The 288,358-nt window shown below is 39.8% G+C and overlaps 1 protein-coding gene and 1 pseudogene across 1 annotated transcript; one reads left to right on the top strand and one right to left on the bottom strand.

Annotated features, from left to right (window-relative positions):
• Positions 1-7,886: 7,886 nt before the first annotated feature.
• On the top strand, positions 7,887-9,296 carry LOC115512966 (annotated as a pseudogene).
• Positions 9,297-81,564: 72,268 nt separating this feature from the next.
• On the bottom strand, positions 81,565-265,922 carry SH3RF1 (SH3 domain containing ring finger 1). The gene is given in 14 exon segments (XM_030312773.2): positions 81,565-83,409; positions 92,513-92,605; positions 92,607-92,662; positions 92,665-92,868; positions 102,373-102,734; positions 103,669-103,928; positions 106,372-106,542; positions 107,718-107,890; positions 115,979-116,089; positions 120,935-121,237; positions 147,336-147,431; positions 148,513-148,788; positions 263,819-264,305; positions 265,825-265,922. Coding segments are annotated over 13 exon segments (2,667 nt in total). The 5' UTR covers positions 264,212-264,305; positions 265,825-265,922; the 3' UTR covers positions 81,565-83,240.
• Between the last annotated feature and the right edge of the window lie 22,436 nt (positions 265,923-288,358).

Here is a 288,358-nt window from a genome sequence, read left to right as displayed (position 1 = left end):
TCGGTGATCAAAAAGAATGATAACTTTGCAACAACATGGATAGAACTAGAGTATATTATGCTAAGTGAAATTAATCAGTCAAAGAAAGACAAATATCACATGTTTTAGCTCATATGTGGAATTTAAGATGCAAACGGATAAACATAAGGTAAGGGAAAGAAAATTAAGATAAAAACAGAGAGGGAGACAAATCATAAGAGACTCTTAAATACAGGGAACAAACTGAGGATTGCTGGAAGGGTGTTAGGTGGGGGGAGGGTCTAAATAGGCAGGAGGCAATAAGGAGGGCACTTGTTGGGATGAGCACTGGGTGTTATAACTAAGTGATGAATCACTGGATTCTATTCCTGAAATCATTATTATACTATATATTAACTAACTTGGATTTAAATTTTTAAAAAATAAATAGAAAGAAAATTTTAAAAAAATAATAAAAAAGTAAACTTCCAAACAGTCATAAAAAAGGCAAGATTTCATCTTCTTAGAGCTGAATATTATTCCATTGTGTATGTGTATATATACCACAAATTCCTTATCCACTCATCCATTCATGGACACCTAGGCTGCTTCCATGTCTTCACTATTGTAAATAATGCTGCTGTGAACATGTGGGTGCATATCTTTTTAAGTTAGTGTTTTTACTTCCTTCAGATAAATATACAGAAGTAGAATTACTGGATCATATGGTAGTTCTATTTTTTATGTTTTAACACTTCTTTCCATAGTGGCTACACCAAATTACATTCCTGCCAACAGTGTGCAAGGGTTCCCTTTTCTCCACATCCTCACCAACACTTGTTATTTGAAGTCTTTTTGATAATAGACATAGATAATAGATAATATACAGGTGTAAGGTGATATCTCATTGTGGTTTTGGTTTACAATCCCCTGATGATTATTAATGTAGAACATATTTTTGTGTACCTCTTGGTCATCTGCATGTCTTCTTTGGCAAAATGTCTATTCAGATCACCTGCCCAGTTTTTATTCAGATTGTATGTGCTTTTTTTTTTGTTTTTACTATTGAGTTGTATAAGTTCTTCATATACTTTGGATATTAGCCCCTTATCAAATACATGATTTATTTTTATTTTTTATTTTTAATTTTTTTTTAACATTTATTTTTTGGAGACAGGGAGAGAAAGAGCATGAGCAGGGGAGGGGCAGAGAGAGAGGGAGACACATAATCCGAAGCAGGCTCCAAGCTCCGAGGCATCAGCACAGAGCCTGATGCAGAGCTCGAACTCACAAACTGCAAGATCATGACCTGAGCCAAAGTCGGACATTTAACCAACTGAGCTACCCTGGCGCCCCATCAAATACATGATTTGTAAATATTTTCTCTCACAGTAGACTCCCTTTTCATTTTGTTGGTGGTTCCCTTTGCTGTGCAAAAGCTTTTTAGTTTGATGTGGTACCACTTATATATTTTTGCTTTTGTTGCCTTTGCTTTCAGTGTCAAATCCGGAATATCATCGCCAAGACAAATGTCAAGGAGCTTACCACCTACGTTTTCTTCTAAGAGTTTTATGGTTTCATCAGGTCTTATATTCAAGTCTTTAAACCATTTTGAGCTAGTTTTTCTGTGTGGTTTAAGCTAGTGGTCCAAGTTTCACTCATTTGCATGTGGCTGTCCAGTTTTCCCAGCATCATTTATTAAATAGACTGTCCTTTCCCCATTATATATTTCTGGCTCCTTCATCATAAATTAATCATATATGCATGGGCTTATTTCTAGGGTTTCTATTCTGTTCCATTGACCTATGTCTCTGTTTTTATGCTGATACCATACTGTATTGATTACTATAGCTCTGTAATATACTTTGAAGTTAGGGAGCATGATGCTTCCAAATTTGTTCCTTTGCTTCAAGATTACTTCCACTGTTCAAGTCTTTTGTGGTTCCATACAAATTTTAGAACTATTTGTTCTATTTCTGTGAAAAATGCCATTGCAATTTTAATACAGATTGCATTGAATTTGTAGATTGCTTTGGGTAGTGTGGACATTTTAACAGAATTAATTCCTGCAATCTGTGAGCATGGAGTATCTTTCCAATTATTTGTTTCTTCCTCAATTTCTTTCATCAATATCATAGTTTTCAGTATATAGGTCTTGGTTCAATTTGCACTTAGGCATTTTATTCTTTCTAATGCTATTGTGAATGGGACTCTTATTAATCTCTCTTTCTGATAGTTTGTCCTTAGTGTTTAGAAATGCAAAATTTTTATATATTGGTTTTGTATCATACAATTTTACTGAATTCATTGATTAGTTCTAACAGGGTTTTGTGTGTGTGTGTGTGTGTGTGTGTGTGGCATCTTTAGGGATATATAGATACATATATATCACGTCATCTGCAAATAGTGACAGTTTTACTTCTTCCTTTCCAATCTAGATGACTTTTATTTATTTTTCTTCCCTAATTTCCCTGAGTAGGACTTTCAGTACTATGTTGATTGAAAGTAATCATCTTTATCTTGCTCCTGATCCTAGACAGGAAAAACAAATGATCACTTGTCTTAAATGTAAAATGTACATCACTTAGTCTCCTTAACAGACTACTGTGTTTTTCTCTCCTTTAAGTAACTAAAACCAATGCCCCATGAAATCTAGAAATGTTTTGTTCCAATTAAGTAGTAGTGGGTCTCAGAACAGCATGTAGCATATAATATGTGGAGAAATGGAAAAGGAAGTCATGATATCTGAGGTGAGATATATGAATTATTTTAAAAAGTGAAACAGGTACCAATACTATAAGGAGTAATAATCAGTCCCCTCTGGGAAGAAGTACTCATAATTTTTTTAAGTTAGGGCATTAAGGAGCAAATATTTACATGTTCCTCCATAACTTATGAATGGGGGAAAAATAGGCCAGAATTCATTTTCTTATTTTGAAAACTGACATATTAATTTATTCAGCTAATTTATTAAGCTAACTCCTAGACTATATTAATTTAAAATAAATGAGTATAACGTAGATGATTCTTAAAATTTTTTTAATGTTTTTACTTATTTTTGAGACAGAGAGAGACAGAGCATGAGCAGGGGATGGGCAGAGAGAGAGGGAGACACAGAATCTGAAGCAGGCTCCAGGCTCTGAGCTGTCAACACAGAGCCCAACGCGGGGCTCGAACTCATGGACTGTGAGGTCATGACCTGAGCCGAAGTCAGACGCTCAACCGACTGAACCACCCAAGTGCCCCTAACGTAGATGATTCTTAACCAAAACTATATAAAGTATCCTTTTTCCATTCTGCAAAACAGAGATCGAGTAAATCTGTTGAAAAGAATTTGCTTAGAATGTGACAAACTAAAACACGAATATTTTTCAGTCAAAGTGAAGTCTTAGTCTGCTATTTTAGGCAAGACTCTAAAAATAAATATGAGATTGGCAATATAACATCATGTTTAACTACAGTTAGACTATTCTGGCTGTACCAACAACTGAGTGATCTTGAGTAAGTTATTAAAGTCTCCAGGTTAAATTATATTTGAAAAATGGGAAAAATAACATACATATGAGGTCATTCACAAGCATGAGATGAGTCAATCCTAAATAAAGCATATAGAACAATGCTGTCACTTCAAAATTACTAATAATTACTAGTTCTTTCCATCAGTGGGCTCTCTGGGCATATGCATTGAGAGTCATGGCTTAGTCATCACCATTAAGAGTCTCGTGTTACATCATTCTTCTGGTTTCTAAGACTAAAAAGCATTCTTTCCTTCAGCTTGTGTTTTTCTTCTGATATCTAGTACTTCTTGTACCTTAGACAAAATACATCTATCACATTTCTGGTTTCTAACTTCCACCCCTTTCATTTCTTTCAAATCACTGGATAAAAAAATGTTTAAAAAATATTTGTTACCTGAGAATTCAACTCATAAGTTTTTTTTACTTAAAAAGAATTATCCTCAAATATGTTTCTAATTCCAGTCCTCAGAATGCTACTAAAATACATTATAAAATGTGTTTCCCTGTTAGTATCTATCACATCCTCCTTTTCCTTTGTGGCATAAGTTGCACTAATATACAACTTTGGGAGCTGTTGTGAAGCTATGATAAAGTAGGGAATCAAACAAAAGTAGATAGGTGCTGGGGCACCTGAGTGGCTCAGCTGGTTAAGCATCCAACTCTTGGTTTTGGCTCAGGTCATGATTTCACAGTTCATAAGATCAAGCCCTGCATCAGGCTCTGGACTGACAGCACAGAACCTGCTTGGGATTCTCTCTCTCCTCTCTCTTTGTCCCCACCCCTCATGTCTCTCTCAAAAATAAATAAATAATCTTTAAAAATATCCTCTCCTCAGGCATCCAAATCGGCCAGGAGAAGGTCAAACTTTCACTCTTCACAGATGACATGATACCGTATATGGAAAACCCAAAAGGTTCTACCAAAAAACTGCTATAATTGATTCATGAATTCAGCAATGTTGCAGGATATAAAATCAATGCACAGAAATCGGTTGCATTCCTATACACCAACAATAAAGCGACAGAAAAAGAAATCAAGGAATCGATCCCATTTACAGTCACACCAAAAGCCATAAAATACCTAGGAATAAATCTAACCAAAGAGGTGAAAAATCTATACACTGAAAACTATAGAAAGCTTATGAAAGAAATTGAAGAAGACACCAAAAAAATGGAAAAAGATTCCATGTTCCTGGATAGGAAGAACAAATATTGTTAAAATGTTGATACTACCCAAAGCAATCTACATATTCCATGAAATCCCTATCAAAGTAACGCCAGTATTCTTCACAGAGCTAGAACAAATAATCCTAAAATTTGTATGGAACCAGAAAAGACCCCGAATAACCAAAGTAATCTTGAAAAAGAAAACCAAAGCAGGAGGCATCACAATCTCAGACTTCAAGCTATACTACAAAGCTGTAATCATCAAGACAGTATGGAACTAGCACAAGAGCAGACACTTGGGTCAGTGGAACAGAACAGAGAACCCAGAAATGGACCCACAAACATATGGCCAACTAATTTTTGACAAAGCAAGAAAGAATATCCAATGGTTAAAGACAGTCTCTTCAGCAAGTGGTGCTGGGGAAACTGGACAGCGACATGCAGAAGAATGAACCTGGACCACTTTCTTACACCATACACAAAAATAAACTCAAAATGAATGAAAGACCTCAATGTAAGACAGGAAGCCATCAAAATCCTCGAGGAGAAAGCAGGCAAAAACCTCTTTGATCTTGGCCACAGCAACTTCTTACTCAACCCATCTCCAGAGGCAAGGGAAACAAAAGCAAAAATGAACTACTGGGACCTCATCAAAATAAAAAGCTTCTGCACAGCAAAGGAAACAATCAGCAAAACTAAAAGGCAACCAACCGACAGAATGGGAGAAGATATTTGCAAATGACATATCAGATAAAGGGTTAGTATCCAAAATCTATGAAGAACCTATCAAACCCAACACCCAAAACACAAATAATCCAGTGAAGAAATGGGCAAAAGACATGAATAGACACTTTTCCAAAGAAGACTTCCAGATGGCTAACAGACACATGAAAAGATGTTCAACATCACTCATCATCAGGGAAATACAAATCAAAACCACAATGAGAGATCACCTCACACCTGTCAGAATGGCTTACATTAATAACTCAGGCAACAACAGATGTTGGTGAGGATGTGGAGAAAGGGGAACACTTTTGCACTGCTGATGGGAATGCAAACTGGTGCAGCCACTCTGGAAAGCAGTATGGAGGTTCCTCAAAAAATTAAAGATAGAACTACCCTACGACTCAGCAATTGCACTACTAGATATTTATTCAAAGCATACAGGAGTGCTGTTTCAAAGGGATACATGCATCCCCATGTTTATGTCAGCATTATGTTCATCAACTGATGAATGGATAAAGAACGTGTGGTGGATATATATATATGCTAATCACACATAGCTTTAGAGTAAGCCTTCCCCTCATTTATGTGGGCCTCTGTTTATGGTATATTTTTAAAATATTAAATATGTATAATGTGTGAAACACATTTTCTACTACTAAGATATTCTTAGATTATGTAATGAATAACTCGGGAAACAAGAGATGCCATACACACACACACACACACACACACACACACACAATGGAATATTACTCGGCAATCAAAAAGAATGGTAACTTGCCATTTGCAAGAACGTGGATGGAGCTAGAGTGTACTATGCTAAGTGAAATGAGTCTGTCAGAGAAAGATAAATATCACATGATTTCACTCATATGTGGGATTTAAGATACAAAACAGATGAACGTAAGGGAAGGGAAACAAAAATAATATAAAAACAGGGAGGGGAACAAAACAGAAGAGACTCATAAATATAGAGAACAAACTGAGAGTTGCTGGAAGGGTGTTGGGTGGGGGGATGGGCTAATTGGGCAAGGGGCATTAAGGAAGACACTTGCTGAGTAAGCACTGGGTGTTATATATAGGTGATGAATCATTGGATTCTACTGAAATCATGATTGCACTATATGCTAACTAACTTGGATATAAATTTTTAAAAATTAATAAATTAAAAAAAAGAGCTTCTTATGGTTTGCTTCCTTCTCTGTTTTTATCTTCTTTTTCTTTCTCTTCCTCTATGTTCATCTGTTGTGTTCCTTAAATCCCACATATGAGTGAAATCATACATTTGTCTTTCTCTGACTCATTTCACTTCAAATGGTAAGATTTCATTCTTTTTGATCACAAAGTAATATCCCATTTTCTATATACACACCACACTTTCTTTATCCATTCATCAGTCAATGGACATTTGGGCTTTTTCCATAATTTGGCTCTTGTTGATAGTGCTGCTATAAACATTGGGGTCCATGTATCCCTTTGAATCATCATTTTTGTATCCTTTGGATAAATACCTAGTAGTGAAACTACTGGATTATAGGGTAGCTCTATTTTTAATTTTTTGAGGAACCTCCATACTGTTTTCCAGAGCAGCTGCACCAGTTTGCATTCCCACCAGCAGTGCAAAAGTGTTCCCCTTTCTCCACATCCTTGCCAACATCTGTTGTTTCCTGAGTATTACATAATCTAAGAATATTCTTAGTAGCAGAAAATGTATTTCACACATTATACATATTTAATATTTTAAAAATATAGCATAAACACAGGCCCACATAAATGAGGGAAAGGCTAACTCTAAAACTATGTGTGATTAACTATTTTCAAATTTTCTGTTAACATTTCATTAGTAGTTCTTTGTTAATTTGGGGGATTACACAGGTATTTCTGAGGATTCAAGCCAAAGTTTTAAAATAATAATCACAGAAAAAGTTAAGTTGAGAAATATCTATTTATTTACACAATATTTTCCAAGCACTAGGGAAAGATCTGTTTCCCAGGGCAATGGAATACCTGATCATGGCCCACTGGAGACACATGCCCACCGATACACAGTCAGAAGACATTCCATCACTGTGTTCCCTTCACTGTGTTAGGGCCTCAAGAAATAGTGGTGAACAAAAGTTATTCCTTTTATAAAAGTTATAGTCCAGCAGGGAAGGTAGACGTTGAACAAGTATTTACGGTTGTGACAAACGTTATGAAAGAAAAGTGTAAGTGGGGCAGAGGGAAATAGAAATGTACAATGGGGGTAACGTAGCCTGGAGAAGCAAGAGAAATTTCCTAAAGAAGTAACATTTCAATTCGTCTTGGTAAGAAAGAGTGAGAAAGAGTTAATCGAGTAAAGAAGACAACAGGGCTGGGGTTAGTGTGGAGAAAAGAGGTATGGAACCTGACTATGCAATCACCTGAGATGGAAACTATTCTAGAAATTGAACATTGGGCCAGTGTGCCTGAAGCTTGAGAGAAGAGGGAACAGTAAAATAAAATGAAAAAAAAAAAAAAAAAAAAGAACTGAAGAACTATGAGTTGCTGTGGGCCTAGTTACCATCACATGCTGGGAGGAACCTCAGCAGTCACAGCTGCCCCAGTCACCATCACTGCAACTGTGAGTGGTGAGGCTGGGACCCAGCAGCCACCTGCCCTTGGCACTGCTGACACCAAGCTGGGCTCCACTGGCAGCAGCCAGGGTGCAGGGAGTGGGCCCAGGTGACCTCACATGGGTGGTGCATGCCTGTGGGGGCAAGGTCATCGCAACAAAGGTTTGGGGAACAGTAAAATGGTTCAATGTAAGAAACAGATAAAGAAGATGTGATGCATTTATACAATGGAATACCATTTAGCTGTAAAAACAATGACATTTTGCCATTTGCAATGACACAGTTGGAGCTAGAGAGTATTATGCTAAGCAAAAAGTCAGAAAAAGATAAATACCATATGATTTCACTCATATGTGGAATTTAAGAAAAAAAACAAATGAGCAAAGAAGGGGGGGGAGTGAGAGAGGTAAACTAAGATATAGACTCTTAACTGTAGAGAACAAACTGATAGCTACCAGAGGGGAGGTGGGGGTGGGAGTGGGTGAAATAGGTGATGGGGATTAAGAAGTGTGCTTGTCATGATGAGCACTGGGTGATGTACAGAATTACTGAATCCACTAAATTCTACCCCTGAAACTAATATTGCACTGTATGTTAACTAACTGAAATTAAAAATAAAAACAAAAGAAAGAAAGAAAGAAAGAAAGAAAGAAAGAAAGAAAGAAAGAAAGAAGTGGATATAGTTTCATCAAAAGGAATGACACCAAGGAAGATGTGTTTGTACACCAGACTGCTATGAACAAGAATAATGCCAGGAAGTACCTTCACAGTATAGGAGATGGAGAGACTGTGGAATTTGATATTGTTGAAGGACAAGGAAAGGGTACAGAGGCAGCAAATGTCACAGGCCCTGGTAGAGCTCCAGTTCAAGGCTGCAAATATGCTTTGGTTGGTAACCACTATCAATGCTATCCATCCAGGGAGTCTTCCACACAATTACCTGCAGAAGTCCCAGAATAACCAGAGTTGCGGGGGGGTGGGGGGAGGACCCTATGGGCATCAACCACTGTCTTCCAACCCTTCTGTGCAGGGAGAAGTGGTAGAGGGAGCTGACAAGCCAGGTTCAGGAAAGTAAGGTAGACCAGCAAGACAGAATATGTATCAGGGTTATATACCATGATTCTGCAGGAGTTATCTTCCCCAAAGATAGCCTAGAGAGGATGGCTTTGAAGAAGATAATGAAAATCAAGATAAGACCCTATGCCAGCAGCCACCTCAACATAGGCAGACACCCAGAAAACTCTAAACCACACCATGGCAAAGAGACAATAGCAGTCAATCCAGAAGCTGAGAATTCATCGACTCCCAAAGTTGAGCAGATCAGGGCTGAGTAAGTACCTGCTTATCATCTATACTATCATCTGGTTTACTCACCTAACAAGAAGAAATGAATATGAAATTCCAGCAATAAGAAGTAAATGCAAGGTTGGAGCTGAAGATCTTAAGTGCTTGCTTTTTGCCCTTGACTACATAAATAGAATTATCTGCACTATCTATGCAGCATGGGGGTTTTATTATTTTTACCCAAAGATGTCTCTTTTTGGTAATGACAAGTGTAGTTTAAAAAAAAAAAAAACCTAGTTTTTCTCAATACATCTTTAAAGTTTTTTAAATTGTTCCATATCTGGTCACCTTAAGAAACTTAGGAACCTCATTTAAAAATTTTTTTTTCTTAACATTTAGTTTTGGGAGAGCGCAAGCAGGGGAGGGGCATAGAGAGGAGGACAGAGGATCTGAAACAGGCTCTGTGCTGACAGGCTGACAGCAGTGAGCCTGATGCGGGGTTCAAACTCATGAACCACGAGATTATGACCTGAGCCAAAGTCGGACGCCTAAACAACTGAGCCACCCACATTCCCCTAATTTTTTTTTTAATTTTAGATAGAGAGAACACAAGCAGGGGAGGGGGCAGAGGGAGAGGGGGAGAGAGAGAGAGAGAGAGAGAGAGAGAGAGAGAGAGAGAGAGAGAATCTTAAGCAGGATCCATGCTCAGCACAGAGCCTGATGTGGGGCTTGATCTCACAACCCTGGGATCATGACCTGAGCCGAAATCAAGACTTGGACACTCAACCAACTGAGCCACCCAGACACCCTTCATTTTTAATTTGTAATAAAAGTTTACAACTTGGGGGTTCCTGGCTGGCTCAGTTGGTAGAGCATGTGACTCTTGATCTCAGGGTTATGAGTTTGAGCCTCACATTGGGCATAGAGATTACTTCAAAATAAGATCTTTAAAAAAAAAGTTTCCAACTTGATTTTTTTCAAGAGTCAACCAACAGCAAGCACCTATTAATAAAGTTCTTGAAAGACAGACAGACAGAAAGAAAGAAAGAAAGAAAGAGAAAGAAAAAAGAGAAAGAAAGAAAAAGTTATATTTTGCTAGGCCTCATAGGACACCTTGCAGATTTTGAAGTGTATGTTAAAGAAAAGAGAAAGCCATAGAAGAGCCTTAAAACATGACCATGGATACACTAGAGAAGATGTATTTGGAGGGAATAAGAGATGATATTTGGGAACCACATAGGAGCTCACTATAGTAATCCAAGCATGAGATTATGGTGGATTATACCGGGGTGGCTATAGTGAGGATGGAGAAAAGTTTATGGGTTTAAGAGATATTTTAGAACAAAATCAACAATCCATGACATGGATTATTAAAAAGTAGTCTAACAGAACAATTTAATATAGAGGGTGGAAATATAAACTGATCAGAGAGACTGGGATTATTGGACTATATTGAGGGTCCATTTCAACCTGATGACTGTCATTTTCCCGGGATGTACTCCTGCAGCCAAGTGTTACTGAGCTTACCCAGAAATGCCGATTTTTCCAGGCCAAGTGTGAAACATAAACAACTCAGGAAATTCAGTGATGGCCAAGAGAGTGACTGGAATGCTGGACCATGGAATCCAGGCTGCATAAAGAAGATAATAAAGCAGGAACAGATAATATGAGGTAAAATGCATACTGAGAGTAGTTGAGAAAGCAAGTGCAAAGGCTAAGAGGTTGCTGGTGATCAGAAAAATGATGTATATATTGGCGATTTTCTAGACAATTTTGGGAATTGCTGAGATAGAAATGGAGGATAAGGTCACTGGCAATGAAGAGTTAACAAAATGAGAAGCTAGTATCGGAGCAGTGTGACCATATGGATGTGGAAGTCAACCAAGCTGATGACAGGGTTCCGAATGGAAAGAGAGACTATAAGCCAGATACCAAAGTCTCCACTGAATAATGGAAAGTGTCAAGGATGAGACAGAAGACAATCATGGGATGGGGAAAAATGAGTGTAAGAGTCTTAGCTTACCGACTGTTAAAAATACCAACTGTTAGAAACCATAATGTTAAGGGGTACCTGTGTGGCTCAGTCGATTAAGCGTCCAACTTCAGCTCAGGTCATGATCTTGAGGTTCGTGAGTTTGAGCCCCACATCAGGCTCTGTGCTGACAGCTCAGAGCCTACAGCCTGCTAAGGATTCTGTGTCTCCCTCTCTCTCTGTCCTTCCCCTGCTTGCACTCTCTCTCTCTCTCAAAAATAAACATACATTAAAAAAAAAAGAAAAACATAACGTTAAACAAACACACATACACACATGCTGGAAATTTTACACTAAGTTATAAACAGAAAGGGTTTAAATGGATGAAGGAAATTAACATTAACCGCGCACCTGCTATGTGTTGGTGCAGTGGAAGTCTATGCTTTTTCTGCTCCGAATACCTTCCCATTTTTCTTTCAGTAACACTATCTCCCGTTCGCTATAGAGAATGTTGTTCCCACTTTCTTCATGGTTCTGGTGAGGCTGCCAATGACTTAACCCAATCCCCCAGCCTTTGTAAAATCAGGTGACCTAATCTAGAACAATAAGAGTCTCTTTCCTGGGAATTTAAATCTTGACAAGAACTAAGACTGGTTGGAGATGATTCCACTCATGCATGAAAATAGCTGTACCCAGAAAACAGTCAACACTTCCTGCTGCAGAGATACCAAGAGTCTCCTAGTTCTGAAACTGGGTCGTTCATTTCTTCCTTGATTCTATGATTCTAATAGATCTGCTTCTCTGCCTTAAGTTTGGCAATGTTGGTTTCTGTTGCTTGTAACCCAAGAACTCTGACATTGCCAGGCAGGGTGCTGGGTGCTTTCTGTGTGAATTTGTTTAATTTAATACTCACAATGTTCTTAAAAGGAAGGTATCATAATCCCATTCTATGCATAAGGAAAATGAAGCTCATCAAGGTTAAAGTAACTTGCTTACAGAAACACAGCCAGTAAATGGTGAAGGGTAACAAGGGGCTCAAGTCTTTGTCTTGGATGCCAGAGGCTATGCTGCTTCCACTTCACAAATAAACAGAGATATTAACAAGTATTCCTTGATTTCTATTTTCAGACATAATCTGCTTTAAATGATCTCTGCTAAATATCAGCAGATACAACAAGTGGAAGTTCTATATATTGTTTTACTGTATATGTGCACTTATTTCCCTATTTAAAATATCTCTTAATCGCATAAAATCCAGATCTTTTATTCTCTTTTCTCTAATGTTCCAAATTCTTTTGCAGTCCATAATTAAGAGCAAGTTAATTGCACATAATTTCATAATGGTGATAAGTGTAATTATGACTCCAAGATCATGCTTAATAACCGTGGTGTTAAGCAAAGCTAAAACACAAAGTCCATAAAGATGCCCTATACAGGGAAGGAAATCTACTGGATGTCACAGGAGAAACAAAGTGTAAGAAGTTAATTCTCAGGGAGCCTGGGTGGCTCAGTCGGTTAAGCATCTGACTTCAGCTCAGGTTGTGATTTCCTGATTCATGGGTTTGAGCCCTGCATTGGGTTCACACTGACAGTGCAGAGCCTGCTTGGGATTCTCTCTCTCTCTTCCTCTCTCTCTCTCTCTCTCTCTGCCCTTCCCCCACTTGTGCACTCGCTCTCTCTCTCTTGCTCTCTCTCTCAAAATAAATAAATAAACTTTCAAAAAAAAGAAGTGAAAATTCTCCACCAGATATGTACTTTCTAATTGGGAAAAACAAATTACAATGGTATGAAAAGTAAAATAGTAGACGGAAGTGGAACAAAGATGCTAAAGTTGTATGTGATTCACTGGGAGATGGATATTTTAAGAGAGGTGACTGTAATGTCCTATGAAGAACTTAGACATCCCTCAAATCTAGGGAAATAGGAAATGAGGAACAATATTCTTGCTTCTCTCCACAAGAAAAAATGTATGATGCCTAAAATAATAAAAGGTTTCTGTGATACATGGCTGACACATAGTATATCTTCATCCCAGGGGAGAATTTCCAGAAGTTGATTTTCAGATTTATAGAACACAACTTCTGAGTGGTCACTGTAGCAACTGTGATATTTCCCTGTGTCTTCTGGCTGAACCAGTGACAAGTTACATCACTAATCCTGAGTTTATTAAGAAGCGTCATCATCTCATGTTAGAAACGTCTCTGGAGGATTTGGTGCCATTCTCTCATGTTGATTATTTGAGATTTATGTCCTGAAAAGCCAAACTGCATTTCTAATCTGTCATCAAAGCAGATTATCAGAACCAGAAATGACAAAATTTAACACACAGTTTTTCATGCCTAAGACTAACAGCAAAGCTGCAATACATTTCACCACATTCAAAGTAAACATGATATATTAATAAGTAGTTTTTCCTCTCTCACCAAATAATTATAGGTTCCTTCTTACTAAAAACAAATTATTTTTATTTCCCCTAAGAAGACTATGATTAATTGTACAAAATTACACTTGTCTGTAATTGAATAGATTTCCTCCTTTCCTCTGGTTTAGTGGTATATGATATATTATTAAATAGCTTGGGAAAACCCAAAGAAGGAAATCTTCCTCTTCAGGACTAAAGCCGGCTTGTTAATGACTATGGTGGAACTATACGCAAGGGTCGACAAGTTTCATTCCTTCATTAATGTGACCTCTGGCAAACTGAGCAAATGGTGTTTTACACCTCAGTCTTAGCCTATTCATGCTGCTATAACAAAATACCACACACTGGGTATCTTATTAGGAAAAGAAATGTATTCCTTGCAATTCTGGAGGCTGGAAGTTTAAGACCAAAATGCCAGTAAGGTTGGATGAGGGTCTCTTTTTTTTTTTTTAAACATTTATTTATTTTTGAGAGACAGGGGAGGGGCAAAGAGAGAGGGAAACACAGAATTGGAAGCAGGCTCCAGGCTCTGAACTGTCAGCACAGAGCCTGATGTGGGGCTCGAACCCACAGACCACGAGATCATTACCTGAGCCGAAGTTGGTTGTTCAACCGACTGGCCACTGAGGTCCCCTGGAGGAGGGCCCTCTTCTGGGGTCACAGCCACGGGCTTTTCACTGTGTCCTCACCTGGTGGAAGGGGCAAGGGAGCTCTGCGGGGTCTTTTTGTAAGAGCATTAATCCTATTCATGAGGGCTCCACCCTCATGATCTAAGCAGTTGCCAGAGGTCCCACTTCCTAATATCATCACATTGGGCTTTAGGATTTTAGGATATGAACTGGGGGGGGGGGGGGAGGGGTGGAACACAAACGTTCAGACCACAGCAAGCTCCAATTCTAATTTACTGGAAGCACCTTGCTATCACCCAAATCTCCCCTAAGAGGACACTAGTCTTAGAAATTTGCTTATAAAAGCACAAATGAGGGGCACCTGGGTGGCTCAGTTGGTTGGGCATCTGGCTCTTGATTTTGGCTCACGTCATGATCTCACAATTCATGAGATCGAGTCCCATGTCGGGCTCTGTGCTGACAGCACAGAGCCTGCTTAGGATTCTCTCTCATTCTCTGTCTCAAAATAAATAAACAAACCAAATACATACATACATACATACATACATAAAAGCACAAATGAAAGCCAAAACATTGTTATAATGTGGTGGGCTAGGACTTTGTAAAGATATATCCCTAAGGCAGGATTTCTGAACCTCAGCACTACTGACGTTTCAGGCTGGATAATTTGTTTTGTGAGGGGGGAGGGGTGCTGTCCTGTGCATTGTACAAAGTTTGGCAGCATCTACCCACTCGCTGCCAGTAACACACATCACTCCCGTTAAGACAAGCAATGATACCTCCAGAAATTGCCCCTGGTTGAGGACCGCTCCCCTAAATTCTAGCACTTCTTCTTGGCCCCAAAGGTAGAGGGCATTTATGTGATCCTGCTAGTTGTTCCCCAGTATCTATAATCCCGTTCTGGTAGTAGAAGCTCCTGCTAATCTTGTGGCAGTCTAGGATGCAGACCGCATTTCCCAGCATCTTGTAGCTAAGTGGGACAAAGATGCTAAAGTCAGGTTAATAGGATTCAAGACAAAATTATGGGGGTCACTTCCTGTCATGCCCATAAAAGGAAAGGGTTTCCCCCCTCCCCCCATTCTACTTTCCCCTTCTCACCGGTTAGGTGTGAACGCGATGGTGACAGCTAGCCATATTGGACACAGGGACTGAAGCCGCCTGTTGAGTACGGCAGAGCAACAAAATAAAAGGCAACCAGATGATAGAGATGCCATATCAACTCTGGGCCCAGACAGAGAAATCACCTTCTGTCTTGTGTCAGCCACAGCTATACTGGAGTCTTTGTTATAGCAGCCGGCATTTGCATCTTGACTAATGTAAATCCCAAACACTTTTACATGTATCAAGTCAAGAAGGTAGCAGTTAAGATAGGAGGAGTTCTCTTTGACCCACTGGAGTTTAAGAAAGGTTCTAACTGGGTCTCCACCCTTGACTGAAAAATAGTCCTTTTTCATTCCAGCGTTGTTACCTGGGAAACAAACACTGAGCCGTGAGGGAGCACAAGTGTTAGTGATCCAGCCAGGTAGACCAGCTGAACTAACACATGTGATCAAAAGGAAGACAGTAAACATGGGTGGCCCTTTTTAGGCTTACACAGAGATTTCCATCTGATCAGGTGAGACTGACAGAGTCCCCTCCTCAGTTGTTCACTTGCATTATATGATTTGCCACAGAAAGAGCATGCTAAGATATACTTTTGTGTGCATGTCAAGAATGAAAAACACCTATCAGTGGAAAGGATCGTCAGTGTCCTAGTCACGTGCCTAGCCCATGGACAAACTCAAAAGCAATGGAGAGTGAAGGTCTGCAGGCCAAAGTGATTAAATGCATTCAGGAAGGGCTTCATGAAACACAAAGCACAAGGCAGGGAGGATATGAGGGTTCAGTTCCTCAGTGACAGCAAGAAAACCATGGCAGAGGCCTAGGGGAGGGCAGAGCCCTACAGACACCATTGTGCCTCACAGGACCTGCTGGAGCACAGTAATCCTGAGTGGGAGAGGACTTTGCTTATAAGCACAAATGAGATACCCCTGTGGTAAAACCCAGAAATACTTGAGGGTGGGCCATGCATCATCAGGTGAAGCTTTAAGCTGGCCAAAGTCGACCATTAATGTGTACTGTCCTATGTCAGACAATGGTAAATGCCTGACCCACTGAGCTTTTCAGAACTCACTTCCTTTAACATTCCAGCCATGAGAAACTCAGGACAGTGTTCAGGACCAAAAGAGGAAATTGTACCGACATTCTTGGGAAAACATTTTCCTTCCTGGTACAAACACTATCCTATCTGCTTCTCTCTTCTTCCCAGATGAATTTGGTATTGATTCCTGAAGCAGTAGCTGCCATTGTCTTTGAGCCTCTGCAACAGCTGGGTTCTGGACTTCTTGTTAAGGAAGGAAAATAGCCCCATGTGCTTAACTGACTGTAACTGGGTTTTCCTCACTTGCAGCCATTGCTAACTGACACATGGCTACGGGCTAATAAGGTCTGGGGAATTTATATTACAACAAATGTTGCTGTCAACCCTCCTGAAAAAGTGGTCTTAGGCTTATATACAAGCTAAGTACCTCCATGCATTTGGCTCAGTGTCTACATGGCCTTTGTGTGACTTCTTGCAATATTTTGATATTCATTCACCTATCTAAAAAGACTGGTGCTGGTAAGGATGCAGAAAAAAGTGGATTCCTCCTATACTGCTGGTAGAAATATAAAATGGTATAGCCACTTTGGAAAACTGTTCGACAGTTTCTTATAAACTAAATGTACACTTTCCATATAACACGGCAATTATATATACTCTTGGGCATTTATCCCAGGGAAATGAAAACTTGTGTTCAAACATGCATACATAAAAACCTGTACAGTTGATCATTGAACAACAGAGATTTGAACTGCACAGGTCCACTTACATAGGAATTTTTTACAGTATAGTACTGTAAATTTATTTCCTCTTCCTTATGATTTTCTTAATAACATTTTTTTTGCTAGCTCACTTTATTGTAAGAATGCAGTGTATAATACATATAATATACAAAATATGTAGTAATTGACTATGTTATCAGTAAGGCTTCCAGTCAACGGTAGGCTATCGGTAGTTAAGTTTGGGGGAGTCATATGTTATATGTGGATTTTCTACTGTGTGAGGGGGGTCAGTGTCCCTACCCCGCCATGCTGTGCGAGGGTCAATTGTACAGGAATGTTCATAGCAGCTTTGAAATTACAAAAACCCGGACACAACCACTGTCTTTCAAAGAATGCATTGTTGGGGCGCCTGGGTGGCGCAGTCGGTTAAGCGTCCGACTTCAGCCAGGTCACGATCTCGCGGTCCGTGAGTTCGAGCCCCGCGTCGGGCTCTGGGCTGATGGCTCGGAGCCTGGAGCCTGTTTCCGATGCTGTGTCTCCCTCTCTCTCTGCCCCTCCCCCGTTCATGCTCTGTCTCTCTCTGTCCCAAAAAAAAATAAATAAAAAACGTTGAAAAAAAAAAAATTAAAAAAAAAAAAAAAAGAATGCATTGTTGAGCAGGCTCCGGAACATCTGCAGAATGGAATACTACTCAGCAATAAAAAGGAATGAACTGTTAATACACACAACAACTTTGTTTTTTTTGTTTTTTTTTTTTATGAAATTTATTGACAAATTGGTTTCCATACAACACCCAGTGCTCATCCCAAAAGGTGCCCTCCTCAATACCCATCACCCACCCTCCCCTCCCTCCCACCCCCCATCAACCCTCAGTTTGTTCTCAGTTTTTAACAGTCTCTTATGCTTTGGCTCTCTCCCACTCTAACCTCTTTTTTTTTTTTTCCTTCCCCTCCCCCATGGGTTCCTGTTAAGTTTCTCAGGATCCACATAAGAGTGAAACCATATGGTATCTGTCTTTCTCTGTATGGCTTATTTCACTTAGCATTACACTCTCCAGTTCCATCCACGTTGCTACAAAGGGCCATATTTCATTTTTTCTCATTGCCACATAGTACTCCATTGTGTATATATACCACAATTTCTTTATCCATTCATCAGTTGATGGACATTTAGGCTCTTTCCTGCTTTCCAGAGCGGCTGCACCAATTTGCATTCCCACCAACAATGCAAGAGGGTTCCCGTTTCTCCACATCCTCTCCAGCATCTATAGTCTCCTGATTTGTTCATTTTGGCCACTCTGACTGGCGTGAGGTGATACCTGAGTGTGGTTTTGATTTGTATTTCCCTGATGAGGAGCGACGCTGAACATCTTTTCATGTGCCTGTTGGCCATCTGGATGTCTTCTTTAGAGAAGTGTCTATTCATGTTTTCTGCCCATTTCTTCACTGTGTTATTTGTTTTTCGGGTGTGGAGTTTGGTGAGCTCTTTATAGATTTTAGATACTAGCCCTTTGTCCGATATGTCATTTGCAAATATCTTTTCCCATTCCGTTGGTTGCCTTTTAGTTTTGTTGGTTGTTTCCTTTGCTGTGCAGAAGCTTTTTATCTTCATAAGGTCCCAGTAATTCACTTTTGCTTTTAATTCCCTTGCCTTTGGGGATGTGTCGAGTAAGAGATTGCTACGGCTGAGGTCAGAGAGGTCTTTTCCTGCTTTCTCCTCTAAGGTTTTGATGGTTTCCTGTCTCACATTTAGGTCCTTTATCCATTTTGAGTTTATTTTTGTAAATGGTGTGAGAAAGTGGTCTAGTTTCAACCTTCTGCATGTTGCTGTCCAGTTCTCCCAGCACCATTTGTTAAAGAGGCTGTCTTTTTTCCATTGGATGTTCTTTCCTGCTTTGTCAAAGATGAGTTGGCCATACGTTTGTGGGTCTAGTTCTGGGGTTTCTATTCTATTCCATTGGTCTGTGTGTCTGTTTTTGTGCCAATACCATGCTGTCTTGATGATGACAGCTTTGTAGTAGAGGCTAAAGTCTGGGATTGTGATGCCTCCTGCTTTGGTCTTCTTCTTCAAAATTCCTTTGGCTATTCGGGGCCTTTTGTGGTTCCATATGAATTTTAGGATTGCTTGTTCTAATTTCGAGAAGAATGCTGGTGCAATTTTGATTGGGATTGCATTGAATGTGTAGATAGCTTTGGGTAGTATTGACATTTTGACAATATTTATTTTTCCAATCCATGAGCAGGGAATGTCTTTCCATTTCTTTAAGTCTTCTTCAATTACCTTCATAAGCTTTCTATAGTTTTCAGCATACAGATCCTTTACATCTTTGGTTAGATTTATTCCTAGGTATTTTATGCTTCTTGGTGCAATTGTGAATGGGATCATTTTCTTTATTTGTCTTTCTGTTGCTTCATTCTTAGTGTATAAGAATGCAACTGATTTCTGGACATTGATTTTGTATCCTGCAACTTTGCTGAATTCATGTATCAGTTCTAGCAGACTTTTGGTGGAGTCTATCGGATTTTCCATGTATAATATCATGTCATCTGCAAAAAGCGAAAGCTTGACTTCATCTTTGCCAATGTTGATGCCTTTGATTTCCTTTTGTTGTCTGATTGCTGATGCTAGAACTTCCAGCACTATGTTAAACAACAGCGGTGAGAGTGGGCATCCCTGTCGTGTTCCTGATCTCAGGGAAAAAGCTCTCAGTTTTTCCCCGTTGAGGATGATGTTAGCTGTGGGCTTTTCATAAATGGCTTTTATGATCTTTAAGTATGTTCCTTCTATCCCGACTTTCTCAAGGGTTTTTATTAAGAAAGGGTGCTGGATTTTGTCAAAGGCCTTTTCTGCATCGATTGACAGGATCATATGGTTCTTCTCTTTTTTTTTGTTAATGTGATGTATCACGTTGATTGATTTGCGAATGTTGAACCAGCCCTGCATCCCAGGAATGAATCCCACTTGATCATGGTGAATAATTCTTTTTATATGCTGTTGAATTCGATTTGCTAGTATCTTATTGAGAATTTTTGCATCCATATTCATCAGGGATATTGGCCTGTAGTTCTCTTTTTTTACTGGGTCTCTGTCTGGTTTAGGAATCAAAGTAATACTGGCTTCATAGAATGAGTCTGGAAGTTTTCCTTCCCTTTCTATCTCTTGGAATAGCTTGAGAAGGATAGGTATTATCTCTGCTTTAAATGTCTGGTAGAACTCCCCTGGGAAGCCATCTGGTCCTGGACTCTTATTTGTTGGGAGATTTTTGATAACCGATTCAATTTCTTCGCTGGTTATGGGTCTGTTCAAGCTTTCTATTTCCTCCTGATTGAGTTTTGGAAGAGTGTGGGTGTTCAGGAATGTGTCCATTTCTTCCAGGTTGTCCAATTTGTTGGCATATAATTTTTCATAGTATTCCCTGATAATTGTTTGTATCTCTGAGGGATTGGTTGTAATCATTCCATTTTCATTCATGATTTTATCTATTTGGGTCATCTCCCTTTTCTTTTTGAGAAGCCTGGCTAGAGGTTTGTCAATTTTGTTTATTTTTTCAAAAAACCAACTCTTGGTTTCGTTGATCTGCTCTACAGTTTTTTTAGATTCTATATTGTTTATTTCTGCTCTGATCTTTATTATTTCTCTTCTTCTGCTGGGTTAAGGCTGCCTTTGCTGTTCTGCTTCTATTTCCTTTAGGTGTGCTGTTAGATTTTGTATTTGGGATTTTTCTTGTTTCTTGAGATAGGCCTGGATTGCAATGTATTTTCCTCTCAGGACTGCCTTCGCTGCATCCCAAAGCGTTTGGATTGTTGTATTTTCATTTTCGTTTGTTTCCATATATTTTTTGATTTCTTCTCTAATTGCCTGGTTGACCCACTCATTCGTTAGTAGGGTGTTCTTTAACCTCCACGCTTTTGGAGGTTTTCCAGACTTTTTCCTGTGGTTGATTTCAAACTTCATAGCATTGTGGTCTGAAAGTATGCATGGTATAATTTCAATTCTTGTAAACTTATGAAGGGCTGTTTTGTGACCCAGTATATGATCTATCTTGGAGAATGTTCCATGTGCACTCGAGAAGAAAGTATATTCTGTTGCTTTGGGATGCAGAGTTCTAAATATATCTGTCAAGTCCATCTGATCCAATGTCTCATTCAGGGCCCTTGTTTCTTTATTGACTGTGTGTCTAGATGATCTATCCATTTCTGTAAGTGGGGTGTTAAAGTCCCCTGCAATTACCACATTCTTATCAATAAGGTTGCTTCTGTTTATGAGTAATTGTTTTATATACTTGGGGGCTCCGGTATTCGGCGCATAGACATTTATAATTGTTAGCTCTTCCTGATGGGTAGACCCTGTAACTATTATATAATGTCCTTCTTCATCTCTTGTTACAGCCTTTAATTTAAAGTCTAGTTTGTCTGATATAAGTATGGCTACTCCAGCTTTCTTTTGGCTTCCAGTAGCATGATAAATAGTTCTCCATCCCCTCACTCTGAATCTAAAGGTGTCCTCAGGTCTAAAATGAGTCTCTTGTAGACAGCAAATAGATGGGTCTTGTTTTTTTATCCATTCTGATACCCTATGTCTTTTGGTTGGCGCATTTAATCCGTTTACATTCAGTGTTATTATAGAAAGATACGGGTTTAGAGTCATTGTGATGTCTGTATGTTTTATGCTTGTAGTGATGTCTCTGGTACTTTGTCTCACAGGGTCCCCCTTAGGATCTCTTGTAGGGCTGGTTTAGTGGTGACAAATTCCTTCAGTTTTTGTTTGTTTGGGAAGACCTTTATCTCTCCTTCTATTCTAAATGACAGACTTGCTGGATAAAGGATTCTCGGCTGCATATTTTTGCTGTCTAGCACCCTGAAAATCTCGTGCCAATTCTTTCTGGCCTGCCAAGTTTCAAAAGAGAGATCAGTCACGAGTCTTATAGGTCTCCCTTTATATGTGAGGGCACGTTTACCCCTTGCTGCTTTCAGAATTTTCTCTTTATCCTTGTATTTTGCCAGTTTCACTATGATATGTCGTGCAGAAGATCGATTCAAGTTACGTCTGAAGGGAGTTCTCTGTGCCTCTTGGATTTCAATGCCTTTTTCCTTCCCCAGTTCAGGGAAGTTCTCAGCTATGATTTCTTCAAGTACCCCTTCAGCACCTTTCCCTCTCTCTTCCTCCTCTGGAATACCAATTATGCGTATATTATTTCTTTTTAGTGTATCACTTAGTTCTCTAATTTTCCCCTCATACTCCTGGATTTTTTTATCTCTCTTTTTCTCAGCTTCCTCTTTTTCCATAACTTTATCTTCTAGTTCACCTATTCTCTCCTCTGCCTCTTCCATCCGAGCTGTGGTGGTTTGCATTTTGTTTTGCATTTCCTTTAAAGCGTTTTTCAGCTCCTCGTGACTGTTCCTTAGTCCCTTGATCTCTGTAGCAAGAGATTCTCTGCTGTCCTGTATACTGTTTTCCAGCCCAGCGATTAATTTTATGACTATTATTCTAAATTCACTTTCTGTTATATTATTTAAATCCTTTTTGATCAGCTCATTAGCTGTTGTTATTTCCTGGAGATTCTTCTGAGGGGAATTCTTCCGCTTGGTCATTTTGGATAGTCCCTGGTGTGGTGAGGACCTGCAGGGCACTTCCCCTGTGCTGTGGTGTATAACTGGAGTTGGTGGGCGGGGCCGCAGTCAGTCCTGATGTCTGCCCCCAGCCCACCGCTGGGGCCACAGTCAGACTGGTGTGTGCCTTCTCTTCCCCTCTTCTAGGGGTGGGATTCACTGTGGGGTGGCGTGGCCCGTCTGGGCTACTTGCACACTGCCAGGCTTGTGATGCTGGGGATCTGGCGTATTAGCTGGGGTGGGAAGGCAAGGTGCACGGCGGGAGGGGGGGCAGGCTTAGCTCGCTTCTCCTTAGGTGATCCACTTCAGGAGGGGCCCTGTGGCAGCCAGAGGGAGTCAGATCCGCTGCCGGAGGTTTGGCTCCGCAGAAGCACAGAGTTGGGTGTTTGCGCGGAGCGAGCAATTTCCCTGGCCGGAACCGGTTCCCTTTGGGATTTTGGCTGGGGGATGGGCGGGGGAGATGGCGCTGGCGAGCGCCTTTGTTCCCCGCCAAACTGAGCTCTGTCGTCCGGGGGCTCCGCAGCTCACCCTCCCTTTGTCCTCCAGCCTTCCCGCTTTCCGAGCAGAGCTGTTAACTTATGACCTCCCAGACGCTAAGTCGCGCTTGCTGTTGGAACACAGTCCGTCAGGCCCCTCCGCTTTTGCAAGCTGGACTCGAGGGCTCTGCTTGGCTGGCGAGCCGCCCCTCCGCCCCGGCTCCCTCCCGCCAGTCCGTGGAGCGCGCACCGCCTCGCCGCCCTTCCTACCCTCTTCCGTGGGCCTCTCGTCTGCACTTGGGTCCGGTGACTCCGTTCTGCTAATCCTCTGGCGGTTTTCTGGGTTATTTAGGCAGGTGTAGGTGGAATCTAAGTGATCAGCAGGACGCGCGGTGAGCCCAGCGTCCTCCTACGCCGCCATCTTCCTGCGCCTCCCAATACACACAACAACTTTGGATGGACCTCGAGGACATGATGCTTAGTGAAGGAAGTCCATCTCCAAAGGTTATATACCGTGTGATTGCCATTCTCTAACAGCCTGGGAATGACAAAAGTACAGAGATGGAGAACAGATTACTGGTTGCCAGGGGTTGGGGATAGGAGACAGAGGGAGGGAGGATGTGAATCTAAAGGGGCAGAACAAGAGAGGTTCCTTTGTGGTGAGGGAACAAACAGCTCTCTGTACCTTAATTGTGGGGGCTGTTACACAGACTCATATCTGAGATCAGACCACATAGAACTATAAGCACACACACACACACACACACACACACGTGCACACACAAGAATGCATGTAGAAACTGGTGAAAACTGAATAGGTCTCTAGTCCACTTAATAGTTTGCTGGTTTTGATTGTGTACTGCAGTCACATAAGATGTCACCATCAGGGGAAGATGGGTAAAGAATATATGGAACTCTAGGAATTGATTTCACTATTTTTTGTGAGTCTATAATTATTTCAAAATAAAAAGCCTTTAAAAAAATTAGACAATCTTAATAATGGAAGAAAGAAAGAAAGAAAGAAAGAGAAAACTGGCTACCCAGAGTATCTTTTCTGAATGGAATCTATAATCATTTTCTTTAAAATTTCTCATATAGTTTTAAGTGTGAGAGATGTTTTGCCTTATTAAAGTGAATGGGACATAACTATAGAAAGAAAAAGTTGGGGATAAAGAGGAAGAAAGCAGGGAACAATACATAGCCTATAAACTTAGAGACGAGGGGCGCCTGGATGGCTGAGTCAGTTAAGCGTCCAACTTTTGATTTCAGTTCAGGTCATGATCTCACGGTACATAAGTTCAAGCCCCACGTAGGGCTCCGTGCTGACAGTGTGGAGCCTGCTTAGGATTCTCTCCCTATTCCTCTCTGTCCCTCCTCCGTGCACTCTCTCTCTTACTCTCTCAAAAATAAATAAACATTAAAATAAATAAATAAATAAACAAGCAAACAAACTTAGAGATAAATGGGAATAAAACAATGAAAATATTATCAACTTTTTAGTTAAAATATTGAACTTAAGAGTCCTGTTCAAGCATGAACTATAGGTCAAAAATATAAATGCAGTGCAGGTGTGAATGTTTAAGCCAATGACATTTTTTTTTCAGAATCTTTTGATCCAGTTCCCTTTATGGGCCAAAGAAAGAATCACCGTTACCCACCACACTAATCATTTTCCACCTCTCTTGGGGAAAAAAAAAAAAGATGAAATTAACCAATTGTGACAATTAAACAATTTACACAAAAGTTGTATGCACTTTTCTCAGAAAGATAAATTGCACACGTTCACAACAAGTAAAACAAGAGATGCTTGGCAAGTTCTTACACCATCTCTCTTGGAGGGGAAAACAGAAGGCACCCATTGTGCCCCTCCCCCACCCCCTCGGTTGCCTCAGAGGAGGTAGTGAGTTGTGATTGAATGTACCAGTTATCCTTGAATGTTAGCATTACCCTTATTTCTATCTAGAGGCAGTGATAAAGGTGTCAGAAAGTTTTTCCTTTTTGAAATAGCCATCTGGTTATTCACAGAAGTAGCTATAGGTTCGGGACAAAAAAATCTCAAGATGAAGTAAAAGGGGGAGTCAAGATTGCAAAAAATTATTCTCCCCAGCAGTTGAGACAGGTGTGGGGATTAAGTGAATGTTGTGTAGCATAATCTTGGGTAGAAGACCGAGGAACCAGCACAGAAACTGGATTTCAGTCGCCAGGTGTTCAGAAGCTTGAGACACCTTGCTTATTAAAAGGAACTGAACTTAGCCCTTCAGGGAAGGGGTTTATCCCTGATTTTGTCAAAGCCCCCATATATATTCGTGAAACTTCACTTTTTTTTTTTCAGTTTTACCTGTGACCTCTTGCAGTGTGCAAACATGTATAGACTTGAAATATATCCTTGAGGCAAATTACATACATTGAAAAATCACGTATATCTTCTCCCTGGACACAGTCCAGCAAAGACAGACACACATTAAAATTGTGACAAATATTGGCTGCAGAATGAACACCCGAGTAAATGCAATTTAACACAAGCTTCTAATTTCCACTCTCATTTAAAAATACCAACTGGGGATTGCTATATCATCAACTTAAATTTCAGTGGTAATTTTCAGAAAAATTAAGAAATAAAATGCCAGAAGAAATGAAATGCTAGAAGAACCAGCATAGTTATTTGAAATTATCTATTAGGATGAAACCTATTGGGGAAAACAGAGAGCCATTTGAAGGTTTATTTATTTGGCATCACATCCGTAGAAGAACCACGTTTTAAAAAAGCAAAAGGCTGAGCTACAGCCCCAATTTGGGACTCAAGATATTCAACTGTTATGAGAGACTGGAGCAAGGGAAGACTATAATTGTGACCATAATTCATATTGTACAAACTAGTCAATTTCTTTATCTTTAGCAGTGGCCGCAGAAAATGTCAAAGCACAAATTTTTTTTTTCCTCTTCCCATTCTTTCATATTTTGCTGTTACTCACGTCCTGTAGTAACTCCTGGCTGACTTGAAAGGCTCCCTGGGACATCAATTCCCAGGACTCAATTTTCTCTATCAGATTGTTGCAAATAAATCTCATTTTATATCTCAGCTCATAACCGCAGTGAAAATGCTTTACCGTGCCTCTGCTTTCTATTGCTGTGTTTAATGCTACAGCTGAGGGCTTGATCGTCTCTCCATGAGACACAGAGGATGGGAATGTTATTTCCCTTCCCCCACCCTTCAGCTCCCAGTAACAATTGAGCATTAAGGTAGTAAATCACCGTCATAATTGTCTGGATATATCCAGTCGACTGGCTTAATGAGACGGGAAGTAGGTTGCTGGGGAAGAGGAATGACATTTTAACAAGACAACTTGCATCAAACTGTAATTTATCCTTCACAACACATTTAATTTTTCTGGAAAGTTATCAGAAGCAAAATCGCCATCTTGAAGATGCCAAACCCTGCTTAACCCTTCTGAGTTACTTTATTAAATCAACAGAAGTATATAAAACATTCTTTAAATATTTGAAAAGATATGCTAGCAAAATGCTATCTACCTCATTTTTGGTGGCTCTGAAGCATGTGGGATTTAAAGTATCCTATTTAAAAAGACAGTAGTTCAACACAGTGGTCCCCCCCCTTATCTGTGGGGGATATGTTCCAAGACTCCCAGTGGATGCCTGAACCTGCAGATATTACCTGAACCCTATTTATACTATGTTTTTTCCTATACATACCTAGAATAAAGTTTAATTTATAAAGTATGCACAGTAAGAGATTAACAGGTTAATATAAATAGAACAACTATAACAATATACTGTAATAAAAATTAACTGAATGTGGTCCCTCTCGCTCTAAAAATATCTTACTGTATTGCACTCACCCTTCTTGTGATGTTGTGAGATGATAAAATGTCTACCTTTTGGAGAAAGTGAGGTGAATGACAGAGGCACTATGGAGCGTTAGGCTACTACTACTGACTTTCAGAAGGAGGATCATCTGCTTTCGACTGTGGTTGACTACAGGTAAGGAGGACTACCTTTTCTGTATTTTTCATTCCGCAAGACTTGGCCCATTTCAAACTTGCATTTCCACCTTGTCCTGACGAAGAAACTGACTAGACCTGAGCTTTCTGTTAACCACTTCCAAGCCTCATTAACTCTCTCAAGATCATGATGGTCCAGCATTCCAGAGTCCATGTGGGGCTGTGTTCAGATTCCGAAACAAAAGTAAAGGCTTCTCAGGGGTTGGTCAGGGCAGCGTTTTCTGCAGGCACATGGGGGTGGGGAAATCGGATTCACCCAAGAAGGGAAGCACAGAAAGAGTCATACAGTGTGAAAGTATGGCAGCGGTCATGCTTATTTCTTGATGCATAGCAGCTTCGTATGGCTGTATTTCTGAGCTTAATGCACATTAGGACTAAACAAGAAAAGAAAGAAATCACAGATGCTTCTCCTGGCTCTCTTTACTTTTTGGTTGAAATGCTTTACACGTGCTCTGTTTCAACCTGAACCATTTATAGCCGAGGCCTGCAATCACTTCCTCACCATTTTCTTTTCTTCTTTTCCTTCACCCTAACCTATCCTTGTCCCTTTTGTTCTTTTGTTCTTATTCCTCCTTTCTCCCCTCCCTCTTTCTTTCATTCCTTCCTCCCTTCTTCCCTGCTTTCCCCCTTTAGGTATCTCAGCCTCAAAGAGACCCTTCCTCTTGCCCTCCAAGTTGCCTACTGACATTTCATTTAGGTGTAATGAAGACCTATATTTCATACTTCATATGGGTCTTTTAGTTGGAATTTTGTTGGTGCTTAGAGCCCACATTTTTGGTCTTTAAGCAAAAGGCAACCCCTATAGTGGAGCAGCTTTCCACAATGTCCTGAAAGAGGGTATTCTGAGAACGTGTGCTTAGCACACCTGCTCCCTCAGCTGGAAGTAGGTTTACTTACTCATGGTTTTGACTAACAACAACAAACAATTCAAACAACACAAAAACAGCTGGACTAAATGGTGGCTGTGTCAGGTTTGTCCTGATTTACTCTTCACAACTGCCCTCTATGTACTGTTACTATCCCCAACCTACCCCTGTAGAAAGGGAGGCACAGGGGCGCCTGGGTGGCGCAGTCGGTTAAGCGTCCGACTTCAGCCAGGTCACGATCTCGCGGTCCGTGAGTTCGAGCCCCGCGTCGGGCTCTGGGCTGATGGCTCAGAGCCTGGAGCCTGTTTCTGGTTCTGTGTCTCCCTCTCTCTCTGCCCCTCCCCCATTCATGCTCTGTTTCTCTCTGTCCCAAAAATAAATAAACGTTGGAAAAAAAAAAAAATTTAAAAAAAAAAAAAAAGAAAGGGAGGCACAGAGAGGTTAAATACTTGCCAAGTGATGCGCAGCCGATCTGTGTAAGAGCTGGAATTTGAAACAGGCAGGCTGACTCCAGAGGCCCCGGGTGTAACCAACCACAACTCTACACTGCTTCTGTCGGTCAGTGGGCATAGAGGTCATAGTTTGGAGGTTGTTAAAAGCACAAATGGGATAAAATTGTATACACTCTTCTGACATTTAAAAATCATTTCTTGCAGTAACAGAGAGTGACTGATTAATGGGTATAGGGTCTCATTTTGGAGAGAAGAAAATGTCCTGGAATTACAGTTGATGGTTGCATGACACTGAGCATGTACGAAATGCCACTGAACACAAATTTAAAATTATTAATGGTGGGGCATCTGGGTGGTTCAGTCGGTTGAACATCCAACTCTTGATTTTGGCTCAGGTCATGATCTCACGGTTCATGAATTCAAGCCCCGCGTGGGGCTCTGTGTGCTGACAGCAAGGAACCTGCTTGGGATTCTCCATCTCCCTCTCTCTCTGCCCCTCCCCCTCCTCAAAAATAAACATAAACATTTAAAAATAAAATAAAATGATTAGTGGTTAATTTCATGTTGTGTGAATTTTACATCAGTTTTTAAAAATCAGTTCTTAGTACCTTGGAGATCTTTCCATATAATTGTATGATAATTAATCTAACCACACTCCTATTTGTGGATAATCATGTTTTGCTATTATAAGGCATGTTTCAAAAGAACTTCTTGAACTTACATATTTGTACATGTAAGGGCAGATTCCTTGAAGTGAAATTGCTGAGTTGGAAGATGTGCCTCTTTTAAGTTTTGATAGATACTGTCCAATTTCCCCTCAAAAAGATGCGTCCGTGTATACACTTAAATAAAAATCACCACTGGAAGTAGATTTCTATTTGCAGTGTGGTTCTGGGGTTCTCTTCTTCCGGGGAAGTTGTATGTGCCGTGTGTTGATCTCTGCAGCCACTATTGAAATACAATAGATATCCTCTGAAAGCTCAACTACTCTACTCTGTGACTCAGACATCAGGGCCCCTACCGTAAACTTACAGTTTTAAAGACCCCTCCACTTCCAGATCCTAAGTCCACACATCTGATCTCTGTTCCACAGTTGAGCGACCACCTTCACTGGTTTCAAAAAAAAAAAAAGAATCCTTTCCCAGCAAACATTCTGGACAGTTGCAACCTATCCTCATGCCCTTCTGGGGCCTTCTTCCACCCCTTCCTCTCCCCCACTCAGGCACCGTCCTCTATGAGACAGAAGTTGCCTGACTGGCCTCTGAATGCTGGGCTTTGGCCTAGCCAAACCCAGGAGCCTCAGCAATTCCCAGGGGGGATCGTAGGGGTAATTTCTCCAAAGATGGGTTTCTCCCTAGGAGGAATTTTTATATCAGCTGCTAAAAATATACAATATTCTAATCCTCATTCCACAACGTGTCAAGCCTTTTACCCTGAAGAAAGAATGTGCTGACTCCTCTGTGCAGAAGTATTCACCCATCCACCTACTCTGATTTCCCTTTCCCACACCTCCCTCCTCCCACACAGTTGGGGAGATATCTATTTCTCAGGCTCCTACACTCAAGATCCCTCATTAACTCTCTGTCAGATTGTCCTCATCAGGTTAATAACACCCACCCTGGCATAAATACAGCTAATCGTTCTCAGCAGGTAAAATGAGCAAATTGTCCTCCTTTGCCACTTTCCTCTGTGCCCCGCCCCCTGCCTTCTCTAAAGGTCTACCGACACTGCCTCCTCTCACTCAAAGACCACATTTTAGTCTCCTCAGGCATCTGGAAGATTGTGGCCTAGTCACCTTCTCCCAGTGTTCACTTTGTGTGAAGAATGAAGTCAGTAAAGGGACAGGAAAAAAAAGTTTTCCATCACCTACTTTATTTTGTTTTTTAATGTTTATTTATATTCGAGAGAGAGAGAGAGCGCACGCGGGGGAAGAGCGGAGAGAGAGAAAATAAGAGAGACACAGAATCTGAAGCAGACTCCAGATCCTGAGCTGTCAGCACAGAGCCCGACGCAGACCCACGAACCTTGAGATCATGACCTGAGCTGAAGTCAGATGTTTAACTGACTGAGCCACTTAGGCGCCCCTCCATCACTTACTTTAGGAAGCACAGCATCTTAGTTCCTACCTTTTCTCAAAAGAAGAATTTTTTTCAAACAGAAAACACCCCAGGAAGTACATCTGTGGCAGAAACTCATAAAAGTAATGTCTTCCAAGAATCCAATTATTCAGACTCTGTGCCTCGAAATCCTTAACTCTCAGGGGTTTGGGTTTACCCTGAAGGGGCAAGCGTCCAAAAAAATGAAAGGTTGGAAGGAGTGAACTGTTTCCTAAGGGACAGGAGACACCTGTCACATCTGAATCCCCAGAAGCACAAAGGCTGTCCTCTAATTTTCTGAGAGCTAATTGTTCCAAGCCCCAGAGGGACCCTCTACCAAATCAATTTCTGCAGAGACTTCAGTCCCTGGCAAGAATAGCCTTTTCCCTTATTTTTTTTTTTCTGATGAGCTTAACCCATTTAATTCCATCTAATTCTTTAATGAGGCTCTGTTTTCCATATGGATTCTCACATTTTTAAATATACCGTCCACTTGTATTCTGTAAGCATTGACAAGATTGTCTGGTTTGCTTAACTTGAGCTGTACCTATTCCATATCAAAGGCAAAACAAACAAACAGAAACAAAAAAAAACAACCGAAAAAAGCAATTAATTGATTTGATTGTCAACCAGACGATTAGTTAAGCTGACTGCCTTACTGAACTAGCTCGTGATTTGGTCGACGGTGATTAGTTGATGCCTTTAAAACTATCAAACCACACAGATAGCCAAATTCCAGAAACTCTTCTAAGTAATTTCTATATTTTCTTCCTTTAAAAGCAAGCAGAAATAAGGCTCCTCTAAATTCTTTTGGGGGAGGGGGAATTTCTGCCAACTCCTGATGAGTGTCATATGACTAAGAGTTGAGCAAAAATGTAATGCAATGGTATATATCATCCAGAATCAAGAAACTCATCCAAGAAGTACTGATAACTTAATCCCTCACTAAAGAATCTCTAGAAACATAAACACCCTGGATCCTGAGGAATTTTTAGTTTATCTTGTTGGAAATTCTGCAGACTCATCTCTGAATTTCAAATGGATTCAATTTTCAGTTTTTAGAAATGGCAAAGGATAACACGTTGATTTCTCAATATGGCCTTAGAGGGCCTCTTTGGTGGTCCGCAGCAGGACCCCTAAGTGAAAGATTAATTATAAACTACCATTCTGGGTAGTGGTTGGATTCAGATGGGTATCCTGTATCAACTAGTAACCAGGTTTTTTCTTTAAATTCAAAAAGATTTTAATCCAAGGGTGCCCTGATCTGACAAAACCGTGAGATTATTTTTCATCAGCCTCCTTCCAGCCCCAACCCCTCAGCTCACATGTGACAGCTTTCAGTGAGGGGTAGTTGCTCCAGCATCAAGGACTGAGATGGAATGCCCCTGCCTCCTGGCATCTTTCCAGACCCCATACTATTTCCTTACCCCAAAATCAAGACGTGCACAAATGCATGTATGTACAAACACGCCTCACCTTCTTTGTCATAGCCTTCCCTTAATTTCTCCCCTTACAAATTTGAAATTTGTAATTTCAAATACAAACAATTATCAGAGGAGTTGAGTAAGGGAGAGACAAAGAAATCAGCTGGATATGACAATATGTGAATCAGACCTTTTATGAAGAACACAAACATTTGGACCTCAGTTTCTCCTCCTATACAACGAAGGCAACTGTGTCACTGTATCTGCCAGTGGTTTGAGAAAAGGATGAATAGGATCATGTTTCCTAAGTCTCTTTAAGTTTCAATGTACAATGGTGCCAGCAAAGAATAAAGTGTCGTTTTCCTTCGGGCAGAATAATTAAAACAAAATCTCATGAGTCCCATCTCTATGCATGTCTCCCAAATTGATCACGCAGTGATTTTTAAGAACAGAGCAGCTCTGTGTCATTTATTTATAATCGCTTTTCATTGTTACACTGGAGCATTCACACACATCACCTTCGGGCTCTGGGGAACTGTTCACATTCATTAGGGAAAGGAAACAGTCTTTCTTTCAAATAAGCAATTTGATTGCTTCAGCAATAGGTCTGTAATTACTGGAGCACTGGGATATGTTATTGTTAATAAGATGAAGAAACCAGCCTTTCTCCAAATCAGAGGGGGTTCAGTCTCTTTTTTCAGAGACTGTAATTAAAAGGGGTGGCAGGGGTTCCCTGTGCCCTGTGATGGGGCTGGCACCAGACTGGAGACACCAGGTCAGAGACGCTTCCTCCCCTTCTGGTCCTCTGTGGAGTCGGATCGTATTTCCAAAGTCACTTTAAGTTTCAACGTACAGCCAGCGGTGCCAGCAAAGAACAAAGTATGGTCTTCCTTCGGGCAAAAATTGAGCAGACCGTAGAACGAATACAGTGGTGGTCAGGCAGAGAGGACTTTATGCCATCTCCTCATACCTATGGCAGGAGGTCAAGGTTGTGACGTCTATCCACATTCAACATAGTATAACAGCATTAACTGTGGAAGCCTGACAAGCTTTTAGAATTTCACTTTTTGTATCCTGAGGCTACATCAGAGTCTAACTGAAACGGACAAATTCAGGAAGATTTAGTACAGAAACAAATTCATTTTGTCAAGCCTTTCAGTCATTTGTTGATTTGGTCAGGTAACCGCACATTCATTGTTCAGTTCCTGTTCTAACCCAGGTGAAGCTCTTGGTTCTGGACAAAGAGGTCCCAGACTTTAAGGAACTCACTTGCGGAACTGCTCCCCAACCTAGCTTCTTGTTACGCTATTTTGGTTCTTACCTTTATTCTTTCCTTCACTCACCCTTTTCACATTCATATTTGAAGTCTTTTATGGGGCTCCTGGGTGGCTCAGTCGGTTGAGCATCCGACTTCAGCTCAGGTCATGATCTCACGGTCTGTGGGTTCAAGCCCTCATCACATGGTCTGTGGGTTCGAGCCCTGCATCAGGCTCTGTGCTGTCAGCACAGAGCCTGGAGCCTGCCTCCGATTCTGTGTCTCCCTCTCTCTCTGCCCCTTCCCTGCTGATGCTCTGTCTCTCTGTGTGTCAAAAATAAACATTAAAAAAAATTTAAAGTCTTTTGCCATTTCCCCCCATATTTTTCCTTTTTGCCCAGCCTTATAACATTACCAGCTATAAATAAGAAGAGATTTAATGTTGAAATAGGAATAATCATCGATAACACCAGAAACGACATCAAATAAAATCTGGTTCGGGGACACTGTACATAGAACCAAGTCTGAGAAGGCAGTTCTGTTCAGTTACACTACTTGGTGGAGATACTTTTAGCTAAGGACAGTGCAAATCACTTAGGAGGACGTTTCAGCCACGCATTTCTGAGGACAACTTTTCGTTTTCATGAAGATTTCTAGAGTGTGAGGTTTTGAACTTGTTTCTCAAAGAGCAGATTCTTGGGGCGCCTGGGTGGCTCAGTCGGTTGGGTGTCTGACTTCGGCTCAGGTCATGATCTCACAGTCCGTGGGTTCGAGCCCCGCGTCGGGCTCTGTGCTGACCGCTCAGAGCCTGGAGTCTGTTTCGGATTCTGTGTCTCCCTCTCTCTCTGACCCTCCCCCGTTCATGCTCTGTCTCTCTCTGTCTCAAAAATAAATAAACGTTAAAAAAAAAATTAAAACAAAAAAGAGTAGATTCTTCTGGCAGTACCTCAGGGAAACTCTTTTCTATTAGAAAAAAACGTCAATGTTGAAATAGAAAGAAGAGCTTTCCATGCTCTGGAGGATTGACGCAGCAGCCCTTTGTGTTCAGAAATGATGCTGTTGGTGCCATTCCTTCTAGAAGAGGGTGCTCTTAGATGGTTTCCACTTCAGTGACAATGGATTTGTACTTATCCACATAGTTCTTCCTGCCGCTCATTACCAACAGTATTCTCTGAGGACATGGTGGACAAGGTTTTGAAGGGAAACAGAATATCCCCCTGCCATAAAAACAGGCCACTTTGGTATATTGATTATTTTGAGCCACAGCCATTCAAAGAACAGCAAATGCAGGGAGAGGCTTTCTCTGCCCTTCCCTTATCTGCCACAGCACAGATCCTCCAAAAGGAACTCATTTGTCATAAATCCCTTCCCTGAGAGTTTCATCACCCAAGGAGGACTGACTCTTGTCACAGGAGAGGCGACTAGAAGTCCACACCACATCTGGACAAACTCTGTCACAAACTATCATACCTTCCATCTAACCTTCTAAGGGCCCATTTATTTTTCACAAAATCATATACCCTTCCCTAAGAGGCTTCATAGGAAACACCCCTCTCCTTTCCTTATCAAGATGGCATTTAATCCTGAATTCTAAGCCATTTTGGGGAATTATTTTTTTCTGGGCATCTCCCAAGTGTACATGAAGTAAACATGTTAATAAAGTTCTGTTTATTTCTCTTTTGTTAATCTGTCTTATTACAGGAGACTCAGCTAAGAGCTCAGAAAGGTGGAAGGAAAATTATTTTTCCTCTCCTAGAGTTTAAAGTTATGACAGTTATGTTAGACTTTTTGGTGGCAAGTAACAGAAACCAAATGGACTCATCTTAAGCACAAAGGGGGAATTTTAGCACAGAATTGTGCTAAAGAGCTAAGTATAGAAGTACAGTCACACTTTAGGAAGGGCTAGAATTAAGAAATGAAAAGCATCCATATTCCCAAGATATACTCTCAGACATCTCTACTCTGTTTTTTCTTGCACATCTGCTTCATTCTCCAACACTAGAGTCCAGCTTTCCCTGATTTTCTTTCCATAAAGCCAAATATGGCCGAACCACAGTTAATGACTTTATCTGTGACTGTTCCAGTCACTAGAAGACACTGACTGACTGTCTCTCCATACTTACTGCTGGAAGAGAGAATCTGATTGGCCCTGCATGAATCAAGTGTTCACCTCTTGTTCAATCATCTGAGGCCAGCAAGGTGAGCCACACAACAGGAAGAGTCTCTAGGCGCCTACCTAGGTGGATCAGGGGCACCTCTCAAGGAAGTTAGAATAGGTTGAGTTTTGTTAAAGATACCCCCAGGGGTGCCTCGGTGGCTTAGTTGGTTAAGCATCCCACTCTTGATTTTGCCTTAGGTCATGAAATTGCCGTTTTGTGAGTTCAAGCCCTGCGTGGGGCTTTGTGCTCGCAGCACAGAGCCTGCTTGGGATTCTCTGTCTCCCTCTCTCTCTGCCCCTCCCCCACTCACACTGTCTCTGTCTCTCTCAAAATAAATAAATGAATTAAAAAAAAAAAAAACAAAAACCAATATCCCCCAAAGTGTCTCCAGGCTGGCCACTAAATTCTGGAAATACAGATTAATACATGACAAGTGATTTAACAATATTATATAAAATAATATTGTTTGTGTTTCTACACCGTGGTGGCCACCTTGAACTACAAGGGATGGCATCTATAGTCTTAGAATAGAAAGAAGCTACACAGCATGAATCCATGATGTTGTCATTAACATGGACATCCATTTATCTGAGCTAACCAGTCATAAATGCCCATGTGGATCATGTAAATAGATTCATACATAATGAAGAGATAATTACCTCAGCTTTCTAGTTGCAACCAAATATCCTCTAGTTACAGAGAATGCTTAGCAGGCTAATTAGTAGCATTCGTTATTCTCTCCCTAGTCCCCCAAGAATGGTTCGTGCTAATTCCTTAGTAATCCAAATCCTAGTGCTTCACATTCCAGCTATGTATACCCAGCTTGTGTGTTTATTTACCATCCCCTTTATTAGACTTTTAGCAGCTGGAGGATCATGATCATGTTTAAAAAAAAAAAGTGCTTTCTATAGTATCGCATTTTTAGTGTAGCTGGACTTCTTGTGCGTCAACTAAAGGCTCCCAAGACATATGTTAAGAAAGAAAAAGAGGGGCGCCTGGGTGGCGCAGTCGGTTAAGCGTCCGACTTCAGCCAGGTCACAATCTCGCGGTCCGTGAGTTCAAGCCCCGCGTCGGGCTCTGGGCGGATGGCTCGGAGCCTGGAGCCTGTTTCTGATTCTGTGTCTCCCTCTCTCTCTGCCCCTCCCCCGTTCATGCTCTGTCTCTCTCTGTCCCAAAAATAAATAAAAACGTTGAAAAAAGAAAAAAAAATTAAAAAAAAAAAAAGAAAGAAAGAAAAAGAGAGATAGGAGCTGTATCACCTTTTTTTGACTTATCCTCAGCATCATGTTTTCTGTATTCAATTTGTTAATAGCAGCAAACTAAAGATGGACCATAATTAAGGGAAGGGGAATTAGACTTTTCCTTTTGATGGAAAGAAGGTCAGAGAATTTACAGATATTTATTTATTTGTTTATTTTTAGAGAGAGAGAGAGCACACACATGCTAGCAGGGGAGAGGAGCAGAAGAAACAAGAGAGAGAGAGAATCTTAAGCAGGCTCCAAGATCATCTGGAGCTGGATTCGGGGCTTGATCCCACAACCTTGGGATCATGATCTGACCTGAAATCAAGAGTCCAACGCTCAACTGACTGAGTCACCCAAGTGCCCCCTGGATATATTTTTAAATAACTCTAAGAAGTTTCTTTTCCTTGCACAAGAAGTACAAAGATAGATATCCCAAGGCTATTACAGTGAGTCAACAGTGTTATCAAGACTCCACGCTCATGGTGCCTGGGTGGCTCAGTTGGTTGAGCGTCCAACTCTTGATTTTGGCTCAGGTCATGATCCTAGGGTCGTGGATAGAACCCCATGCTGAGCCTGGAGTCTGCTTGGGATTCTCTCTCTCTCTCTCTCTCTCTCTCTCTCTCTCACTCTCTCTCTCTCCCTCTCCCCAGCTCATGCTCTCTCTCTCTCTCTAAAATAAAAAAAAAGACTCCAGACTTCTTTAACATCTTCTCTCAGCATCTTTAAGGACTTGGCTTATACTTTGTTCATATAATGGCTGCTGCATCTCCAGGCATCACATCTGTATTCTAGGCAGGACAAAGGCAGAATGTTACTTGTCCCCCATTCTCCACGCCCTTCCTTCCTATGCAGGAAAGTAACAGCTTTCTCATCAACCATCCAGCTGACTTCCTCTTAGATTTCATTGCCCACAGTTGTGTCACGTGGGTCTGTCAGGAGCTCCACTGAGCTTGAAGAGAAAGCTGAGCTGTCAGGTATTGGAGGAGCCAATTAAAGCAACAAGGAGCCAAAATTAAAGTTAACAGTGAAATCTTTAATCACTTAGTGCAATAGTATAAGCAAGAAGTTAAACTGAGAAAGCATCTACTCTCTCCTGTTTCATTTCCCGCCTGAAATGATGTGCCCCCACCACTGGAGGATAGGATGGATCAGCACAGCATAGGGTTGTCTTACTTATGAAGGAGTCCTGAGCAAACGGCTCCTGTCATTTTATGGACCCAGGGGGAGGAAGGAATGTGAGAGAGAAGGCCTAGGAGTGTAAAAGTACAGAGTCAGAGCAAAGTGTCTTCAAAGTGCTCCAATGAGGAGACCTCCAAATGGAAGTACCCAGGCTAGGAATGCAACTACACATGAGTACGTGGCCGGCCAGGGGTCCCTGGGTCCTTGACTACAATTTCCCTTAGAGGCTGTGATGCACTGGCTGGGTACCCAGTCTAGTGTCGGGAGTGCAGTTTCCCCCTGGGAATTCTGTCAGGTAGAGCAGTTGTAGCTGCCTATGGTCAGACCTGAAAAATCACACTTAGGTTTCTAATTAGGATCCAGACTATCTCAGGTTCCACCTAGCTGCAGGAGAAGCTGGAAAGTTGAAAATGTTTCTTTCTAGCCTCTACAATAAAGGAAGACAAGGGCAAAGGTGGACAGGAACGCATGTTGAATAAACAGATCGATATCTGTCCAGCAGCACAAAGTGCCAGAAGGATGTTCAATTTCATTACAGACATTTGGATGTTTAAGGATTCACCTGTGAAATTGTAAACATATTTTCATGCATATATCTGATACCAAGTATGAGAAAGAAAAAAAAATGTGAGTTTGAGGAAAGTATAAAGTAAGGGAAAAAATTGGGAAAGGAGAAAAATGAGAGAAACGAGCAGGGATAAAATAAAGATGGACACTCCGAAACCCACAAGGACAGGAAGTGAGATCAGTAACCTGGGAGTTCAGTTTCTCAAGCCAAGGGCAAGTTGGTGTTCCCTTCATTTGTCGTGTACCTCATGACAGGCCGTTTTACGCTTGTCCCTTCAGCCTGATCTCACAGCATTATAAAATTGATTTGGCCTGTTTTTGGCAGTAGCAGGATAACTCCCCTGTCAGCATAAAAGATTTATAATCCAAAATGAATCTTGCAGTTTTCCAAACTCCTCTTCCAGCAGAAAGTTCTGAAAATGAACACACCCTAGCTCCATATGTTTATTGACCATCCGCTCTGTTAGACTTTCAGCAGCTGTGGGATCACACTCATGTAAAAAAAACAAAACAAAGCAACACAAAACAAAACAAAAACCCACAAAAAAACAACTTCCTGCCAGATTCATTTCTTTAACACTTAATTTTTTTTCTGCCAAAATCAGAGATGAATTAGCAATGATTTGGCAGCCAATTAAAATTCATAGTAAGCTATTTTGTGACCCTGGGGTCAGAAACAAATTTCCTATAAACCTTAGGAGAGTATCTCTCCTGGGTTTCTTTGGGGTGAGAAAAATTCCTACCCTCCTCTCTGGTTCTCATCTGTTCTCATCCCTCGTGCAGGGTGATGACCAGCTGTGTTCCTGAGACATTGTTTGTAAAGCCAAGAGGCAACTCAATTCCCTAGTCAGTTATTTCTCTGAGATGCGGAGAGAAGATCTGTGGCTACAGCTGCCAGCAGGCGATTCTCAGCTGCAGTTGTGGGTAAGTTGTGGATCGAGAAGGGAAACAGAGAGAGGGTGAAGAGCAAAGGTTGTCTGTTTTCCACACTTTGGAGATTGAATCGTTCTACTGAGCTGAGAAGAGAAAGGCGTAGAAGGACAGCATGGCCAGGTGTTTCACAGGTGTGAAAAATATGCTAAAGTTGAAATGAGTCTTTTCCACAAGTCAGTGACAGAATTGTGTGGTGTAGGGTCTGTAAGGGAATCTCCATGAATGGAAAAGCCTATTTCACAATGTGTAAAATTTCCCATTCCAGAAGAATTCGAAAACTCCCAAATCCCCAGTAGTTGACAAATCTTTTTTGTCGATGGTCATTCCACTGAGGAAAAAAAGCAATCTTTGACCTTAAGTCATTGAAAGGATTTGATATATGCAACATGTCACTTCATGTTTCTGTATTTATATAAGGAGCAAATGCTTCCCAACATGGAACATCTGTGAAGATAATATGCCATTTCTGATCATGTGCTGTCAAAAGGACAGGAAAAAAAAGATTTATATAAAAAGAAATGCAAATATAGCTAGCTAGTCAGCCAAGAGGGCAAAGGTAGGGGAGACTTACATTAACCCAATCTTCACAGTCGCTAAAAACCTGACAAAGGAAATATGAATTTTAACTAGCTGCCAAGCAATTGGTTACTCATGTGTGACACAAAAAACAAGGGAAACTTTAATTTTCTCCTTGTCAGTTTTAAACAGAAAGGCTGTCAATTCAGCAAGTGAAGCTGCTAGACATATTACAGCAGGGCACCGTCCTACCAGCATCCAGTCTCAATACAGCATCAAGCGCAAGACCTCCGCGTCATTACCCTTCCATCAGATTTCAACCAGCCCTGTCCCTGTTATGGGCTATTTCTTTCTTGGGTATCACCATGCTTCCTGGGCTCTGCCATAGCCCCCTATTCCCAGTAAAGAAAACGTGGCATTACATCCACTCTTTTATTTTTTCTTAATTTGTTTTTAATATTTATTTATTTTTGAGAGAGAGAGAGAGAGAGACAGAGTGCAAGAGGGGAGTGTCAGAGAGAGAGGGAGACACAGAATCTGAAGCAGGCTCCAGGCTCTGAGCTGTCAGCACAGAGCCTGACGTGGGGCTCCAACTCATGAACCATGAGATCATGACCTAAGCCAAAGTCAGACACTTAACCTGACTGAGCCACCCAGAGGTGCCTCTGACATCCACTCATTTAACATGCACCATTATGAATTTATCTTCTTGGGCCACTCTCTGGCACCATCAATGGGATTTTTTGGTCACGTGCATTTTTCCAGTCACTGGTCTGTTGCTAATTTAGTTCAAGTCAATGTAACAAAAAAGATTAAGCATTAGGTTAAATACTAGGTGCTAGGGCTCCATGTCATGTACCTTGTTTTCCCTTATGATTTCAAAAATGCTCTCAAACCATTGGCAGTCTGGTCACAGTCAGAGACATCCCCAGAAACCCTTTGGGTGTTTAGGAAATGTTATTACATTAATTAATTCATTAAGCAAATATTTATTAAGTGCCGCTTACTCTCCTACTCTCAAGGAACTTACATTCTAGTAGGAGGAAGTGGGTAATAATATATCACCAAAAAATAAATAAGTTGAACCACTGAAGTTCCCTCCATGAATATGAAATATGCTAATAGAATAAAGAGATTACTGTGGGGAAGAGGGATGGAACTACTTAAGATAGGGTAGTCAGGAAGAACCTCTCCTAGAAGATATTTGAAATGACTCCTGAATAACAAGGAGCTAGGCAAGCAAAGATAAGGTGGGAAAGAGTTTCAGGTCAACTCTCAGGCAAGAATAAAGCAGGACTTTAAGTAGGAGCCAGATCCTTAATAGAAGACCCTTGCAAGGAGACTGGATTTGATTCCAATTGCAACAGGAAGCCATTGGAGGGTTTTCAGCCAGATCAGGATAAAATGATTTGGCTGCTGCGTGGGAAATAGACCCTGCAGAGCAGGAGGGGAAGCAAGGATTCCAGTTAGGAGGCTTTGCAGCAGTCTAAGCAAGCTACAATATCATTCTTCACAAATGAATAGTCTGTCCTATCAGGCTCATACCAAAACTGTGACTAAGTCTTACATGAATTGAATGCTCAGTGTTTGTTTGGCTGATTGTCAATCATACACTATATCATTATATCTTTACAATATGGGGTTCTTCTGACCTATAGTTGAGAACTCCTGAAGAATTTACTCTGACCTACCTACTCTGAATGTACCCTTTGAAAACAACAAGCATTTGAAAAATATCTGACTAGGGCTTGAATCTGAGGCCATGAAACGGAGAGGAGTTCACTGATACAAATGGTCCTTAGTTCATATCTTTTTCATGACTGTGTTCCTAGCACCCAGCACAGAGGTTGACACACAAATACTTGTTGAAGGAGCTAGTAGAGTAGCCTAGTAAAAGCCCAAGAAATACTATTAAACCTTGGTAGTAGTATAGCTCCCCAATCAGCTGAACTACATAGACTTGGATACTAGCCCTGGTATTTGAAGACTGTTTTTGTGGGAGGGTAGTGTGAACTCACATCTACACCAACATTTGCATGCCAGCATCCAAGGCTTATTACTGCTCAGAGCTTCTTCAACTTTCTGACCACTCAGACAAATCCATCTTTAGCCCATCCTCATGGCCTCCAAGTTCTCATCCTCCAAGGAGACACGGTAGACCAGCATCTGACTCACACACAATGCCCTCCCTATGGGCCCCAGTCCCCCATCCTGCTTCCCAGCTGCCTTCTCCTCTGCCCTATTTCCCACTCTGCACCAAAAACAGGGGAGACTTTTGTGGGAGCAATCAAGCTGTAAATCACTATTTATATTTCTTGGAGTAAACTTAAGGCTGAGAAAAGGTTCTGGAATGACTGCCCTGGGGACTAAAGCCCATCTGGAAACATGAATAATGTGAAATTTATCCTTCCATGGATCCCCCACAAGACCAATTATAATATCATCCTTTCCGAGAATTTCTGCCAATTTTTTATGGGGTCACCAGAAAGTTATATCTTAAGTGAAAACTGCACAGATTTATATAGGGGGTAGTTATCTGGTGGCAGGAGGTATGTGGATGTAAACTACAGGAAACAATGATACTCCACAGACGGAAATGTGTGTAAATTTGCCTCTTCACTTCAGGAAGTGGAATGGATTTATTCATCCAGCCACAGATATTTATTGAGTGACTACTGTGTGCCAGGCATTCTTTGAGGCACTGAAGAGAGAGCAATGAGCAATATTCACTTTGCCCTCGTTCTAGTAGCAGTGGAAGATGGGCCATAAAGTACTTGCTAAATATGGTACCAAAAATCAATAAGTGGCAGAGACACTCTGAGCAATGTGGAGAAACCATATAGTTTTTATAGTTAAGAGTGACATAGGTGTGCTGCCCTATTTCTTGACAAAGTGGAATGGAATCATATTCATTGTTTGAAAACTCCTAGAATAATAAGAGATTTGACATTTATGTGTTTCCTCATACTTCTCTCCCGAGGCTGCAAAGTTTGACTGTGATGTATTTGGCAAAAGACTTCTTTTGCTGAAGCAATCACCTGACAATGTGAGTGGGGATCTGAGCCAGCCAGGTTCTAACTCAACTGAAGCAGTTTGATTAGGTGATGAGCACACATTATCATAAAATTGCAGAGCAGTTGTAATTCACCACATCATGGCTAGAAATTATCTGCCTCCAAGGAAAGATGTCAGTGAGCGGTCATCTTCTTTAGTGTCAGTAGTTCTTAAATTTTAGTTTCTGAAGAATCAATGGGTCTATAACAGAGATCCCAGCTTCTCCCCTAGAAATTCAGGTAGAGAAAGTCTGGGAAAGGATCCAGAAATTCGTATTTTACCACCGTCCCTTCTGATTCTGCTGCAGGTGGTGCCACGCTTGGAGAACCACCACTCTGTGTTAACCATAACATAGAGAATACTGACCTCCAGTGCCTCTCCCCTAAATGCAAAACAGTATGGCCAGAGTGTCTTCCTTGGAAGGGGAGGAGAAAGGGAAAATGGTTAGAACAGTCTCCACTGATTATAGCTTATTCCTTCCTCTCATGCATTCAGCAAATATTGCTTAACAACTACAATGGACAAGGTGCAGTCTACCCCCAGAGGGAGGGTATAATCTTGAACAGGCATCACTTGTTGCTCCCTGGAGCGTGAGAATATCCTTAAGGATGACAAAATGGAGTTGACTGGGCCTGAGCTTGCCTGATACTGTACTGTGCCAGGTGCTCTCTCGAACATCCTTTTGCTAAGTCTTCCCAAGTTTTCTTTCCTCATTTCCTTCAAGTGCATACTGAACTGTCTCCTTTTCAGTGAATCGTCTTTCTTAGATCATTCAACATCAAACTCAACACATCAAAAGCTTAATTCCTAACATTTCCCCCAACCTACTCCTCCCAGACTTTTCTCCATCTCAGGAAAGAGCAATTTCATCTTTCCAGTTGCTCAAGCCAAAAATGGAATCAGTCTACTTCTGTACTGCATATCTGATCCATCATAGGTACTGCTGGTTTTCCTTTAAAATCTATCCAGAACCCTCCTGCTCCCTTTGCTACCATTCGAATCCAGACCATCACTACTCCTTGCCTAAATTATAGCAGTAGCCTCCCAACTGCTCTCCCAGCTTCTGTCTTAGTCCCCCCCTCAGACTATTCTTAGCACAGTAGCCAGAGTGATCCTGTTACAATGTAAGTCTCACCAAGTCACTTCTCTGCTTTAAACTGGCTTTTCATGTCACTCTAAATGAAAGCCCTCGTAATAAACCATAGGGCCTTGACCGGTCTTGGCATCTATACCTATCTATCTATTTTTCTTTTCTCCTCCTCACTCACTCCTTTCACCCACATCAAGATGGTCCTACTTTGGCACCTTTGTACTTGCTGTTCTTAGGATTCTCTTGCTCCATGTGTTCACACAGCTTGCCTCCTCACTTTCTCTGCATCTATAATCAACTCAATAGGCTTTCTCAATAGGCTTAGCTGGCCTCCCTGTCTAATATTTAAATACCTCTACTCATTTTTCCCATCCATTCTTCCTGCTTTACACTAACATCTCCACATTTTCCTATTTTTATCTTGTTTCTTGTCTCCCTCCCCTGCCATAACAGAAGCTCCATAAAGGCGGGGATTTTTGTCTGATTCTCTCTGCTATATCCCCAGAGCCTAAAACGGTGCCTGTCATGTGGTGGGCTTTCAAGACTATTTGTTTGAATAAGTGAATGCATTAAAAAATAAATGAATGAGTAAATAAAATTACAACCTCCCCCATGCTTTCCATCTCTCCTATTTTCTCCATAGAATTTATCTGTATAATTTACATATTTACTTTATTTACTGTCTACTTTTCCTTACTAGAATGTAAGTGCCATAAGAACCAGGATTTCTATCATGTTCTCCATTATATCCTCATCACCAAGAAGAGTACCTGGCTCTTATGTTTAAGACATATTTATAGAATGACTGAACTCTTGATGTAAGAGTTAGTTGTTTTACAGATTAAATTAGTAAAATTAAATTACTCTTGAGTAAGTTAAGTAAAATCATTTATACAACTAGCGTATAGCAGAGTCAGGGTTAGAATTTGGGTGTGTGTAGCTTTTTTTTTAATCTTTATTTATTTTGAAAGAAATAGCACAAGTAGGGGAGGAGCAGAGAGAGATGGGGGAGAGAGAGAAGCCCAAGCAGACTCTGTGCTAAGAGTGTGGACCCAGTCGTGGGGCTCAATCCCACGAACCATGAGATCATGACCTGAGCCAAAATCAGGAGTCTGACACTTAACTGACTGAGCCACCCAGGTGTCCCTGGGTATGTGTAGTTTTGAATCTGTCCTCTCACGGATTGCTGGGTCTGCTCAAGAAAGCATGCAAGATGGGTAGGCTGTTAGCAGAATGATTCCCTCTCCTGCAGAGTTCCTTCCCTCCTTTTCTCCCTCTCCTTCACCTAGCTAACCATCATCAAGAATGGATGATAATTTATGTGTCCCTTCCTCTGGAAAGCCTGCTATGAATCCTCAGCGTGCTTGGGATTAGGGTCCTTGTCTTCCTTTGTCCCAGTACTTCCCCATATCCTAGCTTACCAGCTATCTCTCCTTTTGTTTTCTCTACTAGATAATAAGATCTTTATGGGCAGGGGTTGTTTCTATCTTGCTCATTGTTGCACTTTGGACCTACCACATGATCTGCTTCATAGTAGGTGCCCAGTGAAGATTGGAAGATTGATTTGTTTAATGAAGAAGGGGGAGGGAGATTCAGGCATAGAAAATAATTAAACAAGACTCAGATAATCAGAGATGGCAAGTAGTGCTGTGTGCCTGGGGCAGAGGTTTCAGTGAGAGACGATGTGGGACACTATAGAAAGGTGAGGACAGAAAAGGTTATAAAAGCCCTGAGGGTGCTAGATAAAAAAACTTGTCTTTGCTAAGCTATGGGAACTACTGAATTATTTTGAGCAGAATGACACAAAATGCTTCTTTCAGAAGATTAATCTGATACTGGAAATAGATTGAAAGGAGATAGGGGAAAGGCAGAATCTGCTGCAGTAGTCAAACAATAAAAGTGAACAATATCCCAATATGAATGGCAGCAGTGGGATTAGAATGGAATAAACAGACGAAAGAAATACTGAGGAAAGATACTGGATGTTAAAGACAAAGGAGACATGGGAACCGAGGCTGGTTGCAAGGTTTTGAATCAATGTGGCTGGAAGAATAGTGGTGACTTTCAATGGGAAGAATGGATAAATTGGAAAGAGGACATAATTACGTGGAAAGAAAATGAGTTTGGCCTCAGACATTTCGAGTGTGAAATGTTCTCAGGACATTCTTGTAGAAATGAATTGAACTGAAGCTTCAGGTCTAGAATTCAGGAGAGATGTCTCTCTATAAAGCCTTAAATACTCGAGCCTCTATAATAGTAGGTGAATTAATGCTTAGTTTTCTAGGAGGTTGGCTGATGTAGACATTGGAAAGTTTTGAACTTTGATAAAAGGGTTCATTAGTTTTCTGAAAATATTTACTAATCCTTTGTTATTAAATAGGGCAAAACTCTGAGTAGGTTAGGATGTTTTTACACCTATAACCTTTGGAGCCGGGGCTTCTTGGCATTTGGCTAAGATGGATATTAACCTTATGGACATTTGGCAAACTGCTGGGGTAAGATGCACAATGTAGGTCTGAGAAAATTTGCTCAAGTGTCGAGATAAATGCTTTACTGGCCATCTTTCTGGTTGGGACAGATCACTGGGACTTCAGTGCTGTGCACAAATGCATAGTTTCCATTATCTGCAGATTCAAAGGAAGCTGTTGTGTACAACCAGAAACTTACCAGAGTGAAACATGTTTATGTTTTTCTATCTACTAAAAATAGATATTTGGCGATTTAACTCTACTGCAATTTTCCAAAATGTCTGCTACAAATGGGGTAAAACGTTAGTATTTGTTAAACCTAGGTGGTGGGTACTTGCATGTCTAGTATATTACTTTCTGCACTCTTCTATATGCTTGAAACACTGTGGTTCATAATTTAAAAAAAAATCTTCAAAAAACAGATATTTAAAGCAGAGTAGAAGACTGAGATTCTGAGACTGCAGCAAGTCTGGGAAGATGACCTCCACAAGGCATGGAGTGACCCCACTTTCCAAAGTTTTTATCCCCTCCAGGAACAAAAGGCCATGGTGGTGACCAGGCTGTTAGAGGTCATGGGATAGAGAGGGAGGTAGTATTTCTTTTCTCAGGCTGTAGGTCCTGCAATGTCCAGAATAGTCCTCTTGAGGTCAGCGACCAGCTTGGGGAGTCACAGATCCACCACTGATGGTTAGAAGTCAACATGCTCCCATGTTGACAATTACTTGTAACCCAAGCACAGTGACAGAGAAACTTCCTTTATATCTACACCCACATTGTGTCCCTAAGCTCAGGCTTGGGCAGGGTCACTATGTCACTTAATGTGATGGTGTCCTTCTGAACAAACATACAAAAGCATGCTATGAGTCTTAGGGGCCATTATTTTTCTCCCAGGGCTGTGTGTGAGCCTATGTGACCTAGAGAACATGGGGAAAGAGCTCTCAGTGCTCTGACAGCACTTCAATTCCTTCAAGTCCTCAAAAGTCTCCAGCTTTTGGCTCCCTTCCTCTGGATAAGTCACCAGAGCCTCTATCTGCAGGCTCATGACAGTCTGTCTAAGGCTTATGCCTTAGGAAATTCAACATTTCTCAAAGCTGACAAACTCCTCTTCTGACCTCAGCTGCTTCTTTCATTCAGGCCTACGTTGGAAATACCACCGTCTGATAACATCAACCACACCAAGCACATAGTAGGCCCACTGTTCCAGGGAATCAGCTTTCAGACCAAACACACTGGTAACCCCACTTGAAAGAAGTGTTCCTCGGGAAAAGCTTTGAGCTTCAGACTTCAGGAGAGGGAATCCTAATAAAGGAGAAGGACCAGATACTTCTTTCAAGTCAGAACCTAAGTGGAAATCCTCTCAGTGAAGTGTCTTTCGACAAACTGCAGCAAACTTAGCTCTGACTTTCAGGCCTTTGGAAACAGTCAGCATCTAGTTCACAGCGCATCCTCTCTGGGCAGAGAAGCCTGCCCACAGCTCCTGTGGAGGTTCCTCCGGGCCTCCCACCCAGCTCCCTGGGGGAGAGAGAAACGCGATCCTTTCCTCTCGGAGCTTTGTGATCTGAGGCGCCTCCAGATTGCTGCCTCTTCGCTCACTCACACAAGTCTACGCTCTTGCTGCCAGCCCTGCTGATCACTCTCCTCTTCCAGCCAACACGCCGCTCTGCCAGGCAGTAGCCTCCCTTCTTGCTGCACAATTAGGAACAGTTTCAGTGTTCTCAGCTTTTCCTTCCTGTGCCTGTCATTTCCCCCACTAACACATGCTGCTTTGCAGTCCTCGTCACACGCACGGCACTGTTACTGAGACAGGTCGGGCGTATGGTGCTGATCAAATTTGCTGTACCAAGTTGCCAGGACTTTCTGGAACAAATAAAAATGTAACATTCAGCTCTCGGAGCACCCCCGAAACCAGACTTCCTAAAGTCTGCTTCGTTTCCATCAAAGCAGTTGAGTCCCAGATTTTACTGTGGGAGATGAGTTGGTCGGGGATTTTGAAAGTCACGCTAACCACATTCCTCATATTTAGCTTCTTGGGATAATCGGAGACACAATGCCTCCTGGGGTCTTGGGCTTTGAAGGTCAACACCACTGAGTTCTCTTTCCAATTGAGAAATCCTAGATAATCACCAATACATTTCCATTCTTCTAGTGGCTCCTCTTTACTACTCTTTCCCTGTACTTTTCTTCCTGGACCACTTATAAGAATACACGAGCTCTCTTTTTCCCTGTGGCCAAGTCTGTGACCACCAGAGCAGGCAAAATGATCTGGAATCTCATCATGGCTGTGATTGGGGCCTGTTGGAGCACAAAACCAATTCTACACAGTTATACTGATCGTCAAGATAACAGAAATAATCTGAGTGTTGTTGTTTTTTTTTAGTTTGGAGGGCAGGGTATAGGAAGGGAGCCCAAGTCAGGCATGGGTAGATGCTTAGCAGAAGAGGAAATGAGTGCCCTTTGAGAAACTCCAGAGTCTCCCTGGGTAAAGGGAGAGTGAATATCCCTCCTGCAGCACCCAGCTTCCAGAGCACAGAGAAAAATTCAAGAGACTAATCAAAGCATCTAAAACCTTGGGCTTTGAGGTGGAAAACTACTAATCTCATCATTACTGATCCTGGATGAGGTTTATTAGGCCACATATACCAATGCTAGTGTAGAAAAACAAAAGGTGACAGGTTGGCGAATAACATAATTCAGCTTGACCATCCAAGCTGCCTCTTGTCCCCAAAATATATGTTTTGGCAAATAGCATTTGAAGGACGAAAAAAAGGGGACTCCTGATCAAAATTAATATTAGAATAAAACAATAGGAAGTAACAACCACAGGTGACATACCCAAAGGTTGTTATTTACAGATGTTTTGTGCTTTCAAAGCACCTTCTCGGTACCTGTCTTTCACAGACCCTCTTCTAGCACATTTAAAACTGCTGCTTACATCTTTGGGTGTCACAAGACTTGCAAACTGTATGATTTTTTTTTAGTATCAAATAAAAACCAGAGCCTTTCTAAATTAAGCCAACACTCCTTTCCTCGAGTTTTATCTTGCTTACACGGGGCACAGAGAGTCGCAGTCCCGCCACTATAAACCTCTGCCAACACCAGCTAATATTAAGTGAATGTGTAGGATCAACAACGGAGGGTAGTTCAGATTTTTTTTAAGGCCTCTCCCATGCTTGGCTCATCAGGATCCAAACCTCTCTCCCCGGGCCCCCAGCTCTAAAATTATATGACTCTAGCTGCTTTGGCAGCATTTCAGAGGAAAGAGAAAATAGAGAGAGGGGAGGAAAACAATAGTTACTTAGGCATCACCCCCCAAATTCTGACGGCATTGAACAGGAGCGCGGTTTAGAGAACACCCCGGATCACCCCAGGCAGACCGACAGTGGTAGGACAAGCAGCGTGTGACAAGGACATACGCTCACTGCTCCTGTTCCGTACTTTGTTGTCATCGGTCCGGCCTTGATATGTAAACAAAGACGTTTTTTTAAGTAAGAGTTCCCCAGGGCCATGTGGCTTTATCTTTTCCCTTCTAAATCAAAGGGGGAAAGAGCAGCCGCACAACCGGTTCTGTGTATTTCTTATTATGTTCCTTAGTGGTTCCTAAGGTGGTCATAAAGTGAACGACTCTGTTACATAAGACGGTCATTGTTGAACTGAGTTCTCCCAGGGCTTACGTCCTTCCCTGGTAGCAACCGTGAAACACATTAACTTTCCCGAGCAGAGTAAAATACACCCTAATGGGGAACAACTGTAATTCCTCAGCGAAATGCTGCCTTTGTGGCCTCTAAGTCAGTGTGCTCCCCCCCCCCCCCAACTCCAGCACACTAGGACGGAGGAGTCACTGCACTTTAGATCTATCAAAGCACGCCCTTTGTTCATAGCTGTGTCACCGAACACCAACTTTGACCAGCCAACTGCAGCACTGACATAGCACAGAAGACAAACGGAGGGGTAGGTAACAAAAGCGACATCACTTGCATGTCCGGAAAGTCAATGGGGCAGATGCATTGCTTCACTCTCTCCTGAAACTCATCACGGTAGGGCTGTGGGAGGTGGGGGAAGGGTGGTTTGACTGTGCTGGTGGGCACTGGAGCAAGCAAACCCTCAAGAGCGGAAATCCGCCCTTTCTTTGAGATGCCCTTTGGTGCTTTATTTATGCCCCCACCCTTCACCTCTCCTTGGAAATGACATGGTTAAGCAAGTCACTGAACTGGGGGCATTGGGTTTTGTGGTCTTTTGTGCCAGTCTTCTCATCAAGAAGCTGATGTCGGTCCTTGTTCGGCATCCTCCATCCCATCAGATATGGCTACGCTGTGAAACAGATAAGATTGAAGCCTCCAAATCCCTCATCTGCACAGGTTCCTTCCAAGGTCCTAGGAGGGCTCCTAGCAATGTGTTTTTCTACTTTTTTCTTAAAAGTTTATTTATTTATTTTCAGAGAGAGAGAGAGAGAGAGAACGTGCGCAGGCACAAGTAGAGGAGGGGCAGAGAGAAAGAGAGGGAGAAAGAGAATCCCAAGCAGGTTCTGCACTGTCAGCACAGAGCCCGACATGGGGCTCAATGTCACGAACTGCCAAGATCATGACCTGAGCCAAGATCAAGAGTTGGACACTTAACTGACTGAGCCACATAGGCGTCCTGTGTTTTTCTGCTTTGTAATAAATATATAGATGTGAGAGACTTTAACTTCAGATGGTTAAGACCATTCACATTCCACCCGACGCCCCCTTGTTTTAGATGCCATAGAAGTGGCCATGTGTATTTTGGGAATCCAGCTAAGGAGAAGTTGAGTTAGTGAATTATATTTAGTTGGACAGTTAGTTGGACTCGGTGGGACACATTCATCTGGTTCACAGGCATATCTGTGTAAAGTTCAAATCATAGCTAGTCATCCTGATGTAGGCATGGATTCTAGAAAACTACCACCCATGGTGCCAACTCACACGGCATGAGGACAAGAGCATGGAGGGCCAGAACACGTGTCACAGCATAGATGTGTCCTGTGGCTTCTGGCACCCTCAAGCGTGTGCATTGTGAACCTAAAACACAGTTTGAATCACATGGAGCCAGAAGCCAGTCTGGGGGAACATTCTTCCAGACTTCAGAGCCTATATATAAAGGGAACTTGATAGAGGCTATCCCAAATTTAACATAACCCTAGAATTTTATTTATTATTTTTTAATATTTATTTTTGAGAGAGCACGTGAGGGGTGGGGGGCAGAGAGAGAGGGGGACAGAGGATCTGAAGGGGGCTCTGCATTGACAACAGTGAGCCCGATGTGGGGCTTGAACTCAAGAACCGTGAGATCATGAGCTGAGCTGAAGTCAGATGCTTAATCAACAGAGCCACCCAGGTGCCCCAACATTACCCTAGAATTTTAAATGATGTTACCAATGATTATCAATAAACAAATATCAGTTAACCATGCCAGAGGAAAGAGTACGATTCTATTCTCTCTAGAGCAAATGAAATTATAAAATTGTTTTCTTTAAAAAGGTAACCAAAGAATGTAGAGAGGAAAAGTGTTACAGAAGTATAGCAGGCAATCAATTAATGAAAATGTATTATTTTTCTGGATTTTGTGATTTGTGTCTTATTTGTTAGCTTTTTAAAATACCTAATTTGCTGTGATTTCTTTACTCATTATGTCATAACTAATTTTGTGTACATAATTTCCATATAACCAGGATCCAGCTCTGCCCCCCACAGCATGCAGAAAAGTGATGAGTAAAATGTTGGAAGTGGTACACTCTAAATGTTCACTGTGTTAAATGCTAATGTGAAATCATTTCCTCTGCCAAACCTGATGGCTCAGTCAAGCATCTGACTCTCGGTTTCGGCTCAGGTCATGATCTCACAGTCTGTAAGTTTGAGCCCTGCCTGGGGCTCTGCACTGACCGTGTGGAGCCTGCTAGGGATTCTCTCTCTCTCACCCTCTCTCTCTGCCCCTCCCCCACTCGCTCTTGCTCACTCTCTCTCAAAATAAATAAATAAATATTAAACAATGTTTAAAAAATTTTTTAAATGTTTTATTTATTTTTGAGACAGAGAGAGACAGAGCGTGAGCAGGGGAGGGCCAGAGACAGAGCGAGACACAGAATCTGAAGCAGGCTCCAGGCCCTGAGCTGTCAGCACAGAGCCTGACGCGGGGCTCGAACCCACAAACCGTGAGATCATGACCTGAGCTGAAGTCGGATGCTTAACCGACTGAGCCACCCAGGCGCCCCTAAACAATTTTTTTAAAAAAGAAAAGAAATCATTTCCTCTGCTTTTTTTACTCTCTCCCCACGTGGCCAAAAAGCCCAGCATCAGCTGCATCAAGCTCACACATTCCTCTGGGTCCCGAAGAGCTGCCTCTTGACCACTTTCTCCACCTACCATGAGGATGACCCCCCGAAAGCTCATTAACTCTGCTGAGATGCCCACTGACACTTCCAAGATCCAGGAAGCTGGGGATGGACTGGGCGTGGAGGGGAAGTGAGGGGAGTGCGGGTGATGCCTGCACTGGCACGAAGGAGTGCCTGCACTGGCACTGGCCTGCACTGGGCCACGGGAGGCCCAGGGAGACATAACAGCTATCCCTGTGGTCGCTGCTGCCGCCAGGTGCGGCACCATCTTTTCTGCAAGAGAAATTTACAAAAAATACATCAGAGGCAACATAAAACTAGTCCAAGGCAGACCTGAAGAACAAAAACCTAAAACAAAGTCTTTATGACAATAAGCTACAAAACAAATCATGACCACTGCGTTCATTTAAAAATCCATCAGGGGCGCCTGGGTGGCTCAGTTGGTTAAGTGTCTGACTCTTGATTTCAGCTCAGGTCATGATCTCACAATTTGTGGGTTCAAGCCCCACGTCTGACTCTCTGCACTGATGGCATGGAGCCTGTTTGGGATTCTGTCTCTCTCTTCCTGTCTTTGTGCCTCTCCCCTGCCTGGCCCTCTCTCTCAAAATAAATAAATAAATAAATAAACAAACAAACAAACACTTAAAAATAATCACAAAAAATAAAAATAAAAATGAATCAGTTCTTTATAGATGAAAACAGGAATCCAGACTGTATAAGCCTCCACTAGATTTTGGCGAAGGCAGTGTGACCTACATGTGATTTTTTTTTTTTTTTTTTTTTTTTTGGTGGGATGGTTTGAAAACAGAAAAGTACTGACAAACTGGCGAGTTACTTTGAGCTTATACTAGGGAACACCAGCCTTTCATCAGAAGTAGGAAAAACTAGAGGTCATCTTGACTTTTATTCACAAATTTTGATCTTCATTGATTTGGAATGGAGGCCTGTGGGTTATCAAAGATTAAAATAATACTTTAAAAATTTATATTGAGGTTCTTTTCCTTCCCAAAGTTATTGGCCCTCCACCCATTGGTTCAATGGCATTCATTCCTTAAGGAGAAAGTGGAAACAGCCAGAACAAAGCAGTCAGTGGAGGTGCTAAATGGATTTATAATTCACAACATCTGATGTTGAAGAGACTTGAAAGAACTAGTCCTGTGTGGGGGAGAGGTGGTTTTATTTGGAATTCCAAAAGGGCTTAGCCTGAAGATAATAGTCAAAGCTTGGAGGACTAGAGCATAGAGTTTACAGGTGTTACCCTTTAAAGGATACAGGTCACGGTACAAGGTCATTTCTCCATCATATACACACACAAAAGCAATAAAAGTATTTCCTGACTCAGGACAGAGCGGTGGGGTAGAGCCTAGACAGGGAGAGGAGAGAGAGTTATGCAAGGGTGCATACTATGCGGGGGAGGGCTGGGGAAGGGGGAAAGTTAGTAGGGCAGATGTGGACTGAGAGAGGGCCTCAAACCACTGCCCCACCTTGAGTCTCCCTCACTTCCTTTCTGTGTGGAGAAAGTGAGAAAAGAGCCCATGGCTCCTTGGGAGGAGTGAGGAAGGCAGTTGAGAATGGAGAGTTGATGAGAGCAGCACTAGTCACTGTAGAGCGGGGAGCAGTCACCACATGCTGCCTGACAGACACAACAAGGCAGGCCGGTGGTAAAGTCAACTGGGACCAAAGCGGACGCCCATGACCAAGGTGGCAAGATGTGACCAAGGGGGCAACTGGGGCGTGGAGCTCAGACCCAGGGCTTATCCAGGAAGGAGGATGAGGGAAAGCAGCCTTGATGGAGTTAAAATCCTGAATTGTCAGAGGAATTATCCAAAAGAGGCTTTTAAGCCGGAATGGGGTCAATTATCTTAAAGTGCCAAGATTGAGTTTTCCACTACCTCATAAGCAAATTGAGTGCAGTTTCAGAGAAATAAAGTTCATTTTTGCACGTCTGAGTTGTCACTATAAATTTGAAACCCGCTATACACATCTGAGATCCCTGCCCTCCCTCTCTATGCCCCCAAAATGTTCCAATCACAAAGGCAGCCTTGTATGCTGAGAATTTGCCTACATTTTGGGGTGTGATTAACAGGACATGAACCAGACATATAGGAACACTTTGAACTTCCAGAAATCTACTACTATCAAAGCACGACTATGAGCTTCCAGAAAGTATCTGAGAGACAGAAACAACTAGTCTCTTACATAGGGTCACAAAGACACGCAAATGGGTAGCCCCAATGTCACCCTCACGCTCATTATGACTATCATGATGTCCTAATCTAAGATAATATAAGTAATCCAGTGTCTATTTTTTCTCACCCCTTTAACCTATTATCTTGGAAGCAGAAAATTATAATGTAAACATTCACTAAAACTCTGTACTGAGCGGCATCCACAATGATTAGGAATACCTCACAGACACCACTCTTGACTAGCTGGGTGCACTCTACCAGGTGTTCAACCCATATGACTATGACATTTCCTTTTATGAGGCCTCTGAATTATTTATTTCCCGGTATGTGGGGCACAAGCCTGAGACCGTAGTTCTCCAAGTGCCCTGAAGCTGAAGGTCCTTGTTTGCCTTCTCTGGAGTAATCTCACTCCTTCCCTTCTCCCCTCCGTACAAGGAAGCTGCTCACGGACCTTTGTGCCTATAATGATTCATGAATAACTGAAATAAAAACATTTCAAACCCTGTAGGTAAAATAAGGATGTTCTTTAAGTTCCATTATACATTGGGTGTACCCAAGTATTCAATGGAGACAAAATCAGAGACTACTGGTTGACTGCTTTGGTTGTTCTTGGGGAAGAGCTTATTGGCTTGTGCGGGTAAACAGGGAGTTCCCTCAGACTTAAGTTGAGGCACTGTTCTGAGACCTTCCTTAAGAGATAAACTGGAGGTGCCTGGATGGCTCAGTCCGTTAAGCATCCAACTTCAGCTCAGGTCATGATCTCAACGGTTTGCAAGTTCAAGCCCCACGTCGGGCTCTGTGCTGGCAGCTCAGAGCCTGGAACCTGCTTCGAATTCTGTGTCTCCCTCTCTCTGCTTGTGTTCTGTCTCTGCCTTCCTCAAAAATAAACATTAAAAAAAAAAAAACATTTCTTTAAAAAAAGAGAGAAACTGAATTCCTGGCCATCTGTTTCTGGTATTGTGGCCCACACGTACAAAGCTCAAACCAAACAAGCCCAGGAAGATTTTTGCCATTAGCCTTTTTTTTTTAAAACTTTGAGTGCATTTTATTTATTTATTTGTTTGTTTGTTTGTTTTAATGTTTATTTATTTTTGAGAGAGAACACACAAGCAGGTAAGAGGCAGAGAGAGAGGGGGACAGAGGACCCGAAGCAGACAGGACTTGAACCCACGAACTGTGAGATCATGACCCGAGCCAAAGTCAGACACTCAAAGGACTGAGTCACCCAGGTGCCTCTTGCCATTGGTCATTAATGAGCCCTACCACACAGCATTTCTCCTCTCTGCCATTGGAGCTTCCTATGTAATTCCCAAGCAATCTCTGTCAACCTCAGGTGATCCACAAAACATCTTTATGCATTTTTTTATATTGAAAACCTATATACAGAGGCGCCTGGGTGGCTCAGTTGGTTAAGTTTCCAACTTGGGCTCAGGTCATGATCTTACAATCCATGAGTTCAAGCCCTGCATCAGGCTGTGTGCTGACAGCTCAGAGTCTGGAGCCTGCTTCAGATTCTGTGTCTCTCTCTCTCTCTCTGCCCTTCCCCTGCTCACCCTATGTCTCTCTCTTTCTCTCAAAAATAAATAAACATTAAAAAAATTAAAAAAAAAGAAAACCTATATACATACATACACATATATGTTAAAATAATGATATTACCTTTGTAATGCCTTATATTTTCATAAAAAATAGAACCTTGAAATTCTAAGAAAAATAAAACTATTGGGACTACATAAAACTAAAAAGCCTCTGCACAGCAAAGGAAACTATCAACAAAATGAAACAACCTACTGAAAGGGGGGAAGATATTTACAAATCATATCTTAGATAAGAGTTAAATATCCAAAATATATAGAAAATTCATGTAACTCAATACAAAAACCAAAAATCCAATTTAGAAATGGGCAGAGGAGAAAAATTAAGAAAGAGAAATTAAGAAAACAATTCCATTTACAACTGCTCCAGAAAGAATAAAAAACCTAGGAATAAATTTAACCAACGAAATGAAAGACCTATACTCTGAACCCTGTAAGACACTGAGGAAGGAAACCAAAGATGGCACAAACAAATGGAAAGATTATTCCATGCTCATGGATTGAAAGAATTAGTATTTTTAAAATGTCCATAATACCCAGTAGCATCTGGGTGGCTCAGTCGGTTAAGAAGTTGACTCTTGATTTCAGCTCAGGTCAAGATCTCAAGGTTTGTGGCTTCATGCCCTGTGTTGGGCTCTGCACTGACAGCGTGGAGCCTGCTTGAGATTCTCTCTCTCCCTCTCTCTCTCTTGTGCCTCTTCCCCAGTTCATGCTCTCTCTCTCTCAAAAATAAATAAGTAAACATTTTTAAATGTCCATAACACTCAAAGCAATAGGTAGACTCAATGCAATCCTTATAAAAATATGTATAGTATTTTTTTTACAGAACTAGAAGAAATAATCCTAAAATCTGTATGGAACCACAAAAGACCCCCAATAGCCAAAGCAATCTTCAGAAAGAACAAAGCTGGAGGTATCGCAATCCCAGATTTCAACATATACTACAGGGATGCCTGGGTGGCTCAGTCAGTTGAGTGTCTCTTGGTTTTAGCTCAGGTCATGATTTCACAGTTTCATGGGTTTGAGCCCTGCATCAGGCTTTGCACTAGCAGCACGGAGCCTGCTTGGGATTCTCTGTCTGCCCCTCCCCCACTCACGTTGTCTCTGTCTCTCTCAAAATAAGTAAATAAACTAAAAAACTTTTTCTAAAGATATACTACAAAGATATAATAATCAAAACAGTATGGTACTGGAACAAAAACAGACACATAGATCAACAGAAGAGAGTAGAGAACCCAGAAATAAACCCATGCTTATCTATGAAAAGGAGGCTAGAATATACAATGTGGAAAAGACAGTCTTTTCAATAAATGGTATTGGGAAAACTGGACAGGTACATGCAAATGAGTAAAACTGGACCACTTTCTTAAACCATATACAAAAATAAACTCAAAATGGATTAAAGACCTAAATGTGAGACATGAAACCATGAAACCCATAGAAGAAAACATGGGCTGTAATCTCAATATTGGCCTTGGCAAAATTTTTCTAGATAAGTCTCCTGAGGCAAGGAAAACAAAAGCAAAAATAAACTATTGGGACTACATCAAAATAAAAAGCTTTTGCACAGTGAAAGAAACCATCAATAAAAGTAAAAGTCAACCTACTGAATAGAAGATATTTGCAAATGATAAATTCAATGAAGGGTTAATATCCAAAAGATACAAAGAACTTCTACAACTCAACACCAAAACAGTAAATAATCCAGTTAAAAACTAGGCAGAGGAGGCGTGCCTGGGTGGCTCAGTCAGTTAAGCATCCGACTTCAGTTCAGGTCATAATCTCATGGTTTGTGGGTTTGAGCCCCACATTGAGCTCTGTGCTGACAGCTCAGAGCCTGGAGCCTTCTTCGGATTCTGTGTCTTCCTCTTTCTCTGCCCCTTCCCCCACTCATGCTCTTTCTCTCTCTCAAAAAAAAATTAATGTTTAAAAAAAAGTTATTTTAATTGGGCAGAGAAGGGATGCCTGGCTTGGCTCAGTCAGAAGAACATGGGACTCTTGATCTCAGGGTTGTGAGTTCAAGTCCCACGTTGGATGTAGAGATTACTAAAAAAAACTAAATAAATAATCTTTTAAAAATTGGACAGAGGGCTTGAATAGACACTTCCCCAAAGAAGACATACAGATGGCCAACAGACACATGAAAAGATGCTCAACATCACTCATCATCAGGGAAATATACAAATCAAAAGCACAATGATGTATCACTTTACATCTGTCAGAATGGCTAAAATAAAAACACAAGAAATAAAAAGTGTTGATGAGGATGTGCAGAAAACCTCATACACTTGGTGGAATGCAAATTAGTACAGCCAGTGTGGGAAATAGCTTGGAGTTCCCTCAAAAAATTAAAAATAGAATTACCATATAATCCAGTAATTCCACTACTGGGCATTTACCCAAAGAAAATGAAAACACTAATTCAAAAAAATAATATGCACCCTTATATTTATTGCAGTATTATTCTCAATAGCCGAGAGTTAAAAGCAACCCAAGTGTCCATCAATAGATGAATGGATAAGGAAGATGTGTATTTTCTATACAATAGAATATTCCTCAGTCATAAAAAACAATGGAATCTTGTCATTGGTGACAACACAGATGGACCTAGAGGATGTAATGCTAAGTGAAATAAGTCAGGGAAAGACAAATACCATATTATTTCACTTATATGCGGAATCTAAAAAACAAAATAAATGAAAACAAAAACAAAAAAGCAGAAATAAACCATAAATAAAGAGAACAAACGGATGGTTTCCAGAGGGGAGAAGGTAGAGGGATGGACAAAAAGGGGTGAGGAGAGTGGAGGGTACAGGCTTCCGGTTATAAGTCATGGGGATGGAAAGTACAGCATAGGGAATATAGTCAATGGTATTGCAATATGGTGACAGATGGTAGCTACACTTGTAGGGAGCATAGCATAATGTATACAGTTGTGGGATCACTGTTTTGTACACCTGAAACTAATTTAACATTGTGTGTCAACTATCCTTCAATTAAAAACCAAAAGGACGGAGGATCTGAATAGATATCTTTCCAAAGAAGACATACAGATGGCCAGTAGGTACATGAAAATGTACTCAACACCATTGATCACCTGGGAAATGCACATCAATCAAAATGATGATTTATCATGTCATACCCATTAGAATGGCTATTATCAAAAAGACATAAATGAGTGATGGCATAAGTGTGGAGAAAAGGAAACCCTTGTGCACTGCAGGTGGGATTGTAAATTAGTGCAGCCACTATGGAAAACAATATGGAGTTTCCTCAAGTAATTAACAATAGAACTACCATACGATCCAGCATTCCACTTCTGGGTATATATTAAAAAAAAAAAAAAAAATACAATTCCCCACTGACCTCCATGTTCATTAGCATTATTTACAATAGACAAGATATTGAAACAACCTAAGTGTCCATTGATGGATGAATCGATAAGGAAATTATGGTATGTATATATACATACATACATATAGGAATATTATTGAGCTATAAAAATGAATAGTCATTGGTATTGCAATAGTGTTGTGTGCTGACAGATGATAGCTACACCTGTGAACATAACACCAACAACACCGTGTGATTATGGCAACATGGATGGAGCTTGAGGACATTATGATAAGTGAAATAAGCCAGACAGAGGAAAGACAAATACTGTATGATCTCCCTACATGTGAAATCTTACACACCACACACACACACACACACACACAAATTAGCTCATAGATACAGAGAACAGATTAATTGCTAAAAGAATAGGTCTTAAAAGTTCTCATCACAAGAAAAATTTTGTAAACATGTATATGGTGAGGGACGTTAACTATATTTGTTATGGTGATCATCTCACAATATACACAAATACCAAATAATTATGCTGTACACCTGAAATAAATATGTTATGTCTATTCTAATATAAAATCTTATTGAAAATTTTTTTTTACCATTTATTCATTTTTTGATAGAGACAGAGAGTGAGTGGGGGAGGGGCAGAGAGAGAGGGAGACAGAATCTGAAGCAAGCTCCAGGCTCTGAACTAACAGCACAGAGCCCCACGCGGGGCTCGAACTCACAGACCACGAGATCATGACTGAGCTGAAGTTGGATGCTTAACCGACTGAGCCACCCAGGCACCCCTAATATAAAATCTTAAATAAAATATTAAAACAAAAAAAGGTGAAAGTTCATTTATCCTAAGCATAGATGAGGCTCCACAACAGCACCTATGAAGACTATAGGACTGGCCACTAGTCTCTTACCTGAATATCTCCATTGACAGGTAACTACTACCTCCCAGCATCCAAGGCTCTTCCGCCTTTGGATACTCAGGTAGAAAGTCTTTCTTTTATAAAAGACTGCTACGATTTCCACTTTGGCCTTAGTTTTAACTCGTCACACCCTGTGGGATAAATCTTACCTTACTTCCATGTGCAAGCTCTTTGGGTAACTGGTGGCTACTCCCTTCAAGGCCTCTCTTCATAGGCCAAACTCTTTCAGTTTCTCTTACCTTTCTTCCTATACCAGGGGTCTGAGATTGCTCACCAACCTGGTGCTCCCCCCTGACCGTCCTCCAACTTGTTGGCTCCTGGTAAACTATGGTGCTCATAGCTTGGCACAGTGCTCAGCTGTGGTCTATTTAGTGCGGAGTGAGGCAGGCTTTGTTCTAAATACTGTGCATCTATTCAAGCAGCCTAAGGCTTAATTAGCTTTCTTGGCAACCACATTAAACTATGGCCTGTTTCTTAGCAGCAACTACATATGGTAGTAGCTGGATTTTTAAAACCCTAAAACAGAGCCTACCATTTACCACTGATAGACTTTGTCTTGTAATATGGGCTGATTGGTTCAGACTTTTACAGATCTTTTGCAATTCTGATTTTGCCCTTGCATGTATTAGCATTCCACTCTAGCGCTGTGTCACCTACGAATAAGCTTATTTTCTGTCTTCAGCCAGCCACTCATTAAAAAAATCTTGTATAGCACAAAATGCAGAGTCCTGTGGTATGCCAATAAAAACCTTCTTTTAGATTAAAAAGGGACTGATTAATTAGCAAGCTTTAGCTGTGGTCCTTCAACCATTCATAAACCTACCCAATTACCCCCTATCCCTCAGCCTCTGTGAGTAGGACATTAACCATTTTTTTAATGGCAGCCACCATCTGAACCTCTTTTCCATTTGGGGCAATTACCTACCTTCTGAGTCTTTTAGAAGGCAGAGATCATCTTTCCAGGATAAAAAGGTGAAAATGTTAGCTCCTGGCTGTCTCAGCTTCTTTTTGCAGCTGAGTGCAGGCATGTGATCTATGCTCCACTAATCGGAGGCATCATGCTGTACTGCAGATCCAGGGGCTAGAGATGCAAAGAGGTTGGAACTTTAAGGATTCTATTCTGCAGAGGGTGGGAACAGCCTTATACCCTTTTGGGGACACCAGGGTCAGCAGTGTCGGCCATGCAAATGGTGGTGTTCATGCCAGTGTTGATAAGCTGTCATGTGCTCACAAGACCAGCTCTGTGATGTTTGGATGTGATTCTGATTTGTGATTTCCGAACCTGATGGTCTAGCCCTTCAGAAGAGTCTGCAAGCTGCTCTGTATCCTTGAATAAACCGCCCCCCCTTTTTTTTCTTAAGCTAGTTAGAACTTGTTTCTGTTGTTCATGATCTAAAAAAAGCAAATGATATCCTGCTTCTTCCCCTTATCCCAAGAGTACTGGAATGACCATGTCCGATTCCTTCCTGGAATGTAGACAGCTTGTATCAATCCCATTTATAAGTTTGCCAGTCAAATAATCCTATCAGAAAAGGAGATGAAAACATTCTGACACAATTTCTTTTAGTGATCTTGTGCTGGCTCTCATAATCACTGATTCCCTTTCTAAGAGCTCAGGAACCACCATCTACTATTCTCTTTAAGATTCTTACCAAGAATCAGTATCAAGCTCCAGTAATCCTATAGTTTATAGGATTTTGCCTTCTTTGTCTTTTTGAGAATTACAATTTCCATTTTCCCCACTGCTTGCGGCTCTGTTATCTTTCATGATTTCTCAGAGATTATCCAAAAACTTTCTCGGTCACATCTCCAAAGTCTCTCGATATCTTGGGATCTGATTTTCCTTACTAGGAAAATTCTGTTATTTTCACATACCACACCATCCAGTTTACAGTACAGAATTTCCCGAAAGCCTTTCCACATCCCTGAAGACCAAGGCAAGGTGTAGTAGCCATCTGTCTGTCTTCAGTATCAAATGTCTGAACCCAAATCCCCTGCCCTGAAGCCTATACACATCATCCTGATACATAGCAAGTGCCTTATGATTGGTGGAGGAACAAAGCAAGCAAATGACCTACAAACTACCCCAGACATCCTTTCTTGTCATTCGAACTTCACTGCTATTATTGTATACTTAGAGTCTGCCATAGAAAAATATAAATGATCGCGCAAAAGGTAGTTTATATTATCCAGGCCTTATTTAACTTCATTAAACATCACCTTTTAGTCTCAATAAAGCTTCCTTATCTTTGGCCAACAAAAGCAGTGCAAGATTATTTCAACTTGTTTCTTTGAAGTGTGAGTCTTAAGATCATTATATTAAATTCAATGAATTTGTGCACAAATATTCACTTTGGGTTAACAAGATATTCAGACCATTAGAAATGGGGCTGGAGATGAGAAAGGGAATTTCCAGAAAAGGAGAATAAGGAAGGTGGGTAATAGAGTTGGGAGAGAAGTGGTTTTCAAGGAGAATGATTATATCCAGAGTAATATACCACATATTCTCTAAAATTTTTTTATATCCTCCACAATTCCTGCAAAACATGTTTAAGCAGCAAACTAGCAATTTGAACACAAAATCTCCAGGCTTCTGTTCAATTCCTAAAGAACAAAGTGCCCAGAGGGATGAGGAAAGGGAGTTGAGAGAATATTAGCACAGGGGTGGCTGACAGAGGGAGGGAGACAGAGAGAGAGAGACAGGGAGAAGGAGGGGGAGGAGCAAGGAAAGGGAGAGGGGGAGAGGGAGAGGAGAAGGAGAGAGGAGGGAGGGACAGGGGAGAATAGGAGGGGAAGGGAGAAGAATAGATAAGGAGAAGGGAGAGGGAGAGAAGAGGGAAGGAGAAGAGCAAGGAGAGGAAAGGAGATGAGAGGGAGAGGAGGGAGAGAGGGGGGGGAAGGAGAAGGGAGGGAGAGAAGGTGCAGGAAAGCAGAGAGAAGACAGAAACACACAATTCCCTACCCAGCTCCTGACCCTACTGAACCCTATGGTAGAAGATATTTTCTTTTTTAGTTTTTAAAACATATGCATTCAGTATTCATTCAATTGCTTTAAGTCAGTGTTTCATTTTTCTATTTATTCAAACCCATTTCTCTGAGGTGCTACTTCCCAGAGGGTGTGCTTCTCTAAATCAGCCTCCCTCTCACAGAGCCGCACCCTCACATAAAGGCTTTCTGAGAAAACGTCTGAGTTGTCTAGTGTCCTGGAAGCAGTAAATGATTCAATATGGGCAATTAGACTATTTTAACGGAATTCAAAACACCACAGTTACCAAGGCTCCGGGATAGAACTGAAATGTTTCTTCTGCAGCAGAAGCTGGGTTCCATAGAGCACTCCAGAAGAATTCTCAACACATCATGCCCAGAATGCCCCCTGTTCTTCAAGAAAACGGGATATAAAAGAGCTGTAGCTCCTAATAGGTAAGGATAGTGCCAAACCGCATGCCAAAAACTTAGAGGAATTTCTTTAACATGGATTATGGTCAAGATAAGAGAAAACTGATTCACCAAGCCATGATCCATTGCATTCAAAGGAAAAGTCCTGCCTCAGAGAAACAAAGGCATGCCCACTGGGGAATGCACCAACCTCTCTGGTTTGGGTGAGGACAAGTGAGGCCTGAGGTGAGGTCAGTGGGCAATTGAACAGGGCTAACCTGTTCCAGGTTGCCTTTTAGAAGCTACCAGATGCTGGATCCCATGCAGAGACATCTCCCTATAGTGCTTGGCACTTACATTTAGCACAGATGGGATGATGAGAAAGCCAGGTCCCTCTCAACTGTGGCTCCTATGAGCGCAGCTGTGTAGTCGAAGAAGGTCACCACCCGCATAACTTCAGATGGCCATGAGATACATGTGTGGTTGGTACCCTTTTAAAATGGTTCCCTGCCAGAAGTTAACTTGGTGTTATTTTCCCTGTGAGAGAGGAAAGAGGAGACCCTTCCTCAAGACAGTAGAAATGTGTTAAGGACCCACATCAGCTGTAGGAAAGGGGCAAACTCACAAGACACTTTGTGCTTTGAGGTTTTCAGTTGAAATCTGTCCCATCCCTTAGAGAACAGATGCCTGAAGAACATCTTGGGCCCACAGAGCGGTGAGCTAGAAATCACCACAACGAGGGCTTCCAGCAGTACTGCAGCCTTGCCCAGCTCCAGAAGGCATCATTCATACAGGGCACAACAAGGGTGTTCTCTGAAGTTGTCTAAAGCTGAGCCCACCTCCTGGGATGGGTTTATGTTCCTGGGCTGAATGTGCTAATGAGGAAAGAGTTGGTCATTAAGGGCTGTAACACTCTAGGCTTGGGCCTAGTAGGGAGTGAGTTCCTCACAACCAAGCCCAGTTCTAAGGAGTCAGTTACAAAAGGGTTTTGCTCTAGCCCAGATGGAACACCAGGGGCACAGGACACAAAATTAAGGAAAAGATTGGATCCCTACTCCATCCCCCTCTACTGAGTAAACCCAACCTTTCCCAACTGCTTAGCTGTGTCCACCACTACCCTCTGCCACCCAATATCCACGAGCTGGTAAGAAATTGAAGGGGTTTGACAGAAAATCCCAGACCCTGGCTCAGATCCTCCTACACTGAGATGAAGGTAATGTGGAACATCTTTAACCTGAAGGCCTTTGGCCAGTAAGACTGAAGAGATGGGGTACAAACTTGAATTAATTTCTACAGCAGATACTAAACACCCTCGGCCACTAGGTCAGTTCAGGGATTCGTCCTGGGCTCTGGACATGAATTGCCAACACCAAGCTCTGTTCAGCCATCAACTCCTCTCCACCCTAATCACTTACTGACATGGAATCAAGTCCATCTGGACCCATCTCCACATCCAAGCTACTAGGAAACTCATGGACGGGTAGGAAAGAAGGGGGTGGAACATTTCGGGAAGACTGACATCTGAATTCTTTGCCATTATGGGAAGCTCTTCAACGCTTGCTCTCTGGGGACAGAATGGGTCATGTTATTTCTCCAAGAAATCTTCAGGCCCAAAAGATACTGCCTTTGGTGCCAACAACCCTCCACCTATTCTCATCCTTATCTGTAAGATGTCAAAGAAAAACTACAATAAATCTAAACATTTCCCTTCTCCCAAAGGTTTGCAGTTGAATCCACACACCATTCTAAAAGAACACATCTTAATTCCCATTACTGGATACATGTAGACTTCCCTCTTTAAGAATAAACAAAATCACAACAGAAAAAAAATTACCGAACATATGAAAAGGCTGCACATTGTAGAGGAGACAACCTGATACCAGAGCAACTAGCCCCTTTCAAAGAGTACTGCAAGAAACAGGAGAAATGCTTAAAGAATCTTTTATTTTATTTTATTTTTTTTAATTTACATCCAAATTAGTTAGCATATAGTGCAATAATGATTTCAGGAGTAGATTCCTTAATGTCCTTTACTCATTTAGCCCATCCCCCTCCCACACCCCCTCTAGTAACCTTCTGTTTGTTCTCCATATTTTGAGTCTCTTATGCTTTGTCCCCCTCCCTGTTTTTATATTATTTTTATTTCCCTTCCCTTATGTTTATCTGTTTTGTCTCTTAAAGTCCTCATATGAGTGAGGTCATATGATTTTTGTCTTTCTCTAACTAGTTTCACTTAGCATAATACCCTCCAGTTCCATCCACGTAGTTGCAAATGGCAAGATTTCATTCTTTTTGATTGCCGAGTAATACTCCATTGTATATATATGCCACATCTTCTGTATCCATTCATCCATCGATGGACATTTGGGCTCTTTCCATACTTGGCTATTGATGATAGTGCTGCTGTAAACATGGGGGTGCATGTGTCCCTTCAAAACAGCACACCTGTATCCCTTGGATAAAAACCTAGTAGTGCAATTGCTGGGTCATAGGGTAGTTCTATTTTTAGTTTTTTGAGGAACCTCCATACTGTTTTCCAGAGTGGCTGCACCAGCTTGCATTCCCTAGAGAATATTTAACTTGCATTCTTTGTTTTATTTTTGTAAGTAACCTATACACCCAACATGGGGCTCCAACTCATGACCCAGCCCTGAGATCAGGAGTCACATGCCCTACTGACTGAGCCAGGCAGGTGCCCTGTTTAACTTGCATTCTTTTTTTTTTTTTTTTATGTTTATTTATTTTTGAGAGAGAGAGTGCACATGCACATGCATGAGTGGGGGAGGAGCAGAGAAAGAGGGACAGAGGATCGGAAGCCACTGACAGCAGAGAGCCCAATGCAAGTCTTGAACCCACAAGCCATGAGATCGTAACCTGAGCCGAAGTTGGACGCTTAACCGACTGAGCCATCCAGGCACCCTAAATTGTTCTCATAATGAGTAATCACTAAGGAGAGAGTCTCCAGGTGGGTCTCTAAACTAGGTTCCTGCACCGAATTCCAAGGTGGGGCAGGGGCTTCTTCCTAGAAAACACTAAGCAATTCTCAGACACCAGTAGGGCATCCAAGAATCCAACTCAATTCTGACACTATCTACCTAGAGATAGTGTCAGATCCCACAGGTTAAGGCTCTGTCCCACAAGACCGCCCTCCCCAGGCAGCCCCCATCGCCACCATGATGTCAGACTTGGGCTGTTACCCATGCTTCTGACTGGCTACCTATTGAGGGTTCTAATGACCTCACTCTCATGTTTGATTAATTTCCTAGAGAGGCTCAAAGAACACAGAGAAACATTTTACTTACCAGATCACTGGATTATTAAGAGGACGTCTTTCAGGAGCAGCCAGATGGAAGAGATGCATAGGGCAAGGTATGGGGCAGGTCGTGTGGAACTTCCTTCCATGCCCTCTCCAGGCACACCACTCTCCCCCCCACCCAGATATTTGCGTGTTCACCAATCCAGAGGCTCTCCTAACCCTGTCCGTTTCTTTGGGTTTTTACAGAAGCTTCATTACACGATTGATGAACTCATTCGTTAGTGATTGATTCAACCTCTAGCCCCTCTGGTTGCTCAGGAGGCTGGGTGTGGAGAGTGGGGTGAAATTGCAGCCCTCTAAGCACACTATTGGCTCCTCTGAAGATCAGCATTCTCAGGTGCTTTAGAAAGTCACCTCATTAGCATAACAAGAGACACCTTTGTTGCTCTCAACAGGTAGGAAATTCCAAGAGGTCTGTGCCAGAAAAGGGGATGAAAACCAAATATATACTTCTTATTATAAATCACGATACCATAGCTTTCTTCAGCAGCTTTCCGCACAGACAGGTGGCAGTTATTTACCTACAAGCAGAGGAACCGAGGCGAGCCCGGAAGGGCTCGAGTTTGCAACAAGACCGTGCTTTCCAGCTCCACTCTGCAAGTGCCGCGCAGCGCAGATTGGTACCCTGTGACACCTGACGGTCCCTTCAGGGTTACGTGTGATAACCTACCAACCCGGACAGAAGGAACAAGGAGAGTATGTACAAGCCCAGGTCACTGGGGAGAATCTTGAGTCGTATCAGATGACAGCTCCGCCAGGTTGCCCAGCCACGCAGAAGCCAGCCCTGTGAGGGCAGTTTTGGTCCCACAGCGTTAGCAAAGGGAATGTGTGCTTTGCAACTTGAGGAACCGGAATCCACTGTCTGGACTAGCTGTCTTGAAGGATCAGCAAAGAGTTGTCTGGCTTTCATGATGTTTCCTTTCTGCAAGGAGGAAACAAACAATTCTGGATACTTCTCCATTTTGTCCTACCAGGAAGGAAACATTTTTCAAAGTCACCCCATGTTCTCGCTCTTGAGAAATCACCAGCAGAGTTAACAGACATTACAAGCACTGCAGAATCAACAACAATGAGTGTTTCTTCCGTCTCCGTGGCCATATGCCCAGAGTGAGCAGTGTAATATAAGAAGCAGAGAAAATGATTAGAGATGGGGGAAAAAAAATCACATAAAGGGAACGACCAGTCAAGATGTGAATCCAAATAGCAAATGGAGATGCTTGTAAGTGTTCGCAGCAGCAAGCACTTGCCAAAGTTGTTACTCATATCAGGCATGTGGGTTCTCTGCACACAATTGCATGAACGGCACAGTTAGCAAGGGGGATATGTGACTTCTCATAAACGATCTGTTCTTATTTTATACAAGAAAAACCAATATAAGGAAAACACTGCCATATTTATATATCAAATATCATGCTGTGTTCAATGAGACTTTTATACGATTTTAAAGACATCCTTTTTATATGTCAATCCCCATATGATCTGCCAGCAGGATTTATACATTACTGCACAATTACATTATAGTGAGAACACCAAAATTTTATTTCAACTCTGACTGGGTATACACGATCTTTGCATTTGCTTCCTGAAGAGCAATAGCTTTATATATATATATAGAGAGAGAGAGAGAGAGAGAGAGAGAGAAGAGGAGGGAAAGGGGTCAGGATTTCTGCCAAGAGTTCCTTGGGTTGGTTCTCTGAGCAGAATCTCTCAGGATGTCCAATGTAACATCCCACTTGGGGATTCAGTTGGATTGTCAGCGACAATGAGAAGAGATCGGGAAATACAAAGTTCTTTCTTGCTCCTCTCTGCTGTGGGACATACTGTTGACCTCTGCTTCTGGAAACTGCTCTCTTGGCTTCTCTGAAGTGGGACTTATCCTGACCCTCTCTTCCTGACCATGTTACCAGTAAGAAATGCTGTGCAATGTGCCTTTCCAAACTGCTGCCTTTGGCCCTGGACTTATCCATCACCCATGCTGCTTTTTCTTGAAGGGGTTCAAAATCACCCCATTGATATTTTTCTCACTGTCACCCCAGGTGAACTGAAATTTCATGCCTTCAGCTACCTACATGACATTTACAGTTTAAACTCCTGACGTTATTTCAAGTCAACAGTCCCAAAATAAAACTTTCCCTTTTGCCTGGAAATGCTCTTCCTATCCAACCTCTGAGTCCCTTCCAAAGGCCACTGCCACAGTCACTGTGATATAAATCTTTGGTGTTTTTTGTTTCATCTCCTCCATTTCCTATATTCATTCAGCCATTAATTCCTATTGGCTCTTTTTTCCAAAATGTCTCTTCTGGCTTGATTTTTCTCCTCATTCCCTCTGCCCCCTGCCCCTCAAGGTATAGTTCCCTATCTCCTCATGTTCTCCCTTGACCCCTCCTGCTTATCTCCATAACCCTGATCTTACAGACGGTTGGGGTCGCATCTTTTTTCCACGTCACTTCCATATTAGGAAACCTTTAGCAGCATCAAGGTAAATACTTCTTTTTGGCTTTCATGACTGCTAGCATTTGGCCATAAGCTAACTAAAACTGCACATTTTCTGTATTAGTCATGGGTTTTCCATCTCCCTACAAATATGCCTGCCTGATGTCTGCTGCTGAGCCCTTTTGCTGAAGGTCTCCTCCCTTGTAGGTCCTTTGCTTTCCCTGACACCTATTCAAAATCTCTCCACTCTTCAGTGTCCAGGTCCTATCACCTTTTATCTAAACCTATTCCTGCCTGTGGCCTCCCTCTCCTCTGAGCTCATACTGCATTTGAATATTAGTTATATAAGATGCACTGCCTTCTCATTACAATTTTGTTTGTGTTCTCCCCCACCAGACTGTAATCTTAAGGGCAAGTACAGTGTCTTTTATTCTCTTCTCTCCCTCCCCTCCCTCCCCCTCCCTTCCCCTCTCTCTCTTACTCCCCCCCAACACCTTCCCCCCTTCTCTCCTCTTCTTCTTCTTATATTTTAAATAATCTACACCCACCATGGGACTCAAACTCACAACCTTGAGATCAGGAGTTGCATGCTCCACTGATTGAGCCAGACAGGCACCCCTATTTCTTCTAATTATCCTCTCCTCTTGCTATCCTATTTGTTTTCCCTAATCACACATTTTACCTATTTGCATTTTTTTTTTGCCATTTTTATTGTATATGTTATTGTAAGGTACCTCCAAACATTTGCAGTGTAAAAAAAGTATTTCTTCTGCATCTGTCACAAGGATTGTTTAGCTAAACACACAGGGTTGTGAGAACCCACTCAATAGAATAATATAATTGGTTTTGAAACATAGTGGGGCATAAGTGTATGAAATTCAGGCAAATAACAAATACATTTCAGCTCCTTGAGAATCTGAATCCAGATGGAATCATTGAAGTCTTCTTCCCCTTTTTGATTCAGCCGTGTTGTCTTTTATTATATCCCAGTACCCTGAAAATGACTTAATACAACTAAAACTAAGGAGAGAGAAAAGGCAACAACAACAACCCTCAATGGGTTTTCAGATGGGAATTTAAGAGGAGTAGTTAAGTATATGGAACATCACATCAGACACCAAGCTTCAACCCAACACCTACTCTAAAGAGAGAGTGAGGGTTTGGAGGGACAGGGATAAACAGGCAGAGATGGGACACGAAGAGAAACAGAGACAGTGAGGTAAGAGAGAAATAATCCAAACCATAGGATTTTTTTTTTTTTAAGAAAAGAAAATAAATGCATTCTCTGGCATAAAGAATTGTTCAGGATCAGAGGGCAAGATTCTGATTTTAAAAGTTTTGAGTCTGCTTTCTTCAGGCCTGAGCCACTGGGTGAATTTAAATGGTGGGAGAGATTATTACAGCTTTGCTTATGGGAAGCATTTCTTTTGAGATACCCTCTTGAAAGCTTCACCCACGTCAGTTTTCTTCCAGGGGCTGACTGATAACATGCCAATCCCACACATCTGTGTCAGTGGGTAAAGAAATCACAGGAAAAGAACAGTTTAGCGTGAAGGGTGACATTCCAGCCCAGCTTTGATTTCTGCACCCATCACCACATCATAGCAATCCCACAATTGCTACCCAGTACAACGTGCAGTGGCACTATATGGGGGACCGCCCTACTGCCATGGGGGCGGGAGCCAGAGCAAGCAGGCGGTTTGTCGTGTTTCCTCACATCTTCAAGAGCCCAGCTCTTCCTCTGCAGACAGGAACAGAGGAACGATTCCTTACTCCTTACCTCAGACTTGCGTCCTTGCAGGAGGCTATTGTATAAAGACTTGGCTGCTTGAGTACCACGGGAACAATATAATATATGAGCCTCCTTTGAGCACTATGTCTCTTAAATTACCCTCTATGTCCATCTTTACTTACTGTCCACATGTTACGGATCTATCACAGCCCTTAACTCAGGAATTGAAGGGAAGCCCTGGTGCAGCGCGGGGGCTGACTGCTCCCTCCTGGGAATCCCCTTTGGGACAAGGGGCTAGGCAAATCGAGAGCACAGTTGGGTTTGCCAACACTCCTGCTGGACAAACTCAGATAAATTGGTCCCAGGAGAAGCCAATAACTCAAGAGAGGAGGGTTGGAAAAGAAAAGCGAGAAATTTACCTCAGGTGCCAGCAGTTAGGGGAGGTGACAGGCTCTGCCCACAAGATAAACACCTAGAGTTCTACAGGGAGAGATTGCGGGTGAGGGGTACATGCCGGAGAGCAGGCAGAGAATGTCTGATCGGGGGGGGTGCGTATATGTTCAGCGTGTGATCATAGGCAGGGGAGGGGATGTGTGGGGTGTGGTCTTACGGCATTCTGTTGTTATCAGAGGGCTTTTCTGGCCTGGCGGTTGGAATGTTCTAGTCACTACAAACACCTTTATCAATGCCACAGGAAAGTGCAATAAGAAATAAACACAGTATGTTGTATTTAGAGCATGCGTTAAGCAGTCTTGTGTACTTCAGGTTTCAACTCTTGGGCTTCCTGGTTGAGGAAGAGGGCTTGCTGACACACAGAGGGCTTCAAGAACCAACGTGGCCTCATTCAATATGAAGTAATTTAAAGCCAGCAGCTGTTTCACACATGGGACCCACAAGACATGGTGATGCTGGCGTCTGGTATCGTCCAGATACCCACAGAATCTCCCCCCCCCAGAACTAAGGTTCCCGATCCAGAATCAGTTCTTAACAGAACCTCTTACTAAACCTTTGTGAGAAAGGAAAAAAGACCAATCAAGACCACAGGCCATGGCTGAATTAACTTGTATTAAGGAGTGAGCTGGCAGTGGGGCCTCAGTCTTCATGACTTTGTTTCTGCCTTTAGGGAGTTTATTGAATGTGCTTTTGTGATATAATTTATAAGGAAATTGGTTTTACTCAAAAGGACGTTTTTGCTTTATGCCTTGTAGCACCCTCGAGTGCTTAAAAAAAGGGAAAAGGTAATTCCATTAAGCTTTCAATTTTCTCTGGCAAAAGAAATGAACTAGATGTGATTGGAAAGATAAGGCACTGGCCTCCACTTGAACTGACCTTGCTCCAGGGCCTGGGGAATAAGAAGCATGGCCTTTGTTCCACAGGTGTCATTTCATGTTTAATTAGAGGGGCTACAATTCCATTTTTTTCCCCCTCTATAAACCCCAACCTCAATCCGCTGAGAAAATGTTCATTAAGTTCCCAGTAGGCAGATCATCTGATCATCATCTTAGCAGCTTTGAGAGTCATGTGTTCATTCTGTGGCCCTTAGTGGGCTCAAGATCAAGGTGAATGTTAAAATCAAGACAGGCTTAGAGGAGACGAGGCCTGCCCTTTGAAGGATGACAGGATCTCTGCTTGTATCGAAGGCACTGGTCCTTTCTGCCACACCAAAAAGCTTCAGTAGGGGGGTGCCTGGGTGCCTAAGTTAGTTAAGCAACTGACTCTTGATTTCGGCTCAGGTCATGATCTCATGGTTCGTGGGATCGAGGCCCAAGCCAGGTTCTGCGCTGACAGCACAGAACCTGCTTGGATTCTCTCCCTTTCCTTCTACCCCTCCCCTGTTTGTGTGTGTGTATGTGTGCACAATAAATAAATAAACATTAAAAAAAGAGTTTTAGTAGGATCTCCTAATTCTCTTCTTTAACTTCTTACTTCGTCTACTTTTTGGGGGGCAAAAGGGGGAAATAACTGATGAGGGACCATAAGGCAAGCTGAGGGTCAAGCCCTACCTAGCAACCCCCCTCCCCAGGTGGGATGTGTGTGATATTCCTCAGACACTCCCGGCTGCCCCAAAACAAAGGAAAGGACAGAAAATAAATGGTTAAACTGATAAAAGTCTCCATCAGTTTACAAATATCTTGGTAAAATTACAAGAAAAGGACAGTCTTATCAATAGCCTAATAATGTCCAGGAACTCCCTACTGTCTTAATGTTAATGCTTTGCTAGAGGGAAAAACAACCTCATCTTGACAATAGCTAGGCCTCCAGTAATCTGTGAGTCTTTAGCATATGGAAATCCCTTTAAGAAACCTCCTCAGGACTTTCTTTCCCCTGACTTTAAGACTTTAAGTTTATAACCAATCACTCTTCACAACTCCAGTGTAGCTCTTTCTGCCCAGCGGTCCTGTGCTTGTGCTTTAATAAAATCACCTTTTTGCACCAGAGACATCTTCAAGAATTCTTTCTTTGCTATGGAACCTGGTCTGGATCACCAGGCGGAAGAACCAAGCAGCACTCGGAGATCTTGGAAGGCAGGAGGCTTGTTTCACACCGGCGGGCTCAGAGGAGATCAGTCTCCAGAGGTCTGAGCCCTGAGCGAGAGAGATCGAGCGAGTGTAAGCAGAGGGAAAAATTTATAGTGTGTTACTTCCGCATTCCGCATTAGTAGTAATTTGGCCCATGAGGCAAGCAGAGTAGGAAGAAGAACCTGGAAGGGAAGTCTTCTGTCGGGGGACTGGAATTTCCCTATCAGTCCTGTCAGCCATCTTATAACAGATTTTTCCCTATCATCTTGGCCATCAGCTCCGAACCCCCACCAGCCCAAAACCCCACCAGAAATTACTGAAAATTAAAAGAATAATCTCTATTGCCCAAAGTTAAGATGTTTTCACGTATCTTGGGAAAGTTTCTTTGTTAGAATCCAGTTCTGTGATCCTTAACTTATAAATTGGTGCCTCCAAATGAGAAGTCGGTTACAGGATAGCAATGCCACATTGTTGCTTTTACATTTTGTTTTTGGTCCGAACATTTAAAAATAGTTATTGTCTTAAACTGCACTGTCTAATATGGTAGCCACTAGCCACACGTGGCTACTTAAATTTAAATTTTAACTAGTTAAAATTAAATCAAATTAGAGATTCAATTCCTCACAGTAGCCACTTTTGAAGGGATCAATAGCCACAAGTGGCTAGTGGCTACCATATTGGACAGTGCAGATAAAAAACTGTAAAACTTTCCATCACTTTCTGGAGCATAAGTTCTATTAGTGCGGATCTAGAAAATATATACTGATGAAGTTTATTCCATATTTATTATATATATAATATATATATATATATAATATATAAAATATATTCAGAACAGCCAAACACTTAAATAACAGTTCAAATGTAATTTTACAGCTGCCATTAGAAACATTTCAGCTATGAGGTCCTGTGATTTAATGGCCAGCTGGGTGTGGCAGACTGATCTCCTTCAATAATGGGTCTTTCAGAGGCTCCACCTTCAAAAAGAATTGAATTCCTTGAAAGGTAAAGTTGAAAATCTGCAGAAAGAGCTGGAGAAAACCTATATAGCTATAGTGTCAGCAAGGACTGTGAATCTTACATCTTGATCAAACACCTTCTGCTCTGGGAGGCAGGTCTTGGTGGGGCTTTTTTTGCTACTCATCCTCTTGCCGGTAGCAGCTCCTCTGAGAGGATTAAGGCTAGAGGCCTCTTGATTCTGCATGATCCAAGAGGAGTGGGTGAGGTCTGTGAGTTCAAGTTTGCCAAGCAGATAATCATTACTCTTGCTCTCTCATCTTGAACCACCTAGATGATGAGCGACATGTTGAATGTCTGAATCTATTTCCATTATGTGTAGGTAGTATGCCTGTCTAGAACTGCTAAGGACTCCTGTGAAAGTTTTCATACCAAGACCACCACCCGCATAAGTCCTGCCTTGTTTCAGACTTATCCTTAGAGGAGATCAAAGTCTGGAAGCCTGCACCATAGCATTTGTCTTGTGTTGAGACTTTCCCTTTGTTTTGCACCACAGCAAGTGTGCTAGTTCTATATTGGAAATACATGCGGAAACCCCGGTGGAATCTAATCAATGACTTAGTTGTATATCCAACATTTTGTTAGGTCTTTTTCATGGTATCCATTGTACCATAAAACAAGTCCACTGGTTCTCACTTTCTCAAAATAACAGCAGAGGAATAAAAGTCAGTTCTTTGTGGAAAATCAACCTCTGGGCTATACTGGGTTCTTAAAGACAATGTGCTCTGAACAGGAGTGGAATGTGAAATGGCTCTCTCTCGAGATAATTTTTCTGTCTGGTCTTGAACTCAGCAGTAACATGATGAATCATTCTCACTAAAGTGGGTATCCTTTTGCTTTCCAACTTAATTTCAAAGATCTCATTTTCCTAAAAAATTTTTAATGTTTGTCTCTGCCCTTCTTCATTCTCTTTTCCAAATACAGTTGACCCTGACCAACATAGGGGTTAGGTCACCGGTGCCCCATGCAGTCAAAAATTTTGGATCCCCCCAAACTTAAGTACTAAATAGCTTGTTGACCAGAGCCTTACTGATAATGTAGGTAATTAACACATATTTTGTATGCCATGTGTTATATATTGCATTCTTACAATAAAGTAAGCTAGAGAAAACGTTAAGAAAATCACAAGGAAGATGGGGCACCTGGGTGGCTCAGTTGGTTAAGTGGCTCAGTACAGCTCAGGTCAGGATCTCGTAGTTCGTGAGCTCGAACCCTGCGTAAAGCTCTGTGCTGACAGCTCAGAGCCTGGAGCTTGCTTCAGATTCTGTCTCCCTCTCTCTTTGCCCCTTCCCCACTTGCACTCTGTCTCTCTCTCTCTCTAAAAAATAAACATTAAAAAAATCATAAGGAAGAAAAATACGTTCATAGTATTATACTGTATTTATTGAGAAAAATCTGCGTATAAGTGGACGTGCACAGTTCCCACCTGTGTTGTTCAGGGTCAACTGTATATGGCTTCCATTGAAGACTGGAGTTTCAGTTTCTTGTATCTTTCTGAGAGACTTACTATAAGTTAGCATAAGTCCCATCTTCAATGGTGAAGGCAACCAACATTCTATTTCTTATACATCCTTCTAGAGAGCTATATATACACACTATCGATGTACTATATATAGTCTTTCCCCTACTGACTTTTTCCTAAACAGTAGCATACTCTACCTTATCTTTTTCATTTAATGGTATATCTCAGAGATGTTCCCATATCCATGTATAAAAGACTTCCCCATTCTTTTCATGGTTATGTAGTAGTCTGATATTATAGTAAATTTACTATAATTCAACAGTTTCCTATTGACGGACATTTAGGTTGTTTCCAATATTTTCCTATTGTAAATAATACTGCAATGAATATGGTACTGTCATTTTACACTTGATAAATAAATATACCAGAAGACAAATTCTTAGAAGTAAAATGAGTAAATGCATTTGCAATTTTGATATTTTCTAGATTGTTCTCCCTACACATTTTATCAAATTATATTCTCAATAGCAAAATACTAAGTGTTCCTCATTTTGCCAACACAGTGATTTCTAATTTTTTAAAGTTTCCAATTTTATAGGTGAAAAATACTTCACTGTTGTTAATGTGCATCTACATTAGGAATGAATGGAACCTTCATATATATTAGAATTTCTTTTTGATGACTGTCAATTTATGTTATTTACTTTTAAAGCAAGCTCTATACCCAGTGTGGGACCCGAAATCGAGTCACATACTATAGGGGTGTCTGGGTGGCTTAGTCAGTTAAGTGTCCGAATCTTGATTTCGGCTCAGATCATGATCTCATAGTTTGTGGGTTCAAGCCCACAACAGGCTCTGTGCTGACTGTGGAGCCTTCTTGAGATTCTCTCTCTCCCTCTCTCTGCACCGCACTCAAAATAAACTTTAAAAAAAGTCACATACTCTATCGACCAAGCCAGCCAGACCCCCCCAAAGTAGCAATTTATATTGGCATCAGTCATGTTGGTTAAGGGTAAGAGATCACACTTAGAGTGGCTTAAATTCAAGGGACTTAGTCTCACATAAGTTATCTCTGAAGATGGGTAGTTCAGGCTGGCATGAAGGCCACAAGTGTATCAGGGTCTCAAGCTCTTTTTTTTCCTCCTCTATCACATTAAAGTGTGGCTTCCACACTGGGTATTGTCTGTAAGCGATGAATCACGGGAATCTACCCTGAAAACCAAGAGCACACTGTATACACTGTATGTTAGCCACCTTGACAATAAATTGTTAAAAAAAATAAAATAAAATGTGGCTTCTATCTTAAAAGTTGAAACTTACGGTTCAACAGTTGCTAGAGTACCAGCCTTCAACTCTACATTGCAGGCTGGAAGAAGGAAAAGCAAAATGGCCAAAGGGTGTGTGCCCTTTTAGGAACTTACCAGAAGTTTCCTTTAACACTTGAACTTATATTTCAACAACTTAGTCACATGGCTGCATCCACGAAAAACTGGTAATGTAGGTTTTGATTGAGTACATTGCCCAGATATCAGTTAATAATGAAGAACTGAAAAATGAACATTGGGGGGCACCTGGGTGGCTCAGTAGGTTAAGCATCTGACTTCAGCTCAGGTCATGATCTCACAGTTTGTGGGTTCAAGCCTTGCATCGGGCTTTGTGCTGACAGCTCAGAACCTGGAGTCTGCTTCAGATTCTGTGTCTCCCTCTCTCTCTCTGCCCCTCCCCCCGCTCATGCTCTGGCTCTTTCTCTCTCAAAAATGAATAAAGATTTAAAAAAAAAAAAAACTTAAAAAAAAAGAAAAATGAACATTGGGAGGTAATTGGCAGTCTCTGTCACAAATCCTTGGTCAATTTTACTTTTGGGCTTTTGTTCTTATTCTTATTGATTTGTGGGAGCTTTTTATATATAAAGGAAACTTTGCTATAGGAGTTACAAGTACCTTTTTTGTCTATTATTTCCTTTTGACTTTGGTTATGGTGTCTTTTTGTGTAGATATTTTTCTGTAGTTGAATGTATCAATGTTTCCTTTTTTATGGCTTCTGGTTTTTGAGTCATATTTAGGAAGGCCTTCTCACTCTGAAATGTCTGATGGTTTTTTCTAGTACTTTTACAAGGATTCAGACCTTGAAAGATTCAACTCAAGGTCAAAGCCTTCTGGAACCAAATTTCTTATTTAAGTTGGAAGCAATAGCAGTGACATCTGGCTCACTGATTACTGGTAGGGATAGTTTTGTTGTCTTTGGAGACTTAACAGTATCACTAAAGTAGTCTTACCATATAATAATAGTATTGAATGATGGCTCAAAGATTAATGTGAATCGCAGGTCCCTTCAACATGATTATTGAATGTCTGGATGACTGCAATGCAATAAGAATTTGCCCTGAATGAGACCAAGGTGGTGTTTTCAAAATGGAAATTGAAGTAGCCAAACCAGAAAGTTATTAATAGGAAACACGAAAGAAATAAAAGAAACATTCATTTGTAAATCAGAGAGAGAGTCTTTTAAAACTGTCACAGTTCACACTGGCTGGTTACCACTCCAACAGCTTACTGTCTCTGATGATAATTACTGGAATAGAGCAAAGTCCCATTAGAAACATCCATATACACTGGAGCATATCCCATTATAGCCTGCAGTTCACAGGAGTTAGTGAAGGGCAAGGCCTTCTAAGCCTTGACATTGGCCAATCTCTTTTGTAAATATTCTCTCCATTACTGTGGTAGCTTGGCAAATTCTTTTTCTTGGAAAGGAATAGTTTCAATAGGATGCTACCTCGATAAGGGCATAATTTAATTGGTTTCAGGTAACTTTAAATTTATTTATTCATGTTGAGAGAGAGAGAGAGAGAGAGAGAGGACAAGCAGGGCAGGGGCAGAGAGAAGGAGAGACAAAATCCCAAGCAAGCTCTATGCCATCAGCACAGAGCTTGATGCGGGGCTTGAACTCATGAACTATGAGATCATGACCTGGGCTGAGATCAGGAGTCAGATGCTTAACCGACTGTGCCATCCAGGCATCCTGATCCTAGTTAATTTTCTAAAACTCACATGGATACACACAACAACTTAGCCTAACATCTATTATAAGCATTTTCCAAACTTGAATTCTAATGTTGCTTAGAGCTCTGGATTGAAATATTCTGAACTTCTACAGGTATGAAAATTGTCCTATTCTCATCAGGAACAGAAAGTTAAATGCATAACAGCTGGAAACATCACCTTAATTTGCTCCTTCTAAATCTAATTAGACACAGTAAAGGCATTATATGCATGTACTCCAAGAGAATGAGATGAAATATTTGAAACCAGAGATGAAAATGCTGCCGTTTATTACAATAGCACTTTTCAAAACGGTGGCATAGTCTCCTTTGCTCCTCGCCTTCACTCAATGTGGCAGAGAGGGCAGTCACAGGAGGACACTAAGTAATAATTGACTTGCTCAGGTGGTTACAAAGGTAGATTTAGCAAAGCTATGATACAAACTGGAATTCCTGATTTTAATTCTGTTAAGTAATTTGATAATAACTAAGTTAGGTTAGGAAAATATTTTTTTAACATGACCAACACAGTCTCTTTAAACTTACAACTTGCTGGCATTCCATTAAAGTCATGAAGTCTAAAGATGATGTTCCCAAGCTCTGCTGAGACCTATTGGTTATCATATAGTTGGTTATAGGTTTAGTACCTCTTTCTATGGCTAAGATGTATCTTCTAGCAGTCACCAGAGATTTTAGTACCATGAAGCGGGAGAGGGGAGCAGATTATATAGTCCCTGGTAAATCTCCACAAGCTACTTCGTTTTTTAATGTTTACTTATTTATTTTGAGAGAGAGTGTGCGTGAGCAGGAAAGGGGCAGAGAGAGAGAGAGAACGAGAGAGACTCTCAAGGAGGCTCTGCACTGTCAACGCAGAGCCTGATGTAGGTCTGGATCTCACAACCGACAACTGTGAGATCATGACCTGAGCCGAAATCAAGACGCTTAACAGACCACCATCCAGGCGTCCCTCAACAAGCTGTTTTAAGAAGATTTTAAACTTCTTGGGGAACTAACCAAACAATGTTTGCTAGTTGGAGAGGTAACCACTGAATTGATTATTGTAGACATCTTCTGTTCGAGGTACATGGAAATAATTTTTATGAAATGAAATTATATATCAAATGTGTCTCAGGTTAAAAAAAGGGGAAAAAAGAAAAATTTTAAGAATTAACACAAGGGACATGTAACGGTTGACCATCAAATTTTAATCTTGAACCTTTTCTCCAGTCTTCAAATTATTAACACGAAGCGGAATGATAAATTGTAATTTTATCATTACCATATCGCTGTGTAACAAGCCCTTGTTACAAAATCTCCACCTACTGTCTCCAAAAAAACCAATAGAAAACCCATACATTATATTATCTAAGTGATCTATTAACAGATGAAATTTTAACCAACTTCATACCAGGAAACTATTAACAGAGGTACTTCAATCACATAGCTTAAAATATGGAGAAAAGACAGGTAAAAAATTATCTTAAGCTGTAGTAGTCTTTTTACTTTTTAAAATTTTTATAAAATACACTAATTTCCCAAAATAAAGAATATTATGACACATTGGTGTCAACTTACACAGATGAAAGCTGATGTCAGCTTTTTTTCTAACTAAAATTCATTTCACCAAACCTTTATATATTACATGAATATCCAAGTAAAGTATTTTTTTAAAAATTCAACACACAGGAACATAATGTACAGTGTTTTTTATATATATATATATAAAAAAAGGTTAATTTAGGAATGATTTCATTTTCAACCACATGATATATCTTTTTAAGACCATGAAACCTCTTGCTATCGCAAGAAGACTTTTCAGTTCATGTTTCCATTTCCCAGTTGTAATTCTTAAAAGTAAAAAATGAAAAAGGGTTTTTTATTTGTTTTTCACAAAAAAACTGTAGCAACAATTTCATTCACTACCAGGATGTCTTCCCTCCTTTTGATTTTAGGACTACCCAGACCCATGACCGCTTGGTGCCGGAATGTAATGGGAAGAGGCCAATGACATCAAAGAATGGATATAAAAAGACGGGCTCAGCTGGATCCTGCCGCCGTTGTAAGGTGTGGGCACTTTCACTCGTGAAAGGCCTCCCAGAGCTGCAAGAGAACAGTCACAGGAGCAGTCTCCCGGCTCATCCTTTACATCCGTCAGCTGGGAGGACATAAAGGAACATTTTCATTAATGACCTGTCTAATGGCTGATGGATTCCTTAGCCAGGGAGAGAGCGAGTACGCTCAGAGACCTCGGTCAGGAGCAAAAAGAATACTGTTTATTTTACACCTCCTGCATTGGTCACTTCTGAGCGCAAACCAACCTCAACAGGAAATTGCAATGAAATATACACACCATGCACAGTCCCTATTACTGTGGGAATCCAGTAACACATGCAGGATGGTGGGAAAAGAATCACAAGGGATGAATGTAAACTTTTCACAGTGTTTCTTATAGCCTTTGACTTTAGCACGAGTGCACCACTTACCACCACAATCTCACAAACGTTTTATTGTGTCCTGGGCATGCAGATCACTTGGGGTAAAATGGGCGATTACATTTCATAGCCATTCTCAGACAGGAGTACAACTTCAATTTTCCCAATTTCCAACCAATGAATCAGCTGCTTCTGTTATAAAACTAAATACATTTCCGAATACATTTTTGTTTGAGGTTGTGCTTTATTCTTATCACTTCACTGGCTTCATTCTAGGGAAATTAAAAACCCATAAAATTATACTGAAGACTAGGTCTTAAGGGTGATTCCTGACCAAACCAGAAAGACAGGGAATCACTAACTTCTCTTCTCTTGTTTCTGTCTGCCTACCCCAGGCCTTTATTGATATTGATTCAGTTATAGGTTTTAGTTTCCTAAAGAAGAAAACCAAATTAGAGAACTGGCATTTCTGTCTTAAAGAAGTAAAAAGTAACACCGGTGAGGGGAGAAAGGGGGATTCATTCTATGTCGAAAAAAAAAAAATCTCTTGCTCTCAACAGGAGATAATCCAGCTTCTCCTTAGCTATTATTTCATAAATTAATAATTTCTTAAAATCATAATCCAAAGAATTTATCTATTACAAGAAAAATTCAAGTGTAAAAAAGGAAATAAATTAGTTAAGCCTTGTAAACAATTGTCCATTTTAGCTATATATCTTTTTAAAAAGGTTTCTCTGTATAGCAAATCAGACAGTACAAGGCACACCTTACACATCAGAACCCAGAATGATAAGACCCATACACACGCCTTCTTCACACTGTTGGCTGGCCTAACTGTGCTGAGGGCACTGGGGTCACACACCCATCCTCTGCTCATCTCCTGACCATCTGGAAGTCCAAAATGTGCTCTTTCCATTAAATTGCTTTGTGCTATTTTGTTGTGATGTGACTTCAGCCTTCTCAATGTTAGCCTCCTCAGATGTTTTCCACAAAGCTTCCTGGGAAAAGGCCAGTTTTCCCATTACGTTGTAACGTGCCTTTGAACCAGCCATCTTCTCGCTTTTTATGGACAAACACAATATCTCCTTCTTTAAGTTCAAGTTCTGCCTCACTCTGAGGAGGATAGGAAACTACCACCCTGTGCCTAGAAAAGAGAGATCTATTTTAGTTAAAGCCACTCAAAGTAGTGAAAAAAAAAAGGTACACTATTGGTCTACAGAGCATTAAACATAAACAGAATAGAAAATAACAGAAGTTTATAACATCTGTAAAACAACTCAAAATACAACGACTCTCTGCTTCGTAGAGACTTGATTTTAATAGAGTTGACATGTGTGTAACAGTCCATTATCGATGAGACTGGTTTATCTGAGTGACCTGTCCAGCAAAAGCTATTCTTGTCCCTTTCCATTGTTTGTATCTTGTCCATACAGAAAATTTTATTCCGTTTCCTAGGAGGAAATGCCCTGTCCTTCCCTCTTCTCCAAGAAGAAAGGAATGAATTCATTTGATTGGTGAGATTAGGAGAAGTGGTTGACTAGATGGATTCAGTCCTCTCTGAACTCCCTGCCTCTAGGCTGAGTGGCTTCTGCTCTGCTTCTGCTTGTAAGCACGGAATGGTCAAGGGCCAGGGGGGTCAGGCCTGCCTTCTAGAAGTGAGTCTGGAAATCCATCTCTCTGTGTCCCTTACTTTGGGGCTCGACATGGATGAGGCAGCAATTCTAAGGCAGTTCATCTGCCTTACATACCCAAATTCTCCTTCAGGCAGGCTGTCCTACGGTCTAGACAAGGAGGGAAGGACAATGACCACAAATTCAATCCAACACCACCAGTAACGAGGCTGATACCCACTTGTCTGACAACTGTGTCTGTTTCTTTATTGGTTCTCAACTCAGATATTAGTAGGAAAAGGGATAATTATCAGTTAAAACCCCAAGAAGCCTTGTTGGTTTAATATTATCTTCCTTCTTCCTTTCTCCTTAGTCTCCTTGTGCAAAATTATGATTAGCTGCCATGAAAGCCAGATGGAGGTTTTGAGCCCCATATTCTTTTATTTTTTCCAGCATTACTTCACTCCTTTACTCTCTCTTGCCTTTTCCAACCAAGGCAGAGGAAGGGGGGAGGGTGGTATGTGGTAGTCAACCTCCAAGATGACCCCAGTGACCCTTGCCTCCTGGTATTCATACTCTTGTGTAGTCTTCCCCCACAATGCATGGGGATGATCTGTGTAACCAATAAAATACTGTGAAAGTAACTGCGTGATTTCTGAGTCTAGGTCATAAAAGGCCTTGTAGCTTCTACATTAGTTTCTCTTGGATCTCTGAAGAAAATGAGCTGCCGCATTGTGAGAAAACTCAGCATCCCTATAGAGAGGAGAACATGGTGAGTAACCAAAGTTTCTTTCTAAAAACCCAACTAGCCAACAGTGATGTCAGGAAGCCACCTTGGAAGGGACTCCTCTAGCCCTGGTCAAGCCTTTACAGGACTACAGCTGAGGCTGATATCTGGATTGCAATCTCAGGAAATATCCCAAGCCAGAACCACCCAGAAAACCCACTCCCAAGTTCCCAGCCCACAGAAGCTATGGGGAAATAAATGTTTATTGTTGTTTTAGGCCACTCAATTTTGGAGGTAATTTGTTACATAGCAACAGATAACTAAAAAAATGTGAACATATATTTTTCTCCATTTGCTGTTATGCAGTATTCAATCATAAAGGTGATTTTAAGTTTCTACTTTCGTTTGGTTCTTAAAGTCAGAAAATAAGTTCAGAGCCTCACAAGACCCACTCTTGACTGTAAGTAAAGAATGGTATGGCTTAAATAATGATAGTCATAACAAATTCTATAGAACTACCCCTAAACTATGAAACCCATCAGAGACTAGCCCTTTCAGAAGATTGCTAGCTTCATCAATCTCCTCTCATAAAAACTAGAATCCACTCTCATTAAGAGAGGACCCCAGCAAGAGCCCCAGACTATACTCTATAAAAAGGCATCTCTGCAAAAGTCAAATGGCTTCCCCAAACAATTCCTGAGCTACTCTGGGTACATGAACCAAATTATCCTCCAAGGTCTGAAACAAAGTATAGCATAGAGGCTAATTTATTCTTTCTTTCTTTCTTTTTTTCTTTTTCTTTCTTTCTTGTTTGTTTTGAGAGAGAGAGTGAGGCCCAAGTGAATGAGTTGAGGGGGCAGAGAGAGAAAGGAGAGAAAGAGAGGGAGAGAGAGAGAGAGGAGAGAGAGAAGCAGGGCTCACCCGAAGGGGGACTTGAACTCATGAACCATGAAGATCATGACCTGAGCCAAAGTCAGATGCTTAACTGACTGGCCACCTTGGTGATTTATTATTTCAAGATAACATTCATTTACCTCAAACATGAGTTAAACATGTTGAACCCCACTGAACCACCAGGTTCGGGGTTCAATCAAGCATGAACTGAGGGAGGAAGCACAGCCCTGCCCACACAGGTGCTGTGCACTAAGCTTGGGTCTAGGGGCTGACATAGACTTAAAGGTCATTTAGAGCAGTTTAACTTTGGGCTAATTATCTCTGCTCTCTCAGCCTCAGTTTCCTCATCTGTAGGAAAAGGTTGTAGTAACTTAAACAGGTATTACCATGTAATGGAGTAAGATTATGAATGTGATGCTCTTAAGTGGTTTCTGTTACATAGTTTACACCCAAAATGCAAGCTACCATTGCGATCACGTGGCTCAGGCAATAGCAGGTGGGGGTCTGTGCTTCAAGGAGGTGAAGAATGGACCAGGAAGTCACTGGTCACCTCTATCCAGGAAACAGACTCAGGCCACAGTCTAAAGAACTGTCTGATAATGAGACATGACACTTTAGAATGATAAAGTTAGGTTTTAGAATCTCTTATCTGATATCATTAAAAGCAGGACAAATAATTTCATTATAGACTTATCTGAAGAAGGGTTTCAGATGAAAAGATTTCTCAAGTCTGATGCAAACATGTTAAAAATCCACGTGGAAAGCAATGTAATAAGTTGCCATTTGGGGGAAGTCAAAATTTGAGCAAAGCTTTGTAATTCTGGAAAAAGGCATACAGGTGACTCAAATCATATTCAGAGTAGATCTTTCATGAAATGTATTCCCCATCGGTTCTCTGGGAGATGCCTTAAAGGTGAAATGGAACAAAAATAGTTCTTGAAAAACTTGAAGTGAATTAGATTAATATTTGCATTTTATAAAATGCACTAAACCAATTTCGTCAAAAAATTTTTTAAACTACAACTGCTGCTGGGCTAAGAACATAATCTTCCTGCCAAGTTCCCAGTGGGAGCAAATTTTCATTGCGAAGTTATAAACCTCTGGGGGGCGGAATGAGAAACCCTGTGCATAATGGAAAGTGTGACACAGCCCTGATGTATGAAGGCTACCAGGTGCCGCGGTAACAGACTCTACTTAGAAATCTTCCAGCTCGGATCCTGGCCTCGAGCCTTGTAGTTTGCACACAGATTTCTAACATAGACTCCTAAGGCCAGATTCTGGGCACAAATGGCCAACTATGTCAGGCATGGAAAGTAGAATGTTTACAGACCAACAGACACATATAAGGCACAGCTGCAGAAGCCCTTCACATCTGTTCCTCCACCCTCCGCCTCGCTTGGATTATGCTTATCTGAGTAGGGCTTTTGGGAAATTCTGAACCTCAGGAATCAAAGACCCCTCTCCCATGACATCCATGGGACCTGCTAATAATCCCACTTTCAAAATCTGCACCCCATCTACTCCTCTTCATCGTCACTGCCGCCATCCTGGTGGACAAACTCATGACGTTCACCCGGTCAAATAATCTACCTGCCCTCCCTGCCTGTATTTCTTCCTGCCTCCATTCCATTCTACGCAGATCCAACAGACCCATTTTCTTAACTGGCAACTCTGCTTGTAGTTATCTATCCCTCAAAAATCGTAACTGGCTTCCAACGCCTGTGAGGAAGGTTAATCCTCAGCCTGCATATAAAGCCCTCAATGATTTGACCCTCATCTCTCTACCTATTGCTGCTATTATCTCCACGAGTGTGCCAAATATGCCTCTACACCTGAATGTGCCCTCCAAATATGGCTTCTACCTCTCCGTTCCTTGGTTCATGTGGTTTCTTCCACTGGGAACTCCCCGTGATGACGCCTCTGCCCATCCACACCTGATTAGCCTCCCACAGCCTGGCTCTAGTTTGCCCCTGCAAAATCTTGTCTAGCCCGTGGCTGGAAGTAATTTCATGCTTGCTCAGGTCCCAGAGGCCTCATGTACATTTCTTACGGCACTTAGCACGGTTTACATTGCACTGTTACCATCTGCATCCCTGTCTCATTCATCTTCCCAGACCATACGCTGCTTGAGGGGGAGAAGATGGTAAATTCACTTTACGTGCCTCATACCACTTAGCATAATTCGTGATAATTCTTTTTTTTCCCATGGTAATTCTGAGTAAGTGTGCTGAATGACAAAAGAAAAGGCACAATGTATAGAAAACTATTTTTAAAAAGATGCAAAGCTCCTTAAAAGGAATGTAATTTGACAAATGCTACAACACGGATGGGCCTTGAGAACATCATGCTAAGTGAAATAAGCCACACACAATAGGACAAATATCATACAATTCCATGTACGAGGCACCCAGAAGAGTCAAACCCACTGAGACAGAAAAGTAGAATGGTGGTTGTCATGTGCTGCCAGTAGAGGGAATGGGGACTTACTGTTTAACAGGCGCTGAGTTTCAGTTTGGAATAACGCAAAACTTTTGCAAATGCACAGTGGTGATGGTTATTCAACAATGTGAATGTACTTAATGTCACTGAATTTTACCTTAAAAAATGGTAAACTTTATGTATAGTTTACCACAATTTAAAAATAAATGAATAGGGGCGCCTGGGTGGCTCAGTCAGTTAAGCGTCTGACTTCGGCTCAGGTCATGATCTCACGGTCTGTGAGTTCGAGCCCCACGTCAGGCTCTGTGCTGACAGCTCAGAGCCTGGAGCCTCCTTCAGATTCTGTGTCTCCTCCTCTCTCTGCCCCTCCCATGCTCATGCTTTCTCTCTCTCTCTGTCAAAAATAAATAAACATTAAAAAAAAAATGAAAATGAGTGAATAAAAATAATGGGAAGAGTAGGGGAAAAAAAAGAAAAATGAAAAAACATGGAAAGCTGAGTGGTCACTTGGCTGTTGTAAAAGTATCCCTTTGAACAGAGACCCAGGGGACAGTGTGAGGTGTATAGCAGGGCTCACAGACTTGGCCACGAATGGGTCTCTGCCTGTTGGCAGCTTTGTGACCCTCACTGTCTGTGACAGTCACCAGAATTGAAGAAACAGGCTTGCTATACAAAGAAGCCCCATCCACATCCCACTGCCCATCTTCCCACCTCAGGCTATGGTGTTCCAGCTTCCACCTAAATGAGCACTTGCAATCTTTCATTTGTATAGATTTTCTATTTCCTTTATTTTTCTGGCCTCTCATGCATTCTCTGCAATTCATACATTTTTTGTTTGTTTGTTTCTAATCTCTCTTGGTATCAGCCCAAATTGGACCCCCTGTGGCTCTGGGAGGCACTCTATCCGTCACCCTAGTCTGGGTAAGTAACCTTCACTGCTTTCTGCCAGTTGCTACAGCAATCTAATATCCAATTAAGTATTTCACTGGCAAAACCATACTAGCTCGCTTTGTAGCTTTGCTTGAAGTCCAAGTAAATTATGTCCATTGCTTCACCCGGTGGGTTCATTGTCACTGACTCAAATTAATCATGCTGGTGAAACCCGACTGACTTTCTGTAAATCTATCTCTATCCAATTTGTGTGTTTCCAAGTGTTCTAGCTTAATCCCTGATCAAAGATCACAGGTTCTTTTCCAATTTAAGAGATGGGCTTATAGGTATGTGGTTATCAGTTTAATTCCTAAACTTCAAAATACACAGAGATGATGTGCCGTGTCTCCTTAAGCCCTTATCTGTCTATGCTGTTTTAGTAGAAAAAAAAAAAGAAAAGCCTGTCACATATACTTTCTTTTACTGCCATTCCTTCTGAAATATTTCTACTTCCTCTTTGCAATTTCCTAATTATTTTTTCTCCATTATCTAAAATAGAGTCAAAAATATCTGTTCTGTTATTTCTGCTGTCATCAATTATACATGTTCTGCCTCCAGGATGTAGCATTTCTTGCTTGTTTTCCTCAGCCTCTCTAACAACACAAAAGAATCCTTTTGTTCCTCAGAGAATTGTCTCAGCTGACACCACAGCCGTCAACACACCTCAAGGTTCATCCCTTCTTACTGTGAGATTGCTTAAGTCCTTGTATCACGTGAATGCTTCTTCCCATTGAAGGGCTGCCCTAGTCACATTCTTTTACTTTAGATTTATGGGACAGAGCCATGGTTTGAGGGGAAATTTTATGCTTGTTCTCGTTATACTCTGCTCTCATACAGCACCAATACAATGCAATGAGAACTACTTCTATGAAATTCTATCAGGAAAAATTCTACCAGAAGAACCCCAGGCTTCTGCACTTTGCCAGAGCAGGAGTTGTTGCGATTTAGGTTGTGAATCAAGGAATCTAAGATCCTGAAATACTTTCTGAATCATAGAGATGTTAAAGTTAATCTTCCCTCCATTTTTAGTACTAAGTACTTTTAATTGTGTTAAAAATTTTGAAATATCTGGGGCGCCTGGGTGGCGCAGTCGGTTAAGCGTCCGACTTCAGCCAGGTCACGATCTCGCAGTCCGGGAGTTTGAGCCCCGCGTCAGGCTCTGGGCTGATGGCTCAGAGCCTGGAGCCTGTTTCCGATTCTGTGTCTCCCTCTCTCTCTGCCCCTCCCCCGTTTATGCTCTGTCTGTCTCTGTCCCAAAAATAAATAAACGTTGAAAAAAAAAAATTAAAAAAAAAATTTTTGAAATATCAAAACAGGTAATCCCTAAACGGCATACTTGGTAGTTTCCTACTAACCAAAAACTTTCATTCCCAGTGGATAATAGGATGTTTTCCTATACTGTTTCCACACCTTTTTCCTACTGTTTTTATAGCCAGTCAGACCTAAGAACACAAGTTAAATAAATACCATCACCATCAGTGTATGAAGGCAACAGGGTGGTGGAAAGTTGGTCAGGCTGGCTATTATATTTAATATTCTGTTGAACATATGGATTATAAAAATATAAACTTGAGCAGAAATCTTCTCCAAAGACCCCTTTTCTACTTGTAAAAATGGAAATGGTTATATGAAAAACCTGCCAGAGAATTCCAGAGTGCCCATGCCCATCTGTTCCATCATTAAATTCTCCATGTTCCCTATGTGATGTGCATCCCTGGCTCCCTGGACCACCATCACCTGTCTGCATTAGCGATTTCTCCCTTTCAGATGCACTGAACAGCAGGAGCCTGCTGTTAGAAATGAGCTCCTCTAAGAGGAAAGGGCAGGAATGCAGAAGCCACAGAGATTGAGGACATCTGTCAACTGAAAAGGAATGCATAATGGGGGGAGGGGAGGCAGCAGTGCCAGAGCCAGTGCCTATGGAGAGGCTGGGCAAAATGAACGATCGCTCAGAACAGTCACACAAACACCACAAATGACCAGGGGAAAAGAGGAGAGAGACTCAGGGTATGAAGGAAAAACTGCAGATCGATGCCTGGGGGTGGGGACGAAAGAAGGAGCCTTTGTGACCAAGAGAAAGTAAACAAGTCCCTGGACTAACTCCAGGGACAGAAGCCCTATCCCTGGAAAGCGGAGTATTACTGCAGAGGAAAAAAGGCTGACTCTCAGAATAAAGGATTAAGTGAATGCAGGACAAATTTCAAAGCTTTACTAAGAGCGCAACAGATGAGGGGGAAAGATAGAATGATTTTATTTGTGGGGGAGGAACACTTTTCAGAGTACTGTCTCATTTCAAAACTGGTTTTATAAGGATTAGACCTATGTAAAGCTATTTCACCTCACTATGAAAATATATATATAAATTGTGTACTTGTACTTAGTGCACGTAGGCTGTTTAAAGTTTCTTCTTGGGGCGCCTGCGTGGCGCAGTCGGTTAAGCGTCCGACTTCAGCCAGGTCACCATCTCACGGTCCGTGAGTTCGAGCCCCGCGTCAGGCTCCGGGCTGATGGCTCAGAGCCTGGAGCCTCGTTTCCGAATTCTGTGTCTCCCTCTCTCCCTGCCCCTTCCCCGTTTCATGCTCTGTCTCTCTCTGTCCCAAAAATAAATAACGTTGAAAAAAAAAATTAAAAAAAAAAAAATAAAGTTTTCTTCTTGTCCAGCTTATTTTTTGATAATTCAAATTATACGAATGAAGGCCTCAAATTTTGTGGGTACAGATGTTCCATCTGAAATACAGATTTGTAAATTTAAGTCATTGGAATGTGTAACAGTTTATAGTAAGACTTCAAATCAGTAACTGAAAATGAGACCTACACTGCAACACCTCCACAAATCAGAAATTTGATTTATAAAATGCAGGTACAGAAGGAATAAAGCTTATAGAAACAATAAAACAGATGGCACTTTAAAAACAAATGTTTATATATTTATGCATTATGTGAAAACAGTCCACTATTTTAGTGTGCTTCATGATGTTTTCCTGGCCAACCACCGGTGCTTCATTTCTAATTCATATAATCCTAGCAGATAGTTGTCTTGCTAAATATATAGTTTCTCCTAACATATTCCTAGAACCCCACTGGTTGTATCAAACAGAACTACTCCCATGTGTAATCATGATTCAAGGCCAGAATCAGTTAACACAAGGCCCCTCATTCCGAGTGGAACCCAACCAACTCAGTGTCAGGAGGGGGAGTCAGGTCTCTCAGAACTTAGGCATACTCTCCTAGCTCAGGAAGAATAAAAAGAGAATTCTCTTGGTTGGCAGAATTCTCCAGCTGCTTTACAACCAGCAGGTACTTATGTAAATGTTTCATAAAAAAGGCAAAGGATGAAAGGAGGGAGCAAAAGCTGGCGATGGAAGAGAAGCAAGAAGGAAGTAGATGCAAACCAAGTTCCAGGGATTAACACATTTCATCTGGTTACAATTCTGGAGGGGATGTCTGGAGAAAATAAACAAAAAGAGGGCCTAACCCATGTAAGGAGCACAGCAAATGGTACAAGAAGGCCAGTGCTTGCCTGTTACTACAAATTCAGCTAAAACAAATTTGGAGGATGTGGAAAAGTATCCTCATGTTGGAATAAATATTCCAGCACAAAGCTTGTTTGCATTTCTTCGTTTCTCCGGGAACGACAGTGAACTCACCTCTCACAAACCACAGGCCTAGACTCATTCATGACAGGGCCCAGGGATGAACATGGTTGACGAGGAGGTGGAGCGATGGTACAGCGGAGTCCAGGAGCTAGTCTTCCGATGAAGAGCGTCCTGGGCCACAGCAGCAGCCACGGCCACAGCGGGGCCGGGCAGTCCCCATCGGCAGGGCAGGAGCCGGCCCTGCCGTGGGCGCCCCCTAGAGGCAGCTCAGGTCCCACTGCTCCCTGCAGAGGCAACTCCCCGCCACCCAGCTCCACTTCCAGGGTGGGTGAGGCTGGTGGAGATGCTCGGGGCTTACGTTTAGTGGACGCGCCAGAAAGCAACTTCAACAAACCCTTTTTCTCTTTCTAGGAAAAAAAAAAGTACATTAATTAGAGATGGATGGTACTGTTGTTATTGTAATCGATAGGGTGCTAGTTTTCTATTTTTGGTTTGATTTTTTTTTTTTTTAAGATTTGTATTTTTAAGTAATTTCTACACCCAACGGTGGGGCTCTACCTCACAACCCTGAGATGGGGAGACTCATGCTCTACCGACTGAGCCAGCCAGGTGCCACTGGTTTGGTCTTTTAAGATTCATTTCTATGGATATTTGGTTATTTATGATCTAGCTCCCAATTCCTTCCTGTATGATGTTAACCTGACATTTGGTTGTCTTTCCTCTCCCTTTCTGCCTGCATGTTTGTGCTTGTATGACACTCCACTGTTCATCTTCTACTGAGGCAGAAGAAGTAGATAAAAAAGTAAAGCAAAAAAAAAAAAAAAACAACTCACCAAGTCACATCTCTGGCTTGGTGAAGACAGAAGTAGACATTTTAGGACAAAATGGAAATTTCTGATTATGGATTTAATTTCTTGAGATTATGCCTATACTGCCTCTAATTCTTATGTGCTGAACTAAACATTACTCTCCATCCATAGAGCATTTTACTCTCCATCCATAGACTTGATTCTTATCATTTATGGAGAGTAATGTCTTGATCAGGGTTAAGGACTAAAACAGTTCTCAGATGTCACCACCTTGAGGAAATTTAATAAGCCAATAATGACAGAAGTCAAACCATTTCTATTGTGCAAGAATATCTTGGATTAGAAAGCCAAAACAACTCCACAAAATTTTAAATAAAGCTGCAGTATAATCAAAAACATTTTTATGTCTCTTTGCAAGCAAAAGTAGGAAAAAAATTTTTCCCCAGCATCTTTCTCCACAAAAACCATCTCTAGAATCTCTTGTCTCTTTTGACACTCTTTTCCTTGGACTGCTAGGAAAACCAGACCTAGAGCTAGGTTTTCTTCATTTCCAAACCCTGTGTCAATGTTCTTTCTGACAACCAAGCATAGACAACAATCATTTCACGTTGTTTTACTAAGATGTCAATGACATCACCAAGTCATCTGAATGGAAACATTTCAGAGGGAAATAATTCTTCAGAAAACTATAGGCAATCTGGAATCACTAAGGTCCACTAATAGAGAAATAGAATTATGAGGGGCCCACATGGAGATAGAACCCTGAGGAATTTTTCTTGAGAATATGAGTTAGTTCATACTCCATAAAAATCCTTTGGGGAAAAGGGTCTGAATCCATAAAAACACAGATCCATTAGAGACAGAACGGCAGGAAAAAGGAAGAGACAAAAGTAATGATTTAGCCAGATGACGATAAAGCATTCCAGGGAAAAAGAATCCCAGGAAACTGCAGGCCCCATTTAGAGAATACTGTTCACAGTATGAACCAACCCATGGGTTGGAAATGGGGGACAGGGAAAGATGGTGGGAGCGCTGAAGTCATCTCTGTACAGCGCAACGCAGGCTGCAGATGAGCAGAGCCAGACATTGGATCCACACCCCCCCCTTCTCCCCATCCCAGCCTGAGGAAGGTTCTTTGGCATTTTTCTTCAAGGCCTGGCCTTAACTCACCTTGCAGGTTTTTGCTTCATTTATTTAGCTTCTCATTTCCCAAGGGGCTACTAATACATTCCAATAAACGACCCTATAAACTTGGACTACCTGCTTGATGCCTGGACCCCATCCACCCAGTGCCTAATGCAAAGATGCATCTATTGAGCCAAGAGGCCAAGACTGAAAGAGACTGAGATGGGGGAGGAAGGGAGATGATTTAGTGAGCCCCAGGGCTAAAAGAGTAAGAGAGGACATTTTGTAATTCTCAAATCATACAATGTGCGGTGAAGTGGGCCGAACAAACACCTGCCAAAGCCACAGCTATACTTCTTTAAGAGAGCCTGAGGTCTGGAGGGCCGAAAAATGAGCTGAGAAAAAATAACGTCTACACTTCTATGGGGGCAGTCAGCCACAACTTCCAGCTATTCCTGCCATGATGGAAGAAAGCATGCTCTAATCCCTGGACCCCCACAGATCCACTGAGAACATCAAGTCCAGCGGTAAATTACAATCTCAGCAAGCCACAGCTACAGATGTTTCTTAAAAGCTCAGTTCTGGGCACTCAGAAAAATTCAGTTAACTGAATGGCGCTCAGGGAACAGCCTCTAAAGTGATTAAGAAGAAAGATGACTTGGTTCATCTAAAATGATTAAACACATTAAATACAGCTTGCTTTAATGACTTCTAAGAGATATGTTATCTTCATCAGCTGATGCCGACTACCCACTGAGCAGAAGGCAGAGGATTAGGTGTTGTGACAGGGTGTGGGGGTACGGGGTGGGGGTACTAACAAGGAAAAGATGCTGCCCTAGTTCCACCCAAGTGTGCTTTTAATACCATATTTTCATGTTTTCTATGTTAGCAGAACAGTGTGCCGCTGGAGAGAGATAATTCTGCAAACACAGACACTTACCATCTAAGGGTGCCTTTGTTTTATTCAGAATCCAACAGCAGAAATGAAAATTATAGATGAATTAATAAGGACTACACTTCAGCAATTTTTCAAATGTAGTGTTAACATGCATGAAAAAGGGACATATCTTTGAACATGAACCTTAATAATTCTTCTCCTGTGGGTTTTTCAAGAAATTATTCCTAGATGGAATAATGTTTTTATACCCATAATCTTCTCTTCAGAAGATCAACTATTTGGTTCAGAAAATAATTGCCAGATGATGAGAAAGAGTAATTTCTACACGTAAAAATAATTTCTGAACATCACTAAATAGCTTTCCATTAGTCATATCATGGAGGATGAATACAAAATGGGAAACCTCGAGTTCTCCTTCTCAAGCAAAAATAAATTTGATTTGAGCAACTCACGAAGCTGAAAACATTCTACCCACTGAATCTTCTTTATTCCTCTCCTTGCCTTCAGATGTACAAAGAAAGAAGCAAAAGATAAATACTCTTCCGGGACACTGTCATCAAATATCTACAGTCATATTCCCAACAATCAGTCACTATTCTTAGATAAGGCAGCTCCAAAGCTTAATTCATATGATTGTCTAATAATAATCACTCACTCTTTCAACAAATATTAACTGAATGTCAAATATGAACCAACAACGCGTGAGGTTCTGGGAATACAAGAGTGAATAAGACAATAAGGGGTTCACATTCTCTAGCAGAGACATAGACATGGCTATAAAACAGGTGCTCTGCAGAAAAATAAAGCAGGGTAAGAGGAGAGTGAATGACCAGGGGTGCTGAGACAGGGAGCTCAGGAAGGGCTTTTAAATTTTTTTTAATTTTTATTTTCAAATTATTATTATTTTTTAAGTAGGTACCACACCCAACATGGGGCTTGAACTCAAAACCCTGAGATCAAGTCACTTGCAGTACCGACTGAGCCAGCCAGGCACCCAGGAAAGGCTTCTTTAAAGAAGTGAATGGTGGGGCGCCTAGGTGGCTCAGTCAGTTAAGCATCCGACTCCAGCTCAGGTCATGATCTCGCAGTTTGTGAGTTCAAGCCCCGCATCGGGCTCTGTGCTGGAAGCTTGGAGTCTGGAGCCTGCTTCAGATTCTGTGTCTCCCTCTCTCTCTGCCCCTCCCCCACTCACACTCTGTCTCTCTCTCTCTCTCTCTCTCTCTCTCAAAAATAAATAAACATTAAAAAAATTGGGGCGCCTGGGTGGCGCAGTCGGTTAAGCGTCCGACTTCAGCCAGGTCACGATCTCGCGGTCCGGGAGTTCGAGCCCCGCGTCAGGCTCTGGGCTGATGGCTCAGAGCCTGGAGCCTGTTTCCGATTCTGTGTCTCCCTCTCTCTCTGCCCCTCCCCCGTTCATGCTCTGTCTCTCTGTGTCTTAAAAATAAATAAACGTTGGAAAAAAAAAATTTAAAAAAAAAAATAATAAAGAAGTGAATGGAGACGGGGAAAGGCCATGTGAAATCTGATGATCAAACACCACTGGGTTCAAGAATCTTGTTAAATGCTTTTATAAAGATTTCCCCATTTATTCCTCACACTCACCTGATGCGACAGGAATCAGTAGTATTCCCATTGCCATTATTCTCTACGCTTGCCTACAATCATACTGCTAGTAAGGGGTGGAAGTGGGATAACCCGGCCTTTGCTCTTCTCTTCTGAGAGTTCGGCACAGGCAACAACTCTAGAAGCACATCTACTCCATGGAGTGATAAGAGCAGATATGTTTGCTTACGGGTTGCACAACCTAAGAGTCACTCTGAAACTGTGTGCACATCTGCACTGTCCACAGCTGGTCTGGATCCCAGCTGCTGGCACGGGCAGGAATGTGACTCCGATCACTTAACATGGACAATAACTTCTCTGTGAGAAAATGAAATGGCAAAGCTCACAGACCAACTTGGTTTGGACAGTGAAATAAGAACTGGGAGGAAGGAAAATCATGCGAGCAAAGAAAGTGATCAGTAGGGACTTTAGGACAGTGTTCAGAACAGAAGAAAACAGGTATTTATTTATTTATTATTTTTTTAAGATTTTATTTTTAATCTCTATACCCAACATGGGGCTCCAACTTATAATCCTGAGATCAAGAATCACATGCTCTTCTGACTGAACCAGCCAGATGCCCCAAAAATGGCTACTGAAAAACTAGATGGGGATGCCTAGGTGGCTCAATTGGTTAAGTATCCAACTCTTAATTTCACCTCAGGTCATGATCTCTCTTCCTGAGATGGAGCCTGCCTCAGGCTCTGTGCTGGCAGTGCAGATCCTGCTTAGGATTCTCCCTCTCCCCTTAATAAAAATTAAAATAAAAACTGGATGGACCCTCTGCTTAAAAAAACCAAGAATAAGAGCAAAGGTCCTCAAACAGCAAATTGTTTGAAGACCTGTGCTTGGCTCCTTAAGGAAAGGAGTCAGTAGGACTTTGGGGGTGGGATGTTTGTGGTACTAAATGTTGACCTTTTTGTGGCCCGCATGTAGAAATGTCACCTCTTAGGAACAAATCCAGAATATGGGAAAGGGCATGAGAACCAATACCTACTTCTGCTAATTGGTAAAGGAAATAAATGAATATGTCAGAGAAAACTTATACTATGAAGGTAGGGGAAGGAAATGGAAGCATGTGGGGGTATAAAGTGGTGCCTCAGAGATGGTTTCTTCTCTTTTACTATGTGATGGTTAAAATTGTAAAATTAATTAAACCATTAGAGATTTAATTAGAGGCCATTAGGACTGAGGTGATTCTAAAGCCCTAGCAGCTCCCTTAGCAAACCAAACTCTAAGCCTGTAAACACCTCAAAACCTATAAAGACATCAAAACCTATAAGGACAACCAATCACAAACAGCCAACTGGGCTTTCCCCAAATAAGGCAACCACTTAAATTACAGCCAGTCAAATAACTTCCTTGCTCTGCTTTGTGTGTCATTTACATAATTTTTGCCCCTGGTTCCTTGATAGAGTGGGTGCTGCCTGATTTGAATATGTTTTTACTCAAACTCTTAGAATTTTTAGTATGTGTCAGTATATTTTCTAACAAAACTTAGAGAATATAAGAACAACCAATAATTGGTGCTGGAAAAAAAGATTTTATTTTCTGGATAGAAGCTTAATGTACCAAAATAATATTTACTGTATTTTGGTATATGAGGGCGAAAAAAGCATATATACACCATAGTATTAATGGCTACCTTTGAAATCTTAGATCATACTTAGGTCTTCTATTTGGATATTTAGACTTTCTCTCACTTTTAAATAAATATGTATTTTTTAACAATTTTATAATAAGAAAACACAATAAAACATTGTGTGTGTGTGCACGTATACATACATACACATGAGCATCTCATAAGGATTGGGAAACACATCTGCCTGGAGACTAGCTACTCAAATAATGAAGCCTTTAAAGTGAATATGAAGTTAGAAAAATGTTCAGATAAAGCTGTTAAACTGATAACTGTAGAAGACATAGGGGATCTCATAGAAAGAAGAATAACAATGACAGAAAGGCCCAGGATTTCAAACAAGAAGTAACTGAGATGATGTTTGGAAATACATTATAGTTTCAGATGCTTATTTATCAAACCACAGAATGCAGTTACCAGACAAAAATGAGCCAGAGGGGGAAAAAAACACTTTTTTTTTAAGTCAAGGACAAAATCACACTTCTGAGACTTTGTGAGATAAGAATTCCAAATAAAATACTGTTCAAAAGGAATAACTCAGTTAGGAGAGGGGCTGCAATAGTCCTGTGTGCACATCAAAAAGTTGTATGTCTCTGTGGAACATCAGTGGTAGGTAGCTCACTGCAGACGATTTACACATAGAGAAAAGGACAGGGAAATTGACAAGCTATCGTTTGGCAGATATACCACACACTATCTAAAGAGTTTAAGTAAATGGATGATGCTGATCACAAAATGATGAAAGAAGATGGAGATAACAAGGGAATTGTCAAATATCTAGATAGTTGTTGTAAGTCTCAACAAAAACTAGGATCTCTATAAACTTAGAATCTCTGATAGACATTTTTCTTGACTTGTTCATAATTTAATCTCACATTGGATCTAATTCTGATCAACTGGGGGAACAGTAGAGACCAGGTAGGGAGTGGAGTGGTTCGGATGGTGGACAGAAATATTGAAAACTTCGAAGTAAGCACCCAAAGAGAAGTTGGCTATAGTCAGATTTGAACTCTAAAGTTTAAAAGAACTGATTTTAAAAGTTCACAGAAAATATATGCATGACCTGAAACTCAAAAGGAAAGATACTTCAAGAGCAATGGGCGGGCTCTCCAGAATGATATTCTAACCATACAACTGTAAATTATCTGAGCAGATGAAAATGTGGAGACATCTAAAGGCACTAGTCTGATCTCCCAGAGAGCAGACTAATGGGCTCAAATTTTTAAAGGACTCAGTACAAAAAGATCAAGAGAAGTGACCATAAGAAAGAACATATCATGGCCCATAACAGCTTAAACTTGAAAAAAAAGAGGGGGGGGTGGATAACCTTAAAGTTATGTTTGAAACAAGAACAGGAAAAATATAGACCTGCTGTTTGAGATGGATGGTGGTTCTCAGAAGGTATGAAGAAAGAGAAGGATAATCTTCAGACTAGAAAGAACAAATGCTGACAGGAGGGAAATGAGTATAGATATTGGGGTTTAGAGATTTAATAATTATGTGCCAGGATGAATCACCCCAGCATACAGAGAAAATTCACAGCTGAAATGCAACTGTTCTTTTCATAAAATGCAAATAATCTTTGACAGGCTCCTGATGAGCCTGAGATCAGGTCAACTCAAAAGGTCAAGAAGGGCATGTGTAATCCTAATTTTCAAAAAGAATACAACAATGTTCTTTGCTGACTGTCTGGAAAATTCTAGAACAGTGTATTAAATGAAAGGAACACTGAGGAAGAGACTCCTGAGGAAGTCTCTGACACTGAGGAAGAGACTCCTCTAGGAGACCCTTGCTAACATGAGTAACAGCTGAAATGATGGGGAGACTGGGGAATAGTTTGGATGGGAGAATGCAAAAGACCTCTGGATTTTGACAGGCATCTCATAAGTTCTCCCATGATATCCTTATAGACATGATGGAGGAGTATAGACTAAATGACACTTGAATCATGTTAATTATGGAATTATTGATTTTATATCAACCAAGAGAATTCTCCCTGGTGGATCCGGAACACTAAATGAGGTAGTAGATTTAGGAAGGAAAATTTATAATCTGTGACATAAGTAACAGTGACAAAAACTTCAGGAATGTAGCCTTAAAAAAATAAGATAATTCTTAAATAAGTCAAGGCATCATATAGAAAGGAGATCAATACTTTCTATGTAGCTCCTCAAAATAAAGAGAATGGCATGGCACACTTTGGAGCTAGGATACTCAAGGTCAAATAAGGTGTCCAAACAGAGACCAGTGGCCATTTGTCAAGGATAGGAACTCAGCAGAATAGCCCATTAGGTCCTGTATTAGTTGCTGCTATATAGAATTACCATAAACTTTGTGGTAAAAATCAAGTCTTAAAATTAAGGTGTCAGTAGGGCTGCATTCCTTACAGAAGCCCTACTGAAGAATCTGTTTCCTTGCCTTTTCCAGATTCTAGAAGCTTCTTGCATTTTTTGGCTTGTGGCTCCCTCCCTGAATCACTGATCTCTGCTTCTGATGCCACATTTCTTCTGGACCTGATCCCCCTGCCTCCCTTTCAGTAAGATCCATGTGATCTTATGGGGTTCACCCAGATAATGTAGAATAATCCCCTCATCTCAATTAAACCTTTAATTTAATCATATGTATAAAATCCCATTTGCCACACAAGAAAACACATTCTCAAAATTCAGGGATTAAGTTATGGATGTCTTTGGGGAGCCATTATTCTCTCTGGCACAGGTCCCTTTCAAGCCTCAGATTTAATGAATTCTTTCCTGGGAGGGCAGAAGTTGAAGAGTCTGTTAGTGACAAGGGCCCTGAGACACACTGTCCTAAAACCTTAAATTCTAAAGTACAAAACAATTCTTTAAAGATCTTGACAAAGTTGAACATGTCAGCTTGAGTACAAGTTTAATGTAGTTAATTATAAACACTGAACAGATACCAATCTTTTTCAAAAACGTTCATGTTAACCTAACAATTAAATATTAACTTTTTAGTAGGCTGTAAAGTTTATTTCCTTATAAACTCCTATTTACAGGCTTACCTAACCATTTAAATAGAGCGACATACAATACCACTGAACCAGGTGGCTCAGAGTTTATGATTAGCCTAGAGCTTCCCAGAACCTGGCTAGAGCTTTAGGAGAAAATGCATGAAATACTGAAGAAAATACAATATTTTCCTCAGGTTGTCACTTCATCTGATTATAGTACAATTATCCAGACTTTGTTATCCCTCTTACATTTCTGTTCACATTCAATCACCATCAATTTCCTTTGCCTCCAACCACCTGTCTCCAAACCCAACCATAGGTTAGTCTTTCAAACACAGCTTTCCATTTATATTTCCTTTGCAATTCAGCCCCAAATGAGAGCTTTTTTAAACATCTATGGATTTAGAAAATAGCTTTTCACCCTTATTCCACGTCAAGAGAAAAACTATCCATGCTGATTATAATCTAATATGCTGTAGGAAAAATAAATCCATAAATAACATTTTTTGATCAATAATTTCAACTGCTTTGTATATTAAATACTTTTTTGCAGAACTGACTGAACAGGAAGAATTAAGGACAGCACAATGATGAAAGAATGAGTAACTAAAGGAGAAAGGAAACTCCTCCATAAGATGTAAGCTGCACAAAAGTGACTTAGTCTTATTCACTGTGGTCTCCCTCAACATCCAATATTAGGCTTGCAACTTAGTGGGTGTTTCAACGCAGAGAAACATGAATCTAGCAACGGGCGCAGTGTCTCACACATGGTGAGCACTTGAAGGACTCATTGTTCAACAACGAGTCCTTTCATTAGTTAGGATGGGACACAACATAAGCAGGGGAACAGGACGTTGGTCTTACTTTACTATCTTTATCTGGCTTGGTTGCTGAACTGTTCCCACAAGTCAATGATGCGCTGTCAGGAGAGGTGGGAAGTCCAGGAAGAATGCTCACTGTCCGACCACTGGGCTCAGTGTCCAGAGAGGCGGTGGTGATGCTTGGAGAGGTCAGTGAAGCAGTCGCAGCACAAGCCAGGGGGGCATTGACTCGACCCATATTGATGGCAGCTACGTGGGTGGCAGGGCCTGCCATTGGAGGTGGAAGTTGTGGGGAGGCCAAGGGATGATGAGGCAGGCCCACAGATGCAGGGCCCAGGCAGGCAGTGTTCTGTACCTGGATGGGCGTCACCGCTGCGGTAGGGCGTTCTTGGTTATGTGCTGCAACTAGTAGTGATGGGAGAGAAAACAGCAAAATTTGACCTTCTAATAAATGCTACTCACCAAACCATGAGTCATTTCACTGCATCAGACCATAATGAAAGGTTGCTATTGCACTTTTATAAGAAGTAATGGATGCACAGTGGTTTAAAAGCACGTAATCTTAGCTGGGTCCTTAGACACTGTTTTCCTTCCAGATCAGCCCTTGAGTCCACTGAGAGCCTGGAAGCTTAGCGATAACCCCAGGCTGTTCAGTTAAAAAGTCTTTCCACAGATTTATGGACACAGCCGGTCTTTGATGATACTCTACAGTGTCAGATTAGGTTGGCCTCCAGGCCTTTTGAAAATTATTCTCCATTTTCTTAAAACAAACAAACAAACAAACAAACAAGTAAATAAAATTATTCTTCCTTTTCTTATTAATCATCTTCCATCTTTTGGTTTTTCTGACAGAATTTACAAGTTTACCCTATCACCGTTACCCAAGACTCTTGGTAGGTTTTCAGTGCTATAAGAAGAAAAGTATTTAAGATCCCATTGGGTTTAAAACAAACTTGGAATTAGGTTCATCAGAAATCATCAGCACACTAGTTCATGGAGTATGATGCAGTGGTCACGCGGCTGGCATCAGGGACATTTGAGCTCGTATGGTCTTGAATGCAGAAGCCATATTTCCAAGTCTTATTGACATTCTCAGGATCAGCCTAATTTCTTTCAGATTTTCAATCTGTAGATCAGGCTTGAATTCATGTGGGGGACAGGCTTAGCCAAAATAAGCAGATGTGAAGTGTGCCACTGACTAGACTGTGCCTGCTTCTAATTCCTAATGTTATTCATGACTTTAACATTACATCTGCTCTTCTCAACATCTGTTATAAGGGATCTGGTACTAGGCAAGCAACCCTCTTCCTGATACTTTTCAGTCTGGTCTCCTCCTTACCTGTCCTCACAGCATTACGGGCCTGGTTGACTGTCATCTGCCCAGTCATGTGCAACAAGACCTTGGCCTGAGGACTTGTCTGGATATGAGCGGCTGACACAACGGCTGTGGGGACAACACTGGGACTCCCAGCCATACCATTTCCCTGGAGCTTCTGGGCAGGCCCTCCTGCAGTGGAAGGACTGACCATAGTCACCCCTCGACTGGTCTGACCAGCAGTAGACATAGGGACTTTAGCTTGGGAAGCATTTGTCACGGCCCTGCCAAGACAGAAACACAGACAGAAAGCCCAATCCATCAGCAAAATGGGAGAGAGAACAATTAAATGCAAGAAAAATGACTCAGGGCGTTAAGACAGAACATTTTAAAGAATGAATGGAATAATTTTTAGAAAATGTAAGAATCACAAATTCAAAGTAAAGATGGCCCTGAGGGAGAGAAAGGTCTTGAAATACATTCTTAGTCATAGAAAATTATACATTGCACGCTGCTCAAGAACATTCAGTTACTGGGTTCGGCTTTCCAGATCAAGGCTCAACACCTCTTGCCTGTAAGGTCCTGGATTCTTCTGCTTCAGCTCTCAAAGAAGCTGATTTGTTTGTTATTGCTGCTAGTAACATTAGCAGTTTTGTTACATTTGCATAGCTTTGCTCATGGTTTTTGCCCTTCTCCCTGCTTGTTCCTAGTTCTACATCACACAGACACAGAAGTGTCTGTGTACGTGCATGTGTGTGTACATACACACATGCTCACACTCTTAGAATGTTCTCTCTGGCTACTCTTGACCTGTCTTAATCTCATGTATGTTTCAAGGTCCACAAATCCTGTCCTTTTAAGAAGCCTTGCCTAAGGCTTAGGCTTAAGACCTTATGTATGATTCTATTGTTTCATGTGAATTTCTTCCTTCTACGGCCCTTGATTATAAAATATGTCATTTTTAATATGTAAATTCTGTATTAAATACTCCTGATTCAGTAAAAGTTCCTTGAAAGTAGGCCCAGTGTGAAATGGTTCTTCCACATTCCTCCAGTTATCAGGATACAGCCAGCTCTAAACAAACATTTACAGGTTGAGTTAAATTAAATTAGTTCAATGTAGTTTTGTATAATGTATTTTTTTAATATTCTAAATTCGTTTAAATAACAATTCTACACATAGTAACTTTGTACTAAGTAGAAAACTTCATTAACTCAAACATCCTTATTTACTACGATAAATAACAGAGAATTTATTGCATCTCTTCAGAGACTGTTAATAATTTGTTTTTGAATGTTATGAAACTGCTTTCCTTCATTAATTTAGTCTTTTTTTGTGGTTTGGTTTGTTTTATTTCCTTTAGTTGTTGTGGTGGTGGTGGTTTATTGTTTGTTTTTTTCCTCGCCAGGGAAGGTCTATCTGCCATTTTCTGGATCCTGAATGTAGATTTTAACATATACAGAAAAGAAGGTTTATATTGATTAAAAATCTGCAAGTCAAATTAAAGCTAACATTCTGTCACCATCTGCAACAATAGTGATTTTCATTTGATTAGGCTGCTGGCCAACCTATAAATCAAGGCCAACAGCTGACAAACATGTCAGTTCATTAAGCCATTTATTTAAAATCAGGGTGTTTGAGGAATGATTTAACACAGTTAAACCTAGAGCATTTATTAAAAGCCCAGTGGCTAAAACTGGGGCTCCCTCAATGCCATTATAGGTCCTTCTATTCAGTTTCTAAGGCTACTTTCCTTAGTGACCAGAAGGTAGACAACCTTTAAATAAAGAAAATTTTGAAAAAAAGAAAGAAAATTTTGTATAATTAAAGCTCTTACTTCCTAGTATCCTATAACAGGGCTTCTCAACCTCAGGGACATTCTGGGTCAGATAATTCCTTTCAGCAGGAAGCTGTGCTGTGTAATACAGGACAGTTAGCAGCATCCTTGGCTTCTATGCACTACATGCCAATGGCAACCTCCTCCCACGTCCTCCACAGCAACAATCAGAACTGTGTTCAGACATTGCCAAATTCTCTTCAGGAGCAAAATCACCCTTAATTGAGAAGGATGAAGGATCAATGTCGTATTTCAGGAATTTTATTTCTGACTATATTATAGAAATTATTGTTGGACTTCCGAGGTAATCCCCAAGCTATTGGAATAAATACAGAGCCAGACGCATAGGCTTAAGCACTTCTTCACTGTGTGATCATAGACAAGTTATTTAACCTCTCCATGCCTCCATTTTCTCATCTATTAAGTGGGGATAATAATAGTGACTATATCGATGAGTTATTTAAGGACTCAGAATTAATATGTGTTATCCATTTAGAAATCTGCCTGCCTGGCATATAGTAAGCCTTATGTAAACATGTAAGTGTTAATAATATAGCTTTTGTTCATACTAAACATGATATTTTTTACTTTTGAACAGAAAAATATCGAAACTGGTTGGATCTTCTCACATACAACTTAAAACAAATAACTTAAACCCCAGTACATTTATTGGTAGAAACCTACAATTTCACATATACCCATGTGAAAAGTAAGCTAAGAATTTGAGTTAGAAGAGACTTCAGCAAATATGGATAGGAGTTTTTAAAATGTTGGCTAGGTAACAGGCAATAATTATAGTGTGAGAAGGAAACTTGGATAGGCTGAAAACCATGGAAAAAAACAAAGCTTCTCTGTCTAGAACTTAGTAAGCCATTTACTCAGAACCATACCTTGTGACTGGTGCCACATAATTGCCAGGGAAAACCCCTATCTTGCTGGTATGCATCGATGTCCCTTTGAACCAGCCATCTTGGCAACGTTCAAATACTAAAAACATCTCCCCTTTTCTCAGCTCCAGCTCATCCTCTTTCCGGGGAGTGTATGGATATATAGCAACATACCTAGAATAGAAAAGAATATTTGATTTCAGGCTGAGTAACAGACAAACCCTGGCATGCTCAAAAACTCTTCCTTGGTACAAAGTCTTGAATATTTTGTACAGATATAAACAGAAAATATAACACTTAGCCTGTAAGTAGCATTGGTAACTGTCCATTGAAAGGGGTTTTGCTGCCTACATTTGAAAGACAGAGACCTTCCTGATTAAGAACTGCCCGCCTGGTCCCCCCAGTGTGAAGGTGACTATCCCACCAAATGGTATTCTCAGGGTGTGAAAGAATTAATGCCACTTCCCAAAGTGCCTAACCTGCTGCTGGGGTTTAGGGACCCACTGGGAAACTTGAGCTCTTCAAACAGCACTGGTAAGACGTGGGAAGTAGCCCCACATGAGGACATATGGCACGAAATCCTGCTGGGAGGCACAACATGCTGCTTTCCACACACAAGCTGAACCTAGAGGCTTGGGTTGCACCTGCTTTTGTATGCTCAGCCAGGAAAAATACTGAATTAGAAAAAGTCAAAAGGGAAAAAAAAGTCCAGGTCATAGAGAGTGCAAAACCACCCCACAGTGCAAGGTGACTGTGCCACCAACATATGGAAACCAGGCAGGTAACGCTAACCAATAGTTTTTGCCAGGGTTCTAAACTGTTCCATGTATAAAATCACGCATGTAGGAGCCAAAAAATCTAGCTGTATTCTGCCATTGGTAAATGTTAACAAGACAATTAGATTTTTCTGGATACTTATGGTTGGGTCTTATAGCTTTTCCAATGCATATTTGCACTAGATCTGATTTGTGTGGAAAATGCCTTCCTGTTCCTTAGTATCCTAATGTAAGGAATGAAAATGGAGACCAAAAGCTCAAACAGGAATTGTACAAAAAGACGGCACTATGTGCATATAATATTATGAAGAAGCAAACACTATGTTTCCCTAGACTGTAAAAGGCCTCCACTCAGCAGGATGGCTGCCTACTGAGCTCATGTATTGGGCCCATTTGGTTTCAGCAGTTTCCTAATTATATGCATGACTGGGTGTAAGTTTGCAGAACACAAACCACTTTGGTGAGCCATAAGCCTGTCACCAGCTCATATCAGAAAGGTGTTTCTCTACCTCTGCTGTTTGGGCTTAGTTTGAAATAAACTTTAAAGCAGTAATAAATGACACCCTCACTTACACACTGGGGCGAGTCTGAGGCCGTAAATGTGCAATCTGGTCAGTGGGTCCCACTGTGGGTCTCGGTCCCATTGCAGCAGCAGCAGCAGCAGCAGCAGCAGCAGCAGCAGCAGCAGCAGCGCCCGGAGGTGTGGAGGCCAGTAGAGGGGGTGGGGGAAGAGGAGGATTCATAGTCTGGTATGAGAAGACAGAGAGAGAGAAGAAAGAGAAGACAGGGAGAAAAAGAAAGAGAATAATAATGAATTATTTATTTACATCTTTCATGGAAGGTGGGAGGGAAAAAGGAATCAGGAATCCATAGGAAAAGACTTTAATGGAATCCACAGGGAGCAGAACCAGCAGGCTACTTTGTATGAAAGCCTCCTTTAAAAAAAAAAACAACAAAAAAACTCATCTCTTGTTCTGCTTTAAGATCTTAGAGCCACAGCAACTTTTTCAGCAAACAGGTACGTAATGACACTTGGAAAGAGGGAAAGAAAAAAAAAAAAAAAAAGAACAACTGCATGTAATTTTAAGATTAATGGCATTTTTAAGTATAGACTTGGATAAGAATCCAAACACCTTTGAAGAGGGCAGCTATAATGTCACACTGCTTGCTAAGACGTAATCTGTGATTGTTTCTGTAACTTGAAACTTAAACACAACACAAAACAATTTAGCTGCACTATATCTCAAACCATTCCCTCAGAAGAAAATTTCCTTTGATGCCTGGTTTCCAAACAGCCCAAACAATAGCAAGCCACAATCACTGGGAAATTGTTGCTACTTTCGCTTATTCTTTTCTTAACTTTGCCAGCTTTTGAAATTTAGTACTATCAAGCCTGGTAATCTTTAACAAGTAAACCAGTGAAAAGCTGCTGGTTCCTTTATGGGCACAGACTAATGGGGTTCTGCCTACAGGATTCCATGCCTTTTGAAAATCAATGGAGCAATTGTTACTTTCTGATCTATAAACCCCAGATGATTCTTTAGGGTCTGTATACTGAAACTCCTGGGAAAACAGGCACACAAAGACTTGCCTGAACCCCCACCTCGCCCTCCCCAAATCTTTGAACCACTAGACGTAAAAACTGAATTAAAAGAGAAATAAGGAGACTAAAGAATGCACCTAGGAAAGCATAAATGGCTTCTACATATCAGTGTATAAACACAAAAAAATCCAATGATTTCTAAACATCGTTCACAACAGTCACTTTGTTTCTATTTTTTTAAATAAAAATTCACATCTCATCAACATTTGCTTCCTTCATCTGCGGATTAGCCGATTAATGTACACAGTTCTGGAAACACAATAAACTACGCAGAAAAAATTTCAGAATTCCTGACATATGTTGCAACTGTTTCACACATTGTAATTTAATTTTTTGCTGAAGTGACTTTCAGGAAGGATTTTTCCTGTACCGAAGCTGAAGGTGTTGTAGAACATTCAGTGCAGAAATAAATGAGGCGCAGCGCTGCTTACAGAGTGCTAACCTGGACAAGGCAGAGGGCAGTTCAAAAAGTTAGAACTGCATGAATGTTGCTCACATCGTCCATGCAAAACATGGCAGGCAGCCGTAAGATTTGTTACAACTCTGGAATTGCCTGTACTGGGGCTTAGATTCTTCAAAACCTTTAACCAGTAGAAGGTCAAGCATTCATTCCACTAGGTCTCCTCCCAGTGACAAAGTAGAGAGAAACAAAGATAATCCTGGTAAAACACTCAGTACATGTGACCCGGGCAGTTCACTGGTAATCACAACACATCAGTGGCTTGTCGAGCAGGATAACAAGTCTAGACTGTACTCAGGATAATATATGCAGACTGTAAAATTACCACTCAACCGATTTCCACTTAAATCTTCCTAAGCCCGATTTCTAAACAGCGTGGCTATGGAAATGGGGAGACCAGTGCATGTGCTCAACACGGGGCCCAACACAAACTGCTCCTAGAAATTACTTAAAATACTACCCAAGGCACAGAACCAAAAAGCTCCATTTCACACTCTAAGTAGAATTCTATTTTCAAGAGGAAAGGAAATTAAAATGGTCTGTTATGGCTTAACATTATTAAAACAGAGGCTGTACTGGGGCGCCTGGGTGGCTCAGTCGGTTGGGCGTCCAACTTCAGCTCAGGTCATGATCTCGCGGTCCGTGAGTTCGAGCGTCGGGCTCTGTGCTGACAGCTCAGAGCCTGGAGCCTGTTTCAGATTCTGTGTCTCCCTCTCTCTCTGACCTTCCCCCATTCATGCTCTGTCTCTCTCTCTGTCTCAAAAATGAATAAATGTTAATAAACAAACAAACAAACAAACAAACAAACAGAGGCTGAACTAAATTAACCCTAAGAAGAAAAAGGCAAAACAACATCTACGGACCTGACAAAAACATGTCACATTTTGTTAACAAAATGTAAAATAAGGTCACCTCTTGTAGTTAAAAAATACAGTAAACTAATGTTTCATGTACATTCCTTTCACGGAGAGTAAGTCAGAAGTCATTTGAGGTACAGCTCACAAGAGGATATTCTGAAAGACCCCAAAGGCTGTGCTTGAGAGAAAGTGTAGTTCTCTCTCTTTTTCTGTTGTTGGAACACAGACTGTCTTAATAAAATTGGGAAGATTTTCCCGCAGTGTTGGGCTACACATCTTTGGGGAAATAGGCATTTGTGTGTGCATGTGTACTTGGGATATATGCACACAAAGACCAAAGAGAGAAAGTCTGATTAAAATCAGACTCTTAGATGTTGTTCCACCCTGTGGGGTTGGTAAAATGATAGGGCTCTGGTGAGTCCAAGGCTGTGACAGACTAGGAAGTTCTGTGGGTTGCTTTATAAACAACTTAAACTGAAATAATCTGGTGATGTGGAAGTTCAAAAGGTAATCCACTGTGTGTTGTGCTTCAGGCAGTTTGCTATCCTGCAAGACCTGAAATTTCTACAGAGCAAACCACAGCCTTCCATTCACCCAGAGCTGACCTGGAGACCTGCTTATTATTTCACAGTCCGGGCCAGCCCAGGCCCCAGAGGCCAAGGCACACTCTCCACCAGCAGCAAAAAACATCTATGGACCTGCAAGAAGGATAGGTCACATTTTTCTAATAATATTTTGTTAACTTAATACTGTTCAGAACCAAATACCACACTTAAATGTCATTTTCACTAGACATTGCGTGCTAAATTAACAGGAACTTTGAAAAGCACTCATCACTTGTAGTTTTATTTTATGGAAATGCAGCAGGTCTATGTTATCAAAGTAAAGCTGTCTATAGCTATAGGCTGGGCTGCAGAAATACTGGTGTAGAAAACTAGATGTTATTCTGATATCCATTAAAAATGAGCATCCTCCTTATGTTTCTTTAGATTCAGATCTTCTGTTTGTAGTATGTGGTAACGGTCTGAGGCAAGAATTACTATTTCTGAATAACAGTAAAAACAGGACAACAGTTCTGCTGATGTGAAATGATCATACTTTGCCATGTCCAGGATCTCTGTTTCCCTGACCCACTGACCTTGAAAGCAGTAGAAGAAGCATGGGCTTTGGGGGCAGATAAACATAGATTCCAATCCCGGCCCAGTGTCTTAGGGCAGTCCTCAATTTCCCTCCTACGTTAGAGTGAGCACCAGAAAAGAAGTGTCCTCTCCAAGTGGACTGGATTCTAGGCCAGATGAGCCTAATTCTAGTGAGCATTGGGAGTGAAAAGTTCAAGTGCATGGGTGTGATACCCTTCCTCTCTGGTGCTCTTTCCTCTTTGTGTCCTTTGATACAACCAAAGAGTGGTTAGGTCTGGGTCTGGCTAAAGACAGGTGACAAGATCCATTAGGTCTTAAGCTTGGGCCAAGGGCTGCAGGCCACCTTACCAGTAAAGTGCTTTGCATTGGAGTTTGGGCAACAAGTACAACTGACAATAAAGGATTCATTTTCTTTCCAACTGTTCTTTAAGTGTGCATTTCCCTCATATACATTTCTACCTCCCAGAGTAGAAAAGTGATGGGCAGGATAGACTCCGGGCATCTCTGGGTCCCCTGGGAAAATCCCACTGTAATACCCCCCCAATCCCAGCATCCTTTTTTTTCCTCACACCTGATTTCCAAACAACCCACCTTCAACCCTACACATCAACATCTCTAAACAGCCTGAGTACTGAACTCAGACGCATGTAGACAGGCTGGTGGAGGAACAGTTCAAGCTGCTGCACGATCATGCTTCCTCAAGTCGGGAGTGTTAGCAATTTCAGCAGCATTACCACCTGCATACAGCAGTGTTTGTGCAATTATATGATTAGCTGGTTTTGTTTTATGACAATAAGCAGGAAGTAGAAAAGTGGAAGGACTGACACCAGCGATCAAAAAACAAAAACAAAAACAAAACAAAACAAAAAAACTTAGTGGTATCAGAATTCAATAAAATTAAGATAAAGATGGAAGGTCCCTAAGTCTTAAGTCTCAACTGGATGCTCATTGGAATTAAGCCAGTCAGTTGTGGGTACAGCTATGAAGAAAAAGGAATAAAATTTAAAAATATATTTAAAAAATACTAGAAATCGATGCTTAGATGATTATGTCTAAAGGGAAAGATATAATTAAGAATTTGGTAATTTTTAAAAATCTCTCCAGGAATGGAATTTCCCTCATAAATTATAGATTTATTGTTCTACATTTGATTTGTAAGAAGAGATACTTATGTTAGTTAACTAACTTTGTATCAATTACATAAGCTCTCTATGCCTCAATATACCAATCTGTGAGATGGAGCTGTAATTAGAAATAGTTTAGGTAAAGCTGCCTTTCCCAGTGCCCTGGAGCACAGCAGAAGCTCAATAAATAGAAGCTGTTGTTACGATTCATGAGACCATGAAGTCAGAAACTGTCTTACTCATCTTTGTATTACTGTCACCCAGCTCTGCAGACAGAAGTTAACAGACTCTCAATGAGTATTTCACAAATAAGAAAACATTCTGTGCTTCAACTTCCCTTAGGACAATATGATATGAATCAAGAGGTCTTGGTTCCTGAGATGCTAGAGTCCTTTTCTGTTGTTGCTATGAACATTCTGACCATATTCTATCCCTAATCCTGATTTACAGAACTCATACCAATTCCAAAGCCTCACCTTGTCCCTCTCAAACTATTGACATGGTAGTTTCATTCCCCTCTTTGCAGAGCCCGTCCCTGATCCCGTGGATCAGTAATTCCTGCTGAGCCTTCCATCATGGGCTCCAATGGACTAATTACATATTGGCTATCCTGAGAACCAGACATCATTTAATTTGCTTCTTTAAATATACACACAGACACACACTATGTGTGTTATGTGTACAATTTTTTTAGTCAGGGTTACATATTTTTGGAATGCAATCTGTTTATAAGTTGGCCACAGGCTGTATGGGCCTTTATTGACCTGCCTAATTCATGACATCTTGCAGCTAAACACCTCTCAGCTGGTACAGAGGATCAGGGATTATTAATCACTTATTTGAAAGTTTTTCTGCCCTTGTGCAGAAAATACAAGACTAACATAGATCCTCACCCTCCTCCCTTCCCAAAATTAGTTGTGGAAAAAGCCCTCACTACTATTAACATCCTGATGTCTGAATTAGATAGATGTAATGCCAGTTTTGCTCCTAATATTAGATACCTAACATTTTAACTGTTACATGTGAAATGTATAGGACAGTATGATCCTAAGTTCATTCTTCATGAAAGATTAGAAAGTCTCAATTCATAATAAAAATACTAGAAATAATTTTCATTTCCTATTCTAGTGTTGGCATTTATTACCTAATAAATCCACACCATGAAAAGCATAGTTTTCTCTCTACCAAGCTGCATACAATATTGCTGTGATGGTGCTCTATGTCTTAGAAAATATTTCAAATTTTAAATAAGATACTTGCCATGATTAATGTAAGATACAGAGGGTACATGCTACTGAGATTTTTTTCTCATTTAAACCTAACATATTAAATCCAAACATTACTGCCAACCTACCAGGGACTTTGAGATCTAGACATCTCCTGGGATGACAGACAGATCTGTTTATAATTAGTTTTTCATTAAATGGAATTGGCACAGTAGACATACTGTTTAATAAACCTTTCGCTTGCTTAACATGCAGGCTTTCTTATATAATCCTAGGATGAAATGGTTGAATGTAAATTAATTTTTGTATATTCATGCTCTCCTGTGACCCGTCCCATTGATTTGCCCTAGAGTTGCCTCCAGCTTAGAGCAACTGGCCATTTACTTACTACACTGTAAAATTTTCAGCCCATAAGGGATGAAATTCAGCCAGCTCTATGTCTTTTCCACTAATTAATTTTTCTAAGATCAGAAAAGGCAGTCTTTTTCCCTTAAGAAATTATGTTAGAATTTTTCCATGTGAAGTAGTCATCTGGAAAGGGAAATACCAAGTGGTTGTGTATGTATTGGGGTGAGAAGAGAAGGAGGGAAAGGAGAGAGTCTTCTCTGGAGATGAGAGGGCAGGATGATTATGGAACTTGGCTCTGGTCAAAACACCCAGGGCTAACAGAATCTCATGGAAACCACATATCAATAAAAGTTAAATGAATTTCATCTTCTCCCCAGAAGAATCAGCACAATCTTTCCTGCACCAAGTAGTGGTGCTATCAAAGAAGCTGTAATCGTTCTGGGAACATTTAAAAAAAAAAACACACAACTTTAACCTCTAACCAGAACATTATTAACTTCCATTTAAATACAAGAACACGGTTAACTCTATAAAAAGTTTTCTAACGTCTAAGTCAAGCTAGGTAATAACTCCACGTTTATTTATATCCACCTTGTTTCAAAGCAAAATGAGGCAAAAGGAAAATGAGGACAATAAAACTGGATGGAGCAAACATCTTGACTAATGTACTAATATGTTGTGAGGTCTTTGTTGGAGGGGGGTACAGATTTGGCTCCAAGCATTCTAGCAGAAGGAAACATAATCTTTACAGCATATATAAAATCCACAACCTAAAAACAAACCAGCTGCCTAGAAGTCTCACTATTCCTGGTACAGAGAGCAGAGAAACCATAACCCAACAAACCAGGCCCTCCAAGGCATTCTGAGAACAAACCAGTGGCACATGCCACAGGCCTGCCTTGCAAGGGTCCTCAATAGAGACCAATAATGAGATCAATAACAGTCATCCCCTACTATAGTCTTGGCATGGTGCTAACTCTCCAAAGCAGAAAATAGTTGTTTCATTTTACAGGTAGGGACACTGAAGCTTAAAGACGTTGAGTAACTTTTCATGGTCATGTAAACAAAGAAGTGACTGAGCTGGGCTTCCAACCTAGGTCTGTGTCCCCACCATCGGGCCACACTGTTTCTCCAAGAGCATCACAACCAGTGAGACTCTGTAAAGCAATTTACGGGAGTGGGGCGCACTGGGGAGATCTGATTTAGTGATCTTTTCTATTCTCATTCAACTCAGCACTGGAAGAAAGAGTGTGAAAGCATAAGCCAAGGCACAGGACTGGATGAGAGATGACTCACAATTCCTGGTTCCTTGCAGTTCAATTGCCTGCAAGTTCAGGAAACAGGGATTTATACTATTGTGTTTCTGCTTTCTAAGGCTGAATTTGCTTGTTTCTTCCCTTTTAACTTTCTCTCCATAGTGTTCTTCTTTGTGTCTATCTCCCTTGGCTGCCCTCATTTCTCCTATTAATTTCTCTTGTGAGGATGTTTTAAAGCAATTAGTGTTTGGACTCTGTAGGATGCTAGGTGTTCAGAAGGAAAATCAACACAATCTGAGCGAGCCTTCCAAGACAGCAGTTACGTTCAGGCAGCCAGAGCGGCAGCTACTGCAGTGGAAGACAACCTACTAAAAGGTGAATCGTAAATGGAGAGATTTGGAATTGACACACCATGTGACTCAAGGTAAACCATTTAGCCTTCGGGATCCTGGTTTCCTCAGTATTTCTATAAGCCTGTCTTTGTAGGAAATAAGTGAAGTCTTCTAGAAACTCAAAAGAAATGAAAAAGAAATTTTAGGTTAAGCCTTCAGGAAATCAGGCTGGACTTTAATGAAAATGGAAAGCATTTTATAGATCTCTTCTAATGCCTTCAGGCCACTGATCACTGTTAAACATTTTGCAGGCTGTAGGCAAGAGGCTTTCTAATTTTTTCTGTAAGATCAGCAGAGATAATAGATGAAAGAGATCCACCTCCACCTAGCAAGTGTCAATGTAAACTGCAGGTGTTAGGAGGTGGGATGTGCCAGATTAACGTCACTAAATACCTGAGAGAGAGACAGAGATGGAGAAGCTGTACTCACTCCAAGGGCAGCTGGGTAGGGAACATCTGATGGGAAAGTGAACGAGGGGCCAGTTGTCACTGGGCTGCTGGGGGGTGGGGTCACAATTAACCCGGTGGTACTTATATGAACCTGCCAAGAAAAAGAAAAGTTAATTAAAAGACAACTACATTTAATACAACAGATTACTGGCTGAACCTTGGGGAGGCAAATCATAATTTTAAAAAAATCTGTAGTTTCGAGTATTTGGGGGAAGGCAGAATCTCTTGCAGCTTATTCAATCCACATTTACTGATTACCTAATTTGTATTCGGAACTGGGAGGTAATGTAATAATATTGGCCACTGCTGATTTACATACAGAATTCAACTGCTGCTGGCTTTCATAACTTGGGAGGCTACTGTGAACCAAACTGACCTTTCAGATGGTTAGTCGGCTGCTTGCTTAGCCCACTAGCAATTTCCCTGAAGATCCTATTAAGGTAGGTCATGGCTGAACACTCACCTGTCTATCAATATGTAAATCTATGTGAAGTGCTTAAGGTATTTTGTTATTCTCAGGATCATTTTTCATGACTTCTACTTTTCAGTGGGGATGCATAATTAAAATGCAGCTGCCTAGACATGCCTAGAGCAGGTAATTATTTATAAAACCTTTAAAGGAACAATGTCAAGCCAAATTAGCTGTTTTCAAAGGTGTCTTATCCATGATACTATCCAAGATTAATTTACTAGAAAGAAATTGAGTTATTCAGGTCATTTCATTGCCTGTGTTCAGTTACTCGATCAATTTCACTCAAGCTGCGTATCAGGTCCAACTGCAGAATGCAGGCAGGAGTAGGCGTGTGGGCCTGAACAAATGGGATGGTTTTCCTCCACTGTTAAAAGAATGTGGTTGGCTGGTACCTTGTTTCCCCCAAGGAAACGATACACCCAAAACGCTAGGCCTTTTGTAATAAAAACTTAATCCCAAACATACTTCCCTCAATTCCCATATGTTGAGAAAAAGATTATCAGGACAAAGAAAAGCTCAGAGATTAGTTCCCAGAGGGCCTGAAGGAAATTTTGAGTTTCCTGCTTAGGTTAGGCCCTGCCAAGGCCAGGGATAAACAGCATCACAGCATACAATTTATTTTCACCAATAAATCTGTGTTATATATGGAATCCACATCCTTGTAAAATCACATCTGTGCCTGTTAGCTCACACATTGATCAAACTGGAGGCTTAAACTTAGCAGATCTAAGGGATGCCCTAACAAGAGTTTCTCCCCAAACCCTTCTTTTGTCTCTCCTGTGAACCAAAGTCTATTATCAATCAATTTCTAATGGGAAGCACACTGATTTTCATTCTAGGATAAATCCAATGGTCTTTAGCTGTTTTAACCAATAAATCTGTTTATATACATAACCCAAGGACATTTGTAAGTTGGCACTACATAAGAGTCTTTCTGAGAAGATACAATGAAGCTCACTTCAAAGTGCATGCCATTATCATGGAATCAAAATACAGCTTCCTGGGCCCGACCCTACAAATATCTAAGAAAGATCTCATGACTGACCAATGTTTCTTTTAGAGCTGCAGACTGGGAGTCAAGATAATTAACTGCTAATGAGCTCATGGTCTTAGACAAGACACTTCACCCCCCTATATGAGCTGGACCAGAGCCCCCCTAATGTGTCCACCGTCATAGTCATGGAAGTGAAGCACTAAACATTGAGACTCCTGCAAGCACCAGCGAACACAGGGCCACTCCTAGTATTTGAGTAAAGGAAGAGATAAAAGTCACCAAAGAATGATTCAAAGCAGAAGCAACAGAAGTAAATTGCCTGAAGGTGAGCATGCCCAGAATAAATGTCCTGAATAGGGACAGACTGACTTTCTGCTGTTCTTTTCCTCATGGAACTGCAAATTAGTTGGGCTCCTCTACAAGAAGGGGCTCTGTGAAGGGGGGGAAAGAGGTGGGGTAAGCAAATGCAAATGAGTGGGTGCATCTCTGGCTTCCCCTGAAGCCACTGACAATACAAATATGCCACAAAACCACTTAATATCATGAATCATTCCTCCAGCTGGCAGAGGCCAAAAAATATCTTGAGTGTGGCCAGAGAAAGATAAAATGTCTTAGTTGCTTGTAGCATCATGTGCTTTTACAGATGTCAATCACAGATATCTGCGCACATCTGTTCTGGTGACCCACCTAGACAGCACAGTCTATAAATAATCTTCTAGTTTATGTATTTGAAAGTTCAGCCTTCACTCAATAGTCACCATATATAATAGCAAGCCAGCCCTTTACTCCTTTCTTCTATTTCCCCATCCTGTTGCCTGGAACTTGGGATGTCCTGGTGAGATCTCTAAATTCCGTATAGAAACAGGAGGATAAGGTTCTACCCATATGGTGGAAAGGTAAGCTGAAAAGCACATCACACCAGCACTGACTGCCTATATGTGTATTCTATTCAGGTGAGAGAAAAATGAACGCTCACTTCTTAGGCTCCTTCCTTTAGATTTTCTAAGTGCAACCAAACCTAATTAAGGAAAAGCAAGACAAAAAGTGGACCAAGATGTTAAAACATCCTTTTCCTCAGCTCTGTAAAAAAGGAAAAGAAAAAGGAAAAGGAAAAGGAAAAGGAAAAGGAAAAGAAAAAGAAAAAGAAAAAGAAAAAGAAAAAGAAAAAGAAAAAGAAAAAGAAAAAGAAAAAGAAAAAGAAAAAGAAATGGGCCATAGCAGGAGGAGTCACATCTCCTGATCGGTCCTTTGCAAGGCAGAGGAAAAGGACAGTCCTATTTCAAAGAGTCTCACATGAGCCATCTTCCCATATCCGCTGATCTCCACAGTCAGGAGAGTGTTTGCCTGTCACACACTCCTGCTATGCTACACACACCCATTGCTTTATTATAGACTGTAGTTCCCTCCAATGCACACACTATGCTAGACAAGTAGTGTTTTCTGTAAACCTGAGCCGGAGAAGCCAGGCAGCACTTGAAACATCTCCCATCGTCTTCTTGAAATCACTTCTCCCTGAGGCAACATATTACCACTGAAAACAGAACGAATTAGAATATGGGAGGAGGGGTGGAATGGTTGAAGGGGAAACTGTTTTAATGGAACACAGAAAGAGCCTTGTTTCCTAAGCTACTCCAACCAAAACAAAAATAGCTCTACTTTTATAGTCTTCATTCCCAGCTCTGGTGTGGCACCGTCAGACATGCTCACACCTGACTGCCGAGTTCTCTACAAAAGATATAAACTCGAGCTTTATCCTCCCTTTCTCTTTTAATTTTGTCTAGTGCCAAAAGATTACTGTCTATTTTTTTAAAGCTATTCCTATTCTGAGTTGCCACTATTCTTACCAGAAACTTATCTTTTTTTTTTTTTTAAACAAAACATCATTGTACAAATGTTGCTAGGTCACAAAATAAAAAACGCAGTCAAATGATCCAATTTTCTTTTAGTGAATGGCCAGCTTTACTAGACCCCTCTGTCAGAACCTTATTCAAAAATTTTTTGAACCTTTCCAGAGTAATCTCACTTGGTACTTCTTACTCCAATCTATAATCCATGTCTATTTTTCACATGGATATAATTAGTTATATGTAAAGTAACATAGCTCTCCTCTCTACCCATTTTCAAGGGACGCCTCATTCAATAAATATTTATTGAGTGTTTACTGTATGTCTGACATTTGGAATACATCGGTGACCACAACAAAGATGTCTGTCCTCATCATACTCATGTTCTAGTAGGCTTTGTCTGTGTGTGTGTGTACTAGTTCCCTCAAAAGATCAAAAGTTTCATGGCCCCACCACCTAAAAACTACCAGTGAACCACAATCCCATTCAGAAAGTGAATGCATTTAACTCGCAACATGCAGGATGAATCTAAAGGAATGAGGTCAAATAAATGAGGCTGAGAGAACATAATTTTTAATAAAATTGGCAAGGAATACCAGAAACCATGTTGTAAATTTTTATTCTGTGGCTCACAACAGGCACTTATTAAACTGTAAACTTTCTGAGGACCAGGACCCTGTGTGTACGTGTTTCTTTGTTTAAAGGAAAATAATTTAGTTTTGTATTTTTTGAAAAACACTACAGCTATATTATAAAGTAGAACGTAACATCTGCATGAATTTTAACAACTAAATATGAGATTTGAAAGAAATTTCTCCTACTTGTGACAGGCTACTTTGGACCGGGCTCTCTGACCTTTGAGTTGAGGAAAATATAGTGGTCATCTAACTGGATAATTACAGCAGCCCTGTGAATTAGGCAGGTAACAGTTAGGCTCATTTTGCAGTCCAGAATTAAGGCCTAACAAAGAAGTATACATGGTGCCTAGAAGGTTCTAAAAATAAGGCACTCAATAAATGCCTGCTGAATGAATGAATGTTTCCAATCATCTTGTGTATTTTTATTAACACAAGAATAATGTGCAGCAATTTCTTAAGATAGTCCAAAGCCTTGATGAACTAATAAGCTTTTTAAAAAAGCTAGGCCAATTTCTAACTTAAATTAAATGCTTTTTCATGTCCTTTCTTTTTTCTCTATAGCTCTTACTGGGAAGCCTGAATGTCGGGGTAAATTAGATGGATGCAGGCAACTGTCAACTATGGGTTTCAACCACAGCATCTTTAGTTTGGATGAAGATAAAGTTTTAGTTGGCAAGATCTCCCAGAGCAGCCTTGTGAGGAAGTTCTGTAAAACTGAGCAGTTGCTTGAAACTAAGTATGTAAATCATTTTGTAATTTCTGATCCTTCCTTTGAAAATGACTGAGTAAGTTCAGGTTAATACACTCAAGTTAGTTTTCTCTTCTCCATTTTTCTACCTACAGAATGGAGAAAAGCTTTATTACATCTCAGGAAAGCTACTATCTTCTGAAGGCAAAAATAAGCAGTCTTGTTTAGCTAGTGAACAAACATGTTTGTGAATAGATCATTTTGTACCTGAGCTCTGTTCACGCCTTTTGGATGATTTACCTGAGAAGGGGCACTGCAGGAAAGGCCAGAGAGTTCACTGATCCGCGCGGCAGCCGTAGGGTTACTGGAGCTGATGAGGACAGGAGGGCTGATCTCCATGGAGTGGCGGTTCTGGGATGCCTGGGAGGATTTGCTGGCCATGGTGAGGGAAGTAAAGGAGTGCCGCTTTTTGGTGTTCTTCTTGGTGTCAGAGTGCTTTGGGGCATTGCTGCTCTGGGCTGCTGCCAAGGTACATTCTCCAGCATCAACTCCTGGCCCAGGAGGCTTATCCCATTCTATCAGCTGCTTAGCTGCCGAGTTAAACTGCAAACCAAGAAATCGACACAAGACAGTTACACAGTTCTCAAGGATTCACTGAGATTTCTTTTCAACCAGCTTTATCTAAAATTTAATGTCATCACTTTAGAGTTTGCATTTGCAAGCCTCTTTATATTTTTTCCATGTGGATATCTTTTCTCTCAATAGTGGCATTTCATTAGATCTGTCATTAATAGATGTTAAATCAAGAATAAACAATTCTAGGGGCAGCCGGGTGGCTCAGTTGGTTGAGCATCTGACTTCGGCTCAGGTCATGATCTCATGGTTCGCGAGTTCGAGCCCCGCGTAGGGCTCTGTGCGGACAGCTCGGAGCCTGGAGTCTGCTTCGGATTCTGTGCCTCCCTCTCTCTCTGCCCCTCCCTCGCTTGCACTCGGTCTCTCTCTACCTCTCTCAAAAATAAATAAACATTAAAAAAATTTAAAAAAAAAGAATAAACAATTCTAATTCAACACCAACAAGGTAAAAAAGGTTTTCTCCAAGAATATTCAGAATATCTAATTTTAAAACTTGCCGGTAACAAATGAAGATTCAATTTCAGTTCACTGATGAAATTTAAATCAGAACAATTAAAAGGGTCCATTTGTCTACCTGAATACTCTGTTGTCCAATAATGGCTAGGTGTTTCCTCAGAGCACAAGTGAACACTGAAGGGGCAACTTTTGGGTCTGGTAAAAAACAAGCGAGATGACAAAGAACGAAACCATTACACGTTAACTAATATATTTCCACATAAATTAATCTCCCACTTCTGTATATTTTGGGAAAACTTCACAAAAAAGTTGGTAGACATTGTTTTTTATTTTTTAAATGTTTATTTATATTTGAGAGAGAGCAAGAAGAGCGAGAGAGAGCAAGAACACATGCGTGAACGGGGGAGGGTCAGAGAGACGGGGAGACAGAAGATCTGAAGTGGGCTCTGCTCTGAGAGCAGAGAGCCTGAAGTGGGGCTCAATCTCACAAACCATGAGATCATGACCTAAGCTGAAGTTGAACGCTTAACCGAGTGGGCCACCCAGGAGCCCCAACATCCTTGATTATCTGTCATGTCACTGCATCAATTCTTCTCATATGTACTTACAGTTTAAATCATAAGGGGGTAAAACATGAAATTCAAGTCCTTTGGCAAGCTAACTTGTCTCTTTGAAAAATTCTCTATTAAGGGTACAAAGGGTCAAAGGCTGTGCACTGGGCTGATAGCACCAGCAAGAAAGGAAAGAGCATGAAATTTGTTTTTCCTGAGGTAGAATAAAATGTTTCCACAAAACTTCCATGATAATAAGCTGTATATAACTTACCAAGATATTACAGTAATAGGAAATCATTGAGCACATAGTTTAACCTCGCATAAAGAAACATTAAGATAAAAAATAATGGACTTTTTAAAGGTAAATTTAGGTAAATATTAAGGATAATATGGATTTTCTTATCTCAGCTTTGCATGCTCAGCACTTTACAAACAACCTTAGATAAAATATCACCATCAAATGTTATTTTCCATCTACCTCAATGGTTAGGACCATGTCTCCTTGCCCTGTTGATGAGAATGTCCTATTAGAAGAATGGAAATCCTGTCAGTCAATATGTAACAAAGTGAACTTGCTTTGGAACAACTGGCTGCTCACAAAGCTGTACTAATTGCAGCTCAGTAGCCAGTGCTTCCATAGATGACTGCAAATTGATTAACAATTTGTTCCTGTGGCTCCCCAGGGCCTTGAATTCACCCGGCCTGTCTGATCTACAGTTAGTAGGATACATCTTTTTCAAACATGAGCATGCCTCTCCTTCAGACTTCAAGGATTTTTTCCACATGATAAACTTTCAAGAATAATAGGCAGTGATGCTACCATTAACACCTATCAATGCCTGAAGTATCAATGGCAGGAGAGAGAGGAGACAGACAATCATAAGGACTCTGTGTTACGTGTTTAGGAATGAAGAAATGAGGTACTATTAAAGGGTGGCCTTAATATAACATTACACGAGCATTTGGCCAGGAGATCCAGTACTTACAAATCCTACCTTGGCCTAGCCATCTCACCGTCTGGTGGTCTCTAAGAAAATCAGATGCCGGAAGGAAGAAATGTCATGTTTAATTATTATGGTGGGAGTGGCCCAAACCTCAACAATACCAGAAGAAGAAAAGGAGTCACAAAATGCCTTCTTCTACTATAAGCTCATTTAGATCCCAAGGCACAAATCCTCAAAAGCATGACTTAATCCACATGCTGGTATCTGACCAATTAACTCAGCACTCATGTTGCATTGAGTAAGAAATAAGGGAAAGAACTGAGAAGATTTTCTTCCCATTAAGGCCAAAAATACGAATTGAAAAAACTATTGCATCTACTTGATATCAAAGTTAAATTTATCCTGGGATCAAACCATAGCTTCCATTAGCAATGTCTGCTTTGAAATAGTCTGAAATATTACCATGGTCCTGTTCATACCCAGCCAAGTGTTGCTTTAGTTAAAATGAATTAAAATTTCAGGTTTCTGTATGCCGTGCTCTGGAATAAACATAAGAAATATATTTCCTACATATATTCCCTATATTTCCTGCTGTTTTTCTCATTATAAAAATACAGGGTGCTTTCCCTGTACCTTTTCCTATATTTTCCATTAAATAAATGCATACTGATCTTTCCACTAAAATAAATACACATCGATCATTTGTTACATGATGGATGATGTGCTAGGAGCTGGAGATCTATACATGCAGACAAATGGTTCCTGCCCTCAAGGAGCTTACAAACAGACTTATAAATAACACACTCTTTATATTTTCCTGAGTTTTACTTCTTTCAGTCAACAATACACTTTTTGAGACTTATCCATATGGCCTATGAATCGGTCATTTTTTTAAAGTGCTATATAATATTCCATTGTGCAGATACACTACAATTTATGCATTCTATTGTTGATTGATATTTGGGTTCCCTTTACCTCTCCTCCTGTCCCTTCTCCTTCTCTTTCTGAAGACTTCCTCCTACCTATAAATTTTGGCTATTAAGAACAATGCGGCCATGAATAATCTTGTGCATATTTCTTGGTGGACTAAGCACTCATCTGGATGTTTGGTATATGCCTAGGAGAGGAATGACTGGGCTACACAACTGGCATGTTTAGAAAAATAAAGTCTACATGCAGAAGTATGTGCATACAGGCAGACCCATCGCGGTGTGGTGGAACCAGCGAATTGCAGAGAGAAGACCACCGTTCTGGTCTTTTGTGTCTCTTAGCTCTCACATGTGTAATGCATTATGTCACTTAAACAGATATAATTCATTTTTCTATTTCACATCTTTCATTTTTATTTCTCTAAATCACCTATTATATTTTTCCTGCACTTCATTTTTACACACAGGCAGTCATATTTGTTACTAGAATGCTGCCATACTTTAAAATAACGTTAGGCATCTTCTGAAGCAGCAGAGGTTAGTACTTAAAAATGCTATTTGCTGCCTTTGTAAGTTCCAAGGAAAAGCACAAAGTTAAGACTATTTGGTAGAGGCTTTAAGTAAATCAGGCAGAAACTTAAAGAGGCTTTTATTGTAAGTGTACCTTAACATTCAGCAACAACAGGAGAGCAAGGATCTGACAGCTTTTAGTGGAATTTTGATAATGTTCACTTATGAATGTTTGTTTGAGCTCACTAGTGTAAACTTTCTGTGACATTTATCTAACCATGACCTTTTAGTTTAGGAGTACACTTATCACCTACGAAATAAATTTGTATCCTAAAATACCTTCTTTCCAGCATTTGGTAAGGAGTATCTGATGAGACCTGGTTGCCTACAAGGTAAAATTCAGTACATTGGAGCTAAAGTAGGGACAAATGAGATTTGTTAATCTTAAAACTGCAATGTCTTTTTTTTTTTGGAAAATCTAAAATTTAGATGGAATATTATCAGAAAGATAAAGAAGTATGAGAAAGGAAATACAGACAAAATATTGATAATACTAACAACAGCAACAAGACAGCTGAAGAAGTATCAAATAATCTGTGGCTGAAGCTGTCTTCGCTAAAGAGACTATGATTTTTTGAAAAAATTTTTAACGTTTATTTATTTTTGAGAGAGAGATGGAACACGAGCAGAGGAGGGGCAGAGAGAGAGGGAGACACAGAATCCAAAGTAGCTCCAGGCTCTGAGCTGTCAGCATAGAGCCCGACGCAGGGCTTGAACCCACAAGCTGTGAGATCATGCCCTGAGCCGAAGTCGGATGCTCAACCGACTGAGCCACCCAGGCGCCCCTAGAGATTATGACCTTTTTAAAAGATGGAACTTACATTTTTTAAAAAGAAGGAAAAAAATTTTAATGAAAATGAAACTGAGTAGTCACTATTTGATATGAAGCTTTGCAGATGTATCTGTTAGTTTTTGAGCACCAGAGAATACAAACAGTAGGTCTGATGGAGGAGCCTATACTAATTCACAACCCACTAGAGTATCCCTTGAACGTAATAGGTCTTTTACGACAAATAAAAACTTTAGAAAAACATATTATAAAAGTAAGATATGTTCATGATTTTTAAAAAGGAAATACTATAGAATAATATGAAGTAATAAGTGAAAGGCCTTGGCCAGTTTCCACATGTCTCCCCCTAACTCATTTCCCAGATGTATCTAAGTTTAACAGTTTAGAACATATCCCTCCATATATTTTCTATGTAGATATTGTTAAATATGTAAAATATGTATTTATTAATTTTTAACACAAATGAAACCAACTGGTATATACTATTCTCTCCTATAACAATATCTCATCTTTCTGCATCAATAGAGACAGCATGGTATTTCATTGTACAGAGATGTCTCATTTAATATATCTTGGCATGTTTGTGCAGGCATATCTGCAGGGCAAACTCCTAAAAATGAAATTGTTAGATCGAAGTATAAGCTTAAAACACTTTTTTGAAGGATATTACCAAATTGCTCTCCAAAAAGTGGTCAATTTTCATCACCTCCGATGGTGTATTTTTTTATTGCAATATATTTAACATACTACATTGCGTAAATTTTAGCTGTACCTCCAGTAGACTATTAAGAAGTCTCTGTTTTGAGGTGCTTGGGTGGCTTAGTCAGTTAAGCGGCTGACTCTTGATTTCAGCTCAGGTCATGATCTCATAGTTGGTGAGATACAGCCCCACAGGCTCTGCCTTGACAAGGTGGAGACTGCTTGGGATTCTCTCTCTCCCTCTCTCTCTCTGCTCTTCTCCTGCTCACACACAATCTCTCTCAAAATAAATAAATAAACTTTAAAAACAAAAATGTATCTGTTTCTCCACATTGTTAACGGTATTGGGTATTGTCAATCATTTAAAAAATATTATTTGGAGAGGTAACAAACTATATTATACTGTTTTAATTTGTATTTCTCTATTTGTTGAGATCAAACATCTGTGTTTTTTGGATTTGCATATTATCACACTTTATCCATTTTTCTATTGGGTTGTTTGTATTCTTCTTATAGATCTATGACCGTTCTTCATATATTGTCTAAGTCATTCTTTAATATAACATGTATGCATGTATATATGTGTGTGTGTATATATTCACCAAGTTACAAATATTACTCCAATTTGTTTTTTAACTTGTTATGTTTGTTATATATACCTTTTTATTTTATGTGCCAAATTTATCTTTTCCACTAATGGCATCTTAATTTATCATGCTTTAAAAGTCTTATTCTATAATTATTTTTAAAAAGAAAACCATTTTTTTCCTACTATTTTGGTGGCTCCTTCCACCCTTTTTTTTCTTTCTTTACATCTCAATCTTTGAACAATGTGCACATTTGCATAAAGAATAAGGTGAGGGGGCGCCTGGGTGGCTCAGTCGGTTAAGCGTCCAGCTTCAGCTCAGGTCATGATTTCACAGTTTGTGGGTTCGAGCTCCGTGTCGGACTCTGTGCTGACAGCTCAGAGCCTGGAGCCTGCTTCAGATTCTGTGTCTCCCTTTCTTTCTGCCCCTCCCCAGCTCGCACTCTGTCTCTCTCTCTCTCTCAAAAATAAATAAACATTAAAAAAAATTTTTTTTTTTAAAGAATAAGGTGAGGATTGTGCTATGTTTTTTTCCACGTGGCTCAGGAGCTGGTCCATCACTGTTTATCTAATAGTCCACTTTTTCCTCATTGGCTTGAAATGCACCTTCACAAAGCTATGCTTTAAAAGAACTTCAGTGTTCTGCTACATCACAAGGTCCAGTGTTCCTTCCCCAGAGAGTTAGACACTTTGAATACCAGTGAATGAATGTTACAGGATGTAAATTCATGCCATTTACCTCCTCTTAGCAGAAACAAAAATATTTTGCCTCACATTACAGTCCTTTGCAAAATCTTTTCACATAGTAGCAATGAGGAATTTGTATTTCCATTAGTCTTGTATTCTTCCCTGCAATTTAGGTAACAAGATTTTTGTTTTTGTATGATTGAAATACAAAAGCAAGCTCAGTCTTCATTTATAATACAAGACTCCCCCACAGAAAAGGAATACTTATAAAGACTGAAGGGATTACTCAGAAGTCTTTTAAAATTGATCTGAAAGCCTCCCTCAGGTAGCAACTCCATTTAGGGCTCGGTAAATATTTGTTGAGTAAATAAAAATGTCAGTCTCTTAGAACTATCAAGGGAAGGAGGGGCTCCCTCTAGACCAGCACTGTCCAACTGAAGTATAATATGAGTCACATGTGTAATTTAAAACTTTTAATAACCACATTTAAGAAGATAACAGGTAAAGTTAATTTAATATATCTTATTCAGTCCAATTTATCCATTATCACTCAACACATAATCAACATAAAAAAATTATTGAAACAGTTACATTCTATTTTTTGAAATCCAGTGTGTATTGTATACTTATGTCACATCTCAACCTGGAATAGGCATATTTCAAGTTCTCAGTAGCTACACATATTGAAGAGTACAGCTCTGGACTCTCAGGAGTTGATGAAGGGGAGAGGAACTACACCCAAGATGGCTGTCTCCTGAGGCTCACTAAGCACAACAGATTTGCCAAACAGAGAAAGAACAACTGAAACTACTCCCCTGACCTCCCCTGGCCCACGTTTGTGAAGCCTTGTGAGCCCTGAAGTTGTTCACTGGTAATGAGGGTTACTCCTTTACCCAGCAGGGCAGTGAGGAACACAGACTCAGTACAGCCTTCATGACATCCTACGGGGAAAAGGATTTTCAAAGTAACTGCCCCAATGCACTAAGTTAGGAAGGTGAGAAACATCAGTTATTTAGCTCCTCGCTTACCTTTTTTAAGTGTTTATTTTGGCAGAGAAAGACAGAACATGAGTGGGGGAGGACTTGAACCCATGAACCGTGAGATCATGACCTGAGCCAAAATCAAGAGTTGGATGGTTAACTGACTGAACCACCCAGGTGCTCCTGGCTTAATTATCCTCACCTCTGTTGGCCCCAGCTGTTAAAAAATAAACAAACCAGAATTTTCTTTTTCAGGTTGCTGATTCTGAAATATAAGGGACAAAGGGAGTGTTCACTTCATTGAAAGCCTAAACAGAATTTTAGCTGCAGGAGCTGTATAAAAGATTGTTGAAGAAAACCACAGGAATTGAGGCGCCTGGGTGGCTCAGTCGGTTAAGCGGCCGACTTCGGCTCAGGTCATGATCTCGCGGTCCGTGAGTTCGAGCCCCGCGTCAGGCTCTGTGCTGATAGCTCAGAGCCTGGAGCCTGTTTCAGATTCTGTGTCTCCCTCTCTCTGACCCTCCCCCGTTCATGCTCTGTCTCTCTCTGTCTCAAAAATAAATAAACGTTAAAAAAAAAAAAATTAAAAAAAAAAAAAAAAGAAAACCACAGGAAAAGCTCTGAACATAAAGTTGAAAGGTCTGGGTTGGAGTTAAGTCTCTCCTCATTGGCCAAGTACTCTTGGGGAGACCATTTAAATTCCATGGCTTCAGTTTCCTTCGCTGTATAAAACAGGGAAGGTAATATCAATTCTGTATACCCCAGGTAAAAATGAGTACAGGTTAAAGTGCTCTGTAACCCATAAAGCTCTATATGAATATGAGTTATTCTCACTGTTCCCAGAGAGATCCCAGCTGGTCCTTCACATGCTCCATTGCCCTGGGCAAGTCACTTTTTTGTATGTGTGTCTCCTATTTGTCATATGTAACATGAAGTTGGACTTAATGATCTGTAAAGTTTTATTCCTATGTAAAGTAGTGGTGATACCTTTTCTCAACCCAAATCAAAAACATCCCATTCAAAATACTCAGAGGCAGAGACCTCTTTGTCAAGTATAAAGCCCTCAGGCCCAAGGTGACCAGAATCAAACATAAAGACTTTCACTCATTCAAGTGTTTTTTGAGTGACTATTATAAGCCAGGCACAGTACTGTGTGGGGTAAAGGGGACCAGAGAAACAACCCCACCCCCGACTTGTGAAAAAAAGAAACCTAGAAAATAGCACGATGGATTTCTAACATTGGGTAGGAGGTGCAAATTCACCTGTCAGCAGAGCTCATTCAATGAGACCAACAGGGAACAGTGGACTGTATGGTACATTGGCAAGTGTCTGTCCTCTCTCAAGAGGCAACTGCTTGCTGGTGTCAGCTGATTTTTTTTTTTTTTTAAGGAAAGCTAGAAATTTAGGCTTATGTAAAATCTCCTGATTTTTCCATCTTAACAATGAATTAAAACGAACCCACTCTGTAAGCCAAGCATAAAATTCATATGGAGTCATTGTCTAACTAGGGAAGAAAAAGTACACAAGATAGCAGAAGCAGGAGGGAAAAGCAAAAAGGCACTCAGAATTTCAGGTTACAGGGGCACCTGGGTGGCTCAGTTGGGTAAGTGTCCAACTCTTGGTTTGGCTCAGGTCATGATTTCATGGTTCATGAGCACATACTCTCGCTCTTTCCCAAAAATAAATAAATAAACTTTTTATTAAAAAGTTAAAAAAAAAAAAGAATTTAGGGCTACAGAAAGGCCTTGCAAAGTTTCCCAGACCAACCAACCAATATGCCAGAAATGAAAAAGGCAAGTAGTTACAGGGAGATCAAGAATAGTGGTTGTGATGGTTAATATTATGGGGGAAAAAGAAAAAATCGTGGTAGATGTCCCGGGGAGAATAAAACAACAAAATGAGAGCTACGAAAAGGCAGTTAGTTGGCAGCCAGGAGGTCAGTTTCTGGGACTGAAGTAGCCAAAGCCTAACAGTAGGTAATCGGAAAACAGAGGCACTGAGCAGGTATAAGTGATTCTTATGAGAATTTTGGCAGGGAAAGGAAGGAAAGAGGTAGAATCATAACGTGAAGGGAGTGCAGTCAAGGAAAATAGTTTTGAGGTGAGCAAAAAGCTGCTCATTTCCCTACATAAAGGGGAAGCCAGGAGGAAAGCAAATAACTGAACTGCAGAACAGAAAAGATACATATGATGTGACCAAGTTCCTGGAGAATGAAAGGTTTGGGAGGAGGAGACAGAAACTAAAAGGAAAAGAAACACTTCATCCATCAAGATGACGGGGAGACTGTGAGCAGCAAATATGCAGAAGAATTCAGAGAGAGAGAGAGGAAAGCTCTACCCTGACGGTTAAAGCTAAAGAGTCAGTCATACCTGTTACTTCTGAAACAACAGGTCTACAATCTTACTATGGTGTCAAGGACTGAGACCAATGGTTATTTAGAAGTTGGGCTCAGTTCAGTTCTCTGTGCCCACTGACTCTAATACTCTAGGTTTTGTGTGGGTCTCTTTTGGTGTGGTATTCGTTCACCAAATGCACACCACAAATAAGAAATGTCTATAAACCAAAAGGATACATTCCACTCATACATTTTATTTTCAAGGACCTCATTACCAGATGTAGCAATACTACATCTGGAATAGGTATCTCAGGAGGTTAAGAATATGCAATTGCCATTAAATTCTAAGTAATAATTTGTCAGTGTGAAATGACACACTGACAGAAATTCCACAGTGATACATAATCAGTTAATAAACTAGCGAATGACTATTTCTCCTGCCCTAGTACCTAATGTGTGTTTGTGTGTGTGTGTGCGAGTGTGTGAGAGACAGAGAGAGAGAGAGAGAAAAAGAGAGAGAGGGGGTGGAAGGTTGTAAGGCACAGGGAGGAAAGCTAATCACCAAGAAGGAATCTGATACAGAAAAATACTGAGAATAATGACTATCATGAATTTGCACTTTTGTTTAAGATCTTCCTTCTCCTCAGCCTGTAGAGAAAGTTTTGCTCCACACACATGTGAAACCTAATAGGCACACTGCCACTAAACACTACTTTAAAAGACAATGCTGTTTTACAACACTTAGGAAAAATTTTCCAGAAATACATTCAATTTCATTTTAGAGAAGCATGTTCCTCAGTGGTTTAATAATCAAGATGCTTCTGTTTATGCCATTTATATGCCACGTATGTGCACAAATGTGCAGAATAAAGTAGAATATCCATTCAACCTTCTTCAGGATACAAGACAGAACTTAACCTGTGTTAATTAAAATGAATCTAATTTGTTTCTTAAAGCCTAGTTACCACCAAATTTAGGATGTATACCAAAATATAATAATATTTTTAAATATCAATAACATTGAAAAGGTCTTATAATGGTTTTAATTAATTTGTGATTTTTCTCTTAAAAAAAGGCAACCTCAGATATTTGAAATTGTGGAATAAAGAGTCATTTCTGAAAATTAACCTTTTAAGTGTTAGAATTTAAAAAGCTATCATTATTCTTGCTGAAAAATCAAAATGTCCTACATACTTTTTAAGCAAAGCTTGCTAATAACAGTGACTCTATACCAGTATTTGGAACTCTAGTATTCCATGTGCTGTAAGGCTAGCACAGGGCAGAAATGTGGGGCATCAATGGACTGCAGAATGGAGACCACAGTTTGCTTTTCAATTACTGGCTGTGTGTCCCTAAACAAGACACTTAACTTGTTTAAAAGATGGGGAAAAAAAATTAACTAAATTATGATTTAGCTACCAGAATGTTTATTATGTAGTAAAAACCCTGATGATTAGTAGTATTATAATAACATAGAGAATGGCAAAATCATGTGTTAAAGCATAAGGGAAAAGAATGGAAAGATATTTATCAAAATCATGTGTGATAGGACTAACAGTTATTTGTTTCCTCTCCAACTTTTCCACAATGTGATTATATTACTGAAATAAAATCATTAAAAATATTCTTTATGTAAGATGTGGCTCCCAAGGAACACAGGAAAACATTAAATCATCTACACACATAATTATATTCTTAGCATGTGCCAGATCTAAAATGGTACAAACTGAGTATCATAGATGTTCGAAGCAAGGAGGAAGCTGTTTGTTCTGTTTTGTTTCTGCACAGGAGAATTAGGAAAGAAGGACTTCATGAAAAATGACAGTATTCACCTGGACCTTGAAGAAAGAGTAAACTTTCTACAGATAGTTGGACAAAGAAATATCCCAGATGAGCTGTAAAGGCAACAATTCCAAACCATGTTTTCCAGGAACAATCAGTAGATCAACTTAGTGAGGGCCCTGGTTATGTACAGGGGGATACAGCCAGGCTAAGTAATTTGAGGGTTCCTTGGGGAATCATTGTGGATGTTAGACACCAGTTGGTCATTATCCTCAGTCTCTGATGAAGGCACCACAGGAGACCTGCATTTTTATGTTCTCCAAAGCTACTCAGAGTACTGGAAACTGCCCATTCATGCAGTGAGAATTCAATAAACATTAACTGATCTTTAGAATCTCAGCTCCCAGAGTGTTTTCTTTTTTTTTTTTTTTTTTTTAATTTTTTTTTCAACGTTTATTTATTTTTTGGGACAGAGAGAGACAGAGCATGAATGGGGGAGGGGCAGAGAGAGAGAGAGACACAGAATCGGAAACAGGCTCCAGGCTCTGAGCCATCAGCCCAGAGCCTGACGCGGGGCTCGAACTCACGGACCGCAAGATCGTGACCTGGCTGAAGTCGGACGCTTAACCGACTGCGCCACCCAGGCGCCCCCCCAGCCAGAGTGTTTTCTTGATAGGAAACTTTTAAACTAGAAAGGGTTACTGAATAATAGATGGAGTGCAAACTGCCTTAAATAAAGTTCCTTACCTAATTTAAAGGCTTCCTTGTCAGATTGAATCTAGTCAAGTTGCCTCGAGCCATATGTATTAAGCAGTTGTTCCTGCAGTCCAGAGGAGACCTGCCTCTGCCCTTAGAAATTCAGAAACCAGTGCTCATTTTTCCTTCTGTCATTGTGGCAGAACGAAAAGGCAACAATTACTTGTATCAAGCTAATAACATTCAGAAGATAACAAAACATGCACTATGAGATGGAGCCCACTGTGCTAAGGAAAAAAAAAAAGCTACTTCAATGTATTCAGTTATTAGAATTAAAAATGGCAGTATGAAAGAAACATCAAAATGAAGTAGGTATTGCTAGGAGAGCTATTTAAAAAGAAGCCAGGAAGCCATTAAGGAAGTAAGGCTTATGCATGTCCTCACCTGAAAGAAAAGATGAACTTCAAAATATAGGTCACTGCCAAACCACAAGCATCCTGGAGCACTAGCTGCAACTCTGCCATTTCAAGAGAAATGAACTTTTTTTCTTTTACTTAGGAATGGACTTTTTGCTTAGTGATAGCCCTTAGCAACCAATCATGTACAGGTAAGAATAGCTTCAGTTTTTCAGAATCAATCATATTACTTGACAATTTTTATAGCTTTATTGTAAATTCCCCCTTTGCCTTTAAAAGTCCTCTTCTTTTCTCCCCACTTCAGAACACATTTTCAATTCCTGCTCGAATCTGTGTCACTAGAATTGCAATTCTCAGACCCCAGATAAAAGCCTTTGGTTTGCCCTTCAGTCTTGCTGCATTTCTCATTTGATATTACGTGGTGTCAGAAGTGGGATCCAAAGCAGCTGACCTTCACCTCCACCTCTGCTGCTGTTGTGGATTCAAGTAAGGTGCCTACAAGAGTTCAGTGCACTCTGTTGCCTCCTGTGTTTTGGGTTACAGTAGTAGTCCTCTTGTTCCTGAACCTCCCAACTCAGTCAAGGTTCAGGCTCCGTTTTGGTGTCCTGTGTTGCCAGCCTTTACTAACAGAAGATTTTCTGTTGTGTCTCTGGTAAGTACACACTCTTTGTTAAAATAGGTAGTTCACTGTCTAAAGAGGAGGCTACTAATCAGTCCCCTCTGGAATTCCCGCTGGCTTTATGTATAAAAACTATGGACCTTTGTCCTACAAATGTTTGTCATGCTGAATGATGATTACTCAGGATAACTTACAATTGAACTGGCTCACTTGGGGCTCTTTTGAAATTCCTAAATTGGTTTATCTGTGCAGCCGATTGAAAGAGGTTGTAAGACAAAACAGCCTGAGTGGGAAGCCTATTTTCATTGGCATTTCAAGGGCTCTAAATGCATAAATACTTCCAAAAGTGCTTCCCTCCAGAATGCTAACTTGAAATTAACCAGGGCTAATTCTGAGCTGTTTCAGAGACTTACTAAATTGGAGGAGTCTTTCAAAGGCTCCTCTGATATCTCTGCTCATATTCCCTTTGCTCCTCCTCCTGCTTGCTCACCACCTCTCTATCCTTCACTAGCTGAACTTCCTTACTCTAATGACTCAGATCCTGAGCCACCAGCCTTTGCCACTCCCTTTATGGTTAAACCTAATATAAGTGGTTCAGGGATCCCCCTCCATGATCTCTACTCTTTGGACAAAAATGGAACTCTGGGCTATTACTAAAGAGTTCCCAGATCCTAAATATAATCCTGTAAGTTTTGCAAAGGAATTTAATCTAGTGGTCCATGCTGAAGATTCAGCTCTTCTGAAGGAAGAGCTAAAGAATGCATAGAGTAAATTAGAAAAATCCTTTCGAGAATTTCAGTAAGTGGAGAGCAATTGACCAATTGAATATTCTCAAACTAGCAAAAAAAAAAATACTTTATAGTGATTCCTAAACTTTTTCCTAAAATTATTGATTGGGAAAATACCCAATACTTCACTCAAAACCTGAGGAAGTTATGATTAATCACCTTGAAAGAATCTAAAACAAATATTGTCTAGATTCAATTAATTATGAAATGCTCACCTATTTATTTATTTATCTATCTATCTATCTATCTATTTAATTTTTTAACATTTACTTATTTTTGAGAGACAGAGAAAGACAGAGCATGAGCAGGGGAGGGGCAGAGAGAGAGGGAGACACAGAATCCGAAGCAGGCTCCAGGCTCTGAGCTGTCAGCACAGAGCCCGATGCGGGGCTCAAACCCACAGGCCGCGAGATCATGACCTGAGCCGAAGTCAATGGCTTAACCGACTGAGCCACCCAGGCACCCCAATGCTGACCCTGTTTAACTCAACCTTCCTGAACAGGTTAAATGAAGAACTAAGCACATTTGTTTAACCTAAGCAACTTAACTGGGCCATTATGGATATTTATAACCTAGTCAACTTGCCTGAACTAGCCAAAGGATCCAAAGAAAAAATTGAAAAGTCATTCAAATTTTAAGTATCCATATTCAAGCTACCCAAATAATGAGCTTACAAATGCAACATTTAACAACCAAATCTATCTTCCAAAATCCACCAGTCAAGCCATCCATCCTTAAAGGGGTTTGCCACTACTGTAAAAAGCCCAGACACCAAGAAAAGTTTTGTTTACAAGTGAAAGTCTCCTATAAGACCAATAGCCTCAGAAACTATGATTTCTCCCAGGAATTCCAACCTAAATACTCCCAACAGTAGAGATGCCCTGAGGATTGAAAGAGGATTTTTCCCTATGCTTTTGACTACCTGGGGAAAACAGACTTACCCATTGGGAATGAGGTAACTAAGGCTCTAACAGACACTAAAGCCATATACTCAGTCCTCATCTCCACCAGCCTCATCTTTCCCCTTTCTTAGAGTACTAAAACTACACAAATGGTGGGTGTTTCTAGTCAACCCATGACCATTTCAAAATTCCTTTTCTTTCAACACAAGCCCAATGAAGGAACTCATCAATTCCTTTTAGTTCCCTCTGCCTCTATTCACCTCCTAGGACGAGATATCCCTGAGGCATACAAAGCTCACATTTTTTTTTTTTCTCAAAAGACAGTTTTTACATCTCCAATTGACAATCCTCAAGAAGACTTGTCCATAGCTATCACAGTCTTCTCAGGCACTATAATTGAACCAAATCCCTTCCTAGATTCCATTCCACCTGAAATATGGTCTAAAATCAAAACAGAGGGGGCACCTGGGTGGCTCAGTCAGTTAAGTGGATGACTCTAAAATCAAAACAGAGGGGGCACCTGGGTGGCTCAGTCAGTTAAGTGGATGACTCTTGATCTTAGCTCAGGTTGTCTCAGGGTTATGAGTTCAGACCCTGCGTTGGGCTTCATGCTGGGTGTGAAGCCTACTTAAAAATAGATAGATAGATAGATAGATAGATAGATAGATAGATAGATAGATAGATAAAATGCAACTGACATTGGGTACATTCATTATATACTACCAATACAAATATAAATTGAGGAAAATAAGCCCCTGCTTAATATTCACCAATACCCTTTAAATGCAGACGCTACTCAAGGAATTGAGCCCATTATTGAGGAATACATTAAGCAAGGTCTCACAGTTCCTCATACAAGTTCTTGAAATACTCCTATCTTGTCCAAAAACCTCTTGGAAGGGAATGGAGGTTTGTCCAAGATCTGAAAGCAATAAACAACACAGTTATACCTCAGCACCCAGTCGTGTCTAATCCTCACAACTTTCTTTAAGTCATATGACCAGAAAGTAAATTCTTTGGAGTCATGTATCTGTGTAGTGCCTTTTTCAGTATTCCTATCAATTCTAGAAGGTAGATCCTATTTGCTTTCACTTGGGAAGGACAAGTACCCTTGGACAGTAATGTCTCAGGGATACACTGAGAGTCCAACCTATTTTTCTACAATCTTTATCATCAATAAAGAGTTTCGATATCAGTCCTCCCTTCTATAATATGTAGATGACCCCCGTGTTCAACTTCTGGAGAGGCATTTCTCAAAAACAAATTCCATCTCCTTCAAGAACTAGCAAAAAGGAGACACAAAGTATCTAAAGAAAAACTTCAATCCTATAAATCCCAAGTTAAATATCTGGGACATTTGATCACTGACCATGGCCTTCTCTGGATCCCAAAAGATTTCAAGGTATCTCGTGCCTTCCTGCCCCTAAAACCAAAAGACAATTCAGAGGGTTTTAGGGTTGGCAGGATGTTGTAGAAATTATATCCTAAATTTCTCTACCATGGCTTAGCCCTTCTATTCCCTTCTTACACTGACCAAACAGAGACCTTTACATGGGTACATGGGCAGAAGGATCTCAGGAAGCCTTTAATAAGATAAAGCACAGAGCCTATATAACCTTCCTGCCCTGAGGCACCCTATTGATTACCTTTTTCCCTTTTGTTCATGAGAGAGAAATGTAACTGTTGACTCTTAATTGATTTACAGGAACCCCTCTTGAAAATATTGAATTAATTTGGTTTGCTGATGGATCTTACCTAAAAGAATAAACAAGTCAATATCAGGCTGGTTACAAAATTGTATCCTTAAATGGAACAACTGAAGCTGACTCAATGCCCCAAGCAACTTCTACCCAACAGGCAGAACTTCATGCATTAAGTCAAGCTTGCATCTTATCCAAAAATAAAACTGACAATATTTATACTGACAGCCAATATGCCTTTGGTGTTGTCCATGACGTTGTATTATTTTGAAAACAAAAGGTTTTCTGACCTCCTCTGGACAGAAGATTAAAAAAAAAAAAAATAGCGCTTATGTTTTAAACCTTTTAGGAGCCATTCAACTACCTAAATCTCTACCCTACAAAAACCAAAAACTCCAACACACTCTATGACAAACAAGAGAAAAGCATTTGGCTGATGCATCTGCCAGGAGAGCAGCCCTAAATTTAGCCCCTAAGATAATCAGGGCATCCTTAACCTTGGCTGAGTCCTTTATCAATATGAAGGACCAACTTCTAACAGCATATTTGGCTGCACAACAAAGTAAGAAAAAATGTGTTGAACAAAAATGCAAATTTAAACCAAAAAGAAATTTATGGGTAGGTCCAAGTGGATGGCCAGTCTTCCCTGACTGTCTGCAGAGAAACAAGTATTAACAATAAATGTGTATCATGACTTTTAACGATTGGAACACTGACAAAATGATCTTATGGGGAAATCAGTACTACTGGAAGCTGTCTCTCAAAGTCGGTTCCCAAGTATACCAGAAATAACAAATTTGTTCAAAATAAACCCCTAAAAACCCATTCATACCTCTATGGAATATTTTCCCTATCTTAGGTCCCTTTGTTATGTGGCAAATGGATCTCATCCAGTTGCAGCCTTCTTAGGGATACAAATTTGTATTGGTAATGATCCGTATGCTTTCTCACTGGGTAGAAGCATTTCCATACCACAGAGCCACAGCCTCATCAGTGAGCAAAATACTATTGGGAAAAAAAATATTCTCATTTGTAGAATTCCCTCAGAACTCCCTAATGACAGAGGTTTCCATTTCACTGGTCAGGTAATTCAATCTGTAAAATCTGGCACATCCTACATTTTCATTGTGTTTACCATCCCCAGTACTCAGGACTGGTGGAATGCACCAACAGGATTATCAAAAATCAATTGGCAAAACCCATAGAATCCTTTAAAGTGCTTAGGCCCAGAGTTCTGCCCTTGGTGTCGCTCAACAGGAAAAAGCAGGTTGTCACCCTTTGAACTAATCACTGGCAGACCTATGAGGCTAGATGGAAGGAATATATGAACAGCTTTCCGAAAAGGAGACCTTTTAATCTACTGCAAGGAACTCATAAACGCCCTCAAAACTAACTTATAGCTCATAGAGCAACCTTTTCACAGCATGCTCCCAGAAGACAAAGACATACATTACCATGACCTGTAACCTGGTGATGATGTTTATTGGAAACGTCATCTCCAGGAAGATACCTCACAGCCAAAGGACCATACCAAGCATTATTAACCAATCTCTGTGCTGCTAAACTCAAGGGTACTGATGCATAGATTCATTTTAAAAGTGCATCAGCTCCTGAATGGTCATCTGAAGCCTCTGGGGACCTTACATTTAAAGGCTCCAGACAGCCCAGGACCATTTGAAGACTACTCAGCCAGGATTAGAAGCATATGACACCTGATACAGACTGCTTCCCAAGAATCTGGACCAGGCCTGTATATTAAACCCTTTAGCCAATAAACATTCATGTAATATTTGGTATCCTACTCCTTGTTACAGCAATAACTGTACTCCACTTGATTCTTCTTTTTCCTCCTGGTTTCAATTGTTTAACTCTGTTTAAAGGGTTCTGATTTTACTATACCCAAGGATGATTCCCCTGATCCTATTCATTCTGTCCTTAGTCCACAGTGAAACTTGGCATAAAAATACCCTTATTTGGTTATCCCAGTCTATGGCCAAAATAGGAGACTTATCTAATTGTTGGGCATATCATCATAAGCCCCTTACCAACTCTATGGTAACTTTGTTATACCTGTCAATAATTTTTCATCCCTTCTGAATTGTACCACAAATCAAACAACCCCTTCAAGCTCCACTTACTGTGTCAAGATAGTTTTGCTGCCAGGCAAAACATACCCCATGATTTTGGGTCCCCCTGTCTAACGGAGTACCAACGATATCCATGAGCCCTCCTTTATCAATGGCTTGAATCAAAAATAGATATCCTTCCGTATATCTTGCCCTGACCCTCTATGTAACACCTTCTAACAACTAGAAATGAGATCTATAGGCTGGGCAAACAAGCCACTCAATTCCTGAAAAAATAATTACACTAAACTACATACAGATCTCTCGTTTGATCATAAACCCTCTTCCATACTGGTAAACAAATCTATAAATAACCATACACTAGCAGGTGTACTTTGTGTACCCTCAGGACACATTTGTCTGTGCATATAAAAATAAACCACAGACATTCAATTGTTTAGACAGACTCCTCGGAAAATGTCTCCTGGGTTATATAATAACTCCATTCACAATTCTTAAATTAATAACTCAAGGTTCCCAGAAACCAGGAAGACAAAAGAGAGTCCTTAATATAATTAAAGGTTAACCTGATGAAAATCCCTCTGAATGAGGACAACAGGTGTGGCCACTCCCAAAACCGTCAACCTAGTTTGGAGGTCAACTCTTTAGAAACAGCCTAGTTTGGGAAAATTTTTAGTTCCTGGCCTGGGATAGTACCTGCATGGAACAAATACATGATATGAAACCTATCCCAAACTATAAACAGAATGGCCAGATCAACTTCCAGAGCCATTAGAGCTCAAAAGAAATCTTTAGATTTTCCCTCCTGTGTGGTCCTTGACAACAACATCGCTTTAGACTACCTGTTGGATGCCCAAGGAGGGATGTGTGCTATCACAAATACTTCCTGTTGCACCTGGGTTAATGCATCCAGCCAGGTGGAATGGGAAACAACTCAGCTTTTCAAACCCACCAAACCCCTAAAAGGAACTCCCTCCCCTGGAATAACAAGCTTGTTTAACCTTAGATTTCCATATTTATTCAGCTGGCTTCCAATTGGGATGGGGACCATCCTAAGAATGGGGCCACAAATAATATTACTCACTGTTTTATTAATCTCGTTGTCTTAATGCAACTATTAACTCTGCATTTCTCAGTGTTGTACAACTCAGGAAACCAAAATCATTGCTCAAAGGCTTCAAATGATACGCCAAGGCTACTCATGTGGACTTCCTCATGTTCCCATCATAAATTTGATAAACTGCTCAAGTGAAGACAGTGCCTAAGCTTTGTCTCCTGAAAACCTCCCTGTTGCATAATTGTGGTCACAAGCTCTCCTCAAACAGACCAAACACCCTGCCTCTAGTTTCCCTCCTCTGTGGGATGTGACTTTCTAAAAACTACCCTTCCTAGTGCAGAGGACACCTATACCAATGTTGGATGACCTATTAGTTGAGGAAAGATTTTGATCAAAGGGGGAGAAATGTGAAAGAAGCATCAAAATGGAGTCAGTCTTGCCAGGAGAACTATTTAAAATGGAGCTGGGAGGCCATTAAGGACATTTATGCATGTTCCCACCTGAAAGAAAAGATGAACTTCAAAATATAGGTCACTGCCAAACCACAAGCATCCTGGAGCACCAGCTGCAACTCTGCCATTTCAAGAGAAATGAGCTTTTTTCTTTTACTTAGAAATGGACTTTTTGCTTCATGATAGCCCTTAGCAACCAATCATGGCCAGATAAGAATAGCTTCAACCTGTCAGCACCAATCATAATACTTGACAAACAATTTATGTGGCTTTACTGGAAATCCCCTCTTGCGTTTAAAAGCCCTCCTCTTTTCTCCCAACTTTGGAACACATTTTCAATTCCTGCTCAAATCTGTGTCTCTTGAATTATAATTCTCAGACCCCAAATAAAAACTTTTGGTTTGCCCTTCAGTCTTGCTGTATTTCTCAATCGACAAAAGTACGATGCCAAGCATCAGAGTAATTCTCCCTTACTGATTTCTCAACAATATCTCTAAATTTCATTTGTAAAAATTAATTTATTTCAGAATTGAAGGAAGAAGTGTGGTAAGCAACACAGTAATTCTGCCCTTCTGACTTTCCAACAATTTCTCTAAATTTCTTTTATAAAAATTAATTTACTTCGGAATAGAAGGGGAAGTTTGAATGCCAAGCAGTATAGTTATTCTCTCCAACTTCCCCCTAACTTTCCTGCATTTCTTTTTTACAAAATGATTTCAATTAACTGAACAATTTATTTTGTAATTTTAAAGAAAAAGAATACACTCAAAAATACAGATGATAGAATATCTTTTTATACTGCTCAAGCAACTCTCTCTGATATTAAATCAAGAACTATTATTTTGGTCTTTTGATCTCATTATTCTCTAGAGGAAAGGCTTTAGGTTAAGAAAGAAAGTTATTGCTATTCTGAGCTCCTCCAAGGGTCAGTCACCTTGGCAACTTCAAACTATGTATCTAAACCTCTACTTCTTCCTGGAGCACAGATGAGATTTCCCAATTCCCCAACTCTGTAGAGGAGGAAGCTAGCATTCCTTAAGGCCACTTGTGCCCTCTGAGACCTGCACATATGATTTTCCACTGTTAAGGCTGATAACACTTCATTCTATTCCCTAGCCACAGAAACATGTCCCAAGATTCGCCTATGGGTTGCTTCTAAAAGTTGAACACAACAAATAACACCTCATCAAGTTATATACTTGAAATATGTGCAGTTTACTGTATGTCACTTATAACTCAAAAAAGTTATTTTAAAAAAATGAGGATCTTTGACAACAAGACCACCCTAACTCTGCTCAAAGTAAGCCAAAGGAATAATCCCAAGCAGGTGAAAATTCATCCAGAAAGTATTCGGGGATCTTCTGTATGTTAAAGATAAATAATTAGTAGAGGCTTCAAAATCTAACCCACAGAATATGGCTACTATTATTTGGTCTGGAAAAATGCTAGACACAACCAAACCCTCACCTAGCCTCATTAAAAAAAAGATCTCACTAAGGTAACACAACAAACCTTTCAGCTTTGAGAAACAGAACTTCCTAAAATAACACTAAGATAAATCAATGATGAAATATATGAAATGTATGCCTAGGTTGTATAAATGAGCAACTAACAACCAATAGTTATTGAGAGTCTAGTATGGGCAGATGCTGTACAAGGACCTCAGGAGACCAAGGTAAACCAGAATGAAGACAAGGTGCTGCTGTCAGGAGCTCACTTTCTACTGGGAGCAGGCAGAGTTAGGAGACAGTAACCACATGAACAAATAAATTATTAAAGGAATAATAACAATGGTGTAATAATCACAGCTATCACTTATACAGCTCTTAATAGGTGCTAAGGCACTGCTTGGAAGTATCATTGGAATGAAACCACCCTAGGAAGTGGTTCTATTTTACAAATTAAAGAAAAGGCCCAAAGTCAGTTAGTGGTAGAGTGAAAACTTGATTCCAGTCATCTGGATTCAGGGCACAAGTTTTTCTCCACAATCATACCACCAAATGTGTGAGGTAAAGCAAGCAGATGAAAAGGAACTACTGTAGATAAGGTAGTGAGGAAAAGTTTGTCAGAAGAAGTGACATTTGATCACAGATCTAAAAAACAAGAAACATAGCCCTTAATTCTGATAGTGACTTAAGAGTAAAAATAGTTGCCTATTGGGCATACCTACTTCATGCCATCTGCACAAAAGGAATGCTTATTTTTTTTTTTAAAGTTTTTTTTTTCAACGTTTTTTATTTATTTTTGGGACAGAGAGAGACAGAGCATGAACGGGGGAGGGGCAGAGAGAGAGGGAGACACAGAATCGGAAACAGGCTCCAGGCTCCGAGCCATCAGCCCAGAGCCTGACGCGGGGCTCGAACTCACGGACAGCAAGATCGTGACCTGGCTGAAGTCGGATGCTTAACCGACTGCGCCACCCAGGCGCCCCAGGAATGCTTATTTTTATATTATATCTATGGCAGAGGCACAGGTTGCTAAATAATTAAATATTTTGGTTGCTGTTAAAAAAAACTGGACAATTGATATTCAAATGAATGACTAAGAACCAACATAAAATGATAAATTTAATAAAATTTATAGTTCACCAGAGTCTACAATACACAATGGTTGAAAAACATCCCAAATCCCACATTTAGCAGTTACTTCATTCAAACTTTTTTGCTTGCTAAGAATCATGTCATACTTGTTCAAATGACTGCTAAACTTGAATGAGTCAGCTCTGAATTAAAGACATTGTTAAAGTCTTCCATCCTATCTTACAGAAGACTGGTATTTTTTAACAAATAAAGAAAAAAGCTACTGGTTTCTTTTTTTAAGCTGCATTCAGTCCTTGACAAATATACCCTTTATACATATTCTGGCATGGTGTCTTCAAGAATTCCCCAGATTTCCCTAAGAGACCCCTACCCCTCATGACTTTCCAGCTTGCTCAAGTCTAGGCAGATCCTATTTAAGCAGAATAGAATCCACAACCTCTATGACTCAACCCCAATCTTAGGAGCTTAAACAAAGGCTCCAAGTGATAAATTCAAGGCCCTTTATAGAGCCATTTTTTGCCCTACTCATTCCCCTCAACCAGAGGCTCCTTCTCTGTTCAAAACTTGAAGAATTTTGTACTTTAATAAGGGGCCATTTGCTTGCAAGTTGCTATACCATTTTATCACCTTATTCTAATACAGATACAGACTGTAGTACACAGTTATGGGATGTGGAGGGAGAAGAGAAAGGACAACTGAAGACAAAAAGGGAAGGCAAACTATTCGAACAGCATTTCTATTTCTATCTCAATCCTCCCACTCAATTCTCTTTACCGACCTCTAATGCTCAGCTCCTTTCAATTTACCCTACCCTCTAATTCCACAGCTGAACCTCTGACCCCATGGTTCTACTCCAGGTCCACAATCCTATCCTCAGGCCCATCCTGTTTAGAGTTTCTGCCGCAACCAAGTTCCTTGAACATTTCCATTATCAAAGCCAACCAGCTAGGAGCTGAGGGGGAGTTCCAGCTTTTGCTGAGATCAAAGATGTCACTCTGGGACTCAGAATTCAATTGTGAACTCATTTCTCTCATTATATGTGGTGGTGAGATTCTTTTATTTGATCATACTATACTCTGGCATATTCTGGATTACAGACTAATCTGAGCTCCAAACCACTATGCATAAAACACAGCATGCCAGACCCTTCAAAATATGTTATACATGTGATCCTCCCAGAACTTCTTGGGGGGTAACAGTTTTTGGAGCACTGTGGAAAAAGCAAAATCACTTAACAACCATGGAGACTTAAATGTATATTTATAAGAGATAAGAAAATTATTTACAAATGGATTTTTATAACACAGCCTGTTTTTATACTGGGGACAGTCTGGACCCTGAAGTGGTTTACAGAGCAAGAGAAAGGCCATTATTCAGGAAAAAGGCTCTGTTTTTGATTCCTTATAACTGGCTTTACCCCATCTAAGATTGTCTTGTAAGACAGTCTATATTTTATTTAAATAGTTGAATTTTGGTAAGTTCCTATTGAAATCTGCCTCCCCTCAATTCCCCTAAAGGCTAAACCAGGTGTTACTAATCCCCAGATGCTCTGCTCCTACCAGAGACTTCAATCTGATGGCCTGACATCAAAGAAATGTTCATAGTCTCTTAGAGATAGATGATTTGTTTACCGTGTCTCAAATGGCAAAATTCTGGTTCAAATGAGAAAAATACTCATTTGAAAGAAAGGAGGCAGAAGAATGAAAAAACCTTCCACTGGGTAGATGTTTATCTTTCCAACTCAAGTTAGAATAAATAATTCTAATGACCCGAGTGACTCACAGTGACTCTGGATTTGCCGGGGGTGGATCTTTTACGCCTATCTGCACAATTCTACACCTGCTCAGTAACAAAAGTATAGCAATCCTTTTTCATGCATCACAAACCAAGTATTGGCATGTAATATTGATAATACCTAACAAGTAAAGACAGGCTTTCATTACTAATCTTGTGCTTACCCATGCTTTTCAGTGTAACTATTCAAATACTTGGAAATGCTTATAATATTCCATGACCCACAGCTAGAATATATATAAATAATGTACAGAAAGGATTGCCTGAGATGTAAGAATTTTTTTCCTGTTGTTTACTTTCAAAGGAGAAAAAAATATTTCAATAAATAGGAAATTTGAAGGGTATGGATAAAATTCAAGGCTCATACATGGTTTGAATTATTTTTCCATGGGTATACAGTAGTCAAACTGATTTTTAATGAAATCTTTGGCAATCTTACTGTCTATGGGAAAAATTGAGTGCTAACTACAATGACACAATTTGTCATTTTAGTTTTCAAAATCATGCCAAAACAAACGCCTCAGATAAAAAGATGAGAAAATAAGTGCTGGTGGTTTTTCCTTCTCATATGCTTCAGATACATGCTTTGATATCTTAAGCAACAGAATTACTTTCAGTTCCCCCAAACAATCGGTGTTCTCTCTTACTTTTTGGCTATTGCACATTCCAGTCTTCCTGCATGGATGTTCTTCCTGCCATAAAAATGTTCTTCTTCCATTCCTCTTGGTTAACCCTTATTTATCCATCACACAGATATGCGTTAAGAATTCCCATCTTCCAGAATCCTTCTGTGACCTCAGCTAACCCTTTATGGTTGTTTGGGCTGTGTCTCATTCTTTAAAAATGCCTTCAATTTTCAGCAAGGAATTCTTATAACTAAAGGACATGAATGCTTATGATACATGATGTAGGCCTCTTGTAAACTGTCACATCCTATTTCATTTTTAATTTGTGCTATTCTTTAAAATAATAGAACCGTGTTACTTTATAGATACTGTCTATAAAGATTTCACTGAGTCAGGCTGGCCATAACCTTTCTGGGTAAAGCTGATTAAAAAGGGAGAAGGGACTAAGGTGTTGCTGGGATGACATGGGGGAAGATTCATTCACTTACTTCATGTTTATTAGAGGCCTACTCTGCAAATCACCATTCTGGTTCTGATGACGTGGCAGATAAGCAAAGAAATAGGTACACAGATACACTCACTTCCCACCTCACTCAGAACGTTATCAACCAAAGCTGGCAAACAGAATAGAACACCTGCAAACAATATAGGTACTGACAGGAAGCATACAGTAACATTTAACAAGACACAGGAATGCTTTTGGCAGGGGGATAAGGTAAAGAGTTTCAAACATTTCATAGTCTTCAGTAACTGTAGGTGGATGGAGGAATTCTTCCTAATCCATCCAGTGATCTGGAACAGGGCATTCCTGATGTATTGTGTTGTGAAGACGATGATTTCTTCTTCCCCATTTCCTCCTTCTCCTTCTAGGTTTTTGTCTTTCTTTTTTTACCCCAGTTTTACTGTGATATAGTTGACATATAATACTGTATTCCTTTAAGGTGCACAACCTAAGAATTTGCTGTGTGTACATATTGCAAAATGACTGTTAAGGATTTCGTAATACCCAAATTGCATAATTAAGATTTGTTTACTAAGCTGAATACTAACATGTTTGAATTTTCTACAGATTAACTTACCTCAACATATGAAATTGGAAATATTCCTATTTTGTCTGCCAGCATTCCTTCAGCCCAGTTTTCATCCACTCTGCGGATCACAGTCAGAACATCATCCTGAAGAAACAGCAAACATTAGTCTCTTTGATCCCATTAAGTTCATCACTTAATTTCCCTTTTCAATAAAGGAGCTCAAGTTTCAAGAGTAAATGAATCAAAATGCCATGACCTATCTTTAGTACATGAATCCAATGTTGCCACAAACTAAGTGGCCACTACAACCTGTTGGTTCTTTCAGACCGTTGTAAAACTATAAACTCCTTCTATACAGGGGTTGGCTGCTCATTATGTTAAGATCCACAAATTACAACCTTAAATGCTACTCACCCCAGCCTCTTGAACTTCCGTTTTAGACTGGCTTTCAGGCTCTTCTCACATTCTCTCTGATAATACACCAAATACCCACCTTTAAATGCATATCCTACTGCTTTTCTTTATAAAAAACACTATTGTGTTTATCTACTTAAAATTTTAAAGGATTTTATCAATTCAGTGGATATACTCCTGTGTGCTTTCAGCAAAGAAATTTATGTATAAAATAAGGAAGTAATGATGTTTCATTTTGTTATTCATAATTCAGTAAGCTAAAATCCCTGAGTGGCACACATACCGTGTAAAGTGGCTTAGAATTAAATTTAGGCTATAAATATGAAAATGATACCACACAGACTATCAAACAAAATTATCTTTCATATAAGAATGGTCTAGTTTTAGGGGCGCCTGGGTGGCTCAGCCGGTTGAGCATCCTACTTCAGCTCAGGTCATGATCTCACAGTGTGTGAGTTCGAGCCCCGCGTCGGGCTCTGTGCCGACAGCTCGGAGGCTGGAGCCTGGAGCCTGGAGCCTGGAGCTGGCTTGGCATTCTGTGTCTCCCTCTCTCTCTGCCCCTCCCCCATTCATGCTTCCTCTGTCTCTCTCTCTCTCTGTCAGAAATAAACATTAAAAAAAAAATTAAAAAAAAAAAAAAGAATGGTCTAGTTTTTTGTGACTTTAAGAAAACTGCTTCCAGGTATTTTTAAAAGCATGGGTATTTTTAAAAACTATTTTATCTTTTTGTGAAAGAAAATATAAGCCATACTCCTGTGTATCTGGGTCCACAGAAAGAGTTGGCAAACAGAAAATCTCATTCTAAATTTACCTTTGCAAACGGAAGGCAATCTTTGTCTGCTTCCTTGTCTTTCACTTCAAAGTCATAAAGTGCTTTGCACTGAGGTGGGGGCTGAGGTAACGGCTTGATGATCTGCACAAAATTGGTGGGAAAAAAGCCATGGATCCCGTTGACTTCCCCATGGTACCAATTTTCATCCACTTGTCGCCGCAAAATGATGATGTCACCTTTGCTGAATTTAAGGTCTCCAGGCTCTTTCCCTTCGTAGTTGTATAACGCTTTGGCACAAGGTAACTGAGGTATACCCTTAGGGAAAGAGATGAGTTTTAATTAAAGAATGATCCAAAAGCGTCTAAAAATTTAACTGTATTAATTATTTTTAGTCAAGGTCAACTCAACACAGAGTGCAGGTCTCTGGAGTTTAGCAGATGGGAAAATGAAACACTTCCTGGAGGAAGTGACACATAAGCCAAGTCTTCAAGGATGCATAGGAGTTAGCCAGGCAAAGCTGGAGTAAAAGATAAAAGTAAGGCATTCTCACCAGAGGGCACAGCACCAGCAAAGACATGGAGCAGCACACTGTGCAGAGGGACTGAGTTTTATAAAGAATGCAGGAATTATGGAATATAAAGTGTAGGAGAAGTAGACAGAAGCTAACTCATGGAAGATCTTGAATGACATGTTAAAGAGGTTCAATCGCTGTGTCCTTCAGGCAAAGACAAGCCCTCACAGGTTTGAAATACAGATGGCCATGGTAAGAAGCATGTGTCAGTCAGGCAGATGAGGCTGGCATGAGAGTGGAAAATGGACAGGAAGTGGGCAGGCGGACAGATAGCTATGTGTTAAGCACAAGCTGTAACTAGTTGAATTTTTTCTTTTTTTACAGCTTAATCTTTGTAATGAATAGGAAGAAGCATTACTCACAGTACTGCCCTCTCCCTGTGCTCCTCCATCTCCCCGCTCCCCAAAAAAGTGGATCACAGTTTAATACTCTTGAGGCAACAGAACTTCGTAATACACTTTTTACAAATTACTTTGGTTTCTGGTCAGAGAGTTAGAGTCTGGCTTGCTCCTAAGCCAAATTTCTTTTGTTAAATATTTTTGTTTGGCTTAAGAGGAATAGCCAATTCTTGGCTCTCAAAATGCTATTGGCAGTCATCTTGTGTTGGCTTGATCCATGTGATGTGTTTGGTTAATGAGAGCTGCTCTAGAGGCCAATATCCTGAGAAGACAGGAGCTGAGCCTTCCAGAAGTTCTGAAACCCTCATGTGCCCTCTGACTTTTGGACCCTGACCTGAGATCCTGCCTATGAAGGCATGACTTCTGTTATCTGACCGTGACCTAATCTCATAAACAATTCTGCTGTGCCCCTTGGTTTCTGCAGAAGGAAAATGCCCATCAGGAAGGAACTCTGGAGCCTCACAATCCTGTGAACTTTAGTCATATTCCCCTTCAGTGTCGAATGCTAAGGAAGGACTCTAATTTTTGTCTACTCTCACAGAGATGCCTCACTGCATTCTCTACTTTATTGTATATTTATTGAAGTCTGGTTATCAAAATATAACAATATTTCCCAAGGCAGGCTTGAGGAAATAATAGTAAATAAACATAGAAATGAATATTATTATGAAACAGTGCAAGAGTGATGGAGTCAAAGACAGAGAACTGACAAGTCCTGTAATAAACCAACTCTTGGAACACAGCTGTATGGGACCACAATAAGGCAGTTTTACGTAAGGGTTGGAAACATAAACTCCAGAGCCAGAATGTCTACGTTTGAATCCCAGCTCAGCCACTTACTAGCTGTGTGCCTCAATTTCTTCATTTGGGTTGCTGCGAGGATTTGGTGAGTTAATGTATGTAAACCGCTACAAAAGACCCAGCAGTTAGTAACTGCTGTCGCACCCATGAACTATTATCATCATTGTCACTGCCCAGTATGAAAAGCCTTGTTCACCAGTGAAACACAGCACCTGAAAATGTATTTGTCTCTATGCAGCTGGATGCTATTCCTTTTTGGACGAATTCACATAGCAATTACATTTTTAATACATATTCACTGTATAGCAATGCAAAGAATGTTCCTCCAAGGAAGTGCTGGAATCTTGAAATGTGCGTTTCTGAAGCACACATTTGTTTTCTAAGTGGAATCCATTCATCTTCTGGTTGAACAGAAGAAATTACAAATTCACTGACATGCACGGTTTAATAGGGGATGGCATTTTAGATGTGGCTGTAGTTCATCTTGACAGGGCTAACGTAAGGCATTGGAAGCCTGCATGAATTAATTGAAAATCCTATTACAAACTCGGTGACAAATAACTCTATTCACCATTATGGCCTGTTCTCTCGATTTTTTCCCCACCTCAATTAGCTCTGTTTGGCCTACTCTGTCCAAATCCATGCCAGCCAAATCCATGCACCAAGATACAGATTTAGCACTCTTAGAAACCATTCTGAATTGCTTCTTGAAGAGATCTGTAAAATTCCCAAAAAAACCACAGTATGGTTCTTTTGTGATATGCTCACGTGGAAACTGAAGGAATTTATTTCTTCACAGATCACTTCCACACACCAGTGGCCCAATGGACTTATTAACTTTTCCACCAAAGCAAATCTATTAAGTACCCCTAAAATCATCACACATACTTAATACAATGAATGGTAAGGATAAAACTCATGATAACAGTGATATCCATTATGGTTAGCCTAGTTACATCCCTGTGACTGCAACCTAAAATTCATTAATTCACACTGTTTTGCTAAATCTTGACTGCTAAGGCTATTTCAGTGATCAATAACCACAGAAAAAAGAATCATAAAGCTTACGGCAATCTAATCCACAAGCAGATATTTGCGCATCTGGCTGTGTTTTTCTATGGTGTTCTTTTTCAATTAAATTCTAAGAGGCTAAAAAGCCAGTTTGTGTCAAGTTTCTCAAAAGAAGGTTTCCCACATTAAATAAAATGAATTCTACTCTGATTTCAAATCAAGCAAAGTTCAGTGATCTTTAAAAGACTTATTCCCACACAGACTGCAGATGATTAAGGATAAATGGTTACACGACTTGGAAGGGCAATAAAAGAATGAATTTTCCTTTTGCAACATCTGAAGGATAAAGTCAAAACAATTGGTTTGATAGCCTCAGACTACTCTTGTGGGTAAAATACGTCCGGGGCCCACGGAGGCACTGCCTTCTCATTCATCTCCTTTGAAAGGTCTGGGAGTCATGTCATCACCCAGGCCCTTTGCCCCCCGTGCCTTCGGCAGGCTTTCCAAACTGCTGCCTTTCTTCTGTATCCTCTCATCAGGCCAAGGCCCCTGAGGATCTGTAGAGCTTACATTTCACTTGGCTACACATGAAAGGGAGGCTTAAAAGGAGAGAAAGCCAGAGAGAAACGGACTCTGCAGTCTAACCTTGAGTTTGCAGCTGTCATTCATGCTGCCAGCTTTATCAAAAACCTTGGCAATTTAGACAGGTGAGCTATTATAACGATTCTTAATCTGGAATACATTTCAATAAACAGTGACTATTTTGGTCATATAGAAAGGAATAAATATGACAGTGGGCTAGTTTTACTCTTAAAGTAATTTTTGCTTCTACATTATGTATACAGATATTTTACATGACATTAAAATCCTTATGAGACCCACACACAAATATTTTTGATGAAATACTCTACACTCCATTTTTGTATCATCAAGTGTATTCCAATATATCTAGCAAAGCAGTACTTGATGATGTAGCTGAGATTCTAATGGGTAAATAAAACATTCACTGCCAATTTATTTTATAGACTCTAAATGCCAATGCCCAGATATACATGCAAGACAGCCTCTTTAAATTCAAATTCCTTCATGCATTTCTTACTGCTCCATAAAGTAAAAAAGATTCAATGACCTACTAAAAAGAATATCTGGAAGATACTCTTGCCATAGGAACAGCACCATGGTGTATATAATTTAAGAATTTAGTTAAATCTAAATGGGCATGAACTATGGCTGATTTCAACTTGACTTTCAAAAACTTTCCAGAAAGAACTGAAGCATAAAGAAATTACAGTAATAGAAAGTAATACATACAGAGTAACAAGTAGCAAAATGGTTCAGGAAAGGATTTTTTTAAATGCCCTTTGGACAACAAAATACATGTTGGCTTTTCCCTACAAAGTGAAAATCTATCGGAATATACCAATAGTATTTCGCAAAAATATTCTTCAATAGTTAAAAAAGTCTTACGTACTGATATCAAGATGTCTAGGTTGGATTATTATTCAAATATTATTTGACCATCCCTTGAAATGTTTCAACCTCAATATAACAAACATCTAAAATAAGTATTACAAGTTATTTTTCCAAAGCAGTATCAGAAAGGACTAAGAATCCCATAATTCCATAATAATCCATTTCTTTTTTTTTTTTAATTTTTTAAATGTTTATTTTTGAGAGAGAGACAAGGTGTGAGTGGGGGAAGGGCAGAGAGAGAGGGAGACACAGAATCTGAAGCAGGTTCCAGGCTCTGAGCTGTCAGCAGAGCGTGATGTGGGGCTCGAACCCACAGACCACGAGATCATGACCTGAGCCGAAGTCGGACGCTCAACTGACCGAGCCACCCAGGCACCCTACATTTCTTTTCTTTTTAATGTTTATTTACTTTCTGAGAGAGAGAGAGAGAGAGAGAGAGAGAGAGAGAGAGAGAAGATCCTAAGCAGGCTCCATGCTGACAGCAGAGAGCCTGATGTGGGGCTTGAACTCACAAACCACAAAATCATGACCTGAGCTGAAATCATACACTTAACTGACTGAGCCACCCAGGCACTCCCATAATAGTCCATTTGTTCTTTCCTTTAATATTTATTTCTGGACAGCACTGTGCTGAGACATTTTCTCTGATGATCACTCTCTTAAGCTACCATCTGCTATCCACCCCACGTTTGTCACATAAAATTTTCTCATCAGACTAATCATATCTACCAGCACTTTGAGGATGGCAGTTGTGAATAGACAGAAATGAAGAAAAACATGTTTTCTTCATTCACATTTATTCGTTTTTTGGTCCTTATTTTACTATTTCACTGCCATCTTTTCTTGCATGCTCATTTTCTTCAGCATTCTCCTTAAGCAGACTCTTTCCAGGTTGCCTATCTTTCTCTTCCACTCCAGACATGGTGCCTCAAGAAAGTGGGCTGAAGCTGGCTTTGCACTGCTTTAGTGCCCTGTGCACTTAAGCTCCTGCTCACACTGCATACACTCTATCCACTCCTCCTCACCCTCAGCTTCTACAACCCAACCCATAAGCCCTTAGGGAGTTTCTATCCCAACCCATGACTAAATAGCAATCAGCCAGTTATTGCTTTCAACCTCGTTGTTTTAGTGATATTAACGGCTTAGGGAAAGGGTGGAGAGAGGGAAAAAAACAAAAAACAAAAAAACCCAAGGTTAAAAGGACAGGAGACAAAGTAGCAGATTTCTCACCAATTTCCCTGGACAGTATTCTCACTGCTATTTCATCAAATGATAATACATAGCCATTTATTCGGTCAATACTTAATCAAATACGTAACCAAATGCAAATACAGAATGAAGTAAGTTGAGGTTATAAGATTATGTTCAGGGGCACCTGGGTGGCAAAGATCATGATCTCACAGTTGGTCAGTTTGAGCTCAGAGCCTGCTGAGAATTCTCTCCCTCTCTCTCTGCCCCTACCCCACTCGCATGCACCCACACTCTCTCTCTCAAAATAAATACAGTTAAAAAAAAAAAAAAAGATTATGTTCAATCATCCAGAAAGAGAATAAAGAGCAGAATTTTCCAAACTTAAGAAAAAAATTATATGAGACTCTTACATCTTTTTCTAGGAACTGCAGTATAGAGAATAGATAAATACATCTGTGTAGGGTAGAATCGGAGCCTGATGTGGGCCTTGATCTCACAATCATGAGTTTATGACCTGAACCAAAACCAAGAGTTGGAATGCTTAACTGACTGAGCAGGCACCAGACATGAATCAGAAAGGGCGCCTTCACCAGAATGAGGCCGTGCTGACACACTGTGAAAAATAATTTCTATTGTTTATAAGCTAACCAGTCTGTGGTATTAGAGCAGCCCAAATGGACTAAGATACTCCTTCACCAAAATCCAAGAGCAGCCCATCTCTCCATCTTCCTACATTGAGAGTCCCCAGCACATTATCTTGATACAGCTGCAGTTGATAATTACATGCTTTTATTTCACTTCTAGTTTTATTTTCTCTAGCATGACTACTTCTGTTGCTTGGAATCAGATGTAAATAAGGCTAAGATCCGAGACTGATTCCGGTGCAGGTCAGCAGGACAGACTCTGTTTTCCAGATGTAGTGGCCATTGCCTCCTTGGGAAGATTCTCCCAAGCCTGCCTCACCCAAATCTGGAGAAAGTGCTTCTCTTATGCTCGCTCATCCAACATGTCTTATGCATACTGTTACTATGGCTTTCATCTTACTCAGTTTACAGCCTGTTTCCCCTACCAGACTGTAACCTCCTGCAGATTGGGACTATGTGTTATCCATCTTTATATCATGAGCACTTACCTCAGTGTCTGTGAATAAATTCTTGCTGGAAAAATAAACAAAAAAAATGAATTTATCTAGGTGGATGAGGTCTATGACGTGGATGACTAAGTGTAAAAATACCATATCCAAAGGAAAAACAAAAGACAATTCTGTGGACAGTCGCGCTCATTGGCTTTAAATGTATTGCACAGTATATGTACGCACATATTTCTGTGCCTCTGATACTCCTCATGAATGACAGATCGCGAACCCATCTTTTTGAAACTGTCTTCAGTGCCTTCTATGGAACACAGTATATGGTGGGCACTTGACACTGAGACACAGGAGGAGCAGGAATACGGAGGAAAGAATTTCATTCCTCATTCCAAACCTGTAGCACATGAAAGTGCCAGAGAAAAACAGGGAAATGTGAGCTAATCTGCTAACTGGTGTCTACTTCAATGTGCTCTGGAAACAAGACTAAAAACATGATCTGTTCTGGAAATGGGCAGTTCAGTTTGTACTAAGCAAACTGCTGGCATTTGAAAAATGTAAAGCAAATTACATAGCAAACCATACAAACAAATATTTTCCTTTTAAACTCCTCTGGTGGTTATGAGGAAATAGTCACGTAGATGATATATAGCTTTTTTTCTTGGCTGGCTTTAAAAAGGGAGTATCCATCTGACAGACAAATCATTAAAGAAAACAAATCTTATTGAATTTCTCTAAGGGAAGATAGCTATTGAGAATGCAGTCACGGAAATAAAATGCAGGAAATTTATGTCACTCATTGCCCTGAATATTAGTTTTCTGTTTCATCACATGTTTAATAATTACAATAGTATTTTGCAAAGGGGAGGAAAAGTTATTGGGAAAATTTTCTGCAGTAACTTGAGCTATGATCTTGGGGACTCATGGCAGGATGAGGGATGTTTCCTGGTAAAAGGTCAAGTTTCTGTCTATTTGAAAAACAGCTTGATTCCTGGCAAGGAATCTGCCCCTGCCCTTTCCTAAACCTCCCACCTGCCCATGGGGGCGTGGGACTAGATGGAAAAGAACGATTGTGTATGAGGAACTCTGCGTGGTCTTTGCCTAATCCTTACAGAAACCCAGAAGGGTAAGGAGAGTCAAAAATACAAAGGAAGAGGGGTGTGTGGGAGCAGGTTTTCATATTAAATAGAAAGGTCAGGTAAGGCCTCAATCTAATTCAACTGCCTCGTTTTAGACTTTTTTTGGTCTAGTGTTTTCATTAATATCCCAGAGAGATATGCTCGTGTAATTTAGACGTGACATTATATGTGAAAGAAAAGTTCAGAGTTTCAGACTTAAAACACCACTGGAATGAACCCACATGTATATGGGCAATTAGACAATAGTGCCAAGGCAATTCAATTTAGGAAAACAAAGTCTTTTCAACAGATGGTTCTGGGATAATTAGAAGCCCATATGGGGAAAAATGAGTCTTAACTCCTACCTCACATCATATACAAAAATTAATTTGAGATGAATCCCCAAAACAAACGTAAAAGTTAAAACTGTTTTTTAGAAGAAAACACAGGAGATTATCTTAGGGATTAGGTGGGTCAAAAACAAAAACAAAACCCAAAACCCTAACTAACCATAAAAATGTATAAACTGTAGTTCATCAAAATTGAAAAATTCTGTTCATCAAAATGCAATTAAGAAAATAAAAATGCAAGCCACACAAAGAGGAAAATATTTGCAATACATATATCTGACAAAGGATTTGAATCCAGAAATACAAAGAACTTCTACAAATCAACAACAAACAGTGCAATTTAAAAACAGACAAGATTTCGGGCACCTGGGTGGCTTAGTTGGTTAAGTGTCTGACTCTTGGTTTTGGCTCAGGTCATGATCTCATAGTTTGTGGGGTTGAGTCCCACGTCAAGCTCTGTGAAGACAACATGGAGCCTACTTGGAATTCTCTCTCTCTCTCTCTCTCTCTCTCTCTCTCTGCCCCTTCCCCACTCTCTCAAAATAAATAAATACATTATAAAAAAAAAACAGAAAGATTTGAAGATATAATTCAAGAAGGAAGTTATTATATAGCCATGTAAAGGTACTCAACATCATTAGTCACCAGGGAAATGCAAAATAAAACTATAATGAGATATGCTTTCACAACCATTAAAATGATTAAAATTAAAAAGACTGACAACAGAAAATGTTGTGAAAGATACAAAGCAAACAGAACTCAGATATGTTGCTAGTGGGGGTCTAGAATGGTTCAACCGCTTTGGAAAAACGTTTGACAATTTCTTGTAAAATTATTCATACACTTACTCTATGACCTAACATTCTAATCCCAGGTATTAACTGAGAAATGAAGACATATGATCATACAAAGACTTGTCACAGAAATGCTTACTGCAGCACTATTCATAACACAAAAGTCCATGAACAAGAGACTAGACAAAAAATGGAATCCTTAGTTATATATAAAAAAAGAATCACTAATACACGTGAGTGAAAAAAATCAAAATTGATACTATACAATCACACTTCTTTGACTTCAAGAATAGGCGAAAACAATCTACTGTAATAGAAATCAGAATAGTAGTTGTCTATCAGAGGTGGAGTTGTTTGGCCTGATGAAAATTTCTGAGATTAGAGACAGAGTCTATATTTTGAATAGGATGTTGATTATCCAGGTATACAAATGTGTTAAAATGTATTAGATCGTACCCTTTTTAAAAAAGTTTTATTTACTTAAATAATCTCTACACCTGATGTGGCTGAACTCACAATCCCAAGATTAAGAGTTGTGCACCTGTCTGACTGAGCCAGCCAGGCACACCTAGATTGTACACATAAGAACTGTAATTCACATATGTAAATTTTATCTTAATATTAAAATATATAAAAAATAAACCAGTAGCAGCACTTAGAAAAAAAATGAGAAATAACCACATATGCCAAATATGTGACTCTATATGCACATGGAAGAAAAGATACAAAAGCATCACAATGAATAACAACTTACGCTGGCAATCAAGAGAATGGCAAACCTGGCAAAACAAGAAATCTGAAGTCCAGAGGTATGGAGATTAGTGCCTAGAAAGACGGCTACTTTTTGAAAAGGAAATCCATCACCAATGTGCAGAGTATACATAGTATATAGGGTCTCTACTATAATCAGACCCTACACTTAGCACTAGTCAGCCTCTCACTAGATGTCCGGGTTACATTTTGAATCCCACAAGCAAAATGAACAGAGAACTGCAGTGTGTTCAGTGGGGAGAGGAACAGATGATAAAAGTGTTGGAAAGTATTATGATGGAGAAGCTGCAGAAACTTGAGATGTATCAGTGGGGCAGTATTAAAGTGAATATTCAAATATAGTGAAAAGGTCTTACACAGGGAAAGTTAAGTCGGCTTCATATTCACTGAAGAAAAAATAAAGGCTTAAACTGATACATGCATTATTTAAGTTGGATAAAAGAATTTCCTGACAGTGAGGGTTGTTAAATATTGCAACGGATTATGGTATCTCTTTCACTGGAGACTTTTAAAAATAGGACAGCCTCACAAGTTTGGTTCTGCCCAAAGGCAAAGGAACAAAGATTATGACACGTGATCTCTAGCAATGCTGTGATTTCTTTGGCAATCAGACCATTTGAAAGAATAATTTTATTCTTGATGATTTTGTGATTTGTTTCTTTTTTAGGAGTAGAATCCCAAGAAGTGCTAAGGTATGGGAGAGTGAGCTGTGAGGGGACATTTAGAAAGAAAACAAAGTGACAGTATGAATTAGCTTGTAGAAATCAAATTATGCCAGCCTTACTACTCCAAAGTCTATCACAACCTGTTACAATATTATCAGCAAAAGTAGAGGCAAGCTGAGCTGTGGTCAGGCACACCAAGTTGTCTTTTACCTCATTATTTTTATTTATATCAAAAAGTAATATGTAATATGTGTGTATTTCTGTTACGATTCTCCAAAGGAGTGTTCTGCCAGTTAATTAATATTAAGTTTACATAGTGAAGATTGAGTAATTACTACAGGATAATATTCTCTTACTTTGAAACAAATCCATTACCAGGATATAAAACCAATCCTGTGAAACCCATAGGGTAGAATCAAGATCTTTAAAACATAATTAAGTCTTCATTGAAAAAAAAATCTATCTATATGCATATGCTTTAGAAGTCTGGCTTTCAAAAAAATTCTAAAGTATGAATTGAATGTAGAGACAATCTTATAGTTCTTTCAACAAAGCTCTTTTACCTTTGATTAAGTCTGTTGTAAAATGATACTATAAAAACACCTGTAAATATTCTATGACACTTAAATGAATGTTATTAGAATACACGAATTGTTTTTACTATCTACTTTCTTTATTATATGACTGCACAAGACATGCTACTATAAAGGAAAAAAATTTGCAATGAATAATTTTACCAATAGATAATTATTTTAAAATAAGTAGTTTATTGAAGTTCCCCTTTAAAAAAAAAAAGGTATTCCAATTGAAGTATATCGATCACTAAAAATATGAAATAAAGGAGAGAAACTTAAGGGAGAAATATTTAGTAATTAATCCAACAATGACTCTATTTTCCCATAAATAATTCAACAGTAAGATATTAATTACAGGTATTTTCAACCAAAATGAACCATCATATAAAAATGATGTGTTGTGGGGCTCCTAGGTGGCTCAGTCGGTTAAGCACCCAACTTTGGCTCAGGTAATGATTTCATGGTTCGTGGGTTCGAGTCCCGCATCAGGCTCTGTGCTGACAGCTCAGAGCCTGGATCCTGCTTTGGATTCTGTGTCTCCCCCCTCTCTCCGCCCCCCGCCTCAAAAACAAATAAACATTAAAAAAAATTTTTTTTAAATGATGTGTCGTTTTTTACATTTCTAGGTGATTAAATATATAGCAAAGAATATAAAAATTAAGTGCAGAGTCCACATGTGTGCATCTGAAACTACTTTCATTAAGCATTTAATACATATTGCACAAAGAAGATAAAAGATCATTCTAGCTATATTTGTAGTAATAGAAAATTTGAGATAATTAGAAATTGATCATCTGAAATAGCCACTGGCAAATTAAGTTACAGTTTTAAAATATCTATTAATATAAAATACATTTGTATGTTTTTAAAAATTGTTTAAATGTTTTTTTGGGTAAAGCAACTAGTTTTTCATGGGCACCAGGCTGTGACTGACTTGAGGGCAGGCTCTGGATCTCATTCATCTTTGTATCCTGACAGCACAATACAAGGCACAGAATCAATCTGTTAGAGGACTGCTTTCTGGCTGCCTCTTCATTTCACCCTAAAGAAACCTGCCAGATTCATCTTCTTAAAATACAGCTTTTACCAAATCATCTGTCTGATTGGGCTTTTTCTAATTCCGTTTCTAGCAAATTTAGCTCAAATCCTTCTCTCTGGCACTTAAGATGCCCACAGTCTGACCCCGAACTGTTTTCTCAAATACTTCACACTCCTCTCCAACAAGTATCCAATATTCTAACCAAACTAGATTCCCTCTAGTTCTCCTAATATGGTCCTCCCCCCCACCCCCGGGTCTTTTCTCTGTTATTTGCTCCACCCTAAGAGCCCTCTTTCCCAGACTACATGTCCACTTGTCAGAAGTCCATCCAGCCTTTAAGACACAATTTAAACATCATATTTTCTAAGACCCTTATTCTCCAACACAGATATATATTCTCCTTTTGAACCTCAGAAGGTTTTGTTTGCAGTTCTCTGTTGGCTTTATTATACCTTTTATTATATATATTTGAGTACTTTAATAACGCTACCAGACTAAAAACACTCTGACGGCACAGATGGTCTCTCATCCTTTCTTGAAATCACTTGCAGAGTCTAATAACATATCTTACATATAGTAAACATATTTTACTGAAATGAACTGGATCAGTGTCTCCCTCTAGGCAATTCTTCTTCCCACCAACTACACAATTCTAAGAAAGAGAAGGAAGCTTCTCAACTCCTATCTTGTACCTTCTATTCACTTCTCTAAGGAATTCTGCTTGGGAAATTAGTAGAGTGACCCACATGGAACTGCCTGTATGTACCAATCAAGCAGAAGGGCAGGGCACTGACATGGGTGTCTGCTTGTATTTTTGTTATTTTATCTGACCTAAGCAAGGAAATAAAAGAAAGAGACTTACATCAAGGCAGAATTTAGCAGTGGTGGGCTAAACACATGCATTTAATTGCTTGAGTGACCTCCTTTCCTAAGATCATAGTGAAATAACAAAAAGTATTTAAAAAAAAAATAAAACCACAGCAGTTCTAGAAAATAGGGAAAACAACCATTAGCATGCCAGAAAATTCTAGGAATTTCTAGAATGAAAGGAGGTGGAATCAAAAAAATCTCAATCAGTGGTGGGATTAAAAAATATAGGGCCAAAGACCAAGGTCATAACCATCATCATGAAGTCAAGTAATTATCCCAAAACACAGGGAAAAAAGGTAAGAGATGAAAAATAATAAAAAAAATTAAGATATATTAAAGATAGCTCTAAAAAAGTCTAATATCAATCTAAAGTGAGACTCATAAAGAAAAAACACAATAAGGGGGAGGAGAATCATGAACGAAATTACAATAATGAAAGAAAAGTTTCATGAACTAAAGACACCCAAGATCTGAGCTATAACAATCTCATTAAGAACCAAGCAGGGTTAATAAGGGAAAAAAATATATCCATATTCAGACATATTTCATTACACTGCAAAATTCCAAAGATAAGGAAAAAATTCTGAAAGATTTAGGGCAGAAGAGTTTACCATAATGAAACTAGAATCTGACTTCCTGGCAGCAACAGTGGATTAAAAGAGAATGCCTTTGAATTTCTAAAGGGAACATGATTTAGAAAAATATAGTCAACTAAATTGTTAAATATGTGTGTGGACAAAATTAAGATATTAATGAATATACAAAATCTCAGAAAGTTTATCCCCCATGCATAAAATAAATAAAAAATAAGTCAAATCAAATTTTAAAAAAAGTTCAAGGAGGTATCTCCCATCCTACATCCCCCAAACCCATAGAAAACTCCTAGAGAGAGGATATGTGATACAAGAAACATGTATGACTAAATATGATCTAGAAGACATGAAGAAAATGGGAAAGAAATTTAAGGAGAATCCATTGGACTTAAAAGCTGGATTCATCCCACTTGCAGTGAGGCAGGATCTGGTGACACAGGTTATGTTTCCTTTTTAATCAACCCAACCACACTTCAGTGAATGTTTATATAATCACAATACCACAAATGGTGTTTTTAAGGGGTCTTGATTTATAGAATCAATCTCCAGGGGCACCTGGGTGGCGCAGTCAGTTGAGTATCCAACTCTTGACTTCAGCTCAGGTTATGATCCCAAAGTCATAGGATCGAGGCCTGCTTCAGGTTCTGCAGTGAGCATGGAGCCTGCTTGAGATTCTAGCCTCTTTCTGTCTCCAAAATAAAAATTAAAAAAATTAAAAAAAAAAAAAGACATAGATCGTGTTCACAATCATGCTCCCTACTTCTGTAAGACCTGGTGATTTAACTAATCAATGTGATTTCAACTTGAGAGTTTGTATCTAGGAGCTGGTGATCCTGATATGCCGTAGATCATGGGGCCTGGAGAGTTAAGCATGTTAGCTTTGGAGAAAATAAAAGCATAACACCTACTCTAAGTTCAAAAGGGGTTAGTTTACTTAACTTGTGAAATACACGAAAGTCACTTGACATGTCATCTTCAAAAATACCTATTTCTCATGCAAACTTAAGAGGTCAATGTATAATCCTAACTAAGTTATCTCATCATTTACAAGCTGCTTTTAAAGGCAGAGGGGTAGCAAGTTGGTAGTATATGAATTCTTAGAACCATAGTTGAAAAACTTAATCACAGACAAGATTTTGAAATGTTTAAAATAAAGCCATTTCTCTCTTTGTCACGAAGTCTTTTAGAAATATATGGAGTGCCTGGGTGGCTCAGTTGGTTAAGTGTCCAACTTCGGCTCAGGTCATGATTTCACAGTGAGTTTGAGCCCCGCGTTGGGCTCTGTGTTGACAGCTCAGAATCTAGAGCCTGCTTCAGATTCTGTGTCTCCCTCTCTCTCTGCCTCTCCCTTGTTCATGCTCCATCTCTCTCTCTCTCTCTCTCAAAATAAATAAATATTTTAAAAAAATTTTTTAAAGATATATAAGGGCAGTTTCCACCACCAACACCTTTAAGGATACAGCATTATATTTCCATTTTAATTTTCCCTGAGGGAGAGAAGTGAACCGGTGACTGGATTCATACTTAGTGCAAGGCCTATCCTGGTTACACAATAAAAACAGGTGCTTTTCAAACTTTATTTATTTTCAAGCTTATGAGTCATTGGGTGTTCCCACTGCAAGCAATTCTGATTCAGTAGTTCTGGGTAGGGCTAGAGAGTCTGCATTTCTAACAGTTCCCAGGTGACAGCAATGGTGATGCTGCTGGTCCAGGAACCATACTTTGAGCAGCATGGGAATCAGGGATCAGTCACCTTCCGTATTTCTTTGCTCATTCTTCTTCCTCGGTAGCCCCAGGGCTCAATCTTCTGACAGTTTCTCTTTTCTAAGTTCACTCCCAAGCTGATTTCATCTATTCCCTTCTTTTAAAGCCATTTATGCCAGCTATTACCAACCCTGGCTGCATATTAGGATCAACTCGGGAGTTTTTCTTCTTCTTTTAAAGTTATGTAAGGCCCCACCCCAAACCAATTAAATAAAAATTTCTAGGGTTGGGTCAGAAGTATAGGTTTTTAAAAAGCTCCTTAATGGTTCTATAAAAGGTTAAGACCTGCTCTCTACGCACTGATGTCTCCCAGACCTGATCTCAGCTACAACTTTTCCCCCGAACTCAAGTGTCTACTGCACATCTCCTGTTGAATGTATAATAGTTGACTTGTCTAAAACAGACCTCTTGACTTCCACCTGCCCTCACCAAAACCTGATCCTCTACCACCTTTTCCCATCTTGGTAAATGGCCCCATCATTCATGTAGCTGCTCTGGCCCAAAGACTGAGCTTCACCATGATGCCTCTGTTGTCATTCTTTCTAATCTTATATCCAATTCATCAGCAATCCTCCTGGATCTACCTTCAAAATACATCCTAAACCATTGCATTTCTTACAACTTCCACTACTACCAGCCTAAGCCAAGATGATACTACCTCCATATTGCTACTCCTGAACCCCTAGAGTTTGATGTCCACACTCTCTTGCCTATAAATTTCCCACTGGCTTTCTTATCCACTTACAATAAAATACAAACTCCTTCCCATGGCCCCAAGGCTTTGCATCATCTAGCCCCTACTTTAACCAACTTCTTTCACTCCTTTACCTCCAGCTCCTACTAACCTCCAACTCCTAACCTTGTTGCTGCTCATGACCACTATACCTCTTTTCTGCCTCAGGATCTTTCTCTTATTTTTTCTTATGCCTACAATAATCTTTACAGGCTTATGTCTGCACAGTGGTCAGGTCTCTATTCCAATGTCACCTCAGAAAAGCCTTCCCTGACCATCCCCAAATAGCCTCACACACAACCAGCACTTATCATAATGTGCTTACCCTAGTCTTTCTACCATGCTTATTTTCATGGCATTCATCACCACCTGAAGTTATATTAGTCATTCCTTTGTTGGTGTGTTTATTGTCTCCCCGTGACCCACCCTAAAACACTAGAACATAAGCTCTAAAACACACTTTGCCTTGTCAAGGTAGGATCATAGGCCTATGTCCATACCTAGCAAGCTGTAGGCACTCTAATGCATGTTGGTTGTTATGAACAGAAAGTTTATGTCCTCCCCAAAATTCATGTGTGAAAGCCCTAATATCCAACGTGATGGTATTTGGAGGAGGGGCCTTTGGGAGGTAATTAGGTTTAGATGAGGTCATGAGGATAGAGCTCTCCTTGTGGGATTAGTGCTCTTAAAAGAGGAGACGCCAGGGTGCCTGGGAGGCTCAATTGGCTGAGAGTCTGACTTTGGCTCAGGTCATGATCTCAAGATTCGTGAGTTCGAGCCCCACATCAGGCTCTGTGCTGACAGCTCAGAGCCTGAAGCCTGCTTTGAATTCTGTGTCTTCCTCTCTCTCTGCCCCTCCCCCACTCACACTCTGTCTCTCTCTCTCGAAAATAAACATTAAAAAAGAAGAAGAAGAAGAAGAAGAAGAAGGAGAAGAAGAAGAAGAAGAGGAAGAAGAAGAAGAAGAAGAAGAAGAGACACCAGGGGCACTTGGATGGTTCAGTCGGCTGAACGTTCAACTTCAGCTCAGGTCATGATCTCACGGTTTGTGAGTTCAACATCAGGCTTGCTGCTGTGAGAGCAGAGCCAGCTTCAGATCTTCTGTCCCTTTCTCTCTGCCCCTCCCCCACTTGCACTCTCTCAAAAATAAAAATAAACAAAAGAGGAGACATCAGAGTTTCCTTTCTCTTCCTCTCTCTGTGCACAAAGGAAAGGCCATGTGAACCCACAGCAAAAAAGTGGCCATTTACAACCGAGAAAGTAGGCCCTTACCAAGAAACAAATATGCCAGAACCTTGACCTTGGACTTCCCAGCCTCCAACATTATGGGAAATAAATGTCTGTTGTTTAAACCTCACAGTATTTTGTTAAAGTAACCTGACACCAGTAAAATGAATAAATGAGTCACAGAATTCTGTAAATGAGTTACAGAAAGTAACCTAGATATAGGGCTCTGTGATGTGCCCCAAAGGTTTGTAACTATCTATCCTTTGGGATGTCCAGGCTTTTTAGCAAGAATTTGAATGAAAGTATTTAGGGCACAATTAATTTTCCAGGGACACAAACCTAGAAGGGACCTAGCTAGCTAATATGATGAATGACAGAAATGTGATTTTGAAAATTTTTCACCAATGATAAAATATGGACCAAACAACAAAGCAAGCATTGGGGGAATGAACATTCACTGTGTATCTCATTGCTTAAAACCACTTGCACAGATATAGGAAACTACAAAAGACCTGCTCCAATAACAGATTGAATGAAAAAGACTCAAGGGCTTTTGCTATCTACAAGTTCAATATAAGCCACAAGTAACACAGCCACTGTCAAAATTTTAGGCACATTAGCCTGCATAAATGAGATGTCAGTGGCAATCAGAGAAATGGACAGACCTTTCATGTACTGACTGATCAACAACATCTACAGAATCTTGTTCATTTGTGTGTATCCCAATTTAAGAGGAATATTAGTAAAATGATCTTTAGAAAGATGAATGGTCTAGAAATCATGTTAGAGAACATTTGTCTGAAGGACTTAGAAGACTTGAAAAAAAAAATGAAGGTAGTAACAGTTGGTTTTTGCTGAGCATTCTCAATGTCCCATCATACATTCACACACATGATACATCTGTGGGGTAGGCTATCGTTATATACGGGCTGCAGAAACCGAGGCCCAGCAAGGTTGTGTAACCTACTCAATGTTACACATTGGGTAAGTGGTAGGGTTTGATTCCAGAGCACACACTTACCATCAGGAGGTAGTCTTTAAACACTCAAAGGGTTGACATATGGAACGATATTATACTTATTCTCTATAGTTCTAGAGCGTAAAACTAGAACAACAGAGGAAAGTTACAATGGGCCAAGCACATTCTCAATGTAAAGAAGCGTTTTTTCTAATGATGAGCTCCTTCCTGGTCAACAGCAAGTATTCATATGGAGAAAGGCTAACACTGTCAGTATGCTGCCCAGAGGACAGCCAATTTGGGTGAGGGCTCAGAGGTTCCTTCTTCCTCTCAGCACTATTCTTCAACAATACATGTTTCTTTTTCCATCTAAGTACAGCAACGAACACGGAATGGAAATGTTAACAACTCTTCAAAGCAGGGTTAGCTAGTTACATTTGAAGGAATGATAAGCCATCTTGTAAGTACAGCTGAACACAAAGTAGATGCAAGCATATTCACCATTAGGGTTTTGCTTACTCTTTGTCCTCCAATTTTAAATTCTTTCAGAAAACAGAGATCTTTTCCTAAAGATTTCCTCAGCTTGTACCTTAGAGATCTTTACTTTATAAATACCCACTTGTACCAAAGGAGACATTTTTCATCCTCTAATTAGTAAGACATCAACTAAATAAAGGACAACACTTACAAGGTCAGAAACACAGAGAAGTTACAAAATTAAGCACTGAAAGATCCCCATACTGATTTTAATAAACATACTATCTGTATTTGCAATGAAAGTTTAATAAACAAGAAAGAACATTCATAATCCATTCTATATGTCCATATCACTAAAAGAATTAGTCTAGTAAAGCTATCTTCTATATCAATAATTTTACAATGAGCCACATTTTAACTATGTGTTAATCGTGTTATCTACCATTTTAAATTTTAAACTAAACACTGAAATGTTTTAAAAGATCTCCATATTATAAAGTTGCTTATATATATGTAAACAGGTTTCCATGGAGTTAAGGGGTTAAAAGAGAAAAGATCCAATATGTAGTTCATACATATAGTTTCCAGTATATTTGAATAGAAAACATCACATATGTGTATGTATAATGTGAACACACATACAGATAGATATTCACTTACAAAGCTGACAGATAAAGGTGCTAAGGCCTTGATTCTCACAGATGACATCTTAGAGAGTTGGAAAAAAAAAACCAAAAAACTGGAAATTATGAACCTAACCCTATTTTGAAGGAAATAACCAAAGGATATTGGGGCTGAAAGGGGCCTGAAAGATTATTTAGCCCAGCCTCCACACATCAGGATAGGAAGGTGAACTGAATGACCAAAGTCACACAGCTAGTAAGTGGCAAAACCAAGACCCTAAAACTTGAGAAGATGTACTTTGAAGTTGAAAGGAACTTTGCAAATGTGATGAAGAACCTTGAGATGGGCACGTTATCCTTGATTATCTAGGTGGGCTGAAAGTAATCATCGGGTCCTTAAAATCAGAGAACACTCCCAGCTGAATTCAGAGTCAGAGGCAGATGTGACTACGAAGAACAGTGCTGGCTATGAACGTTGATGCAGACAGATGCATCATTGCTGGCTATAAAGATGGAGGAAGCCCACAAGCCAAGGAGCGTGTGTAGCCTCTAGACAGTAAGAAGGCAAGGGAACAGATTCGCTCCTAGAGCATCCAGAAAGCAAAACAGCCTTGACTGCACCTTGATTTCAGCCCAGTGAGACCTGTGTTAGACTTTTGACCTACAAAACTTTAAGATAATAAAGTCGTGTTGCTTTAAGTCACTAAATTTGTGGTAATTTGTTATAGCCAAAATAAACGAATTCACTATGTGAATCCATATCCAGCATTCTCATCCCTCGGCCAGCTGGATGTCCAAGACCACATGGGGCAGACCTCACGCCTCTCTTTGAGGAACTTCCCACACTCCTCAGGTTATACAAGGATAAGTTGAGTAGAATGGAGCACAGCTTGACAACAGAAGAGAAAGCTGCTGAAAGCCCTACACAAAGAAAACACCGCACGAACTTTGAGTAAGTTAAATTTCACTGTTTACTTTAGCCCATTCTTTGAACTACATTTGCTTCCAAGCGAAATAAAATTGACTTTGAATAAATTTTATAGTGTTCTGCTTGAAACAGCTGGTTGGGACTCTTCAAAAAGCATATTGTTATAATTACATATTTTTTTCCTAAGACATATTCCACCCACTAAGTCATAGCAGCAGCCTTGTTAATCACGGTAGATTACAGTGTGAATGCAAATCCCTTAGATTTCCATTCCGCAATAAGCTTCTTACAGGAAGGTGTGAATATATAAAATACCTTAAATTTAACGCAAAGGAAACCTGAATAAATCTTGGCCACATCCACTGCATGGAGGGAAAAGCAGAATGAAAAGGAAAACTTGTAGTTCTAGTGCTGAACAACCGATGCCAAGGCCATCTGCATAACAGCAAAGGCAAAAGAAGCAAATGCAGCAAAATGAGGCCCAAGCCTTAACTGATTCTTTCCTTTCCAATTTCCAACTTAATGTGTCTTGATTTGGGAAGGGATTATCCATGAAGAATTAAGTAGTGTGGGAAAGAAAAAGAGGAGTTAAACTGAAAACCTGGAGATGAGAAAAATGAGCCCAAACCAGAGAGGCTAAAGGCTCGTGTTCCAAGTCCCGCTTGTATAAATACTGATCCTCCACCTCATTGAATTGTTGACATGACATAATTAGCCAGTTACAATAATAACACTACAGCTTAACACACTGCCACAACCAGAGGAATTTTAACTAGTTTAGTGAATTGCCCGTCACCAGCTACATTTGTGCTGAGCTTCAAAGCAAAAACGGAAAAAGAAAAGGGATGAACGTTTAGTATGCAGACTAACACAGAGTAATAAACAAGAGGAGTCTAGTTCATCCAGGATTTGGGTTCCTGGTCCCCTCCCCAGCCCCGTTTGTTTTTGGTTTCATTTAACTGGTTCAGCCTTTAGTTGTTGCCTAGTTAAGTAAGATTCAGTAAAAGCACCACATATACACTGTGATATAGTAAAAAATATATATGTATTAATTTACATCATATTAGTGTATACATGAAACTCAAGATACTTTTATTCTTCAACTTTATAAACTTTAACATAACTCCCCCCCCAAAAAACCCATGGCTTAAACCCAATACTTTCAGTTTCATTCTTCAACTTTTTAAACTCTAACCTAAACAAGCAAAAAAAAAATACTTTAAAAATATTCTCAGATGTCTTGGGCACCTATTAGCATTCCCCTCACTAGCCACAGAAAAAGTTTCACCCACCAGTGACCCTTTCTTTTCTCTTTAATCACACATTCACTCTAGGAAATGAAGGGTGCTGTATTCCTTCTTAGTAAAGTAAATTAAATATGAAATGCAGCCCAACTCAGGATGTACTCAGGAAATGCAGGTACTCAGGAAAATCACATATAGTATTCCAAATATTCTTAGATATACTGTACAGAAATGCTCAATCCTTCGAATTGAATGCCAAGTATTTTTCCTTAAAATTATTTAAGACCACAGGCCTAGGAACTATTAAATCTGGAAGGTTCAGTTTAGAAATCATCTATTCCACTTCTCTTGTTTTAGAGAAGAAACAGAATTGCAGTATCTTTTCTCCCCTGTTGCAATGAAACCACAAAACCTTGCTAGCTAAGCATTCCACAGTGGGTCAGTTCCTCCTGCCACTGCTGGAGGGTAAGGCCAAAAGGAGAGGACTGAGGCTCATGTTTCATCCAGGGAGCCATATTGAAAATAATGACCCTTCCATGTAATTTGTCATGTTCTTTCCTCCCTTATTTGGTTGGTGCCTAATCTTCATGTCATCTCTCCCAACCTATGTCCCACATCCAAAATACTTTTAGGAAACACTTTGGGAAACCCTTGTAAAAGAAGTCTCCTAAAGATTAATAAGATCATTTAGATATCAAAGAAATGAAAATAATGGTGAAATCTGAGGCATTCTGAGGATATTTGAGTGTGTAAAAGTCCCACCAGGACTCTTCTATCTATATTATGTGGGCAAACTATTACTACGTTCATATAAATTTAACTCCTTATCTTGTCCAATTTTTGTTTTATTTTTTGTTGTACTTATTGTGGTAGGAACTCTTAATAAGAAACCTACCCTCTTATATTTTAAAGGGTACATTACAGTATTGCTATCAGTAGGCACAATCTTATGCAGCAGACCTCTTACTCATCTTGCATAATTGAAACTTTCTACACCCAAAATCCAGCATCTCATCCACTCTGTCCTTTTGAAACTGCTATTCTTGTCCTTTGCATTCTTCTAAGATCATGGTGACAAAGAGTGGAATGCAGACCAGCACGAGGCCATGACACTTGAGGTTTCCAACCTCTTCAGCTCTTGGATTTGAAAATGAAGTTGTCTCCAAGCTGGTCATTCCTGCAGGTGGTCTCCAGCACTTGAATGAATTCTCCTCTCCCTTCAGGGTTTCACCAACCCTACTGCAAAAAGCCACTGCCTGACCGTCATCTTCCTGACTAAATTTTCAAAGCAAAAATTAAGATGCATGGTCTGACAAAAATGGTCTGATATTTCTGTTCCCACCACTCTCTAAATCCCCTTACTCAGCTTCATTTTTCTTTATGGTGTTTATAGTCCAATTCATATCTATCCATGCACTTATATATGATGTTCTATTAGGTATCTATTTTTTTGCTGTATACTCTTCTATTAAAGTGAAGAGAGGGACCATATTTGTTTTATTTATTGCTGTATCCTCAGGATCTAAGAATGTGCCTGGCATAATGTAAGTACTTATATAATTTTTGTTAAATGAATAAATAAGGCTTCTGTTGCTTATGTGGGAGAATGGAATAGAATATCTGAAATAGAGATTAATCTGGAAAACTCAAATATGCGTTTTCATACTTACACTCTACAACCTTGATTCAATATAGAGTCAACTTATGAATAAAGTTATTTGTATCTTACTCTAACTCAATAAATAAAAAAAACATATTATAACTTACTTGTTAGAAATGCTGACTTTCATAACCAAATCATTAATGATTATATAAAACACAATCATTTCCAAAAGATGATGACCAAAAAAGATCATTTACTGAGCAACTGCTTGTACATGAGAACATAGTATAGAATGTATACATGTTTCAGCACATGTAGCATTAAGAATACCAAAATATTTTCTCTCTTCAAAGTATTCTTAATTTTCTAACATTATCTAAAAAATTCAAAACTCCTCAAAAATATTATATGAAGGCTTTGAGAGTATGGAAACTAATATAACATAAAAACTAATCTCTACAGTTTAAAATAAAAGAGACAATTTACTAACCTCTATCATAAAGTAATTTGGGGATTTTTAAATCCAATCTTGCTCTAATGTGACAAAGGGCTTATGGAAAATGTTTTTTTCTGAACATGAATGATCAGTTCGGCACCCTGTTAATGACCATCATTCCCTTCTCGCCTCTTTTCATAGTAGGTTCTACTGCAAAAGGACTGTTTAAAAAAAAAAAAAAAAAAGACAATAGGCCCAAAATAGAGTCATTATGTCACTGAAACAAGACCTAACACCTAACCTAACTGCAGCTTCAACCTCTCCCAGGAATTTACCTTTTCACCAAGCAAACTGGAATTCCCTGATCAGCACCAGTGAAGACTCCTCCTAGTCCCCACCTTAGGAGGGTGACTTTGCCTGAAACAATGCATTCTTGGCTAATAATTTCCTTTTTTGCCCCAATTTAAACTCAAAAGTCTTTCCTTCTCCTTCTCCGTAGCTCAGCAGGGCTCCTTTCTATTTGCTAGGTGGGATGCTGCTTGATCCATGAATCACTGAATAAAACCAACTTGATCTTTAAATGTACTCAGCTGTATTTTTGTTTTGTAACAGATTTGGTGGCAATGGTGAGATCTGAAGTGAACTTCTGACAGCATTCAGGGACAAGGAAAAATGTGCAAAACATAGTCATGATACTCTGCAAACCCTTTTGGGGTCAGTCTTTCCTCACCCCACTCTCTTTGCTTTGAGCTCCCAATCTAATTAGCTTCCCAAGTCAGGGCTTAGTTGGTCAGTCTGAGCTGGCAGACAGTTCCATCCAGAACCCCAGTCCTTGTCCTTGGTTCTGTTGGATAGATGCTAGACCTGAGCAGTGGAAGGAACGCACCCATGCAGAGTCTCAAGTCTTTGAAGGGGAATGATAGAGACATGAGCTGGAGGCAAGGACAGTGATAAATAAGCCACACATTAAAAACCCAGGAGCACAACATCCTGACCTTGTGGCTTCCAAGATTGTGGGCCTGACAGATCAAGAGCCACGGGTGCAGAGCATACACTCTCTTCTTCCCCTTCTGCCCCAGAGTAACTCCTAAACACATTATAATGCATTTCCATTGCAGTTATACACCCCTGGATGGAGAGAGGCTGCCATGATGGCTCCAGTACAAAACTCCCCCTCCCAATCTGTGGGAAGAGTCCCCCAAATGACTGGAAACACACCCCATTAAAGAGCACCCCACTGTAGGTCACAGCTCCTCTCAGCCCAGAGAGAAGGAACAAATATCCTATCCCTAAACAACCTAGGGACTGGTTTCACCTCCCAGAACCTGTCCACTCTCCCACCTGGAGAGTGTACTTTTGTTTTAATAAACTGCTTTGTGCTTGCCACTTTCCTTCTGGCTGTCTTTATTCTAGCACATATCTCCACATAAATCTTTTTTTTTTAATGTTTATTTTTGAGAAACAGAGTGTGAGCGGGGGAGGGGCAGAGAGAGAGAGGTAGACACAGAATCTGAAGCAGGGACAGGCTCTGAGCTGTCAGCACAGAGCCTGATGCAGGGCTGGAACCCACAAACTGTGAGAGAATGATCTGAGCCAAATTCAGATGCTTAACCAACTGAGCCACCTAGGCACCACCCCGCTCCCCCTCCCCATACATCTACTTGTGGGGAATCCAAGGACCAAGACTTCATTCACACAATGCTTTATTACCTGTAATACTTCAGTCAGCAATTGTCCAGTTGTTTGGAATCACTTTGTCCAGTTCCACAGTCCCCACTTACTGGAGTTTGCCGATTTAATCCACCCTGGGAATTGCTAGTGGTGTGCACCGCCTTGTCTTGGCCAGTATGCAATAATATCTCTTGGTTATCGGTGGTGTGTTAAGATGCACATGTTTTGTGTAGACAAAGGCTAATGGCTAATGGGAATCTTGGAAGTCAAAAAGCCATAAAGTTAGACGGCACAGGCAAGCACTTTTTAAAGGCTGATAGAACCCTTGCCACCTATTTCAAAAACTCCCACGTTAGGGTAAGTTGGTCATGGGACAAGTTAAATTGATACCAGGTTACCTGCTAAGGTCAAGAAAATTTCCGTTCAACAAGATATACCGTAAAGCATCACAACATCCCAAAACCCAGGGCATATCCCTTGTAGCTATTAATTTGGCTCAGAGAGACCTAAAGGCCTAGCTAAAATAATGATAGTAGTAGTAATATTTATTATAGTAATGGTAATAAGGATGAGATCCTCAAATTCCAGTTAAAAATACCACCTTCTTGGGGCACCTGGGTGGCTCAGTTGGTTAAGCGTCCGACTTCAGCTCAGGTCATGATCTCACGTTTTGTGAGTTCGAGCCCCAGGTTGGGCTCTGTGCTGACAGCTCAGAGCCTGGAGCCTGCTTCTGATTCTGTGTCTTCCTCTCTCTCTGCCCCTCCCCCGCTCATGCTCTGTCTCTCTCTCTCAAATATAAATAAAACGTTAAAAAAATTTTAAAAAAATACCACCTTCTAGGGGTGCCTGGGTGGCTCAGTCAGTTGGGCAACCAACTTAAACTCAGGTCATGATCTTAAGGTTCATGAGTTCAAGCCCCACATTGGGCTATTGAGCTCTGTGCTTACAGCTCAGAGCCAGGAGCCTGCTTCGAATTCTGTGTCTCCCTCTCTCTCTCTGCCCCTCCCCTGCTCATGAGGTTTCTCTCTCTCTCTCTCTAAAAAATATACATTAAAAAAAAAATTTTTTTAACGGCCACCTTCTGACACACCTGTTTATTTTATGTCTAACAACTGCAGTCCCAGAAGCTATAAATAGCTACGAAAATGACAAAATCCTACTAAAGCCAACCTAGAATTACAATGGCCATTATGGGAGACATTCCAATTAGACAAGATCAACTTAAGATGGTTACTTGAAATTAAGGGTTCTCTTATCAAATAAATAGAATGGCATACCTATTTCCATTGGTATGTAGAAGCTTTCAAAAGGCTTTAAGATTCCAAAATAGCTTTACTAAAATATTCACCGCAGAAAGCTAATGAAAATCTAAAGACACAAGATCATAAACAAAAGCTTGACAAACCATTAGCTTTATAGCTACAACAGTTCGGGGGTGCCTGAGTAGCTCAGTCAGTGAAGCATCACCTCTTGATTTTGGCTCAGAACATGATCTCACGGTTCGCGAGATGGAGCCCCGCATCAGGCCTGTTTGGGGTTCTCTCTCTCTCTCTCTCTCTCTCTCTCACACACACACACACACACACACACACACACACACACACACATACACACATATATCTTGGTTCAGATGAGAGACAGAGAGAGAGAGAGAGAGGAGGAAGGAAGGAAGGAAGGAAGGAAGGAAGGAAGCAAGCAAGCAAGCAAGCAAACAGTCTTATAGGTATGTAAGGCCAGGGATTGATGTCTCACCGGTACAATGGCCCAAGGATCAATGTCTCAGTTGTAATCAGCTAGGAAGGAGATTGTCCTGAAGGGCCTATGCAAATTTTTCAACATCAACGCCAAAGTCTTCGTATCTACCCTCAAAGGAGCCCATATAGCATCCCCCTCCTCTTCACTCAGAGTTGATGAGACTCTGAGGGATTTTCTGGGAAACTGCTATGTTATTCCCTTAACCAGCAAAGAGAAACTAAAAATTAATGAAAACCCTTGCCAAATTCTGGACACTGGAGCCACACCCCCTTTAAACCCCACTCAGAGCCTGCAAACAGAATCCTAGGAAAACTAGCAGAAGCTGGCTAAGGGTAAGAATTCTTACCAGCCTCAGATTTTCTGGATCTCTGCTGTACTACTCAGGAGAAAGAGGAAAATAAAATATCTCTTGCACCCTCTCTGGGAATGTGTCTTGAGTCCAAGGGGTTATTCAATTCTGCCAAAAATATTTACTGTTTGCCCCAGCTAAAAAACTACAAAGTAGTTCTGTGGTGAGGAATTGGACAATTGCAGAACCTGACAGAAAAATACTTTAAAGCCTTCTCTCCTAAGTTAAAATAAAACTATGTACCCAGAGCAAAAGAAAATCTTCCCAAAGCCCTTGTGAAATGATTTATGGGTGGATCAACCTATTAGGTCAATTAGGTTGCAACCCCATTCCTTGAGGAATAAAGAACAACTGTCTTTATCTCACAAATCTTTGCACAGCTACAAATGCAACTCCAGAGGCAATTCAAATTTCACTGATTCCTTTTTACTAATCCCTAAATCTTCCTTATTTATCTTAAAATTCTTGTAACCTGCATTCTTCCCTGTGCCTTTGAGATGTAAATATTAAAGTACAAACCTGCGGTGGGGGGGGGGGGGGGGCATTTGGAACTCGGGCTAGTGGGAAATCTGAAGTGTTCCAAAACTATAAGGTTTCTGATTGTATCTGTCTGTATGTTTATGTGTGTTTACATATGTGTTACAGATGGGTGACATTTTCTACCTCTGGATGCTACTGCCAAAATTAATTTGTAAAAGACCTCTATATAAGTGTCTTAAAGAAAAACAAATGCTTGTATAAATTAAGTATTCATAAAAATTCTCAACACTACAATAGAAACGAACCTAACTACTTTTTAGTTTCATTAATCCAGGTTAATATCTGATACATAAAAGCTAGTTTGAGTTTGGTTTAATTAAAATAGGCATGTCTTCCAAGTTACTAGCATTAAATATAATACAGACATACAACTTCTATTCTACCTGGGGTTACTAATCAAGTAAATTCACTTTATCTCTTAAGAATTTGTCAGCAAGACAAACAGCTTGGCATGTGGTTGATTTTGTCTGTCTCATCAAGTTTTTGTGGACAGTCTAAATGTAATTGTTAAGAAACAGTAAATTAAATAGATATTAAGTGGAACAAAAATGGTTTTAAGCAAACTTTTTTTTTAATGTTTATTTATTTTTGAGACAGAGAGAGACAGAGCATGAATGGGGGAGGGTCAGAGAGAGGGAGACACAGAATCTGAAGCAGGCTCCAGTCTCCGAGCTGTCAGCACAGAGCCCGACATGGGGCTCAAACTCACGGACTGTGAGATCATGACCTGAGCTGAAGTCAGACACTTAACAGACTGAGCCACCCAAGCGCCCCTTAAGCAAACTTTTTAAATACTTTCCCCTAATTTTTTTTTTTTGGTAACCAAAAAACCTTAAAGTTTTGCTAAATTAAGTTAAATGATGAGTTAAGTTAAACTCATTAAATATCAAGATCATTTCCAAATAAGAGAAAATACTGAAACATCAATTACTGAACACAGGCTTATCTACCTTTTGTTTCCTTTTACAGAGGAACTAAAAATATTTGGGTCTATTAGTAAACATGTTTTGTGCCATGCTGAAAAATTTACTGTTAGAAAACATGCATTTTTAGAAATTATAAAAAGTATTTATAAATTTGTCAAGCCACAGAAAGCTAATTTAGAACAGAGTCCATAATTGTGTACTTCTTTATTTTCACTAACAAGGTTCTTAAGGGTTAAAAATTCTAACATATGTAATTAAAGCCACTAGAAATAAGGAAAATATCTCCAAATGCAAGAAAAGTAAGATGTGTGTTTTCACTAAAAGAAGGTATGAGGAACAAAAATGCATTTTTGTTGAAGGGAAATAAAGCAATTTTATTCTAAAGAGAAGCTAATTATTTCAAAATGGTAAAGAGGAAAAACATAAGGCAAAATGTTAAATGTAAAAAAGAAAGTTGTAGGTTTATGGAAAAGAAATCTGTGGAAAGGAATTTTAATGTGTGGTCAAGCTGGCTAAGATTAGAATAAAATTAATTAAGTTAAATGAATTTTAATATCAAAAGCCAGCCACTGAAAAATCAGAATTTGTTTTTTTCTACTCTTGACAAGAAATTATAAAAGGTTTTTCTTTACCTTTTAAGTTATCTGCCTGGAAAATAAAGACTTTGGAGAACCTTGGTGGCTCATTCGGTTAAGCATCCAACTCTTGATTTTGCCTCAGGTCACGATCTCATCGTTTGAGACACACATTGGGTTCTGTGCTGATTGCACTGAGCCTCCTTGGGATTCTCTCTCCCTCTCTCTGCCCTTCCCCCACTAATGCATGTGCTCATGCGCGCTCTCTCTCTCTCTCTCTCTCTCTCTCTCTCAAAAATAAATATACTTAAAATAAGAGAAAAGAAAAAAATTTGTGTCTTGTGAAAATAATTTTATCAGGTCTTTGATTACTTAGGAAGGCTGAGTCTTCTGGGGTGCTTGGGTGGCTCAGTCAGTTGAGCGTCACCTTCGGCCCAGGTCATGATCCCACCCTTTGTGGGTTCAAGCCCCGCATCAGTCTCTGTGCTGACAGTACAGAGCCCGGAGCCTGCTTCAGACTCTGTGCCTCCCTCTCTCTTTGCCCCTCTCCCACTCTCTCTGTCTCCCAAAAATAAATAAGCATTAAAAAAAAAAAAAGGAAGACTGAGTCTTCTCTATTAAAAGAGCTAAGGTTTTTTGAAACTAACTTTCTGTATTTGCCTTCAAAGTCTTTAATTGTCACTGCAGTTAAATGGATAACTAAGTATTGTTTTACAGTGACCTATGATCCTATTTGATCAAGTGTGTTAAAACTTTTTGATATTTTTGACAAACTTCCCCCCAAATCAAATTCATCTTTTTGACCTCAAATTAACTTTAGGATTTTGCAGAAGATCTCTGTAATGTCTCAAAAGATTTGTTCTCTTTCCTTGTAACAAAACTGATGTTACAGGTATTAGGCTTATTGGGTCTGTTAATTATATGGGAAGCATTGTCAAATAAGCGATACCAAACCTTCTTAGGTTATATTTGTGTGGATATGTTATTAATATGTGTTTCAGAAACTGTATGAAACTGATATCACTTGTAATCCTAGTTCTTATCTTGAAATGTTACCAGTGTTATCACTGAAACAACCAAACTTCTTTATCAACTGCACTGGAATGAACTTTCATCAGATCTTTAATCATACCCATTCTCAAGGTTTTTCTCATTGACTGACAGTTACTGTTTCACTCTAATGCTTTTGCAGAAGTGTTTCATCTTCAAGGACATTCATGGAAAGCCTAGAACATGGCTTCTGATAACTTTAAGATCATAAAACTGAACTGGATAAGAATTTCCAAAACTAATGAAAAAACCTGATTTAAGCCAAACAAGTATTAATTCCATGAGACTAAATAAACTGAGGAGGAGGAACATCATTTTAAGACTTATTGTTTGAAACACTGCTGACTCTTTAATATTTTGTTTTTCCGGATTTTAGGAAACTTTTTTTTCTTCTCTCTTAAGCTATCAACAATTTAGTAAAAGATGCCTTTGTGAACAAAGATGAAATACTTACTTTTTCTCCCTGAGCCCTCTAGAATTCAGAAATTCAGAAATAACACTACTGTTATTTGCATAAGTTCAATAAGAATCTGTTCTTCTTGTAATAACTCAGTTGGAAATATTGCTTAGATCACCAAGGCTTTAACTAGAATGTCGTATTTGAGAGAAGTATGTGTAGACTCAGATATGACTAGACAGTTTTAAAGAACCAAGACTGACTACAGAATAAAGCCCCTTGAAAAACTTGGCCTGGTACTTGCTTACAAGGTTCTTGCCTACAAAGCAATCATAAAAGGAGCTTATATGGTCAATTACTATTCTTGCTGCACTTGTGTAAATAACCACGTCAAGTCTAATGCAAACAAATTAGTTTTACTGTGATTATCTTAGGGTGAAAAATGGGATAACTGTAAAGGAAAATTATGTTTGTGTCTTTGTCTATATTAGACTCTAATCCTGTTGTCTTTGAGGTTTTGTTATATACCTGTAAACTGGACTGGATCCTGAATCCTTCTAGTTTCCTCAAATACCTGGCTATAACTTACCAAACTAATGTTTTCAATTCTCTCTCCCCCTCGGATTTGGAATCACTAAGAACTAAGGCTGCCCTTTAATCACCTTTGGACTATACCAGATCCTCCTCATTACCCAGATGGAAGCCAAACTTCAGGCACTTAAACCTTGGGTACATACTTCACAGAGGAAGAAGGCTCCATCTGACATCTGGTCAGGTACAAGGCTGGAGACCTCCAAAACAAACTGACTACGAAGAGAAGCAGCTGGCGGTGAGGTAGACTGCTTCCTCCCAAAACATCAGATCAAAACTTCATACTTTAAACATAAAACCCCTTCTTTTCTGTCTTTCCTTTACTCTGACACTGGCCTAGAATGATAACACCACCATGAGTATTTCCTAGGCCATTGCCGGGGGCAGGGCAGGGGGACGACTTTGCCTTTCAGACTGCTGGATTTATCACCAAAAACTCCAATATTCCATTAAAAGTACCACCTTAATGGGAGTGGTTTGTGCCTTCACAGGATTTATCCTGGTCTCCAGTGATTATTATTCTCCTTGGGCCTATGAATGACTCAGACAGCTGGCATACAACTGAGCAATGCCTCTTAGGTTATCAAACTGTGCTAATTCAAACTGTGTATAATTCAGCTAATTATACACAGCTAATACAAACTGTGTATAATTCAGGATTCACTTCCTTTGGTAAAGCCCTATAGCCCTGGTTAGGAGTAAATGTAAATGAGGCTATGATTAGAAACCTCTCCTTAACTCTTGAAAATACTGCAGAATCCACTGCTAAGACAATAGCTGCCTGATAAAAACCACTAGACTCTCAGACCAAAGTTGTTCTTGATAATAGAATAGCTCTTGCCTATTTTTTAGCTGAGCAAAGAGGCGTCTGTGTTGTGCTCCACCTGGATTAACACTTCTGGAGAAACTGAAACTCAGTCACATAAGATCACTGAGCAAGCAAGCGCTTGGCTTAAAAGGGTGACTCCTTCAATGAGGTCTTCCTGTGACTTATTTGATTTTGACTGATTTGGGTCTTGGGGACCATGGAATTATCCTGCTTCTAATAATCATAGTAAACTCCCTGGTGCATTGTATTCTCTCAAAACCTTGCAATGCGTGTTCACAGCTGCTCACTGTCAAGCAAATGATCTCCCTAAGACTGGAATTTCAGAAAAAGAATGAATAACCAACTTAAACATTGTGAACCCAAAATCATGGCCTATCACAGAGATTAAGCAAAAAATGTCATGGCCTGTGAATACCACACAAAGGATCAACAAATGTTACCAAAACTACAGAGCAGTAGCTGAGAGTGGTGCTAATGCCTTAAATTTGATCACATCTCTCAGTAAGGCTGAGTCTGATCAAAAGGGGGCATTTTTTTTAAAAAGAGACAAGAGGCCCAAAATGGAGTCATGTGTACTAAGCACCACATCAGCAAACCAAGATTTAATACCTAACCTAATTGCAGCTTCAACCTCTCCCAGAAATGTAACCTTTAACCAGTCAATCTGGAATTTTGTGCACAGTACCAGTGAAGTAATCTGCCCCAAAGACCTCTTCAATCCCCCTTAGGAGGATGCGTGACCCTGCCCAAAATACTGCACTCTTTGCTAATAATTTTCTTTTTCCACCCTCTTTCTGCCTTTACAAACTTTTCCTTTTCTATAGCCTGGTGGAACTTCTACTTACTACAGGGGATGCTGCTCAACTCATGAATCCTTAAATAAAGCCAATTTGAACTTTAAATTTACTCAGCTGAATTTTTGTTTTTTAATAGGACTCCAAGGAGGCAAAGTGGTCAAGTGTAAAGAATAACAAATCACCGTCCAGATATTAGGATGCTTACTCCGTTTCCTTAAAGAAAGTACACTATAAAGCAGTATGTAAATAACTGCCTTTTTCTATCATAAAAGAAAGCTGGCTTTTAGTGGATTTTTTAAGACTTTTTAATAATTGCTGAAGTTTTTTTTTAAAAATGCCAACAAGAAACAAATGAGTTAGGACATGACTGCCTGTTGGAAGCCTTTGCTAAGATAATAGGAATGTAGGAAAGAGACTTGTTACTTCTATAAAATCATGAAGTTTATGAAACTACAAAGGTAGAGCTGACAGACTGTCTCCATTAGCAAGACTAACAAGACAGTTTGCTTGTTTTTAAAAGCAATAATAGCTTATGTCACTTTCTGCCTAAATCTGTTACCTGGGATATAGTAGTAAAGAGGCTGGAGAGCATTAACAATCCTTGGTGGCAACAGAAATTCACTCACAAAAGGTACCAGACCTCAAGGGCACCCCACCAGCAGGCTGTGAACCTATATCCTCTACCTCTGAAATCCATTTGATACAGCAGGATCTCCTGCAGGATGTCTATATTTTCAAGGCAAATTATCTCCTGAATGCTTTCCAGGCAACACACTTTGTTCAACTCTAAATTTTAAGGTGTTTCTAGCTCTATCAGTAATAACAGGGCACATCACACATGCCCATATCAAAAAATAGATTTGACCTTCCACGCTTGATGATTCTAAAAAAACAAATGGCGAGGCCATGGAGCAGTGTGTAACCAGCATGGGCGGTGAAGTCCGTCAGACCTGGGCTTGAATCCAGGCTGCTTCACTTCATCACAACTTACTTCACTTTCCTGAGCCTCACGAAGACAGCTATTCTTTCCCTTTTGAACCATTCAAGTCAAACAATGTAATAATATTCCAAAGAGAGCCTTGTGACCTTTACATGCAATCCACAGCAACCACTAATTAACTATGAGCCACTGAAAAGAAGATGCCTATCTCTGGATGATGAAGGCTGGTGGAGAAAAGATTCCTAACTTCCCAATCATCTGAGGTAAGAGAGTTTTGTTATTTTTTTGCAAACTGGCTATGTGTAGAATATGCCAAGACAAAGTCTGTGCCCTAGGGTGTACAATCTAAATTATGCTTGAATAGCATCACCTAAAACTAAACTGGGACTCAGCAGTGGAAAACGGACAACAGTGGACAAGATTATACATGTGAAGGCTTATCTACAAGACAAAGAGCTTACTTTCCTGACTCAAATTCTTTATGCCTCATTTTAGATTTCAAATAATTATATTACAAGACCACCAGGAAAAAAGCGTTCTTATTGCAAATGTCTTACAAGTAAGTTTGTGTTATCTGCTTCCTAGGATGAAGTTTTAGGCGAAAGGAACAAGTCTTTCTTTTAAGTTAGTGGCTCTCTCTTTTTCTAAAAAAATGTATTCATTTTGAGAGAGACAGAAAGAGAGAGCATGCACGTGCAAGCAGGGGAGGGGCAGAGAGAGAGAGGGAGAGAGAGAATCCCAAGCAGGCTCCACACTATCAGCACAAAGCCCACCCGACGCAGGGCTCAGCCCCACTAACAATAAGATCATGACCTGAGCCGAGATCAACAGTCGGACACAACCAACTGAGCCACTCAGGCGCCTTCAAGGGATAAGTCTTAACAGAAGACTTATTTTCTCTTTTCAGAAAATGATTCTCTTTGGTATTTCTTATTAGGGCTACTAGCAACTACTTCTCTAGTTTATGGTTAAAAGCTTTAAATGAGTTTGTTTCATATTGTTCTACTTTTTTTTTTTTTACAACAAATCTCTCTCCCAGTCTGCAAGCAACTTGTTTTAAGTTTTTCCCCTTTCTCACAAGAGCAGTATTGAGATATAACAAAGTAGTCAAAGGTCTTATTAAAAACACTAATCATCTATAAATTAAAAAAAACTTTAAGCAAGTTAATACCAGATAGAAACAAATGAAGTAAATATGTTTTGAAACAAATGAGGGGTATCTGTACAGACATACCTTGGAGACATTGCAGCTTAGGTTCCAGCCCACCCCATAAAGCAAGTATTGCAATAAAACCAGTCAAACGAACCTTTTGGTTTTAGTGCATATAAAAGTTTTATTTACACTATACTGTAGCCTATTAATCATGCAATAGCATGTCTAAAACATAATGCACATACCTTAATTAAAAGCTACTTTATTGCTAAAAACTGCTAACCATCACCTAAGTTTTCAGTGAGTCTTAATCCCTTTGCTGAGAAGAGGGTCCTGCCTCGATGTTGATGGCTGCTGACTGATCAGGGTGGCGGTTGCTGACAGCTGGGGTGGCTGTGGCAGTTTGTTAAAATAAAACAATGAAGTCTGCTACAACAATTGACTCCTTCCATGAATGATTTCTTTGCAGCATGCAGTGCTATTTGATAGCGTTTTACTCACAGAACTCTCCAAATTGGAGTCGATCCTCTCAAACCCTGCCACTGCTTTACCAACTAAGTTTATGTCACAATCTAAATCCTTTGTTGTCATTTCAACAGTCTTCACAGCATCTTCACCAGGAGTAGTTTCCATCCCAAGGAACCACTTTCTTTGCTCATCCATGAGAAGCAACTCCCCAACCTTTAAGTTTTATCATGAGCTTGAAGCAATTCAAATATAATAATGAAAAAGTTTGGAATATTGTTGAGAATTACCAAAAATGTGATACAGACGTGAAGTGAGCAAATGCTGTTGGAAAAATGCTGCCAACAGCCTTGCTCAACACAGGGCTCCCACAAACCTTCAATTTATAAAAAGTGCACTATCTGTGAAGTGCAACAAAATGAAGTGCAAAATGAGGTATGCCTGTATTGGGTTAAAAAGTCCAAAATTCATGTCCACCTGCAACCTCAGAATGTGACCTTATTTGGAAATAGGATTTCTACTGATGTAAATTGTTAAAACGAGGTCATCCTGGATTCTTGTGGGCTCTAAGTTCAATGGCAGTTGCATTTCTATGAAGGCCATGTGAAGATATAGCAAGACATACACAGAGGGAGGCTATGTGACATCAGAAGCTGACTTGGGAGTGATGGGGATACAAGTCAAAGAATACCAAAGATTGCTGGCAATCACCAGAATCTACGAAGACAGAAGAGATCCTTCCCAAGAGCCATACTCACGGACCTGCCAACACACTGATTTCAGACTTCTTACCTCCACAACTGTGAGAAAATAAAGTTGTTGTTTTTCTTTTAATATTTTAATGTTTTTTATTTATTTTTGAGAGAGAGACAGAGTGTGAGTAGGGGAGGGGCAGAGAGAGGGAGACACAGAATTTGAAGAAGGCTCCAGGTTCTGAGCTGTCAGCATGTAGCTGGATTGGGGTCTTGAACTCACGAACCACAAGATCATGACCTGAGCCAAAGTCGGACACTTAACCGACTGAGCCACCCAGGCGCCCCTAAAGTTCTGTTGGTTTAAGCTACCCAGTTTGTGGGAACTTGTTGCAGTAGCCCTAGGAAATTAATATAACATCTTTGGCTGAAAAGTATGCTTAGATAGAGAAAAGTAGCTTTCCCACAACCATTCATTCTCTCTTTTTTTTTTTAACATTTATTTATTTTTTGAGAGACAGAGAGACAGAGCATGAGCAGGGGAGGGGCAGAGAGAGAGAGGGAGTCACAGAATCCGAAAAGGCTCCAAGCTGTGAGCTGTCAGCACAGAGCCTGACGTGGGGATGGAACTCACCAGCTGTGAGATCATGACCTGAGCTGAAGTCGGACACTTAACCGACTGAGCCATCCAGGCGCCCCTTCACTACCATTCATTCTTAAAGTGAAATACTAATGCATCAAAGATAGATAACATTGAGGCAAATTCCTACTCAGTATTTACAACACAATCTTTACACTTCCTACATCACCCTCACTGTAGACACCGGTGTTCGTACATTCAAGCAGCTCTTTGCCCTTCGATTGCTGCAAGGTAAGAGCAAAACCCAACCACAAACATGAAAGGCGGTGTAAAAGTCTGTTATTCTAACAGTATGACCACTGAGGAACGATACATTGCTTTTCTCTAATCATTTCTGAAAACCTTTCCCATATTTACAGTACAAAAGATAATGAAAATGTAGTTGGCAATCATTATAACTCACTGAAAATCTGACAGAAAAAAAGCCCACATCTAAAAGCATCAACATACTCAAAATCTTTAAAGCTTTTCTGGCTTATTTAATAATTTCAACCTGCCTGCCACAGTTCAATAAATTTTAAATGAAAAGCTTTGTGCAGAAGTGGACAAAATTGGCAAAATAATTTCTTCCATACTCCCTATCTCCATTTTTTGTATGTGCTTCAAGCTTTCAGCAAGGAGTGTTAAACACATGCTCTTTTCTTCTCCAATATTCTGGTGGCTGCATCACTAAGGAAATAGTTCATCAATGTACTAGTTGTAACTGACTTTTTCAATGAAATTATGTAATCACCTTGACATTTTCAAGAAGTTAGCTACAGTGGAAAAGAATACACACACACACAGGCACACATGTATGTATATACACACACTAAAAATGAAAATTTTAAAATTTTAAAATTTAAAAATGAAAATACAAATAATGGTCTCATTCTAGTAAAGATAGCTTTGGCTTACACAGTTACTGTGAAGAGAGTTTTGCCAGTTTAAGTAGAAACTTTTCTAAATGTCTAAGATGAACACATTGTGGTTTTCACCTTTCTATTTTTATTGATGGTACATTCAAGTGCCCCCAGAACAAAGCAAACATGTATCACAACAGAGAACAAAGTACCTTTCCCAAACCTTTTACATCAATTCAGAAATGACCCTCTGCAATTAGTCAAATAAATCATCAAGCAGTAAAGTCATCAGCATCTGCTGATATTTTGCTGCTATTTTGGTCCTATTAAAACACTCTGTTACAAAGATCTGGTAATCCATTTCGACGGGTGCCATGTGGGGCCAAACAGAGCAAAAGTCATGGTGAATTAGCATGAATTTTCTTAACTCCTCAGCACTGCTCTGGACATGAAAATCCAAACAAGGTCAGCATTAGGGCAGGGAAAAAACAGGGAAAAGAACTTCCAGAGACTCTTCTACAGATTTTCACAAATTTTCTGTTTCAAGAAACAGGCCATTAGTGCATCACCCTAAGTTAAAAATAAAATCAGTGTTTCCCTACACCGTTAAAGACAGTAGGGTGTACGGGAAAAGAACAAGCTTTGGGACCTGCTCCACCACGGTTGGTAGCTACTTACTCATAGGGAAGCTGCTTCCCTGAAGTTCACTTTCTTGGTTCGAGTCCTGTGGGGCTAAGAGGTGGGGTGGGTGGTTGGGAAGCGTGCAAAGCACCTAAGACTGCAGAGGTCCGCTACACTCAGTATATGGCAGGCCCCTCTCCCTCTTCTCCCCTTCCCCCAACTAAGTTTAGGTTTGTTTTAAGTTTCAGCAGAACGCTGCAGATGTGTCAGCCTCCAACAAAGTGCAAGGACTCCACCCCCGGAGAGTTATTTGGGGCATATTTTTTCTTTTAAACATAAATAAATGCCTGTAGCTATTCCAGGGCCGTTATGTTCTACTTCAGTATATACAGATATTAAGTCTGCAAGTTAAAACTGTCATTCCGAAATTGTTCCCTCTGGGACAAATAAGGAGACTTTGCCCTGTTACTAAGGATGCTTGGCTCACCACATGGCTGAGTAATTATTACAGCGTAAGCCCTGCCACAGAACGCATCACTCCATCAATACAATAAGGAAGGAGGTCTCACCACATAGCCCTGCCAGTCACCTGAAGAATAGGTCCCTTGGCCTGGGAACTGGAACAGAGTATGAGATCTCTATTTAGAAGTTAACAGACACTCTTTCAGCGATGGAAAAGGACAGAGTCTATGAGCCTTGGGAATAAATTAGCTGTTGTTAGATTCAAAATCTGAACAAAAGAGACTGTAAGATTTATATTCCTTTGTTGTTATTGGTATTTTTTCTGCCTTTTCTTCCTTGGATATTTGGTTACAATCTTTCATGCAGCTGTGCTAACAGTGAGAGGGGATTTTGTTCATATTTGGGACTAAGGGGTGGGGTCTGTGTTCATATTTGGGCCAGAGTTGTAAAAAGGGACTAGCATGCTCCTGGTGGCTAGCATGAGAGCTGCTAAAAAACTGTACCAAAAGAACCTCCAAAATATGTGTTCAAACAGAGACAAAGACAGACACACACACCTAGATAATAAAAAGTTAAAATAGTTCTTCATCTAAAACTTCTTCTGTATGGTTTGAAAATTATATGAGTATGCATTTTAACATTTTTGTTATGAAATATTCACAGTAACATGCACAAAACAAGATGCGCCGTTCAAAGATTTATCACAAAGGAAAACACGTGACCATTACGAGGGTCAAGAAATAGAACTTGCCAGAACCTAGAGGCCTCCCTCCTGATCCTACTAATAACTAGCCCCTCCCTTTCCCAAAAGGCAACCATCATCCTTTTTACCTTAGCACGCATCCTCAGACACTATGGTTCCATTCTGTCTTTTTAAGATGTAGTTTAAGTGAATCATGCAGTCTTGCTTTATGTCCAGCTTCTTTCGCTCCATATTATGTTTGTGAAATTTATCCAGGTAGCTACATGTAGTTGTCAGTTCATTTCTTTTCACTGATGTATAGTCTACAGTACAAATATACAATTTGCCCACCTAATCTTGGTGCACAGTGGAGTTCTTTTCAGGTTTTAGTTATTCTGAATGGTTCTGTTATGAACATTCTTTAATGTGCTCTCACCTAACTTCCAAGATTCAAATTATAAGACCACATCCTTTATGTCTCTTAGCCTCTCTTCTGTATTTTTCATCCTTTTGTTCTGTGTTTTATTTTGCATATTTTCTTTCACCTATTTTGTTAATTCCGTCCTTGGTTATATCTAATCTGTTGTTAAATCTATCCTCTGAGTTGTTCATTTTGGTCATCGTAACTTATAGTTCTAGAATTCCCATTTGGTTCTTATTTATACTTAGCAGTTTTCTTGAATTCTTATCTTTCCTTGAAAACAGTAAACAATAATTTTAACATCTGATTCTAGTAACAACAATATATAAAACTTCTATGCATTTTTCTATTGCTCCTGTTTTTCTAGGTTTTGCTAATGTTTGTCTTTCTTCCTGATGAGGTTATTTTTATTGTCACTCTTTTTGCAAAATTGTTAGTAAAAATAATTTGAGGACTAGGATGTTATATTCTTATTCAGGGGATTTAAGCCTGTTTCTGCCAGATATCTGTGGGACTAGTACTCTGGAATCACCTTAATCTAATTTCAGGAAATGAGATGATTAGAAGCTGGGCCTCTTTTCTCCCTGATCCGGAGTCATAAGTCATCACTATCTTACAATCTCCCCAATGCCTCCAAGCAGAATTTTTTCTTAAAGACTTCTTTTTTTAGAGCAATTTTAAGTTCACAACATAATTGAGAGGAAGGTACAACAATTTTCCATATGTCCCCCCCTAATTCCACACATGCAAAACCTCCCCCATTATGAACATCCTCCACCAGAGGGGTACATTTACAACAACTGAAAACCTACATTTACATATCATAATCACCCAGAGTCCATAGTTTACATTACAATGCACCCTTGGTGTTGCTCATTCCATAGGTTTGGACAAATATACAAGGACATGTATCAGCCATTACAGTGTCATACAGAGTATTTTCACAGCCTTAAATATCCTCAATGCTCTGCCCATTCATCCTCCCCTACCACTCTCCACTCTCTGACAACCAATAATCTTTTTACTTCTCTCTAATTTTGCCTTTTCTAGAATGTCATATAGTTGAGTAGCCTTTTAAGGTAAGATTCTTTCACTTTGCAATATACATATAAGACTCCCCAAGTCTTTGCGTGGCTTGAGAACCTGTTTCTTTTTAGCAATGAATAATATTCTAATGCTTAGATGTATCAGAGTCTAATTTTTATCCACGTATCTATTGAAAGATATCTTGGTTGGTCCAAGAAAACTTTTTTATATTTTAACTTGCTTCTCCAGTCTTCTTCAGCAAGGTTACCCTAAATTACCTAGTCCACTACCCCGGCCCTGTGTTTTACTTTAACAAGCTGTTCCTTTACTGTATCTCCTCAAAGCCTACCTATATAACTAACCTATGAATTTGTCTACTATTGCTTTGGTTTTATCCCACAAAATATGTTATTCTCTAGTTTTTAAGCCCTTTAAATACTTTTGACTATTTTACTTAAAACATACTAAGAAACCCTCAAAATGAAACAAAACAAAACAACATTCAAGTAAAAGAAGACACAGAGGGAAGACCAAGTGAAGGCACCCTAAGTCAGCCAACTATAAGCCAAGGAGAGAGGCCCTCAGAAGAAACCAACTCTACTAACACCTTGGTCTTGTACTTCTTGTTTCCAGAACTATGTGGAATTAAATTTTCATTGTTCAGGGGGAAAAAAAAGGTAAAAGAAAAAAATCTGTAATTCTATCAGTTCTATTTTTAACTATACAAAGTTAAAAGGCCCCTACCCTAGAATAACTACACTTGCTGTATTATGTTTTATAAAACAAACTGCATCTGGAATAGTGGGAAAGGGAATAATCTTTTCAATAATAATAAAATTATTAACATTCTATATTAAAATCAGAAATTAAACAGACCTACTACTCTTATAACTAATAAATGATAACATTTCTCTAGCACCTTTTGGTTAAAATAATATTATATCCTTTTAAATTTTTTTTTTTTCAACGTTTATTTATTTTTGGGACAGAGAGAGACAGAGCATGAACGGGGGAGGGGCAGAGAGAGAGGGAGACACAGAATCGGAAACAGGCTCCAGGCTCTGAGCCGTCAGCACAGAGCCCGACGCGGGGCTCGAACTCACGGACCGCGAGATCGTGACCTGGCTGAAGTCGGACGCTCAACCGACTGCGCCACCCAGGTGCCCCTATTATATCCTTTTAAAATATGATTGGAGTGCCTGGGTGGCTTGGTCAGTTAAGCATCTGACTCTTGATTTTGGCTCAGGTCATGAATTCACAGTTCATCAGTTTGAGCCCCACATCAGGCTCTGCACTCACAGCATGGAGCCTGCTTGGGATTCTCTCTTTCTCCCTTTCTCTCTCTCTCTCTCTCTCTCTCTCTGCCCCTCCCCCCACTCTCTCAAATAAATAAACTTTTACAAAATAAAAATAAAATAAAATAAAATAAAATAAAATAAAATAAAATATGACTAAAAGTTGGCACTTGACTACAGGACACTAATCAATAGAAAATATTAAAAGTTTCAACTGTTGTCTCTGTTGTATAAGAAAAAACAATTGATACACACGAGTGGAATGTTAAATACAAAGTGACCCTTAAAATCAGAATGTTCTCCCTTGAAGGAAGAAATGAAAAAGTCTTATAATAGTGCTTTAGCGAAATCACTTGGTATAAAATTATTGCATCTAATAAGATTTTCCACCCTTTCTGTCAATATTTTTGTGCTGGAGCAAAAGATAAATTACATTATGGAAAGGTCCACAACAAGGTCTTCTGTCTCTACCTTTCATTTGCTTTCTGTAATCAGAAATTGTCAGGTTACCATAGCTTTCAACACTTTAAACCACCAATAAAGTCCTAACTCTTAGAATACAAGCAAATGAATGTTTTTAACATTCTTGATTATATTAATATTAGTGTTCTCCTTCTGCATTGCATATGGTCTACATAGAGAAGAATGTTGTCACCAGGTTCTTAACTTTTTATGTGCTATAATTTTTCACAGGACTGGTCAATATAAATCTGTACTTGACATTATACACCTTTGTAAGTATAGAAAATAAATTTTAAAAATATATTTTTCTCCTACTTTTTATATCATGTTCAATATAATATATACATACCAACACATGAATTTTGATTTGTATATTTGAAAATAAATTTGTTAAAAATAATGCACTCTCTCTGGAAATAAATCAAATGATTGACCTTTTTTAGATCATCTAATTTGTCCAAATCTTTGAAAAGTATAAATAAATACATTAAGCAAAATGAATACTAAAGAGGATAAATAAAAAGAAATCACACCTAGATACATTATAATCAAATTGCAGAACATCAAGCACAAAGATAAGACTCTAAAAAGAGAAAAAAAAGAGAGCATCTAGCAAAGGAATGACAATTAGACTGAAAACAGATTTCAACAGAAATAAAGGCCAAAGTTCATGACAATATCTTTGAAGTGTTTACATAAAATAGCCATCAACCTAGACTTAAAAGAACAAGAGAAAAATAAAGACACATTCAGACAAGTAAAAACTGAGAGGATTTATTACCAGTAGAGTTTTGCCCACTAGAACTTCTAAAGTACATACTTCAAGAAGGAAAATGACTCTAGGAAACAAGTCTGAGTGACAAGAAAAGAAGGCAGGAAATAAATCGGTAAAATGGAGGCAAAGCAAAACAATAATAATGCCTAGGGTTTAAAAAAAAAAAAAAAAAGAAGAACATGTAAGATAAGAGGGACACAATTGGAGGTGTGTTCTAAGATCCTTGTATTATGGGAGATGGGTTTAAAATCAGATTTCACTTTAGACTCTGCTAGTTATACATGGACAAGAGGATCACTAAAAAGAAGAAAAACAGTGTACAATTTCTACATTACTCAAGAAAATACCATCTACTATAACAAACCCCCTGGATTTCAGTGGCTTAACACAGTTATTTCTCAAAACACTCTAATGTTTGGTTGGCAAGCGGTTCTCCTCCACATAGAGATTCAAGGTCTCAGGTTCTTTCCATTGTGTGGCTCTACCAATCCTTAGAGTATCATTGTGATACTTGTGAGTTAGAGCCCCACACTGGGTGTAGAGATTACTTTGGTAAGTAATTGAAAAAAAAAAAAAAGGAAGAAGAAGAAGAGGAGGAGGAGGAGGAGGAAGAGGAGGAGAAGGACATAAGTTTAGGATCTCAGCTGAGAGACTTGTTATAATTTCCAAACCAGAGGTATAGTATAGTGGAATAAGAAAACAAGCAAGGGGAGCGTGGTGACTCAGTCCGGTAAGTATCTAACCTGAGTCCAGTTCAGGTCATGCAAGATCTCCTGGTCATGAGATGGAGCCCCCAAGTCGGCTCTGTACTGGGTGTGGAGCCTACTTAAGATTCACTCTCCCTCTGCCCCTCCCCCACTTGCCAATTGTGCACTGGCTCTCTCTCAAAAAAAGAAAAGAAAAAAAAACAAAATTCAACCAATTAAAAAAGGGAAATAAAAGAGAAAAAAGAAAAACTAAAAAGTGAGACAAATAGAAAGTATAACATGAAACATATCAGCAATCATAATAAATGTAAATTAATCTGCCAGTTAAATATTAGAGATTGTTATGATGTATTTTAAAACAGTAATAAAATCCAGCAATACAAGAGATATACCTAAAACATAAAGACATGGAAAAACGCAAAGAAAATACAAAGAAAACATGGAAAAAATATACCAAATATTAACCTAAACAAATGATGTTAAAATGCATTAATATCATTTAAAAAATGAACTTCAAAACAAAAATATTAAAGAAATAAAGAGAGCATATACATAATGATAAAAATTTAACTTAACAGGAAGGTATAACAATTCTCTCTCTACATATATTAAAATAGCCTTAAATATGTATAAAGCAAAATTTAATAAAAACATAGAAGTGGGGGGTGCCTGGGTGGCTCAGTCAGTTAAGTGTTGAACTCTTGATTTTGGTTCAGGTCATGATCTCACAGTGGTGAGACTGAGCCCCACATCGAGCTCCACACTGAGCCTAGAGCCTGCTTGGGATTCTCTCCCTATCTCTCTGCCCCTCCCCTGGTTGCTTTCGCTCAAAATAAATAAACCTTTAAAAAAAAACACACACAGGAGACATTAATAAACCTTTAATACATCATTTATTAAAGGTTTATTAATACAGTAGGAAATTAATAAAGGTTTATTAATACAGTAGGAAATTCCAAAAAATGTTCAATGTAGTAGACACATGCAGTATACCAAATAATCAGAGTATAGTTTTCACATACCCATTTCAAAAATTTTGTTTTGCTAAGCCACAATACAAGTATCAATGGATTTCCAAGAATAGATATTATATAGACCATGTCCGCAATCACAAAGCAATTAAGTTAGAAATCAATAATATAAAAATAAATTTAAAATCCCCATATATTGGGGAAACTTTTAAACATTTCTAAATAAGCCACAAGTCAAACTAAAGACTGGAAAAGAAATGTATACATCAGTAAGAATGAACCACAGCTCACACCAACATGGGTGAATAAGCACAATACTCAACCAAAAAAACCGAATTGCTAAGCTGATGTGCTATTTCTTCAAAACTACTTGTACTTATGCGGTAAACTACACAACTCTCTTTTTACAAAACAAGTGAATGTTAAACCCAAATTGGAAGAGGAACAGGACAATGAATGAACATACAAATAGCTTTGCTGGTACTGGTAATGTTCTGAATCTTAAGTTGAGTGCTAGGTTTACCAGTTTATAGGTAAGTTTCACAACACATATATACCTCACATAGTCTTTCATATATGTCCAGTATTACTGTCACCTGATACGCTGGCAATTAATCTGTGACCAATTCAGCTATGTGTTCCTTTTACCACTTTTAAATTCCCTTTCATTGAAAAGAAACCTCCATTTATTCACTATTCTCTTCCTAATCATAGGGTAGGAAAATACTTCAGATCCCAGAATTGACTAGGAAGAGAGATATTTTGGATCCCAGAGTAATCAGTGGTACTAACTGAAATAAGTAAACTGACACATTTCTAGAGCTTAAAGGGCCAGAACAACTATGAAATTCCTGTCTAGAACTGTTAGCCCTTTCAAAGCAAAAGGACAGTAATAACAGAAGTCTTCAGTGTGCCCTGGAGCAAGTCAGACACAATGTTAGCTAAATAAATAAAAACACTAGAGGATTCCAAATATAAAGAAATTAAGACGATGAGCAATAATATAGCACTGTCACCACTTCCAATTTTCTTTGACAAGGTTTACAGTATATGACCAATGTTTTTTAAACAAGCATTTTCTTGGAAAGAATTGCATTTACTGAACAGATATAGAAACGATGATTTTGGAATTAAATTTGCTATGGAAAAAATAACACTGTTTTTCACTATACCCCCTCCATCTGACTGCCAGAGTTGGCTTTAACAATTAACAAATACCAGTGCTAACATACTTTACAGGGAATGTGTTGATGCAAAGACCAGGAAACGGTTTATCTCTACTGGGAATATCTTGAAGGAGGAATTAGAGGAGTATAGGCAGTGAGGATCAGAAAAAAAACAACAACAAAAATATTTGCTAAACTAAAAACACATATGCACACATGGGAATTATTTTACTTTCAACAAGTTCTGAAAGTAGTAACAAAACCAGGGAGAGTTAAAAGAATAATTTAACACTGATGTTTCGGGAATGCTAAGAGGGACTAGGCATTTAGACTTCATGTTGCTAAATTTGTTCATCGAAAATCTGAAAGGCACTGTCATGACAACAACTTTGCTATTTCTCAGCATTTTGTCTCCGTAGGCAGCTTATTTCCCACTCAAGGTTATAATTCTGTATTCATAATACCATAATCATTTCCATGGTAACTTCCTGTGATGTCACAGGGAAAACATTACTGACTTCCCCTGCAGCTCCTATTTCCCAGTCAGAATCATACATTGATTTTATTCTTTCCAATGTAAATAAAAGATTTAACTATTAAAATTCTGGGAATAAGAACCAAAATCCCCTGGGGCGCCTGGGTGGCTCAGTCAGTTGAGTGCCCAACTTCGGCTCAGGTCACGATCTCATGGTTCGTGAGTTCGAGCCCCACGTTGGGCTCTGTGCTGATGGCTCAGAGCCTGGATCTTCCTTTAGATTCTGTGTCTCCCTCACTCTGTCCCTCCCCTGCTCATGCTTTGTCTCCCTCTCTCTCAAAAAACAAATAAACATTAAAAAATTAAAAAAAAAAAAAGAACCAAAATCCCATCTCTCATCACTACAGAGGCAAGCAGAGAAACCTGGTAGCACAGGACGCTGGTTAAAACTGCAAGCACCAGCATCAGCCTACTTAGATTCACTCTAGGCTTCACTAGTCACGAAATAAGGGTCTTTAGGCACAGTATCTAGCATTCTCAAACTTCAGTTTACACATCTGTAAAATGGAAAAGTACCTCATTCAGGTGTTTTAAGGATAAGATGAGACACTGTATATAAAACATGTAAGCACAAAACCTATCAAACTGTCAACCTAAAAAAGAAAATATCTTGAGTTCCCCAGAACTCAGTTATCTCTGACCTCAGGATTCAGAATTAAAGAGGAAGTTACTGTTTTAGTTATTCGGCAAATATTTATTGATATTTTGTGCTACACAGTGTTTGAGTGCTGGAAGATAAAGGACAGTGTTTGTTCTACGGCCCTAACAAAAACTGTTTCTTTACTCTGCTCCTTCATTTTAATGCTTACTTCCCTCTGTAGGAGGCTGGTTCCTGGTATGAGATCAACCTTGAGTCTCAGCCCTCTCTATTTTCTCTTGTGCCCACACATGTAGGCAAATAGAGTACACATTTAACAAACTCAAACAGTGAGTCTCTGTGTAGATGAAAAATGGAGTCCGGGGTGGGCAGAACTATTTCAATTTACCAACTCATCTGAAGGAGGGATGTGGTTCTTTTTAAAGGGTAATTTAAAATGAATAAAAGTCTTCATCTTGCCGCCAGCTTATAATTATTATTTGGGTTTAAAGCATGGTGACAATTGTCTGAGCCTCTGAAAACACAATGGTAGTAAATACCTACCTTCAAAAACCAAAGTATCAGTTAATTCCAGGCCTGTGTAAGTGCCTATTTCTAAAGAAATAACACAATAATTTTACCTAGCAACTTCATGACAAGCAGAGAAGCAGTCTATGACAAATGAGTTCCTTGGAGTTCTTTACATATATTGTTGTCATTAGATATTTAATCTTTGTACCTAAAGTTTAATATGTGTACCATTAGAAATGCTGAGGTCTTCAATAAAAGAACCTTAAAAGACCCAATTATGAGCTTTCTGAGCATGAAAGAAAAAAAAAAAAGGTAAAAGAGGAGGACATAGCATTCTATATCTAGGTAGTACTGTGAAGTTCTCCTGAACACTATTTGGGCTAGACAGATGATAGAAAAAAAGTTTGGGGCACCTGGTGGCTTAGGTGCCTAGGCGCCTGACTCTTGATTTCGGCTCACATCATGATCTCCTGGTTCGTGAGTTTAAGTCCTGAGTTGGGCTCTATGCTGACAGTGTGGAGCCTGCTTGAGAGTCTCTATCTCTCTGCCCCTCCCCAGCTCTCGTGAGCGTGTGTGCGTGCACACACACACACACACACTCTCTCTCTCTCTCTCTCTCTCAAAATAAATAAACTTTAAAAAGGAGAAAAGTTTGGGAAATACTGTGCAAAATTAACAATGCATATTAGCATATGAAGGGCTCTATGAAGTTCTGCAGTAAAGAAATCTCTTTATACTTAAGCACACATTGTCCAAAATGACTTAACAAAATACTCTAGAGAACACACCTAAAGAAATGCTGTTATTTAGTACTTTTCAATTATGCCGCATACTAACACAGTTGCTAGAGATATGAAGTGCATCAGAGAATATTAACTCACAACTCAAAACATTTTGATGTAGGGGCACCTGGGTAGCTCAGCTGGTTAAGCATCTGCCTTCAGCTCAGGTCATGATCTTGCAGTTTGTGGGTAAGAGCCCTGCATCAGGCTCTATGCTGACAGCTCAGAGCCTGGAGCCTGCTGTGGATTCTGTGTCTCCCTCTCTCTCTTTCTCTCAAAGATAAATAAACATTAAAAAAAATTGTAGTTCCTCTAAAATGAAGATACCTTGGAGTTGTTCTAACTGCTCAACAATCCCTACCAGAAATAAGAGTTCTCTTCTATAAATGTATAAATTATAGCTACATGATGTAAAAAAAAATGTAAGCTATTCCGCCTATTTGGTTGAAGGTACATCTAGAACAGTATCTGGCATGTGACAATATTTGCTAAATGAATAATTAAATAATCTGCATTTTTCCCTTCAATTCTAGTCAATAGATAACTCTTGTGATCTGCTCTTCCAGACTCCCTAAAAGGTACCAGCCAGCAATCTGTGATTCTATGAAATCATACATTTAGAAGCACATTGCATAAATACATACATACATACACACATACATCCATACATCCATCCATACATCCATACATACATACATAAAGGGGTGGCTCAGAGGGTTGAGCATCTGACTTTTGGTTTCAGCTCAGGTCATGATCCCAGGGTCGTGGGATTGAGCCCTGCATCAGGCTCCACGCTGAGCATGGAGCCTGTTTAAGATTCTCTCTCCCTCTCCTTTTGCCCTTCTTCCCACACCCCTGCTCGCTCGCGCTCTCTCTCTCTCTCTCTCTCTCTCTCTCAAACAACAGGAAAAAAAAGCACATTACAGAAGAAAGAATACAGAGCTTGTGCTAAACTAACAGCGTTTAACCAGGTGTGTGCTCTTGAACAGTTACTTTTTGCAAAACAAGAATTTAATCTGTTTTTATCCCCAAAAGACTACTGTGAAGAAAGTGTCTAGCATAATCTTGGCACTTAGAGGGATTCAAAAGTTAACAGTAATCTCTTTCTCTCCCTCATTCTAATTTACTCTTCCATATTTAAACCCTGACGAAAAAGGAACTCAAGGGATAAGTAAAACTTCATGATAGCGTATTAAATAAGATGAAATAAGGCAAAACAAATCCCACACTGAATATGATAAAATAGAGAATTGGTTTCTAAAGAATCACATTCTAAAGAATGTGATACTATTTTCCATCTGTTTCCCTAAAGGTCCTGAATACTGTAGTTTCTTTTAATTTTGAGGGATATATCTTCTTTTAATCAAACTAATTCAACAAAACTTCCAGCACATAATTTCATTAAATTACCTTATTCCCTGTCAGAGGCTTTATCATCCTCAAAATTAAAACAGTGTATTTCTACAATAAAATAATATATTGCCTATCCAATAACCTTCAAACATAAAATTTCCTGAAGTATACCAAGTTTAAGGCTTTTCATATGCTAAAAACAATTACAGTATGACGTTGGGTATTTAACATACACCTAAGTGACACAAATAAGACCAAACCCTGTCTGTCTAGCTATCACAGATAGCAACTTCTTCCCTTTGAAGAGTCTGGGCTCATATCCTGTTTCTGGAATTTGAACCAATTTAAAACATTAAGAAGTCGATTTGTTAATTAAAAGATTTTATAAGAAGGCTGAATTTCCTTTCTCTGTCTCAATCAGTCATTAGTGAATGAAAGATAGGAATCATATATTAAAATGGAAATTTACCAGCAACCTGAAGTTGCCTCATATGCTGACAGAACAACAAGGGATTCAAGAGAAATAGCTTCATTAAATACGATATTTATGTTCCAGTAAATCCAGTGTTTTAAAATTTTGACATTTGTTTTGAAACCAGATTCAAATTTAGTATGTAGTATTTCTTTGTTGGCAAGAGCTGCAAGAAAGTTAATGCCAATAAGTCTAGCTATTTTACACACACTTTTTGTGTGTTAGGGTATCAGAGGACCTATGAATCAGGTCAAAATTAACACCACATGTATGGGTTTGGAGAAACAGAAATGACTTGTCAGACTTCTATGATGAAAACTAATTTATATTTTTGTAATACCACTGATAAGGCAATAATAAGCATGGCAAAGTCTCCCATGCACTCTCTTTTATATTTAATAACTCTGTCTTTGTAAAAGTAAGATCAAATCACCTAAAAATGCAGGCCAATCTTCAGGCATGTCAAATATACTACCCTAAACTGAGGGACATAGTGCAACACTGAGCATATCCTTCTTGAGTTATTTTTAAGCCATTTGATCTCATTAAGGTGTTGACAAATACTCACCTGTCAGAAAAATCTCCCAGCACATTTTTTCACTTAGTAATATAGGCAGTAACTCTGAGAGGAGCCTTTAACCAGACATAACGACATCCTTAACTGGACTAATAAATTTCTATCTTTCCCTTTCTTGAAATTTGCCAACATACTATACCAACGCTGAATGAAATTTTCCTAACTCAAGAAAAGGAAAGAGAACATCAAGGATATTTGAAATATTTCTTAACAACACACACATACACACACAGAGGGGGAAAAACCCATATCCTGACTTAAGAAAACAAGCAAACCATGTCCAAAGGAGTTCTCAGATCCCCTTTGGCAAGCCGCCTCATTCCAGCTCATTAGGGACATTTACATTTTAACTAGGCTTAGAATCTGGAGCATTTTATAATTGGTTATTCCCCTCTTCACCACCACAAGAATAATAAATACATTTTTAAGTTAATATCTTTTTCTTAAGTTTGTTTCTTTAAGTAATCTGCACACCCAACGTGGAGCTCGAACTCATGACCCCCAAGATCAAAAGTCGCTTGCTCCTCCAACTGAGCCAGCTAGGTGCCCCTTAATTAATGTCTTTAAATGGGAAAAAACAGTAATGGAATTCTGGAATGCAGCAAACGCAGCAACCTGAGAAGCATACAGAGCACCTACTGTCTATGAGATCAGTAATTTCAAGGAATTAAGAACACTGGTTCTAAAGAGCACTCTTAAATATATCAGAACACTTCAAGAGAACGTTGAGAAAGAATGATGAAATGTATGAAATATTTACTACTATAAATGACATAGTACTTCCAACTATTTGAAAATGATACCTTTGTGTGCCATACATGATTCTGGTTACAGGGGATGCTTGAAGTTCCACTGGATTCGTGACCTCTTGCAACCAGTCTTCACCAGGGATGTGCCAACACTGCCCTGATGTCTAACATACAAAACACACTGCTCATAGGATTCAAATTAAGTAAATGGGTCAAGCACTCACCATATGCAAAGCTCCACAAAGTTGCTATAAAGATAAGTTACACAGGCATCCCCTGCATTTTGAACATTCACCTTATACCTCTTTGCTTTTACAAAAGACCTACATTACTACCTGTTTTTGCTAACCAAAAGAATTCTGAGGAGGATTCACTTTTACACAATGGTAACTGCTTCTTCACTATAAGCCATTTTTACTTATAAAAGGTTTCATAGAACCCTCTACCTTTGGATACAAGGGAAAACCTGTATCTGTTCCAGGTAACCTGAAAGAAATCCCAGAAGGAATTTTGCTATTATGAAAAAGGCAAAGAGCAAAAACAGCATTCATCATTTGTTTTGCAACCAGTCGTTACAGACGCGGTACGCACCTCGTGCAGCCAGAGGGGCATCACCAAGCTCCTTTTTCCTGAAGCTACACTCAGCATCTCAGCGCCAAGCTCCATAGCTTTGAACTGTGTCTGTGAACATCTGTGCTTTATCTCTATTTATTTTGTGCATCCATTAGGAAGACGTGTCCTAAGGTATCAGAAAAGCTTACAAGAGGTTATTTTTGGGGCCTGGAAATGCTCAAAAACTTTCCCACATAAATTGATACTATTTGCTTCTTCCCTTTGCACCATTTTGGCTTACGAAAGGTTGCAAAGGAACACTCTACTTTTGGATAGCAGGGGAAACCTGTACTGAAAATTTCAGCTTCAAGCTCTCAGGATACCCTGGGAATATCGAGGGTCCAGTCTTTACAGGGTGTGCAGCAGAAGATACGCAAAGCTGCGGAAAATGTAAGAAAATTACATTTAGAACTGTTGCCATTCTACCAATGGGAAATGAATAAACAGGTTAGGGACAAAGTAGAATAGGCAGTAATCTAAAAAGAAATGAGATCTGCTAACTTCCGGATATTATACCATCTGCTAAACCAAAATTCTTACGTTTTAAAATAACTCACCACAATACACTAAAGCCCTTTAGGATTTAGACTCTGGCCTCTATCCCAGAAAGAACTTTTAAAAAGCTCAGAGTTCTGTCTATATATGTGGTCAGCTCCACAGTGGTCTGCACTTTTGAAGCTCAGCCCTCCAGGTTCTGGCTGCTGTGAGCTCGGCTGGGAAGATAAACCTAACGGAAGACTGAGATGATTAGTCCAGTTCCAGCAGATCTACCTCTGTGGAGGACACTTGTTTAGAAAGCCCCCTTTTCCTCAACTGCTTGTGTACTGTGTCAGAAACCATCAAGATACACCACAGGACAAGGGGAGATGCGGCTGTTTATACAGGTGCCACTTTCCAAAGGGCACTCACAGGAGCAGCTCTCCCTGCAGAGCTGGACTCAAATCACAGGCCTAAAGACAACACCATTGGGGTGTGAGGGGGGTGAGCAGATTCTACTTAAAGAGAGGAGCAGGGTCTGGGGGTGGGGAACCCAAACAAAACTGGGTAAGTACCGCCTCTAGTCTGCTTTGCCAGGTTATTCCTGTCTGTGGGTACGCAAGGCATACAACGAAACATACTAAAATAATGGAACTTTATTTAAAAATGTAAAGATTTAGCTTAGACTCACTTAAGACCTCCAGTTTTGTTTTGTTTTTTTCCTAAAAGGAAACTACATTCCTTCACTAACCCTCCTTCATCCACATCCCTGCTGTCTGACCCCAAGTATTAGCAGTTTCTGCCCAGAGTTTAAATGACCTTTGCCCTTCCACCCACTTTATCTTCTACAGGAATTCCATTCATCCTTTTGTTACTCACTGAAACCCATTGTGCTCTCATTTTCCCTCTCACTTTTATTTATATTCCTAAAGAAACTCTTAATAAAGGAAATAGTCACTGAGTAGGCAAAAGAAAAAAGATGAAAAATAAATTTTAATACCACAAAGCTATACTTTTTTAGTAAGACAGACACAAAAGTTTCTTAATAATATACATGTGTGCGTACACACACACACACACAAATCTATTTTACGTTAGATTTTTTTAAAAAACTTGAACAATTGCTATCAAGTCAAATGTTTCTTTCCTAATGGTTTAGTAAATAACTCTTTTCATTCCATTAAATCAAATACACATAACCTAGAAGGCCAATAAATGCCTCCTGGCCATCTTAAACAAATTTTACCCTGTCCTTGCACCCCCAAGGACAAAATGAGCTGGTACAGAGTTCTGAATCAAACATCATACATCTACCCTGAAGTTGCATTAGGTTTGCCTTATCTTATCTCCTTCATTCAGGTCCTGCTCCTACAAAGTTTCCCGGCATTATTCCAAGTCATTTGTAACCCAAGGGACAAAGCCAAGAAACAGGCTGTGAGCCTCAATCATGCATGAATCCCCAGGCATGAATAAAGATATGAAAATTTTTCTCAAAAGTTGCATTTCTATGGCTCAAAAATAAGCAAGGGATTGAACAAAAAAAAAAAATAGAAATGAGGAAAAAGATGAAAAACAGACTTAAAAAAAAAAAAAGAGGTAGTTTGTTACAGGAGAGGAGAGTGGTCATTGTCAACTTGTCCTTCAGTTCTCAAACAACTATTCACTTTATCCAGGAAGCTCTCCCTGACACCAAGTCAGCGTGAGGTGTTTTCACCCTGAATTCTCCTACTACATTCCACTATCTATAGTACTTATCACCTGCATTGTACTTGTATAGTTACTCGTCCACTTGTCCCACTGCAATTTAAGCTGTATGAGGGCAGGGATCATATCTACCTTATAATTATAGTATTCTCAGTATCGAGCTTGGCCTACGATGAGGGTCAGTAAATATTACTAGAAAAATTAAGTAATATGAGTTCAAATCCTGGTTCTACCATTAACTCACACTGTAATATAAGATACTCAAGTTTTCTGGGGCATCTGAGTGGCTCAGTTGGTTAAGCATCCAGCCTTTGATTTCAGCTCAGGTCACGATCTCGTGGTTCGTGACACTGAGCCCCACGATGGGCTTCAGACTGACAGTGCAGAACCTACTCAGGATTCTCTCTCCCCCTCTCTCTGCCCATCCCATGAGCACCTGCACATGTGCAAGAGTGCTCTCTCAAAATAAATAAACTTCAGGAAAAAAAAAGATGCTCAATTTTTCTAACCTACAAAATGGAGATAATAAGATAGATAATACTGTAATATACCAGTATATGCTAGCACAATTCACGGCATTCAACATATGTTAAATGTTTACCTTTCTTCATGCCTTTTCATCAGTCCTCAAATCTCTACATTCTGATGGGTCCCTTCCTGCCTTCTCCCCTCACTAAATACCTTTCCCTCTCACCTTCATCTTCTATGAGTCTTTCTCCCATTGTATCCTTTACCTCCCTCTTGCTTTCCCTTCCTGCTCCTCTTTCTAATTTGCCTTGCTGTTTATTTTCATCTGTTAACCATAAAGGATCATTTGCATTTGAAAACTGCAAACTTTACCTTCTAATTCACATCAAGATAAAACATTTTCTGTGACTGTATGGCTCATATTCTAGATATGTTTTAACCTATGACTATTTATAGTGATGCAAAAACTGAAGCAAATGTTTTTTGGGTTTTTTTTTTTTTAATGTTTTATTTATTTTTGAGACGGAGACAGAGCATGAGCAGGGGAGGGGCAGAGAGAAAGGGAGACACAGAATCTGAAGCAGGTTCCAGGCTCTGAGCTGTCAGCACAGAGCCCAACGTGGGGCTCAAACCCACAAACTGTGAGATCATGACCTGAGCCTAAGTCAGAGGCTTAACCAACTGAGCCACCCAGGAGCCACAAAGCAAATGTTAATTTCACAAAGTATACTGAAACAGTATGCAGATTTCAGTTTTTTTCCAAAAGAGGTCTAAGCCTAATGGGATGTTTAAAATAATAATTTTTAAAACCCTACTGAAACAAAATTACAATTACTTAGTTCATAAAAACTATTTCTTTTCATAATAGCACACACAACTTTGCATAATTATTTTTTTGGTGATGCTGCTTCAATGTAACGTGCTCAAAAAAAGCCTCGAAACAGTTCTTTATTTTCACAGGTCAATGTAAATAAGAACAAAGGACAAATCACTTAAACTCTTAAATCAAAAGTTCCATTAAAAGTCTCAATTCTATTGTCCATTAGTAAACAGGTTTTGGTATTTTGACCCACTCTCTAAGGAACTAAATCCAACATCACCATGCTGTAACCATTCACTGCAGAACTTAGAATAAGCAGGTTATTCCATCAGCACTGTCTACCCTGAATGAGGAACTACGTCAAACTGTTCTTAGTGAGTTCCTTCAGTTTGAATGAAGGCCTTGCACGCTTGCACAGTGTTTTTCATAATTAAAGGAAGAAAGCTCCATGAACAAAGCCTAGATAACAAATGTATGTGTGTTGGTGGATGACAGCTTTCATAAGTTTTATTTCCATGTATACCAGATGTCAATAAAACTGGCATAAAATCGTACTGATGCCATCCCAAGTCACCATTTAGTTGGCTACCACTCCTGACTCTCCTCTCATAGAGGAGGCCTCTCAAAGTGATATTAATTTATGATCTGCTTTATATCCTAATACCAAAAGTATAAGAAAAATTGGGGGCTCCTGGCTGGCTCAGTCAGCAAAGCATGCAGCTCTTGATCTCGGGGTTGGGAATTTGAGCCCCAAATTGGGTATAGAGATTACTTAAAAATAATTTTTTAATTCAAAAATATATGAAAAATTACAGAACTCAATTTTAGATAATTCTGCCCAAACATGGCTAATTTTTCTACTTTTCATATCAGTACTTAGGCTTTCATGAGTAGTGTTAAAGAGAAATAAATGTTTCTGTTGTGATTTCTTAGTCATCTAGTTTCTAAAATATTCTCTGAAATATTTAACCATTAGTAAAGACAAAGTAAAAATTTCTAGCTTGAAGCAATAAACTAACACAATAACCTCAGGGCTCTTTTTAATACTAAGTAAATATATATATATATATTTGTTTTTCATAATTTCCTTCCATTTTTTCCTTTTAAATAGAATTTACTTTTTAGAGCACATTTAGATTCACTGAAAATATTGAATAGAAAGTATAAGGAAATTCCCATATATCCCCTATACCCCCCACACATGCACAGCTTCCCCCACTGTCAACATCCCCCACCAGAATCATACATTTGTTACAAACAGTAAACCTACACTGACATATTTATCACCCAAAGTCCAAAGTTCACATTAGGGTTCACTCTTGATGTTGTACATTCTATGGGTTCTGACAAATGTAAAATGGCATTCTACCATTATAGTATCATACAGAATATAGTTTCACTGATACAAAATTTCTCCAGCCTTGCCCCATAACTCCTGACAACCACTGACTACGGTTTGCTGTCTCCACAATTTGCTGTGGTTTACTGTCTCCATAGCTGGCCTTTTCCTTGTCATATAGTTGGAATCATACAGCATTCAGCTTTTTCACATTGGCTTCTTTCACTTCGTAATATGCATTTAAGATTCCTCTGTGTCTTTGCATAGCTTGATAGTTCACTTCTTTTTAGTGCTAGAGAATATCCCATTGTCCAGATATGCCAGTTTATTTATCCATTCACCTACTGAAAGACATCTTGGTTGCTTCCAAGTTTTGGCAATTATGAATAAATATCTGCTATAAGCATCTGTGTGAACATAAGTAAATATCAAGGAACACAATTGTCAGATTATGTGCTAAGAATATGTTTAGTTTTGTAAGCAACTGCTAAACCGTCTTCCAAAATAGCTGTAATATTTTGCATTCTACCAGCAATGAATGAGAGTTCCTGTTGCTCCACATCCTCATCAGCATATGATGTTGTCGGCGTTGTGCATTTTGGCCATTCCAAAAGATGTGTAGTATCTCATTGTTGTTTTACTTTGCATTTCCCAGATAACGTATGATGTGAAACATTTTTCCATATGCTTATTTGCCATCTGTGTATATTCCTGGGTAAGATACCTGTTCAGGTCTTTTGCCCCATTTTAATAGGGTTGCTTGCTTTCTTATTGTTGAATTTTAAAAGTTCTTATAGATTTTAGATAACAGTCCTTTATCACATATGTCTTTTGCAAATAGTTTCTCCCAGTCTATGACTTGTCATAGTCTCTTGACTGTCTTTTGTATGGCAAACTTTTAATTTTAATGAAGTCCAGCCTATCAGTTTTTCCTTCATGGATCATGACTTCGGTGTTGTACCTAAAAAGTCATCATCATAGCCAAGGTCACCTAGATTTTCTCTTAAGTTATGTTCTAGGAGTTTTATACTTTAGCATTTTTATATTTAGGTCTATAATCCATTTTGAGTTAATTTTTTTGATAGATATAAGGTCTCTTTCTTGGTTCATTTTACTGTATGTTGATGTCCAGATAAAAAGACTATCTTTTCTCTACTATACTGCCTTTGCTCCCATGTCAAAGATCAGTTGACTATATTTACATGGATCTATTTCTGAGCCTTTTGTTCTGCTCCATGAATCTATTTGTCTATTCCTTTGCCAGTCCACCCTGTCTTGACTACTCTAGCATTATATTAAGCAAGTTAGAGGGCATCATTCCTCCAACTTTATTATTCTCCTACTATATTGTATGGACTATTCTGGGTCTTTTGCCTCTCATATAGACTTTGCAATCAGTTTGTTTATATTCTCAAAATAACTTGCTGGTATTTTTGAATGGGACTGCACTGCATTTAGAGATCAGGTTGGGAAGAACCGGTATCCTGGCACTATTGAGTTTTTCCATCCATTAACATAAAATATCTCTCTATTTATTCAGTTCTTCTTTGATATATTTCATCACAGTTTTGTAGTTGTCTTCACACAGATCTTGTACATATTTTGTTAAGTTTACATAGAATTTTTTAATTTTTGGAGACCCTAATGTAAATAGTATTGTTTATTTATTTATTTATTTATTTGGGGGGGGGTGTGGGGAAGAGGGACAGAAACAGAGAGAGAGAGAGAGACAATATATATTTTTTAATTTTTTAAGTTTACTTATCTATTTTGAGAAAAAGAGAGAAAGCACTAGCCTGAGCAGGGGAGAGGTAGAGAGAAGGGGAGAGAAAGAATCCCAAGCAGGCTCCATGTTGTCAGAGCAGAGGCTGATGTGGGCCTCAAACTCATGAACCATGAGATCATGACCTGAGCTGAAACCAAGAGTCAGACATGTAACTGACTGAACCACCCAGGAGCCCCAATAGGAATGTTTTTAATTTTGAATTCCATTTGTTTGTTGCTGGTATAAAGGAAAGCAATTGATTTTTGCATATTAATCTGATAATCTTAGCAATTAATCTTGCTATAATTGCTTATTAGTTCTAAGAGTTTTTTGTCAATTCTTTAGGATTTTCTAAATAGACAATTGTGTCATCTGGTGAACAAAGACACTTACATTACTTCCTTCCCAATATGTACACATTTTATTTCGTTTTCTTGTCTTATTGCATTAGCTAGGACTTCCAGGATAATGCTGAAAAGGGGTAGTGAGAGGAGATATCCTTGCCTTGTACCAGTTTCTCACCATTAAGTATAATGTTAGCAATAAGGTTTTGTAGATGTTATTTAACAAGTTGAGAAAGTTCCTTCTATTCCTAGTTCAATGAGAGGTTTGTAAGAAATGGGTATTGGATTTTATCAAATGTTTTTTCTGCATATATTGATAGTCATGTGACTTTTTTAAGCTTGTTGATGTGATGAATTACATTAATTCATTTTTGAATGTTGAACCAGACAGACTTGCATACCTAGGATAAATTCCCCTTGGTCATGGTGTATAATTCTTTTTATACATTATTGGGTTCAATTTGCTAATATTGTGTTGAGGATTTTTGCATCTATGTTCATGAGAGATTATTAGTCTACAGTTTTCTTTTCTTGTAATGTCTTTATCTGATTTTGGTATTAGGGTAATCTTGACCTATAGAATGAGTTAGAAAGTATCTCTTCAATTTCTATCTTCTTAAAGAGAATGTAGAGAGTTGATATAATTTCTTCCTAAATGCTTGACAGAATTTATCAGTGAATACATTTGAGCCTGGTGCTTTCTGTTTTAGACGGTTATTAATTATTGATTCAATTTCTTTAATAGATTTAGCTTTATTCAGATTTCCTACTTAATTACATCCTTTAAGAAAGTTGCATTTTATGGCACAAAAACAGACACACAGACCAATGGAATAGAATAGAAACCCCAGAACTAGACCCACAAACGTATGGCCAACTCATCTTTGACAAAGCAGGAAAGAACATCCAATGGAAAAAAGACAGCCTCTTTAACAAATGGTGCTGGGAGAACTGGACAGCAACATGCAGAAGGTTGAAACTAGACCACTTTCTCACACCATTTACAAAAATAAACTCAAAATGGATAAAGGACCTGAATGTGAGACAGGAAACCATCAAAACCTTAGAGGAGAAAGCAGGAAAAGACCTCTCTGACCTCAGCCGTAGCAATCTCTTACTCGACACATCCCCAAAGGCAAGGGAATTAAAAGCAAAAGTGAATTACTGGGACCTTATGAAGATAAAAAGCTTCTGCACAGCAAAGGAAACAACCAACAAAACGAAAAGGCAACCAACGGAATGGGAAAGATATTTGCAAATGACATATCGGACAAAGGGCTAGTATCTAAAATCTATAAAGAGCTCACCAAACTCCACACCCGAAAAACAAATAACCCAGTGAAGAAATGGGCAGAAAACATGAATAGACACTTCTCTAAAGAAGACATCCAGATGGCCAACAGGCACATGAAAAGATGTTCAGCGTCGCTCCTTATCAGGGAAATACAAATCAAAACCACACTCAGGTATCACCTCACGCCAGTCAGAGTGGCCAAAATGAACAAATCAGGAGACTATAGACGCTGGAGAGGATGTGGAGAAACGGGAACCCTCTTGCACTGTTGGTGGGAATGCAAATTGGTGCAGCCGCTCTGGAAAGCAGTGTGGAGGTTCCTCAGAAAATTAAAAATAGACCTACCCTATGACCCAGCAATAGCACTGCTAGGAATTGACCCAAGGGATACAGGAGTACTGATGCATAGGGGCACTTGTACCCCAATGTTCATAGCAGCACTCTCAACAATAGCCAAATTATGGAAAGAGCCTAAATGTCCATCAACTGATGAATGGATAAAGAAATTGTGGTTTATATACACAATGGAATACTACGTGGCAATGAGAAAGAATGAAATATGGCCTTTTGTAGCAACGTGGATGGAACTGGAGAGTGTGATGCTAAGTGAAATAAGCCATACAGAGAAAGCCAGATACCATATGGTTTCACTCTTATGTGGATCCTGAGAAACTTAACAGGAACCCATGGGGGAGGGGAAGGAAAAAAAAAAAAAAAGACGTTAGAGTGGGAGAGAGCCAAAGCATAAGAGACTGTTAAAAACTGAGAACAAACTGAGGGTTGATGGGGGGTGGGAGGGAGGGGAGGGTGGGTGATGGGTATTGAGGAGGGCACCTTTTGGGATGAGCACTGGGTGTTGTATGGAAACCAATTTGTCAATAAATTTCATATATATATAAAAAAAAAGAAAGTTGCATTTTATTTCTCTCAGAAACACGAAATTCACAGATTTTATTATCTCTGAATATGCAGTATATTCACGTGTTTTCTAATAGTCAAGAAATGTAGTATATGTGGTATATATTAGCTGTATGTCTGACTCACTATTTCTAAGCGAGGCTAATAATAAAGAATCTTTAAAAGTCCATATTCTGTAAAAGGTTTAGGACAATTAGAAATTATACTGTTTAAAATGGAGAAGTTTGATCATTAAAAAAAATTAATTTAGCATTTATCTTCATGACTCCTGAATTTAAGATACCCAGGTATCTTTCATTGTTTCCCACCAGTATTTGAAATCTTTTATTTTTTAGGTAAAATTTCCTGTAACTGCCTTTACATACTGTCATTATTGTTAATATATAAATAAGAACTATGCAATGACTACTGTGAAGCATAAAAATGTCTGTTCAGAAACAAGAAATGTTTTCTCTTCATGTTTTTATATCAAAAACTCATGCTACACTCTAATATCAAGGAATAGCTCATGAGGGCAATTCATTTAAAAATTTTATCTACATGTGCAATGCAGTGTAACTGCCTACTTACTTCAAGCAAAAATTCTATTGTCTAGGTTTTCTAGAGAATATAAATATATACACACACACATAAATTATATATAACAATTAAACAATTACTTAGGTGTATTTAACTATTTATTTAAAAGAGTTAACAGTAGGTTCCCCTTAGTGGTTCAGTCGGTTAAGTGTCCAACTCTTGGTTTCTCGCTCAGGTCATGATCTCATGGTTTGTGGGTTCAAGCCCCACATTAGGCTTTGTGCTCACAGTGCAGAGCCTGTTTGGGATTCTCTTTCTCTCTCTGCCTTTCCCCCACTTGCACTCTCTCAAAATAAATAAACTTAAAAAAAATAAATAAGTTAACAGTAAACTAAATCAAGTTAGGAAAAAAGTTCAAAAAATATTAGAATGTAAAGTAAATAAAAATCATCTTGGCATACTGTCACCATGTAAAGAATTTGGACCAGAGCGAGAGACTATGTAGAGAAAGGCCAAAGCAGTATCTGCTGAGGGTGAAGCCATCTTGGATGTTCCAGCCCCAGTCACAGATCCCCAGTAGATAGCACATGGAACAGAATAGAACAACTGCACGATTAAGCCTAACCAACCTAAGAATTAGAAGATCTAATAAATTGTTTTAAGACATCAAATTCAGTGATGGTTTGTTACACAACAATAAATAGCAACACAACAACATAGGAAAATATCTTCATAACTTGAGTTAATACATATTTCTTAGATTTATTAATGGGAATTATTCTTCCATTCTTTTTTATATTATCCATTAATAGCTAACTGATAAATAATTTCTACAAAGCTAGTTAACAGTCTTCAGTATTTTCCTGATATTTACATTCTTGGTAAATGAAATACATTTGATGTTTCTTTTTTCATGTTACATGTCATGATAAAGTAAAATACCATTTAGTACCTTGTATAGATTTCCAATGGTCTTCAATGCAAGAAGCTAGTTTAGCCTCTATTGTTTCTTACAAGGTCCCACAAGGCTTGGTTAACCACCATGGGTAGGGCAGGCTGGACAGGACCAAGGCAAGTAAAGGCAGTTGTAGGAAGAACAGAACAACCTGGGAGAAAGACTAGAAGCCAGCAGGCAAAACATCAAAGCCAACAGGTGAGCAAGAAAAAAAATGACCCAATAAAGCTGTTGCCATCAAGAATGTCTATTACCAGTCAATAAATCAGAGAAACAGGAAATCAGGGTAGGTAATGGCTAATAAAGTCAGACAAAGTCAGTCAGCAAAAGAGCCCAGGATACTAGTCCAGAGCTCAGTGACGGTTGAAAGGGGAGGAAGTACTAGAGACAGAAAGGCAAAGCTCAAACCTGAAGGGCTTACTAAACCAGGGGTTCCAGACAAAGGGTAAAACCACATGTCTCAACTAGATGAACATTAGATCTAACTTGATAGTGAGGAATAAAACATTAGCCTGTCTCATGTGTACAGAGTTTCAGCTGAAGAAAATGAAAAGTTACGTAGATGGATATACAACAATATAAATGTACTTAATGCCATAAAACTGTGTATTTTAGTAAATTTTGTTATATGTATTTTATCACAATAAAAAGAAAATTTTCAAAAATATGGGGAAAATGTTTAGTAGCACCATGATCAAAATCACTGGGTCTCAGGGTGTCTGGGTGGCTCATTTGGCTAAGTTTCTGACTCTTGATATTGACTCAGGGCATGATCTCGTGGTTCATGAGTTTGAGCCCCACATCAGACTCTGTGCCAACAGTGTGGAGAGTCTGCTTGCAATTCTCTCTCTCTCTCTTTCTCTCTCTTTGCTCCTCCCCCACTCTCTCTCTCAAATAAATAAATAAACAAACTTAAAAAAAAATACTGGATCTCTTCAATTTCCCTAAAAAACCTCATATGACCCTGAGGCGCCTGGGTGTCTCAGTTGGTTAAACATCCAACCCTTGGTTTCAGCTCAGGTGATGATCTCACAGTTCATAAGTTCAAGCGCTACATCAAGCTACGCACTAACAGCACAAAGCTTATTTGAGATTCTCTCTCTCTCCCTCTATCTCTGCCCCTCCCTGCTCGTGTTCTCTGTAAATAAATAAATAATAAATTTAAAAAAAAAAAAACACTTCCTATGATCCTCCAAATCACCACTGTACAAAAAATAGTCTATAGACTGAACTACAGCAAGAAATTACAGCTGACCCTAGAACAACGGCGGGGATGAGGCACTGACCACCGTGCAGTTGAAAACCTGCATGTAAGTTTTAACTCCCCCAAAACTTAACTGTTAATGGCCTACTTTTGACCAGATGCCTCACCAATAATGTCAATTAACATATATTTTGTATGCTATACATATTATATACTGTATTTTTATTAATAAAGTAAGCTTAGACAAAACAAAATGTTCTTTAAAAAATTCATAAAATACATTGACAGTGCTCTACTGTATTTATTGACAAAAATTTACATGTAAGTGGGCCTGCATAGTTCAAACCCACATTGCTCAAGGGCCAACTGTAATTCAAATGTGAATGCATTTATCCATAGCAAGAACAAGCAGTAACCTGGGTCTGCATCAGAATCGTTGATACAGCCATGTTTAACTATGTGTATACATAACATACATATATCATATACATAAATATATACATATACACATTTAGGGGAGCAAAGATTTTATTATTTAAAATATTTAAGTAAAATATTTACCCTCCCCTGCATCATAAAGTCTCTGGCCTGAACTGAACTGCTTTTACCCTTTCCTTGAAGCTGGGACCAGGAGTCTGAATATAGGGGATTAGCCCCTCTCACCATAGGGAGGGAGGGCTGCAGAGCAGGGACCAAAAGACAATACCACCACTCTTGATACAAAATGCAGAAAAAGTCAGTCATTTTATCATTAATATAAGAACCAGAACCACATTAGTTATAGCTGGCTGAAGCTAACATGGAAATGCATTTGTGGGTCCACAAAGTAGGTAGTGTTGTGCCTAATAAATATAGAAGTTAATTAATTTATGGGAGGAAGCATCTAAGAATAAAAAATGTTAAGTAAAGGTCACCTAGAAGTAAAATTTTGCTTCAGGTAATTAGGAGTTCTTTCAAGGTGCTTTAAAAACTTAGTAATTTACTGCTAGGAATGTACCCAAGGGATACAGGAGCACTGATGCATAGGGGCACTTGTACCCCAATGTTTATAGAAGCACTCTCAACAATAGCCAAATTATGGAAAGAGCCTAAATGTCCATCAACTGATGAATGAATAAAGAAATTGTGGTTTATATACACAATGGAGTACTACGTGGCAATGAAAAAGAATGAAATGTGGCTCTTTGTAGCAACGTGGATGGAACTGGAGAGTGTGATGCTAAGTGAAATAAGCCATACAGAGAAAGACAGATACTATATGTTTTCACTTTTATGTGGATCCTGAGAAGCTTAACAGAAACCCATGGGGGAGACGAAGAAAAAAAAAAAAGAGGTCAGAGTGGGAGAGAGCAAAAGCATAAGAGACTCTTAAAAACTGAGAACAAACTGAGGGTTGAGGGGGGGTGGGAGGGAGGGGAGGGTGGGTGATGGGTATTGAAGAGGGCATCTTTTGGGATGAGCACTGGGTGTTGTATGGAAACCAATGTGACAATAAATTCATATATTAAAAAAAAAACTTAGTAATTTATAGTATTTAAAAGTCAAACTTTTGACAGATCCACCCTCTAAAACATAGCCACTGAGCACAGAAGCATGATTACACCACGCAGATACAACTTGCCACAAAGCTTCTATACACAAACTCCTTAATAACCCTTCCTTACATAACCAAGACTTCACAGTAAACCTAGCTATCTAATTTCTCAATTTACAAGGAGTAGCGTGACAGAGGCAAGCGTAACATATGGAAGAGGTGATAACTGACATCTACAAAAGACAGAAAACGAAACAGACTCTGGACTGTGTTGAGGCACAGTGCAACAATGAATGTATATAATGGTAATCCTAACCCTTCAGAAAAGGGTTAATCTATGCTGTGCAGCCTTTGTTCAATCAACATAGGGAGCACTACGGAAAGACTTCATAAAAATTATAAGAAAAGAAAAAAGGTTCTGGGAATTCACATAATAAATTCCAGTTAGATTAAATATTCATCCATGAGAACACCTTATTTCCTAACCAATGTCAAATAAAGGAGCCACTGCTTTATTTTTAAGTTTTTCTTCCTAAAAGAAACTATTTCAATGCTATCAAAATTGCCTACTAAAAAATTAATGTACTCTCCTCTGAAATCCCTTACCAAATATTTGAAGGATGTGTTTAAGGGGCAGCTTGTGTTTGTTCTTCTTTGTCTACTGTTTTCTGTTTCCTTTAGGCCTATTTGCAGGCAAAGAGCCAGTAGACAGCTGCTCTAATTACTCAAAGAGCCCAAACTCAAGAACCCTGTTCGTGCATTCCTGCTGTTGAAACCAGGGGTTTACAAACTTTGAATTTGAGACTATTTCTTCACGTGTGCCCCTCTACTATTTTTCTTTATCAAGCAATCATCAGAATCAATTACTTACTTGTCATCCTGTGTAAAATCATTTATTCACTTATATGTTACGCTTTTATGCCCAGATCTATATTTTGTCTCAGCTGACTAAAACGATACATGAATAGGCAGTTTGTTATTAAAAATCAACATCCATGCAATCAATTCAAATTAGCCTGTGGTAACCTAAATTAGGGGAAAGGCAGAAGGGAGGAAAGAAGAAAAGAGAAAGGAGAAACTTTTGGTTTATGCTTCAAAGAAATACTAAAATTACTTCAAATCAGCCAAAGTGAATCATCTGTCTACCAGCATGCCTCATATTACATGGCCTATTTATAACTAAGAGAAAAGTAACTAAGCAGGAAATAGTTTTGTGTTATAAACTGTGCATAATTTTACTGTTTTAATAATGAAATTAAAACTGACATAATTTCTTTCTTTCCTATGAACTTCTTATAATTATAACTGGAAGAGAAATGTCAAGTGGTGTCCACAGATAGCTGGCTCTTCACAAGAAGACTGATGGAGAATATATTTTCATTTAAATACATGTCATTTCACAAGTTCTATGATTAAATATTTACACTAGCTTTCCTCAGTCAAAAAATAAATGAAACCGACTGAACTTCTGTTTGATCCTCTCTTCCACAGGATAAATTTCTCTTTTTCTAGTACTTTTAGAGTACATATTTTGGCAAGGGTGGGTTGAGGAGTGGGGCAGGTGCTGGGGATGGGGAACAGTTGCTTTGTTCCAAGAGCAGCCATCTTCTGGCCTTTGGTGATTTTAGCAATCCACGGTCTTGCGCACCCTCCAGAAATCTGGAAAGTCTGGGCACCTGAGCACCTAGCTCCAGTGCTCCAGCTTTCACTACACTGGACTCAAGCAACTGACCCACAAAGCCCTAGAGTTCACCATCATGCAACATAAAACTTGAATGTACTAACAACCACTTATTATTTACTGGTAAGTAATGCACAAAGGAACTTGAGTTAACATGAAGATGCAATCTGGAATAAGAATCCACAAATCCATACATTTATGAGGTTAGTATTTATAATTTTCAAGACCAAAGTCATTGCAGAGGTTTTGATTATTATTAAAATTAATGAGATTGAAGGTCCAGTCACAGGTAAAATTTGCCTTAAAAGCAGAAGTTTGACAAATAATTCTGGTTCAGTCTTAAAAGTATTTTGAGCATTATGTGCCAAACAGTTTGAACACAACTTTAAAACCAAAAGGTCTCAAGTGGTTAATCAGAAATGAGAGGCACACACTGCATTTTATACTGCTTTCAGTCTGCTGACACAACATCATTCTGTGCTCTCTAGTGAGCAAGAGTAATCCTCTATGGCATTAAGATGAGAGGTTGAGCATGAAACCATGGGTAAGTCAAGTAATGATTTTATTCTTTTTGTCATTTTTCTTTCAAGTGGAAGATTCCTAACACTCTCTGCTGACAATGTTTATAAACAGAACTCTGAGAAGCATTTGAATGCAAAAAAAATAAAATAAAATAGCTCTTTCCTACAAAGTGTGATAGACAGTCAACCAGCTGAGTTCTCATTCTGCAGACACGGATTTGGAAGCACTTTTAAGAACTAGTTTCGACAAAAATAAAATTCAAAAATTGCCCAAATTGCTACTTTTAATCTCCATCAAAGAAAAATAATGTTTAACTTAAGATATGCCATAGGGGCGCCTGGGTGGCTCAGTCAGTTAAATGTCCAACTCTTTATTTCAGCTCAGGTTGTGATCTCACAGTTCATGAGTTCGAGCCCTGCATCGGGCTCCACACTAAAAGTGCAGGACCTACTTGGGATCCTCTCTCCCCCTCTCACTGTCCCTCCCCCACTCATGCTGTCTCTCATTCTCTCTCTCTCTCTCTCTCTCTCAAAATAAATAACTTAAAAAAAAAAGATTACCATAATTAGCTATACTAACAACTCTGTTCTGGGAAAATTTAGAAAACATTAACACTGGGAAAACAGGGTTCAATCAGATATATACATTAGGATAAGAAATGTGTCATGGTAGCATTTCATTTTAACAAACCAACCCTCTACTCCTTATACCTTGTAATCTACAATTAAAGGCAGTACCTTTTATGTCTTATAATAAAGGAATCTAGCTGTTAGATTCAGGATGACCCAACACTTCATCTATCGCTCCCTAAAATTTGTCATGAATTTTAAAATTCTTCTTTCACATGGTATCTGCATTCTACATTTCTGATAGCCTTTCTGAGAAGGATCCTAAGTCTCTGACAGTGAACTGCTAAGCTAAAGCATAACCTTAGTGTTTAGTGGATGATCGGACTTCAATAAGAGGAACTATATAGTTCATCCTTCTAAAAGTAAAGTCTGCCTCCCCTCATCCACTGAAAAACTACAACTAATTTTTCTTGTAAGAGCATCAAGTGTAGATGTCTACTATGTGATAGTAACATACATTCGATCCATGTACTTGCTTTTTTAAGGTTGACTTGTTTTCCTCCCAAAGCAAAACATACTGCACTGCAAAATCAGTGATGTTGCAATTATTAAATTACCAATCATTGCCTGTTCTGTACATTTTGACACCTTTTTAACAGGGATTTAAGATAATAGAATCTAACTCCAAATTAACAACATTGTTAGATAAACACCATAACAAAATAATAAGAAACTCTGCTTCCATAAAAGTGGAATTGTAATCTGAGGACACATTTCAGTCAGTTTACTGCTTCCCTTGTTAATCTTTCACCTTCTAAAATGCATTTTACAACTAAAAGTGAGAACGAACGTACATTAACAACTCTCTACTTTGTGACACTTAACTTTTATAGAACATATTTATTCCCCATATTCTGCCCTGCTCCCCACAACACCTCTAATACAGGAGATCAGCTGAGAAAATTGTGTCTAAAATGGGAAGCTCTGGAGCGCTTGGGTGGCTCAGTCGGTTAAGCATCCGACTCTTGGTTTTGACTCAGGCATGATCTCACGATTTGTGAGCTCGAGCTCTGCACTGAGAGTGTGGAGGCTGCTTGGGATACTCTCTCTCCCTCTCTCTCTCTCTCTCTCTCTGCGCCCCTCCCCACATACGCATTCACACACATGTGCACTCTCCCTCTCTCAAAATAAATAAATATTTTTAAAAGTAAATAAATTTTAAAAAATAAAATGGGAAGCTCTGAGCTGACTATGAAGCCAAACGGGCTGGTGCCTCTGCCTGTGTAGACGGCATCTGTGAATTTTTAAGAGGTGCAGTGTCATGCTTCACGTGGCTTGCTCAGCTGCAGCTCTTCACAAAGATGAAGCACACACAATACTGCCTCCACTTTTCTTCCCAATCGTGTCAGTCCTCCAACATGCAGACTCCTTTATGGCATTCCTCCAGGGCCATAAAATGTCAAGGGGGACCCTTTCTCCCAGGAAGACACAAAAGGACACCTATTCAACTGACAGGTAATAGATACCCAATGCAAGGTGTCATGCTCAGCACACAGAGATGGTAGGTTGTAATGGACACTGAGCATGGCTGAGCAAGGGAGACAGAAACATAAACAAATAACAGAAGTCAGTCCACATAATAAGAGCTATAAAGTTCTATGAGAGTTCTAAAGAGCTGGTAAGATCAGAGAAGCGACTATGAAGAGGTGACAGCTCAAGGGGCCCTCAGAGAATGGGTAGGAATCGGAGATACAAATAAAGTACACTCTGAATAGGTGAGCAAAAGGAGACAGCACAGCATGAAGCTGGCAGGTGTATAACATCTGCTCACTTTTCCTATTTGTATCCCAAACTTATTCTACTCCATATCCTAAAGTGATTCATATCTAAAAATCACTGCCAACAAATGTTTACTCAAGACTACACTGTCACAGGCACTGTTCTAGGTGTTGAGGATGCACTCTGAATAAGACAGGCAAAATCACTGCTCTCGTTGAGCTTATTTTGCAGTGGAGGAGATGAACAAACAGATCCACAAAAAATATAAAAGTTAATGTCAAACAGTGATAAGTACAAAGAAGAAAAGTAAAACAGGGTAAGGGCACAGTGATTTAGGGGAATTTCTGTAAGAGTAAACAATGAGGTGGTATGTGAGCCGACCTGAACCAAGTGAGAAAATAAATTATTCAAACAGAGGAAAGATGGGGAAAGAGTGTACAAAGGCCCTGAGGCAGAACAGTTTGGCATTTTCTAAGACTAGCAAGAAGTCCAGTGTGGCTAGAATGCAAGTGAAGCAGAAAAAGGTAAGAAATGCTCTGGAAAGGCAAGTGAAGTGAGAATAAGTATTTCTCAATAAGAGCACTATTGTCATTTGGGACAGGATAATGTAGTCTTGTTTCCATTCAGTATCATGGTCCTTTGAGGCATCGAATGCCAATAACACTATCCTTATAATGATTGAAGAAACCATCACTTATTTCTAAACACTCCTATAGGTGACAAAAAGGGAGCAGTACCTCCCACTGAGAACCACTGAGCCAGATGCTGTGTGGCTTTGTTGTTATAGTTGATATAATGATGTTGAGTGTAAGGGAGAAGCCACTAGCGACCTGAGGACATATGAAACGTTGTCTCTTTTTGTAGAGCTATGATCTGAATTTCATCTTTAAAAGATGTTTCTGTCTACTTTATGAAAAATTGAGTCTAGGAGATCAGAGTAGCCCCAGGATAACCAGGTACAAGGCTCCTGCCATCATCCAGGAGATTATGACAGCTTGGACTGGGGTAGTTATAATGGAGATGCTGAAAAATACCAACATCAGGGGCATTTTGTTGACAGAGCCATCAGAATCTACCTAACGTGTCTTCATCCAGTTGAAGCAGAGTATTGAAAAGGGAAAGCCAAAGACGAAGTTGGGGTGGGAAACTGACACAAGACTGCTGAGGACCTAGAGAGCTAGCCTAAGATATGTAGTCTCGTTCTGTGGGCAACAGGGTGCCGAAGAATGCTCCGTGCTTCTGGCAGAGTAATCCAATAACAGCCTACAGACTACATGGCAAAAGGAGAGACTTAAAACAGAGAGACCAGTCAGACAGAGGGTGAGGCCAGTTACAGCATCCTTCGGGGTAAAGGAAGCAGGCTCCCTGATGAATCCAAAAGACATCACAGAGACAAAGGCAGTGCCAGTTATGACTGGCTGACCCTGATATTCCACTCTGGGTGACAGAGGGATCACAGGGCCATGAACAAAGCTGGGCATTATGGAGAAAGAGGCAGTTTCAGAAGAATAATACTATGTCCAGCATCAGCTTCAGATATGTTGGGTTTGAATGCCAGCCAACCTCACAAGTAGGAAAGTCAGCCAAATATGTGGGACCAGAGCTCAAGCACCAGTTAGGGCTGCAGATCATTGTTTGGGAGTCATCAGCAAGATGATGACTGTAAAAGCCACACATGTGAAATAGCACCACCACCAGAGAAGTCAGAAGAGAAAGCTGTGGATACAGAATGTGGCGACAGAAGAGAAGGAAGAGGCGGTTTTAAGAACACAGTTATGTGCAACAAGGTCAAATGCATGGATGTAAAGGGGGATAAAGACTGAGAAAAGGCCAATTTTTCTTGTGACTAGAAAGAGTTAAGAACTGCCCAAAGTTCAGTTTCATCAAGAGAGAGAGAGAAAGGTGACTGCAAAGTGCTAAGGGAAGCGAATCAGTCTTGGAAACATAGGTGACAGTACACTATTTGTCAAGGTGTGGTTATAAAAGGAAGGACATAAAAGAGTTGGAAGCTTGGGCAGAGTTGTGAGGAGGTTGTGTGAGTGCACGTGAGTGTGTCTCAGGAATGAGAATTAACTTAGGGAGCTTAATGAGAAGAATTCCAGTGCAAAGGGGGAAACTAAAATTGCAGGATGACACCACATACTAACAAAATAACAGGAGAGGAGAAGGGATGCTTCTTCCTCTGTCAAACAAAGGAAGATGGTCAGGCCTGGGACCCATGGTGGCTGCCATGTTGCTGACAGGCCCTCTGCACATCGCAGACTGGCATCGACAGCATGTGAAACGCTGAGGTGACTGACAAGACAAGGAATAAAGCTGCAGACAGCAACGCACTTCCGACAATCACTTTAGAAGAAACAATATTCTGACTAATGCCTAACGTTATTCTAGTCAATGTCGTGACATCAGAACAACCAAATGTTGTGACTCACAGTTTGGCGCTTTTGTTTAGTGCACTTGATGTGAATGAAAGAGGTGGGTGGTTAAGTATCTTTGGTAAGTGAATAAAGAATAACCTTCCAGACAAGGCTCAGCTTGCTATATATAAAACAGTATATTTTGTTTCTGAAATTCATTTAAACTCCTATTTGGTTTGTCTTTGTCAATCACTTGACATTTATAATTCAGTTTCAAATTCATAAATCAAAAGGATTCCGCTTTTTACCATAGCTGTCGTGTCTAACATATCACGTTTTTCCTGGTCACCACAATATCACCATGCCATAGCACTGAAAAGCAAAATATACAGAGTGCTATAATGAGAAAAAAATTGATGGAGCTTGATTAAAAAAAAAAAAGAGCAGGAAAGAACAAAAAAAGATGAGCTAAGTAATTAATGAGATAATCAATCATAGCTCATACTAACCTCATTTAACTATCCCTCCCCCAAAAAAGGAAATTACAGAAAAAACATGAGCCAGGAGCAAAGGCCTTTAAAACAGGAGCTTCTGAAGTAATTGGCCATGATGCATCATCAATGTTATAAGAAACTTCTAGAGATGATGAAAATTATCTTTGTAAATATATTTTACAGTTTGCCAAAATTACCAGCAAAGCTAAAGTCTTAAAATAACTATGAATGGGTGACACCCTGAATAAGTTAAAACAGCATTAGTTACCCCAATTCTAAACCTAAGTTGTACCATCTCAACTACCAAACTAGTTTTTAAAACACATAAAAGTGGGGCACCAGGGTGGCTCGGTTGGTTAAGCATCTGACTTCAGCTCAGGTCATGATCTCACTGTTCATGAGTTGGAGCCCTGCATCGGGCTCTGTGCTGGCAGCTCAGAGCCTGGAGCCTGCATAGGATTCTGTGTCTCCCTCTCTCTCTCTGTCCCTCCCCCGCTCATGCTCTCTCTCTCTCTCTCAAAAATACATAAATATTTTTTTTTAACTATAAAGGAATTGAGAGTTCATTTAATTCCAATTATAAAATAATAGGAAAAAATAAAAAATTCACTAGATAATAGGAAAAAATTTACAAGTTCACTGTCATCTATCAGTAACCCATTTTCAAAGAACTCTTAATTTATTAAACACTGAAAATACTTGAATGGCAAATGATGAACAAATAACTATTACCTATTTCACATATTTTAAAAAAATATTCCTGTTGAAAAAACTGTATCTGTCACCAAATATTTCATCTTTCACTGATAGGTACATGGCAAATGATTCATGGAAACCATCCATGGCTACAAAAATGTGTGGTTTTCTTAACAGGTGTCAGGTATCAAGTTGGAATTTAGGCTTTGCAACTTGTAATGGAGCCCAGAGCAGCAAATGTTCTTTTAAAATCTGAATTAGTATTTTATATTCTGAAACAACATTTGGCAGGGGTAGCTGAGATCCCTGGGTGTTCCATAACATCCATGCATTATTTATTTTACTATCCTACCATATTAATCTATAATTACTCTGTGTGCCTTTCTCCACCAGTGGACTGGAAACAACTTAAGAGTAGAGAGACCATTTCCCCAGGAAGCAGAACAGTGTCACTGAGATAAACCCAGCCAATTTTAAGAGGAATGTCAAAGGGCAACAGGATAACTACAATACAATTTCTCACAGGAAACATACCATCTCTGGATACTTGAGCAGAATCTAATTGCATCCCCAAACACTTCATCTCAGAAAATTCATAAGGAAAACTTTTAAAAAATAATGCCACAAGAATGAATGAAGGGAACTCCATAAATTCTGGAGTCATAAAGTGATTCTGAATCCCAAATGCCTGGTCTGAACTTTATTAAGGATTTTATTTCCTATAAAAGTAACATAATACATTTTCAATTTTAATCTTTCTTCAATAAGTTATTTCACTATTACTTTTTTCAAACTATTTCCATGAGCAGTAAGATCATCATCAAATATACATTCTAAATGTGTATGTTCTAAAAATCTGCACTAGAAAATACAGGCTATAAAATTAAGTGTTCTTCAAATACAGGGAGCCATCTAAACATATTATAGTATGCATGTGCATTAGTTTCCTATGATTGCCATAACAAATTAAATTATTAAATAACACAAATTTATTATGTTATAGTTCTGGAGGTACAAAGTCTTAAATGAGTCTCGGAGTGCCTGGGTGGCTCAGTCAGCTGAGAGTCCAACTTTAGCTCAGGTCAAGCTCTCACAGTTCATGAGTTCAAGCCCCACATCAGACTCGCTATTATCAACACAGAGCCCACTTCTGATCCTCTGTCACCCTGCCTTTGCCCCTCCCCCACTTGCACTCTCCCAAAAATAAATGAACATTTTTTTGAAAATAGGTCTCACTGGGCTAAATCAAGGTGTCAGCGGACTGCATTCCTTTCTAGAGGCTCTAGGGAAGACTCCGTTTTCTTGCCTGTATCAGCTTATAGAGGTTGCCTTCATTCTTTGGCTCATAGCTCCTTCTTCCATCTTCAAAGCCAACAGCAGCACCTTGAGTTTTCTTCACCTAGCATTAACTCTGCTTCCCTCTCCCACTTCTAAAGGCCCTTACAATTACATTGGACCCATCTGGATAATCTAAGATCTTCTCATCTCAGAGTCGGCTGATTAACAAATTTAATTCTATCTGCAATCTTAATTTCCCTTTCCCATATAACAACATATTCACAGGTTCCAAGGGTTAGGAGTGGACATCTTTGGGAGAAAGGGGCATTATCCTGCCTGCCACAATTTGTAATCACCTATTAGTACACTGACCATTTTATTTTTTCATACAGATACACAGACATACGCCATAGCCACACACACACAATTCTTTAGGTTTCTCTGTTTTATTTTATGAATTCTAGACTAACTCTGCTGAATAGTTCCATAAACATCTCCTATAACTTTATAGTGTTAAATTTTTATTTTAAAAAAAAATCTGTTCTTGAAAGAAATTCCAGATGGTTCAAAGAGTGTAAACCAGAAAATATTTACTTTGGTTAAAAATATGCTAATAGGGGCACCTAGCTAGCTCACTCGGTAGATCTCGGGGGTTGTAGGTTCAAGCCCACATTTGGTATAGAGATTACTTAAAAATAAAATCTTAAAAATATATATGATAATAAAAACACAATAACTCCAATGAATAACTCTTTTAGGATCTCATTTTAGGCTTATTCTAGAAAAGGTCCTAAGTCTCTTGTTCATAGTTACAATTCATTCTGCTATAGGCAGGTTGACCTTACAGCTACATTTTTGTTAATTTACATTATCTCAAAGAGTGAGTTTTTCCAGAAATTCTCAGGTCTCCATTCAGTTAACCAAGGATATCTGAACTCTGTCTCAACTGTCAGTGCTTTCCAGTAAAAATAAATCATGACACTTTAACTCCAACTTTAGTTGTGGGAAACTGGACTCATCTTTACAATTCTTTCTTATTAAGTGAAGAGACTTACATAAAATAAAGTATTGAATTTAATTTAGAATGGTTCTTTTGTCACATTCAAATCAATTCTCTAATACTTCTGCTGGCTACTTTACTTTTTTTTAATTTTTATTATTGAAGTACAGCTGACATACAATGTTGTATCAGTTTCAGGAACATAACGTAGCCACTTTCTTTAAATGATGATCAAAGAAACAATTTCTGAAACTTCAAAACAGCAATTTAAATAGTAATGGTCTATCTCAAATACATGACTTTGTTCCCCAAAGTGTGTTGTGTGAACACTGGTAATGTAAATTAGTATACCTCTAAAAACAAAACAAAACAAAAACCCCGATTCTGTGGTCATATATATCTAGAAAAGGATGTACATTATGCCCCGCTTTTGGAGGATCACAATGCACATTAACTTTTTAAAACTCTTAACAAGTCCCAAAACACTGAAACCTCTAAGTTTGTTCAACCTCACTCACTGTTTTCCAAACACGGCTATAAATATCCTGGGCTGAAGCAGGAAAGTGAGAAGAGAATACTGATGTAGAGAATATCTCCATAGAGTATTACTTATTGAGCACTCAGAGCATTCTCAACAGACCTGGGAATAAAACCAATCCCAGTTTAGCTCATGAGAGTTTATGAAACATATTTACAAATGTCAAATGTAGAATCAATGCCAAATTGCAACTATGATTAAAATTTACTTGAAACAACACAAACATGAAAATGTACTGCGGCCTCTAATTGTATTTATATGGATGGGTCTTCTAAAATAAATGTTTAACTCAAGAGGACTTTAAATGATCCAAGTCTAAACAAACCATACCATCTATATAAATAGTCAAATGTATCTCATTCAAAATGTTGGCCCTCAAATAGAGCTATGGATGTCCCATCTACTACATATAAGCAACAGATTCATAAAAAGCATTTCAAAGGTTGTTTTCCTTCATTCACTGAATAAAAATATTTAATTAAAATAAACTGAAGTTAATTTTAAAGGGATAGGAAATTTCTTTCAAATGATTTTCACCTTGTTTTTCAATAAAATTCTAGAAATATTTCAATCTAAATTTAAAAATTTAACTTTAATCTTAAAATGTTAAGTATTAACTATTCAAATAAAACTGACTCCTCCTTTTTAAAAATTCTACAAAAATGAGATCTACAGTGCACTAGGCTCAATACATTTAAAAGCAATGTCTTTGATCACTGAGTGTCCCGCTCCTGTGAGATGATAAAACACAGCATGAAGACCACACACTCTGGGGTCTGGGGTGGGATCTAAACACTGCCTCGCAGCAGCTGTGTGCCCTAGGCTTACTTAGCTTCTCAGTGCCCACACTGCTTCATTTATATAAGGGAGAGGGTAATAACCTCTACCCCGTGGGGCTGTTGTGAGAACTAAGGGAGTTAAAATATGCCAAGCAGTTAGAATAGTGCTGGCACATAGCATTCAACAAATGTGTCCTGTTACTACCATACTATTGTTATTTTTACTACCCTCTACCCATGTTTGTTGCCCTAAATTGTTATTCATAAATGAAAAGGAAAATAAATTTCTCCAAATTCTACCTAAATTGCCTACATTAGTTTCTGCCCAAAGCTGTGACAGGATACTCACACCTTCACCAACTACCCATGACCACCAATTACCCATTCTGTTCCCATCAGAGTCCTGAACAATCAATGCCTTTGTCTACTTCTGCTTGAACCATCTCTCTTCAATTATTGATTCATTCAATTATATTCGAATCTACTGCATGTTGACCACTGTTCTGCACGTTAGAAATATTAAAGATACGTAAGTATCAGGTCCTGTCTTTAAAAACCTGTTAGTCCAGAAGAAAAGCAAAAGAAAATATTTCAACAGTTTAAAAAATTCCAGAATGGAAATATATCTAAGACATAGTATTGACAAACAGAAAGGCCTGACACCCTTGCTGAGGGGAGAGAGTGCCAGGCCAGGGAGCTGGTCAGGGGAGAAAGGGGAGAAAGGCACTGCAGGGGAGGGGACAGCTTGCCCAAAGGCAGACAGGCAGGAACGGCTCAGAGTAGTCTATACACTGGATAGCGAATGAGGGCACTTACAAGGTCCTATGAGGTGAGAGAGTAAGTGGATGTCAGACCCAGCACGCTCTTGTAGACCATGCTAACATTTTTGGACTTTATTCTCTATTCAGTAGAGGGCTCTAAAGAGATTTAAACAGGTAAACAGGGGAGCTGGTGGTTCAGATCCATATTTTGAAAAGATGACTGCAGCAATGTGTAGAATAAAATAATAGAAGTAGACACTACAACAAACAGGTAGATCAAGTCAATAGGCTTCATGATTTTTCCCAGTACCTTCAAATTTAGAACACTCTTACAAAAACGTTGTGTGGAGTGAGCTTTATTACCCTCATATTCAATGTCAGACACTGAGCTTCAAGAATATCAAAAGACTTGCTTAGGGTCACATAATGATGAGGAAGTAACAGCCAAGAGGGTCCCTTGAATCCAGGTTTTCTCATTCCACTGAACCTCTCTCCTCAACCCTCTGAAATTAAAATAAAAGGCAAACTTTTGGTCACAGCACATCCCAGAGTTGTAGTCAACCTGGGTTAACTGAGACAAACGAATTGAATTTGACTAATCAGATAACTTTCTTTTTTATTTAACTTTTAATGTTTACTTATTTCTGAGAGAGACAGAGCGTGAGCAGGGGAGGGGCAGAGAGAGAGGGAGACAGAATCCAAAGCACACTTTAGGCTCTGAGCTGTAAGCACACAGCCTGATGCAGGGCTCGAACTCACGAACCGTGAGATCATGACCTGAGCTGAAGTCAGACGCTTCAACTGACTGAGCCATCCAGGCAACCCTAATCAGATAACTTTCTGATTGAAATGGCATAGTACATGTCATAGCTACATGAAATGAAGTTGATTCAGTAAGTTTTTATAAACTTTAGTCCTGAAAGTTGGCTGCTACTAGATATTTTTTACCCTTCTTCCGTGATGTGCATAAACCCCCAAATAAGATTCATGCCCATCAAACAACTAAGCAGAAATTTAGTTGAATCCATAAACTGTGAACATCATATAATCTACAACTCAGATCAATGGTGGAAACTGCCTGGTTGTAAATATTAAGTCTTACTATGTATCAGATTATTAAAAAACTCTGATTTCCTCAGAATAGTCGGTAAATGTAATGTTCTCGTTAATTTACTATTCTGATTATCTGGAAGGTAACACATAGGCTATGTATCACAGAAAAATTACCAACTTTCAAAGAATTATTATAATAAAATAATTTAGAATTAAAACTATACTGAATATGATAATTCACGGTCTTCATTTGAACAGCTGATGATAACCAACATTACTGAAAGGTTACCATGGGACGACAGGTACTCTTCTAAGTGTCTTATATCTAGTAACTCACTGCATTACATTTTATCTCATCAACTTGTTGATAAATAAGAATTGTCACTGTAAGTCATGAAAAACAAACCCAGTTACTTAGGTTCTTTTGGGGGGAAGGGGGTGGTTTGGCTTCTGGAAAAATAAAAGTTATATTTCACCACAGTAATTCACTGACTGATTTTCTTCATAGCCTCCAGATAATGAGCAACTTAATCAGAAAACCACCTCCCTCTACCCCATTATTTCACAGAACCATTACTCTTTCATACTTGTCAGCTCTGCCCTTACAAGCTGACATTTCATTAAGGGACATAATTGAAAATCTAGCTTTCAGGTAAGTCTGAGGGTCTTCCTTCCCCTTCGATTTCTCTATTTTGATCCCTGCCCCAAAGCAGCTATAAAACATTTTCTGTCCCTGCTAGTTACCATCTGCTTCCTGATCCTGTACTCTGAAATCTTCTTCAATTATCATTCTGATTCTCTATATATCCCTAAAGCTGAAACGTACTCCTGGTTTACTGGGTTTTTTTTTTTTTTTTTTTCCATTCCTACCTTACTCTGCTAAACCTGTCCATTCAATCAACCTGAACACTCCTGAGAAAGCAGTGTCCTCGTCCCAATTACTCTAGAACAGAGATTCTTCAGTAGGCGCATCCCGGTCCACTCCCCCACCAGGGAACATTTGGCAATTCCAAACTGTTTATTGTCCCCACTGGTCAGATGGAGGGGATTGGGAGGAGTATGCTACTGGCATCTAGTGGATGGATTTCAGGGATGCTACTAAATATCCTACAATGTACAAAACAAACCCCACAAAAAAGGATTATCTAGCCCCAAATGTCCATGGTTCAAGGCTGGGAAACCCTGATCTAGAATATGATCTCAGTCTAAGTACCACAACCTTCCAGTTCTCCCAAGAAGCATATTAACATAAAACTCTTCAAATATACTGCCATGGTGGTTAAAGAATATCAGTTTTGGTGAAGAACATTTACTACATCTAAATTAGAGACGTCTTAATAGCTGCTTTCATAGGGATTAATTAACACATTTCTAAGACTAGACTTCTTATTTAATAGACATTGCTATACCTCACAGCACACCTTTTTAGAATGAACTGCTTGGCAGTGTTTGGAAATAGCCTTACACTTCCAATAGGTCACTTGAGCATTTCAATGGTATTTAGCACAAGAGGAATCTACCTGCACTCTAAGGATTCTTTCTACTTAAGGCAATCCATGGTAAATTGATTTGTTTCCAGGTCAGCATTTCTCAACCTTGCCACTATTGACATTTGGGCCTGATAATTCTTGGTTGGAAAGGGTGGCTGTCCTGTGCATTGTAGGATGTTTATCAGTATCTCTGGCCTCGACTCAGCAGATGCCAGTAGTAATGCCTTTGCCAGTCCGATATGACTAATGTCTCCAGATATTGCCAAATGTCCTCTAGGGAGCAAAATCACTCCCTTGCCCCCATTGACAACCACTGTTCTAGAGCTTTAAAAACAAAAGCCAGCTTTCCAACGTGGGCCTGGCAGAATGGCTCTTGCAAGGAAGGGTGGTAAGAAGATAAGCCATCCTTCCGTCAAGGAAGCAGTGACCAGAGAACACACCGTCAACACTCACAAGCACATCCAAGGAATGTGTTTCAGGAAGCATGCCACTCGGGCCTTCAAAGAGATTCAGAAATCTGCCATGAAGCAAAAAGGAACTCCATATGTACACTTTGACACCAGGCTCAGCAAAGCTGTCTGGGCCAAAGGAGGAAGTAAGATCTCATGCCATATCCAAGTGCAGCTGTCCAGGAAATATAATGAAGATGAAGAGTCACCAAATAAACTCTATACATTGATTATCTACATGCCTGTCACCACATTCAAAGTCTACAGACCGTTAATGTGGATGAGAACCAACCACTGAGTTTCAAATAAAACCGCCACACACACATTCACATACACACAAAACCACCTCTAATTTAAGTTTTCTATACCTACATTTTCACATATTAAGTTTGCTGGGCACAGATATTTTTAATAATTAAATCAACAAGTTCTTTTATGTTGATATTCTTAAAATAGGATTCCACCTATAATCCTACTGTGGAAATAAGACTCAGTAAAACACTGCTCTAATTCTTAATAAATATAAATGAAAACATATAAATATTAAACAGTACCAAAACACTATGATAATCTGGCTTACATTAACACAGTGGTATCCTTACAGATGAACCTAGTCATCAAACTATTTTGTTTACAGTTAAGTTTTTAGAGATGTCATTTATTCTGTAGCATGACAAAATTCATAACAAAAAAGTGTAGGTAGCATCTTTTCAACATTTATTACGTATTCCATACTTCTTATTCTAACAGCACCACATGCACAATTTTAAAAATCCCTTTCAATGATACAATAACTCTGTATGATAGGTGCTACTATTTTTCCCATTTAAATATGAGGCAATTAAACAGAGAGGTTAACCTAGTAACCTACCCAAGGTCACACAGGTATCTGTGACAGAGCTGGCATTGCAATCCAAGCAGCCTAACTCAGAATTCGTGTTCTCACCTATTATGCTATATTGCATCTCATACACTAGCATGTCCTGTTAATAATTGTAAATCATATAATAATGAGCATATTACAGGGAAATTTTACTTAATTTCTTTCAATGCTACTTCCTCTTCAGCCTAAGTGACAAAACTGTTCTGGACAATGTATGTCTCAGTTATGGTCACTGTGCTATAATAATGTAACAGCCTCTGTAGCCTGACTGCCTGGTTTCCAGTCCCGGCTCCACCATTGTGATCATTGTTAGGGCTGTTCACAAACACTCCAGTTCTCTTCTTCCTCTGGGCACATGGCAGGACCACACTTCCCTACCTCCTTTAAATGGAGCCATGGCCTAGTGACTTTGTTTGAACAATGAAATGTGAGCAGAAGTAAAATGTGTCACTTCAGGTAACTTTAAGAGCCAGAGCTTGCCTCACCATTCCTTTCCTAGAAGAAGGAGTTTAGATGGAGCCGTTGTCAGGCTGGATCTCTGAGTAACTATAATGAGGAGAGCCCCCTGTGACCCCACACTGGCCATTTATCATGAGTGAAAAATAAGTCTTTACTGTGTTGAACCTCTCAAATTTAAGGGTTGTCTATTATTACACCAAGGCTTAACCTATTCTAAATAATACACTTACTTTTAGATATGTGACCTTAAACAAGTTACTTAACCTTTCTGTGTCTATTACCTCATCTGTAAAATGGAGATAATAATGGCAACTACCTTATAGTGTTGATGTAAGAATTAAAAAAGGGCCCAGAACATTGTTTAGCATACTGTAAGTACCCACTATTTACCCTAGATACTCTCAGGCAAGCTAACTCATCACTATGGTCACAAGTCTTTATGAGAAATGGATATGTAAATGCATATATTGTTTCTTATTACTCTAATAATAAAACGCTAAGTACACAGACCCAAAAGCTAACCAAATAATTGGTCAGACCCAAATAATTGACTGACAGGCATAAAAACTGAATAATAAAACCCATGATCCCCTTGCTACAAAATGATGAAGTAAGGAAAATAGAGGAAAGATGATTATATTTAATCAGCCCAACTTTTGCTTCTGCCCCATCCTCTGCCAGTAATACACATTTAAACAAAGACAAATAAATACACACACACACACACACACACACACACACACTCTTCTCAATGAAGAGATTTAAGTTGCCGGCCAACTAGAAAGATATTCATCAGAAGGAGCCAAAAATGTAGTGCCAACTGGCCGTGTGACATGCACAGTAATGTCTACTAATGAACCAGTACCTGACATCACGTAGCTAGGGATGGAAAAAGCGGATAGAAAAGGAGTGATGTGATGTGGAAAATCAACTTGGAATTTTCCTAGACACACAGTAAAGGTGACTTGATTAGGAAGAGGATCATGCTTAGAATCAAGAAACATTTTTAAAGAGCACAATCACCAAAGACAATTTTCATCAGGCGCTTTTTTATTTACTCAGGAGATAATTAAAACTGACTTCAAGAGGGGAAATGGTTGTAGCTGTCCATAAGATGGCTGTCCATATCAACGACTAGCATACTACAACTACGAGATTCTAAAGTCTTTAGTAGACATTTTGGTGAAGGAAGCAAAGGAAGACTTTCTTAAAGTTAAAGAAGAACCACAATTACATATTGAAAAAAACATCCTACTCTACTGAAAAATAACCTACTCTGGGGCTGCTATAATAAAATGTGTATGTAGAGTTTTACATATTTTTAAATGCAGATATGAATTATAAGGCTGTGAAAGTGGCTAATGGAAGGGAATGATACATCCAGCTAAGTCACATGTAGAGTGATGAAATCCAAGCTTGGTTGTGGCAAGTTATAGATTTTTAAAAACTTAAGAAAGAGTGCCCTGAGACCCAAAAGGTCAGCAAGAGGACACAAAATAGTGAAGGTGAATTAGTAATAAGACTGCAGAGAGAGAATACCCTATAGTCTTAATCAGGAAATTAGAAATAAGCTTATTAGACATCTGTGGTTCTTAACATTTTAGAGTTACAGAGCCCTAGGAAAATCTGAGGAAAGTATATGGATCCTCTTTCCAGAAAAAAAAAATTTTGTTTTCATGTACACACAGAATGTTCATAAACTCAGAAGAAAGAAAATAGAAAAAGGTCAGAGATTTCTGGATACTCTACACAGATGTCAAAGGTCATGGGGAATAAATGAGGAAGTAGCAGAAACTTCCCCTTCCAGGAACTAGAAGATGGGAAGCTAAAACAACAGTCTGAAAAAAGACTGAATATCAGAACAGGAAGATAAGCCAAAAGAATGACACAAACTTTACAAGCACTTGGCTGCCATTCCAGGATGCCTCTAGAAAAACGCTCAAATACTACAATTGTTTCTACAATGTGAATGGTGAGGAATGAAAATACTGAGACTGGAACTCAAAAAAGAAAAGAAAAAAAAAAAAGTTGAGACTAGAGTGTTGTCTCCAAACTTGGCCAGAATTGGGACAGCAGCCCAAATCCAACCCGCAGAGGCAGAACCCATCACATCAGGGGGAAAGGAACCTGGCAGGTGTTCTGGTATGGAAGGTTGTGGGGAACTCTGGCCCTGACCAAATGGTGCAGCCCAGAAGCCATCTTTGCCATTGGGAAAGACACAGAATATTAAGCTCCCATAGATTCTCTGCTGCCTTCCCATTTTACCAATACCATGAATCTATGGGACTCCTCGGTTGCAAACATACAGTACATTCTTACAGATCTGTCCTATAGACGCCTGTGAGGGAGAAGAGGCTGAGAATTATGGACTGTTGTCTATCAGGGTGAAATGACCTTCTCAAGATCCACAGAAAGGCCAAGAATCAGTTCTGTGTTCCTTTCACAAGAAACAAGCCACTGCCTCCTTTATTCTGGCACAACTCAGCCAACTATGCTGCCAGGGTTCATTCCTCCCATCATCTAACTGCTAAATAAAAATTCTTTTAGGCTTGTTGGTTTAGGGAATGTGAGAAGCAAGGAAGATGATTCATTTTCAGAAATACCAAATAAAAGCTGTGCTGTCTAATTAACAATAGGTTTACAACCTATTGGAAATATGTACAAACTCCCCCCACCATGGAGTCCCAAACCTTTAGGCACTTCACTTTCTGGTTCTTCTTCCCCCTAGGCATTTCTCAGGCTTATTTTCAAGGGCTTTGTAATGAGCATGGCCAAAGAACAAAGGGAGAAGGGAATGAAAGTCTCAGTATCATCTCAAGGTATGTACATTTGTTCTAATCAGACTTCTTCCTTTACATGGGCATAGGCAACATCCAGCTAAGGCTGCAACCTCTGTAGTACTCACCCAATGAGGAACCGGGGGAGGGACTTGCATTGCTAGGAGATAAACTGTCTGCTATAACTGCCCTGAGTGTACCTGTCCATCAGACACCCCCTCTTGCAAGAACATTGATTAAAGTCTCCCCTCATGGTGCTCCAAGTCTCCACATCCCTCCTTTGATTGGGTCGATGGGCTGATTTCTAACAGGGAATATTCACTTCCATTCTGAAAATGCTTTGGCTGTGGTAATAGAGTGCTGTAAAGAACTCTTTTATCACACCATCTTCCTTCTACTCCTGCCTGCCTCACATTTAGTTCTGCCTCCCATCACTTCCAAGGCAGCATTTAAGTTTCTCCATTCGTATCTTCCTATTTGATTTCTAGATTATTTAACTATTTCAGGCACAAAAATTGACAAATAATTTCCAAGCTAGGTCTGTCTTTGTTTTCCTCCCTTCCACTTTTCTGGTTTCAAGATACCATATGGGTCTTTCATGCATTCTCACAAGACAGTTTAACTGCTCAGCCACTGGCCTTGGTCAATTCTTATACTAGAATATATTAGATACATTTGGCTTACTTAAGTAATGCTTCACTGATCTTTTTTCTTTCTTACCTCCCTTTTCTACATGGAATTTTGGCCTTTTGACAGTCATATGTGGGTTGCTGTTTTAGCCAAGACTGCACCAATAAGAAAGGTTTTAAAACTACTTACTTTGTATAAAGGGGATATTTTTGTTACCATCACATATCTCTGTCAAACCATGAAGGATATAATGCAGGCCGAGTGCACAAGCAGCATGCAGAAAAAAGCTGACATTCAAGAAGTCAAGCATAGAGGGAAATAATGAGAGGTTAATGAAGTGAGCTCTGAGTCACAAGTGTTATTCAGAAAACAAAACAGACATCTGTAAGGATCAACCTTGGAACTAGTCATTGCACCTTAATCAATGTGTGTATATGCGTTTTTATTAAATAACTGTTCAAAGACTTTCAAATAAATTAAAAGTCTAAGTTTTAAAACTTTTAACCATTCAAGCTTTAACAATGTCCACCTCATTATCAAACATTCCTATATGAATGAAATGAGTACATTATTTGAAGAAAGTACTCAGACTAACTGCCATTAATTAATTGCAAATTATAACACAAAACCTATCAATAAAAACTTTTCTTTAAAAATCATTAAGGTCTATGGTAAGATTTATAAAGCACAAACTCAAAGTAGACACTGAAATACCTAAGAGTGGAATCCTAAGACAAGCAACTTTTTCAAAGTCAATTAAAACTTCTCAAGGTGTTTTATAATAAACTCAATTCCACTTAAGAAAGCACAAGAAATTGTGTTCAACTCAGGACACTACCCTGCTTTATTCATTACTCAACTTACTGGGCTTATACAACAGGCCCTCATTCAGTACAATGATCATGTGCTTACAAGACCTAATTGAACTTTATCCAAGCATCCTTCTCATTGCAGGGATGTCTTCTTAAAAAGAGTGAAGCCTTCTCTTTAAAGGTTTAGTAGAGGCTAAAAAATTTAAATCAATGCCATAGCTCAAGTCTATGAAATGGACCAACTTTAAACATTCAAATTAACATAAGGAAATACATGTTAGATACCATTTAGAAGGAATTTGAATATATTTTCTTCAACAAATTCACCCTTCAGCAAATAAACAGCTGAACTTCACCCCCAATTCTATATAGAACTGTTGACCTGATTTTGTGAGGGTTCTGTCTGTATTTTAAATTACCCAACTAAAGTAATGGCCTTAGGGGTAGAGAAGGGTTGGAATGCATGTGACCATGTGAGATGTGCTTTGGCACAGGCTCACCACCAACATGGGCACACCTGAGCTCCCCCTGGGTAGACCTGAGAAAACCAGCATGTCTTCCAAGTTCAGCTGCTCCAAAAATGTCAAAAGGAAAATGTGGCTATCTTCCTAAAAGGAAAAGTCAAAAACCCAGACTGTCATCCTGCTGAAATGTCATTTGGGCAACCTGACCAGGTAGTGTAGTTATTGAATACATTACTGCACTTCTTGGGATACAGGAGCTAGTTCCCTCCTATAAGGCCCTCTGACCCCTACTAAAGTCAATGTGGGCTTCTCTGGCCCTTATGGTTCAAGACCCTAAGTCTACTCTCTGTAGTTAAACAACAGAAAGCATAGTATCAAAAAATGTTTTTAGGGCTGCCTGGATCGTTCAGTGGGTTAAGAGTCTAACTTGGGCTCAGGTCATGATCTCATGGTTGGGTTCATGGGTTCCAGCCCCATATCAGGTTCCACACTGACAGTGTGGAGCCTGCATGGGATTCCTTCTCTCTCTCTCAAAATAAATAAACTTAAAAAAAATCTGTTTTTAAAAAATAAGAGATAAAGTTTATGAACAATAATGCTTAAATGCCAAAAAAATTATAAATTGGATTCTTTGGTAGGAAATGAGAGATTTGATTCTTTTTTTTTTAATTTTTTTTTAGGCTTTATTTATTTTTGAGAGAGACAGAGACAGAGACAGAGCGTGAGTGGGGGAAGAACAGAGAGAGGGAGACACAGAATCTGAAGCAGGCTCCAGGCTCCGAGCTGTCACCACAGAGCCTGACATGGGCTCGAACTCACAAATCACAAGATCATGACCCAAGCCAAAGTCAGATACCCAACCGACTGAGCCACCCAGGTGCCCCAAGAGATTTGATTCTTAATCAAATATTTTTCTATTTCAATTAGAATACTTTTTTCCTTAAGTTTATTCATTGATTTTGAGAGAGAGAGAGAGCAGGGGAGGAGCAGAGAGAGAATCCCAAGCAGGTTCCACACAGAGCCCAACATGGGCCCTGATCCCACAAACCCTGAGATCATGACCTGAGTGAAACTCAAGAGTCAAAGGCTCAACCGACTGAGCCACCCAGGCACCCCAGAATACTTTTTTTTTAACAGAAGAGTAAAAATTATAGTGCTAAATGATTCTGCCACTCCCCAAAGGGGAAATACTCCTAAAACCATTTCAATCATTAATCTGATGTGTGATTTAACCACAAACATAAAACTGCTTGCCATGAAAACTTTTCTCCCCACACAGGCACCTCACTTACACAGTGGCCCAAATTCTAGCATCTATGTAATCTTTTTCTATTAAGCAGTATCTGTAGGATGAAATACCATTTCTAAAATTATACTCAGAGGAAAGAGATTTGAAACATTAAATCTGTGTGGCTTAATAGCTAAGATTTGCATTTGATTTTGGAAGTATTTTCCATCAAACATTAAGTGTGCACAAGAACTTATTCAAAATACAGATTCCTGCATCTCAGCACCAGGAAATGAAAATCAGTGGTCTAGGCTGGGACTAGGAATCTGCATTTTAAATAAGCACCCTGGTGTTTCTGATGCAGGTGGTCTAGAAAAATAGCACTGCAGGGAAGGTAATTCATTTCCATTATAGCTGTCCAGTCTTCAAGCCTCTTCTCCCAACTCCATGATTTTTTTTTTCATTTGACACTTTTTAAACAATCCTTAGTTGGATTAGTGTTTTTCAAGGAAAATCTTTGAAATGTCATTTTCACTGCAACTACAGAATAACAATAATGCCAGAAAGTAAGACATAGCAGAAATGGTTGAGAGAAAGGTGAAAAGCTCACTTGCTCTAAGGAATCGCTTAAAATTAGAACTGGATGGGATCTTGATCATTCCAGGCTAACTCTCTCATTTTAATCTTTAAACAATATTTTAAGCACTCCCCTGACTATTAATTTTGTTATCTATGTTCTCCAGTTACCTCATTCATGCTACTAAGTGAGATGATGCCTGAAATTTAAATCAGTCTCAACAGCTCTTACACTGGGTTTTCAGTAAGTCTTGCTTTCACTTACTGTGTTTTCCTATCTGAACTTTTTAGAATCAGAATTGTTTATTTGATCCATTTACTTCACTATTCTCCATAAGATGATTTAGAACCTTCTGGAAATTCCCACCCAACCACAAATGTAATTGGTTGCACTGACTACAGTAAACTTATATTTTTAAGTCAGAAATTCAGATTTTCACTTAAATAACTGCAGACATGGCAGGCTACCCTGGAGTTGCCAAAGTCAATATGTTAAGTCTGTCTCTAGGGCAACAGACTAAAGAGTAGTAAATGAGGTTTTGAACTGCATTCCTGTTCATTTCTGATTTAGCAACAGGCTTCTACATGCTCCCATTATGCTCTGGCCATCCCTTTGTCTGATCTCAAAATTACATGGAATGACTTTTTGGTTGTTGTTCTACTTTTTTTTTTTTTTTTTAAAGACATTCTATTTCAATTTTTCTTGCTGTTTCCACATACATTGTTTTTTTTTTTTTTTCTAATTTTCACTATCAAGTCATTACAAGCAGCTCCTCTACACAAACACAGGAACGTACACGCGCCTCACCACCATTTTAAAATTTTTCCATGTGAATTGAGGACTGTAAGTATTCAGTGGCTTAATTAGAAATCTGCAAACCCCTCCACACAATGGACCAGTGCTGATTCAGTAAGTACTTCCTGCTGCTTTTGTAAAAGCTCTTCCCAGTTTTGTTTTGTTTTTTTTTAATCCACTAGACAGATGATCTCTTTCTACCCAATTCTAGAGTTTCACAATACATCTTTTTTGTGGACTCAAGAATATACTATACTGCTAATGCCAGAATGTCAATCAATCTAAATTTTCCTAGACTATAAGTTAATAAATTTAAATTCATCTCACTATAACCAGCATCACTTGAAGGAGAAAGACACATAAAATACAGTGCCCTAACTACCCAAAATGCATGTGGAAATATTTAAGATAAACTGATTTGTACACGAAGGATATCTAATAAAATAATATATAGGACAGAACAATGATTTTTTCTGAGTTGCACAAATTTAACCAAGACACAATGACAACCCTGTAGCACTAAGCTTTTCCAAACTTAATCAATGGTTTTCAGTTCTGTTGTTATACTCTCCTAATCCCTCTAATATCCTTAAATTGTACTATCATTTAACATCTTATTAATAAGAACAAAGAGGGTGGTATATAACACTCAGCATGAAGAGGGATACTGAAACTATAACAAACCAAAAAACGTGAGTCATCCAGTTTTTAGTAAAGGTTATGCAAAAAACACAGGTTACATTCTTAGATAAATCACAACACACAGAGGTAAATATACTAAACATACCCATATTGTGTAAGCAGATATTCCATCATAATGATAGCATAACTAGCATCAAATAGTTGCTAAAATAATACATTTATCTTTTGCTGTATTGTAAACCAAATTCCTACACTGGTGTAAATTTTAAAACAATTTGCTTATGTTTACCATAGTAAGAAGAGTAGTTTGTATCAAAGACTAAAGGAAGAATAAACTTCTCAACACAGCTTTAACTACCAATTTTCACAGGGTAATCTCAAAAGACGAAGTAAAATGGCACCGTCACCTCTGACCAAATCTACTTAGGTTTAGGCCTGTGTCTATGTATGAAGTGTGAACGGAAGGCCCTGATGATGGTGCGTACTCAAGTTAGAGCACAAGCCATATTAACCAATAATCTACATATTCAGATGTCTGTGTTTCAAATCTCCATCTAAATTTGTCTTCATTCACCTAAATCCATTATATTTTGATAGCCACAGATTAAGTAGACTATGTTCTCACACCAGGATTAGTGAAAACAGTCCAGAAAGCAAAACTCCCAACTGGCCTAACATCACTAAGCTATCTACCCTCAAGATCCTGTTTGCGCCTACATGGAGAAAACCACATAATCCAGTTATAAATATAGCAATGATAGTAAACCTCAGTTTCTGCTACAAATAATATGGCCAGAAATACAGCAAAAGCAGCTGAAAGAAAAAGCAAAATCACTGTGGTAGGTTGGTAATAAAGACTGTAGTCTTGTAACTGCAGGATATCCTATAAAATGAAAATGTAATTTATAAATCATTTTTAATGCTACCAGAAACCAAAGGAAGGGCAATAGGGGAGTATTTATACAAGACCACCTTCAATAGATTCTTCCAATAAAAGTGAATCTACTGAAGAGAAAAAGGGTCACATTAGTTTTTAATGAAAGGCAAGAAAAACATCTCTGTTCATTCACCTGTACAAATATCAATTGCTTAAGTTGAAAAGAAAAATAGTTTGTCAAAGGTGTCACATCCACTGTAAACTGCAGCAGTTGAAGACCTTGATGGGATGAAACTACTTCCCCAGATGACACTTTTCCTGGCCCCTCCACCTTGCCTATAACTGAGTCATGCAAATGGTATGCTGGTAGGCAAGGTGCTATTTATTCAAGTTTTACTCTGAAACTCAAATTATTTCATAACATTCAGAATAGGACTCAACCATAGTTTACTCCAAATTGGGGTATGAAAAAAAGATTTCATAAAGAGAACTCAGCTTTGCAAAAAATAAGATTTGGAAGTGGTCCCTAGTATATTTTAATCTTTCTATCTAGGTGTGTGTAGGTATTATCACCGAAGTATCAAATTGTGAGCCAGGAGAATGTGTGATCCTGCTCATCTGCATTCTGTCACTCTGTTCTGCTCCATAGACACTGCTGAGGTCATGCTTAATGGCCAAAAAATTCACTACGTGCCTAAAGGAGAAAGTAGAAAAAGACAGGCAGGCCTGAGGGTGTGATTATCTATTTAAGCATGCAACTGTATTTTAAACATAATTAGACTAATTGCCTCCCAATCTTAGCTGATGCATCTGCACATGCAATTAATTAGAACTGATTTTAAAAGCTCTGTTTGGAATCCTTTGTTCCCCACTTCCTACAAATCAAATTATCAAGGAACAAATTTAATTTTTCAACTTTTATTTTAAGACAGACACAAACTTATGTTAACTAGGTCTGATAGACAAATGTAAGTCACTTAACTAGCAATTATTTTACTCGGAAACTAAAGGCCAATTCAAATTTTTTCATCTATAAAATAGATGGTAAATACATCAATCCTGCAAGACTGCTGTAGAAAAACTGAAATAATCTCATAGGTCTTCATCTAAAATGGGAAGGTACAAAGAGATAAAGTTCCATTTTGCAGAAAAATTGAGAAGTATACTATTAATGCCACTTTTTACCATGTGCTTTATTCTCCACTGCTTTTTCTACCATAAGTCAAATGCAGTTAAGGAATTTTTAAAAGGACACTAAGACATATGATGTGCTCACTGGGAAAAGGATAAGGACTATAACACAAAGACTCAGACACTGAAACTGGAGATGGGGCTGGGAGCAGGTAACTGGGAGGGATAAAAAGAGACAAAAAAGTGAAGGGCCAAAAAAAAAAAAAAAAAGCAACTTTGATAGTTTGGACAGACTGCAGTACGTACAGAAGAGGTGGTCAAACTAGCTCAGGATCTTCTCCCAAGTAAATATTTACTGACTGAATGAACAGTGGATAATCCACAGCAACATTAGGGGTGTGTACCTGATCCAGGGGACAGCAATTAACAGGTCATACAGCCTGGTTAATGTAAGGCAAGACTGAAGTTGGGAGCCAGAGCCTGGAGAATGGGCCTATTTACAGTGACCTTGTAGAATGGCCCCAGAATCATTAATGGATGGAGGAAACGTCCTCTAATTCTACATGGAAAGCAGACTGAGTACCAACACATGATAAAACACAGAATTACCTGTTGGCGAAAAAAATACGAAGATCCATTCCCTTACTGGATGCACACAGGCTAACAATGGGAAAAACAAATTTACAGCAAGCTGACTCCTTGTCAGTAAGCTAAAACACATGCAGGTTTAAGGATAGTAATTGGTGAAACATGTGACTGTGACATGTTTCTATGTGCCTACACAGAGACCCTTAAGTGAATTTTACATGTAATGTATGTAGCAATGATTAGATTAGAAAAAATCCATTTCTGATATTAACCAACAGGCTCAGGACATTCAACAGAATCAACCCACAATTCGGTAGTATTATTTTGCAATGGGAAAAAAAACGATATCTGAAGGCTAATTTGAATCTACACTACATCCTATGAGGAAATATTCTCAAGTCACGACACAGCCAAGATTAATAGGTGTTTCCACCCACTCCTTAAACAGTTTTAGGTACAGAAAACAATGTCACTTCTCTTCCAAAGAATATGTTAAGTATAGGAGTTTGCAGAAATATATGAAAAAGACAGGGCTCCTTTCCATGCTCTCATTATCTGGTGTTCTGGGTACCTTTAAAAATATGAGTACTCAAGCACACTGACACCATCAGTTATAAAGGGTGTGTATTCATTTCCAAAAGCAAAAAACAGAGATGCCGCTGTAATTTGAAATCATGTTGCTCATCTCTTGCACTGGGAAAAAAAACTGCTTATAGCAAGATTATTTTTTAAATCATTCTACATTTATATTCGTAAAACCAAATATGCAAATATGATACTTTAATATACTCATCTATAAAAATTTTTAGTTCCAACTTAAACATCTGAACAATTGACATTTTCCCATTTGCCATATTTTTTCAACATGAGGTTTGCAGAGTTAAGACCAAGATACATCAAGTAACTGATTCACTGATTTGTTAATTAAACAAATTCTTACTGAGGGCCTACTTTGTACCAGGTAGTGTTCTAGCTGCTGGGTATACTGACAGGGATAAATTTAGAGAAAGTCCTGTCCCTCATAGAGCTTCCTGTCTATGGGGACAGTGGGGGGAGGGAACAAAGCAAACAAATTTCTAATTTTAAATGGACATAAGTGGCATAAGCGCTACAAGGAAAAATAAACCTATCAGACTAGAAGATTGGATATGGTGGTCAGAGAAGACCCTCCCAAGGAAGGGACACTTGAGAAGAAATCAAACTGAAATAAAGAAGCCAGCCATGTTGAACTCTGGGTAAAAGCAGACCTTCCTTCCAGGCTTCACAAAAAGCAGGTAGGTACAAAAGGCCCCAGGTCTGAGTGGTTTGATGAAGAACAAGAAAACTTGTATGGCTGAAGTAAAATGCATAAGCTTAAAAGATAAAGTGGAGGAAAAGATATGGCTTGGTTATACTGTTTCAATCTAATGGACCATTATCTAAGTTTGAGCAAGAGTGTGTCACATCACACATCACACATCACACACATCACACCACACATCTCTAGGAGACACAGGTGGAAGAGGAAGATTAGTTAGGAGACCATTTCAATAGTTAGCTTCAATAGCTTAATCTCATACTCTGTAAGTGCTTTAACCTGTTAGGTTTTGTGGGGGTTGAGGAGCTACTTCTTAAATTTAATTCTATCTAAAGAAACAGACATAAAGACGTTTGTACATTTTATACTATACATTCCTCTCAGTGACTTTATTAGTTTGAATAAATGAAAACTATTGTTTCAGATAATCTCAGTTGAACAGCCTTAAAATTATGCACAAAACAAGATGACCATCCTCCTATCTTTTATTATAACTACATGAAAGTCATGTAGGAGTGAATAGTTCTTTTGTCCTTAAACAGGCTATTTGAAAAACAGAAGCATACTGTCTTTTATTGTCAATTCATGGTTCACAAAGCTTGTGAGGTTGGCTTTCGTCCTTCAAAAGCTTTTAATGGACAGGTACATTTAAGCCTTATTTTATGGACTGTGAGAAATGGAATGCACTGGGAGCGGTCCACATCTCCCTTTTATGAAAGGAAAAAGATATCAGCAATGCAGAGTGACCTCACCTATAAAGAATGCATCAGTGACATGGAACAAAGGTGGCTTCCTTCATAAGGAAACACAATCTGTTTCAGAAAACTGCTTCATTACTTTTGAATGATTTAGGGCTGCACAGTCTACTAGAAACAGTTCCAATCCTTAACCCCTATTTATTTTATTAACAAAACTGTTTGTGATACCATTCTTTGTTCAAACCTTAAGGAAAAGTCTAGTGTATTCATTAATCAAACCTGTATACTGTTCAGATTACCTTTGATCCTATGTGTTTGTGCCAAATAAGTATATTTATCAATTGAAGACTGTAAATGATAAATTGCATATCTACGGAACTAAGGACTCTGGTATGGTGTCCAGAGACTCAAGAACTTGATCAGATGTGGAAAATAAAGGCAATTAACCAATGTTTCAGTATACAAAAGGAAGCCCAGCATTTTCACATTTTAAGGCGTGTTGCATTTTCCAGCTTATGAAATTCATTATAGCTTACTTTTTCAAACAATGATATCAATGCAAAGCAAGTTATTTGACAAAAGAATGAATTCATTCATCGCTAACCTAGGTGCAACAAACAGAACACTCACTAAAATAGTAGCTGACTCAAATTCATTAGTTTACTCAAGATCACAAAACATCTTGCTACATATTTTCCCTCAAGGTCAGATAGTGAAGAATTTATTTTCTTGAATCAGACATACATTATTCCATATGATCAGCTCTTACAATGATTTCATGCCCATTTAAAAGTGATTTTGCTGTCAAACTAAAACTGCTACTATTTTCATCCTAAAGCTAAACATACATAGTTGTGATCTAATTACTCCCCACCTGTGCAGACTGTATCATCCAGTACATGGCTGCAAACTTGTCAGATGACACTCAACTGACTAGGAAAATTGATATTAAGTGTCAAACCATAAATCAATTTTGGCCTCTATCTTTAACCCACCTATTCTATTCTTTAGCTTAAGTATATCTATTCTTTAGCTATTCTATTCTTTAGCTTACCAGTATATCTGGTAAGAGTGCCAAGAAACGGTGACCCTTCATTTCAGACACAGAGAAGAAATGTGTACTGAATGACTGATACATGCATGCACTGAACACAATCTCTATTTTCATACATTCTTAATTTCAACATATATCACTAAACATGAGGCATGTTAAATAAATCCTAAACTGGTCACGTTAAATAAATCCTAAACAGGTCCAAAAAAACCCAGTTTCAGAAGGGCTGGGTGGCTTACACCATGGCTGTACTTAGACAAACAAGACACTAGCTAATTGCTAATGATGCCCAGATACTGACCTGACACCACCAAACTAGAAGGAGAAAAAAGCCACCAGTGGGGGCTGACAAATTTACATATCAGGTAAATGTGAAAAATAAACTTGCCACTCAGTCCAGGAAATAAAGAAAGCTGGGATCACAAAGAAGAAACTTACATAAACCCAGCAACACACACAAATTTACATAATAAGTATTCACTTAGCATTCTTACCCCTTCCACACAAAGCTGTTCATTCATTGCATACCTAAAAACCACAGCGTGACACATTTCTAAAGTTACCAAGCCTTCCTGACGTGCTGTTCCCCAAGATAAGCCATTCTCTTTCATCTATAATGAAATGTTAGGTGGACCTACTGTTCCTTATTTGTAGGTATCACGTAGCTTAGTCTCCTGAGAGAAGTAATAATAACTGGAGGTATTTCCATGCATTTTAGTTAAATATTTGATACATTAACAATCACAGAAAATCAGCCTTGCAGGTATCTGAACTAAAGAGCCTGCAGTTCTTGTCATGTTTCGTATCATAGCTGGCTGGCTTATAATTCAGGAATTGGAAAGAGTCCCTTGGGGCTAATTTATTCTTCTAACTGCCCTTTTTTCTTTTTTCCCTTTCCACTTCATTCTCGAAATTTTAATTTTATTTTGAATGTGCATGTTGCCTCTTATGGGAATTAGAATGTGGAGGTGCTATTGCAAACCACATCATTACCTGTGCTTCCTATCATCCACAGGATTACCTATCCCACAGGAATTACTTGTATATAGATAATCTGCATCAAAACAGAGGCCTTTAGGGGCGCCTGGGTGGCTCAGTCGGTTAAGCGTCCGACTTCGGCTCAGGTCACGATCTCACGGTCTGTGAGTTCGAGCCCCGCGTCGGGCTCTGGGCTGATGGCTCAGAGCCTGGAGCCTGCTTCCGATTCTGTGTCTCCCTCTCTCTCTGCCCATCCCCCGTTCATGTTCTGTCTCTCTCTGTCTCAAAAATAAATAAACGTTAAAAAAAAATTAAAAAAAAAAAAACAGAGGCCTTTATTACATGTAATAGTTGCATTCCTAAAGTAAATATGCAAGCAGAGAAATCACAAGATGTTTGGTAAAGATCAACATGACTGTTGGACAGCTAATTCCTATTAGATCCATTTCATTTTCCTCTTTGTCAGAACGATGATGTGCCTAGGGGAAAGGAGATAACAGATCACATATTTTAACTTTTGTAAGGCTTTTGATTCAATTCGGTAGAACATTCTTTCTAATAAAACTAGGAAAATATGATTTCCAGACCACCATAGTGGATGCAACACAAATGTTTCAAGGGCCACCCTCAAGTGAACTGTTATTCAGGATCCAATTACAGCCAAGTTTCATGAGGGTTTACCCAGCGTTTGGGTAATACTTTCATTGCGGACTTAAATAATGGAGAAATGAGGATGATTAAGTGCACCAAAAATATACATGTGGTTAAGCACTCTCTCTTAGGAAGATGTGAATGTGTTCAAATGAACTTTGAGATTCTGGAATGTGAAGAATCTATCATTCCCATCAACATGTGCTTATTGAACTGAACATCTAGTTTTCAACAGTAAAGAACAGAAAAGACCTACAACACAAGAGTCCCTGCTCTCAAGTTACTTATAACTTGGTGCAGGAGACAAAACTAAAACACAATTACTTAGAGAACAATCAAATACCAAATGGGGGGCAGAGGATACTCAAAATAAATATGATAAACAGGTTATATATGTGTTTAAGATCAAACCGATATAATTACAAGTATCTACTAAAGAGATAGCATTTGGGATGGACATTTTTCAGTTTCCATTGATAGCTGCAAATTGCTGACACCACGATAAGGATTATAGAAACAACAGGAGGCAGTTTAACTAGAAAGGTAGTAAAAACTAACCACTCAAATAAGAGAAGGAAAACAAATTTATATAAAAGAAACTCTGAGGCGGGGAGCCTGGGTGGCTCAGTCGGTTAAGCAGCCGACTTCAGCTCAGGTCATAATCTCGCAGTTAGGGGTTCAAGCCCTGTGTCAGGCTCTGTGTTGACAGCTCAGAGCCTGGAGCCTGCTTCTGATTCTCCCTCTCTCTCTGCCGTTCCCCCACTTGTGCTCTTTCTCTCTCTCAAAAAATAAACATTAAAAATAATAATAATAAAGAAACTGAGGGTCTAGGCAAAGTATGAATCAGCAATGTAGTGAGTTATTTTTAGACACACAGCATCAAGAAGTAAAGACAAGCAGCACGCTCAGGAGGATCATGTGATAGCCTTCCACAGAATGATGATCTATTCAGAACTTTATTACCATGCTAAGAGCTATTCTGGACTTGAACCCGAGCAAGATGAGAAGTTGGAGAGCATCCAAAATGATTAAAATGTTAGGAAATGAGTCCTAAGAGGACATGTAAAGGAAATGCAGTTATTAGGGCCAGATAAAAGATGGCTAGGGAGGAGGTCTGGCTACATGAAGGCCTGCAAGGTTATGAAGGAGAGCCTACAAGGGAGCACTTCTTTTCCATTAAGGACAGGACTAGAAGAATGTGATTAAATTGCAAGGACAGGGATTTGTATTTGATACAAAAGAAAGAACTTCCTGGCTATGAAGCTTGCAAGGCACAGGAATAAGTTACCAACGAGTTTTTGAAATGTCCTTTTCAAGAGACTTTTTAAATACAGTAGATGACCATCTTCATAAAATCTTCACTCAGTGTCCTTTTTTACCCTTCAAACTCAGGAAGTGAATATTTTAACTATAAATAGAAGCTCCATAAAAAAAAAAAATATATATATATATATATATATATATACACACACATATATACACAAACTTGCTGAAAGTTGGAACACAGCGAGGCTCTTCACTGTTGTGGCATTTCAAAATTCATCAGAAAGTTATCAGTTACATAAATGCATTTATTTAGCCTGAGATGGCTCTAATCACATAAAAATAACAATTAGTTGCTCTAGATAGGAGATATAAAAATAACCAAAACATGGTTAAATTGACCAGTAATATCTACTTAAGGAACATAATCTTGATGCTGTATTGACAGAGGGGCAGGAAAGGGAGGAAATGGTAAAAATCAGCCACAAAGGAATAAAACACACAAATGCATTCTATATCCAACATGGCATTAAAGGACCCATGTGATGGCATAAAAATCCTTCCTAACATTAATTTTTAAAAATGAGAACTGCACTACAAAGCACATCTAGTTTCCCTTACAGAAGTTTTAGAGATCTAAGTCTTTTTAATACTACACCAAAGAACAAAATCAAAGACCAGTATTTTAAATCATTTGAACTATTAGTTTCCCATATCCACAATGAAGGAAGGGAAGAAGGCAGGCAGGCAATGAAAACAGTCACAGATGGTCTAATATATAATGAACCCCGCTGGCTGGGTCTCTTATAGGATGAGAGAACAGAAAGAGGTATGAGAGATCATGTTGCTCACCATCTCCTCTCACAGATGAGGCCCAGAGAAGCACATCACACCACAGTTAGTGACAGAACCAGGACTTAAACCGAATAGTCAGCATCATGTGCAGTCACTAAGTGACGATCAGCTTGTCTGCCTAAAGTCTGTCCGTTTAAAAGAGAACAAAATCTCCTGTGGCATTAACCTTGTAAACTTGACTGATTAAATTACCAGACTACACACGCCCGCATGCACGTGCACAAACACACACAGTTTATTTTACAATATTACCGATACAAGGTACTAAAAGTTCTAATTTCTGGGAAGAGAGAAAAACAGAAGTACTAACATGTATTGAATATCTAACTAGGTCCTAGGCATTTAACATTCTTTATCTCATACAATCCTCACAACCCTGGAAAGCAGATCCTCACCATTTTACAAATGAAGAAATTAGGCTAATGAACTTACATGCCCAGGAGCCACACAGATAACAAAGAATAGAGGAAGGTCTGCCTATTGCTAAATCCCCTGCCTTTCCTACTACATCACATTTTCTCTCCAGCAAAAACCACAGAGCCCACAGAAAGAAGCATTCAGAGGAAGAAATCAATTCCCTTGCATTTCCCCTGAAAATGTTTGAAAGAGCTTCTGTGTTCATTGGCATCTTCCCCATACTGGATGAAACTTTCTTCTATTTCCTGGGCTCACTCACACTGCCCTCAGCTAGGGTGACCATATGGCCTTGTTTGCCCCAGACAGACCCAGTTTACCCCTGTTGACTCTGCAAAATTATCAAAAGCATCCCTTCAAGCTCAAAAGTGTAGACAATAAGTTACATGGTCACCCCACTTAAGCCCCTTACTGCACTCTTTACCCAGGCTTGTCTGACCCCAAAGAAGCTCACTTACCACCATCTTTCCCTTTTAGCATGAAGAATACTGTCCATCAGAACAGGTGTTCTCCAAGTCAGTAAGAATGGGAAAAGCAACATGTTTAGATGATTCCATACCCTTCCAGAGAGCAGAGAACATTTTAAAACATCGACCATCTCTGTCAGGATTTTAGGCAGTGTAACAACTACATGAAGATAATATTCAGGCAGAATACAGGTAGATCAGTCCAGGGAGAAGAGGCCCATCAAGCATACTGCCCTCCTTGGAGCTTGATACCAAGTCACTCTCACTAAACTGTCCTTGCTTTTCTTCTCTGCCTCACATCTAAACTGCCAGATTATCCAACAGTTCCTCTGAAGGCTCCTGTGGCAGAAATAGTGTGGGCTCCTCAGGGATATTAGGGTCTGGTGTCCATGGGTGACTGTAAGAGGCACATTTCACCTCATTGCACCAAGGTGATATGCAGACACCAACCTCAGTTTGCTCTGCATGTTCAATGTCAAAGTGGCCTTTGCTAGCGTAATTATTTCAAAAAATGTCAGGGAAGCAAAGGAACTCAAGCAGTCAAGCCCTCATTTTACAAAAGGAAACTATAGCCTATAGAAGAGAAATCACCAGTGTATAAAGTCAGTCATACAACCAGGACTAGAAACCAGGTCTCCATCATTCTTGCCACCATGTAAGTGATCCCCAACTTCTACACAGCATACGTATTCATGCTCACATATTGAGACCCAATACTTTCTGATATCAGAGTTGGACTTTCTTGGAATATGTAAACATTTCAAGCTGTCACATGATGATGTCTTTCAATCAACACCTGAGTTTCAGCAACATCACTGTCTTTATACAGGTGACCTTTATAGACCTAAGGTTATACAAGTGACCTTTATAGACCTATATAAAGACGTAGGCTCTTTATAGACCTAAGGTTGTTAATATCATCTAATATTATATACTTGTTTATAAAAATGAAGAGAGAAAAAATGAAAGTAGTAATACCAGCACATAGCATCATCTACAATGAAATACAGAATGAAAATAATTAGGCAAAAATTAGCAAAAATATCTAGCCTATAGACTTAAGCTCTTTAGCTGTGTTCAACTGTGGAGGAAAAAAGTAAAACCACATGAAATACTAGAAATAATGAAAAGTGTGCTTAAAACATGAGTTTAACAACAGAAAAACTAAGAGATTTGCTGTCACTTTGAATAAGCTGAGCAGATAAAAATGTGTTTGAAATATAATTTCACCAACATATAATACTTAATCTATCCATTAAAGAACTTTTAAAATTCTTTTTTTTTGTTGTTGTGTTATGAATTTATTTTTTTTTATCTTATAAACATTTTTATTTTTATTTTTATTTTATTTTTTTTTTTATGAAATTTATTGACAAATTGGTTTCCATACAACACCCAGTGCTCATCCCAAAAGGTACCCTCAATACCCATCACCCACCCTCCCCTCCCTCCCACCCCCCATCAACCCTCAGTTTGTTCTCAGTTTTTAACAGTCTCTTATGCTTTGGCTCTCTCCCACTCTAACCTCTTTTTTTTTTTTTTTTCCTTCCCCTCCCCCATGGGTTCCTGTTAAGTTTCTCAGGATCCACATAAGAGTGAAACCATATGGTATCTGTCTTTCTCTGTATGGCTTATTTCACTTAGCATTACACTCTCCAGTTCCATCCACGTTGCTACAAAGGGCCATATTTCATTTTTTCTCATTGCCACATAGTATTCCATTGTGTATATAAACCACAATTTCTTTTTTTTTTTTTTTTTTTTTTTTTTTTTTTTTTTTTTTTTTTTTTTTTTGGGACAGAGAGAGACAGAGCATGAACGGGGGAGGGGCAGAGAGAGAGGGAGACACAGAATCGGAAACAGGCTCCAGGCTCTGAGCCATCAGCCCAGAGCCTGACGCGGGGCTCGAACTCCCGGACCGCGAGATCGTGACCTGGCTGAAGTCGGACGCCTAACCGACTGCGCCACCCAGGCGCCCCAAACCACAATTTCTTTATCCATTCATCAGTTGATGGACATTTAGGCTCTTTCCATAATTTGGCTATTGTTGAGAGTGCTGCTATGAACATTGGGGTACAAGTGCCCCTATGCATCAGTACTCCTGTATCCCTTGGGTCAATTCCTAGCAGTGCTATTGCTGGGTCATAGGGTAGGTCTATTTTTAATTTTCTGAGGAACCTCCACACTGCTTTCCAGAGCGGCTGCACCAATTTGCATTCCCACCAACAGTGCAAGAGGGTTCCCGTTTCTCCACATCCTCTCCAGCATCTATAGTCTCCTGATTTGTTCATTTTGGCCACTCTGACTGGCGTGAGGTGATACCTGAGTGTGGTTTTGATTTGTATTTCCCTGATAAGGAGCGACGCTGAACATCTTTTCATGTGCCTGTTGGCCATCTGGATGTCTTCTTTAGAGAAGTGTCTATTCATGTTTTCTGCCCATTTCTTCACTGGGTTATTTGTTTTTCAGGTGTGGAGTTTGGTGAGCTCTTTATAGATTTTAGATACTAGCCCTTTGTCCGATATGTCATTTGCAAATATCTTTTCCCACTCCGTTGGTTGCCTTTTAGTTTTGTTGGTTGTTTCCTTTGCTGTGCAGAAGCTTTTTATCTTCATAAGGTCCCAGTAATTCACTTTTGCTTTTAATTCCCTTGCCTTTGGGGATGTGTCGCGTAAGAGATTGCTACGGCTGAGGTCAGAGAGGTCTTTTCCTGCTTTCTCCTCTAAGGTTTTGATGGTTTCCTGTCTCACATTTAGGTCCTTTATCCATTTTGAGTTTATTTTTGTAAATGGTGTGAGAAAGTGGTCTAGTTTCAACCTTCTGCATGTTGCTGTCCAGTTCTCCCAGCACCATTTGTTAAAGAGGCTGTCTTTTTTCCATTGGATGTTCTTTCCTGCTTTGTCAAAGATGAGTTGGCCATACGTTTGTGGGTCTAGTTCTGGGGTTTCTATTCTATTCCATTGGTCTGTGTGTCTGTTTTTGTGCCAATACCATGCTGTCTTGATGATGACAGCTTTGTAGTAGAGGCTAAAGTCTGGGATTGTGATGCCTCCTGCTTTGGTCTTCTTCTTCAAAATTCCTTTGGCTATTCGGGGCCTTTTGTGGTTCCATATGAATTTTAGGATTGCTTGTTCTAATTTCGAGAAGAATGCTGGTGCAATTTTGATTGGGATTGCATTGAATGTGTAGATAGCTTTGGGTAGTATTGACATTTTGACAATATTTATTTTTCCAATCCATGAGCAGGGAATGTCTTTCCATTTCTTTAAGTCTTCTTCAATTACCTTCATAAGCTTTCTATAGTTTTCAGCATACAGATCCTTTACATCTTTGGTTAGATTTATTCCTAGGTATTTTATGCTTCTTGGTGCAATTGTGAATGGGATCATTTTCTTTATTTGTCTTTCTGTTGCTTCATTGTTAGTGTATAAGAATGCAACTGATTTCTGGACATTGATTTTGTATCCTGCAACTTTGCTGAATTCATGTATCAGTTCTAGCAGACTTTTGGTGGAGTCTATCGGATTTTCCATGTATAATATCATGTCATCTGCAAAAAGCGAAAGCTTGACTTCATCTTTGCCAATTTTGATGCCTTTGATTTCCTTTTGTTGTCTGATTGCTGATGCTAGAACTTCCAGCATTAAAATTCTTTAAATGGTAAGCTGTTATGTAATTAGGAGTGTACATATGTTTTTAGCTCTACAGGAATTGTATCTCTTTTTAACAAATCAAATGTTCAACTCTTAAATATTAGTCTTCAAATACTTCTAAAAATTTTAGACAGATGCCAGGGGTACTGGTACCCCACACTGATATTCTTACTCTATTTTGGGGACGGGGGGGCATCCCTCACATAAATTAAAATTAGATCTGGAACACAGAGTAAACTTTAATTTTACTTCTGTATAAATATTTTTCATTGTTTAGGAACACTCACTACATCTTAAAATAATGAAAACCCACTCCTGTTTATTCATTCCAACATTATAAACAATAAACATACATTGTTTCAAAAGGATTTTTTCCTTGCAAAAAATAAGGACTTCTTTATTTCCTCGGGCTAACAGAAAAATGTTCAAACGTGACAGTCCTTGCCTTTCTGCACTATTTTCAATGTAACTTGAAAATTCATTTGCACAGTCTTCTGCTCCCTTTTATCCATGTTTCACAGCTCAGAGAGTCTACTACTTAACTGCCTACTGTCAACCATTTGAAATGGCACCTCCATTCCCTTCCCTGTTACCCCGGAAGAGCCCACTCACACATTTATCTTTAAGATGGCTGTGTTTACAGCTACCCATATGTCACCATTCATGAAGCAATTGCTGCCATCCTCTTGACTAAGCATTGGCAGGCACATACGCTGCAGAGGACTGCAGGACCACAGGAAGGGTGACTGAGGCTCAGAATTTTTCTTTTTAAGGTTACTACTTTCAAAAGACTCTGAGATTTAAAAAAAAAAAAAAAGTGGAGAGATGTACACACTCTTTGTGATAAAAGCTTTGGGAGGCTGAGGGGTCTAAGGTTCCACAGTGAGAGGGCCTTACTAGCAAAGGTGTTGCCAAGGGTACTATTTCTATCACAAGTACACCTCACTGCGCTAGGTTGCTGTGTAAAAGAGGCTTGCCTGACATGGTATCTGATTTCACACCTGAGTTCCTCACTATACTATGTTGCTATACATAATATTTCTATCACAAGTATGCTCACTATACTGTACTATGCATACTACGTCACTCTGCTAGGGTGGACCCTCATAAAGAATCCTGCTAGAAAGTGAATTACAAAGTCATTTGCCTCTTGACCTTAAAATAAAACATGCTTTTTCATTTTTTGTCTCAGGGTTACTTAAGCCATATTAATGCAATGGAGGGGTGCTTGCTTGGGTGGCTCAGTCAGTTAAGCCTCTGACTCAGGTCATCAGCTTTCGGCTAAGGTCATGATCTTGCAATTCATGAGTTCAAGGCCTGCATGGCGCTCTGTGCTGACAGCTTAGAGTCTGGAGCCTGCTTCGGATTCTGTGTCTCCCTCTCTATCTGCTGCTCCCCCACTAAGCATTCTATCTCTCTCTCAAAAATAAATAAACGTTAAAAAAATTTTTTTAATATATTAATACAATGGACTGGAGAGAGTATGGATTAATAAACAGTGAGTGTCTGACTGTGGTGGGGAAAAGCAGGCATTCTTAGGGGCAGAGGAGGAGAGTTAAGGAATGGAGGCATGCAAAGCAGAGCCAGGGACTCTTGGAATGATGAAGTCAAGGTCAGAAATGACAGACTGCCCCCACCTTTTTTGGACCTATGTTTAACCTTCCACTATTTCTTCCATTTCCCCCTTCCTAGCCACTTGGAAAATGCAGACCGTGCTCGCTTCGGCAGCACATATACTAAAATTGGAAAATGCAGACCATGGTTGTATGAAAGGACAATGCAAGGTGGCTAGCAGGCAGAAGAGTGAACCACAGAAGTTCCATACCAGCAGATGCTAGAACCTGGGGGGTGGGGGATTGAGGCTGAAGCCAGAGAACCAGCAGCAGAGGTGGGGCTTTTCAGAGAGCAGGAAGAACGGCAAGGGCTTGTGACTAAAGCAAAAGTAGACTCTCTCATTCATTGTCTTCCCTTTCTCTGTCTAGCCAGCAACAATAGAATAATCTCGCCTTCCCTCCCTCTCTTTCAGTCACCCACAGGAGAAATAAGGGCTGAGGGAAGAGTAATAAAAATGGGGGAAATGGGGAAAGAAACTCCAAGTGGTAGCCAAAGAGAATGAACATTCATCAGGTTATTTCTCACAGGTAAGGAACCAAAATTACTGAGCCCATGTCCTCATTTTATGTAGCTCTACATCCATTTTTGTGATCTTTTCAATTTCTTCTCAGTTATTTGGTTCTTGTTACCCCGAACAGAAATGGTATCACATTCCTTGTGAGGAAGACTGATAATTCTTACAGTAATGATACTAATAATATATCGGTTTACATTGATGTTACAATTTTCAAAATGTTTGCACATCAATTCTTGCATTTATCCACAAGGCAACCTATTTATAGGTAGAGAAAGTGTTAACCCGTTTTTACAGATGGTGAGGAGACAGCACGAAGAAAGGGGTTAAGTATAAATAAACTGTTGAGAGAATGGACAGCCAAGAATTCTTAGAAGGTGACTTGAATGCACATCACTCAACCATTCACTCATGCATCCATTCATTCTGTTATGGGTTGAATTGCATCCCCTAAAAAGGTATGTTTAAGTTTTAACCCCCAGTACCTGTGAATGTGACCTTACTTGGAACTAGAGTCTAGCCGATATAACCAAGTTAAAATGAGGTCATGCTAGTTTAGGGCAAGTCCTAATCCAAAGACTGGTGTCTTCGTAAAAAGAGGGAAATTTGGACACAGACACACAGGGAAGAAATGTGAAGATGTAGGCAGAGACTGGAGTGATGCATCTACAAGCCAAGTAACACCCAGGGCTGCCAGAACCACCGGAAGCTGGGAAGAGGCAAGGAAGGATTCTCCCCTGAAAGTTTCAGAAAGAGCATGACTCTGCCAATATCCTGATTTCAGACTCTGGCCTCCAGAACTGTGAGAAAATAAACTTCTGTTGTTCTAAGCCACCCAGTTTGGGGTGATTTGCTATCGCAGCCCTAGAAAACTAAAAACATTCATTCAACAAACCTCGTTTTGAGTGCATACTATGTGCCAGACACTACAAAGCATTCTGAAAAGTGTAAGATGAACCAAACTCGGCAATCCTTGTCCCCCCACTCCCTGCATGGAGCTTAGGGACCTAAGGTTGCGCGGTCCTGTGCTGAAACAATAAAGCCCAGAGAAGCCAAGCAGCTGGTTGATGGCAGTGTTGGAAGTAGAGGCTACAACCTCTGACCTCCAAACCACACTCCTCCCATGCACCAAGCTAACGGTCTGGTTTCCTGGCCCACTGTCACTGTAAAGGAGCTTCATCTGTCCCTTCAGAGCAACAACCACAATGCACACAGCAAGGACAGTGAGGAGACAAGAACCTCCACTTCAAAGCTTTCCCTGTCATAAGCCACAAACCAGGACCCAGGAAGAATGTCTGTCACTTAAGTAGAGTGTGGAAGGAAGCTCTTGGGACCCGACAGGCCTAAGGTGGAATCTTGTCTCTATCATTTTCAAGCTAGGAGATCCACAACAAGTTATTCAGCCTCTGTCAGCCATCCTTTCCACATCCATAAAATGAGAATGATAGTACATAATGCCTTCTTATACATCAGTGAGAGTAGATAAGGAAAGCTATGAAAGATACATCATCAAACAGAAAACCTCAAATTGCAGAACAGCACATATAATATGATCCTATTTCTATTAATTTTTTTTCTGGGAAAACACACACACACACACACACACACACACACACACACACACACAAACCTCTTCTCAGTCGTCACTCTTGGAGATTAAGAATAGAGAGATTAGAAACTTTGTCTCCATTACATCCTTTTCTACCATTAAGTTTTTTTACTATGAACATGTATGACCTTAATTTTTTTTTAATTTTTTTTTTCAACGTTTATTTATTTTTGGGACAGAGAGAGACAGAGCATGAACGGGGGAGGAGCAGAGAGAGAGGGAGACACAGAATCGGAAACAGGCTCCAGGCTCTGAGCCATCAGCCCAGAGCCTGACGCGGGGCTCGAACTCACGGACCGTGAGATCGTGACCTGGCTGAAGTCGGACGCTTAACCGACTGCGCCACCCAGGCGCCCCTCCTTAATTTTTAAAACAGGGAGAAAAATACTAGTCATTTACAAAGAATGAAGCATGGTATTTCAATGAGTTGCTCACTTAAGATAGGTGCACTTCTCTGTGTACATATTAAACCTCAATAAAGAGGTGTGATGTTTTTAATGAGGCAGACAGATGTGCTCAGATATGAAGAGGTTTCCCAGACAAAATAATGAACTATCAAGTCATCATATACACAAAACATGAAATTCCATTTATGTAAAAAAGCAAAAAAAAAAAAAAAAAAACTATATGCATACACATACAATTGCATATGAAGAGGTGGAATAATATACACATTTCATAACATTATACATGTACATTGTTGAGTTGTTTTACCACCAGAACTCCCTTTAAAATTCACATTCTTTTTGGGGCGCCTGGGTGGCTTGGTGGGTTGAGCGTCCAACTTCAGCTCAGGTCTTGATCTCACCGTTCATGAGTTCAAGCCCCACATGGGGCTCTCTCCTGACAGCTCAGAGCCTGGAGCCTGCTTCCGATTCTGCCTTTCTCTCTCTCTCTCTCTCTCTCCCTCTGCCCCTCCCCCACTTGCAGTCTGCCTCTCTCCCTCTCTCTCTCTCTCAAAAAATAAACATTAAAAAAAATTTTAATTCACATTCTTTTTAAAGACTTATTTTTTTCTATTTTTATTTTAATTTTTAATTTTTTTAATGTTTTATTTATTTTTGAGACAGAGACAGTGCATGAGCAAGGAAGGGCAGAGAGAAAGGGAGACACAGAATCTGAAGCAGGCTCCAGGCTCCGAGCTGTCAACACAGACCTGACGTGGGGCTCGAACCCAGGAACCATGAGATCATGACCTGAGCTGAAGTTGGACGCTCAACTGACTGAGCCACCCAAGTGCCCCCTTTTTTATTTTTAAAATGTCTTATTTATTTTTGAGAGACAGAGAGAGAGCACGTGTGAGCGACAGAACACGAGTGGGAGAGGGGCAGATAGTGGGCAACACAGAAGCTGAAGCAGGCTCGGGACTCTGAGCTCTCAGCAGAGAGACCCATGCGGGGCTCGAACTCATGAACCATCAGATCAAGACCTGAAGCTTAACCAACTGAGCCACCCAGAGGCCCCAGAGACTTTTTAAATAAGAATAGTACTTAACCTCAGAGGGTTGTTGTGAGATTTACATGATAATGGTCACATGATACTTTGTGTGATATAAAAAAAAAGTCACTAAGCATTTCTTTTTTTAATTATCAATCAGTATGCACCGCAGACTCCTTCTCCATCCCTGCCTTCTATCTCTGTCCCAAATCTGAGCCTTGAGCCCCAGCCATTGAGCCTAATTTGGGAATAAAGTCAAGTCAGGAACAGGATGAACATGAGAACTGAAGCAGGGGTCAAGAATGAAATGATAAATAAAATAAGCCAAAAACATCTGGAATACACATTGTTTGGCAAAAACAAACACATTTTCTATTTTAACTCAGCCATTCAGAAATATCCTAACGTCTCCCTCATCCAATCCCCCGCATGAAGGAAGGCATCAATTCTTGTGTCACTGGTAGGCTGCCTACTCTAATCCACACTCACTCTGCTCTTTGATCAGACAGTTAATCCAGGGGCCATGAAACAGGAACTTTACTATAGAGACTTATTCTATTTCTTATCCCAAGGTTTGATGCTTTACAATATGCTGCCTTGTTGGCTGTTTCTTGTGTTTTACCTCCCCATAATGTAAACTCTTTTCCAAGAGGAACATGCATTAATGCCACCTCTGTCCTAGGACAGATCATAGCCTAGAATGGAGCTGAAAAAAACTCTCCACAGGTACCTGTTCACTGACTACAGGTCAAAGATGGCCAATGAGGCAATTCATAGCACTAGCTTCCCAAACCCTAGCTGGAGCCACACTGTAGTCCTTCCTGTCTTTCTCCCCTACCCTTCCTTGAATTCCCTTTCTGGCCTTTGGGTCATGCCTCAACATGCAGTAACATGCACCCTCTCCAGACTCCACTTCCAGAAGAACCTGTAGATAAGCAAGTAGTAATAGTTCTCTCCTCCTGACACTTCCTTCTCTCAACTCTAAAACTTTCTGCGTATCTGGTTTATTGTCACATAAACCTCCTGTCTATTTTGTAAAACTATGCCGGGCCACTTGTGCAGCTGAGGAGGGCAGTAGGTACTAAACAACCTCTCAAACTTATTGCACCTTGGAGTAAAGAGCACAGAAGGATTAGACCACTGCAGATCTTTGGGGAAGCCAGGACTGAAGGGCAGTGGACTGAGGCCACTCAAGGGGCTGACCTTTACGAGTACATCCACAGTTAGTATATTAGTTTTTGCTAGGGCCGCCATAACAAAGTAATACAGATTGGCTGGCTGTAACAGACACTTATTCCCTCAGTTCTGGAGGCTAAAAGACTAAGATCCAGGTGTCAGCAAGGCTGGATTCTTCTGGAAGCCTCTCTCCTTAGCTTGCAGATACCCATTTTCTTTGTGTGTTTTCACATGTCTTCCCTCTGTCTCACTCTGGGTCCTAATCCCCTCTTCTTATAAGAATACCAGTAAATGTTTAAAAAAAAATTTTTTTTTTTTTTTGAAAAAGGGATTACCTGGGTGGCTCAGTTAAGCGACCGACTTCAGCTCAGGTCATGATCTCACAGTCTGTGAGTTTGAGCCCCACATCAGGCTCTGTGTTGACAGCTCGGAGCCTGAAGCCTGTTTTGGATTCTGTGTCTCCGTCTCTCTCTCTCTGTCCCTCCCCCTCTTAAGCTCTGTCTCTCTCTCCCTCCCTCTCTCTCTCTCTCTCTCTCTCTCTCAAAAATAAATAAACATTAAAAAAAAAAAAAGAAGAATCATATTGTGGATTAGGGCCCACCCATATTTTACTTTATTAGGGCCCACTCATTTGACCTTAATTACCTCCTTAAAGTTGCTATTTCCCAAACACAGTCAGATTCTGAGATATTAGGGGATAGGACTTCATCTTATGAATTTGGAGGGGACACAATTCAGCCCATAATAGTCAACAATAAGGGAGAGAAAGGAGTTGTGAGTATAGCTATGGAGAAATGAAAGCATACTCTACACACTTGCAGAAGAAATTTCACCTGTTTCCCCCAAATCTAGAATTCCCTTTCTTCTCTCTCAGTCCTTTGACACCAAGCTCCTATTTCTGTTCTCAGCCCTGATGATCATCTCAGTCCTAATGATTCATTTTCCTAATCTCACATGCAGAGCACTTACTAGCTATACCACTCATCTGGCCCTTGACCCCAGATGGCCTGTGGTGCCTCTTGATGCCTTGTACATTACTATACTTGAGGCCTCATCTCAGTCACTGTCTCTGTCCCTTGCTTAGTTCACACTCAGCTTATATCGGTTCCTCCCAGGAGCCATATAGTGGGCTGTAGATCAAGGACACTGGAATACTCCTCCCAACCCCTCTTCACCTGCCCAGCCCTCTCTCAACTAATTAATATCATTTTATCCTTAAGATCTCAGCTCAAATGCCTCTTCCTCAAGGAAGCTTTTGAAGACCACACACACACACACACACACACACACACACACACAATATTTATCCTGACACTAAATACAGATCCTTCTCCTACCCTCTCCCCTCACTTTGTCATAACACTCACCAAGTTTAATTCCATACTTGCATTGTTATTATGTCATTAATGTGTGTCATTCAGATTGACACATACTCATAAATTTGTAAGCAGGACTCTATCTGGTTTATCCATCATTTTCTACTGAGCAGCTAGACCAGTGCCTGGCACACAGTAAGTGCTCAATAAATATTTGTTAGCTAAAGGAAAGAGTAAGTTAAGTGTAAATTAGTGTAAATCACTGATTATGTGTTCTATTTTTACTAAATAAATTCACTTTGAAATAGAGGCAGTGTGAAATCATTAAGTAGTAATTCCTAGACAGATAGAAAGGTGCACAGATATTAATAGATCTTGAATGAATGGAACCACACATAGAAAGAAAGGAGAAATCTAACTGTTCCATTATGTGATAATTCTGCAGAAATTACTTAAACATGTTTCCCGTATGTAATTTTCCATAGACATTTATATATTATTTCTCTTCTGCAGGTATTTTTTAGTCCATTTGAACAGATATCTGCAGTCACCCTCTCCCTATGGCTCATTCCACTGCTTGACTTTGGCCTAAAACCAAGAAGAATTCTTTACTTGTGCTAAAGAACTGACAGATTCCCATGGTGACTCCAATCCAACACTTTTTCATTTTCTCCTTCATATTAGGCAGGAAACACTAAAATTCTGGGAACAAGATTTGTGTCACACATTGGAAATGTTCGTATCTGCTGATAACACTCCATCTACCTCGGCTAAACGCATGAGGAAGCCACATGGTCACAATCTAATGGAACATAGAACATAACTAATAAACTGAAGCAACATTCCACATGTTATCACTTTCAGCTTTGCGCAACATGTGGAAACAGGCTCATGCACCACTCGGTTGTGTCAGAACATCTAAGAGAGTAGAATGCTTGCTTGGGATTTATTATGGTCACTCACCTCAGGAAAGTGTCCAAAAGAGTGCATTACAACCTCCACATGTCTGTACCTTACTGATTTCTTTTTTTTTTTTTTTTTTTTTTCAACGTTTATTTATTTTTTGCGACAGAGAGAGACAGAGCATGAACGGGGGAGGGGCAGAGAGAGAGGGAGACACAGAATCGGAAACAGGCTCCAGGCTCCGAGCCATCAGCCCAGAGCCTGACGCGGGGCTCGAACTCACGGACCGCGAGATCGTGACCTGGCTGAAGTCGGACGCTTAACCGACTGCGCCACCCAGGCGCCCCACTGATTTCTTTTTTTAAAAGGAGTGTTTTCTGAGATGTATTTATCTTTCAGGTATTTGGACTATTTATGTAGCCCTGATTCTTTTGAATACTCGAAAGCAAAAGCTACCAGTAACTGCTAATGAGAATTTAGACTAGAAAAATAAAACTGTTCTTTTTATAAGAATTGCAACAGTTGCATGAACCCAGGTTACTGAATAACTTTGTTTCTTGTTTTGTCCTCTACTTTCTATGCCTCCCCACCCCACAACGGAACAGACATCATCTTCTGTTTTATTGACTTCAACTATTTTTTATCCAAGGTGCAAGGCTCAAGTTGAGCAGGGCTTCTTGGTGAATAATTTTTCTCATGCTAAAGAAGAAACATGAAGCAAATTAGGAAATCATAGAAGCCAGAAAAATAACAGCAACATCATCAGAATCTGAAAAAAAAGTGAAGCTCAATATGGGAATTTAGCAGTTGAACTAAATGAACATTACAGCATTACATAGTCAATCTCCATTATTAGAAAGAAAACTTAAAATGCAAAGCATGTTAAGTTAAATGCTTGAGCCCTTTTCTTAAATTCCTTTTTATCAGTAACCAAACATTCAGTGCATTCCTCACAACAGGTAAGGCAATGTGTCAACAACTAAGATGCTTCCACCCATAGCCAGAAGCTACAATCTCTCCAGTCCAATTAAGAAGGAAACAAAATCTCTCCAAAAGAAGCAAATCCACTCTCTCATTAAGCTGAGCAGACCTGGGTCAGGTGTCTCAGAAATAATCAACTTGATCACTGGTTCTGAGGCTAAAATATTAATGACCATATACATTAACCAATGCACCAGGAAACTCCATAAAATAAAGGAAATCTAAGAAAAGTACTATAAGCAGACCAAGTTCACAACACACAGTCTTCTAACCCAAAGTTCTCACTATCTTCAAAAAAAAAAAAAAATTAAATATAAATCAAAAGAAGCTGGATAGCCTAGTAATGAAACTGTTTCCTAGTAATTAAGACACTTTCCTATTTTACATCTAGTGATAGAAACACGTTGTATCATTTTAAAAGATGAGCCTGAGAAGAAAGTGACGGAATGGTTATAGCTGTCTGACACTCACATCTGTGAATTAATACCGTCTAACGCCATCCCAATAGGCTGTTCCAACACTAAATGAGTCAGTGTTGAGTGTTTACCAAGAATACTTGAGAAAGAAATATATATTCTCAACCAAATTAACTGTTCTTTAAAAATATATTTTATCAGTTTGGCCAATCATTAGAATTGTTTCTTCTGACAAAAATGAAATTGTTTTAATTATCTGATGCCCATAACGACTTTTTATTTTTACAAAAATGAGAAAAACATGTCTTACTTGGAATGCCATTACCCATAACATAATATAGATTTATTCAGAATACCTTACGTTCTAGGAATTTAAAATGTGGTAACTGTCCAAATATTTACCTTCATTTAAAATTATTTCAGCCCAAACCCAAAACCCCAAGAAAAATCATTCTGATGGAAACATTTCTTTTCACTCCCTATGAAACCCAACATAAAAGCTAGATTCTCTGTTACACTGTAGTCCTAAATGACATTTCGTTGCTACAGCAACGAAACTCTGCTACCTGTGGCCATGATTTGTTAAGAATTCCTCCAACCAATAAATTCTGTGCTGTGCATTCATAAAACCAAAAGAATGGCTCGAATGGCTCAATGCAACATACAAATTAAGGTTTAATTTCCTATTATGATCCACCCACACACATATTTACAACATATATCATATATGTATACATCCATACATGATTATGGTTTCCCCAACTCCATGAAAAAGGAAAAATCATACCAAATTTCCATTTTAACGTGAGCACCAAAAAACTGCTTTGTTTTAGGTTTCCGTGAATAATTGCTACCTGTTTCCCAAAATTTATCTTAAAAGGTAATAGCGGCTATCTGGAGAGAATTTAAAAAACAAAAATTTGTTATCTGTATCCACTCTCATTCCAAAAGGAAAAAAAAAAAATCCCGAGGCACAATTTCCTATCTGTTCCAGTAAGTGTGGCTTCCTTAGCAGTGAACTGATGTAGCAAATCTCAAGCTGAAGCATAAAGAAAGAAAATGCAGCTGTCACCACCTTGATTCACCCAAACTGCTTCTGCAGGCTACTCACCCTCACCGGGGGGCTCCAGGCTTGCACCCGTGGCTGCTGTCCGCCCTGGGAGCTCTGCAAATCTTTTGAGCTACAATTAGCCACCGTGCTGCTCTGAGCCCTTAATGCATTTGTGCAGTTGGTCCCACTGCCCCCACCAGGGCCAGGTTTCCAAGGCCTCTGCTTGATGCCATCCAGAAGTCTGACCAGCAGGATGTTACTTGGAAGCTCCTCAACACCCGAGCCAACAAGAGTCCTGCACTCTGGACATCTGAGTTCATTTCGGGAACCTACAATCCCCAGCAAACATCGTTTGCAAAACGTGTGCTGGCAAGGCAAGACCTTTGCGGAAGCATCAAGCCGCTCTAGACACACAGGACACTCCAGAAGATCCAACAAGGCAGATTCATCCATCTTTATCTCGTCTACTGAGAAAAGGCTTCAGAAATGTTCACAGTCGTGCGCATCCCTGAAAGTGATTCATGTAACATCCATTTCAGACTTCGCTCTGGAGTAACGGGGGAGGGGCAGGAGAGAAGACGGAAAATTAGTATTGTTACTTGGAGAGACGTTTCACAGCGGAGCCCCGAGAACCAAAAAAGTACACAAAAGTGCTTCCTCTGAATAGTGCAGCTTTGCTTTGGAATGTGGTTCCTGAACTCCAAAGTCAACAGTTGAACACAAAGTGGGCTTTTTAAACAATTCGAAACGAATCCCTAAAGATATCTAGGAGTTCACTGGGCAGAAACGGCTGTATCAAGCACTATATGGGATTCCTGTAATGCAACGGGATTTAGGAAATGCAACAAACAGCGTAACTTCTTCAGCTCTCAAAGCGATACCGGCTGCCTTAATAAAGTCGTCCTCAACTCATAGGAGAAGCTGAACAGAAGCAACTCAAAGTTTCCTCTACCTGAAAGTATCTTTAAAGCTAACAAACTTCCCAATCTTGAAGCCACTTTAGTGCTTAAGAAACCATGCCTCATGTGATCGCCTGTGGTAAATGATCCCAATATTAAATACATATGTTTCTTCATCGGCCTTAAAAATAGAACTGCTTAATCTTGCCCAACCAAAATGAGCCGAAGGTTGACAATTCTGAGGGACACAACTCGCTTGCAATTCGCTTGCAAGCAGCTGAACTAGAAAAAGCACCCTTCGGGGGCAGCGGTTGACAAACTCCGAAACGGATCTCTGGCCAGCCCGTCCTAACCCCATTCAGAAAAAGCTGGCAAAATTATCACCAAAAGAATCTGACAATGGAATGCCGGGCTGAAAACAGTGAGCGTCATAGGAAAATGGGGCCATTCGGGGGAAAAAAAGCATTTAAAGCGGTGCCTGCGCCGCTCCGCCCCCCCCCCCCCACCTCCGAAGTAAGTGCAAATGGGAGCGCCTGGGAGAAAGAGGGCAACAAGACGTGGATGTTCTTGACGGAGTCGGGGGAGCGGGGAGCCCCTGAGCCCCTCTCCCACGCCGCCGAGCACAGGTACTCCGCGACCCGCAGGGAGGCGCGGCGGCCGCTCGCCGCGGACACACCCCGGAGCCAGGTGTCGCCGACCCGCGGCAGGGGAGGGTCCCGCGCTGGGGCTGCGGCCCGGCGGGTGCCGGAACGGGGATCTCCTTCAGCAGCCTCCTCTCCGCCACCCTTCGGGTCAGGCCGGGCACACAAATCCCCCCCCGAACGACTGCTGGAAGTTTTCAAGGACTTAAAAATACATTCGAAGCCTTAAGTTGCGAAAGTCAGCCCCACAAAGTGCCACCGGGAAACGTCTGTGACGCCGCACGGATGAGGCGGGAGTCCCCAGAGAGACCGAGCCTCCGGGAGGGCAGGGAGTGCTGGGCTGCGCCCCCCGGGAGACCGCGGCACCGAGCCCGGGCAGCTTCCTGCCGGGAGAAGGCGGCGAGGCCGCGCCGCCGTCCCGGCTCCGGGGCGGAGGGGCAGACGGACAGCCCAGCGCCCCGACCACCGCCTCCTCGGCCGCGAGCGTCCGCCCGCGCCGGCTCCCCCGCGCGGCCCCGCGCCCTACCTCGCGCCTCGGCTCCTCCTCTTTGTTCGCGGCCCCGCAGCGGCGGCGGAGACCGATGCAGATGCGGCCCCGCCGCGCCCGCCGCGCGCAGTGTCTCTGACGCCGCGGCGGCACCCGGAGACTCCTCTCTGCCGCCCCCCTCACGCGCGCGCACACACACACACACACACACACACACACACACACACGCCGCCGCCTCCCACTTTCCCAGCCAAGGAGGGCGGAGGAAGAGGAGGAGGAGGAGGCCGAGCCGCAGCGAGCGCCCGGGGCGCGAGGGGGCGGCCCCGCACCACAGCGCCTCCCCCCGGAGCGGGCGCGGCACCTCCGGGAACCGCGGGGCCGGCGCAGCCTCCCTCCCGGCGCTGAGGTACCTGCGCGCGGTCCCCGCCCGCCCCCGGGGGCGCGATGGGGGCGGCGGCCTGAGGGGGCGCTGCGAGGGCCGCGAGTCCAGGAAGCGGGGTCCCCGAGCGCGAGTGAGAGGGATGGTTCAGGGGCACGCGCCTTTCCCTGAGGAAAACACGCCCGAGAAGATGAAGCAGCCGGAGGGGGAGAGCTTTGGGAGTGGCGACGGAGTGGAGAAGGAAGGCGCCACGGGGCAGGGACCGGCCGCGTCCTCCTCCTGCCCAGCGGTGCCCGGCGGCCCGGGACGGACGACTCGGGGCGGGACCCGCCGGGGCGCGGGAGGGGCCGGGGCCGGGGCCGCGGAAAGGGCGGGAGCGGCCCTGGCGGGAACTGATCCCACTTTTCCTCTGCGTCTGTTCTCCCGGCCCTCCGGACACACTTGGGAGAGTGAGAGCGAAGTGCTGTTACCCCCGAGGTCCGAGAGGGGCAAGTCGGATCAGCGCGGGGACAGTCCCGGGGCAGCTGTCCGCCCGCCCATTCTCGGGCCGCCGCCGCCGCAGCCCGGCCTTGCTCCCCGGTCTGCCCGCACCCAGGCATCACGCCGCCTCCCCGGGGCACAGACCCGAGCCGGCTGGGAGGATTGCTGACCCAGGAGCTCAAAATGGGAGGGGAGAGAGGCGAGGAAAACAGTTGTGGGGGGTTTACTGTCAGACCTGCCCTAAACCGGGAAAATTCAAAGTCTGACCCCAGGTGAGCTGGCACCGTAAAGCTAGCTGAGAGGCGCCTCTTTTATCTGAGCCTAGGAGGCAGCCATAATCACCACTGTAATCTTTGTTTCGGTTGCCCCAGGCGCACACCTGTAAACTGAAATGTAGTTTTGAAAAACACGTCCACAGGTTTTGAGGTTTGTTTTGCAGACTCGGTTGAGAGGGGGAAACAAGTTGAAATGTTGTCAGTATCTCAAAGTTGCCGTAATTGTATTTGCATTTACCGTCAGCTTAAAAGAGGTATCCCAAATACCCTTCCTCAAAGGTAGGCAGACACTAGGCGAACATAAGAAGGGTTAACGCATATTGTGCAAGAAACCCCTGCCTGGCCAGCGACCACAGTGACCTGCTGAAGGGAAGTCAGATTATTCTCTCGTCTTCACCCAGGCCACGCTCAACTCTTCGAGACAAATGAGATCACCTAAGAGAGAAAGAAAGTATAACAGTTAATAATTATTGATCATACATTGCATGTGCTAAACATTCTACACCCATTAATTCAATCCTTACTGCAATCTGATACTCATCCCTCCTCAGCTTTGTTTTAAATAGATTAATATGCTGAGAATCATCTTGTGTGAACACCAGAAACAGCCCCCTTCCCCCTCCGTTAGAAGTGAGCAAATACACATGGATTTGAGCTGAGAAGGCAAGGGAAGGAATGAACAGAATGAAGTGGGTTTTTTTTTTTTTTAATATTTATTTATTTTAGGGAGAGAGCAAGCAGGGGAGGGGCAGAGAGAGGAGGATAGAGGATCAGAAGGGGCGGGGGTTGTGCTGACAGCAGCCAGCTCCCATGTGGGGCTTGAACTTAGGAACTGTGAGATCATGACCTGAGCCAAAGTCCATCATCTTTCAACCAACCGAGCCACCCAAGTGTCCCCAGAATGGAGAATTTTTAATCTGATAATCTAGAAACAAGGCACTCTGAAAGTGACTACTTAGCCTATGTACTTCCGTATCTGGAACTGTGCAGATGAAGGTGAGGCTGACTGGAAGAGTACGGTCAGTAAGCACAAATATTAGTATATGCAGTTCACAGTTTTTAATGTTTCTTTTTTAATTTATTTTTGAGAGACAGAGCATGAGTGAGGGAGGAGCAGAGAGAGAGGGAGAAAGAATCTGAAGCAGGATCCAGGCTCAGAGCCTGACAGCTCAGAGCCCAACACGGGGCTCAAACTCATGGACCGTGAGATCATGACCTGAGCCGAAGTTGGACGCTTAACCGACTGAGCCACCGAGACGCCCCTGCAGCTCACAGTTTTTGAAAGCAAAGTTCAAATAGGTTCATTTCAACCCTAGGTCACAAAAATCACAAGACAACCTCAGGTCTCTAGATTCTAAGTACCCTCTCTTAACATTCCGCCTCAGGCAAAACCAAGTGTACTATGTCTGCTCCCGAGGGAAAGAAGACACTGTTCATCATGTAATTACTTTGGAGAGCAAGGGACAATTTCTGTTTTGTTTGTTCTTATTTTGGTTTTTTGTTTGTTTTTACAGAGAACAGTATATAAAGTCATGGGTGGAATGGTGCAGCTCTTGAAACTAGGCAAGAAAATCAGTCACGCCCATTATCAAAGAACTAGAGACAGTGTGCCCAAGACTGCAGTGATCAAAAAAGCACCCCCATACATCCCATGAATGTTATTGTCTGGCACATAGCTGCAGCTCCTTGAATGCCCCTGGTGCTACTTCACTGTATTTGGTAGAACACAACTCTTCTATTAGCCTTAATTACTCTAGCTGTAAAATGAAATTTTAGGCGAATTACTTTAAACTCTTGAGCCATCTTTCTTCCATCAAATGGTGAAATAGATCATCCCTTTCTTAGAGTGTTTTTGGAAGAGTCAATGAAATCATGTGCTGGTTCTTTGTAATCTGTACATCTCTATTAAAGAAAGATGTCATTATCGTTATCTGCTGAAAATTACCCAGGCAGAGGTACATTGGGCAAAATCCTTCCTTCCCACGGTCTTTGAAAAGTTTGAGAAAACACTTACAATTGCAAAATCCTGTCAAAAGAATACTATAGCAGAAGGGACAGTTGGGTAAAGAGAAGCATGTTCATCTCACCATTTCTGGGAACTGAACTTGAAGAATGTAAACATGATATACTTATGGCCCCTGTGACTTTGAGTAGATACATGAAAATATAAACACACCCTGTACACAATAATGATAGCTTGGCTTAATACCGTACAGATCCTCCCAAGACTTCAAAGTACTTTTATATATGTTGTCTCATTTATCTTCTAAGCATCCCCCTGAAGCAGTAAAGACAGATATAATCATCCGCATGTGTAGATGGGAAAAAACGAGGTGTAAAGCAGTTATTGCTTTTAGTGACAATGTTATGACACAAATCGGGCTTTTAAATTCCAGGCCAAACCACTCTTCTATCTAAGCTTTGGTATCATACTCACACATACATGTATCTGGTCATCGTTTTCCTTCAAAACTTACCCTGCCTCCAGTTGCTGGCGACACTGGGAACTGGAAGCACTGTTTACCCAATTGCGTAACTAGAAATGTAGAGGTCATCTTTGATTTCTCCCTCTTCCTCTCCAACCTTCTCCATCAGCAAGCCTGCCAGCTGCTCTCAGAATATATTTCAATTTCTACTGCTTCCCTTTGATCGACTGAATCTTTATTCAAGCCACCATTGATCACTCTTTGCCTCTGGCCCTCCTAACCAGCTTCTCTGCTCCCACTCCTGTCCCCACAGTCTTGTCCTGAATGTAGTGACACCCAGAGCAAGATACAAAAAATGCATAACAGATCATGTCACTCCCTTTCTCAAAACTCACCAATTTCTGTCTATCATACTTAGAATAAAAATCAAGCACCTTCCACATCTTAGGAGCCCTTGTGTCACTTGGACCCTACACCATCATGTTCTACCACAGCACCTTGTTTATCTTCTTTATGGTACTCTTCAGAGTCTACCTTTCTGATACCTTGTTTATTGCCTATCTCCCTTGCCTGAATATAAGCTCCCTGAAGGCATCAGGTCTGTCTTCTTCACTACTGTAGCCTGGACAGTCAACCCATGGTGGGTACCAGTGAATGATTCTCAAATAAAAAATGAGTCAAGTGTAGAATTATATTTATCATCATCCTAAGGCTACAAATATACTTAGTGCTTTGCTGATCTACAGATAGGAAATCAGGCAATGTTCCAAATTCCATTGAGAATCTTTCTTAGAATCTATCAGTCACTAAGTTTTATGCAGAAGAGGACACATGATTCTTTCTCTTCACAGTTAAGCTGCAGAAAAAGCTAAATTCCAGCTACATAACACAGAACATGAATGTAATGCCAGTTTGTCTTCATTCTAGGTCTTAGTCATCATCTACTTAGTTCTCCAAGCAAGAAAATTCAGTTAGTCTCTCCTTTTCCCTCTTCTCCCTGATAAATCTTCTCCCAGATAAATGATCCAAAGCTCATCAGAAGTGCTTTTTATTTTATTTTTAAAACAATTTTTTAATGTTTGTTTTTGAGAGAGACAGACACAGAGCGTGAGTGGGGGAGGGGCAGAGAGAGAGGGAGACACAGAATCCAAAGCAGATTCCAGGCTCCGGAGCTGTCAGCACAGAGCCCAATGTGGGGCTCAAACCCACCAACCGTGAGATCATGACCTGAGCTGATCCTGACACTTAACCGACTGAGCCACCCAGGCACCCCAGAAGTGCTTTTTAAATCTGCCCCTTCTCCCAATCCTTATTTCAGGACTCTTTATCTTCTATTTGAACAGCTAATATTTTCCCTGCTTTCAGTCTTTCCAGAGTACCTGACTCAGGAAAGAGCTTTGGAATCAAAGCCTTCTCCATCTACTAACTGGGTGAACTTCAGGCAAGTTTCTAGCCTCCTATGTCTAAATTTCCCCCATAAATGGGCATAAAATTAATATTGTGGAGATTTTATATAAGTTAATAAAAAAAGAATACTTGGAACTATGTCCTACACATGGTAAGTACTTAATAAATGATAGTTAATATTATTTTGATTAGAATCTAAATTCAATCCTGGATCCACTACCTGTTAACTAAATGGCTTTGCAAATTTCTTTAATTTTTCTGAGTTTCAAATTCCTTATCTGTTCAAATGAATATAATGTTCTCTATTTTGAAAACTTATTGTAAAAAATTAATGACAGAACTCACTGAAAAATCTAGCTCAGTGCCTTTATGGCACATAGTAGGGACTCAATAAAATGTTTGTTCCCAGTCTCCTTTTCTGTATACATCGGCATCTGTTTCCACATAATTAGAGGGTGGATTGGATTATCTCTGAGGTTCTTTCCAGCATTAAAATTTTATCTCCATGCTAATTGCATAAAGGACATCTAAGGGCAATGGATTCCTCTTGTAAAAACCCAAGTGGTCTTGAAGCACCCTAGTTGTCAGGAAGGGGTTCTTATCAGTTAGAATCAGGCAAGCCCAGAGAAGTTATTTCAGTCTACAGTAGTGGGAAGGTGGTGCAAACTTCACTGTCTGGCAGAAAATCTGAGCAGATGGAGTATTTATAGACACTCCCCGAAGATTTCAGTTCAATCAGGATGGATGCTAGGGAGAAAGACTGATGAGTAGGAGGAACCGAACTGAATCTTCCTCCAGCCTTCTTGAAACAGGTCTGAACATTTGAGGAGCAATTTGACAGCAGAGTACTTGGCGAGGGCCGGAGTGCTCTCAGCTGACTCTGATTCTAAGCTGGCCTTCAGAGAGTGGTTCTTGAAGTTCAGCGTAGTCCAAATCACTTACAAAACTTATTTAAAATGCAGACATCCTAGCTTCATTGGTACAGATTCTTACTTAGTAGGTCTAGTACAGATTCAAGAATCAGGTGATTCTAATGTAGGTGTTGCTGGGACCACAATTTGAGAAATGCTAACCTACAGTCACCCAGAGGCACATTAAAAGGGAGGTACCCTGGGCACTGATCAAGGAAGCTCATCTCTAATGGGCCTCCAGGGCTTTGATTTTGCCGAGAAGGATATGCGAGCTTGGAGCCATTCCTGGTTTTCTGGAGACAACAGAAGAGCCATTGAGTGTTTCACCCTCATTCATTCTAGTCTGTCCCCCTTTTTGCTGCCCACTTCACCATGCAGTGCTATTTCTCCTCTTAATAAATACTGGACAGATTTTTAAAGAATATGTGTTTAAAGGGAAGCAAAAATATTAGTCTGCCCAGAGAAACACACATGGCTGACCCCAATTTACCCCAGGACTCCAAATATGACGAGGGTCACCCACATCACGCCTCAGAAGGTCCTGTTGCTCAATACTGTTAAACTTCAGTGAAAAAATGCTTGAAAACCAGATGCCTCTAAGATATTTCTGACCCAAGTACAAAAAAAATTTAACCTATATGAGGAAAATATAATAGGATTTCTTCCTTTCTATTAAAAATACTTTCTCTTGTCAAATTCCATTATCATTTTAAAAGTTTAAGCCTTGAAGTGGTCTTTTTGCTTCTAAGCAAACTTTACCTAACCCAACTATTAGAGAGTAGATAAATATCCATCACTTTATCTAACCATCTTCGGGAAATGAAATTCCATAATCTTTCTTGGTAACCCATCTTTATATATTAAAGATTGTTTATCAATTTTCAGACTTCTTTTTTTTCTGATCAAATATAAGGATAAAGGTTGACTTTTCTAATGCATTTAAGTAGGCCAGCTTAAACATGAGCGTGCGCACACACACACACACACACACACACGGACATGAGCAAGAATTTACTAGAGGTTCATAATACGTGACCCAGGTTTCTTTTTTTATTATAAGACTGCAAAAGATGTGAGTCTTTCTCAATTTATCCAAACTAATTCACATGTGTACTCAAATACAAGCCTATATTCTGTGATTTCATAACGACTAGAAATGATCCCATAACATTTTCATTCATCTGTAGTCAGCGCTTCACCTCTCTCTTCCTTGCTTCTAAATAAAGTGTGTTTATTCATGTTTTTAAAAGCATAACTATATGGGGCACCTGGGTGGCTCAGTCGGTTAAGCATGTTTTTAAAAGCATAACTATAGGGCGCCTGGGTGGCGCAGTCGGTTAGGCGTCCGACTTCAGCCAGGTCACGATCTCGCGGTCCGTGAGTTCGAGCCCCGCGTCAGGCTCTGGGCTGATGGCTCAGAGCCTGGAGCCTGTTTCCGATTCTGTGTCTCCCTCTCTCTCTGCCCCTCCCCCGTTCATGCTCTGTCTCTCTCTGTCCCAAAAATAAATAAACGTTGAAAAAAAAAATTTAAATAAATAAATAAATAAAAGCATAACTATATGCGGGTGCCTGGGTGGCTCAGTCGGTTAAGCATCTGACTTCAGCTCCGGTCATGATCTCGTGGTCCATGAGTTCAAGCCCCACATTGGGCTCTGTGCTGACAGCTCAGAGGCTGGAACCTGTTTCTAGATTCTGTGTCTCCCTTTCTCTGACCCTCCCCTGTTCCTGCCCTGTCTCTCTCTCTCTCTGTCTCAAAAATAAATACACGTTAAAAAAAAATTAAAAAAAAAAGTATTTAATAACTCATCAAAAAATGTATTAACAGTTGGGGTACCTGACAGTTGGGGTACCTGGCTGGCTCAGTTGGTTAAACATCTGACTTCGGCTCAGGTCATGATCTCACAGCTTGTGAGTTCGAGCCCTGTGTCAAGTCCTATGTCAAAACCCATGTCGAACCTTTCGTCAAGCCTTGCTTCAGGCTCTGCACTTACAGCTCAGAGCCTGGAGCCTGCTTTGGAGTCTGTGTCTCCCTCTCTCTCTTTCTGCCCCTCCCCCACGTGTGTGTGTGTGTGTGTGTGTGTGTGTGTGTGTGTGTGTGTGCCTGCGCGCTCGCCCCCCCTTGCACGCGCGCACTCTCTCAAAATAAAATGCATTGATATTTGATGTTAATGAATTAGACCTCAGCATAGCAATATAGAAGTTAATGTTTTTAATCATCTCATTCAAAATAATCTCTTTTCTCCGTAATTCAAAATGAATGGTTATAGGGGCACTTGGGTGGCTCAGTCAGTTCAGCAACCAACTCTTGATTTTGGCTCAGGTCCTGATCCCAGGGTTATGGAATCAAGCCCTGAGACAGGCTCTGTGCTGAGAGTGGAGCCTGCTTAAAATTCTCTCCCCCCGCCCCCGCCCCTCTCCCCAGCTCTTGCGTGCTCTCTCTCTCTCTCTCTCCTCTCTCTCTCTATAAAAAAAGAAAAAAAGAAAAGAAAAGAAGAACAAAGAAAAAAAATGAGTGGCTATTGAGTTTTTTAAAAATAGGAAACCAAGATGGTATCAGTCCAGTTGACATATTTCCCTTTGACAAGATTGTGGAAGACTAAAGATTAAGATAATTTCCTTGTTTTCCATGATGCTTTTATGCAAAACTGATAATTTGCATAATTTCTTTTCAGTCTCAATTGAATTTCTGAAGCTATTTTCCAAGCAAACTTCCACATGTCTCCAGTGTACACCATCTGTCTCATCTCTCTCTCTCTCTCTCTTTTTTTAAGTATTACAATTATCTTGTAACAGGAGCTGTCAAATCTTTATTCCCCAAGGATTCTTTCTTTTGATAAATGAAAAAGAACTGTATACATTGTTATGTGCAGTTGTATGAACGTGACGGGGGTTAAGGAAAGGTTAGATGTTCAAAGCAGTTATGGCTAAGTTGACATATTGGAGGAAATGTGATCAGGTTTTTATGTGGCTAGAGTTTTTAAATCAGATTCTTCACTCCAGGAAAATGAAGGAATGTGTAGTCAAAAGGTCAGGAGGTCTTAAAGCAAAGAAGAATTCACAAATAGCCTTACTAAGGATTCTGTGGCCCATATTACAAGCATCGGAGACAATATGGGAAAAAAAGAAGATGACCTTACTCACAGGCTGCAAATTGCTTATAAAGCCTATTGGCATTTACAAATGGTTGATGCTTTTACTGGGGGAATCAAGTTTTATGTTTACATAGTAAGTTTATACTCAGTAGGAACTTCAGGAAATCATATGGATTGCCAAGAAAAAGCCCATATTGAAGTATTTTTTAGAAAAAATCCTGCCAAAAACATTTCAAGGGTTTTTTTTTAATGAAGTTTGCAAGGAAATGCAATAGATAAAATTTATGTAGTAATCCAAATTTACAACCAATATATTTTATAGCATTTCATAAAAATTTTATTTGCAACTCAATTTCAATCAATTTATAGAGCTATAATTACTGAAATCTAGTAAGAAGCTGTGAAGTACAGTTAAAGCTTCAGCTATCCAGAATCCTTGAAGAGTGGGTCACTCTGGAAAACCAAGTTTTATCTGGCTGAAAATATTTGAAGTATAGTTTAAGTTTCGCTGATTTTTGAAATGAAAGGCACAGAAGGGGCTCCTGGGTGGCTCAGTTGGTTAAGCATCCAGCTTCAACTCAGGTCATGATCTCGCAGTTTGTGAGTTCAAGTCCCGCGTCAGGCTCTGTGCTGATAGCTCAAAGCCTGGAGCTTGCTTCAGATTTTGTGTCTCCCTCTTTCTGCCTCTCCCCAACTCGCACTCTGTCTCTGTCTCTCTCTCTTTCAAAAATAAATAAACATTAAAAATTTTTTTTCTTTAAAAGGAAATTAAAAGCACAGGAAATTAACATTTCCGGATGACTCCAGGCCATCATTAAAAATATCAGTTTTTCTACAAACAGAATAATTAATACTATAGAGGCAGACAGGCTTGGGTTTGAGTCTTGGCTCTGGGAATTTTTACTTATGTGACTTTAAGAAAGTTATCTAACCTGTGTCAGCCTTAGTTTCCTCATGTTTAAAATGGAGATCAGGGTACCTACCTCACAGGTTGTTGTGAAGCTTAGAAGAGAGTGCACTTGAAATTTATTTTTAAGTTGGCTCTGTGCCCTACATAGAGCCTAACACGAGGCTTGAACTCCCCATCTAGGACTGAGATGTGAGCTGAGATCAAGACTCGGACGCTCAACCACCTGAGCCACCCAGGTGCCCCCACCTGATTATTTTACACTGAAGTGTTAAGGAGCCTTTTCTCTTAGCAGCAGAATTCTCTATTTCAAAATCTTGTGTTTTCATTTTTTCTTTGTTTGTTTTTGTCTTTCTTCCCTTCCTATCGGCACCAGGAGCTGCCCAAATCTTTTACTGGTGGGAATTTGTAAGTGCCATGCGGGAGGAAGAGCAGAAGGGCCGACCCAACCAACCTGCTCTGTCAGCACTTTCACTTCTCTGAACTATCGTTAAGTTCCAGACCCATGTTCATCTTCCACTTATGTGATTCTAACCATTAGACTGTGATCCTAAGTCTTTACACATTCGTGGCCTGCAATGTCATCTGGTGCTTGACTCTCGTGCTGGGAATCTTCCTCTGCTCACCACCTCCCACTGCCTTTGATAAATAATCATCACCTGTGGACTTCATCTTACATTTCTCTTGGCCCTCCATTCTCACAAATTTTTTGCTGAGCATGTTAGTCACTTGTCTTGCTTCCAACTGCTGATTTTTTTCAGATTCCAGCTTTCTTAGTTGGGGCCTGACAATAGATCTACAGACTACGCTCACTATTTTCATGGTAGCAATCTTTTGCAATTAATTTACCCAAATGGCTAGCATCTCAGTAATCGATTAACCCAGCTGATAAGACTTGTCTATAGAGCAATAGAAATTAGTCAAAACAAGGCAATACCATCAGAGTTCATCTCCTCCTTCCTATTTGTATCCACCCCTCCTCCCAAACCAATATATGGTATGTACGTGGGTATGTTTCCATATATTTCTACATGCTAATATAATCATATATAAAATATATGGACATATACTGGGAAGTTCACTTTGTTTAAAAAATAGGGTGTCTTATATATTTTCTCTGCATCTTGCTTTTTCTCTCTAAAAAATATAATGTAGGAATCCCTTTCAGTCAACAGGCATAGAGCTAACATTCTTTATATTGCATAGTTTTCCTTGGAATGGTTGTGTCCCAATCATTTTCCTATTAATAATTCACTGTTTAAAAATATTAGTAATAATTCACTATTAATTCACTATTTTCTCTTTTGTAATTAGAAACAAAGCTGCAATAAACATTCTTGTTTCTGTGTCATTCTATAGAGAATGGGTTCCCTAGGATGGAATTTCTGGGTCAAGGGGCATGTACTTTCAAATTTTGGGGGCAAGGGGGAGCACCTGGGTGGCTCAGTTGGTTAAGCGTCCGACTTTAGCTCAGGTCATGATCTCGCAGTTTGTGAGTCTGAGCCCTGCATTGGGCTCTGCGCTGACAGCTCGGAGCCTGAAGCCTGTTTCGGATTCTGTGTCCCCCTCTCTCTCTGCCCCTCCCCTGCTTGCACTCTGTCTCTTTCTCTCTCAAAAATAAATAGACATTTAAAAAAAATTGTTTTTAATTTTTATTGAGATATAATCACCATATAGCATCATGTAAGTTTGAGGTATTGGTTTGACACATTTATATATTGCAATATGATTACTACAGTAGCATTAGCTAACATCTTTATCAGTCACATAATTGTCGTGTTTTTTTTGTGTGTTTCGAATAGTTAAGATCTGGTCTCAGATCTAGTAACTTTGAAGTTTGTAATACAGTATTGTTGACTATAATCACTATGTTGTGCATTAAATCTGCAGAACTTATTTATCTACTAGTTGCAGTGGAATGCTTTTTTTAATGCTTATTTTACTTTTGAGAGAGAGAGAGAGAGAGAGAGAGAGAGAGGGAGGGAGGGGCAAAGAGAGAGGGAGACAGAGAATCCCAAGCAGGCTCCCCACAGTCAGCCCAGAGCCCTACTTAGGGCTTGATCTCACAAGCCTGAGTTGAAATCAAGAGACCCACACTTTTTTTTTTAATTTTTTTTTTAACATTTATTTATTTTTGAGACAGAGAGAGACAGAGCACGAATGGGGGAGGGTCAGAGAGAGAGGGAGACACAGAATCTGAAACAGGCTCCAGGCTCTGAGCAGTCAGCACAGAGCCCGATGGGGGGCTCTAACTCACGGAGCGTGAGATCGTGACCTGAGCTGAAGTCGGACGCTTAACCGACTGAGCCACCCAGGCGCCCCATGAATGCGTATTTTTTAAACAGATATTGTCAGATTCATTCCACAAACATTTAACGGTTTAGGTTACTACCATCAGAGCATGACAGTACTCATTCCACATCCTCAACTCACCCTTTCTGGCTGCCACTTCTAAAAATTTGTATCATTTTTCTCACGGTTTGTGAGTTGAGCCCCTCTGTGGTGACAGTGCAGAACCTGCTTGGGATTCTCTCTCTCTCTCTGTCTCTGCTCCTCCTCTGCTCACTTTCTCAAAATAAATAAATAAACTGTAAAAAATTTAAAAAGCCATTGTATCATTTTAATAGGTGCCTTATGATATTCAGTTAGTATTTAACTTAATTTTTAAATTTTTTTTAATGTTCATTTATTTTTTGAGAGACAGAGACAGAGCATGAGTGGGGGAGGGGCAGAGAGAGAGGGAGACACAGATTCCAAATCAGGCTCCAGGCGCTGAGCTGTCAGCATAGAGCCTGATGTGGGGTTCGAACTCACAAACCTCGAGATCATGACCTGAGCTGAAGACGGACACTTAACCGACTGAGCCACACAGGTGCCCTTCAATTAGTATTTTAAATTTCATGTCCCTGACAACTACTGAGGTAACTTCTTTTTATTTGTTTATCGTTCACTTCTCATTTCGATTTTCTCTTATTTGAGTTTGTTAGTCTATCTTGTCAGTTTAATAAGAGTCCTTTGTATGTTAATGATATTGGCCACTTCTCTGACATTGACATTGCTAGTATTTTTCCAGTTGGTAGTCTTTTCACTTTCTCCATAACTTTAAATTTAGAAGAAGAAAAAAAATTTTGAAACACCGGCACCTGGGTAGCTCAGCTGGCGAGCCTCTGACTCATAATTTCAGTTCAGGGTCATGATCCCAGTGTTGTCGAATCAAGCCCTGCATCCAGCTCCATGCTGAGCATGGAGCCTGCTTGGGATTCTGTCTCTGTCCCTCTGCCCTTCTCCCTGACTCATGCATGCTCTCTCTAAGTTAATCAATCAATTAATTGATTAATTAATTAATTAATTAATTAAAAGTTTTAAAACAATCTCAAATTTACAGAAGAGTTGCAAGTAAGCATATCAAGAACTTTCATTTTCCTGAAACATCTGAGAGGAAGTTGCCAACATGATGCCCATCACCTCATGGTCATTCTCCTGTGTAACCACAACACAACCATCAAAATTGGGACAATGACAATCATACATTCCCACCAGTAAGTTTTGTCAATAACAGCAACACAATCCCCAATAATATCCTTCAGAGCAAAAATCCATCCAGTTCAGAATCCCACATTCCACTGAGCTAACATGACTCTTTAATCTCCTTCAACTTGGAAATAACTTCTCATTCTTGGATTCTTTTGAAGATTATAGGCTAGATGTTTTGTACAATTTGGGTTTGAAACTATCCCTTATTATTAGATTCAGGGTATGCACCTCTGAAAAAAAAAAACCCTCCACAGAAGTGATGCTGTGTTCCTCTAATGGCATCTTATCGTATAGCACATGATTTGGCTTCAGTATTGTCCAATTTGATAACTTGTTTAAGCTAGTGTCTTCCAGTATTCTGTACTGTAGAGTCACATTTTCTCTCTGTAGCATTTTCTTAGGGAGTATTTTGAGATTAAGTAAATATTCAATGTACTCATATATGTATATGAATAAGTATATATATTCCCATAGTTTGCAATTTCATTCAAAGGATTATTTGTATTTCTATCATTAGCTAGCTGTTTTGGTGCTTAATCTGTTCCACATTTGTGGGCTTCTCCTTAGGCTGGCTTCTGTATCTTTTTGCTATATCCCCAAATTCTTTCAGCATCTCCTTGCTTATGTTCCAGGTTCCTTTTTTTTTTTTTTTTTAAGATTTTGAGAAAGAGAGAGAGAAAGAGACCATGAATGGGAGAGGGATGAGGCAGGGGGGTGGGGGGAGAGAACCCCAAGCAGGCTCCACACCATCATTGCAGAGTCCAATGTGGGGCTTGAACCCATGAACCACAAGATGATGACCTGAGCCAAAGTTGGACACTTAACTGAGCCACCTAGGTGCCAACCCCCCTTTATTTTAATTTTTTTAAGGTTTATTTAGTTTTGAGAGACAGAGGGAGACAGAGCATGAGCAGGGGAGGGGCAGAGAAAGAGGGAGACACAGAATCTGAAGCAGGCTCCAGGCTCTGAGCTGTCAGCACAGAGTCCAACATGGGGCTTGGAACCCACGAACCGTGAGATCATGACCTGAGCTGAAGTTGGACGCTCAACTGACTGAGGCATCAACCCAGGCGCCCACCCCCCACCCTTTTTTTTTAAAGTTTATTTCCTTATTTTGAGAAACAGAGAGCATGCGTGCATACATAAGGGAGGGGCAGAGAGAGAGAATTCCAAGCAGGCTCTGCACTGTCAGTACGGAGCCCTATATGCAGCTTGATCTCAGGAAACATAAGATCATGATGATCAAGACCTGAGCCAAAGTCGGATGCTTAACGGACTGAGCCACCCAGGTGCCCCTCCAGGTTCCTATTGACCTTACTCTGCCCCAGTCCTCGCATCTCTTTTCTCTGAGGAGTTCTGGCCTTTTAATGGAGAATGGTTTCCAGAAATCAAGATCCTCGAACAACTGTGCTCATTGCTTTTGGAGTAACTTTGCCTTGGACCTTCTCAGTGGGTTGATAAGGAATACACACACACACACATTTGCATCTATATGTATTTCTGTAGTTATATATATTGAAGTCCCTGATCTCAAGATACTTCCAATTTCAATCAATACCACAGGGCTGATTCTGGTCTCTCTCTTTCCATATTTATAATTCCCTCAACCTGATCCCCATTTCCCCTCAGTATTATTTACTTCTTTGATCAATCCTCTTGTACATAGGCAATCTCCCATAACTGTATGCTGGCCCTTCCTCCTTGAAAAAAACTCTCTCACCCCACCTGTGCTCTGCCATGCTGCTCCCCACACAGGATGCCCTCCCTACCTAGTTCAGGTTCAGCAGGGCCAGGCCAGATCCCTGTGAGGGCAACTTCCACACCCCAAACGTTCTCTTATACCCTGCACTATGACGTCCTTCTATACAGAGCCCCTCCTGGCCTTGCTTGGGCCCTGGCATCCTATGCTGGGACCCCTCCCAGTGTGAATCCTCCCATTCAGACACACTATTTACCCTGCTTGATTTCTGACAATTCACACCTGGCCACCCCTTCATGGGGACACCTTCTTTATACTGCCCAGGTTCTGAACCCAGGTTATACACCTTCTTCTATACTGCCCTTTCTGGACTGCTCTCCTACACAGAGACCCCTCATCCCATTAGATCTCTTCTATTATGGCAGGATATTATCCCATATGGAAGGTAATGCAGCATCACTTACTTCAATGTACTCCTCCAGCTGATGAGACAGAAAACTAAAAATTCAAAAGTGGGATTGAAGAGAATCAGCTGGGCGGAAGTTGCTAGCCTGGATAGGAATGCGGAGGAATGCATTCATTTCCTTCCCTTCCCATCACAAACCAAGTGAGGCAAGCTTTAAGAAATATAGTTGTAGGGGAAAAAAAGAAATATATTTGTAAGAATGGATGTTTGATAGAAAGGAGGCAGGCATTTCTCTCCCTGGCTGTGGGGCAAGGGCAGAACACAAGAGGAGTGTCAGGAGAGCATGACTTGTGTCTCCTGATGTGTGAGGCTCACTTGTGAATATAACACTAGAGCTTCTCTCTTTCCTAGAGGGGTCTGGAGGAGGTATATGGCCTGGAGCAGTCCCTACAACAAGGCAGGGAGACAGAGTTGCTATGGAATGGGTGTATCTCCACCATCTGACAGCAAAAGGATGCTTATGTTTTTTTCATGGTACCATTAAGTAATAGGGCTTGGGTCATCTTGAAATGAATCCTAGAAAGAGGGCTGCTTGCCAGGGTGAATTGAATTCCAACCCCTCCCCCCCCCCAACCTACAAAAACAAAAGGCGGAGGGCAGGGCTAGGGATGCCTGGAGTGTTGCAGAAGTCAGCTGGCAAGTGCATCAGCTGCTCCAAGGAAAACGAGTGCAGGTGAGGAGATCTCCGAGAGAAATCTCCCAAGGTCATGTGCTGCACACCATGGAAGAAACAGAATTTGAAAATAAGTGATGAGGGAGGGCTTGTGACCAACAAAAGAAATAGTATAAATGGTGCAGGCTGGTCCTTTCCCTCCACACACTCCCCTTCCCAACTCTGGAGGAGGCTTGTGGGGAGTGGGCGTAGATAAAATGGGCACTTACATCCCTTCCTCACCTTGGTCTACAAAGCGGGGAATCAGACAGACCTGAGCTGGGAAAACAGGAAAAGCACTGAATTGGAAGACATACCGAGGTTTTCATTTAGACTAGATTAAACTACAAAATATCTAAACATGGGACTGTTTTTAGACTCAAAAGTGGGTGAAAAGCCATAGGCTTTACTGGAAATGTCAACAAGAGCATGGAAATATTTCTGAGAAAAGAAATGTATGAGGCGGTGGTGGGAGAAAACAAAACTGTTTCCTGACCACTCCCTGGTAAGCCTGGCCACTTCAATAAGCCTGTTGTTACACCATTGTTCCTTGGCTCCTTGCATTTTTCTTCATCAGGCTGGGACTTTTTCTATTTAGAGGAGTCTTTCATAAGAATCTGCTTTGAGATATACTTACTTATCTTTTCTACTTTATTTGTTTTCCATTCATTATTTTCCATCTTCATTCTCTCAAGTTTTTCTTTGGTTCATTTTGCTGTTCTTGTTCTGATTTCTTAGACTGACCTCTAAATTTCTTTCTCTTTTTTCTTTAATAATAAGGCTTTTAAGGCTGTAAATTCCCAAGAGGAATAGTTTGAGCCATGTCTTGTATGTTTGGGTATGAAATTTTCTCCATTATTGCTTCATAGGTGGTTTGTAATTTCTGTTTTATTTGTATTTTATTTATTTATATTTATGTTAAACCATATATACAGTTATTATAGTTTTATATTTTATTCATATTTATTTATATTTTAATGGTATTTATATTTTAATGGTTATTTGGGATGCTGGTTCTCAATTTCTGAGTAATTAGAAGGGTTTCTTGGGGGTTATCCCCTTTTCATTATTTATCCCTTCCCCCCCCTGCCCTTAGATTACAGCCAGGGAATGTGGCCTATAAAATCTCTACTTCTGTGAATCAGTTATTGGATATCCTAGATATTATCTGAACCAAAGACAAGACTAACTTTTGTAAATGTTCCTTTAAAATAAAAAAGAAACTTAATAATGAGATGTAATGGTCCATACATCTTTTAGGTCAGATTTGTTGGGTTTTATTCTATTCCCTCTTCCTATATTTTTTCTGCTAGATTTGTCAGATTCTTTTCCTTTTTTTTTTTAAATCCAAGTTAGTTAACATATAGTGTAATAATGGTTTCAGGAGTAAAGTTTAGTGATTTATCACTTACATACAACACCCAGTGCTCATCCCAACAAGTGTCCTCCTTAATGTCCATCACCCATTTAGTCCATCCTCCTCAACCCAACACCCCTCCGGCAACCGTCAGTTTGTTCTCTGTATCTAAGAGTCTCTTAAGGTTTGCCTCCCTCTCTGTGTTTATCTTATTTTTCCTTCCCTTCCCTTTCTTAACTTCCACAAATGAGTGAAATCATATGATATCTGTCTTTTCTGACTTTCACTTAGCATAATACAGCCACTTGGTTGCAAATGGTAAGATTTCATTCTTTTTCACTGTTGAGTAATATTTCATTGTATATATACAATACACTACATCTTCTTTATCCATTCATCAGTCAATGGACATTTGGGCTCTCTCCATAATTTGGCTAATGTTGATAGTGCTGCTATAAACATTGAGGTGCATGTGCCCCTTTGAATTATCATTTTTATAGCTTTTGGGTAAATTCCTGGTAGTACAATTGCTGGGTCATAGGGTGCCTCTATTTTAATTTTTTGGGAAACCTCCATACTGTTTTCCAGAGCTGCACCAGTTTGCATTCCCACCAGCAGTGCAAAAGTGTTCCCCTTTCTTTGCATCCTCGCCAACATCTGTTGTTGCCTGAGTTGTTAATTTTAGCCATTCTGACAGGTGTGAGGTGGTATCTCATTGTGGCTTTTATATGCATTCCCCTGATGATGGGTCTCATGTGTCTGTTAGCCATCTGGTTGTCTTCTTGGGAAAAGTGTCTGTTCATATCTTTTGCCCATTTCCTCACTGGATTATTTGGTTTTGGGGCATTGAGTTTGACAAGTTCTTTAGAGATTTTGGATGCTAATCCTTTATCTGATATGTCATTTGCAAATATCTTCTCCAATTCTGTCAGTTGCCTATTAGTTTTGTTGACACTTGTCTGATTATGAAAAAGGAACATTAAAATCCTGTATTATAATTTTATTTTTACTACATTCTTTTAATGTTTTTGCTTTATATATTTAGCTTCTGTATTAACTGGTGAGTATGGTTTATGGTTGTGATACCTATCTATAAATTTGCCTTTTATCATTACATAATATCAATATTCATCTTGCTTATTCTAACATTGCTATTGCCAAACTTGGCTTCTGTATATTTTATTTTATTTTATTTTATTTTATTTCATTTCATTTCATTTCATTTCATTTATTTTGAGAGAGAGAGAACATGTGCAGGGCGAGGCAGAGAAAAATGGAGACAGAGAGAATCCCAAGCACATTGTCAGTGCAGAGCTTGATCTCATGAACAGGGAGATCATGACCTGAGCTGAAATCAAGAGTCAGATACTTAACCAACTGAGCCACCCAGGCTCCCCCTGGACTTGGCTTCTTTTGATTTATTTACCTGATGATATCTCTTCACATCCTCTGAATTTCACCTTCCACCACTTTGTTTAAAGTGGATTTTTTCACGAACACGTGGATGGGTTTTGCTTTACAAATTGTTTTTGATGTTTATTTATTTATTTTGAGAGAGAGAGAGAGAGCACGTGCATATGCAAGTGGGGGAGGGGCAGAGAGAAGGAGAGACAGAATCCCAAGCAGGCTCTATGTAATCAGCATGGAGCCCGATGCAGGCTGGAACTCACAAACTGTGAGATCATGACCCCAGCTAAGATCAACAGTCAGATACTTAACCAACTGAGCCACCCAGGCACCCCAGTTGGGTTTTGCTTTTTTAATCCACATTGATAGTTGTCAGCAGATATGATTGTACTGTCTTCTGATTTCAGAGAGAGAAATCTGAAGGCAGTCTGGTTCTTTTTCTGTGTCAATAACCTGTCCTTCCTGTCTGGAAGACTGTAGAACTTTGTCATTATCCTTGGAATTAGCACAGTTTACTGGAATCTGTCTTGTATACTCCCTATTTGTAGCTCCTTCCTTGAAACTCAAAGATTCCTTTCTATCTGAATGGTTTATTTAGCTCTGCAAGATGTTCTTCACCTATTTGTTTAAATATCGCCTCTCCATTCTTTATTGCTATTTCTCTTTCTGAAATTCCTATTTATTTACACATTACAACTTATGGGTCTATCTTCTGGTTCTCAGATTTGCTCTGATGGCTTCTGTCTTTAAATTTGTGCTGTTTTGAGAGATTTTTTTCCACTTGTTCTTCCAGGCCTCTGTTCACTTCTCAGCAATTGCCATACTCTTTTTCAATACATCTGCTGTATTTTTAAACTTAAAAACATGTTCTTGAGTTCCAGTTCTAGCAGTTTAATGCTGTAATTGGAGCCCCTTGATTGCACTAATTGCTTTTTTTGGTTCAAGTTGCCCTGCACTTCTCCAGCCATTAGATTTTGCTGGCCACTGCCCATCCAGGGTTCTCTCTGCATTCTTTCCCTCTCTGGCTTTGTTGTTACTTTGCCTACCTGCAGTATTATTCAACCTGGGCCAAAGTCTTAAGCAATCCCATGGGTTATTGAGGGCTCAGTGCTCTCTGCCCCTGTGAACAGACAAGGTATCAGCTGGAAAAGCCTCAGGTCCTCATTCAGGCTTTTCTGCACCCTAGTTTCCTCAGCTACAAAAGTTAGTGTCCTGGCCTCCAAGACGCAGAGGCTTTAGCTCATCTGTTAAGTCACCAGCCACTCTTTAGGGCCAGAAAGACCAGTAGGTCCTTCCAAGGACAACTGCATCAGCTGTAGAGTTGCCAGATAAAATATATTACATGGGACATACTTGTACTAAAACAATTATTCATTGTTTATATCAAATTCAAATTTAACTGTATTTCCATCTCTCTCTCTCTCTCTCTCTGTCTCTCCCTCTCCTCTGTTCAATCTGCCCATCCTAGTCAGTTGGGTTGTTTTCCCTCTCATCTTTCCTCTTATCTGCAGATCTGATAAGCCAACCTCTCTCCAATAACTTTGGAACTCTGATCCTTGCCTTCAGGCACCTTTCTGAGGCCCCAAACTCTCTCTGGTCTGGAGGATGCCAAGGTCCACGTCCAGTACATGCTTTCTCCATACTGGATCCCCACAGCACAGAAGGCCCTGCATATTCCTTCCCACCTCCAGGGCGCCACTCAAGAAGGTGTTCACACTTACACTAGTTGGGAGAGCAGAGGATGCTGCTGAGGTACACATTTAGCCAGCTCTCATAGAATATATGAAGAAAAGAATCCTTATCCTAGAGCTCTGCAGCCAACCAATCTATCAATTACATAGAATACAGGCAAAAATAATTTCAGAACTGCAACTGCTCAGAAAGACTATCCCTCAATATTTTTCTGTTTCCTTTTTTGGTTTGTTTTAGAGAGAGAGAGAGAGAGTGCATGAGTGGGGGAGAGGGGCTGAGGGAGGAGAGAGAGAATCTTAAGCAGGCTCCATGCTCCACACAGAGCCAGACACGGGGCTCAATCCCATGACCATAAGATCATGACCTGAGATGAAATCAAGAGTCAGAGACTCAACTGACTGAGCCACCCAGCTGCCCCCCTCAACTATTTTTCAGAAGAAGTAATGGGAAGACGTGCTCAAGCAAACAAGAGAGTAAAACAAGAAACAAGAAGACATGGGATCTGAAAAGGAGTGGGTCCAACCGAGGAGCACAGTGAAGGGAATTACAGAGTGCAGTTGGCAGCTGGCCTGGAGAGGAATCAGGCCAAATTGGAATAGAAGGACAGAACTGCAGAAGGGCGATATGCATACAATAAATACCGTGTAGAAGATAATGGAAGAAGGTAACGACTTGATAAAAGAGAGACAATCCAGGTCCTTCCAGTCATTTTTTTTCTTCCAGTCAATTTTTATTTGAGATGGTATCAGACTACTTAGAGCTTCTGCCATCAGGGATCTAACTCAGAGTTGGTCCTATTCAGATTCACACCCCCAGGGGCAGACTGAAATTACACCAATCCCTGAAGAATGAGATCGAAATATGTTAAAGGCTAATAAATGCAATAACTTCTGCCCAAATTCAGACCTCTGGAATTTTCAAGATAATTCATTTCAACACTTGAGTTCCTACTTTTTTTTCTGCCTCCACTCATTCCAGCTGATGAAAACTAAACTAAGAAATCCACTTTGGGTTCTGGTCTGGCATGGAAGGAGCTTGGAAGTTGTCACTCCATTCTAACAACAAGTAGAAAGCTGAACAAACTGAAAAATTAACAACTCTACTTAGATCTGTCAGAGAAGTAAGCGAACAGGGCACATCACTGCCTCCAAAATTGGAGAGACTGACAGATGGCTACAGAGAATCACAACTTACTAGAGCAGCAATCCACAGCTAAAGCCTCCACAGAAACTAGTACCAAAGTAGGAAAACCTGAACTGTACAGGCAGGCTTCATTTTATTGCACCTCGCTTTACTGTGCTTCACAGATACTGTATTTTTCACAAATGGAAGGTTTGTAGCAACCCCGTTTTAAGCAAGTCTGTCGGCGCCATTTTTCCAACACCATTTGCTCACTTCATGTCTGTGTCGCATTTTGGTATTTCTCACAATATTTCAAACGTTTTCATTATTACTATGTTTGCTATGGTGACCTGTGATCACGGATCTTTAATGTTACTATTGTAATTGCTTTGGGGCTCCAAGAACCACACCTATATAAGATGGTGTACTTAATCAATAAATCTGTGTGTGCTCTGATTGCTTCACTGACCAGCCTTTGCCCCATTGTTCTCCCACTCCTTGGGCCTCCCTATTCCCTGAGACACAACATAATTGAAATTAGACCAATTAATAACCCTACCATGGGTTCTAAGTGTTCTTGCATATCTCTCATTTTAGATCAAAAACTAGAAATGATTAAGCTTAGTGAGGAAGGCATATGGAAAGCTGAGATACACTGAAAACTAGGCCTTTTACACCAGTTAGTCAAATTGTGAGTGCAAAGGAAAAGTTCTTAAAAGAAATTAAATGTGCTACTCCAGTGAACACACAAGTGCTAAGAAAGTGAA

The sequence above is a fragment of the Lynx canadensis genome, chromosome B1, assembly GCF_007474595.2.
Source record: "Lynx canadensis isolate LIC74 chromosome B1, mLynCan4.pri.v2, whole genome shotgun sequence".
Taxonomy (NCBI): domain Eukaryota; kingdom Metazoa; phylum Chordata; class Mammalia; order Carnivora; family Felidae; genus Lynx; species Lynx canadensis.
Note: the sequence above shows the minus strand (reverse complement) of the source record. Positions and strands in the feature narration are given on the sequence as shown.